Genomic DNA, 288,358 nt, shown 5'->3' with positions numbered 1-288,358 from the left:
TTTCTGCCCCACTACCAAAATGGACCCCATTAGTCTCGCGGCGGACGCAGAGGAATTCATCAGGAGAATGAGGCTCCGGGAATTCTTCCACAAACCCCAAGATTTCAGCAGTGAACCCAATGAGACAATCAACGATCCGGAACAGCAGACAGAGGGATCCGCGGTACAGCAACCGAAGAGGAAAGAGTCACACTGGACTCCTCCGGAGGGTCGCTGCCCTCAGCTTGACATGTATGCTCAAGGTGTCAGGAAATGCGTCAATGCCAGATTCATCAGCCGCACTCACAAGACAGTCCAGAATGTCACCCGAGCACAACGCAACACCATCAACGCTCTCAAGACCAACCGTAACATAGTCATCAAACCAGCGGACAAAGGAGGAGCCATCGTCATACAGAACAGAACGGACTATTGCAAAGAAGCATACTGACAACTGGACAACCAGGAACACTACAGACGGTTACCCGCAGATCCGACCAAGGAACACACCCACCAGCTCAACAAACTGATCAAGACCTTCGATCCAGACCTTCAAAGCATCCTACGTGCTCTCATCCCACGTAATCCCCGCAAAGCCAACACACCCGGACGTCCTATCGTATCAGGCAACGGAACCCTGTGTGAGAACCTCTCTGGATACATCGAGGGCATCCTGAAACCCATCGTACAGGGAACCCCCAGCTTCTGTCGTGACACTACAGACTTCCTACAAAAACTCAGTACCCACGGACCAGTTGAACCAGGAACACTTCTCACCACGATGGACGTCTCGGCACTCTACACCAGTATCCCCCACGATGACGGCATCGCTGCGACAGCATCAATACTCAACATCAACAACAGCCAATCTCCAGACGACATCCTACAACTCATCCGCTTCATCCTGGATCACAATGTCTTCACCTTCGACAACCAGTTCTTCACCCAAACACATGGAACAGCCATGGGGACCAAATTCGCACCCCAATACGCCAACATTTTCATGCACAAGTTCGAGCAGGACTTCTTCACTGCACAGGACCTCCAACCAACACTATACACCAGATACATCGACGACATTTTCTTTCTATGGAACCACGGCGAGGAATCACTAAAGAGACTACACGATAACATCAACAAGTTCCATCCCACCATCAAGCTCACCATCGACTACTCCTCAGAATCAGTTTCTTTCTTGGACACACGAATCTCCATCAAAGATGGGCACCTCAGCACCTCACTCTACCGCAAGCCCACGGACAACCTCACGATGCTCCACTTTTCCAGCTTCCACCCTAACCACATCAAAGAGGCCATCCCCTATGGACAGGCCCTGCGAATACACAGGGTCTGCTCAGACGAGGAGGAACGCGATGGACGCCTACAGACGCTGAAAGACGCCCGAGTAAGAACGGGATATGACGCTAGACTCATCGATCGACAGTTCCGACGGGCCACAGCGAAAAATCGCATAGACCTCCTCAGAAGACTAACACGGGACGCAACCAACAAAGTACCCTTCGTCGTCCAGTACTTCCCCGGAGCGGAGAAACTACGCCATGTTCTCCGCAGCCTTCAACATGTCATCAATGACGATGAACACCTCGCTATGGCCATCCCCACACCTCCACTACTCGCCTTTAAACAGCCACTCAACCTCAAACAGACCATCGTTCGCAGCAAATTATCCAGCTTTCAGGAGAACAGCGTCCACGACACCACACAACCCTGCCACGGTAACCTTTGCAAGACATGCCAGATCATCGACACAGATACCACCATCACACGAGAGGACACCACCCACCAGGTGCATGGTTCATACTCCTGTGACTCGGCCAACGTTGTCTACCTCATACGTTGCAGGAAAGGATGCCCCAGAGTATGGTACATTGGCGAGACCATGCAGACGCTGCGACAACGGATGAACGGACACCGCGCAACAATCACCAGACAGGAGGGTTCCCTCCCAGTCGGGGAACACTTCAGCAGTCAAGGACATTCAGCCACCGACCTTCGGGTAAGCGTACTCCAAGGCGGCCTTCGAGACACACGACAACGCAAAATCATCGAGCAGAAATTGATAGCCAAGTTCTGCACCCATGAGGACGGCCTCAACCGGGATCTTGGGTTCATGTCACGCTACACGTAACCCCACCAGCGAACAAATGTTATCTGTTTTTAATATAATGGGTCATTTGCTGTCTTTTCTATGTTTCTGCCTCTCTCTCTCTATTTTTTTTAGGTGGTTTGTATATTCGGTGGACTTGTAGGTAACACCTCTCTGTCTGCACACTGTGATTACCTTGGCAACGGGCAGTTGGAAAGACTATCTGTAATCACCAGGCATTGTTCTGTGATTTATAAATGCGAAGGGTTCGAGGATTTCATTTCCACAACATTCACCTGAGGAAGAAGGAAGCCTCCGAAAGCTTGTGAATTTCAAATAAAATTGTTGGACTATAACTTGGTGTTGTAAAATTGTTTACAATTCTGAATCAGAAGGTTGTGGGTTTAAACTCATCCCAGGACTCCACACCTCAGTGCAGTACTGCATATTTGGATGAGATGTTCGACTGAGGCTCCATCCATTTTTGTTGCTGTGGTTCAAGGGGATGCTGAGAATTACTATAGCGCTGTTTGGAGAAAAGCAAGGAATTGTAGCCAATGTAGTTTCCTCAACAGGCATTACTGAAAAGAGATTAACTGGTCATTCAACACAAGACCTTGCCTATGCAATCTGGTGGCTGCATTTGCAAGCATAGCAACAGTGACTACACTTCAAAAACCAATCCATTGTATGTGAAGTGCTTTGGGACATTTTTGAGAGATGTAATAAAGTGCTGTATTAATGCAATTTCTTATTTTGTATTAAAATATTCACTTTTTTTTCATATTGGATTCCAATCATTTATGTCTCCCATAGTGATGGGGACAGGGGAGTCACGGTGGAGATGACACTCACCAGATCTCTGCCCAAGATACATTCTGATTAAGCGTGACTTGGGACCAGGAAGCTCCTGCTAAATAGAGGAGAAAGTTTTATTAAAATATTATAATGAAACAGAAATTTATACAAATAAATGCAGAAGGAATTTCCAGTGATTCCCACTTGGAATGCACTGTGCATTTATACTGCCCATACGTGGCAGGTGTTGAAGATATTGTAGTTTTTTTTATTCATTCATGGGATGTGGGAGTCACTGGTGAGGCCAGCACTTATTGCCCATCCACAATTGCCCTTGAGAAGGTGGTGGTGAGCCGCCTTCTTGAACTGCTGCAGTCCGTGTGGTGAAGGTTCTCCCACAGTGCTGTTAGGGAGGGAGTTCCAGGATTGCGACCCAGCAACGATGAAGGAACGACGACATATTTCCAAGTCGGGATGGTGTGTGACTTGGAGGGGAACATGAAGGTGGTGTTATTCCCATGTGCCTGCTGCCCTTGTACTTCTAGGTGGTAGAGGTCGCGGGTTTGGGAGATGCTGTCGAAGAAGCCTTGGCGAGTTGCTGCAGTGCATCCTGTAGATGGTACACACTGCAGCCACGGTGCGCCAGTGGTGAAGGGAGTGAATGTTTAGGGTGGTGGATGGGGGTGCCAATCAAGTGCGCTGCTTTGTCCTGGATGGTGTTGAGCTTCTTGTGTGTTGTTAGAGCTGCACTCCTGACTTGTACCTTGTAGATGGAGGAAAGGCTTTGGGGAGTCAGGAGATGAGTCACTCACCGCAGAAAACCCATCCTATGACCTGCTCTTGTAGCCACAGTATTTATGTGGCTGGTCCAGTTAAGTTTCTGGTCAGTGGTGGCCCTGAGGATGTTGATGGTGGGGGATTTGGCGATGGTAATGCCGTTGAATGTCAAGGGGAGGTGGTTAGACTCTCTCTTGTTGGAGATGGTCATTGCCTGGCACTCATCTGGCGCGAATGTTACTTGCCACTTATTAGTCTAAGCCTGGATATTGTCCAGATCTTGCTGCATATGGGCACAGACTGCTTCATTATCTGAGGGGTTGTGAATGGAACTGAACACTGTGCAATCATCAGCGAACATCCCCATTTCTGACCGTATAATGGAGGGTAGGTCATTGACGAAGCAGCTGTAGATGGTTGGGCCTCGGACACTAAAGCAGAGCTGACTGTTTTCATTTGGATTTGTGGAACCTGTAGGAGAACAATACTGTAGGTGCATTTTTTCAGGTTTTTTTTTTGGCCCGACTTTATTTTCATATATTTGTGCCATTTTGCAGTTGAAATTTGGGCCATTCCTATGCAAACACCAATATTTCTATTTGTTTAATGAAGAGGAGGAACAAAGAGGGATGCCAAGCAAGTTACATTGCAACAGATGTGAACAGACTGAACCCATTATCCTAGAATCCAAATATACAAGCATAGATGCACCTACTGGATATGCCTGAGGAATTCTGTCTTCATAGACTGCGATTCCTGAGAGAGGCTGTGACAAGTTATGTTGTATACAAAGAAAGAGCTCGCATTTATATAGCACCCTTCATGACCTCAGGATGTCCCAAAGCATTTCACAGTCAATGTTGGAAAATGCGGCAGCTGATTTGTGCACAGCAAGATCCCACAAACTGTAATGAGATAAATAACCAGATCATTTGTTTTAGTGGTGTTGGTTGAAGGATAAATACTGGCCAAGACACTGGGAGAACTTCCCTACTCTTCTTCAAATAGTGAGGATCTTTAAGAGAGCTGATGGAGCCTCAGAATTAACATCTCATCTGAAAGATGGCATATCCAACTGTGTAGCACTCCCTCAGTACTGCCCTGAAGTATCATCCCAGATTACTTGCTCAATGCATGGAGTGGAGTTTGAACCCACAATTTTTCTGTCTCACAAGTGAGTGCTACCACTGACCCAGGCTGACACATGGAACCTTCAACTAAACTCCACCATAGATGCAGCACTGCCAGTAGATGTGAAAGTCATTACAGTACTCAAATCTTATGCCTCAGGCTCGTTCCAACTTGCCACAGGGAACATCGGGCAAGATGTAATGAACAGATATATCAAGCAGGTTACAGATGTCTTGCTTGTCAGAACGTACAACTACATCATATTTCCCATGGTCAATGGCATTAGAGGACACTACATTTTTTCCAAATGGCAGGATTCCCTTAAATACAGGGCATCATTGAAGACATCTATGGTCTCCTGCATACGATAGCTGCACATTCATGAACTTCAAGGACTACTGCTCTGTCAACATTAACCTCATCTGTAACCATTAGCACATGTCAATGTCTGCTTTCCAGGTCGGATGCTTTTATTTTAAGGCAATCCACCATTCCCCATTATTTGACTGACAAAGAAGAGTGCAAGGTTGACTTCTAGAAGACCAAGAATATCCTTTTGAACCTGGTTTATGACATCTCCATGACAGTTGCAAACAGCTGGACATAGATAGCGTGAGGTCAATGAATCTATCTGAATGGCAATCGAACACATCTTAAGTATCTTGAAGAAGCTCTTCAGATGCCTTGATAGAACAGCAACAGCCTAGAATGCATCCCATCCGGACAGGGTGACTTTTCTACTTTGAGTGCTGCCAACCTTTTAAGTACCTCCTCGTTATCTATGTTTATCCTATCTAATTTCTCTACCCCTTACTCCTTTACTATGATATTGGCAGCATCCTCTTCTTTTGTGAAGACAAAGGCAAAGGATTCATTTGGTACTTCATCCATGCCCTCTGCCTCCACAAGAAGATTTTGTTTTTGGTCCCTAATTGGCCCCACCATTCCTTTGACTCTGTATATGTTTCTAAAAGACTTTAGAGTTCCCTCTTATGTTACCCATTAATCTTTTCTCATATACTCTCTTTGTCCTTCTTATTTGCTTTTTCAGTTCTCCTTTGTGCTTTCTGCTTGATTCTCTACTGTATTATGAACAGAACATTTATCATAAGCCTCCTCCCTCTGTTCCATTTTAATCTCAATTTCTTTAATTTAAACACAATTAAAAATTTTAGATTTGAGGCATTGGGGAGCAGGAGCCAATGTGAGTCAGCGAGGACAGGGAGATTGGTTTGGGATAGGATGTGGGAAGCAGAGTTTTTGTTTATTTTGTTTTAATGCCAGTGGTAATCCATTACAACTGGCATTACATAATACCAATGAGAAGATTTAAACTTACCTTTTATACCTCTGCACTGTATAAAAAGTAGAATAGTACTAACCACAGTGCACACACCAACTGAGGAGCTGCACTGTTTTTTCTTATTATTCACCATTAATACAGCATCAAGTTGTCTCTTACTGTTGTGACTACAACATAGCACTAGACAAACAGGTCCTCTTTATCCCAGTAGGTGAACTGCATTAAAGAGCATAATCCCTCAACTGGAATTGTTTATTTCTGGAGAAATCATTAAACAACAATTTCATGAAATAAAGTTATTAAAAATGATATTTTGAAAGGAAAATAATTAAAATGGTAATGTTGACAGCAATGATCAATTGGGCCAAAACTGCAGTCACATTTTATTATCTCAAAACCCTTTATCACCTGAACAAAAATGGCTTTTGTCATGATGTTTTCAGGAGCTCGCTATTTTAGAGATTAACTCAGATTAACCGGTTAAAACTATAGGTCACGGAGCTTTAAAAGACCATTGTCACGGTGTAAAGTATCTTACAGGACTCCTTATATGGATTGTACAGGTTACATAGACATAAATGGTGATGTAATAAAATCTCAGCCAATTGTATTTAAAAAGAAAAACAAATGCTAAAACTGAGTTGTGAAGGTTTGCACTGCAGTTAGTAAAACTTCAGCATTTTGTGGTGGTGATATAGGACAGCAGGTGTTCACTCTTTTAAAGCTGTTCTCAATACTGAAAGGGTAAACATGACATTTTGGAGTTTATATAGTGAGTGGACTCAATGGAATAACATGAGCAACAAAGTCATGGATTTGTAAATGCATTTAATGGAAACACAGTTTCTGTTTATTCAATGAATGTTATGTTACTTAAATACTGAGGCACAGAGGGTATTGGTGATTTGGTGTAACACAATCAATTCATATGGTTGAGCAAATTCTGCCTCAATTAAAATCGGATTTAAAACTCACCCCTGACCCCTCTGTCCTTGCAAACTATTGCCTCATCTACAACCTCCCTTTCCTCTCCAAAGTCCTTGAACGTGTTGTCGCCTCCCAAATCCGTGCCCATTTTCCCCACAACTCCATGTTTGAATCCCTCCAATCAGGTTTCCATCTCTGCCACAGTACTGAAACGGCTCTTATCAAAGTCACAAATGACATCCTATGTGACGGTGATGATGGTAAAATATCCCTCCTCATCCTTCTCGATCTGTTTGTAGCCTTTGACATGGTTGACCACATCATCCTCTTCCAAAGCCTCTCCTCCATCATCCAGCTGGGTGGGACTGCACTCGCCTGGTTCCATTCTTATCTATCCAGTCATAGCCAGAGAATTAGCTGTAATGGCTCCCACACCGTTACCTCTGGAATCCCCCAAGGATCTATCATTGGCCCCCTTGGCGACATCATCCAAAAACACAATGTCAGGTTCCACACGTACGCTGATGACACCCAGCTCTACCTCACCACCACCTCCCTCGACCCCTCCACTGTCTCTGATTTGTCACACTGCTTGTCCTAATGGATGAGCAAAAATTTCCTCCAACAAAATATTGAGAAGACCAAAGCCATTGTTCTTGGTCCCCATCACAAACACCGTTCCCTCGCCACCAACTGCATCTCTGTCCCTGGCCACTGTCTGAGCTGAACCAGACCTTTAGCAACCTTGGTGTCCTATTTGACCCTGAGATTAGCTTCCAACCACATATCCACTCCATCACCAAGACCGCCTACTCCCACCTTCGTAACATTGTCCGTCTCTGCCCCTGCCTCAGCTCATCTGCTGCTGAAACCCTCATCCAAGCCTTTGTTACCTCTAGAGTTGACTATTCCAATGCTCTCCTGGCCGGCCTCCCATCTTCCACCCTCCATAAACTTGAGCTCATTCAAAACTCTGCTACCCGTATTCTAACTCGCACCATGTCCCGTTCACTGTTACCATTGTGCTCGCTGGCCTACATTAGCTCACGGTCCGGTAACGCCTCGATTTTAAAATTCTCATCCTTGTTTTCAAATCCCTCCTTGGCCTCGCCCCTCCCTATCTCTGTAACTTCTTCCAGCCCTACAACCCTCCGCGATCTCTGCGCTCCTCCAATTCTTGCCTCTTGCATATCCCCGATTTTAATTGCTCCACCATTGGTGGCCGTGCCTTCAGCTGCCTAGACCCTAAGCTCTAGAATTCCCTCCGTAAACCCCTCCGCCTCTCTACCACTCTCTCCTCCTTTAAGACACACCTTAAAATCTACCTCTTTCACCATGCTTTTGGTCACCTGTCCTAATATCGCCTTATGTGGTTTTGTTTGAAAATCGCTCCTATGAAGCATCTTGGAATGTTTTACTGTATTACAGGTGCTATATAAATGCAAGTTGTTGTTGTTGTTGTACTCTTTATGCAAGGAAAGTTGTGCCATGGAGATCCCAGAAGCAGTTCTGGGTATGTGAGTGAAGCTTTATTGTATTGGAGAGCAAGATGGCTATGGGCAGAGAAAAATGATTGAGAATAAAAGGGGAGATAAATTCAGTGGGCTACAGTGCAGGGCAGATGAAATTGTCTCAGAGCTTGTGGCCATGAAGAAATTCTTTGAGCAGAAAATGTCTCGGGTGCTTGTTTAGGATCACATGACTGTTTTCTATATTTGGTTTGCAAATAGTCCCTCAAAACAAATCTGTATGGGTACAGGAAGCAAAACCGTAGCATAATGTGCCGGTTTCAAAAGTAAAATTGAAAAAGTTAACAATAATCCCAACAATTCCCTCAGACCATTGCTTGATTATTCCCTCAATCACCAATGTTAATTGAGGATTTTATTGCCACAAAAAATGGCTGATTGGGGCAGTAATTATGGTAAACCAGTAGCACTAGTTACTTGTAAATCACTCTCGGGCACAGAAAGTCACATGGCGAATAACCTTAATGAATTTCATTTACAGATTTTGCTCATTAAGACCCAAGTAAAGGCTAATTACCACAATTTTCCTTCCTTGCACTAATTAGACTGACCTAAAGGTCTAGTAAGCATGCCTCATCAAAGGTTATAATGCCACTGCTTTTGCAGGTACACTTGATGGTTGAATCTGGATAAACAATAAGAATCTGGAAAAGTAAAGTTTTCGACATGAAAGATGCAATTTATTTTTGATATATTAACAGGTTAGTAAATGCCAAAAGCTCACTCACTTGTATCCTTACTAAAAAAAGGTATGGATCGAGTGTTGAGGTTTCAGCATCGAAGGACATTTCAAATAAATTCTGGAGACTATTTCAGGATCATTTAAAAATACATAAATAAAAATAAATGGATGGATCACTGCAAACACCATGGTCACAATGCCTGGTAAAGCAGTGAAGTTTATGCATGTATAAGAGCTGGGGAAGGGGAACCTAATGAAACAACACAGGATGTCACATGGGGCTAATTTTTAATACAGTGAAACAGTGTTCAAATCAACTACTATTAAAGGTCATACATTTTAAGAGGGGTACGATGACATCTAACTCTGTTGATCTAGGAATTATTGTTAGATAGGTTTACTTTCAGATTGAGCTGAGGCTGATTCAACCCTACTGCACCTTGAAATACTTTGCGTCTGCAGACTCAATTGAAAGTGGAAGAAATTATATCTCAATTCAGCAAATTAAAAATTATATATCTGATTATCTCCTTTTCAGTTGACGATATCATTTGGAAATTTTTACAAGGTGCATTTTGGAAAGTAATCATAGTGTGAAAGAACCCAATTGCTAAATTATGCACAAGCTATAAATGAAACAGTATTCAATCTGATAAAAGAGCTCTATAGTCATTGTAAATTTGGACAGGCAGTAATTAAATGCATGCAGTAATTATCTACTCCTGTGGAATTACTTCCAGTTGCTGGAATTAAGTACAAGTTGATTAATACTAGATGAAATTTACACCAATTTACATGGAAAGTCTTCTTAATGAGTACATAAGAATGCCCAGAAATCCCTTGTTAATTCAATTCAATTAAAAAGGAAAAATACCTGTACAACAAATTTACGAAGTATAAGGTGTTCACAGAAATAAAGTGGCCTAAAATGCTTTGGTTCCTGATGTGGCAAACATGATATTTGTTCAATATTTTATTTACTTATTTGTAATATTCCAAGTTACATGAGCTCAAAGTATTAGAATGTATTTTTCTAATTGTACTTTAATTTTAACACTGACTTGTGTACCTCCTTTCAAAGTTAAACGAGCTTAAGCAGTTTATGTAATATTTTCAAAGCAAAATTTACAGCGAGTCAAAGAGCCAGAGATTGCTTCCATGAGCTGCGACCTGCAAACTCTGAAATAGCTAGAGTGCCCCAGCAGTCACGGAGATATTGCAATCTGCAGTGGGGCCATCTCAGGCCTGAGCTCCTGGAGGTCACTGACCATATGCATCTTGAGAGCCCTCATCTAAGCCACAGCCGCCTTCCACCTCCCATGCTGAAGCCACTGGGTGAGCACTTTGTAGATGTAGTAGAGTAGGTAAGAGATCACTTCAGAAATGGGCTCACATCTGGGTGAGAATTAGATATGCTGTCATCCTGAAAGAGGGCAACATTTTCCACTCCCATTGCAAGATTGCCCCAGCTATGGGGCTGCAACTCAGGACTCCCACTGATCTGTGGGAGAGTAGAATGTAGGCATTTGTGTAAGCCAGTCAAATTATAATCTGTTTTGAAATCTTTGCATGCAGTTTTCCTACAGTAGCTGGTGACCCTGCAATGTCAGGCAACAAGTATATCAATAATTATTTTTTGGGCAGAAGTAGTTTATTGGAAGAACTGCGACAGATGTTGGGACATGATTGTTAATGTGGGTCGAGCAGGAATTGTTCAGCTGAAGCACTGTTCAAAGAGCTGCTGCCAAAGAGCTGTGACTGCAGGTGTGTGTTGGTGCGCTCCCACTTCTTTGTCATTCTCAAAGAAGGTCTAATTCAAGAAGGTCTAAGACGGGTTTGCAGTGTATATGTGTGAACGCACGAAGCTTGGTAAACAAGGTTGGTGAGCTGCAGGCACAAATAGCCACATGGGAATATGATGTCGTGGCAATAACGGAGACCTGGCTCAAAAAAGGGCAGGAATGGGTACTAAATATTCCTGGATACAAGGTGTTCAGGAAAAATAGGGAGGGAAAGATAGGGGGTGGCAGTATTTATTAAGGAGAACATTGCAGTGCTGGAGAGAGAGGATGTCCTGAAGGGGTCAAGGACATAATCTATTTGGTTAAGGAACAATAGAGGTGCCATTACATTACTGGAAGTATTCTATAAGCCACCAACTAGTGGGAAGGATATAGACGAGAAAATTAGCAGGGAAATTAAAGAGAGGTGCAAAAACCATAGAGTAATGATTATGGGGGATTTCAACTATTCTAATATAGACTGGGATAATAATAATATAAGGGGCAAAGAGGGGGAGGAATTTTTGAAATATGTTCAGGATAACTTTCTCGACCAGTATGTTTCCGGCCCAACAAGGAAGGAGGCATTGCTGGACTTGGTTCTAGGGAATGAGACGGTCCCAGTGGAACAAGTGTCAGTGGGAGAGCATTTAGGAAGCAGCGATCATAGTACCATAAGGTTTAGAATAGCTATGGAAAAGGACTCTGTCCACTCTAAAGTAAAAATACTCAATTGGAGGAGGGCCAATTTCAGTGGGATGAGAACAGATCTGGCCCGGGTAAATTGGAATCATAGATTGGCAAACAAAACTGTAATTGAACAGTGGGCGGCCTTTAAAGAGGAGATAATTCAGGTACAGTCTAGACACATTCCCACAAAGGAGAAAGGTAGGGCAACTAAAGCCAGAGCTCCCTGGATGACGAAAGAGATAGAGAATAAGATGAAGGGGAAAAAGCGGCATATGACAGATGTCAGGTTGATAACACAAGTGAGAACCAGGTAGAATAAAGAAAGTTCAGAGGGGAAGTGAAAAAGGAAATAAGAGGGGCAAAAAGAGAGTATGAGAATAGACTGGCGGCCAACATAAAAGGGAATCCAAAAGTCTTCTACCGACATGTTAGCAGTAAACGGGTAGTAAGAGGAGGGGTGGGGCCAATTAGGGACCGTAAAGGAGATCTGCTCATGGAGGCAGTGGGCATGGCTGAGGTATTAAATGAATACTTTGCATCGCTCTTTACCAAGGAAGAAGATGCTGCCAGAGTCTCGGTAAAGGAAGATATAGTTAAGATACTGGAGGGGCTAAAAATTGAGAAAGAAAAGATACTAGAAAGGCTAGCTGTACTTAAAATAGATAAGTCACCTGGTCCGGATGGGATGCATCCTAGGTTGCTGAGGGAAGTAAGGGGGGAAATTGGGAGGTACTGGCCATAATCTACCAGACATCTTTAGATACGGGGTGGTGCTAGAGGACTGGAGAATTGCAAATGTTAGACCCTTGTTCAAAAAGGGTATAAAGATAAACCCAGCAACTATAGGCCAGTCAGTTTAACCTCGGTGGTGGGAAAACTTTTGGAAACGATAATCCAGGACAGAATTAACGGTCACTTGGACGATGGTGGATTGATTAGGGAAAGCCAGCATGGATTTGTTAAAGGCAAATCATGTTTAACCAACTTGATAGAGTTTTTTGATGAGGTAACGGAGAGGGTAGATGTGGTGCATATGGATTATCAAAAGGCGTTTGATAAAGTGCCACATGGTAGGCTTGCTATTAAGATTGTGGCCCGTGGAATAAAGGGGGCAGCAGCAACATGGATACAGAATTGGCTAAATGACAGGAAACAGAGCGTAGTGGTGAATGGTTGTTTTTTGGACTGGAGGGAGGTGTACAGTGGTGTTCCCCAGGGGTCAGTGCTGGGACCACTGCTTTTCTTGATATATATTAATGAGCTGGACTTGGGAGTACAGGGCACAATTTCAAAATCTGCCGATGACACAAAATTTGGAAGGGTAGTTAACAGTGAGGAGGATAGCGATAGACTTCAAGAGGATATAGATACTCTGGTGGCATGGGCGGACACGTGGCAGATAAAGTTTAACGTGGAAAAATGTGAGTTGATGCATTTCGGTAGGAAAAATGAGGAGAGGCAATATAAACTAGAGGGCACAATTCTAAAAGGGGTGGAGGAACAGAGGGATCTGAGGGCGTATATGCATAAATCGTTGAAGGTGGCAGGGCAGGTTGAGAAAGCGGTTAAAAAAGCATACGGGGTCCTGGGCTTTACAAATAGAGGCATAGAGTAAAAAAGCAAGGAAGTCATGATGAACCTTTATAAAACACTGGTTCGGCCACAACTGGAGTATTGTGTCCAGTTCTGGGCACCGCACTTTAGAAAGGATGTGAAGTTCTTAGAGAGGGCGCAGAGAAGATTTACTAGAATGATTCCAGGGATGAGGGACTTAAATTACTTGGATAGACTGGAGAGGCTGGGAATGTTCTCCTTGGAACAGAGAAGGTTGAGAGGAGATTTGATTGAGGTGTTCAAAATCATGAAGGGTCTAGACAGAGTGGATAGAGAGAAACTGTTCCCATTGGCAGAAGGGTCAAGAACCAGAGGGCATAGATTGAAGGTGATTGGCAAAAGAATCAAAGATGATATGAGGAAAAACTTTTTTACACAGCGAGTGGTTAGGATATGGAATGCAATGCCCGAGGGGGTGGTGGAGGCAGATTCAATTATGGCCTCCAAAAGGGAATTGGACAAGTACTTGAAACAAAAAAATGTGCAGGGCTACGGGGATAGGGCGGGCAGTGGGACTAACTGGCTTGCTCATGCATAGATCCAACATGGACTCGATGGGCTGAATGGCCTCCTTCCGTGCTGTAACCTTCTATGATTCTATATGTCATCTGTGTCGTTTTCGTCATCTGGTTGAAGGTCCTCATTCGGTGGCGGCTCGATGTGTTGACCTCATTGCAGAGCAGTTATGCAGCATGCAGAAAGCTATGATGATATGGGACAATCTCTATAAGCTGTATTGGAGGAAGCCACCAGACCTAATCAGGCGGCAGAATTATTGCTTGAGCACTCCAATGGACTGTTTGATGAGGTCCATAGTTGTCCCAGTTGATTTGGTTGTAGCACTGTTTGACCGCCAAGGATGGGATTCTGAGAGGAGACATGAGTCAAATGTGCAAGGGATAGCCCTTGTCCCAAAACAGCCAGCCTCTCACTTGCTGTGCAGTGGCAAATAATGTGTGGGTCGAGGAATGGTGTAAGATAAAAGCATCATGGCAGCTGTCAGGAAAGGCAGCACAGACCTGCAAGATACATGACTGGTGCTCACACACCAGTTGCACATTAATGGAATGGAAGCCCTTGCCACTCATGGTTCTGATTTAACACCTTTGGTTTTGATGGCAGATGAGGTGCCTGTCAGACTCAGGTGGGAGCCTCATACATAAATGCTCATCGAGGTTCTATGATGTCAATATGATGGCAAGATGAGGCAGGTCAGCAGTTGGTGGGAAGGATAACGAGGCCTTCCAGGCTGGTGAAAAAATGTCCTTTGTGGGGCTTGGGGGAGCAGGAATGCTTCTTCTGGACCTACAAGAAAGTCACGGCTCCCCTGCCCTCTACACTTCCCTCACAGGAGATTCTCCCAAAATCCCCTCCCCACCACTTGCCTGGTGGGGGGCCAAAAGCCGTTGCAGGCAACTGTTCTGTGCCCATTCAGCTCGAAACCCGACTGGAGTTAAAATCAACCTTTAATTCTAAGAAAATTGCATTCTCACCTTAGGCTGTGATGGGCAGGTAATATAATGCATTTAGTAGCAAAAAATAAACATAATTCATGCAATTACCAATATTCTGGTTATATGCCAGATAGCATGAACTCAAAATATTGCTCAAAATCCAGTATGAAGATGGCTACGGTCCTAACAGTGCTAAAACTAGGGTGAAGATTTCCAAACATTAATTTAAAAAAACATATTTGTATGCATTGTACAGAAAGGCTGCAGCTTTTGACCAAAATTGTGATTAATCTGTTACTTTCAGTACTGCACAGATTAATTATACAAGAAATGAAAAATATAGATGAGACCACATGGTAAATATTAATTGTAATCAGGCTAATACAATTCTCCTCATGAACATGGCTATTTTTAGCCAGGGTGCTGTTTTCTTGTCTCTCGCACTAATACAGCGTTCTGCCCACAGATTACTTCCACAGCTGGGTCTAATACCTGCCTCCATTCTCCAAAATGCAGCACTCCTGCCAGTAATCACTGTGTGTAGGTGAAGTGATGTGAAAATCAGAAAGGCTTTCAGAACCATTTATGATGTTTACCACTTACAAGTATTTCATAGGCAGCTGTTTAATGGAAATGATTAGTACTGTGAAGCAAGTTTAAATTGGCAAATCAATGTATAGTGTCCGGCTGCTTTGTGGCTCTCTCTCTCCGTGGCTGTGTTACAAAGTGTCACATTTTTCATTTTGTACTGAGAAGGAAACCAATAATACAATAAATATATATTTAATAAAATGGAATGACATGGTTCAGTCCCGATAAATGCTTCACTTGATCGCCACAATTTTTAGGTTTAAAGCAGGATTTCTATAAGCAGAAGATAAAAAGTAAACAGTTTTCTTCATGTGTCATAAATTGAATACAGTTCAAGGTGCCATGTATACATTGCACTGACAATGTGCCTCCATCTTGAGAAATGTTTCCCAATTCTTAATCCTTTTGACCTCTTCAAACAACTCTGTCAATTGCAATCTAATATTTCTTTGAAGTTCCTTGGTCACTGGGAACTTCATTGGGGTTATCTACGAAGATAGGATCTACATGAATTTTCTCATATTTAACTACTCAGGGTTGATTTACTTTGAACTCTTTAACTAAGTCGCCAAGGAAAGCAAACCCTTAACCTCTCTTTCTGGACTGACATGTTGGGATAGATGTTCAGACTGGGCCTCCAATTAGGTATTAGTTGGCATTATCAGCACGCACTCAACTGTCAGTGTGCTGACCACACCTGATTTTATAGAGCCAAATTCATTTACATACTGTTGGTAAACCTTTGGTCCATAATGGGACTTGTGTTAGGTGCTGAACTGGAGTGGGAAACATTTAGCTTTAGAGATAATGGGTAAATTTAAAGTAGTGTAACCATTTAAAAGTAAGTGGCTGCATATGGGGACAAAAATGTTGATAGTAATTACAAAGCCTACCAATGTTTTTAAATACATTTTCAGCCTTTGAAAAGGTTGTTTAGGTAAGAAGAATGTTTGGTAAATCCAGTGGCTGGCGTAATGAATGTGCGTGGATGAAACGGAGTCTGTATCCAAGTGATGCAGCAGCAGAACATTCTAAACCCCTCCCCTCTCCCCCGTTTTGATGGATGGTGAAGTGGAAGTGGTGCAGAATGAGGTGGTAGTGAGGAGTGTGACACTGCTTTCCATTCCAAGGCATCCTCTCCATAGGACTACAAGGCAGCATGCCTGAAAGGAGTTGGAGGAAGAGAAATTGTTGACACAACTGGCCATTACTGCTACTGGCAGTGCCAGCCCTATGATACATGTTAGCTGCAGGTGTTCCTGCAGCAGATGGCACAGATCTATGTGCCTCTTTGGACCGCTGTAGCCAGCTCTCCAAAATCATTGCCAAATAGGTACACCTCTGCTTGTAAATGTGGTGGCAGGCACCAGATTTTCCCATTCAGTGGGGCAGACAAGCACTGGAGACGTGCCTACAGTGGAGCCTGCCCATTGCAAATTAAATGCTCTCCCATGACCCTGTAAACTCTGGCAGGGTCCGTGCTGGAGGGCACCAGTGGGTGCAATCCCAACATAAGTGTCGGAATCAACCTTATTGAATTCTTTAAAGAAGTAACAGAAAAAGTAGATAAGGGCATTGTAGTGGATGTGGTATACATGGACTTTCAGAAGGTGCTAAGAGACATATGACACATAAGAGACGAAGGTCAGGGTGTGTGGAGCCAGGGGCCAGATAGCAGAAAACAGAAAACGGAAGTTAAGGGAAGTTTCACGGCCTGGCAGAAAGTGGGAAGTGGTGTCCCGCAGGGATCTGTGCTGGGCCCACTGTTGTTCACCATATAAATAAATGAAAAGAGACTAAGAGGAGATCTGACAGAGGGCTTTAAAATTATGAAGAGGTTTGATAGGGTGGATGTGAAGAAATTGTTGCTACTCATGGGTGAGTCCAGAACAAGGGGGCATAAATATAAGAAAGCCACTAATAGATCAAATAAATAATTTAGGAGGAAGTTCTTTACACAGTGAGTGGTGAGAATGTGGAACTCACTGGCGCATGGAGTGGTTGAAGCATTGACACATTTAAGGGGAGGTTTGATGCATTCATGAGCGAGAAGGGAATAGAAGGTTATGGAGGCAGAATGGGAAAAAGTCAATAGCGAGGGAGGAGGCTCGTGTGGAGTAAAAACACCGACATAGATCAGTTGGGTCGAATGGCCTGTTTCTGTGCTGTAGGTTCTATTTAATCACATCTGAAGCAATTTTGGGGCCAGTATCTGTTCAGAATGATTGACTTAAAAAGAATGAATAGTTTAAAAGCTAAAAGTGTCTTACAACTCTGCAAGGGTGAATTTCAGCTTCCAGATCATTGGGGATTCGATCCACTTACATAAATTCCTGTGAAACATAGAGGGAAAGAGAAAAAATGTTATATAAGACATTCTAAATTGTATCAGAAAAGAGAGGGAAATAGAGAAAAACAGAGGCAAGAGGATTAAGAAGAGGAGAGAAGAATATCTTAATGCCACTGGACCATTCTATGCAGTGCATCTGGAAGACACTTCTAGCCATGCTTTTGACTTTGGTGCAAATAGATGCCTCAGGCATATGACTTGTAACTGAAAATTACCTAGATAGGATTGTCCAACATTGACTGTTTTGATTTTGTAACAGTTAATTCACCTTTACATTCAAGTAGAATAATGTTAAAAGAGTAAATTAAAAAAAAGTTCTAGGAACTTCGGAATATATTTAGAGTCACTTTGATCTAACATTTCTAATGTTCACTTGAGTTTGATTTCCCAGAATCAAATTGTCAAATAAAAGTTAATACTGCTTCGATTGGAATCAAGTGATATGCTCATGGGGTAAGATTTCATCTATGTGTTAGGTGGAGTGAAATTGTAAGTTTATTATTTATAAAACAGGTTTACGATTTCACTATGGCCTATGCACAAAAGAAATCTTCCCCTTAATTTAGATTTTTCTGAGTAGATTTTAGGCTTATTGGCTCCTGCACTTCTTAATTTCTTCATCCAGTAAGTATTTAATATTTCAATCAACTAATGTATCTCAGAGCAGTGTCTTACTTTTTTCTAATTGTTTATAATTTGTACATTTTTTTTTGTATTCACAGAACAGAACTCCCGTACTGGATCCGCAAAGCAGCTTACCTCCAATGGGTGGTCCCAGTAGCCTTGGACAATATTTGACAATTGTCACGTCCTACAGCAGTGGAGAAACAAGGAGCACTCACAAGGTACTTGAGAATTTCAAATAACTTTGTACAGAGCATGCCATATGACATTCCAAAAAAGATGCAATACACAACCAGGCCTGTGTAATTTTGGGCAAAGGGGCTCATCAGATGACAGAAGCCAGTGTGAAAGACGGAAATGCTAAAGAAGTACTGAATTCTGCATCTGATCCACTTGATACTTGCAATAAACCCAATGGCAGGTCGTGCAATCATATCAACAATGGCAAGGACAAAAAGAAGGAATGTCACCGAATATTCATCAATACCAATATGTTTTGCATAGACAGTCATAAATACAATTGGAGCAAAGGTACCAAAGAACATGAGAGAATTTCCTGAGAGCTAGATGAGGAAACCCCTGTGTTTGAAGAATGATAGATCTAGACGCTGATGACATTTCTGACTGCAGCCTTTCTTTTGCTTCTTTCCAGTCAACAGGCCCACAGTCTCTGGAGTCACCATCTCCACTGTGCCACTGTTAGTGGAGGGTTTGCCTGAACCATTGACCTTCATGTCTTGATGTTTCTTGATGCTGCCAAGAGCAGGCCCTAGATGTCTGAAGAGTGTTGCAGCCATGCAGCAATTTAGCTATATTCCACCCAGGATCAAGAAACTACCCCACCAGCCAAAACTGTCAAATAAGACCTGGCAGAATGGGGCAAGAGTGCTGAGAAGAACTGGACTTCCTGCAATGGCATGGCCATTGGTTTTGTTCAATGTTTTACAAAATGAGTGCAGATTGAAGATTCAGAGATAGGCCAAAACCTGTAAAAGATTGATAAAGGCAAGATTAAAAGCACTTCGTGCTATATCTTAACACTGCAAATGATGTTATTAATATCATTTGCCTTACTCACTCATGGTAACAAATTTCTATTTCACTGCCATCAAATAGTGTAGCCTCTACTAACATATTTTGATTAAATGCATGCAATGTTTGTGAATACCTGTCATCTGAATTTGAAAAACTAGAGTAGGTCCCCTCTATGATGTTGCATTTGGGAGCCATGGAAAATCCTGTTGTATTATTGCAATGGGTGCACTCTAGACAGGCTATTTTAATCAATTTTTATTTACTATTAATATGTTTATCACACAAACTACGAATGAATGCTAGTAGAGATCCTGGACTCAGAGGGGTCAATTTTCATGTGGAGCATATATCGGGAGGGGCGTTTGCTCTGCCTGCCGATGAAGTCAGTGGAAGGCACAATTAATTTTTATGGTCAGGCTTCATCTCAATACAACAGGCTAGCTTCCAGCAATAATCGTGTTACTTATAGGCAGCTCACCGATTGGGAAGGAATGATATCTAGCGGGGCAGCCAACACTTAAAGGCATACTGCAGCCCTGAAAAAGGAGGTGCAATTTTCAAAAGTAGTCAGTGGAGAGTGAGTTATTGAAGCATCAGGCAGCATGATGTCAACCAGACCCCCTCCCCCCGCCCTCAATGCAGCCATGGAGGTGCTTGTGGGGAACGTGAAGAATGGGAAAGCGGTCCTCTTTCCCTTCGATGGGTGATAGTTGCCAAGTCAAATTTGCCAGCAGCAACGGAAACAGGTCAATGCCAGCAGCATTGTTCCCAGAGTCTGGCTGCAGTGTAAACTTTAATAAGCTCACTAGAGCAACCTTCACATTTCTCTTGCTCTCTGTACAACGATGCACCTCCATACTTTAGCTCCAGCAGTATCCACCATTCCGTCTTCCTGTTCCCATTGTCTCCCCTCCAATCACAACTGGACACCTCCTTCTGCTTGCACTCACACCTTCAAACCTGCTCTCACAATTACTTTTTGACCAGACTTGCTGCTTTTTCCATTCATCATCTACACTATGTTAATCTGCCTCACACATCTTCAAAACCCTTCGACAATGCACACACCAACCCACTTCCAATCTTCTTGCAGAAGATGGCACACAACTGAAAGGGGATTTCAAGAACACGAGGAAGTGTCACTACAGGAGGTGAAACTCTGACACCAATGGAGGACGCAACCATCAACGTCATTGGCAGAGAGAAGACACAAAGCATTGGAAATGGCGAGGCTGGAGGCCACGCACAGCAGGGTGTTTGGATGCCTTCCCCTCCTTTTCTCTTTCCACAACTCTTGTGCTCACGTACTCAGCAGGACATACTGGCACTGCACTGTGCTGACACTCATCTGCTACTGCTTACCCTTAACATTATGTCCTAACCCTTGTCCTCTGTCTCTTGTCTAGGTCCTTCACGTGACTTGAGCCCTGCAACCATACAGGCAGAGGGGGAGAACACCGTCACTTGCTCTGACCCTTCCAAGCACCAGCACAGAAATCAGCACCCCACGCGGTATAGATAGTGAGTTAGTGGGGTCTGCATTGGGTGACTCACCAAGCGCAAGTGAGCAGGAGCAAGACTTGGTGGAAAAGATGTCCCAGGAAATAGCTCACTGGAGGGCATGCTTAGCTTCTAGCTCTGCTGAAGAGGACAAAGATGAATACTTTAGGGGCCCAACCCTTAAAAGAAAAATGCTTTCTGTGGACTAGCAATTGCTGAATGCATTGGACTACCAGGGAGTTTCTGCAACACCTCAGAGGGTGCGGAGATGTCCACTGTCACCTTTTGTGGCTCCCGCACACGGCATCAACACTCCGCAATCAACCGTGGAGCATGTGATCATCTCAACGGAAAGAAAATCGAGCGGGGTGATTAATGGGCAGCAAATCCGCAACCGACCATTTGTGACTCCTCCAAAGTCGAATTTTACTTCCAATGAGTGGCAAGTCAATTAACATTCGTAGTTCTCTTTCAACTTTCCCTTTGGAAGTTCTATCCCACCCGTGGATTATATCCCAAAGCCTTAGATATGGCTCAATTCAGGCCATCAGCTTCAATGAACGTAGGAACATAGGAACAGGAGTAGGCCATTCAGCCCCTCGAGCCTGTTCTGCCATTCAATGAGATCATGGCTGATCTGTATCCTAACTCCATTTACCTGCCTTGGCTGCATAGTCCTTAATACCCTTGGCTAGCAAAAATTTATTGATCTCAGATTTAAAATTATTAATTGAGCTAGCATCTACTGCTTTTTGAGGGAGAGAGTTCCACACTTCTATCGCCTTTTGCATGAAAAAGTGTTTTTTAACTTCTCTCCTGAAGGGCCTGGCTCTGATTTTAAGGTAATGTCCCCTTGTCCTAGATTCTCCCACCAGCAGAAAAAGTTCCTCTCTATCTACCCTATCAATTCCTTTCAAAATCCTAAAACACTTAATCAAATCATCCCTTAACCTTCTATATTCCAGGGAATACAAGCCTACTTTATGTAATCTCTCCTCATAATTTAACTCTAGGAGCCCTGGTAACATTCTGGTGAATCTGCACTGCACTCCTTCCAAGGCTAATATATCTTTTCTAAGGTGCAGTGCCCAGAACTGTACACAGTATTCCAGATGTGGTCTAACCAGGGCTTTGTATAGCTGTAACAAAATTTGATTATTTTTTGTACCTGACCACTACATTTTAGTGATCTGTGTACATGGACCCCTAAATCTCTTTGGACCTCCACTGTTCCTAGTTTTTCACCATTTAAAAAAATACTCAGATCTATCCTTTTTTGGTCAAAAATGGATGACCTCACACTTACCTGCGTTGAAATCCATCTGCCATAGTTTTGTCCACTCATTTAATCTATCAATGTCTCTTTGTAATTTTATGCTCCCGTCTACATTACTTACTATGCCACCAATCTTTGTGTCATCGGCAAACTTGGATATATGGCTCTCTATTGTGTTATCTAAGTCATTAATAAATATAATGATGAATAGTTGAAACCGCAGCACAAACCCTTGAGGGACACCACCAGTCACTTCCTTTCAATTTGAGTATATATCCATTATCCCTACTCTTTGTCTTTTACCGCCTAGCCAATCTCCTAACCAGGTCAATAATTTGCCATTAATTCCATGAGCTTTAATTTTAGCCAGCAATCGCTTATGTGGAACGTTATCGAATGCCTTCTGGAAGTCCATAAAAACTACATCATAGACATTTCCCTGTCATTACCTTAGTTACTTCCTCAAAAAATTAAATTAGGTTCGTTAGACATGACCTACCCTTTACAAATCCATGTTGGCTCTCTCTAATCACCTCAAATTTCTCTAAGCGCTCAGTCACACTGTCCTTAATTATAGATTCCAATAACTTCCCTACAACAGATGTTAGACTAACAGGTCTATAATTTCCTGGTTTCCCTCTCACACCTTTCTTAAATAATGGAGTTACATTTGCAATTTTCCAATCTAAAGGGAAAATTCTTGAATCGAGAGAGCTTTGGAAGATTATGGCTAAAACATCTGAAATTTCCTCACCTACTTCGTTTAAATCCTTGGGGTGGAAACCATCAGGTCCTGGAGATTTGTCAGTCTTTAATGCCATTATTTTTTCTAATGCTGATTTCTTGCTTACGTTAAGTTTAATGGGTTCCAGTCCTTGATTTATTATTAGTTTCCCTGGAATGTCAGGTATATTATCCTCTTCCTCTACTGTGAAGACTGACACAAAGTAATTATTCAACAAGTCTGCCATTTCCTTATTTTCATTTGCAATATTACCCACATCTGTTTTTAAAGGGCCCATATTACCCTTGACTACCCTTTTTCTTCTAATACAATTGTAAAAGCTTTTTGTATTAATCTTGATATCCCTCACAAGTTTCTTTTCGTATTCCCTTTTTGTATCTCTTACTATCTTTTTTGTCTTCCTTTGCTGTTCTTTATATCTCTCCCATTCCCCGGATCTACACTATTCTTTGCACTTTTGTATGCTCTTTCCTTTAGTTTTATGTTATCTCTCACCTTTTTTGTCGACCATTGCTGTTTTATTTGGTAAGTAGAGCTCTTGCCCCTTAGGGGTGTATATTGGTCCTGTATTAAGCTAAATTCATTTTTGAACACCTCCCACTGTTCGACTGTAGTTTTACCCGATAACAGTTTTGACCAGTTTGCTGTTGTCAATCTCTGTCTCATCCCATTAAAGTTAGCCGTACCAATATCTAGAATCTTAGTAACTGCGTTATGTTTCTCCTTTTCAAACCCAACACTGAATTCGATCATGTTATGATCACTGTTAGATTAATGTTCCCTTACTGTTTGATTACTGTTAGAACGGTGCCTGTTCATTTTTTAAAAAAGCATCAGGCCTTTTTTCCTTACCTGAAATCAGTGAACGGAAGTTAGTATCTGGTTTCAAAAACAGGTTTCAGTTTCTCTTCAGACTCACTTCAGCTTTAAAATTGATCTTGACATTTTGGAATTGTAATGAAACAAGAAATTTGAGCTAATTCTGACATAACTAATTTTAATTATGGAAGATATTCTTTTTGGCAGTGTGCATGCATCCCATGTGTTACACTCTGTGGATCTAAATACTCAGACTTAAACTGCGCAGTAACACAGTTTAATCTGAAAGTATGTAACATTGTGTCAGACGCACTCAAGATTTTGAGAAAACAGCACTAACTGATAGCATTACAGACAGTCCCTTTCACCAATGAAGGCTGAACATCAAAGACCCCATTTAGATGACTGACAAGGAGCATAAGTTTAAACCTAATTCTTGGTAGAGAGGAGTTCTCCCCATGAACCACTGCTGAGAGGATGATCCTAGTTCTCTGAGACGTAGGTTAAAATGTTAATCTCTGTCAAGGTTAATGCTGCTGAACTGTGTCCGGATATCTGCATTCCCTACCATGCCTGGCCTACTTATGATCAAAGCTGGCAAATTCTCCTTTTAATCAGTACAAAGAAACATGTTCTACTGAAACATATGTAAAATATTTTTTCTTTTATTTGACAGAAAAATAAGCAGGAAAAAATACAATATAACTGAAAAATATATTTGGACAGTGGGGACTAATGAAAAATGTCAATGCTTGGTGTTGATGGACATTTTTGGCAAACCTAAAAATCAACCAGCTATTTCATATCAGTATGTAATTCACCCAAATAACATTTCCATCATTATTTATTCGCAGTGAGCCAGGATAATATTCAGTGAATACAGGTCTATGAATAAACAATTGCATATTTAGAGCATTGCTGTACTTATGACTGAGTGGTATGTATTTTTCATAAAGTAGCTCTGCATTCCCATGTAGTTCCCTAACTAGCCTCAGAGACTCCTTTCAAACAAAGTAAGTTCCAGTGAGGTTTTGAATTACTTCCCAAAAGAAAGTATGAGACATATTTTTCTAATTCATAAAGTAATCAACCCAGCTGCTGAGGTCTGCAAATACCAAAGGAGAAAAAAAGGAATTTGAATCTAGGCACCAGCTAGAATCAGACATACACAAAGGATGTTATAGCTGTGATCTTTGAAAAGGTAATGACCCAACTTAACCAGCAATCAGTTATGGTCCCGAAGTATCATACTGTCCTCTTACAAAATAGAAGGGGGGAGATTGGAAGGATTTTTTCCACTCAAACAGTTATTAGAAAATTGATTGCATCGCCACTAGTACCTATTAAAGCTAAGCCAATCATGACATTTAAGAACGGATTAGATAAATACCTGAAAAAGGGTACAGGGAAAGCGCAGGGAAATGAACTTAGAGTAGACTGCTCTGATGTTGCACTTGCACTAGTACAATGGGTTGAATGGCCACTTTCATCATTCTATGAAAATCTTTCATCGGGATTGTAAATTGAGGTTTATACAATGGCATGATTAGTGATGCACCATGATTGTGTCTGTCTCTATAATCCTTTCCATTTTAACTTTAAGTGAAATCTAAGAAGACCATTTTGTTTGCAGGAGCTTTCAAGCAGCTGAGATAAGATGTACAGTTAAGGTTGTGCGCATTGTTAGAAGCTTGCAAAACATGCTAATCTTAACTGTTCCACGAGTTCAGTCTACCACTGTGCAGAAGCTGTCAGATCCAAACATTTAATGCTAGAGATGCAAAAAAGCATAAAGAACCAGTAACTATTAATTAAAACCTTTTCTCATGTAGATTAGTGGGAGTGCTGAGCCTACTTTCTGCTAAAAGAGGGTGCAAACTCTTTTTGAAGTTGCCTGCTATTGGTTGTGTGGCAACATGGAGCTATTTATTTTTCTGAACCATATAACAATTCCGGATGCTTCCCTTCTTTGATTTAAAAACAAGGTTACCAAAAAAAAAAGGAAATTTGAGGAACAAGTGACTTTTCACGCACAATCCAGCTTTAACGGGATATCTAAGTGCCGGGGGGCTGCTTAGATTCAGCGTCAGTTAGTTTCTCACACCTTCTGCTAACAGGGTAACTAGTCTCAGAGGTTTTCCCAAGCAGTATACATGGAGAATGGTACCTCTGTCAAAAACCTTCAGGTGCAGTGAGAATGACACTGGATCAGTTAATTAAACCCCTCCCCCAGAACAAGAAATACATTCCCTATAGCATTTATTTAAATTTGTAAGAGGACTGTACATCCAGAAAGCCACACCCAAGCATGCTTTGTAGATATTCCTTATGTCTCAGAATGAATGGCCTTTTAATTTTAGACGGTTGCTTTCAAGATTTGATAATTAAATTGGAATTTTAAGAGCTGTTTTCCTTTCTTCTTTATTTAATTATTCTTGTTGAATTGTATTCTATAGATGTCTGTTTGAGAAAATCCCTTATGCTTCTAATTGTACGACATCAGGGTATCAGTAATAGGGAAGAGCTTGAAGCCAGGCTTGATCTCAGTGTTGTTATCCACATCTGGGAGTTCTGCCAAATTGTCACCATGCTAGTTGCTATCTGAATTGTAGACAATTGCATAATCCAAGTACCAGTGGGCAACAATTCTTTTTAGTATCACATTTTTATTTTCAATTTTTTAGTCTCTAACTTTGAAGAGATTATATAATCTTGCCAGCAGAAACTCAACAGGACCAAATGAGAGGTATCCAATATGGTGATGATCATTGAGGCCACTGCTATTTTTGTAATTATATTTCTGGACAGTTTTGAAGATGTTATCTAAAGCATTGTTCGGGCCGACAGGAATTTTTGTCTCATTTTAAAAAAATAAAATGATGTAACAACCTCCAGAGTCACATCATCCAAAATATTCTCGATATTTAGGACATGTGTACAGGAACCATAAAGTATGTTCATAACGTAGTCGTATTGCTGTATGACAATCTCATAAAATGCAGTTACTGCACCATTACTCCATCCTAATATAAAACACGACGCACATGTATAACCTAACCTGGCAAGCGATTTTATTGCGAGTACTACACTAAAAGAATAAGGTGTAAGATTGGGCGTAGCAACCTGAGTCTCCACTCCTCTTTAAGGAGAAATAGTTAAAACAAAAAATGTGCTTTTAAACTCAGGTTTTATTTTACCATTGCACTATTCTTTATGCAAATAAAGGTATCTTACAATAGGAATTAAATTAAAATGCATACATGTACCACAAACTGTCATTATATTCAGGTAAATTACAAGGCAGCACAAATTTTAGATTGAAAGTGATAATAAAAATGGTGTTTTGTTGATCATTATTAAATTTCTAAAACCTAACCCCTGAGGCTCCTGATATTTAGCATTTTTTTTTATGTATAAATAAATAAGGAATGGAACCTAAAAATTTAAGCTAGGCAAAAAAATATAATTGTTTCATAATATTAACAGTGACTATGCAAAAGTATGGATGACAAAAAGAATCAGAGCATTAATATTTTCTCTAATGTCACTGTCCTGTATAAGCTGGAAGAGAGTAAGGTTGTAATTCTGCACAGGAGCACCTTAAAAATACATTCCCAATGCATTATGAGGTGCCTAAGAGTGGTCACCTTCTCTATCTGGCAGCTACGAATGTTGTCCAGGTTGATGCTTTAACCTCTATCTTTTCTTCAGTTTTTGAAGGATGGATAATTCAAGATGTGAGGACTGGAATATAGTGGTTTATTTCCTGTTGGGATTACTAAGGTTCATAGATCATTTGATTTCTGTAATTGTTGAAATGTTTCAGATCTGTGTGGGAGGGAAATAGACACAGTAACCAGAATCAACTTCAGACACCTTGAACAATTTCCCACACCAGAATATTTAATTTTTAAAAAATTACTCCTATCTTCGCGTTCTAATGATTAGTTTTCTTTCTTATCTCATACCTTTGGTATCTTTCTTGTGTCCATTCTGAATATGCTGCCTGTTATCAATGTCTTTGTAGTCTATTGCTCAGTCTGATTCTCTCCAAGCCCACCTACACAACAGTAAAATCTGAGAAAAAAGCTCACTTGAAATTTCAGAATATCCGACATTTTCACAGCACCTGTGATACAGCAGGGGTGCTCAAACTGTGACCCGCAGTCCATGTGTTGTCTATGAGCTTAGCTATCCAGCCAACGAATGCTTCATCTATGGTTGGACTATCCTGCAGAAGCTAATTATGCTATAGGGACTGACATTCTTGCTGTATGATCAGTCCATCTGTCAATTATCTACTTTCTCTCCTCCAGTGCTTATATTCTGCCCAGGGAACCTTCTGCACAATGTGGTGCAGTGGTTTATAAAAGATTCAACTTTCTTGCAACCTTTTATTACTCAGTGGTACATTTTCATTGTCTTTCATTGAATATCTTGTCTAAAATATACATCTCATCAGATATATGTAAATTATTTTCCATAAATTTCTTATTCTGAGTAAGTGGATTTAAAAGAATTCTAAAATTGCAACATATTTCTTTGTGCTCAGTATTTTTGTAGCTATTTTGGGGTTTGCGCAGAAATGCTACAATAGTTCTGCAAGGGTTAATGTGACGTTACCAGCATTTCACAAATCATATGTAACGATGGTTGTTTAATGATCTCTGCCGACATTCAAGCCTGTAACCAGAGCGATGGGCAATTTACACAATTGATCCAATTAGGCAGCTAAATTTCATAGAAACATCCCTCCTCTAAATTATTTGATCAAATTGACTTTAGTGTGAAACCTGAAGTTAGAATAGATTTAACCAACACAAAATATCCTGGAATCATTAAAAATACAGTATTCACAAAGAATTAGATAAATGCTTGCCCAGTTATAAAATAAATGTGAAAGACTTACCTGCTCTTTAATTTTTTTTTTATTCGTTCATGGATATGGGCGTCGCTGGCGAGGCCAGCATTTATTGCCCATCCCTAATTGCCCTTGAGAAGGTGGTGGTGAGCCGCCTTCTTGAACCGCTGCAGTCCGTGTGGTGAAGGTTCTCCCACAGTGCTGTTAGGAAGGGAGTTCCAGGATTTTGACGCAGCGACGATGAAGGAACGGCGATATATTTCCAAGTCGGGATGGTGTGTGACTTGGAGGGGAACGTGCAGGTGGTGTTGTTCCCATGTGCCTGCTGCTCGTGTCCTTCTAGGTGGTAGAGGTCGCGGATTAGGGAGGTGCTGCCGAAGAAGCCTTGGTGAGTTGCTGCAGTGCATCCTGTGGATGGTACACACTGCAGCCACTGTGCGCTGGTAGTGAAGGGAGTGAATGTTTAGGGTGGTGGATGGGGTGCCAATCAAGTGGGCTGCTTTGTCCTGGATGATGTCGAGCTTCTTGAGTGTTGTTGGAGCTGCACTCATCCAAGCAAGTGGAGAGTATTCCATCACACTCCTGACTTGTGCCTTGTAGATGGTGGAAAGAATTTGGGGAGTCAGGAGGTGAGTCACTCGCCGCAGAATACCCAGCCTCTGACCTGCTCTTGTAACCACAGTATTTATATGGCTGGTCCAGTTAAGTTTCTGGTCAATGGTGACTCCCAGGATGTTGATAGTGGGAGATTTGGCGATGGTAACGCCGTTGAATGTCAAGGGGCGGTGGTTAGACTCTCTCTTGTTGGAGATGGTCATTGCCTGACAATAGTCTGTCGCAAATGTAACTTACACAATTGATCCAATTAGGCAGCTAAATTTCATAGAAACATCCCTCCTCTAAATTATTTGATCAAATTGACTTATGAGCCCAATCCTGGATGTTGTCCAGGTCTTGCTGCATGTGGGCTCGGACTGCTTCATTATTTGAGGGGTTCCGAATGGAACTGAACACTGTGCAATCATCAGCGAACATCCCCATTTCTGACCTTATGATGGAGGGATGATCATTGATGAAGCAGCTGAAGGTGGTTGGGCCTAGGACACTGCCCTAAGGAACTCCTGCAGCAATGTCCTGGGGCTGAGATGATTGGCCTCCAACAACCACTACCATCTTCCTTTGTGCTAGGTATGACTCCAGCCACTGGAGAGTTTTCCCCCTGATTCCCATAGACTTCAATTTTACTATGGCTCCTTGGTGCCACACTCGGTCAAATGCTGCCTTGATGTCAAGGGCAGTCACTCTCACCTCACCTCTGGAATTCAGCTCTTTTGTCCATGTTTGGACCAAGGCTGTATTGAGGTCTGGGGCCGAGTGGTCCTGGTGGAACCCAAACTGAGCATCGGTAAGCAGGTTATTGGTAAGTAAGTGCCACTTGATAGCATTGTCGACGACACCTTCCATCACTTTGCTGATGATTGAGAGTAGACTGATGGGGCGGTAATTGGCTGGATTGGATTTGTCCTACTTTTTGTGGACAGGACATACCTGTTGGGTAGATGCCAGTGTTGTAGCTGTACTGGAACAGCTTGGCTAGAGGCGCAGCTAGTTCTGGAGCACAAGTCTTCAGCACTACAGCTGGGATGTTGTCGGGGCCCATAGCCTTTGCTGTATTCAGTGCACTCAGCCGTTTCTTGATATCACGTGGAGTGAATCGAATTGGCTGAAGACTGGCTTCTGTGATGGTGGGGATATCGGGAGGAGGCCGAGATGGATCATCCACTCGGCACTTCTGGCTGAAGATGGTTGCAAACGCTTCAGCCTTGTCTTTTGCACTCACGTGCTGGGCTCCGCCATCATTGAGGATGGGGATGTTTGCAGAGCCTCCTCCCCCCGTTAGTTGCTTAATTGTCCACCACCATTCACGACTGGATGTGGCAGGACTGCAGAGCTTTGATCTGATCCATTGGTTGTGGAATCGCTTAGCTCTGTCTATAGCATGTTGCTTCCACTGTTTAGCATGCATGTAGTCCTGAGTTGTAGCTTCACCAGGATGGCACCTCATTTTTAGGTACACCTGGTGCTGCTCCTGGCATGCTCTTCTACACTCCTCATTGAACCAGGGTTGATCCCCTGGCTTGTTGGTAATGGTAGAGTGAGGAATCTGCCGGGCCATGAGGTTACAGATTGTGCTGGAATAAAATTCTGCTGCTGCTGATGGCCCACAGCGCCTCATGGATGCCCAGTTTTGAGCTTCTAGATCGGTTCTGAATCTGTCCCATTTAGCATGGTGGTAGTGCCACACAACACGTTGGATGGTGTGCTCAGTGCGAAGACGGGACTTCGTCTCCACGAGGACTGTGCGGTGGTCACTCCTACCAATACTGTCATGGACAGATGCATTTGCGACAGGTAGTTTGGTAAGGACGAGGTCAAGTAAGTTTTTCCCTCGTGTTGGTTCGCTCACCACCTGCCGCAGGCCCAGTCTGGCAGCTATGTCCTTCAGGACTCGGCCAGCTCGGTCAGTAGTGGTGCTACCGAGCCACTCTTGGTGATGGACATTGAAGTCCCCCACCCAGAGTACATTTTGTGCCCTTGCTACCCTCAGTGCTTCCTCCAAGTGGTGCTCAACATGGAGCAGGACTGATTCATCAGCTGAGGGAGGACGGTAGGTGGTAATCAGCAGGTGGTTTCCTTGCCCATGTTTGACCTGATGCCATGGGGTCCAGAGTCAATGTTGAAGACTCTCAGGGCTACTCCCTCCTGACTGTATATCACTGTACTGCCATCTCTGGTGGGTCTGTCCTGCCCGTGGGACAGGACATACCCAGGGATGGTGATGGAAGAGTCTGGGACGTTTACAGTGAGACGATATTGTTTCCTGAGTTCTAGGTACTTTGCAGCTTTATGTAAAGAATGTGCTATGGAAAATAGTTGTTTGGATGTATTTTTCTTTTTCCTTAAGATGTCTTCACATAACTGGGTCAGATGTGGACATTAAGTAGAAGTGTGGTGGGGAAAGTCAATTGTCCAGCAATTGGAGATATTAAATTGGTATCATGACTGCCTAATGAACACAGAAGTTAAGAATATTTCCATTTTAAAGAAAGCTCCAATGATGCAACCCATAATTTACATACCACAGGACGTGCTTATTTTTAGTCCGGTGGGAAAAGATGCTTGCTTCACACAAAGCCACATTTGCTTGACCTAGAACAGTTGGGCTTGTGAAAAATCTTCTGATTTTCCTTCGCACCTAGCTGTAAAACACTTTAACCCTTGTCAGCTCACATTGTGATTCCCACTGAATATAATATTTATCCAATGAGTGGATTTAACTGAATAACGCATCAATGACAAAATCACGTTATGATGTTAGGTCTGCAAGTTGAAGAAATCTGACTCAGATATGATGCTATTTATATGACAGTTCCTTTTTTAAAATCTTTTAAAAATATTACATTGTATTTTCTTTTGAAATTATGTGGACTTTCTACATGGACTAATAATTAAGATCTGATGGCAAAGGAGCTGAAAATCTGCAGCTGCTCCAGCGCACTCCCACTGTAATTCTAGTGCAGGAGTGCGGTGGAAGGGCTGCAAATTAGGTCGGGACCCAGATACACCAGGTGCAAACTTTGCCCTGGAGCTTCTGTCTGGCCTTGTGTGGGTGGAGCCTGGAGCCTCCACCTACCTCAAACAAGGCCACTGCTGCAGGAGGGGGTGGAGCTGGGCCTGGGACAGGGACTCCTTACATCAGGAATTCCCATGTTGCCAACCTCAGAGGCCTGAAGCAGTGGGCCCTGGCAAGTGGCAAATGTGGGCCCCTTCTTGTGGTTCCTGAAAAGGAGGATCATTTTTTTCTGGTAGCAAAGCTTTAGGCAGCCCCCTATACAAAGAGGGTTCTTACGGACAGTTCCAATCTTTTCCTGGGGGGTGCTCAGTCCAGTCAGTGGTTGGACTTTCCAGCCTCCCCAGCATCATGATGGAATTGTCAGGGGCAGGGTGATGAGGGAACTTGCCACTGACCTCAGAAAGTCTGCTGGATTCTTAGCAGGTGCAATCCTGGTGTAAGTACTGGAATCATAGATTTTTGACCTAGATATGTATTGGCTGTCCAGTGGTCATTGGTTACCTTCCATGTTTCCTTAGAAACAATGGGGAAAGTATTATCAAGGGAGTTGTGCTGCACTCAAAAATTGCTCTGTGTGTTAGATTTTAAACTCAACCCCATTTTTACTGTCACAACGCGCATGGGAATTTTCATGCTGTTCTGTATCGCTATAAAAGTACTCGCAAGAAAAGGACTGAGCAATCTGATGTACTTTAGTACCTGACTAGAACACTGTATATTCTGATTTCCTTTTTCAAGTTGTCTGTTGGTTGAATCTTTACATACACTATTAAAATGGTTTTGACAAAAATGTATAAATCAATTTCAAACTGGCTTCAGCCAGCTATATCTCCAAGGGAATCCCATTATTTCTATGGTAGTGATAGCCAAAAACGGGGATGAAATTTGGCCCCAAGGTCTTGTACATTAAACAGCCATACTGTTAGTTAAAGTCTCACTGTGACTTGATACTAAAGTCTCTGTTTCTGGGAAAAGTCTCCTTTGATAGGGAGCAACAGTCTCCAAGAAGGTTAAGTCTGAAGCCCTGAATATTCTGAGTTAATACAAGGCAAAAGCCTCAATTTTAACTCGGGGTGCGAATCACTGTGTAAGGGGCGGGGCAGGCTGGGCGGCTAAACTCCATGACCTTTTCAGCGTGAGGCAGAGGCCATCTTAACTCCTGGGCCTCATTTAAATGGTGAAAGGCTGATTCCTGCACAAAGCCAGTGTGAATGACGAGGAGGCAGGCGGGCAGTAATGGGATGTCAGGCGGCAGGTGATTGCCGCAAGGGACCCAAGGCACAGTCCCCGAAATAAGGTAAGAGTGTAAGGGGGATGGGAGGAAGAAAGCCTTAGGCAGGGGAGGCCCAAGGTTTCTTTGTGGGACCAGGAGGAACATTCCTGCTCCTCCTGACCCACAAGGAAACCTATAAAAAGTAATACCTGGGTCTCTTCTGGCCATGATCATGCCTGCTGCCAGGTTTCACTGGCAGGCCAGGCACTGAGTGTGGCTGCAGCGATCGGCAGTTAAGATCACATCGGGGTCCAAATGATGTCATCGTACCCTGACATTTAAATATTAAAGAGTCAAAGTATTTCTCTCTCTGCCTGTGTTACGGGAGGCTTCGCGCTGCTGAAAACCTGCAAGTTAATATGGCGGAGGTCACAAACGCATATGGAATGCAATGAATAGCACCCAATTGCCATTTTAATCCCCCGCCACCCTCCGTTCCGTTCCCACCGGGCAGGCAGGGTTAAAATCGGGCATTAAGAGAATATATCTCACCATTTCAATGCAGGTCTTTATTGGGAACTTTTGGTTTTACGGAGTAGACATCACTTACGAAAGCAAGACCATACTCCTCCTGAAAGGATCTACTGCTACATTCTCCATTTAAGACAAATACTGATCCATCATCAACACTTTGTGGTATCTAAACCCAACATGTATTCAGATTCATATTTAATTACATTCTCAGAATGCAGAGGCTATGATTTATTAGTAGCCATTCTCAGCTTTGGACAGAGGAGGAATGAACACTCAGGTCCTTTCCTTTAGGGGAGGAAAATTCTTGAGGAAAACTAGAACTACCATGTTGTTTCTATCACAAATTCATTTTCAAAGGATAAATCTCATATGCACACAGATACTACTAATTTCAGTAATCAGTATTTATTCCAGTACATCATGAGGAAAATTTGCTCTTAATAGGAATTAACAGAGTTGTAACAGCCCTACAACCCTCTCAGATCTCTGCCCTCCTCCAATTCTGGCCTCTTGCGCATCACCGATTGTTTGATAACACTCCTGAGAAGCACCATGGGACGTTTTGCTATGTTAAAAGTGCTATATAAATGCAAGTTGTTGTTGTTGAATTTAAACCACAGAGACAAATTGGTGGTGGGAAGGGAATCTATGCATGGATCTGTCTTGCTATTAAGTGGAGTAGCCTGCATTGCACTGTGCACAAGTATTTATTAAGAAATCTATTTTACGTTTGTATGCCTATTCTGTAACATTGTTTTTGATATGCCATACTTTTAAGTCCGTCTGAAGGACATGCTTCTGCAAAAGTATACTAGCTCATGAAGTAGGGTAGATTTTAGAACTAATACTCCTTTAATGATTAATCTTTAAATGGGTAATCAAAGCATGGACAAGCATGTTATCCATCCTTTGTTATTTTGCAGAACTAGTGTTAATATAATATATTTGCTTAAACAATGATCCCTCATATCTGAGTTCATTTTCTAGTTCTCCTGCCTTTCTTCCACACAAAGTGGTAAAATGCATGCATCATTAATCATCAGAATACTCCCAATGGGAGTAACAAGTATAATGTAAAACCCTACTTATACATGGAGTCAAAAATCATATTAATTCAATCTACTTCACATGCTGCATGGGTCTATCTAAGGGGAGGTTTGCAGGTCAAGCTGATAATGTATGCTGTCATCACCCTTGGGTTGTCAGGTGGATACAGTATATTAAATTTCAATTTCAATTGCCTATTTACATCAGTTTAATCTGAGTGAAATTGTAATTTCACTCAGATTAAACTGATGTAAATAGGCAATTGAAATTTCACAGCCTACTATCAAATCAACTCTAGACAGTTGTTCTGTCAACTATATTCAACTATGGTCACTTTTCTTAAGTAAATTACACAAATCCTAATCCATGCAGAATAAATACAAGATTCTCTAGAAATACAATTTCTAATCTGTTATTTGTTACTTGAAAAAAATAGCAACTGATAAGTATGAGTGATCAATCATGTTCATAAAATTGATCAAAGTCCTCTGGAACATGAAGTTTATTCCATTATTAAGAAAACGTAACCTAGGAATGCTAAAGTCACATATGGGTTATGAAAGGTGTTCCTTATCAGTGAAATAACTCAATATCTCACTGTTCCCCAATAAGTATTTGGTTCATACCACAGGTAAAAGTGCATATTCATAAATGAATTTACGAATAGATTTCTCCTGATTTTGGGATAACATACAGTGTGCACTCTTTTGCTCCATGTCCTCTGCATTTTTGCTATGGTATTATAGCACAGGTGCTGGCCACCGTCTAACATCTTGTCCAAGTGTCTACTCTATGTGGAACCCTGGACAGGCAATTCAACAGATTTATTGACAAACAAGGCATCATTTTATTGCACCTCACACGAGGACAATTCAATGCAGCTACGGAATGATGCACAGCCAGAAGCTTCACAGTGCTAAGCATGGAACCATGGGGTCAGGTGTTAAGAAACAAGGTAGTAGGATGACAAAATGGTCCTGCATCTTGAAACGCCAACGCATCATGCCAGAGTGCGAGAGAGAGATACAATGTGGGTTTGTACCCATAGCCCCCCACACTGAGTTCTTGATCTCAACTGTCTCATTGTGGGGATGTATTGAGCAGAGGCTAGGCCCTATCCCATTGAGTGTCTTTACACAATTATAACTGGGATTTGACTCCCATTTAGACTAATGGGTCAAAGTATTTCTCCATCTGCTGGCTCCTAAGGTCCTTTGCGAAATGAGTTTTGGACAGTTTCAGTTCAGTTCTCAGACGGTACAAGTCCACAATTCAGGGCTAATGGGCACTACTGAATTGACAGATTGGCCACAAGGATGGCTATTATGGAAAAAGTGGGAAAAAATCTGCACTGGTACAGTATTGGAGTGCTGCACTGTTGGGGCAGAATACAGGTAGCATTGCTATTAAAGAGGATCTGACAGTAGTCAAAAGAAATAAATACACCTAAGATGAAGGGGAAGATGGAATTTATTTGAGTAGAAAACTATAAATTCAGTTAATAATTGAGCATTGTTATCGTCCACAAAAACAAAAGCAAAAGATTTCTATGGAATTATTCAGTAAGAGAGGAGAGGGTGGCCACCTTTGCAGGTAAAGGGAATGGATAGTGGGATTATTCCAAAAGAGGGAGTTAAGTCCTATGAAGGATTACTTTTTGATGTAGCATGTTAAAAAGGTTTTAGCTGTGTCAGCTTTTAGTTTCCCCAATCTTCACCCTTACCAAACCAACTACAATTCCAGTTAGATATGTGTTGAAAATGTGAAAAACAAAATCTACTTTGCAACTAATCCCCAGTGATGAGGTCTGTCTCCCTTCTCTTGGTGTGATCACACTAATGCTATTAAAATGCATGCATGTAACACCTGTTTCAAAAGATTTCAACTGTGTTTACACTTAATTCATCTGGAGCACAAGTGGCTGAGGGTTGTAACTAATGAGCTCACAGATAACAGGGAGGCCCTAATATGCCGGATTTTTAACTGTATTACTGGGCATTACAGCTCTGCCACTTGACCATCTGGTGTTTAGAGCCACCTGATTGCCAGTGATTATCCCTGGAGAACCCCCTATGCCAACCACTGCGACTGGCATACTTTTCCTTCACAGATTTCACTCAAACCTTTCCCAAGATTAAATCTCACTAGTTTGTTCAGTTTCCATTAGAGATTTGGAATCCTGCACAAATATTGCAACATCCTTTGGGACATTAGTTGCTAATTCTCTCTGGCAAGCCATCTATTCCTCATACCTGGCAACGTTATCCCTCAGTTTCAGGTTTGGCATGCTAAGAACATTCAGAGAATCTGACCTCCTAAGAGACTTCTCTTCTGAATCTTTTCAGTAGCTGACATCACCCACGGGATAAGCCAGAGTGACTTCTACCATTACTTTCAGGCCCACCACTTTGTTCGAGAGTGATCATTAATCATCCACCCCTCTCTTCCACTTAAGCTCCTTTGAATTACTAACAGCTTTGATTTGAAACTCCACCATAACTTTATTAACAGCTTACAAGTAATTTATCATGGTAATTCAGGACAAACGGGCTCAGTACTTGAAGGTACAAAGTGAGGAGTTGGCATACTCCGTTATGGACTCCTTCAGTGCTGAATTGTGCCAACCCATTGATGATACCTACATGCTGGTGAAAATGTGGTAAGAAGCTTTTTAATTTTTTGTAAATTTTGCACTTCTCTCCTGAAGGTACTCAATCACTCTGGAATATGGTTCCATGGGGGAGGCCACCCTCCAGTACCTCATCCATGTGGCAGTGCTGTATTTGTGAGAGTAGACACTGAGGGGTTGAATTTCCTGGGCCATTCTGCCAGATTCCTGCCATAACTCTGGTGACCGTTCAGTGAAACGGTTTGGAAATATGGCCAGGACTCGGGTACACCGGGTCCTGACCGGATATGGGAAATCTCACTGTAAGGGGTGGAGCCTTTTCCCACCCCTTACAAGACCAGCCACATCATGGGGGTGGGGCCAGGGGTAGGGACTCTCTATGCTGGGAGTTGCCGTTTCCCTGGCTTATAAGAAAACCAGTGTATCTCTGGAGGCTGGCACACTGAGTCAGATGAGGTGAACTGGCCTCCAGAAGAGCGCAAGTGGACCCCAGCAGAATGGGGGGTGGGGGAGGGTATCGACCAAGAAAATGGCCTGGACTCCCAAAGATGGTCATTTTATTTTCAAATGAAATTTAGGGAACTAAATGAGGCAGAGAGGTGGGTCTCCATGGGGGCCTGGGCACCCCTTCCCTTGATAGCAGCATAGGTAAGTGGCATCCCCTAATGTGCCATAGTGGTGCGGGGACCAGCTGACCCCATGCAACTGAGGTGCCTTCCCACTAATCTTACCAACAGCCACGGAGGACACTTATGGGTGCAAACCTGGCAGATTTTCAGCTACTGCATGTCCACAAGCTATTTGATCATTAGGGATTACAGCCATGGCTGATACTGTTCTTATTAGATGCACTCAGATGGGCACTTTCCAGTTAGAAACAGTGAGAACCCTGGCAGATTTATTTTTTCCTTTCTGAGTTCCAGGACATTGAGGCCAATAGTTCCATCCTTTCTGCTACTGTGACTAAGATCACCTAATTCAGCACAATCTGGGATTGAACCTGGCACCCTCTTGATCTATATGAGTGAACAGGCAGTGCCTTTGCTGAATGTGCTCTTGTTTTTGGGCTTGAAATTACCCTTTATGATATTAATGTATAATACCATACATTAAAATGTATTAATGTATGCATGTGAAATTCCTCTCTCTATATTAATGGAAGCATTAAGCTGTTTACTTTAAGTGCCAGTTTGGCTCAGTGATAGCACTCTCACCTCTGAGGCTGGATATTGTGTGTTCAGGTCCGAGTCCAGGATGTAAGTCCATAACCTAGGCTGGTACTTCAGTACAGTACTGTGGAAATGCTGTATTTTGAATGAGATGTTAAACCGAGGCCCCATTTGCCTGTTCAAATGGGCATAAAAGATTCCACAGCACTTTTCGGAGAAGAGCAGGGAGTTCTCGCAGTATCCTAGCGAACATTCATCTGTCAACCAACACCAGCGAAAAACAGATTGACTGTCCGTTCATCTCATTGCTGTTTGTGGGACCTTTATATGTACACACTTGCTGCTGCATTTGCATACAAAACAGTGACTACACTTCAAAAGTAATTTGCTTTGGAATGTTTTAAGGAGATGAAAGGCAATATATAACTGAAAGTTCATTGTTTTGCTTTCAGATTAATTCTCCTGTTAAAATAGTGAATAGCCAAATTTCATATAAATGCACTAAGTGTTCATACGTTAATATTACACAGCATAATTTCAAGGCCCGTGTATTTTTTCTCAGTTCACAGCATAATTTCAAGGCCCATGTATTTTTTTTCCAGTTCACCCTTACAGAGCTTCAGAACTGAAGTTCTCACTATGACTCATCCAATGATTTGAATTACAGCCCCTCATGATCTCATACTGAATGGCCAGATTTCCCCAGGCACAATTCCATTTCATTAATGAATGTATGTTGGCACCACTTGTCTGACTTATAATGCATAGATCACTTCCTTGGAGAGCCAAAGGTCAACCCCCATCAATATTTGGTCCTGCTTTTTAGGAGACAAGCATGATGCACTATGTCTGAGGTTGGACATCTTCTAGAAGACCTGATTAATCATAGAATCATACAATCATAGAATGGTTACAGTATAGAAGGAGACCATTCGGCCCATCGAGCCCATGCCGGCTTTGTAAGAGCAATCCAGTTAGTCCCATTCCCCTGCTCCTTCTCCGAAGCTCTGCAAATTTTTTCTCTTCAAGTATCTATCCAATTCCTTTTCGAAAGCCATGATTGAATCTGCTTCCACCACGCTTTCAGGCAGCGCATTCCAGATCATAACTACTGGCTGCGTAAAAAAGTTTTTCCTCATGTCGCCTTTGGTTCTTTAGCCAATCACCCTTATATCTGTGTCCTCTGATTCTCAACCCTTTGCCAATGGGAACAGTTTCTCTTTATTTACTTTATCTAAACCCTTCATAATTTTGAATACCTCGATCAAATCTCCTCTCAACCTCCTCTACTCTAAGGAGAACAACCCCAGCTTCTCCAGTCTATCCACGTAACTGAAGTCCCTCATCCCTGGAACCATTCTAGTAAATAATTCCTGCACCCTCTCTAAGGCCTTCACATCCGTCTTAAAGTGCGATGCCCAGAATTTGGCCGAACCAGTGTTTTATAAAGGTTCAACATAACTTCTTTTCTTTTGTACTCTATGCCTCTAGTAATAAAGCCCAAGATCCTGTATGCCTTTTTAACCGCATTCTCAACCTGTCCTGCCACCTTCAAAGATTTGTGCACATATACCCCCAGGTCTCTCTGTTCCTGCAACCCCTTTAGAATTGTACCATTTAGTTTATATTGCCTCTCCTCATTCTTCCTGCCAAAATGTATCCCTTCGCACTTCTCAGCATTAAATTTCATCTGCCACATGTCTGCCCATTCTACGTCCTCTTGAAGTCTATCGCTATCCTCCTCACTGTTTACTACATTTCCAAAGTTTGTGTCATCTGCAGATTTTGAAATTGTGCCCTGTACACCCAAGTCCAAGTTATTAATATATATCAAAAAAAGCAGTGGTCCTATTACCGACCCCTGGGGAACACCACTGTATACCTCCCTCCAGTCTGAAAAGCAACCGTTCACCACTACGCTCTGTTTGATGTCACTTAGCCAATTTTGTATCCATGCTGCCGCTGCCACTGCCCCTTTTATTCAATGGGCTTCAATTTTGCTGACAAGCCTATTATGTGGCACTTTATCAAACACCTTTTGAAAGTCCATATACACAACATCAACCGCACTGCCCTCATCAACGCTCTCCGTTGGCTCATTAAAAAATTCAATCAAGTTAGTTAAACACGATTTGCCTTTAACAAATCCGTGCTGGCTTTCTTTTAATAATCCACACTTGTCCAAGTGACTATTAACTTTGTCCCGGATTATTGTTTGGAAATGCTTCCCCACCACCGAGGTCAAACTGACTGGCCTGTAGTTGCCGGGTTTGTCCTTACACCCTTTTTTGAACAAGGGTGTAACATTTGCAATTCTCCAGTCCTCTGGCATCACCCCATACCTATGCAGGATTGGAAGATTATGGCCAGCACCTCTGCAATTTCCACCCTTACTTCCCTTAGCATCCTAGGATACATCCCATCCGGACTGGGTGACTTATCTCCTTTGAATATAGCCAGCCTTACAAGTACCTCCTCTATCAATTTTTAGCCCATCCAGCATCTCAACTACCTCCTCTTTTACTGTAACTTTGGCAGCATCTTCTTCCTTGGTAGAGACAGATGCAAAGTATTCATTTAATACCTCAGCCATGCCCTCTGCCTCTAAGCATAGATCTCCTTTTTTGGTCCCTAATCAGCCCCACCCCTCCTCTTACCAATCATTTACTATTTATATGCCCATAGAACACTTTTGGATTCCCTTTTATGTTAGCCACCAGTCTATTCTCATACTCTCTCTTTACCCCTCTTATTTCCTTTTTCACTTCTCCTCTGTACTTTCTATATTCAGCCTGGTTCTCACTTGTATTATCAACCTGACATCTGTCATATGCCCCCTTTTCCTGCTTCGTCTTATTCTCTATCTCTTTCATCATCCAGGGAGCTCTAACCCTACCTTTCCCTCTCGTGGGAATGTATCTGGACTGTACCCAAACCATAGAATCATAGAAAATTATGGCACAGAAGGAGGGGCCATTTGGCCCATCGTGTTCGTGCCAGTTGAAAAAGAGCTATCCAGCTTAATCCCATTTTCCAGCACTTGGTCCGTAGCCCTGTAGGTTTCGGCACTTCAGGTGCGCATCCAAGTACTTTTTAAATGAGTTGAGGGTTTCTGCATCTACCACCCATTCAGGCAGTGAGTTCCAGACCCCCACCACCCTCTGGGTGAAAAACATTCTCCTCAGCTCCACTCAAATCCTTCTACCAATCACTTTAAATCTATACCCCCTGGCCACTGACCCCTCTGCTAAGGAAAATAGGTCTTCCCTATCCACTCTATCGAGTCCCGTCATAATTTTATATAATTAAATCTCCCCTCAGCCTCCTTTGTTCCAAAGAAAACAAGCCCAGCCTATCCAATCTTTTCTCATAGCTAAAATTCTCCAGCCCTGGCAACATCCTCGTAAATCTCCTCTGTACTCTCACTAGTGAAATCACATCTTTCCTGTAATGTGGTGACCAGACTGTACGTAGTACTCAAGTTGTGGCAGAACCAATGTTTTATACATTTCTAGCATAACCTCCCTGCACTTATATTCTATGCTTCGGCTAATAAACTAAAGTATCCCGTATGCTTTTTTAACGACCTTATCTACCTGTCCTGCTACCTTCAGGGATCTATAGACATGAACTCCAAAATCCCTCACTTCCTCTCCACCTCATTACACCCTTGGTCCAAACATGGACAAAAGAGCTGAATTCCAGAGGTGAGGTGAGAGTGACTGCCCTTGACATCAAGGCAGCATTTGACCGAGTGTGGCATCAAGGAACCCTAGTAAAATTGAAGTCAATAGGAATCAGGGGGTAAACTCTCCAGTGGCTGGAGTCATACCTAGCACAAAGGAAGATGGTAGTGGTTGTTGGAGGCCAATCATCTCAGTCCCAGGACATTGCTGCAGGAGTTCCTCAGGGCAGTGTCCTAGGCCCAACCATCTTCAGCTGCTTCATCAATGACCTTCCCTCCATTATAAGGTCAGAAATGGGAATGTTCGCTGATGATTGCACAGTGTTCAGTTCCATTGGCAACCTCTCAGATAATGAAGCAGTCCGTGCCTGCATGCAGCAAGACCTGGACAACATCCAGGCTTGTGCTGATAAGTGGCAAGTAACATTCGCGCCAGACAATTGCCAGGCAATGACTATCTCCAACAAGAGAGAGTCTAACCACCTCACCTTTACATTCAACGGCATTACCATCGCCAAATCCCCCAGCATCAATATCCTGGGGGTCACCATTGATCAGAAACTTAACTGGACAGCCATATAAATACTATGGCTACAAAAGCAGGTCAGAGGCTGGGTATTCTGTGACGAGTGACTCACCTCCCGACTCCCCAAAGCCTTTCCACCATCTATAAGGCACAAGTCAGGAGTGTGATGGAATACTCTCCACTTGCCTGGATGAGTGCAGCTCCAACAACACTCAAGAAGCTCGACACCATCCAGGACAAAGCAGCCCGCTTGATTGGCACTCCATCCAGCACCCTAAACATTCACTCCCTTCACCACCAGCACACCGTGGCTCCAGTGTGTACCATCTACAGGATGCACTGCAGCAACTCGCCAAGGCTTCTTTGACAGCACCTCCTAAACCCACGACCTTTACACCTAGAAGGACAAGGGCAGCAGGTACTTGGGAACAACACCACCTGCACATTCCCTTCCAAGTCACACACCATCCTGATTTGGAAATATATCGCCGTTCCTTCATCGACGCTGGGTCAAAATCTCGGAACTCCCTAACTAACAGCTCTGTTAGTTCCTGACATTTACCTGAGGAAGGAGGAAGCCTCCGAAAGCTTGTAGATTTCAAATAAAATCGTTGGACTATAACTTGGTGTTGCAAAATTGTTTACAATTGTCAACCCCAGTCCATCACCGGCATCTCCACATCATAACAGCTCTGTGGGAGAACCTTCACTACACGGACTGCAGCGGTGCAAGAGGGTGGCTCACCACCGCCTTCTCAAGGGCAATTAAGGATGGGCAATAAAAGCTGGCCTTGCCAGTGACGCCACAGCCCATGAACGAATAAAAAGAACCTATCCTCCCATTTGTGTACTCCCTTGTCTTGTTTGCCTTCTGCAAATGAATTACCTCACACTTCTCTGGATTAAAATCCATTTGCCACTTTTCTGCCCACCTGACCAGTCCATTGATATCTTCCTGCAGTCTACAGCTTTCCTCCTCACTACCAACCACACGGCCAATTGTTGTATCATCTGCAAACTTCTTGATCAAGCCCCACACATTCAAGTCCAAATCACTAATATATACCACAGAAAGCAAGGGACCTCGTACTGAGCCCTGTGGAACCACAGTGGAAACAGCCTTCCAGTCACAAAAACACCCATCAACCATTACCCTTTACTTCCTGCCACTGAGTCAATTTTGGATCCAATTTGCCACTTTCCCTTGGATCCTGTGGGCTTTTACTTTTTTGACGAGTCTGCCATGTGGGAGCTTGTCAAAAGCCTTGCTAAAATCTATGTACACTACATCAAACGTGTTACCCTCATCGACCCTCCTTGTTACCTCCTCAAAAAATTCAATCAAGTTCGTCAGACACGATCTTCCGTTAACAAATCCATCCTGATTGTCCTTGAATAACCCCTGCCTTTCTAAATGATGATTTATGCTGTCCCTCAGAAATGATTCCAATAATTTGCCCACCACTTACTGACCTATAATTACTCAGTCTATCTTTCCCTTTTTAAACAACAGTACAACATTAGCAGTCCTCCATTCCTCTGGCACCACACCTGTCGCCAGGGAGGATCGGAAAATGATGTTCAGGGCCTCCGCTATTTCCTCCCTTGCTTCTCTTAACAGCCTGGGATACATTTCATCCAGGCCTGGTGATTTATCTACTTTCTAAGATGCTAAACCCTTAATACTTCCTCTCTCACAAAGGTTATCCCATCCAATATATCACGTTCCTCCTCCTTAACTATAATCTCTACATCGTCCCCCTCTTTTGTGAAGACAGATGTAAAGTATTCATTAAGAACCATACCCACATCTTCCGCCTCCACACATAGGTTACCTTTTTGGTCTCTAATAGGCCCTACTCTTTCCTTAGTTATCCTCTTGCTCTTTATGTATTTATAAAACATCTTTGAGTTTTCCTTGATTTTACTTGCCAGTATCTTTTCATGCCCTCTCTTTGCTTTCCGAATTTCCTTTTTAAATTCACCCCTGCACGTTCTATACTCCTTTAGGCTTTCTGCAGTATTGAGCTCTCGGTGCCTTATCTTACCCTGTATGCTTCTTGTCATCCAGGGGGCTCTAGATTTGGCAGTCCCACCCTTTTTCTTTATGGAAACATGTTTACTCTGAATCCTTTGAATCTCCCCCTTGAATACCTCCCACTGCTCTAACACTGATTTTACCTTCAAGTATCTGTTTCCAGTCCACTTTTGCTAAATCACTTCTCAGCTTAGTAAAATTGGCCTTTCCCCAATTTCGAACCTTTACTCCTGTTTTATCTTTGTCCTTTTCTGTAACTATGCTAAATCTAACTGAATTATGATCACTACCAGCAAAATGCTCTCCCACTGATACTCCTTCCACCTGCCCAGCTTCATTCCCTAAAACTAAATCCAGAACTGCCACCCCTCTTGTTGGGCTTGCTATGTACAGGCTAAAAAAGTTCTCCTGAATGCAATTTAAGAATTCTGCACCCGCTATACCTTTTGCACTGATTGTATCCAGGTAATATTAGAGTAGTTGAAATCTCCTATTATTACTGCCCTACTTTTTTTGCACTTCTCAAAAATTTGCCTCCATATTTACTCTTCTATCTCCCTCTGACTATTTGGGAGTCTATAGTACACTCCCAAAAGTGTGACTGCCCCTTTTTTGTTCTTTAGCTCAACTCATTTGATGATTCTTCTAACATATCATTCCTCCTCACAGCTGTAATTGTTTCTTTAACCAATATTGCGACCCCCCTCCTTTTTTATCCCCCTCTCTATCACGTCTGAAAACCCTGTAACCAGGAATGTTGAGCTGCCATTCCTGCCCCTGTTTAAGCCAGGTTTCAGTAATAGCTATGATATCGTGCTTCTACGTGTCTATCTGTGCCCTTATTTTCTGCCTTCCATTTCCAGCTCTGCTTCTCTCCCTTCTGAATCTACGCTCAGGTTCCCATCCCCCTGCCAAGCTAGTTTAAACCTTCCCCAACTTCACTAGCAACCCTCCGTGTGAGGATATTGGTCCCGGCCCAGTTGAGGTGCAACCTGTCCGGCTTGTGCAGGTTCCACCTCCCCCAGAACCGGTCCCAATGCCCCAGGAATCTAAAGCCCTCCCTCCTGCACCATCTCTCCAGCCACGCATTCACCTGCTCTGTCCTTCCATTTCTATACTCGCTAGCGCATGGCACTGGGAGTGATCTGGAGATTGCTACCTTTTGAGGTCCGGCTTCTTAATGTCTTTCCTAACTCCTTAAAATCTGCCTGCAGGATCTCATCCCTCTTTCTACCTATGTCGTTGGTACCGACATTGACCACGACCTCTGGCTGTTCACCCTCCCCCTCCAGAATGTTCTGCAGCCGCTCAGTGACATCCTTGACCCTGGCAACATACCATCCTGGAATCACGTCTGCAGCCACAGAAACGCCTCTCTGCTCCCCAAACTATAGAATCCCCTATCACTATCGCTCTCTTGACCTTCCTCCTCCCCCCCTGTACAGCTGAGCCACCCATGGTGCTATGGTCTTGGCTCTGGGTGCACTCCCCAGGGTAACCCTCTCCCTCACCAATATACCGGTTAGAGAGTGAGATGCCCTCTGGGGACTCCTGCACTACCTGCCTGGTCCCCCTTGTCTGTCTGGCAATCACCCAGGCCCTCTTTGCCTGCACTATCTTATGTAAGGAATCTTACAACACCAGGTTATAGTCCAACAATTTTATTTTAAAATCACAAGCTTTCGGAGATTATCCCCTTCGTCAGGTGAGTGAATGAATGAGTGAGTGAATTCATTCACTCACCTGACGAAGGGGATAATCTCCGAAAGCTTGTGATTTTAAAATAAAATTGTTGGACTATAACCTGGTGTTGTAAGATTCCTTACATTTGTCCACCCCAGTCCATCACCGGCATCTCCACATCATGCACTATATTAAGCTGTGGGGTGACTACCTCCTGAAACGTGCCATTTCCTCTTTAAAGGCCGCCCATTGTTCGATTACAGTTTTGCCTGCCAGTCTTTGATTCCAATTTGCCCAGGCCTGACCCGTTCTCAATCCACTGAAATTGGCCCTCCTCCAATTAAGTATTTTTACTCCAGATTGCTCCTTGTCTTTTTCCATAGCTAATCTAAACCTTATGATACTATGATCACTGTTCCTTAAATATTCCCCCACTGAGACTTGCTCCACTTCATTCCCCAGAACTAGATCCAGCAATGCTGCCTTCCTCGTTGGACCGGAAACATACTGACCAAGAAAGTTCCCCTGAACACACTTCAGAAATTCCTCAAAAGCAAAATACTGCGGATGCTGGAAATCTGAAATAAAAACAGAAAATGCTGGAGAAGCTCAGCAAGTCAGGCAGCATCTGTGGAGAAAGAAACAGCAAGTCGAAGACCTTTTGTCAGAAATTCCTCCCCCTCTTTGTCCTTTACACTATGGGGGAAAAAATTGGATAAGGGCCGTTTTTGGGCACGGGTAGCGTGATGCGCTATTACCCCGCGCCCAATGACCCCTGCGCAGGCAGGACACAAGTTTCGGCCGGCCGGAGGACTGACCTTCAATCAGCGTTCTGTTCCAGGCCTTGCACGTGGAATCAATGCAATTTGCACTTTCCACCACCAGAGGGAGCCCAATCTCTTAAAGGGAGGATGTTTCTTAGAAACCTCTTAAAGGTAGCTGGTACCTGCTATTTGCTGAAAATAACAGTCTACCATCTGCACGGAGTCTGAGTGGAGATCAGACATCGCACACGAAAAACACAGATGCAGATCCCATCCCTATGTTTACACACTGATGAGTTATGTTAAAACATTGAATAAAGGTTGCGCACTACCAAATCCCACATCTTCCAATCTGCACTCCAGACCTGACCAATCTGCCAATCTGAGTTTGTACCAGGCCTGCATGAGTGCGTGCACCAAGGTTCTCTGCTGATGCACTAGAGACCTTGGTTCAAGAGGTGGACAGAAGGAAGGAATCCTATATCCGCAGGGGGGGGGGGGGGGAAATCAAGAGACCCTCCAGACATATATCCAAAAGGCAGTGGGAGGCAGCGGGAGACAAAGTCAATGCCAGGCGCACAGCATCATGAACATGGATGCAGTGCAGGAAGAAGTTCAATGCTTTGACATGAGTGGTCAAGGTGAGTGACGTCAACTGTCAAGTGGAGTCTCCTACCAACTGAACCACACACTACACCCCCCATCACCCACATAAAACTTACACTTTCCATCAGTGTTCAACTCTTCCAATCAGGTGCTTCCTCTCACCCTTACACTTTACCACTGTTTCAAGCCGCCCATCCACAACTCATAGGCCACACACACTGGCAGCTATTCAACCATGACAGGCACATCGCCCAGACACATGTCCCGCTTTCTTGCAAGAGAAGGTGGCGCATATCAGGAGGCAGCAAGTGGCAGTGGAATTTAGCCCCTCGAGCCTGTTCCACCATTCAATAAGATCATAGTGGACCTGTGACCTAACTCCATATACCCGTCTTAGCCCCATATGCCTTAATGCCCTTGGTTCACAGAAATCTATCAATCTCATATTTATCATGCACAAGTGAGCTAGCATCAACTGCCATCTGCGGAACAGCGTTCCAAACGTCTCCCACCCTTTGCGTGTAGAAGCATTTCCGAACTTCACTCCTGCACGTCCTGGCTCTAAATGTTAGGCTATGTCCCCGCATCCTAGTATTCTAGGAGACCTCCAAAAACAGATACAAATGTCTAGGCAGCCAGAAGAAATAATCCAGCCACTAACATGTAAATCCTGCATGGTCCCTTTAAATAGCACTGGTGCGGGGTCCTCCAGGCACTCTAAGACACGTTCAGATGGTCGAGGTTAAGATTGTGCGTTGAGTTGAGTGTTAAGTCCCAAAATGGTGTCTATCACTTTAAATCAGCATTGCACACTGATTGAAGCCATTTTCTCCCTATTTTACATGATTCCAGCATTCATTATCTGCGCCTGTACTAACTCCTATACCAAGATGGTGCCCGGCGCACGTTACGTTGGAAACGTGCATGCACATCCAACGGGCACTACATGGCCCAATTTAGCGCCCAACTACATTCCCAGTCTATATTAAGATAGTTGAAGTCCCCCATTATCACTAATCTATAGTTCTTGCAACTCTGTAATTTCCCTGCAAATTTGCTCCTCTATACCCTTCCCACTAGTTGGTGGCCTATAGAATACACCCAGTAGTGTAATGGCACCTCTATTGTTTCTTAACTCTAACCAAACAGATTCTGTCCTTGACCCCTCCAGGACATCCTCTCTCCAGCTCTGCAATATTCTCCTTAATCAATACTGCCACCCCGCACCTCCTTTTTTTCCTTCCCTATCTTTCCTGAATACCTTGTATCCAGGAATATTTAGTACCTTTTTTGAACCGGGTCTCCGTTATCACCACTACATCATATTCCCATGAGGCTATTTGCGCCTGCGGCTCACCAACCTTATTTACAACGTTTTGTGTGTTTTCACACGTGCACTCTAAACCTATCTTAGACCTTCTCGTATTCTCCCTTAGTCTGATCCCACCTAATATTGTACTATTTCTTACTCTAGTGCTATCTGTCTCTCCCAATCCTTTGTGTACCTTGTTTCTCCTTTCTAATGTTACATCCTGGTGCCCATCCCCCTGCCAAATTAGTTTAAACCCTCCCCCGCAGCACTACTGGATCTCCCTGCGAGGAGGGAATTTCTTTAAAACACTGTGACCCAACCAGTCCTCCAAGCACTCACTCATCAGTTCCCCAATGTACCTACTATCTGTCTAAATGGCAAATCATCAGCCCATGGAACCTTGAACTCTTGTGTGCAGTCCATGATTTGGAATATTACATTGAAAATTATAAATTTAAATGAATGGAGGGATATCAGGCTGGTTCTGTAACAATTGTGCCATCCTCCCTGTCCAACTGGTCTCACACCAAATCTCTAACTGACTGTTTTGGCTGCAGGTTTCCTCCATGTTTTGCTTCACTGGGAAGCTAAAATGAACACAAAATGAATAGTAGAGCTCCTTATCAATGTACTACAATCATACTTTTATCTAGCAGAGCTAATACTCAAATCTAAACAGCAATGGGAAACCTTCAAAACTTTGACTAATGTGAATTCCTTATTAACATGATAATGTTCAATAGTTTATAATGCTGAATATATACTTTCAAAATTAATTTAAATTTTAAATTACACCACCTGGTTTCAATGGATTGTTTCACTAATAATGTCACGGGTTAAATCCCATCCATGGTCGTTACATTATCTTGTCAATTCCCGACGTAATTCAAGGGAGCTTTTCACGAAGAAAGAGGGGAACAACATGGCCTAGAAATTCAGCCGTAAACACAATTTGAGCGCCCGAGCGACACAGGAGACATTCCCTGCGCCTGAATAGTGAGTCCCGAGGCACACCCGATTTTGGGCCCCAGGCCTCATTATCATCGAGCCGGCGAGCTACGGACAATAACAGGCAGCTCGCCAACAAAGCGGGCTTGAGGACCATACTGCTGTTATTGTCGCAGCAGCCAACAGGTGAATGATGAAGGGGGTGACCGGGAAAGGTTGGGGTTGGGGGGGCGCAATCGGGTCGAGAAGGAAGCGGTGGCCGGGGGGAGGGTGGGTAGTGGCGGCGATCGGGAGGAGAGGTAGTGGTGGCGATCAGGCGGCAGCAGCTCGCGTTCTTTAACTGTGGGGTCGGGAGGAGCTTTCCTGCTCGTCCCGACTCCACATTCAGGTAAGCATAATTTAAAACATTGCCTGCCAGGCCACATGTACACGTGGGTTTCCTGAGTGCAGCCAGTGCTGGCTACCTCAGGGCAAACCAGTCTTGTAGAGGGGGCCTCAAAAAGGCATTAGGCCCCTTATTTGCATTTGGAAAGCGCCTAACTCCTGTTTCAGGCCTGGGCACTGCACACCGATTTTTTGGCCTTTATCAATGTGGTGGGCGGTGCACTTCCAGCTCGGAATGCGCACACATTTCCTGCCCACAATATTGGAGGCTTAGGAGACCGTTTAGCAGCCGAACAATGGGTGCTGCCCGGCCGAATTATGGCAATACAATTTGAGGTATGTATTCAACATTTCTAATTCTAGGCTTTTATAAAGGGATCCAATATCTACTAGAATTTAGGAAAGATGCTATTTTTCTGGGATTTATTTTAAATCGTATAAATTCAGAGAATTAACACGTCTCACTACCTCCAATGAATCCGACACAGATGTAAAGCTGTACAATGTCATTCCAGTCCCACTCAGGAAACCCCCTAGAAGCATCACACGCCTGCAACCAAAGCGATTCACCAAAATGCTGCGGATAGGGCCTAAACGAAGTGAAAAGTCAAAAAATAGTAGCTTTATTATCTTTGTGAAGTAGTCTTGATATAACCCTCTTTATCAGTGAAAGAGATTGTTTTTTTAAGATGATTAAAATTAAGCTTCCAAAAATATCCATGTCACCTTTGAGATTCTGTGCAATTTTCTTAAATAATAAACATCATTCTGAAGTGTTTTTTTGTATTCAATATTGGATGCTAGTTCATCACTGAATATTCTGATATGTTTTCTTTTGATAAATCAATCAAAAAGCAAATATATATACATGTATACATATACACACGCCCCTTTTAAAAAATTATTTCCCCCCAATTTTCTCTTTTCATCTCCTGAAGGCATACACTCCTGTGGCCCTGTGGGGTACAATTCCAGGGGACGGACACACCTCCACCCAGATAACCTATTTTTCACATGTGAGCCTAGACAGTGAATGCTCTGGGCTATTCCACCGTACAGGACATCACAACCAAGTCGGCTTCTGTCCACACATGCACACAGACCACGGTGATGTGCAGAATGGGAAGAAATGGGAAACAATGAACGTGCACACTTTCCACTCTGAGTCAATGGATAGTAATCTAGAGTGGAAACTCTGGCTAATATTTCCCCTTTCCTATGACAGGGGTGTTGAGGTCAATTGTAGCACTTCTACTGCTGCAATCAGCTAATTCAGCACAGACTGGGGATTGAACACGGGACCTTCTGATCTGTATGGTGCAGTGCTTTCAGGAAGCTAATTACATCTATTTTAAATAGTTTCCTTTTCTTCATTGTTTCCCATTCTGCACATCACCGTGGTCTGTAACTCCACACATCCTCTGAATGCTGGCAGTGGATATGAACAGGACACAAATTCCTCAGTTTCATTTGATGACAATACCTATTGCATGCAAAATCAATGCTGTTTGTACTTCCTTCTTAATTGATGGAAAACGTTAAATTGAATATGGTATTTTTGTGTTCTCTCTGTAAAATATGCTATCATAGTCTTCAAAGGGTTATATTAACACATAAAAACAAAAGGTTAAAAATTTCCATTCATTGTATCTTCAGTCTTTCACTTAGTAGCAAGTGTCTGATCCCACCCCTATACTGCAATACTGCCTTTGGGTGTTTATGTCTCAGTTCCTGATGATCTAATTCTGGGAAAAGCATCTGATCCTTTACAGTTTAGTTGCAAACTGTGTATTCTTAACAACAGGCCCAAATATGAGAACTAATTTTGACGACTAACTCCATCTCTTGACCCATATAATAAAGACCTCTTCTCCTTTCATATTAAGTCGAAGATTTCAATTCCTATGGTACCGACACTTATTCACTCTTTGCCTGGATTTTAATAAAGATCTTACTGAATTATGAATACAGCCTGCAAGTAATTCAGTTAATATGATTGTATGGAATTGGGTTAACTAATGAACCATTAAACACTGAGCATATAAAATGACATAAGATAAAGTTAATGTACCTTGTCTGACAGTTTTTAAATTTATTAGCAAGTACTACAGATTGCATTACTGAACACCAACCATGAAATGCGCTATTGTTACGTGCAATTGTCTTCATGATTCACAGCTTGGCAATATGCAGAATCATGATTAAAATGCAGTGATAGTATATGCTACATAGTTACAGTGGTACAAAAGCTCCCAAAGCAAAAGCTTCTAATTCCATTGATGCTGTCACATCTGCTTCACAATTCACAGTAATACCCTGAGACCTATGTAAAAAGGTCTCAACAATGCAACTGTCAGCTCAGCGCACTTACTTCATTATAGTAAAAAAACAGAAGTGGTGTGCATTTACAAAATGACCGTAACTTCAGCAGGACACTGGCAGAAGGCCCAGGAAATGGCAGTGGCCCAGTTGTGCCCGATCTCAGCCATTTCTAGGAGTTTCCAATTTGACTTGTAAGGAGCGGAATTTCCATCTGTTCCTTGCAAAGCAAATGACAGATTGGGGGATGGGATCAGTGGGGGGGGACTTCCTAAGCCGAGAATTTTTGCTACTTCTCCACAATAGGACCTGTAGGGATGGTTGATGTGCTCGGTGAGGTGAGATATACTGACCTCTACAAGGGTGCACCTGGGCTCCACCAGTGTGATTCAGACCTGGCAAGCAGCCTGGACCCCTGAAGAATTAAAATTTTTTCAAAAAAAAAATTCCACTAGGTCGGCTCCATTGCTCTGAGGGCTGATAGGACAATTTCTGGGGCTGGAGAGAGGTTGACCCCTCCAAGAGTGGAAGGAGGTCAGAATTAGCATGTGTCAAGCAGGATCAAGAGATGCACCTAAGTGGTGTTTGTGCTAATGCTAATGCGGTGCCCTCCCACTGACGCCACAACCTCCAGTGGGGTCAGCACTGGACGGCACTGTCCGGTACAGTCCTGATGTAATTGTATTTTTAGGGCCCATAGCTCAGCCATGATGCTGAGGATGCATTGACAAACTACTGCAGCATTCTCTTGTGGTTTATAATGTCACCTGATTCTTGAACCATATCCTTCTACATAGTTGTCTGTTATTATCTGCTATGGGTTAAAAATGCTATTAACGTGATTGATCCCTTCTTATCCTTTGTCTCAATCTATATGGATTCTGTTTCTATCTTAATATTAGTTATGTCCCTTTTTTCTAATGCCATTATGTTGTCTCTAATTAGTACAGCTATCCCCACCGTCTTCTTTCCCTATCCTTTCTAAATACATTATATCCTGCAATACTTAACTGCCAGTCCTGTTCTTTATTAAGCCATGTTTCAGTTATCCCTACTACATCCAGCACCTCGCTACAAATTATTGCCTTCAGTTCCCCCGGTTTTTTGGATGCTGTGCATATTGCTGTACAGGCAATTTAATTTGTTCTTAATAATTGTTCCCCTCACTTTATTTTTATCAGTCATTTTGTACTCGTGTTCGATAACTGTATTTGCTCCCTGACCATTTATGTTACCCTTGTTCCTTACCTTGGTCTGACATTTACCCTCTTCTCCTAGTTCTTTTATCTTCAGACTTATGTTATTTTCACGAGATCACTCCCTCCGTCTTACTAGTTTAAAGTCTTATCAACAGCCCTATTTATCCTTTCTGCTAGGACACTGGTCCCATTCCGGTTCAGGTGGAGCCCCTCCCAGTGGTACAGCTCCTTCCTGTCTGAGTACTGGTGCCAGTGTCCCTTGAAATGGAACCCCTCCATCTCACACCAGCCTTTCAGCCATGCATTTACCCTTCTGATCTGCCTATCCCTATGCCAATTAACACGTGGCTCAGGTAATAATCTCAAGATTAACACCCATGAGGTCCTATTTTTTCATTTAGTTCCTAACTTCTGATATTTCCTTAGCAGGACCTTTTCCATTTTCTACCCTATGTCATTGGTCCTAACATGGACCATGACAACTGGATCTTCCCCCTCCCTTTCCAAATTCCTTTCCAGCTGCATTGAGCTATCCTTTACCCTGCCACCAGGTAGTCAACACACCCTTCTGGATTCTCGGTCGCGACTGCAGAGGAAGCTATCTATCCCCCTAATTATCGAATTCCCTGTGACTACAACTGAGGGCTGAAACAAAGAGCAGGCATCGCAAAGAGAGTGGATCATGAACCGAGTGGGAACTTGAGAATTTGGTGAGAGGGGGAATTAGGTGTGGAGGGGAAGAAGGTGCTAAATTTTTTTTACAAATAAAAAACAGATTAATAAGTAATTATCTATAAATAAATAGATAGTTTAAGTCAAGAGAAGTGGCACTGAACACCAGGGCGGGAGCCACATTCACTAAGAACAGAGAAACATCACAGTGAACAGAGAGCAGGAGCTCTGAGAGAGCAGGAGCTCTGAGAGAGCAGGAATAAAGGCTAGGTTAATCGAAGTAAGTAAACAGTAAGTAAATGAATACTAATCGAGTATCTAAAGGGAGTTTAGAGAAAAAAGATTTCTAAATATAATGGACGGGCAGCTGAGACCCATTGCCTCTAATTCCTGCACCATGTGGGAACTTCAGGACGCTTAATAGATTCTTTGCGTCTGTCTTCACAAAAGAGAGGGACGATATATACATTGTAGTTAACGAGGAGTGTAAAATATTGGCTGGGATAAACATAGTGAGAGAGAAAGTATTAAGCGGTTTAGCATCTTTGAAAGCAGATAAATCGCCAGGCCCGGATTAACTGTATCCCAGGCTGTTAAGCGAAGCAAGGGAGGAAATAGTGGAGACTCTGACCATCATTTTCCAATCCTCCCTGGCTAAAGGCGTGGTGCTGGAGGATTGGAGGACTGCTAACGTTGTACCATTGTTTAAAAAGGGTGAAAGGATAGACCGAGTAATTATAGGCCAGTCAGTCTAACCTCAGTGGTGGGCAAATTATTGGAATCAATTCTGAGGGACAGTATTAATTGTCATTTGGAAAGGCATAGATTAATCAAGGACAGTCAGCATGGATTTGTTAAGGGAAGGTCATGTCTGACTAACTTAATTGAGTTATTTGAGGAGGTCATAAGGAGGGTTGATGAGGGTGGCGTGTTTGATGTAGTCTACATGGATATTAGCAAGGCTTTTGACAAGGTCCCACATGGCAGACTGGTCAAAAAAGTAAAAGCCCATCGGATCCAAAAGATAGTGGCAAGTTGGATCCAAAACTGGCTCAGTGGCAGGAAGCAAAGGTTAATGGTCGATGGGTGTTTTTGTGACTGGAAGGCTGTTTCCAGTGGGGTTCCGCAGGGCTCAGTACTAGGTCCCTTGCTTTTTGAGGTATATATTAATGATTTAGATTTAAATGTAGGGGACATGATTAAGAAGTTTGCAGATGATACAAAAATTGGCCGTGTGAGGAGGAAAGTTGTAGACTGCAGGAAGATATCAATGGGTTGGTCAGGTGGGCAAAAAAGTGGCAAATTGAATTAAGTCCGGAGAAGTGTGAAATAATGCATTTGGGGAGGTCAAACAAAGCAGGGGAATATACAATAAATGGGAGGATACTGAGAGGTGTAGAGGAACAGAGGACCTTGGAGTGCATGTCTACAGATCCCTGAAGGTAGCAGGATAGGTAGATAAGGTGATTAAGAAGGCATATGGGATACTTTATTAGCTGAGGCATAGAATATAACAGCAGGGAGGTTATGCTAGAACTGTATAAAACACTAGCTAGGCCACAGCCTGAGTACTGCGGACAGTTCTGGTCACCACATTACAGGAAAGATGTGCTTGCACTAGAGAGGGTACAGAGGAGATTCATGAGGATATTGCCAGGAGTGGAGAATTTTAGCTATGGGGAAAGATTGGATAGGCTGGGGTTGTTCTTTTTGGAACAAAGGAGGCTGAGGGGAGATCTAATTGAAGTGTATAGGCCTGGATGGAGTGGATTGGAAGGACCTATTTCTCTTAGCAATAACCAGGTGGCATAGATTTAAAGTAATTGGTAGAAGGATTAAAGGGGAGCTGAGGAGAAATTGTTTCACCCAGAAGGCGGTAGGGGTCTGGATCTCACTGCCTGAAAGGGTGGCAGAGGCAGAAACCCTCATCTCACTTAAAAAGTACTTGGATATGCACTTGAAGTGCCGTAACCTACAGGGCTACAGACCAAGTGCTGGAAAGTGGGATTAGGCATGAAAGCCCTTTTTCGGTCAGCACAGACACGATAGGCCAAATGGCCTCTTCTGTGCTGTCAATTTCTATGATTCTAAGTTTAAGAGGAGATTTGATAAAAGTGTTCAAATCATGAAGGGTTTAGATAAAGTAAATAAAGAGAAACGGTTCTCATTGGCAGAAGGGTCGAGAACCAAAGGACACAGATTTAAGGTGATTGGCTAAAGAAGCAAAGGCGACATGAGGAAAAACTTTTTTACACAGCGAGTAGTTATGACCTGGAATGTGCTGCCTGAAAAGGTGGTGGAGAAAGATTCAATCATGGCTTTTAAAAAGGAATTGGATAAATACTCAAAGGGAAAAGATTTGCAGGACCATGAGGAAAGAGCGGGGGAATGGGAGTAACTGGATTGCTCTTACAAAGAGCTGGCACGAACTCGATGGGCCGAATGGCCTCCTTCTGTGCTGTAACCAGTCTATTATTCTAACCTTTCTATTCTGCTCTTCCACACCATGAACTGCCTCTTGTTCCATGATGCCATGGTTAGCATTCTGGCTCTCCACATCGCAGCCTACATCCTTATCCTCACAGATAGCAAGTACATTTTACCTGTTGGACAGGACCAGTGTCTGCGGGACGTCCTTCTGTCTCCCTTTGGTTCCCTTTACCCTGCTGACTGACAGTCACACTCTCCCCATCCTGTACCTGTGCTTTCCTCTGAGGTGTGACTACTCTGGTGAAAACTACCCAAAAATTCCTCCCCCTCCCTTATGTGTTGGAGTGTCTCTAACTCATGAACCAGCTTAAAGACTCTGAACCAGAGTTACTCAAAGCCAGGGGCCTTTACTGCAGATGTGGCAATCCTGGACAGTCTTGTTGTCCATAAACTCCCTCATATTACAGTCCCGACGCATAGCCTGCACTGCCATTTCTAGTTTTTATTTATTTAGCTCTAGATATAATACAATTACTTGAGATTTAGATTATATTTAGTGGATTGATTTAGCTTGATTTCAGATTAATTTGTAGCTAATTAGCCTTGTTTTATATTTATTAACTTCTTTTATTTTCTTATTTCCTTAACTCCTATTTATTATTTATATATACCAGATTTTAACTTAATGAAATTCAGCACCCTTTAATGTTAGCATCCTCTATTTAGTTCATTTTAATTTTATCCCCTTAGATCTGATGAAATAATTAAACACTTAGCTTAATTATATATTAAATTAAACACGACGTATTTATATAATAAATTAAACACTTGGCTGTAATTCCTTGGGCTCCACCGCTCTTCCCTCTGCTCTGACCTCGCTTTTTCAGATTCAAAATTTTTTTTAAAGATTTTTCTCTGCGTTTGTTTTATAGGCTCCCCTCAGTCACTTATCTCCCGTGCTTTACAGTGCTCCCCTCAGTCACTTCTCCCGTGCTTTACAGTGCTCCCCTCAGTCACTTCTCCCGTGCTTTACAGTGCTCCCCTCAATCACTTCTCCCGTGCTTTACAGTGCTCCCCTCAGTCACTTCTCTCCCGTGCTTTACAGTGCTCCCCTCAGTCACTTCTCTCCCGTGCTTTACAGTGCTCCCCTCAATCACTTCTCTCCCGTGCTTTACAGTGCTCCCCTCAGTCACTTCTCTCCCGTGCTTTACAGTGCTCCCCTCAATCACTTCTCTCCCGTGCTTTACAGTGCTCCCCTCAGTCACTTCTCCTGTGCTTTACAGTGCTCCCCTCAATCACTTCTCTCCCGTGCTTTACAGTGCTCCCCTCAATCACTTCTCTCCCGTGCTTTACAGTGCTCCCCTCAGTCACTTCTCCTGTGCTTTACAGTGCTCCCCTCAGTCACTTCTCTCCCGTGCTTTACAGTGCTCCCCTCAGTCACTTCTCTCCCGTGCTTTACAGTGCTCCCTTCAGCCGCTTCTCCCGTGCTTTACAGTGCTCCCCACAGTCACTTCTCCCGTGCTTTACAGTGCTCCCCTCAATCACTTCTCCCGTGCTTTACAGTGCTCCCCTCAATCACTTCTCCCGTGCTTTACAGTGCTCCCCTCAGTCACTTCTCTCCTGTGCTTTACAGTGTCCCCTCAGTCACTTCTCTCCCGTGCTTTACAGTGTCCCCTCAGTCACTTCTCTCCTGTGCTTTACAGTGCTCCCCTCAGTCACTTCTCTCCCACACTTTATAGTGCTCCCCTCAGTCACTTCTCTCCCACACTTTATAGTGCTCCCCTCAGTCACTTCTCTCCCACACTTTATAGTGCTCTGCTCAGCTACTTCTCTCCCGTGCTTTACAGTGCTCCGCTCAGCCGTTTCTCCGCCATTTACAGTTCTCTGCTCAGTCACTTTTCTCCCGCACTTTACAGTGCTCCCCTCAGTCACTTTTCTCCCGTGCTTTACAGTGCTCCCCTCAGTCACTTCTCTCCTGCACTTTACAGTGCTCCCCTCAGTCACTTCTCCCATGCTTTACAGTGCTCCCCTCAGTCACTTTTCTCCCGCACTTTACAGTACTCCCCTCAGTCACTTCTCTCCCATGCTTTACAGTGCTCCCCTCAGTCACTTCTCTCCCATGCTTTACAGTGCTCCCCTCAGTCACTTTTCTCCCGCACTTTACAGTGCTCCCCTCAGTCACTTCTCTCCCATGCTTTACAGTGCTCCCCTCAGTCACTTTTCTCCCGTGCTTTACAGTGCTCCCCTCAGTCACTTCTCTCCCGCACTTTATAGTGCTCCCCTTGGCCATTTCCCCCGTGCTTTACAGTGCTCCCTTCAGCCATTTCTCCCACATGTCACAGTGCTCCACTCAGTCACCTTTCTCCTGTGCTTTATAGTGCTCCCCCAACCATTTCTCCTGCGCCTTACAATGCTCCGCTCACATATTTATATAGTTATATTCACACTGTTTATTTCCCTTCCCTATTTTTATTACTTAACATTTATCTATATTAAATACCATTTGTCATTCATCAGCCCACCTTCCCAACCCATCTAAATCCCTTTGTATTTGGTTTATCTGTTTCCTATTGTATGAATCCTTCTCTGCCCTCCCTCACCAACACCCCCATCCCCCACCCCACCAAGATTTGGTGTCATTAAAGGTTCTTAAAAGAGTCTAACAGTTTAGGTCTAACACTAAAATCTGAGATCTTTAGTGCTTCAATGGAGTATCAAGTTAGTTTAAGAAATAAAATGTTGGCGGGTTGAGTTTATTTAACTTGTTCATTTCTTTTTTATGTCAATTAAACCTGCTTCACTAACTATAATGGCAATGTATTAAATATCCATCTGTCTTTTCCTATCATTTGTATTCTATGCTGTCTTCATTATTTGCTGAATGTCATATAGAAGCTGCAGCTACTGTTAGGACATAGGGGTGTCTGAATTCCCTTGAGCAAAATGTGTAAGTATAACCTCTGCATATCGCAGAGAGCTTAACAAGTGAGTAGCAATCAGTTGTACCTCCTTTAGAATCATTGATCAGGATATGGGAGGTGTAGTACCAACAGGAAATTTCTGTAAAGATGACAAGTTGCCCTCTTTTACAGAGATTTCTGACAGAATTATTTCAAAAAAGAGTTTATTTAGTGCTTTTTTAAACAGATTTTTCAACTGTTGTAAAAAAAAATTAATTCGTTCCCTGTTAAAATCCTAGAATCTTAAGCACAGAAGGAGGCCATTCAGCCCATCTTGTCTGTGCCAGCTCTTTGAAAGAGCTATCCAATCTCTTGCTCTTTCCCCATAGTCCTGCAAATTTCTCCCCTTCAAGTATTTATCCAATTCCTTTTTTAAAGTTACTTTTGAATCTGCTTCCACCACCCTTTGAGGCAGCGTATTCCAGATCATAATAACTCGCTGCTTTATCTTTGTTATCTCTGATATTTTGAACTGTTTTTATAGAATCATAGAATGATAAACATGCCTGAAAGATATCTTGTCGATAAGGTTTATAGATATGAAGGACTTTCATAAGAATGAAAGAAGTCTTTGGCTTGTAGGGGGTTTCTGATCCTGGCTAAAGCCCCTGTTCCTGAGTCAGTTTTGACACTCTAACTAGAAGAGGTCCATGTCATTCTGTAGGAAAGTTCACAATAGGGATGACTGAAGGATTTGTAAATGACATGAGCTCTTTAAGGAATGTTACTGATTTCCATATTTATGGGGTGATGTTTTCAAAATCACAAGAAATAATTTTCACTACAACTGTTCTTTCAGATTTTCTTTCAATCTCATGGCGTAATTTCCCTTCATTTACCTTGTCTGTATTCCAAAACCTATTGTTAACAAGCATGTTTATTTGCAGTCGGAGACCTTTTTTTTACATTGTGATGCCAGCTCAGTTGATTAATGCTTTCTCTTTGTGTAATTTGTTCATTTCTACCCACATTATTTTGAGTTCAGGTTGACCAGTGTGTCCCCTGGTTAGGTTACATGTGCAATTGATACAAATGAAATAAAGATTAAAGCCTAGAAATTATAGTGCACTTTTTAAGGGTTAATAATGGGTTACATTTGGGTTTTGTGGGTTACATAAACTGCTGGTGTACATGTAATTTTACTGTGTTAATATGTAGGCTAAATGTGAGCTATGGTTCGCACACAGCAGACCAGCCAATGAGAAAGAAGGAACATTAATCCTCTTAATCAATTGAGTAATTGCAATTAGGAGGCAATTGAACAGCTGAAATCACATTGGGAAGACGAGCACCCTGAATAAAATTGCTTTAGAAATGGGTACTATAGAATTAGGGAAGACAGATTTACTGGCCGGGTTCTTTAAAAACTACTGCAAGAAATCAAGGAGCAGAGGAACAAACTTTAATGGACTAATGACCAACCACATTCTTTCCACCGATTTACACCACATAAAAAGCAGGCGGATAGATTTTTATTGGGTAAGGGTATCAAGGAATATGAATAAAAGGCAGTAAATGGAGTTGAGGTGCAGATCAGTCATGATCCTTTAGAATGGTGCAATAGCCCCTCAAGCCTGTTCAACCTGCTCTAACTTAATGTGAAAAGGTTGCAGCCATTTCTGGGTCTCGTCAATTATTAGCGGAACTTTATTCCAAACATGTCAATGGTCACATACCCATTGAGTAGATTCCTTCTTAAGAACGTAAAGTGGGAGTGGTTGAAGGACTGTCAAAGTAGTTTTGAACAACTGAAGACTGTGATAGCAAGTGCACATTGTGACCCTGATTTGCCACGGGTTTTATCAGTGGGAGCTGCGATTTCTCACCCATATCCTGAAAGCTCTGAACAATCAAAAGTGTTGCCCTCCTATATCCTAACTTCCTCAAAGACCAATTATTCACAGATCACACATGAGGCCCTTGCTCAGGTATCATGCATACCTATTCAGATGTCATTTTGTTCCATATACTGATCATAAACCTTTAGCTTTCATATTGTCAGAAATCTGAGGAAAACCTGTTTTAGCTTCAATAAGCTTCAATAAGAATTCAAAGATAGGCTATTCAATTATCAGTTTATGACATCAAGTTTGAACCATCAAAATCGAATACCAATCTCAATTGCTACCCCCCAATCTGCCCCTTCCCCTCCTGATCGCGCCCCTTTCCGATCGTGTCCCCAATCACCCCCTGCCCTCCCAATCTCGCCCTGTCCTCCCGATCAACCCCCTCACTCTCAATCACCTCCTCCCCTCTCAGGACCTACCTGAGGGCTGCTGCCGGTGACACAGTGACCCAAAATTTACATCCGCTTCACCGACAAGTCGCCTGGGTATGCGCAGCAGGCATCTGCAGTTCACTAATCTGATTTAAATGAGGCCTGAGACCCAATATCGAGTGTGCCTCGGGCTTACCCGTTCCAGCACTGGGATCGTTCCAATTTCAATTTCATCCCCCGGTTGTTTCAACTATTCCCATTGTAATGAACCAACCAGCTCCCAGGACATTGTTCATGCCCCTGATTATTGTGTGAATTCTCCTGGATGGTTTCTGAAGAAAGTTGAAACCCAATGGCATTAAAACTGTTCCTGAGAAGTTACCATCTACTGTACCTGTTATTGGTCCCAGCGCACCTAAAGTCAAAGCTAATTGAAGATATCCTCAGAGGTCAAGGAAACCTCCTAACCATTTGGACTTGTAGGTAGTTATTTGGACGTGTAGATACTTCTGAGTGCTATGGTTTATTTTGTTTATCATTTTTTTGTATGATGTAGTTGCAGAATTTCTTTACTTATTGTTTTTGTTAGCTGTTAACCAGGCTTATTCTTGGAGCTGGTTATTGTCACCTTGAATTTCTGAGGGGGGTGGGGGTAAGTCCTATGTATTGTACTTGCATATTGGTAGAACACTAGATGGGAGCAAGCACACTGCAGCAATTACACTCCAGGGTCTCCTCTTATATTGTTTATTATATCGAGAGGAGAATGTTCCAAAGTGTCTGAAATAACAGCAGCCATTACATTGCCACACCAACTTGAGTGTTTATTCGGACATAACACAAATATCCACGTTCTCCTATAGCCCTTTCCCAGATCAACTCAAAACAAAAGTAACTGAAAATAAAATTCAGAGGATTGTCTCTAAGCAGTAAAAATAGCAGTCATGTACCCCAAGGCTAAGTGATTTATTAGATTAGAATCTGATTTAACATTATCTTATTGATGTATGAAATAACTAATTTTTTGCAAAAATATAATTATGTTACAATGGTACATGATACATGTATTTCATTTCAATTAATTTTCAAATGGTACAAGCAAGCTTTATCATTATTAAAATATTTCATTAAACAGAATGTTCTCAGAAAAGTTTATAAATTGACAATGTTTCTCCAGCATTATGCAGTTCAGCCTGAAGACAGTTTGATGTCACTTCTATGTCTACTAAGCAATTATTAATCCTTAGTGAAGCTATCCATTGGTATGCGTTCTAATGGTCTGGCTGCCTACTACTGTATTTCAGTTTCATACTGAACGTGATGCATGCTAATGCATTGACCTTGGCTTTTATGAAACTGTGAGAGAAAAATAATGGCTTGTGCTGATAGACAGGTCAGCAGAGTGGGCTTGAAAAAATACATAGCTCCACGACAGTTGGAAGAGTGGTCTGCATTTCAACGAAGCATTCTTTCAGGAAAAGATCTCTACACTAATATCACTACCATAGTGATTTGGAAGCAAATCTCAAGCATAATTCAGCAATGTCATTGTGTCATTTTTAACAAAATTGAAAGGAACAGTATCATCTTGAAAAAGAACCCTTGAAGATGAGAGCTCAATGAGGCCAAATTGAAAGTATCCAACATGGTGTTGGTCATGCAGGACCGCCGTCATTTTCATACAGTGATTTTTTTTATTACCAATTTCAGAGATATGAGCTAGGCTGTATTTTTATAAAATCTTTCTGCTTCTAACTGCCAGATAGAGGAGCACTAGAGCAGCATGGGTTAACTCATCAAAATACTGTAGAAAGGATATTATTACAATTTGAGAGGACACAGCACTGGCCAATCTAGATGGTAACAGGTATAAGCTATGAGGAAAGGCTAAGAAGTTGGATGTATTCTCACTGGAAAAGAGGAGACTGGGTGAGCAAACACAATTTTTCAAAATTGTGAAGGAGATTGATAAAGTTGAGCCAAAATATTGATGAAGGGTTCAAAATTATAATTTAAAAATTATCAATTTGGGACTGAATAGCAAATTCAGACATAACTATTTCACACAAGATCACAAGATGATTACGGATGTATAAGGCCACTCTGCCCATCTTATTTCATCCATCCAGAAACAACCTAATGTCCCTTCCATTGTTTCTTAAATGATTTCAGTATTTTCACCTCCATTATTCTATCCGGAAGTCAATTTTACATTTTGGTTCAGAGTTTCCTGATATCAGTCCTAATATTATCTTTTACTCATTTGAACCTGTCTCATTGTTCTACTCCCACAATGAAACAAGACAGAAAGCTGCATTCATATGCAAATCAGGGTCTCGTGCTGGTTGTGGGACCCAGTTTGCAATTCTCAAGTACAAATGGGTGGAGCACACCCAGCACACGCTCTGCCCATTTGTACCAGGTGGAGAGCCTAACCAATGGTCTTAAAGGTACAGCTGGACGCTGCTGCAGAAATGGCCTGGAACATTTTGGGGGAAATTTTTGTTGGACCAGGAGGAGCAAGAGAGCTCCTCCTGGCTCTGCAAAAATACTGAGGCCCATTGTCAGCTGCTGCACAGGCCTCCCACTCCGTTTCTCGGCGTGCCCATGGGGATAGCGGATTTCCTGCCCCCGATATAGTGAGCTACCCATTAATATCATTGAGGGCTCAGCAGCGCACCCAAATTACACTGATGAAGCCTATACCTGAAAATGGTTTGGGCCTCTTAATTCAGGCAGGTGGCATGGTCACTCTGCTAACCTCAACCAGTTTTTTGGGAGGAAGTTAAAAATCTCCCCCGTGATCTGTGACCAGCAGAAATGGAAGAAATCAATGTGCAGACGTTGATGATATTATTTTGCATCTCTTTAAGATTTAATTTGCATTAGAACGCCAGTTTCAAGCACAATGATTCGGCCCCTTCCCAACCAGCAATCATAAGTGCACGTGAAGCACAAACAGGGCAGTCTTGCCACAAGGAGTCTTGTCCCTTTTCCCTCTGCATTATGCCTTGGAATAGACACACACAGGGCATAATGGAGAAGAAAATAGGTTCCATTGAAATTTGTTCTGGAATTTTCCATTTTGATTTCATCAGTTAATACTGGAAAACTGCAGTTTCTATGAATATACTCGATTACAATGAGAATTAAGAATAAATCACATTGCACCCCTTTAACATGCACAGTCAGAAGCTACTATGCTCTTTTAATGTGGAGAAATAGTAAGAGTAACTTTAAATGACTATAATGGATAGGATACAAAACTAATTAAAATAACTATTTCAAATGATTATAGATGGGCAAGGTGTTTCCAAATAAAATGTACATCTATATTGTTATATATATCATTTGAACTCCATTGGAACATGCATAATTTGATATGAAAAAAGATATATTTAATGCTTTTTATTTTCATATTTTAGAAACAAAGTAGAAGATATATTAATATGCTCCTTTTAATATGATATTCTCTTAATATAAGTAGTCAGAATAACAAAATTAATTTCTGCTCATCTTGGAATCATAGATGGATATCAGCTATTGAAAGTAGTCAGTCTTCTGTGGAATTGCACACAAGGGGTTAGGTTTTGACTTTGTGCAATAGTGTAAAATGGTTGATTAAATTAATGTACAACATAAAAACAGGCCATTTGGCCCAACTGGTCCATGCTGGCATTTATGCTGCACACGAGCCTCCTCCCATCCCTCTTCATCTAACCCCATCAGCATATCCTTCTATTCCTTTCTCCCTCATGTGTTTATCTAGCTTCCCCTTAAATGCATCTATGCTATTTGCCTCAGCTACTCCTTGTGGTAGCGAGTTCCACATTCTAACCGTTCTCTGGTTAAAGAAGTTTCTCCTGAATTCCCTATTGAATTTATTAGTGACTATCTTATATTTACGATCCCTAGTTTTGGTCTCCCTCACAAATGAAAACATTTTCTCTACGTCTACCCTATCAAACCCTTTCGTAATCTCGGCAGTCCATTTTACACCTCTCCCAATGTTATGACAGTACACCTTAAAAAGGGTCGACAACAGAAGCTGCAACTTCAATATTACGCAGATTAGAAAATAATGGAATAAATTGGAGAACTTCAAATGGAATAAAATGTGTTTTTTTTTTAACACCATACCCCCAATGAAAGCAAGAAAACTGAACCCACAGCGACCAACACATTGTGACTCACTGAAAGGATACTGATATATAATGCAGCACATCAGTGAATTAATAAATGAATGGAGCAGTGTGCACCATTGAATCAATAAATTCATAGAGCAGGGGGCACCAGGAAGTTAATAAACTAAGACAGCAATGGACACTGGTCAATTAATAAGTTAAAACAGCAGTGGGCATTACTGAATTAATTGGAGAAGTGGGCGGAACTGAATTAATATGTTCGTAGACCAGCAGGCACACCAACAGTAGATTATTGGAGTAGCAGGCACCAGTGAATTCATGAATTAATGGAGCCATGGGCACAGCAACAAATGAATAAATGGAACAACTGGCACCAATTAATGAGCAGTAGTGAACTAAGAACTTAATAGAGGACTGGGCATACCAACAAATCAATAAATGAATGCAACAGATAACACACCAATAAAACAATAAGTTAATTGAGCAGCAGGCACAAATCAATAAATTGATGGCTAAGTAGGGGGAAAAAAATATCCAAATATCCAAACATCAGGAATAATTGGGTGGTTTGTGAAAGGGGGAGCCTTACAAACAGGCAAGGGAATGCTGAATGCCTTGATTATCAAGTGTAAAACTGAGAATCAGGTTTTAAACATTCTAAAAATGGAGAAAAACAAAATGGCTGCTGGAGTTGCTTAAGTGACTCTGAGAATCTTATCCTGCAATACCATCTAGTGACCAGAATTTTGAACTTCATTATAACAGGCAACAATTTAAATAGGAAAATTATCAATATAAATGTTTACCTATTAATTTAACATTGTAAATGTTAACATAAAAGTGCTACCAAATATCATGACAACAGGAAGTGTGCAGGTGGAATGAAAAAAACACCCTCTCCACAGTAATAAAGGTTCAATTAAATCTCTGTGTACATGACCACCATATCAAAAATATGGGGAGAGACAGGGAGAGGATGAGCTAATCAAGGGACCAGGACTATCAAGGCTGATCCCAAATGTGTTTGTTGAGATGAGGGTTGGCAGCTCTGGGAATGGAATATTTTTTCCACTTTTTTGCAACAAGTGCCCACATCAACCCCAAAATCTGAAGGGTTAAAAGCAGGGTAAAATCCTTTACATTGCTCCAACGATTTGCTTCAATCCAATCTCTGAGGAGCACCCAGAACTGACCTAGTGTGCTACTTCTGTTTCCTGAGCAAGCCATTCTTATGGACATTTTGAGTGAGACTGCTAAAGTAGTACTGAATAGTGCTGTCTCATGAACAGTTTTGTGGCCAAATTTACAATTCTTATAGCTGGCCAAAAAAGGCTTTCATTCCATTTAGTCCATTGGATTCAAACCTAAGTTGCAGAAGTCTAAATGTAATTATGCACTGAAGTGTTCAGGTCAATTTTAATCCCACCCACCTGGTTTCCGCTGGGCTGATGGGGCAGTTAAAAGTGAGCAGGTTACTTACCCGCTCGGAACGCGACCATTTTGCATCGTTCCGAATTTTAGTTTGCAGATTTCAGGCGGATGTGGCGTCCGCCTAAAGCATGCGGGAGCTCCTGAATTTATGCAGATCGGTGTCCTGTTATGTCAATAGAGCCCTGATTCCATTTTAACCAAGGTGGCGAGCAGGGAAGTCACCTCAGCTTTCCCACCAGACTGAAACAGGTGTGCAGACAGAAGAGGCTTTCCAAGGTAAGTGGAAAACTTACCTATGTGGTGTCAGGAGACGGAATGCTCCTCCAGGCCCCACAAGGAAAGTCGCGGCCTCCCATGTCCCAAACTCACCCCTTTCCCTCCCGCAAGACTCTCCCGAAACCCCCTCTCTGCCACTTACCTGCAAAGTGGGCAGGACGTGGACCGGCGGTATTTAAAAGAGGCCTGGAGGATCAAGTCGCTGTGGCTTCCTGTTGCTGTTGGCGGGCAGGGAAATCAACTCGCTGGAAACCCGCTCCGAATTAAAATCCACCCCCGCTATGCCTATATCAAAAATTCTGTATAATGAACATAAATGACAGTGATTAGAATCATGGACATTCAGACTATTTGGAGATGACTGATGAACACAGATCACAGCCAACCTAAAAAGGAGAGTGGAATTCAGGCATGCTGCACCAGAGCTGAATTTTGCCACAAAAATGTGTGGAGTGGCTATTGAATTAGCCAGGGTTCAGAATACCAATTATGGGGTATTAAGCATTCATTAATTGGACCATCCTACACTGTTAAATAACAAGGACTGTGTGGTTGAGGACGCTCATGAGGTGGAGAGGCAAACCGAATTAGAAAAATAAATAACAAAATTCAGTATTTCTTCTATTTTAGGAAAGTAAGCGTCCTAGATTAGGAAAATAACAATGAGTATTGGAGACTACTTCTGATATTTGGATTAGAGAGAAATGCTGCATATATTAGGATGCGTGATAATCCCATAATATTTCAAGAAGTGCCAGAGCAGTTGTTTAATCATTAAGCAGCATATCATCTAGGATTATAAAGAAAAAGCTCTCAAAACACCTGCCAGCTACTTGAAATAGAAAGAGGAACACTTGGACTTCTGGGATGAATAGAATTCTAATTTTGAAGCTATTATTTCACGATTTCATTTTCATTTCACTTCAGTGAGAAAATTAAATGAGAAATTCCATAACCTGAGAAAAATATTATGGTCAGATTTTAACTCTACCGGCCAGGGAACGGCAGGTGAGTGGTTAACATTGCAAAAATCCACTTGCCGTCCCATTTCCACTGACACGAATCAGAAAGGCACCTGCTGGAAACTGGTGGGTGCCTATGATGTCATTGGGACCCCAATGTTAATGAGCTCAATAAAACCTTGCGGGATTGGCCTCAGAAACTGATGGACCAGAGCTTCTACAAGAATTTAAAAGGAAACCTACCTGAAGATTATAGAGATGCACGTGCATCTGAGCTAAGTGGATTTCCAAACAATTGGTAAGCTACCACATTTTTTTTTTTCTCATTTTTTGGCTTCACTCTCCCTGACTGAGCACCCTCTGCTTGTCCTAGCTGCCAGTATTACTTATGTACTTTTGGTTGGTGGTGGAGGAGGAGGAGGAGCAGCAGCAGCCTTGGCAACCAGAACGAGCAACAGCTGGCCCTGCTAAAGCACAGCATGTGAAGGAGGCAGCCAGCTGAAAATGGGTGGGTTTCCCGTAGGGTCAGCAAATTCAGTGGGAAACCCGCCAATAAGATTACAATGAGGCCTGGGAGTTAAAATACATCGAGCTTGTTCTGAGCAGCAGCGGATGTGTTTTAAACTCACCTCACTACTGACCTGCTGAAAACCCACCCGGAGTTAAAATCAGGCTCTACAGTATTCTGAATGCTGGATGCCATGACTTTATGATGAGATGGAACAGACATCCTGTTTTAAATGGTTAGATCACATTTTCTTCCCTGCTTCCCCACTAAAATCAAGCAATTCTGGTTGAAATACTGAATTCTACATACAGTAAAAAATTGCTGTGGTACCTGTTGACTATTATTACCTGTGCATTTAAGGCTGCACAATGTTAGCATGCTTTCCATTTACCTCTGGAGCCTGGGGATTTGAAGTCAATCTGTAAGAGCCTTACATAAAATGAGTTTAGGCAGTTTCAGTTCAGTTCCTATAAGGAGGTCTACTGGACAACCTGTCTATAATTTAGCACAAATCAGTACTAATATGGCAGTCTCAGTCTGAGAGTTCATGAAGCTAATGTGGGAAATGGAAATGTCACACTGGTGTAATGAGGAGTGATCTTTTGAGATTGGAATTAAGGCAAATTGTTGCTGCAAAATAAGGGGCTGCATGTTCAATTTACATCATTGTTGTGGAATGTATCTTCAGGCTGCAAGTAGAAGGGATCTTAGGAGTTTCTTTCCCTGTATAACAATGCCAACAGATGCCCAGGAGAATCTTATTGATCCCAATTTAGACGATCTTTTTGATTTCCACTAAGATATTTTTGGAAAATGGGTGTCCGGTGAGATAGGTACAGCTTAAGTGCTGCAGCACCATCATTGGTGGGAGATTGTAATTACAGCAAGATAAGTTGATATAGGCAGTTTCTATTACAAGTGTGGACATAGGAATTTAAAATGGAAACATAAAAATAAGGACACAAAATATGATTTTAAAATAAGGACTAAATTATATCTTCATGTACTAATCCAATTATCCTCTGCATTCTAACCCCATTTCAACTGAAGATTATGCTTGGTTTTGACTTCCCATCGGCTATGCCATGGGAGATCGACGAGTATATTATAAACAGTTGAAAGTACCATGGAGTTATGTTAGGACTGCAAGCTTAGATTTGAACACTTTACAGGTCATTCTATTCTCTTGGGTGTGTGTGTGTGTTAACCCTTCCCCTACCTTTTGTTCTGTTCCTTATTAAATCTGTAATATCCTCTAGCTCCGATGAAGGGTCCACACCTGAAACATTAACTTATCTGTTCTCTCCACTGATGGCGACTGACCTCCTGAGTGTTTCCTGCATTTCTTGTATTTGTTTGGGATTTGGATAATGACTGTAACCTGCTCAAGTTTAGCTCCTTGGTTTATGGACCCAGGGAAGACACTTTATAGGCTGTTGAGCTGGTGAAACACTTGTATGCTATTGAGATTAAAGCTTAGTGTCCACAAACCCCACTATTATAATATCCTCTGTCTCACACACACTTCGAGCAGAATGTGCGTCCTGAACAAGGGAAATTAAAAATGAAATGTGAAAAAAACGCACAAGCAAGTGGGAAGAAAGGCAGATTATTATTGGGGCTGAGAGTATTGTTGAAATAGTGTCATAACAGGTGATCTGTTCCATTAGTGCTGGACTGTTTCCTCAAATATTTGCAAATGTTTCTTTGTTTTGTGACCTGCTATTTTTTTCAATAAATAAGCTATAATGATAAATCCTTCAATTTATGAGAAAAATCATAAAATGCTATTTTAAAATTTCGAAAATGGAAAACCGATGCACTCCTCAAGCGTGTATTCAGACCATTACATCAGGTTTGTTGTGATCTTAGGTGTGAGATATTGGGCCCAATATTAGGAGGGAGGCGGGTTGGCAGCGTGGGTAACGTGCCCAGTGAAATCGGTGGGTTTGGCACGCGATCGTAAGTAAATTGAAGCCACTTACCTTGGCTTCTGGGTTTCGCACTGGAAAGCTGCGCAGCGGGCGGACTGCACACCCGCATCATAGGCTGTCAGCTGGAGGAGCCCTATTTAAAGGGGCAGTCCTCCACTGACTGATGCTGCAGAAAATAGGAAAAATTATTGCATGGAGCAGCCCAGGAGGAAGGCTGCTCCCAGGTTTAATGATGCCTCACTCCAGGTCTTACTGGATGGGGTGAGGAGGAGGAGGAGGAGGAGGAGGAGGAGGGAGATCTTCCACCCGGCAGACGGGAGGAAGTGGCCTGCCTCTGCCACCAAGAAAGCCTGGCTCGAGGTGGCAGAGGAGATCACCAGCACCACCATACAGTGCAGGAGGCGCTTCAATGACCTAACCAGGTCAGCCGAAGTGAGTACACTTAGTCATTTCCCTACACTCCGTCTGCCACATCTCCTTCTGCACTGCCAACACTACTCTATCACATCACTCCTCACATCCACTGAACCCTCATCCTCATCTTACTTGCACTTCCTCACCTCCCCAGTACTCATCCCGCCACTACCACTCAACCCAATCCTCATACAATCTCATGGCTCTGTCTCATACTCACCCTCTCATGCATCTCTTTCACAGTCCGCCTCACCCAACCTGCCACTACCTGTGTTGCAGCCACAGGGCATGCATCACATATGCGCAGTTGGAAGCGTAAGGCAAACGTGTCGTGAGCATGAAGGGGATGCACAAGGGTGTTTGAGGGTTTGTCATGGTTTTTACTTATATTTGATTTCTGATCAACTCATATTACATATTATATTGTCACCACTACTGCCACGTCTTGGCTATTCTTGACTGGCTTGTGCAATAAGGCCCTTTCATGAGGTACTCCATGAACACCCTTGATGCCACCCATTGGGTCACCCTACAGTGGGTGTATGTGTAGTTACTTTGTGCAGGTGCCTGTTGCGCAGCACTGTGTTGTGTAGCTCCACGTGGCGGAGGTGGACGGCGTGCCTGGCGAGGCTGGTGATGTTGCTTGTCCTCCAATGGAGTGATGAATGCAGCTATGGAACCCCCTCCCCTATCCTGACGGTGTGAGTGTGAGGGGGTCCACAAAGTAGGTGAATGTGTTTGGACAGCAGAGTTTAGGGTATGATTTAATAATTTGGAGTGTGGAGACAACCGTGTGGCAGGCAAAACTTTGTCTGAGGTGACAGAGTGCCATGCTGCCATGAGGTATTCCCCCCAACTGTCAAGGAATCCTCTGCATCTCCCAATGGCTGCTGACTGAAACACATCTGCAACAACAGGGAGTGTTTCCCACAGCGTGGGAAACACGCTGAGGAGAGTCCAAAATCACATCCCTGCTAAAATCTCTTCCCAATGAGGTCTGTCAATGACCTCAAGTACCTCCCTAACTATCTAAACTGTCATCCCGCTAGCTTTAATTGCCGGTGGGAGTCCCGCATGCGGGGGCTGCGCATGCACCGATTCGCGTCATTGGGGAACCCAGAAGTGGGCGGGTTGGAGCCGGGCTCCGGACCCGCTCTGGGATTCCCAATTTTAGGAACCCTCCGCCACGAACGCACCCGCTCGGCCATCCTAAAATTGACTCCATTTTATCCCATAAAATAGGGATTTGCTACTCCTTTGGAATTCTATAATAAATGGATTATGGTTTAAAATTGTACAGTGCATGCATTTCACAGTGTGTAGAAATTTTTTATTTGTTGTTAAATAGTCATGAATGTGAATTCTTTCTGACAAAACCTGAAATGGAATTATTTCATTTCACTGCCTTTCTCACTCAGCTCTTCAGGGAACAAAAAATGCAGTTTTTGTATTTACCAAGGATTAACTGTGATGCATCAACCTAAAGCTTTCTTCAAGTATTCTTTAAAGTTGTTCTCTGATAATTCCCAGATTATGTAAAATCCATTTCAAATTCTAACCGGACAAGGTTTACATCTCCTGTTTTGTTCTGTAAACTAGTAATTTGCGCCAACACCCACTAAGACAGCAAAACCCTGTTCTCTGAATAGCTGACTAAGCGCCTTGGGGCGTTTTTTCTATGTAAAAAGCACTATATAAATTCAAGTTGTTGTTGACCAGTGGATTATAACACTGGACTTAGATTTCAATGTATTTCAGTCCGCTCTATATCAAGTGCTGGTTGCAGTCTTACACTAGGACCTGAATTTAAAAATATTTTGCATGTTTCCTTCTTCATAATCAAAACATGCACACTCAGGACAAAGGGCCTGGCATTCCAATTAACTGGCCAGCTGACAGTCTCAATAACCAACTAAAACTCTTCGACCTTGCATTTCCATTAACCTCACCATTTTCTGTATACTTTTAGCAAATTCTTATTTTACGGTTATTATTTCCCAGTATTCTAACTCAATGGGCAAAGATGGGATGGAATTTATTTCTGCCGTGGTGATTTCCTGTAGAATGCTTACCTCATGTTCCCTGTTACTTTTTAAACTTTTTTTTTAACAGGAATTTATCTACAGTTTAGAAGTTGCAGTGTCTTCTTCCTGACAGCTTTTACAGTTATTGTCTGTAAATAAAATAAAATCTCACAATCTAATCTCTTTTTTCTTTGAGTAGTAACTATAGTAACTGATTGATGGTCCCACTTCTAAATCAGCTTGTGCGCACAGAGAGATCACAGGCTGGCTGATTATGAATATGGAAAAGTGACAAAGAATCCATTGAGGAGGGAGAAGAGTCTGAGAGCTGCAAAGGCTTAATGATTGGCATTTCTTTAAAATGTATATTTTAAATGAGATCTGTATCCATCTGAATTGTCAGATAATTTGTTCTCATTATCTAAGTATTAGATAATGAGAACAAATTATAATTATCTGAGTGAGTGGCATGGATTCTTAAGGTCATGAACCCAAAGGATAATGGAGTTTAGTCCTGCTGTCATGAAGCAATGTATTTTTCAGTAAATCACAGATACAAATAATAGTGAGTAAAGGACACACATATGCTTCTGTTTAAAATTCAGTATATTGTGTATACTATTCATTGCTCCCATTCCTGCCTGCTCGTAGCTCACACTTCCCTCATACCTTCCTGGGTCAATTACCTGCTGACCGTATCTCTCTCAAATCATGGAGCTGAACATGGCCAGGTGCACCATTTAAATAGTTTAGACTTTGGTATTTAGTGAAATTAATCATTTGCTTTAGGGATAAATCATGGGAGAGATAGGCCACTGTTGATGATGCTGAAAGCACAACATGTGTGGCATTATTTTATATTTTAATTGGAGGTGCATGGTCTCCTCATTAAAGTGTTATACAAGACCAATATTCTCTAAGTTATTTTACCACAGTGCACCAACATGCACTGTTTAATTCCACATAGCCTTTTTAATTCCTTTGACAATTTCCACCCCAACAGATAAAGACATTGGAATAACATATGTTTTTTTCTGATTGTTTATGAATCAGCTGTGACAGAAAATACAGCTCTTTTTTCACTAGAGATGGACCTTAATTCAGGCCGGTGTTTTTACTACATACCTTGTCTCATTCTACAAAACTGTTCACATATCATTTATACTCAGATTAGCTGTCATAATGTGGTTCTGAGAGTTAGGAGATACTACCTCCAGTTAGTGAAACTCTCCACATTTCTAACTCCAGATAGTTCTGTTAACTAGATGGAAAAAAACATTTCTGTGGCTCTCAATAAACATGGCTGCCATCAACCCACCCATTTCCCACCCTCTTGCTTTAATTTCACATGTGTTACATTTTTTTGTGACCATTTTTTAATCTGAAGAAATTAAAGCAGGAAAAAAAGGATTTAAACAAAATATATAGGCAAGTGGAGGTAACCAACATTGCTGAACATATTAAATCTTTTCACAGTTCTAAAGATGTGATGTTAAAATTGGGACTTTGAACAGGCCACCAGCCCATAATTTAATGTGGCAATTGCAGAAGACACTTTACTCATGCTGTGACACAATAACATCATTATGACACCCTGGGTTGTCTGCAATGTAAATTTATTAGCTGTTAAGCACTGGAGAAAAGTTCACACTGCACCAGATAAGAATGCAAAGATCTCTCAGGGAGCCATCATGCAATAACTTTCTCTGTGATTTTCATACCAATTACTTAATTTTTCTGCTTGACTCAGGATTTCCAACTCAAGACAAACATTTAGTATTTTTAAAACAAATGGAACATTTACAACAAAGCAGTCAAGCATTCCAAGAATTGATTACGCTGTACTCCAGTTTGTACACAGATGGCGATGATGTAAAAAGTCATCTGACATTTGGAATTGTTCCAAACTTGTATCTAGTCAATAAATTATCAGCTTTTGTCCCATGTTATTTACAAAACAAATTGGGCTGGAGGGGATTTCTTCTATCTCTTCCATGTAGGGTTCAAAACCCCTTTAACAAAAGACATTTGAAGGAAAGGGTTAACTGTACCCCTTTTAAACAAAGACATTTGAAATTCTGCAAACAATATAATGTGGTAAACTGCGTTCTCACAAATCCTGTTTTTCCCTCACTCACACTGATGGCATTGGAGAAGTATGAGGTTCTGAATCGAAGACATTGTACTGCGGATAGAGGTCTAGATCATCAAATAAATAAGCTACATGGATAATATTGAACTTAAAGCATTGTCAGGCTTTTGGAAGCACAAGCTTTTCAACACAGCAGGGGGTAATGTAAGAGAAGGCAACAAGGGCAACATCAAAGGCTTTGGATCAGGAAAGCAATGATAGGTGTGAAAAAAGCTTGGCTTCTTATTCCTATCTGGTAAAAGAACTGGGATTTGTAAAACATCAAATAGTATTGCATACAGCATATGGTCAAATGGTATAAGGAATGGATTTGAAGCCACTGAAGCAATCAAAATTGGAGACGTCAGGACCATTAAGAATGTCTGTGCATCGAAATGTAAGGGGCTATCTCTACAAGAAAGGCCACAAACAGAGTTAGGAAAGGGACTCTTTTACAATCCATGGTTCGAGCACATGGTCTTTTTTACATCAAACGGTCTCCAGTCACATGATCAAAGCCTAAACTGTCAATCATTGAAGTATGTTAATGATTGAGGCATAGCAACAGGGAGCGATTGGACAAAAAGAATGACCCTCACCAATCCTATGTCCAATTGTTAAAAAACAATATAAAAAGACAACTTTGAGAGAAGAACAGTCTCTTCATCACCCGGCAGTCACAAGGAACGCACACTGCAGTTAAACATCACGCAAGAAGAAGAGGACCTCGAGTTCTGAAGAGCTGATCAACCTTCAGGCCCGAGCAAAAGCCTTGGTTTAAAAGTTGTGTACGTATTAATGATTTGCCTGATGCGTATGAATTCTTGAGTCATTACATAATAATGTCGTGAATTATTAAGTATATAGTGGGATTTTATAAAGGAAAGTCATTTTTTTGGTTTGATTTTGCTTCATGAATGCTCATATGAATGATAAGATCATTAAATAATTACTTTTGATTAATGAAACTATCGTGAGTGAGGGTGACTTTCTTTGCTTGACTATTCGTCCAGTCTCCACGAATCACACAAAATAAGGAATTCCCTACATCCGTTACATTGCACAGCCAGTATTGGGTATATTGGAAGTTGTTCTGGGTTCCCCAATAATTCTGCTCAATGCGTCGAAGAGGCCCAGCTGAGAGCAGGCATAGCTCACATTTTGGGCCCAGGGAATGCCCAAAAGTCATTGCAATGATATTCAATCCTAGTGGGAACCTTAAGCAAGATCCCCCTGTTTCCTGAGAGGAATCCACAAAACTAAATTGTGTCTTAATGTGCATGAATGTGTTGCCAGTTGCTTCATGATTATTAACAAAGCATTAATGTATTTTTCACATACTCCTAAAATTCCTCGAGGAAAGTAATCTAGTTGAACACACAGTAACCCACAGACCCAACAATAATATTGATATTTTGACTTGTTAAGGATCTGTAAAGTATCAATTAAAGGCAAACATGCAAAATGGTTGAGTTCCAGTGCATGTCACATTAATGATGTCTGAAATAAAGGTTGCTTAAGAGAGAGAGTTGGTCCAGCGTGAAGCAGAGCAGGAGACATTCTAAAGAATGACCCGACCCCAACTCTGACTCTGGCCCTCAGTTTCAGTCTACATAGTAGTTTGGGGTCCACCAGCAAGTCTCACTTTGCTGGACATGTTGGACAGGAAGGAAGAAGAGGAGGAGGAGCAACAGAGAATGGACAGAGAGTTTCAGGGCAATAGTAGATAAACACCAAGACATGCTACTACTCGAACGTATTTTAAAGCAAATGATCATCTGTTTTAGTTCCTGCCTCAGCTGTCAATATTTCTCACAGAATAGGCACCATAAATTCATACTTCACACACAAACCGAGAAAACAGACATATGCCATGTAACCAGATTCCAAAACTGTTACATTTTAATTCACTGCTTAACTGCAAGGTCTATTATGGCAAAATGTTTCTGTTCTGCTAATGATCTCTTATTCCTTTTTTTTCTTTGCTGATTAAGAATTCATTAAGATGTATATGGCAATTAACGCAAATCAGGAAACAGGCAATTACAGAAAAGTGTTTTGCTGTTTGCATTCTGCATAGTGAATTGTGCTTATTATCTTGTAGCACAGGTCCATACTGGCCTCTCAAGTGAGGGAGTGTGAGCTACAGTCACATTGAATAAGTATGAAAATTTAACAGATACACTTTGGCAACAGTATGAATGGGTAGGCAAGGTAGACTACAAAACTGTACACTCAGAAGGAAAATTAATCTCTTTATGCATTTAACAGAACAGATTGCAAATAAAGTTTGTGAATCCTTAGTAATGACTTTGCACAGGTACTTGTGCAGGGATGCACTCTCTCTAAACTATCTCTTCACTACAGATTAAAATTCTTTATTTTTATCATGCTTTGTTCCCAAAAAAAGCCTGAAATCCCCAGACTGAATTTCTACATTGTCAAGACAATGCATTACAAAAATCCAACCATATGTTCATGTGCCCAATAAATATCCATGTCCTCTCATGTACATCCGTTTAAATGGTGCTACTTCCTCCTATCTTCACTCTGGTGAGGAATTCAGGTAATACTATTACCTGAGGCTGGGCTATCTCTCCCACTGGCCTATTCCTGATAAAGAAAATAAAGCAAAGGCACATTGAGCAGAGGGGGAAACACACAGGTTGAGAGGAGCCCCTGGACACAGTTTGAGAAACCAGGATTTTTCCCAGCAGTTCCGGGCAATCAACACAATTTCAACCAGAAAACAGATCCCTCCCCACCAATCTGAGAAACTTAAGAGGCCAGTATGGACCTGTGCTACAAGAACAGATGCACAACTAAGAAATTCAGGAGAAAACATATTTGTAGAAATTGGGTTCAGACAGACTCAAGGTGGTATACATAGACTAAAACAGGGTCTCTCAGTGTGGCCATTTGTCCTTGATTTTTGACGTCTTGTCCCTCATTAGCTGGTTTAGAGGTTGAGAGGTTTGGGCATACAGGTCTGGATTTTTCTCTGCTATACCATCCCAAATCGGGCAGTATAGCAGCGGAAAATGTGGAAAAATCGGGCGGGCCTACAACTGCACTCTGCCCCAAACTAAATTTTCCTTCTCCCCATTAGGGAATGCCACCTTTAACACCCCACTGTGTGTCAATTATGGCAGGCAGGTGAGGCCCAGTAATCTGGCCAATTTCACTGCTTTCTGCCACTGAATCTGCTGACTCCCAGGGTCCGCCAGGAGAGGGGTGGTGCCTGGAACAGCAGCAGAGGCCCGGTGAACCCACCTTTAGAGGGAGAAGGCCCAGCAGTGGGCACATGTCCCATTCTTCAGGCCCCAACAACTGACTCTTTTAGGCTTGGCTCTTGTCTGAAGCTTATAACAGTAATCAGTCTTAAGATCTTTGGGTCGCATCTGCCTCATTCAGTGGTCACTCAGTGCTGCAGCGGGTGTCCTGCGGCAGTGCTGCTGCATTTCCCTGATTGGCAGCTGTGGACTTCTCCTTGCTGGCAGGGAACCTGCCAGGAGCCTGTCCTATATAGAAGGAAGGTGGGGGGGGGGGGGGGGGTCACAGTGGGGTCTCACTCTGACACTCCTCTGGGGGAAGAAGGGAACTCCAGCCCATGAAGTTAGTAATTATGTCAACAGTACACTACATACAAGCACAGCCCTCTGTAGAAATAATAACTGATGTTTTTAACTTAAAAAAAAGATAAAGAGTTTATTTTTGAAAATCATCAGCCCTTAATACACTCCTTTGACATACTGAACACTTTGCATCTTGAATTTATCTCATTAGTCAGAAACTGCTCGTCCCATTAGGTTTATATTGTAAAAACTTCCGCAGAACTTTTTTTTTGTAAATATGTCCTCAGTCCCTGAACTGGATAGTTCCAATGCTCAGATGTGCAAGGGCATGAAATGGTTCTGTCCTGCTATCTCTTGGTTAACATGGAATCTTAAGATTACATTATGAATCCAGCATTCGTGAAGTTTAATGAGTATTAGCATAATACTGTTTTTTTCAAAGTACTCATTATATGTAGTGCTATTTTTAATGTGAACCTGTTTTAAGTATATACACTTGACAGGTGTATAAAGTTCAGTGGTGAATGGGAGAATTTCAGTATCTCTTAGAAGGTTATATGTCAAAGTAGCCAGTGCAGATATGTATTGATAATGTGCCTGTGAAGTCTTAATTGGTCTAGAAGGTCAGAAGAAAATGAAACAGCCAAGCTAAGCTCTTTCAACTTCTAAAAATTAATCCCAGCTTTCAGAAATCATCTACCATTTATTTTACGTGTCAGATGACTTTGCTTAAAACTGCCAAGGACAAAATGATGAAGGTTGCTGACTAAATACACATACACAGGTATATGTCAACCATATTCTTAGGCATTATTACTAGATGAGTGAATCTACACCATAGTGGTGGTATCAGGACATTATTTAGTAATTAATCTAAAAGTGTTCTGACATGAGAATCCAACCCTCATTTTGTCACACAGATATACATTCTACTGTGGGTGAAATGGATCAACCTGATATAGAATTGCATGCTTGTCTTTATTTTCTCCTTTAAAGAGAACAAACCAAAGAGCAAATAATAAAGATCTGTTTCATCATCTAGCTACTACCTGAAAACAGAAAGCAGGAATACTGAATCAATAATGTTCACTCACTCTACTCCTCAGAGAAGCTGTCAGCACTTAAAAGTGATTTGGTATAAATGAAGATGAAATTCCAGGTTACTGGACATCCTGGAGTTTTCAGGTGATTGAATGTGATGGTTTCCATTTCCACATCACCCTGAATAGTTTGTGTATCTGAAGTGATTTCCTACTAAGAATAATTTGCTTGCCGAGTAGTTAGCGAGCTCATTCCATGCTACTACAAATCTTGCTTAACATTTCAAAATGCTCTAAGCCTCAGAATCATAGTGGTTCCTCTAAACCCTCTTTAACACATCAACATACATTTTCAAGCTATGGTTTGAAAAACTTCATACTATATTTCAAATGTGACCTCACTAGTAAGAATATACAGTTAAATCATTTCCTTCAACTCCTCGTCAAGCCTCGTGAAATGTATTCCAGTGTATGATTAGACTCATTAATAATAGCTTCATATATTCAATGACTATTTAATGATCACCATCAAATTCTTTTTCCAGTTCCATCTTTAACATGTGTAGGCAGGTTTTATGTTTCTTGCTCCAACGTGCATAACATTTGTAATTATGCTTACTTACGTTAAAAATTAATTTGCCATTCCTCCACCCATTCACTTTTTGGTCTAGATCCTTTAGAATTCTATCAATTTCCAAGTTGAGTGCGATGAAAGGAGAACAGTCTTCTTCAAAACCAAGGAACCAGTCTCTGGCCAGTCCGGTCACCCTCTATTTACCTCTTTATTTCACATTAAACTCAAATTATAAATAATTTATTTACATTTTATATTAAGTTGTGTTTAATTTAAGATGTAACTTGCTGAATAACACTGATAAACCCAACCAAGAGAGAAACACACAAACAAATATGGAAAAAGAGAGACAGTTTGACCCCATTATAAAGTCCTGATGGCCCTACACAAAAAATAATGGACTGAAAAAGACCAGCTGCTCAATTGAGTCTGTCCCATTCAGCTGTGTTGCAACTAGGCAACGTGACCCCCAGTACTCTTTACCCACCAGCAGCTATGTAATCACAGAGAGATAGAGACTCTAATTTCTAACCCTTACTGGAGAAAGAGAGAGAGAGCGTGAGAAAAACACAAATAGGGAAAGGCAGACAGATTTCCCCCCTCATTCTAATTTGATGAAAAAAAATTGAATTTTGAAAACAAAGGGGGGTAAAAATCACAAGCTTTCAGAGCTTTTGTCCTTCGTCAGGTATGTGACACCTGACGAAGAACTAAAGCTCCGAAAGCTTGTGATTTTCAAATAAAATTATTGGACTATAACCTGGTGTTGTAAGATTCCTTACAATAATTCTAGGAGAGCACGGTTACCTTCTTTAGATATACTTCAAATAAACTACACTGTCTCTATATATTCCAATGTCCTCAGGAACAAACGACATTCTGTGGATCTGTCTTACATAAGTAGGACAAGACAAAAATATGCCCTTTCCCAGACTTGAATATAATTGTATGGAAGAATACAAAGGAATGGAGATATAAAGGTACACCAGGGTGTTCCAAGTCTTAGAGTTGTACACAGATAGATTTGTTGTTTTCTGTTGAGAGCACTCATTATAGACAACAGCTGAAGAAAACATATTGATAGCTGAGATATTTTATCAGATGATTTTCAGATGTGCATACCACCAGCATATATCATGGCCAGCATGATTGAGGAGCTCCATGCTATCTCGCTATACGATGATCCAATGGAATCTTGAATTTCCTTGAAAAAAATGGTTATAACTTTGGGGAGGGTATGGGGAAATTCCTATGGAAATGAAGGCTCCAACTACAAGTGCCTAGCCCCATCCCCCATCTGGGGCAGTGTAGCTGAGGTTTACATTCCCCTTTGGTGACATGTCTAGTTTCAAGTGACTCCTGGAACAAAGTGAGAAAAGATGAATGAAAAACACCACACAAGGATATGGTTATTACTGCTTCTGAAATTTACAACAAGTACAATCAATAACCTATGTAAACTATGCAAGATAAAAGTACACCCCGACCTCGACTATAAGGTTATCACTGTTATATGGATACTAAACCTTGTTTTTATCCTGTTTCATTTTATATTATGTTGTGGGAGAGCGACTCTAGCATGCATCTCATTATAATACTTAAAATCCTTGGCTCTTGAAGACTTTGCTATAATGAGATTGAAATCTGTATTCAGGTATGAAAAGATTTTAAAGGTATTATGCATTCACCATTAATTCAATTATGCAAGTTCAGTTTAATTGTAACAATAAAAGCATGGGAGAAAATTTACCTGACTACGTTTGGTAGTTTTCAATCAACTACTGGTCGGCTACCTCAGTGGCCAGTTGGTGCAATACCTGTTGTCACATGCCCCTTATACTCATGTGATGGGAGGGGCAACAAAGTATTCGGCAAGCTTATAGATACCCTGAAACAGATGATAAACCTAACTTTCTTACATAATTTCCATTTATCTCACCAAAGTTATTTTTTGTGATTACCATAGAAAATCATAAGTAAAATAAGATGATGAAATATTATAGTGAAGGCTATTATAAAAAGCAAAAAAAGCTCTACTGTCATGTGACTTTGCTTTTGAGGCACGATTACTTAAGTATCAATACCATTAGAATTACCATAGCATACAAACTGACAAATTCCCTCCATGGCCTTGCATCATTCGATATCTTCCACCATCTCCAGTCTTGTATTCCCTCACAGATCCTCCACTCCTCTGACTCTGGCGCTATGTAAATACAAATTGTTGTTATTTATGTACAAAACGAATTAGTTTTATCATCAGCTGATAGATTACTTCAAAGTTGGGTATGTTGAACCAACTAAGACTCCTAAGTCCCTTTCAGCTACATCTTTGGCTGTTTCAACACTATGAAGTATACATGTGGCCCATTTTTCCTTCCTATGTGCAATATTTTACACCTGTCTCCATTAAATTTCATCTACCATTGTTCGGCCCACTCACATATTTTGTTTAGCTCATATTGTAGTTTCTGGGCTGTCTCCTTCAATTCCACTGCCCCTCCTAGTTTGGTATCATCTGCAAATTTAACCAATATACATTGAGTTTCAGAATCCAAGGGGTGGCAGACTGCCTTTAAGTAGCGACCACCCAGCCAGATTTTTCACCAATTGGCGAGCTACCTATAGGGGGGGCCCAATTATTGCTGGCAGCTTGCCAATTACATGTTAATGAGGCGCAACAACAAAAATGGCTCAGGCCCTCTACCAATTGCATTGGGCAGATGGAGCGGCCCACTGCCCAACTGATGTGCGCACCACATGAAAATTAACCCCAATAAGTACAATAGCAGAGAAGAAGGAAGCATGCAAGTTAAGTTTTTTATTCTTAATTCGCACAATAAAAACCCATCCTCTAGTCTGATAGAACAGCCTGATTTTGATAACTGTAGCTAAAAGCTGCTCCCAATCCAAAAGGGATTATAATTTGTATCAATCTTTTTGAGAACTTTGAAATTCATATTTATATGTGCTAAGTTTGAGTTCTAATTGTGGCTAACTGAATTCACAAAGAGCTACACACTGTTTGCAAACCTAGAATGCTACATAGAAGCCTGTACTTAAGATGTTACTAAAGCCACACATATATCTCTGATGTAATGATATGGTTACCATAGGAAAATTTGTCAAAATACTTTATTAATCATCTGTTATTCCCTTAGTGCTCTTGATTTCTGCAGAGAGATGACATAAACTAGGTTTGCCTTCCTTGGAATATAGAAGGTTAAGGGGTGATTTGATTGAGATATTTAGGATTTTGAAAGGAATTGATAGGGAAGATAGGGAAACACTTTTTCTGCCGGTGGGGTAGTCCAGGACAAGGGGACATAAACTTAAAATCAGAGCCATTCAGGAGAGAAGTTAGGAAACACTTCTTCATGCAAAGGATGGTAGAAATGTGGAACTCTCTCCCTCAAAAAGCAGTAGATGCTAGCTCAATTAATAATTTTAAATCTGAGATTCATAGATTTTTGCTAGCCAATGGTATTAAGGGATATGGAGCCAAGGTGGGTAAATGGAATTAGGATACAGATGAATCATGATTTCATTGAAAGGCGGAACAGGTTTGAGGGGCTGGATGGCCTACACTTGTTCCTATGTTCCTGCAACTTGAGGGACTTCAGCCTTACCCTGCTAAATAAACAAGAATTTATATAGGTTGTGATAGAAAAGTAAATGAATGACATTTTGTAGAGATTTTTTTAAAATTTGTTCTCTGAATGTGGGTGATGCAAATCACATTCATTGCCCATCTCTAATTACCTGGAGAAGTTGGTGGGCCTTCCCCTTCAGCTGCTAAAGTACTTGTGCTAATGGTGTTCCCACAAAGGGATTTGTTCGGAAATTGCAGGCTTTTGACCCAACAGCAATGAAGGAACGGCAATATATGTCCACGTCAAGATGGTGTGTGACCTGGAGGAAAACTTGGAGCAGCTCCCAAGATTTTGCTACTCTTGTCCTTCTTGTTGATAGAGGTTGGTGGGTGGGGAGTTGCTGCAGCACATGCTGTAGATAGTACATATTGCAGCCACGTGCAGTGTTGGTGGGGATACTGATTGAGCAGATTGTTCTATCCAAGTTTCTTGAGAGTTGCTGCAGTTGCACCCATCCAGCTGAGTGGTGAGTATTCCATCACGCTTCTGACAAGCCTTGTGGATTGTGGAGAGACTTGAGGGGTCAGGGGGTGGGCCTCTCATCACAAAGTATCTAGCCTATACTCTGATTTTGGAGCCATGTTATTGATACGGCTGGTCCAGTTCAGTTTTCGATCAATGATGACCACCAGGATGTTAATGATGGGGGCTCAGTGAGAGTGGTGCCATTGAAGGTCGGGGAGGTGGTTGGGCCATTTCTTGTTAGGGAAAAAGTCATTGTCCGGCACTCATGTAGTGCAAATATTACCTCCCTCTTGTCAGCCCAAGCCCGGATGTTGTCCAGATCCTGCTGTAGGCTGGTATGGGCTGCTTCATTATTGGAGGAGTTATCAATGGAATTAACACTATAGAACTGTCAGCAAACAGTCTCACTCCGAACCTTATGATGGAGAGAAGGTCATCGATGAGTACCTGAAAATGGTTGGGCCGAGAATGCTGCCCTGAAGAACTCCTGCAGCGAAGACCTGGGGCTGTGATGATCAGTATGGGAGCCAGACGATTTCTTGCCCTCCCAGTACCAGCGGGCTCCACCCACTGCCTGCCCATTCTTTGCCAGTAGGTAATATCAGCCCTAGCATGTCTTAGTATGAAAAGTACTGGCAATCCATTACGAAGAGGGAGAGAGCCAGTTGGTCACTAAAGGAGTCTAACACTGAGCTAGAGGATGAGAGAAGTAACATTTCATTGAAGTAAGGAGGGAGAGACTAGGACCAGAACTAGGAGGAAGAGGGAGCCTGTTAAGTTAGGAGTTTAGGTTATTATTAGCATTAGAAAGGATGATGGGAAAATATTGTAAATTGTATACTGGCTGAAACTGCAAGGCATAATGGGTAGTATGGCCAAAAAGACTAAAAATATAGTGTCAAAAGCTTTGGCCGTAGCAGTCTGTTTTGTATGAAACCTTGAAACAAGAACACTGCGCAAAGATAGTGATAATTGGAGACCATGGAGGCCGGATAAGAGGGGGGTTGTAAACCAGACACTTCTGCATGTATAAAGCTTGATGTAACAATGTAATCGGGAGAAGTTTTGGTCCGCCAAGGCTTCTCCCTGCAGCTGCTTGAATTAAAGACCTGTTTGCATGGAACGGCTCTCCTGACTCGTCTCTAGAATTGTGGTGACCACTAGTAGCTCGTGGAAAAGTGCGGAGGGAATTCTGTAGACCACAACAGAGCCTTACAATGAGTTATGAAGAGAGACTAGAGAGGGAGAAAGGAAGGTCGAATATATTAGGCAGTGGGGTTGAACACTGATGCCTAACATTTAAGCCCCTCCCAAGGCACTTCTTTCCAGAAATCTTTGAGAACAGGCTCTGCTCTAAAGTCATGCAGCAAGTGTTCCCTTCTCTTCACATTTTCTCCAGAGTATGAAGCTCATAGTGCACAATTTTCAACTGTTGCACATCAGGACTGAATGAGGTTCCTCCAGCTTTAATCAAAGACATCTCTCACTAGGCCCCTTCCCCACCAAGGAAGTGGGAAGAAGCTGAAATGGTTGGGAGAGGAGAGATTGAGAAGTTTTGTTTTTGTGTGTGGTAAAATATCAAAATAATCTTCACAACCATCAGCTGCTTGCAAAAATAGACAAATGGAAATTAAGACTAAAGGTAAGGATATTGTTGATTGTTGACTAAAGGGGCAGCCAGTTACTCTCTCCAGGAGTGGACTATCTCATTGCTATCAGTTGCAGTCCTGTAATATTGCTTTAAATGTAATGGTTAGCCTCACGCCACTCACCATTCTGCAGAGTTTTTACTCTCATTCCTGGCTTTCTACTTTAACGTATTAAAAATGAGTAAATGTTTCATTAAGACCAAGAAATATCTTGGCAAGGACGGCCACAGCAACATTTGGAATAAACAACAGTCTTGTCAGGATATTTATCATAATCATGTTGGCACAACCTAACAAAGAAAGCAAAAGGTGTAATGTTTTGCAAATGTCATCTTGGATACTCTTCAGCAAAAGGGGGTTGTTAGTCCTTTAAAAAGAGTATTTTCTGCTGAGAGGATATTTATTCCAAGATATTTAAAGACTTTATTAGCTCACCAAAAAAGGAAGCCAGAGTGAATACTTTTAGCCATAGATGGATTAATAGGTATAGCCTCTGATTTATCTAACTTAATTCTGTAGCCTGAGAACTGACTCTAGTCATTAATCACTATGAGCAGGCTGGACAGGGAGACCAATGGCTCTGTCTCACAAAAGAGAATGCCATCACCGTATAATGATACTCTGTGTTGATGATTGTCTACCTGGAAAGCCCATAAAGCCAGAGCTTCTACAGGTTCTATTTCAAAGGCAAAGGTCAAGGGATTCAAGGTACATACGTTTTTTGCCCCTACGATCAGAAAGGTCAGGAATAAATGTCACTGGTTCTACATACCACCCATTGGAAGGAATAAAGCATCATGGTCCATTCTCTGTGAAGCTCGAATGATGAAGAATGGTATATAGCAATCTCCATTCAATTTCATCAAAATCTTTGCTTGCGTTAAAGGAGAATATTAAAGCTTCCAGGTTGATTGTTGAAGTGCAGTGAATGTTAATCAGGAACCTCTGCATGTTGACTTTGAGTGCCGGCCTTTAATGAAACCCATTTAGTTCGGGTTATGACCCTGACAAGCACAATCTTCAATCTAAATGATAAGAATATTTTTATCTGAGTGCGTTTTTCTTTTGTTTTTTTTGCCTCTTTCAGGAGATTACATGGCTGCGGAGGGTAGGAAGTGTCTAGTTATGATGCTATGTGACTGTGGGGCAGGCTTAATGGAACAGCTGGTCTTTTCCTGCCTGTCATTTAATGTTATTCATAACATAATAAAAACTATAATAATAAATAGGCCATTTGGCGTATTGAAGCTCATCCCTCTTGTACCATAACTATTCCAATGTAACATCCAGCCTCATTATTCCTAGATGATTCTACAAGTTTATTGCTCTTTGTGGGTAATTTTACAATTTTACACTTCCCGTGCATAGCATTCCCAGCTGGTACTGCATCAGGAATTTACAAGAGACAATTTTGGTAAACTGAATGGAGGACATCCGTAAGAAATCCAAAGAACTGTTGGAAAAGTAATTTGCTGACCAGAATTGCCAAAGACTGCCACTCTCTACTCTGTTTCACCTGTAGTTTAACTAAGTTTAAATTGGGTAGGTATTCATTGACATTGACAGTACATCAAAACATTGATCATTAGCATAGCAGAGGGTATCTTCCACTGAAGCCCCTGCTCTACTGCAGAGACTGGCTTACTAGATTTGGGATAGCCACATATTCCAAATGGAACAGTGCTCAGGAAGATGGTAGCAAGCACGTACAGTACTATACCCTTCTCCATCAACATAGGCTGGTAACGAAGTAAGCTGGAAACAGAGTGAGGACTTCTTAAACAGGAATTTGGTAAGAGTGGGAATTCAGTGGTAAGTAGTGGGTAAGTAGTACAGAAATTGTGGTTGAAATTCGTCTAGGCTCGTTTTTGGGCCCAGAATCGGAGCTGCAGAGGTAGTGTGCCCCCAAAATGGGAGGCCGGAGGCCAGTCCTGAGACAGCTCACCCATTTCAGACTATCCATTTCAGGTTTCTTGCCTCACTGGCAGCGGCCCTCGGGTAAGTGCAGAGGAGGGGGTGGTGCAGGACAGCAGAAGGGGAGCCAATCGCGTCCGTCAGCTCCTGCTCCTCCTGGCCCCACGTGAATTTTTAAAATAAAATTAAACTTACCTTTTTGGTGGCAGTTACATGCTAGGCCGCATCCACACCTGGAAAACCTGAGCGGAGCAGTCCTGGCACCTGAGGGGTTTTAAAACAAGTGTTAGGCCCCATATTAGCATATGCAAGGGGCCCAATACCTTTTTTAGGCATTCCTTGGGGCGTAGGGCATAGCCGTGCAAAATTATTAATTTTTGCCCCTGTTTGAAAATGTGGGCAACAAAGACCAGTGCTTTTGTTTTATCAAACTGAAATTTAAGCTAAGTTTTTAACTTTAAAAAATAGCAAGTCAGTTGGCAGTTAACTGTCAGTCGACTGTAAATAGGTCACTGGCCAGGTGTTAATTAGATACTTTTTGGCTGGGGGCTGACTGACTGGTTTGCGTCTGAAAGATATTTATATGGCTATGCCTGTGAGAGCATGTGAACAGGAGTAGGCCATTCAGCCCCTCAAGCCTGCTCCGCCATTCAATTAGATCATGACTGATCTGCACCTTAACTCCATTTACGATTAGTGGGACTGGATCAGTCATCCTTGGTGCTCTCCAACAGCTTCTCTCCTCTGGAAAGAGATGATGTGGAGACTCAAGAGTTAGCTGCGACAGGGAAGGATGTGCAATGCGCTGAGGCAATCCAGCAGCCTGTCTGGGAAGGAGGGAAAAAGAGAAAGAGTAGTAGACAAGTCTTGGTCTTAGGGCATTCGATTATTCAGTTTACAGATAAAATTCAGTGCAAACCGAATAGTACATTGCCTCTCGGGTACATGGTTCTGACTTCCCGGATTAACAGAATGCTAGAAGAAGTAGGTGAGAAACCACAAGGAAGAAATAGACCAGCAGAGATCCTTCATGATAAATTTAGGGCATTAGGAAGGAAGCTTAGGGAAAGGACCTCAAGTGTAGTATTTTCTGTAATACTACCTGTGCCATGTGTTAGTGAAGAAAGGTGACCAATGCGTGGCTAAGGCCTCCATACATTCATTCATTGTGAAATAAAGCTGCTTAATGATTCGTATCAAGCCTAGTCTCTCAAAGGAATTAAAGAATATACACTATTAGACCACGGTTCAATCTATGAACCACTGGACAAATTGATTGAGCATTAAACAGATAAATAAAAGTATTCAGTAGAAACAGTAAATTTACAGTAATTTCCTCAAAATGTCATAAAAACACCAAAGGTGCTTTTCCTGCATTCACCCTCAATGTTAAACTGACCCTTGAAGCATGGTTCCTTTAGCTCTGAAGCGAATGTACGTTACCACAGAATCGCTGACCCACCCCTCATCACTATTGGCTTCAGACAACCACTTTTATGCAATACCACCAAAGATGACGTTCCAAATTCCTTTGAAGATATACTACAACTACAACTTGCATTTATTTAGCACCTTTAGTGTAGAAAAACATCCCCAGGAGCTTCACAGATGCATGAGGAAAAAACAGACGTCAAGCAAAAGGAGGGATAACCAAAAGCTTGTTGAAGAGATGGGGAGGGCTGACACCATAGAGGCGTTTAAACACAAGGAGGAGAAGTTTTAATTTGAAGCACTGAGGGAGCAGAAGCCAACGTAGGTCAGTGAGGATGGGGCGATGGGCGAGCATGACTTGGTGTGGGATTGGATACAGGCAGCAGAGTTTTGGATGAGTTAAAAATTATAGAGGGTGAATGATGGGAGGCCAGCCAGGAGGGCATTAGAGTAATCAAATCTTGAGGTGACAAAGGCATATATAAAGGAGTCAGCGGCAGATGGGCTGAGGTAGGAGTGGAGGTGGGCAATGTTAAGGTGGTGCAAGTAATCGGTGTTTACAATGGAGGGGTATGGATTCGGAAGCTAAGCACAAGGGCAAACAGGATGCTGAGGTTCTGAACAGTCTCGAACAAAAGGAATTAAAAACTATATTTCTCTTATTTATAGCTGGATATATCGAAGGCATTGGCTAGCCACCCACAGGATTCTTGTACTTAAATGGAGTAGCTTGATTCTTTCCAGGGAAATCCATTGATATATTCCAAACACTTTCAAGAATCTGAGATAGGTCCCCATCCAAATATAATGGCAGCAAACAAACCATGCACATCAGTGCCTTCGATATACCAAACTGTAACAGCTATCAGGAACCAATTTTAACCCTATGTGTGCTGTGATCAACAAGAAAAAAATCCAATAGAGAATTCATCACACAAAATGTTTCTTGTTTTGCTGAGAAAAACAATTAGCTTATTTTAAATTTTTATTTGCAACAGTAATCAAATTCATAAAACAGTTAAGTTTTTCATTTTCAAATTTGGAACTAGTTGTAATGCAGCTTAAAGGTAGTTATGTAGGCAGATTCTGGTTTCATGAAGTAATTTTATACTTAATGACAAAATTAATATGAAATAATTATGGAAAGCTAAGGGAAAACGGAAGATGTGTAGAGGGTATAGAACAACAGTAGAGAGTGGATTTGATTTCAGGATACATTCACATTTTATTAAGCTTTGCAGTACAGTTTTATCAATACTAAATTTAATAGAGCATACCAAAGTTGAGGTTCATATAGTCTAAGCTATTTACTAAGGAAAGTCAACATTAAAGCACTCATCACACCCAACATATAAACATGGCACACATGAAAAGACACTGCCAACTTCAACAGGTTTACAAGTCAATGCCACAACATTTTACTGTTTGGCATTCTCTACTGTATGGCCCTAGATATCACGTTAAAATTCCAAACTGTAGCATATTTTGTACTACAGTGAACTTTCCACCAAAGCTACAGCATTTCCTTCATAAACATAAATGTTGGTAAAGGAGCTATATACCATAGTTTAAATTACTAAAACTTTAATGATCTGATCCATAAACTCTATCTGAACATTCTTAAAAATGCTTTTACTTATAGCAGTTCTTTAAGAAAGATAGATTTTATAAACATGATCTCACACTAATAATCCTAGTACCACCAATTTGGAACTTAAGCAGCTATATTGTCCCGTTCTGCAATTGTTGTAGTATCACAGTATGCTGTGTTTTGTTCAAATCAAAATTTCTAAAGTTGCTGTTCAATGTACCTTGTCCTGGAGGGTCAAGCTGGGTCTAAGTCCAAACTACCAGTGCTTTTCCCCAACGATCAAAGTTTAAATGATCTCACACATGCACACTTTCAATTAGCTTAAGGCTTTTCTGCTGATTTTACATGACTTGAAATTGTGTAACTAACCAAGACTGAGCAAAGATCATTATTAGAATAGAAAAATGCAACAAAGATTTAAGATCTTCGTGAGCTCCATATGAAATATCACAAATTTCCAATCACTTATTACCAGGGTGTAGTGGAAGATATACTAGGGCATACTCGATATCTGATTACTTAATGGGAGCATGTAATTGAGGGATAAAGTTTAAATGATGATTAAATATATATATGTGTGTGAAAGATATATTGCAATATTAAAATTAATTGATGGAAAATCCTGTGGGGCCCACTGCTTGTGCATCTGAATTCTCAATATGCATTTCTGACATACGAAGCTATGCACTGAGATCATAAATTCTTAAAAATTACTTCAGTATACTAAGTATACCCATTTTTCACTTTGAGGTTAAGGTATTAATAAGAAAGTGGGAATTTAGGTACAGGTGTCAGCAGCCTCCCCAGATTTTCCATCTCTTAGTTTTAACACAACAAAATATCTTCCACATTTATATACATGCTATACTTAATCCTAATTCAGACTTTATCATCACGCTCTCTGTTCAATCCACATTTATATACATTATCAATTACCACTACATACCACACTTAATCCTCATTCATATACATTGCATATTTTTCATAGCATTGTTCCCCTCAAATTTACAAATATTAATAATAAAGGACAATAAGAAAACCACAAACCATAACTAAATAGGTAATTAAAAATGGTTTGTGGTGTATAAATTAATTTATCCCAACCCATTGTTCAAAGCTGGCATTTGATTAATGACTTGGGTACATCTCATGCTTGAGTGTATCAGCCCTCCTTGAAAAGCAAGGGTCTCATTTAAGATTTTTTTCAAATTAAACTATATAACATTGCTCTGTGAGCTCATTGATCTAACTTTAGTTTCGATTGAACCCAAATTTTGAAGCATTACATATTAACAAGGGCACAGAATAATTATGATATGATGAAAGATAAAGAGAAATGATGATAGAACAGTACTCCTCATCTTAACCATGGCAAATCTGTAGTGGTAAAATTAAATGGGCACCTGTTGCCTTGGGAGAATCAAAGATGCATATCAGATCCTGGCCGCAAAGGACAGGACAGCACAGTCAAGGTGATCTGGGCAACCATCTTCTGATAAAGATCGGATTGTGCCGAGGCAGTTACTATAACGAAGAGTTATTTTTATACTATTGTATTATCAGTGACTTACTTTGAGACCAAAGCCCAGAAATGACTATTGGTGATAACAGCAGAAGAACACATTGTGGGGATAATTTTTATATTCACTGCTTGGGTGGTATTCTGGAGAAGCGGATCTCCCGTCCGTTGTAGAATCCGCCTGATTTTTGTCCCATTCAAATGTGTCATGTTCCTTTGCCTGCTATTTAATGGAGGTATTGACCTGCTTAAAATAAATGAGTTCATGTCTGTGTTCAAATAGCAGGCAAAAGAATATCACCCGAATGTGTTAAATGTTCAGTCACTGATACTGCAAATATTAATTTCTAGGCTGAATAATTCTAGTGGTGTAGCTAAAAGCAACCTGAAACAAGACTTAAGTAAGAAGTATATTATTTTCCTAGTAATCAATTACCACAATAAACACGATTCACCATAAATGTTATTTCTGTCCAATTTAGTGGATTACATTCACTCATACGAAGTGGGGTACATCTCAGAAAATATTTACATTTATATAAAAAGTCTACTCCAAATGCTGTAAACTGTACTAAAGTGTTAAAAGTCAAAATTCTCTGAGGGATCATACTCCCAGATCTAGAAAATAAATCCTATATATGACACACAGTACACTTACTCCTAAAATTAGCATTACACCACAGGCTATTACCATAGTATTAAAAAAGCAATTGGTTAAAGGTTTGTTCACGTTAGAGGAAGTGCTGAAGGTAAATGCGAAACAGTCGACACACTGTTAACACAGGGCTTCAATTAAAAATAAAATGCTTGTGCAATACCATTTAAAGGGATGTTTTCTTCATGGAAAAGTACTTGTGATTTTTTTTTTGTTTAGCAAAGGGAAAGAACCATGACTCAGTTACATCATCATAATATCATGTGCAAAATATGCAGTGATCCGAGTTAGATAATATATCAAACAAATTTTAAAATGTTAGCCGAGCTTTTATCCATAACGATGGTGCCCCTTTAAGTGCCAACAGCTGGCATACTTCTAAAATGCTCTTCCTACAGATATAGTGCTGTACCTTTCATGTAGAGTTAACAGGTAAGTTATGCAACAATTTTTCTGTACAAGAACAGGGGAGTTATACATTACCCACTGTACCAATGCAGTGCAAAGTCACCAGCTAACGTAATATTAAACTAGAAGATCTGAGGTTTGATTCCTGGCCATGATTTTAGCATGGCGGCGGGAAGTCAGCAGGTGGGTGGATTTGCGCGTGGGGAACCCGGAGGCAAAGTGAGTGCATTTAAATCTGGGTTCGTATCTTGACTGCTGTCAATTACCTTTGCTTCTGGGTTTCACATCTCCAAGCTGTGCAGCAGGCCTACTGCTCACCCGAATGACGCGATTTAAAGCCCACTATTTAAAGGGCCAGTCCAAGAATGGATTTTGGAGGAGGGGAAAGGAGAAATGGAGTTCAGGAAAGCAAAGGCTGCCCCTAGATTTAAAGATGCCTCCCTGGATGTACTGCTGGCTGCAGTAAGAGCCAGGAGGGAGGTAATGTTTCCAAGGGATGGCATGATGAAACCTGGCTCTGTAACCAAAAATGCTTGGCTGGAGGTGACAGAAGCAGTGAGCAGCAGGAGTACGGTGCCCAGGTCTAGGGTTCAGTGCAGGAAGCATTTTAATGACCTAACCAGGTCAGAAAAAGCAAGTACAGTTGTTGATTCACCCACATCTTGTTGTTCAACACCTCCCCCCAATCCCCCGTCACTTTGTGTTGGCACGCCTACCCCATCACATAACTCATCACACCCACTTAATTGTCAGCAGCAGCAACCATCCTGCACTTTCTACCCACTTCCTCAACTGCCCATTTATTCACCCACTGCTGCCACTCATCCCACTCCTGATGCAAGGTGATGTATCTGTCTGATAGTCACTCTCTGATGCATCTCTTTCAGGGTCAGCCTCACCCAAAGCAATACATTCATGGGGTGAATACGTCACCTTCAGTCGCTCACAGGTCTGTTCTTTCTCCCCTTGTAGAAGAGAACACAAAACGCAAGGGAGAGGAGCAGACCTCAGTATGAGGAATCAGCAGAAATGAAAGAAAGTGATTCCTCAGAGGAGCTCATTCTTTGAGGGTTCACCGTCATAGGACATACAGACATGCACCAGCGCAGATACTCGCACTTCGGTGGGTCCTGTTAGACAGTTAATTGGGTTGACACCTGGTGATTCACCACTCTCAAATGAGCACGAGCAGACACTGGTGGCAGGGGCATCTGTGGAGAGCCGTGTCGGGGGAGCACATTCATCTCCAAGTTCTACTCAACTGGACACAGATGCTGAACCTCAGGGACCATCATTGAGAAGAAGAATGATCAAGGTGCAGCAGCAACTTTGCCAGGTAATGGAAGAAGTGCCACGCACATTCTCCACAATAGCAGGGAGGTTGGAGGAGTCCAACCCCATTGCTAGTGGATTGGTGGCACAAGTAAGTGCGAGAATGTCTGCAATATAGAGAATGGTAGCCCCCATTGAATTTAAAGCATGGCTCTCAATTGAGTCCATGCAGGCCATGATAGCGGCCTTGCGGACTCTGGATGCCAACATGTCTGCCGCCTTAAACCGCCGTGGCCTTACAATGCGGCACATCTGCTCATTTGGCCAGCAGAGTGGTCGGAGTGATCTTGCGCTAGCCCAGGAGAGGGATGATGGCGAAAGGGGGCATGAAAGTGGGAATTCCACTCAAAGTGCCTCCATGTCTCACCCATTGCCCCCTCCTCAAACAGTACCCGCAATGCTGCCTCCTCTCCCGGTGGCCAAGTCTGCCCCTGCACAGATGCAGGTGGAGCAGTCTTTGGCGGGGCCCTCATGGGCTCCAAAACCCAGAGGTCATAGGCCGAAAGCATCTGAGCAGTCAGGGCAGGGATCTGAGCAATCTGTCAATATCTCTGCTGAAGCCACAGGGGCTGCACCACATAGAAGCAGTAGAAAGAGAAAGGCTAAGCAATTGTAATTCACCAAGGGTATGCACAACGGTGTTTGATGAGCTGTCATGTTGCTAATTTATATATTTTTTTTGGTTATGGCACATTAAATTTAATTATTATCACCACCACTGCCATATCTTGGCCATTATTGAGTCCCTTTTGTGAATTCGCCCTTTCATGTGCTTCAGCATGAATGCCAAGACATGATGCCACCCATTGGGCATGTGTACAATAGGTGTATGCGTGGTTAAAGGATTGTTTTGTATTAAGGGAGGGAGGGGGGTTTGTGGTGGTGGTTGTTCCAGGCGGCCTGAGTATTTCAAAGTCTTCAATTTGCACATCTCATTATGAAAATCTGTTAGAGATGAGGGTATCCCTGGCATCACAGGCAGCAATGTGCACGGCTGCTCTGGCGATGGGTTCCCCATCTTCATTTTCCTCCTCCTCAGATTTACCGTGGAATAGATCCATTGCACCCCTCATCCTGATCTTGTCAGTTTGAGGGGCTCCAAAATGTAGGTAAATTAATCTGAACAGAAGAATTCTCAGTCTTAACACAAAGAACTCCCACCCAAATATTTGTCTGAGAGAACTGAATGCCCAGCTGCAATACCTCACCCTTTATTGAGATGTGTCAATCACCGATTTAAAGGACCAAATGAGCTTCAGCTGCAACTCGCCTCCATTTCAATGGCGACATGTTCAGGAGTAGTTAAATCCATTTCTGTTGTAGAATCCACAAAAAATTAAGTACCTAAAGTGTTTCAATTACCTGAATTGAGTCTTTAAATATCAGCCCGCCGACTTTAAGTGGGGATAGTATTTCCGGGTTTCTGTTTTGCGTGCGCATCCTAACGCACCTGGGTTAAACCCGGATGTGGTCCCACTCCAAAAAACTCCTACTTTGACCTCTCACTTGCACCCAGCCCACCCGTTCTTGGCGATTAACTGGTCGGTGTTAAATTAGCTAATCTCGGCCAAGACAACAGTTAGACGGTATAATTGGTCTCTGTGTCCTGGGCTAGGGAGGTCAAAAATCTGGCTTCCAGTTCTTGATCATTATTCAGTGGACCCTGCTGCAAAGTACATGTATAGGTATCACGTTAGAATAGTACTGGGCTTAGTTGCGATGGTTTCCACAGTTAAATAGTCTGCTGAGAATCGCTGTTTAAGGTTACATATATTAAGATTGACCTTGAGGACTGGTGACAACCAGACAGCTATATCAAACAAGAATCAGCTCCTTAAGGAGGGGAGAGATGGTAGGCTGTTCTACAAAATATATAAGGACCCCACAGAGCTGTCAGCTTTTGGTAGCAAACTGAGAATGATTTCTATTCTAAATGGAGCAACTTTTAAAAACTAAAATTCTAATACAACCAATTTTAACATATTTTTCAAAACAATCTTTCATTATTTTTAACTAATACTATTGGCTATCTTTATCTTGCAGGTAAAGTCAAATAATGGGAGTCCTATTTTAGCATGACTGCTGTTTTTTATTGCTTGCCAAGTACAATTCCCCTGATGTTCAGCAGTAGTTTGACAGCCAATTTGGTAGCTATGATTGGGCCTGCATCTCAGAAAGTCTTCTGCGATATTATTAAAAATCAATCTATACTCCAGTAAGAGTTATGGGCCCTTTTGTGGGAATGTTAGTAATTTTACCATGAATTACTGTCAAGGTGAAAAATGGCACTTTAAGCAATAAAGTTCATTTTGCTGGTTTTAATGCCATGCCATATCATCTGATAAAAAGGCACAACAGTGACAGAAGGCTCAATGTTAGGGGTCAGGTCCAGTTAACTAAGTAAGTCTGCCATTTTTTGAAATTCTAAATGCTGAGTGGCACTGGCACTATAATCTACAGTTGAAGCAGACTCTGTTACCACAAACACACATAAGTCAACTCAATTATCTACTGGAACAAGTTACAATGTAAAATAAGTGGATAACCCTTTAGTGATGCATTGGGAATCATTCCAAAACAATACTAATGATGGACAAAGAACCATTCTGTGAATTATTTGTAATGAAATTGTATGCCCATTTGTTAAAGGGTTTTATGATTGTATTACACAAAGCACACAGAGGTAACATTCCACAGCTTTCTTCACATACTGATAATTTGTTAGATATGTGCTTTGGGATGGATGCAGGCAGCAGGAAGTTGGGACTGCAGCTGCATGTGCCCAATTTGCAGTGCACCCAATTTCCTGATGGCCAATTTCCTCATTGAAAATTAAGCTGTGCTGCCAGCATGCTTGGGCCTCATTTAAATTGAATAACTTGGAAATTAGGTCCCTAATCTGAACTTACAACTATGGGCAAAAGACTGCCCACTGTGTGCTGCTTGCCCAGTTGAATTGGGTGCACTCGAGATCCAGGGGCCAAGCCTGTACAGCAAGCCTCTTAAAGTCAGGCAAAAGTCATGGTCATCCAACTTTTTTTCTTTTTCTGCTAAATGTTACTACATTTGGTCCCAAGCATTAGTTGCTTTTGCTGGGAACTTCCTTGTTTGTCATTTAATGGTCTTTTTTGAGAACAGTGCTTTTTTTCATTATTCTCGGATGCTGTGGACTTTCAAATAGCACCATACAAAGTGCTGAGCACTGTCATTTCTAGCCGGTTTCCAAACATGCTGGATGCTTCCGATGGGGAAGACAGGTTGGTAAAGGGCTGTCAAATGAGCATGCAATGACACTTGAAGCATTCTGTCCGCACCCATCATTACCTTGGGACTCGCATTTGTAGAACCATCCACAGGCATATGCTTTCAAGTGCAAGATGTCATAGGGTTCGTCATGTCAACCCTCCGGCCTACATATAAAGAAAGGGTTTTCACTCAATGTCCAGGTGGTATAATACCTCAGAAATATCATTTGCACATCAATGGTCATTATCCAGGATGCAGTCAGGGTGCCATCAGTAAGCAACAAACCACAGTGGCCACATTTTTGGAAGGAGAACTAACATTGGGGAAAGGTGGCTCTTAGAAGACCTTGGCTAACCTCTGCATCCATGGTGGCTGACCCCACTGAAAAAACCAACAGCAGAGATGGGCGCTATGCTGAAAGCCTGAGCACCTGCTTGCTGTCCACATTTGTTACCTCCACATGTGAAGTGTGCCATGCACCTTTGTCACAATGAAAGTGTTCAAAAGGGCAATGGCTGTACATACAACTTAAAGTGGTATCACTTAGAGGTGGGTGGGAGTTCTTACCATAGGTTTGTACAATCCTTAACTGGCCCCACAAAAATGCATGCAACAGTGAGGACCACACTTACCATCACTTCCTTCTGATACCAGCAAACTTCTTCCTCATTTGCAGCCAGGTAAAAAGGATCTGGCAGTACCTCTTCAATGTAGCTTGCACTTGTGCTTTTACTGCAGGGTAAAAAGAGGTCCACCCTGCTTTAGTGCATCTCTTGCAGCAGGACCTCCAACTCTTCAACATCAAATGGAACAGTGTTACCCACACATCTCTGCTGTACTATTGTGATTAATTACCCCTCTTCTCAAAAGAAATCTGAACAGCAATATCCCCGAGTGGTTATGTGAGCATATTAGCTATAGAGCTCTACCAACCACACATAGTTAAACTGACTATCGTGTCATTGGATGTTGCCAGACTACAGTTTTAAAGACTAATGAAGCAGACAAGTGACCTTGCCCATTATGTGGTGTCTTTTTGTTGTTGACAGGGGCTATATTCACTTCCACTGTTGTGGACATATCCTACTAGTCTGGTTGGAAGAGTTAACATCTAGTATGCTTACATCCAGAAATGGGCCAATGGAGGATCTGTCAAGGGGCAATGTCCTCCTGTCACTCAATGGCACAGTGTGGTCCTAGTAACCAGAACCTTTTTGGGGTGTGCTATACTCCCCTTATCAGAAATGTTGCAATCTGCACCATCATAAGCCTCCTTCTTTGATACACTGATAGAAAGCTGATGAGATATTGATAAACAGAAAATGAAGAAATCATTTCTGGAGATATGAAAAGAATGTTCATTTTAATACTTTGGGCAATGAATGAACTGCAGATTTTTTACGATTGAACTGTTTCAGAAGACAAAGGCCCATTTGTATCTATCTATAAATAGTAAAAATATATCTGGCATGCAGTTCCTGTCAAAAGTCTTCATTACTGTCAAACTTCAAATGTCACACTCAAATTTCCATGGCACATTTAAAAAAAGTGTAAAGAAACAAAGGAAATCATTTCCATGCACAGAAAAACTCCCCAGCAATAGAAAATACCGGTCAGGATATCTGTATTGGTTAAATTCCTCTTAGTAATTAAACGTTAAAAAAAGACTAATCCAGCATTGTGACCTGCAGCTTGAACAGAAATTATACTCTGAATGACTTCAGCCAGTGATGGCTTAACAAAGTACAAATTAATTTTAGCAGAAGAATATTACATTCTGCATCAGCAGATATAATGCTTCTGTCCTTATAATACGAGATAGTCTCGAGCAACACCATGGAAGATCTGCTGGTATTATGAAAATAGTACAACTGCCTATATTTCCTGTCTGTGTCACATACACTTTGGTGTGTTACTTTTTGATGGGCTTAAATGAAAATGAGTATTCAGAAAAACTTACCAATAGAAAGACATTAATCAAATCACATAAAAACTTCAAAATTCTTTCAGCAACAAATCAGTACTCTAACTGGGAGAGTGAGGAAAATCTAACAAAAAACAGAAATGGAACCTACCAAATAATTCAAAATGTGTGTGTTTTTTTTTTAATTGATTCACTCGCTAATGTTTGCCCTTCAAGTTACTAAACATGGGTGAGAAAAACACGTCAAAACAAAAAAAAATTGCAAAGAAATATTTCAACTTACCCACAAAATTGCCCAACTCCTGTAGGAAATGCGTCAATTAGGTTTTGTCCCAAGGACTAACCTCTGCCGAGACTCATGGACTTGTGAGTAGTCTTCTGAACTTCCGTGCACTGTTTCTGGACTGCCACACCCTATTTACAGCCCACACACTGCCATAGCCCACCCTGGCCCTGATGCATCCTTGACCTATCCTGCCTCCTGACCAAAAAGCAATGGCCTGAGAGGCCAGAAACAGATTGGGGCAAGACTACAGGTCGGGGATGTTTTCGAGGCAGTGACTCAGCCCACCTCACACCAGTGCTGCCAGACCAAGGGATAATGCTCATAATAGCAGTAAATTTGAACAATTTCAACTAAAATCTGTTTGAATGATCTAACTTACCACCAGCGATAAATTGAATTACAGAGGACTGAAAAACAGTGGTTCAGCGGCACAGGTATGAAGTGTCTGTGCCTGACCATGCAAAAAATTGGTCCAAAGGTTGTAGCGTTAAAGTAATACCCTCAAAAAAGTCTCATCTGTGATGTGACATTGAAGTAAACTGATCTTTTAGGAATCAAAATACGTGAATTCCAGTCCCTGCAACTATTCATTTCATAATAGTTTTGTTGCTTACACGGTCTTTCAATTACATCATATGTCCCTTTAAAAGTTCTCTCTAAAATGTAAATTTCCTTTAAAATCTAGCCATTTCCTTTCAAAAGCTACAATTTAAAGGGACACAATCTGCATTAAAAATGTTTGCCAGACACATGGCACGACAAAATTTACATGAAACATGCTATTGTGTTACAAAAACATAATTGCAATGCTTGTGTTTAATATTATGCTGAATCCTCAACCCTCACCCTGCCTTCCCCATGTCAGACACCTCTGAAACAGTACAAAAGAGCTTCCTCCAGTGTCAGGTTCAGGTGATGCTCCTTGATTTGTAAACAGATTTGATTGAAGCTGCTGCTGTGAGCCCAAGTATTAAGCATACGTTGGATTTAAAAATGAAAAATAGGATATCGCTGATACGTCAAAGTTCAAGACAATTCTGATCCACTATATCACAAGGTGCAAATGGGTTTTCATCTTTGATAGGTTCAATATAAATTTGGAAACAATTTAAGAGTTACAATCTGGTTTTTATATCATTCTAAATTGTGCATTATGTTTATTGTCCTAGTACACACTAGTATTTTATTACAGTCACATTTTAGACACGGATTTGTGAGCTTACTTTTATCTCCTGTGTGTGTCTATGCTTTTAATATGATCCTTTACTGGAATCAAGACTTTATTGAAGTTCAAAGAATTGTTGGCGACTACCCTTCTTACGCAATGCAAGCCCTCTCTCTTTTCCATCGAACCATAGAAAAGATACAGCACAGAAGGGGGCCATTTGGCCCATCGTGTCCACGCCGGCTCGAAGAACAATCAGGTGCCCATTCTAATCCCACCTTCCAGCACCCGGTCCGTAGCCCTGCAGCATACAGCACTTTAGGTGCAGGTCCAGGTACTTTTTAAAAGAGTTGAGGGTCCCTGCCTCTACCACCAATTCAGGCAGCAAATTCCATACACCCACCACCCTCTGGGTAAAAGGTTTTTCCTCATGTCCCCTCTAATCCTTCCCCCAATCAGCTTAAATCTATATCCTCTAATTCTTGAACTCTCCGCTAGGGGAAACGGGTACTTCCTGTCTACTCTATCTGGGCCCCTCATAATTTTGTACACCTCAAACAAGTCACCCCTCAGCCTCCTCTGCTCCAAGGAAAACAGCCCCAGCCTATCCAATCTCTCCTCGTTGCTGCAATTTTCAAGCCCTGGCAACATTCTTGTAAATCTTCTCTGCACTCTCTCCAGAGCAATTACGTCCTTCCTGTAATGTGGTGACCAGAACTGCGCACAATACTCCAGCTGTGGCCTTAACAGCGTTTTATACAGTTCCATCATTACATCCCCGCTTTTGTATTCTATACCTCGGCTAATAACGGAGAGCATTCTGTATGCCTTCTTCACAACCTTATCTACCTGTACTGCCACCTTCAGGGACCTGTGCTAATGCACTCCAAGGTCTCTCATTTCCTCTACCCCTCTCAATATATTTCCGTTTACTGTGTATTCCCTTTTACTGTTTGCCCACCCTAAGTGCATTACCTCGCATTTCTCTGGGGGTTGAACTCCACTTGCCACTTTTCCACCCACTCCACCAACCCATTGATATATTCTTGGAGTCCACAGCTATCCTCTTCACTATCAACTACACACCAATTTTTGTGTCGTCTGCAAATTTGCCAATCATGCCCCCTACATTCAAGTCCAAATCATTAATATATACCACAAACAGCAAGGGATCCAACACTGAGCCCTGTGGCACACCACTGGAAATGGATTTCCATTCACAAAGTCATCCATCAACTTTTACCCTTTGTTTCCTGTTACTGAGCCAATTTTGGATCCAATTTGCCACATTTCCCTGTATCCCATGGGCATTTACCTTTCTGACCAGTCTGCCATGTGGGACCTTGTCAAATGCCTTACTAAAATCCATGTAGACACTACCCTCATCAATCCTCCTTGTCACTTCCTCAAAGAATTCAATCAGATTTGTAAGGCATGACCTTCCCTGAACAAATCCATGCTGACTATCCCTGATTAAACCATGCCTTTCCAAGTGACAGGATCAATACTGAGATAGGATAAACTAATAGTTTCCCCACCACCGAGGTAAGACTGACCGGCCTATAATTGTTCGGCCTTTACCTCGTACCCTTTTTAAACAACGGTACTACGTTTGCAGTCTTCCAGTCCTCCGGTACCTCCCCTGTATCTAGTGAGGATTGGAAAATGATCCTCAGAGCATCCGCTATTTCCTCCCTGGCTTCCTTCAATAGCCTAGGAAACAATCTATCCGGCCCTGGTGACTTATCAACTTTCAAGGATTCCAGTCCCTCTAGTACTTCCTCTCTCGTTATGTTTACCTTATCCAATATTTCACACCTCTCCTCTTTAACTACTACGTCCGGATCATCCCTTTCCTTTGTGAATACGGAGACAAAATATTCATTTAAAACCCTACCCACATCCTCTGCTTCTACACACAAGTTACCCTCATCATCCCTGATAGGTCCCACCTTTTCCTTAGCTATCCTCTTGTTCTTAATGTACTGATAAAACATCTTTGGGTTTTCTTTAATCTTACTAGTTAATATTTTTTCATGCCCTCTCTGTGCTCTCCTTATTTCCTTTTTTACATCATCCCTGTACTTTCTATACTCCTCTGGACTTTCTGCAGTATTTAGTTTTCTGTGACAGTCATAAGTTTTCTTTTACAGCTTCATCTTGCCCCGTATACTTCTAGACAACCAGGGGGCTCTAGATTTGGCAGTGCCACCCTTTTTCTTTGAGGGAACGTGTCTGCATTTTATCCGTAGAATTTCACTTTTTAGTGCCTCCCACTGGCTTGCCACTGATTTCTCAAGTAGCTGAGTCCAGTCCACTTCTGCCAAATCACCTCTTAGTTCTGTAAAATTTGCTTTCCCCCAATTTAAAACGTTTACTCCTGATTTAACTCTGTCCTTTTCCATAATAATGCTAAACCTAACTGAATTGTGGTCACCGTCCCCAATATGGTCTCCCACTGTCACTTCACCCACTTGCCCATCTTCATTTCCCAGGACTAAATCTAGAATTGCATTGCCTCTTGTTGGGCTTGTCACATACTGGCTAAAAAAGTTCTCCTGGACACCGATCAAGAACTTTGCGCCCTCTGTGCCTCTCACACTGTTTGAATCCCAATTGATGTCGGGTAGTTGAAGTCCCCTACTATTATTGCCCTCTTATTTTTGCCCTCAGAAATTTGCCTACATATTTGTTCTTCTATCTCCCTTTCACTATTCGGGGGTCTACAGTACACTCCTGGTAATGTGACTGCCCCTTTTTTATTTCTTAGCTCAACCCATATGGCCTCGATTGATGATCCATTTAGCATATCATCCCTTCATCACAACTGCAATTGATTCTTTAACAATAATGCTACCCCTCCTCCTTTTTTATCACCCACTTTATCCTGCCTGAAAACTCTATATAATTGAGCTGCCAATCATCCCCCTCTTTAAGCCAGGTTTCCATTATAGCAATGATATCATGCTGCCATGTGTCTATCTGTGCCCTTAGCTTATCTGCTTTGTTTGTAATACTCCTTCCATTGAAGTATATACCCTTTAACCCCGTCAAATTCCTGTGTTGAACACTATTTAACCTTTGCTTCTTTTGCGTTTATGAGTCGCTAACTACATCATTAACTGCTTTTCTATTTCCTGTTTCCTGGTCTGAATTTGTCCTATCAGTACCTGCCCTTTGGTTCCCATCCCCCGCCATACGAGTTTAAACCCTCCCCAACAGAACTAGCAAATGCCCCGCGAAGATATTGGTCCTGGTTCTGCTTGGATGCAACCCGTCCAGCTTGTTCAGGTCCCACCTTTCCCAGAATCGGTCCCAATGCCTCAGGAATGTAAACCCCTCCCTCCTACACCATCTCTCAAGCCACGCATTCATCTGGTCTATTCCCCTATTTCTGCTCTCGCTAGCACGTGGCACTGGGGGTAATCCTGAGATTGCTACCTTAGAGGTCCTGCTTTTTAATTTATTTCCTAACTCCCTATATTCTGCTTGCAGGACTTCATCCCTTTTTTTTACCGATGTCGTTGGTACCGAAATGGACCACGACCTCTGGCTGTTCACCCTCCCCCCCCTTCAGAATGTCCTGCAGCTGCTCCATGACATTCTTGACCCTAGCACCAGGGAGGCAACATACCATCCTGGAGTCACGGTCTGCGGCCGCAGGAATGTCTATCTGTTCCCCTTACGATGGAATCCCCTATCACTATTCCTCTCCCATTCTTTTTCGTCCCCTTCTGTGCAGCTGAGTCACTCGTGGTGCCACGGTCTTGGCTCTTGCTGCATTCCCCTGATTAGCCATCTCCCCCAACAACATCCAAAGTGGAATATTTGTTTGAGAGGGAGATGGCCCCAGGGGACTCCTGCTCTACTTGCTTAGTCCTTTTACTCTGCCTGGCGGTCACCCATTTCCTTTCTGCCTGAGTAATCTTTACCTGTGGTGTGACCACCTCACTGAACGTGCTAGCCACGATAATCTCAGCATCGCGGATGCTCCACAGGTGAATCCACCCGCAGCTCCAGCTCCGAAATGCGGTTAGCCAGTAGCTGCAGCTGGACACACTTCCTGCACACGTGGTCACCAGGGACACTGGTAGTGTCCATAACTTCCCACATTGCGCAGGAGGAGCATATCACGGGTGTGAGCTCTGCTGCCATGACTTGCCTTAGATTAAGCTCGTTAGTTACTCCCTTAAGGAGTTTACTCCTTTAAATTACTCTTAATTTTGAGAATGTTAACTACACTAGGGACCTTGATTCACTAAAAAACGCTACTTGCTATAAGACCTGCAGGCCTTCCCTTTCTTTTTACTTTACTTACTGCACTGTAGAATAGTAGAAACACTCACCTGAACCTACTTACCAATCAGCTGCCTCCCCTGTGCGCGTCACTTTTTCACTGGTGATGTCACCTCCGGAACTCCGCCGCTGGTCCCAGTTTATCCGCCTCTGATCTCGCTTAGCTCAGCTCTCCCGCTCTCGGGCCCTCCTTTATCCCCCTCTGATCTCGCTTAGCTCAGCTCTCCCGCTCTCGGGCCCTCCTTTATCCGCTTCTGATCTCGCTTAGCTCAGCTCTCCCGCTCTCGGGCCATCCCTTATCCGCCTCTGATCTCGCTTAGCTCAGCTCTCCCCCTCTCGTGCCCTCCTTTATCCGCCTCTGATCTCGCTTAGCTCAGCTCTCCCCCTCTCGGGCCATCCCTTATCCGCCTCTGATCTCGCTTAGCTCAGCTCTCCCACTCTCGGGCCCTCCTTTAGCCGCCTCCGATCTCACTTGGCTCAATTCTCCCCCTCTCGTGCCATCCCTTATCTGCCTCCAATCTCGCTTGGCTCAGCTCTCCCCCTCTCGTGCCATCCCTTATCCGCCTCCGATCTCACTTGGCTCAATTCTCCCCCTCTCGTGCCATCCCTTATCTGCCTCCAATCTCGCTTGGCTCAGCTCTCCCCCTCTCGTGCCATCCCTTATCCGCCTCCGATCTCGCTTGGCTCAGCTCTCCCCCTCTCGGGCCCTCCTTTATCCGCCTCCGATCTCGCTTGGCTCAGCTCTCCCCCTCTCGGGCCCTCCCTTATCCGCCTCCGATCTCGCTTGGCTCAGCTCTCCCCCTCTCGTGCCCTCCTTTATCCGCCTCCGATCTCGCTTGGCTCAGCTCTCCCCCTCTCGTGCCATCCCTTATCCGCCTCTGATCTCGCTTGGCTCAGCTCTCCCCCTCTCGTGCCCTCCCTTATCCGCCTCCGATCTCGCTTGGCTCAGCTCTCCCCCTCTCGTGCCCTCCTTTATCCGCCTCCGATCTCGCTTGGCTCAGCTCTCCCCCTCTCGGGCCCTCCCTTATCCGCCTCCGATCTCGCTTGGCTCAGCTCTCCCCCTCTCGTGCCCTCCTTTATCCGCCTCCGATCTCGCTTGGCTCAGCTCTCCCCCTCTCGTGCCATCCCTTATCCGCCTCTGATCTCGCTTGGCTCAGCTCTCCCCCTCTCGTGCCCTCCCTTATCCGCCTCCGATCTCGCTTGGCTCAGCTCTCCCCCTCTCGTGCCCTCCTTTATCCGCCTCCGATCTCGCTTAGCTCAGCTCTCCCACTCTCGGGCCCTCCCTTTCATGTCATTTTAGTTTACTTAGTTTACCAAATCAGATTTGACAAACAAAATGTTACAGTGTTATGACGATTATGAAACTGGACCGCATGTCCAAATCTATGCAGCTTGCTGTCAGTGCAAGCAATGAACAGTCCAAATTTTGTCACATCATATACAGTGATGTGCAATGGCTATTAAAGCTTTTACATGATATTTATTCTGCTGCCAACAAAGGCAGGGCATGTCATATGAAAGGCGGTAAGAAGTTGGGAAAACATTCCTACCGCTTCATCAGTCCCAACCCAGATGTACTAGATTTGTATTTCAATCAACTAGTTTAAGATAAAAGCAGTAGAAGTATTTTTCCCTTTATCTATACAATTTAAAGCTTTTATAAATAGGTTTATTTCACAGAAAAATATTGGGCCAAATCACATTTTATCATTTAATTTTAAACATGCAGTATTCTCCTAAAGCAGATGACACTTGATATTATACCGATTTCAAAAATGGACACCTTATGTAAAATTTTATGAATATCACCTAATTCTATTTAAAAACCTAATAAGCACCGTTTCCAATGGTCTCAACTATGTGGAGCTTCACTGGCATAACTGTTTAAGTTGAAGTTTAGGGACTGATGTCCCTTGTGTGTTAGTTTTTACAGTGCATTAACGTGAGTAAAATAATCAGGAGTAAAGAGGTCAATGGGACTAGCAAAAAACAGCAATAGTTTTTTTTCCTCCGTTACTACTACTGATTTTTTGATTCATTGCTAAAATGTGTTTGTAAAGATTACCCAAAAAGTTTTTACTTGTTAGGGACTGTAAGACCTTTTTATGGGCCAATCAAGAAAAACTTGTGCAGAATTACATGAGAGGGAAGAAGAGATAAAAGTTCTGAACTCACATTCAAACCTGAGAGTTAGTTATGCAAAAGGAAAAGCAAGATTTGCATGTTTCACTACAGCATTGTCAGAAGTGAATAGTTTAGCAGTTTTCCTCAGTAGCGTGGGTGCAGTACTGATGACATTATCTCAGCACAAAGCAGGTGGTTTAGGAGATGGTGACCTAGAAGCACTGAGTATATGGGAAATGCACTACCTGCTGAACAAACTAAGCCAGGTACATCTACCACAACAGATGCAGCTGTCTGGATGTTACGAAGGAGCATAATGAGGCTGAGGCTCAGCATTAAGTCCACAATCAGCAGGGGCAGTCAATCAATCACACTATACTACCAGTGGCAATGAAGGACCCGACTGCCATCATCACCTAAGGAAAGAATCTTACAACACCAGGTTACAGTCCAACAATTTTATTTGAAAATCACAAGCTTTCGGAGGCTTTCTCCTTCGTCAGGTGAATGTGGGAATCCTTGAACGTTTCGCATTTATATTCAGAGAACAATACCTGGTGATTACAGATAATCTTTCCAACTGCCCGTTATCAAGGCAATCAAAGTGTTCAGACAGAGAGGTGTTACCTACAGGACCACCGAATATACAAACGGCCAGAACACAAGACAGAGAGAGGGAGAAACATCCGAAAGGGAAAGAAAGACAGAGAATGACCCGTTGTATTAAAAACAGATAACTTTTATTCGCTGGTGGGGTTACATGTAGCGTGACATGAACCCAAGATCCCGGTTGAGGCCGTCCTCGTGGGTGCGGAACTTGGCTATCAATTTCTGCTCGACAATTTTGCATTGTCGTGTGCCTCGAAGGCCACCTTGGAGAACGCTTACCCGAAGATCGGTGGCTGAATGTCCTTGACTGCTGAAGTGTTCCCCGACTGGGAGTGAACCCTCCTGTCTGGCGATTGTTGCACGGTGTCCGGTCATCCGTTGTCGCAGTGTCTGCATGGTCTCGCCAATGCACCATGCTCTGGGGCATCCTTTCCTGCAACGTATGAGGTTGACAACGTTGGCCGAGTCACAGGAGTATGAACCATGTACCTGGTGGGTGGTGTCCTCTCGTGTGATGGTGGTGTCTGTGTCGATGATCTGGCATGTCTTGCAGAGGTTACCGTGGCAGGGTTGTGTGGTGTCGTGGACGCTGTTCTCCTGAAAGCTGGGTAATTTGCTGCGAACGATGGTCTGTTTGAGGTTGGGTGGCTGTTTAAAGGCGAGTAGTGGAGGTTCGTGTGTCCAAGAAAGAAACCGATTCTGAGGAGTAGTCCATGGTGAGCTTGATGGTGGGATGGAACTTGTTGATGTTATCGTGTAGTCTCTTCAGTGATTCTTCACCGTGGGTCCATAGAAAGAAAATGTCGATGTATCTGGTGTATAGCGTTGGTTGGAGGTCCTGTGCAGTGAAGAAGTCCTGCTCGAACTTGTGCATGAAAATGTTGGCGTATTGGGGTGCGAATTTGGTCCCCATGGCTGTTCCGTGAGTTTGGGTAAAGAACTGGTTATCGAAGGTGAAGACATTGTGATCCAGGATGAAGCGGATGAGTTGTAGGATGGCGTCTGGAGATTGGCTGTTGTTGGCGTTGAGTATTGATGCTGTCGCAGCGATGCAGTCATCGTGGGGGATACTGGTGTAGAGTGCCGAGACGTCCACCGTGGTGAGAAGTGTTCCTGGTTCAACTGGTCCGTGGGTACTGAGTTTTTGTAGGAAGTCTGTAGTGTCGCCACAGAAGCTGGGGGTTCCCTGTACGATGGGTTTCAGGATGCCCTCGACGTATCCAGAGAGGTTCTCACACAGGGTTCCGTTGCCTGATACGATAGGACGTCCGGGTGTGTTGGCTTTTGTATCTTTGGGAGGCAGTAGACGTCTCCCACGCGGGGAGTACGTGGGATGAGAGCACGTAGGATGCTTTGAAGGTCTGGATCGAAGGTCTTGATCAGTTTGTTGAGCTGGTGGGTGTGTTCTTTGGTCGGATCTGCGGGTAACTGTCTGTAGTGTTCCTGGTTGTCCAGTTGTCGGTATGCTTCTTTGCAATAGTCTGTTCTGTTCTGTAGGACGATGGCTCCTCCTTTGTCCGCTGGTTTGATGACGATGTTGCGGTTGGTCTTGAGAGCGTTGATGGCGTTGCGTTGTGCTCGGGTGACATTCTGGACTGTCCTGTGAGTGCGGCTGATGAATCTGGCATTGACGTATTTCCTGACAGCTTGAGCATTCATGTCAAGCTTAGGGCAGCAACCCTCCGGAGTAGAGTTTGACTCTTTCTTCTTCGGTTGCTGTACCACGGATCCCTCTGTCTGCTGTTCCGGATCGTTGATTGTCTCATTGGGTTCACTGCTGAAATCTTGGGATTTGTGGAAGAATTCCTCTGTGTCCGCTGCGAGACCAATCTGCTCAGACGAGGAGGAACGCGATGGACACCTACAGACGCTGAAAGACACCCTCGTAAGAACGGGATATGACGCTCAACTCGTCGATCGACAGTTCCAACGGGCCACAGCGAAAAATCGCATAGACCTCCTCAGAAGACTAACACGGGACGCAACCAATAGAGTACCCTTCGTCGTCCAGTACTTCTCCGCAGCCTTCAACATGTCATCGATGACGACGAACACCTCGCTAAGGCCATCCCCACACCTCCACTACTCGCCTTCAAACAGCCACCCAACCTCAAACAGACCATCGTTCGCAGCAAATTACCTAGCTTTCAGGAGAACAGCGTCCACGACACCACACAACCCTGCCACGGCAACCTCTGCAAGACATGCCAGATCATCAACACAGACACCACCATCACACGAGAGGACACCACCCACCAGGTACATGGTTCATACTCCTGTGACTCGGCCAACGTTGTCTACCTCATACATTGCAGGAAAGGATGCCCCGGAGCATGGTACATTGGCGAGACTATGCAGACACTGCGACAACGGACGAACGGACACCGCGCAACAATCGCCAGACAGGAGGGTTCCCTCCCAGTCGGGGAACACTTCAACAGTCAAGGACATTCAGCCACCGATCTTCGGGTAAGCGTTCTCCAAGGCGGCCTTCGAGACACACGACAACGCAAAATCGTCGGGCAGAAATTGATAGCCAAGTTCCGCACCCACGAGAACAGCCTCAACCGGGATCTTGGGTTCATGTCACGCTACACGTAACCCCACAAGCAAATAAAAGTTATGTTTTTAATACAACGGGTCATTCTCTGTCTTTCTCTTCCTTTCGGATGTTTCTCCCTCTCTCTCTCTGTCTTGTGTTCTGGCCGTTTGTATATTCGGTGGTCCTGTAGGTAACACCTCTCTGTCTGAACACTTTGATTGCCTTGACAACGGGCAGTTGGAAAGATTATCTGTAATCACCAGGTATTGTTCTCTGAATATAAATGCGAAATGTTCAAGGATTCCCACATTCACCCGACGAAGGAGAAAGCCTCCGAAAGCTTGTGATTTTCAAATAAAATTGTTGGACTATAACCTGGTGTTGTAAGATTCTTTACATTTGTCAACCCCAGTCCATCACCGGCATCTCCACATCATCATCACCTGTGCCACAGGCTCTTTCCAGGTATCCACAAGATATCATGGGAGTCAGCCAATCTGCCATTAAATCTCACACATTTACCTACACTTCCGAAGTGAATAGCAGTAGAAGTGAGGCAGCTAGTTTCATCAATCCATTTGCTTCCCGAAGGTACTGGATATCACTGACTATACCTGTACCCATTCACGCGCTTACCAGCAATCCAACAACATACCTAGGATGATATTCTATCTACTTATTGTTCAAATGGTATGCCACCACCACTAGAAAATAATGCTTCCTAGGGAGGCTGCATGGTACTTTCATTGAGGCATGAAAAGGGTACATGAAAGATTAGCTCCTCTGAGGTATGGGTTATAGTGTTAACACTTCTGCACAACCCCTGTACCCCAGCAGAATTAATGTACATCTTTATATCACGTCTTATGCCAATGTCCTAAGCCAGCTGAGGGAGGAGTGACACTAGACAACTGGTAAACTGCCTGTGCTTCAGAAGTTCTGGTACCAGTGTCAAGAGTGCCTTCTGAAGACTGCTTTAATTTTTCAGGTGATCCTGTTTATCAGTTCTCAGTCAGTATCACCACTAATATTACTGCCAATCAAAATTTTCCTGTGCTTGCTCATGCCACTTTTGCAGACCATCCAAAGATGCCCAATGATCTGCCTGAGTGCAGACAGTGACCTGAGATTTTTAAATCCCTCCCTCAAAAGTGTCTAAGTATTGTCCAAGCAAATTGAAGCCAATCTGGACTGCTTCCTGGATCAGTGGAGCATTGACTAGAGGTACACCTATTGCTATGTCAAGGAGCTGGGGGCCTTATCCAACAGCAGGCTGCAGTGTAAATAACTGTTCATTTCGCAGGAACCTTCACTTCTGCTAAACCCTCAACCAATGACCTTTGGTTCAATCTGCTGTCTCATCCACATCACTAAATAACAGACAAGTGTCTACCTGGACTGCTGCCTAAAGCATACATGGGTGATAATTGGTGCAGTGAATTTTCTTTTATATCTACCCCTAAAAATCCTAAGTTCCACATGCTGTGAATAAGATTGCCAACCCTCCAGGATTGCCCTGGAGGAAAATTAGGGGCATTAACAAGTGTTTCCCCCCCCCCCCCCATTTTCTTTGAACACTTTCATTTAAGTTATAAAAATATAGGAGTTGGGGGAAAAAGGCAGTTGACTGTCAAGGATCATCCAATCGAGTCAAGAGTCTATTCGCTTTCCAGTTGAGGTAGGAAGGCAATGCACCACAAGTATGGGCTTGCTGGGTAAACCAATTTGGGTTGGGGTGGGGGGAGGGGTAGGTTGGCATGCAATGAAAACTTCAGAAATACATTGAACCAGAGTTGGTAACCCTATTTCTGAAGCAAGCAGATTGGACAGTTAATACCCAAATGTACATCCATTTGGGGATCCTGCTTTGTACATAAGTGTTTCATTATTTGTCTCAGTATGTTTGGACATCAAAAACAGAGTACATGGGCCTTGTGCTCCCTCAACTTCCTGATAATTGGATTATTTCGTTTTTGTGCTGTTAAAAAGGTTTAGTATAAGGATCCACTAGCTGTTCCACTCTTTGCCCTTCTGCTCTGTGCAAATTTGCATTTAAACAGAAGAGCAGTGTAAATTAAGACAATTATCTTTTTCATTTGTAATCTTTTAAAACTGAATTTACATACATATTTTTCATCTCCATATTGAAATAGGGAAATATTCCTTTACTCTTACTCAAGTTGTAAAACTTCATACCTCATTCCAAGTCCTCTGTGGTTGACACTAAAGCACCTCAATTTGATATCCTCAGTTTGGGACAAATTTGGGAGCCATCACTAAATCAAAAGATTAATCACATTTTTCTAAAACACTTCATGTGCACAAACTGGCTGCTGCATTTCCCTACATGACAGTGACTATACTTCAAAAGTGAAGTACTTCGGAATGTTGTGAAAAGGTTCTATATATTGCAAGTTTTCTTTAGTCACCATTTTGTACAATAAAAACTTGTACTGATCAACCATGGGCAACACAAGCAATGATCATATCCCATCCACACAGATGCCAAGGATAGATTCCAACATCAGGGCCAACCCAAAATACACCAGTTTTTAAAACCATGTTTATTGAAAAGTCATTTAACCTTATGGTTAAGTACACAAAGTCCAGCTGAAATCCAAGTTTTCTTATAATTGAACTAAGTTAACAACCTCCTTCAAAAGCTTCATCCCAAATACTACTGGCTCTCAGCTGAAGTGCTCAGATCACTGACATTCTTGTTCAAGGAATTAGCTGTTCCACTGGCTCATCAAAGCAAGATTAAGAATTGAATAGATTAGAAACCAGTAGACAATGCCCATCTATAAAGGATCACAAATTAGATCACAATGACTACTACAGTATATTATCCTTTATCCAAAACATGTAAAGTGTCATGGAAACCAGACTGAATGAAAAGCTATTGCAACAATTCGTTTGCTAATCTGACTTCTGAGCAAACTGGTAAATTGTTACTCTCCTGGTCCAAAATTGAATGACTTTATTGATTCTCAAGACAAAAGCCTTACTCAGGATATGGCATCCTGGCCTAATTGAGAAGCTGGCCTCATGAATTGAACTAAGTACACAATTTCCTTTAGAAGAGACAATCAGGCCAAAACAAATTGCTCCCGAGACGCATGCTTAGCTCCATTTCAGTCTTCTCAATGGGGATAATCAAAACGAGAAAGTTGGGGGGGGGGGGGGGGGGTGGGAAAGAGAGGAGTCTAATTTTCGACCATAATGCACATGGGCAACCCCACCCTGATGAATCCAGGGAGTGGCCTAAACCATTTTGATGGTCAGGCCTCATCTAAATATTTTAGGTGAGTTACCAGCACTCAAATGCACACAAGCAGTTGTCAAAAGGGCCTGGTTAAAGGTGACATTTACACAAGGAAATAGAACATTTAGTCCGCAGTTCTTGAAAAACTCAGCCAAAAAGATGTCAATCAAGACCTCTGAAAAGTAACCATTACCCACAGTGGACCAAAAGCTCAACTCTTTGGCAAATAACCAGGGTCCAGTGAAGAGAAACTGGCAACAAGAATGAATATATAAAATGGATCTAAAAATCACAAGGGATGGTTAGGAAGCCTTACTCTTTTATAGCAAACTACATAAAGCAGTTTGCCCTTCACTAAAAATGATAGCAGAACATTGCTTGATACCAAAGGTGTAATTTCAGTTGTCAGCACTGAACAAATCAAAAAGAAAAACACCAAAAGGCACATTCCTTGGTGGCACCACCAAAGTAAGCTCATTGCAACTTACCAAATTGTTAGGACCAATGCTGTAGGGTATTAACCAGAAATTCTCAAAACATTTTTAGTCATGCAACTCAACGTTCAAGTTCAGCTAGATGTCATTTTACAAATTTATTCATACAAGCAAAAGTAGATTTCTCTCAGAAGCCAGGTGGCTATGCTATACTTAAGAGGCAGACACCATACTTGTCTAAAGTATAGAAACATAGAAAATAGAAGCAGGAGTAGGCCATTTGGCCCTTCGAGCCTGCTCCGTCATTCAACATGATCATGGCTGATCCTCTATCGCAATACCATATTCCCGCTCTATCCCCATACCCTTTGATGCCTTGTGTCTAGAAATCTATCTAGCTCCTTCTTAAATATATTCAGTGACTTGGCCTCCACAGCCTTCTGTGGTAGGGAATTCCAAAGGTTCACCACCCTCTGAGGAAAGAAATTTCTCCTCCTCAGTCCTAAGTGTCCTACCCCGTATCCTGAGACTGTGACCTTGTTCTAGACCCCACCAGCCATGGGAAACATCCTCCATGCATCCAGTCTGCCTGGCCCTGTTTAGTATGAAGCAAATAGATTTTTTGCCCAAGACAAGCTACAAAGCAGTAGAAGCTGGTAAATTGATGTGCAGGAGAGATGCCCTTTAAACATTCCATAAGGAAATCACAGCCATAGTGCTCCAAAAAAGGTGTTAAGTCTTATGTTCCCCACTATATTTATTGGGGTTACTTTGTGGCATGGAGGATTACTGTATATAGAATATATTTTTAAAATCAGAGAAACACTCAACCATCTTTTAACCTGTTTATTTCAAGAATATATAGTTTAATTTCATTACAAGTCACACAGTACTTTAAAAACACCACTTATCAAGTAAACCAGCTTATCCCATCTGAACACCAATCCTGAAGCATTCAATTCAAATCATGTGCAAGTACAGCTAGATGTCATTTTACAATCTCAAAAAATTCAAGTGATACATATAAACCTGAACATACATTTCAAGTCACATCAAAAATGTTAACTATAGCTAAGTCTTTGCACACAATGGAATGAGCAGCTTTGACAGCTGAAGCAAAAAAAATTCAGCAAATCTACAGTGCAAATATATCTAAATTCTTCTACAAAAATGCAGATTCAAATTCACAAATCAGAAACCAGCTTTTGTATTTGTACAATGCAAGTCAGATGGGTTAACCACCACATGGGGCAATGAGGGCTCACTTGCTAAACCAATTTGAAGCTATATTTAATTTTCCAAGCTAATTCAATTCCATTTTTTCCCCCAGAAGTCAACAGCCTCTAAAAATAAAAAGATTGTCCTAAACAGCAGCAATGTTGTTTAATTTAGAAAACAGGGTTTCTGAAAATTAAACATTACACTCTTCCATGGTATAGCTTCTTACACTACTTCATGCAACACTATCTGGAAAGGTGCTTCAAAAAGTTCGCAGTTACAAGTTGTACAGTGGTTAAAAATACAAAAAGATTGGAGCTAAAGTACTCCATAATGAAAACTCCATGAATCAACAAAAAAAAAAAAAATCACAGTTTGAAATTATCTTGGGGGATTTCTGTGGTGCACTGTTGTATGAGCTGCAGTCAAACAACCATATTAAGATGGTATAACTAACCTCTAAACAATGCCACACCTAAAAAATTATTGCCCATAGAACATTTATCTGGACCTTCATTATTGCTTTTAACCTAATGTAGTACTCAGAATATTCCCCACATACAGCATTCAAGGAAAACTAAGTTTTGCTATTTTGATTTCATAAAATATAGCTGCCATATTAACGTTTCTCCAGGCAGAAACTAATGAATGTTTATTCCAGATTTCCTCCATTCCCATTAGGTGTGGGTAAAGTACAACAGTTTGTAGACAGAACTCCCCCTCCAAAAGAGGTTTTAAATAACTTCAAGCATCTAAGAGGAAAGAAAAATTAGATGAGATATTTTGAAGTATATAAAAATTGGAAAAATGTACAATACCAGCTATAATATAAAGGCATTTAACCTATTAAGATGCACCATCTAGTACATAAAGACTACCTATGCTGCAACCAGTCACATACAATAGTGGGGGTTCTGTGTTAGTTTGAAGCAACAACCAAAATGTGAACAGACCAAGTCTACTCATTAGCCAGTAGCTTGCTTACCAGTTCACTCAAGGTATTGAAACTTCAGATCTTCTAAACTCTGGCTAATATAACCAGCAGCTATTGTGGACACCCAGAATGTTGCCATACATACTACTACACAATTTATAGGGCTTCTGAGATTTGGTTATATCTCAAAACTTTTTGCCACAAGCAGTGTGACTAAGGTAGCATGGAGCTCTGGTATTCAAAGCTGCAAAAAACAGATACAGGAAAACAAAATTCTCCATCCCTCTTTGGGTGGAACAAATTCAAGAGTTTCAATTGGAGATGGACCAGCCAATTGAAACCCAGTGCCAAACATCTCCAGTTCTGGTATAGCACTCATGGGCTCAAATGGTGTTTCATCTGGTATTTAGCACCCCCATGACACTAGTGTGCTTCCATTTCACACACTATTTTTAAATAAGATCTGAATGTGTAATTTGTGGGTAGTTCAGTGCCTAGTTCCTAGTCATTTTATGTAGTACCTTATAGCCAGAGAAAGTTCCCGTCAGTGGCAACTAGAGCTCAGGTATATATATCAAAGTGTGTGCAAACCCAATGCACCACCCAGTCCCTAAAAGGCAATAATCATACTGTCAATGTATCACCTATTTCAATAAAAACACCCAGCTCCTCCAGAGTTATATTCAAAAACCAATTAAATCACAATTGATTGCATTGTTTGAGCTACTTACAAGTGCAGAGAACACCATGCTTTCAGAATCAGTGATACCCACTGCTCACTAGATGAAAAAAAACAAAGTTGTGAAATTATTTTTATGCCAGGACTCATGTGGGTTGAATACTACATATCCATCAATTAGGGATTTACTTATTCACTGACAGTTTGACTGAACAGCACTTAGATTACATTGGCTTATCTGGTCCTTTTAGGCCATCAATTCATTGTAGGTAATTTGTCAATGAGATGATTCTAGCATTGCATTATGGACATTAGGAATTTAAAGTGTATCCTCACTTGAATGAAATGCAAAGACACTGTCAGCACTTGGTGTTGCAATTTCTACAGTAAGGTTTAATTTACAGACTTTCTGCTAAGGTGTCCAGTCTATTAGAAATTGTTAAGTGAAACTACAAAACATTTAGATGACAATATATAGAACAAATCAAATCTACTGGTTGTAGACTAGGAAACCTCAAATCAGTGCAGCTTCAAATTATTTAAGAGGAAATTTAAAAACTTGGAAAAGTCAATCTTAATTCCTTCCAACTAAAGTTAATGTCAAGGCTGATGGGCAAGGATGCAATTAGGACCACTAGGCAGTCTGTGGCACTTACATGCTGTTGTAGAATCAAGAGTTCCCCCATAGATGGATTTTACAACTCAATCTTTTTCCTGGGAAGATTTTATATGCTAATGCAGAGCAAGATGAATTAGTGCCATCTAGTGCATGCAAGCTATTTGCTGCATTAGGTACATGTTTGTTATTTTCATTCAATTTTAAAGAGCTTGTCAACTTTGTTTAGTGCATAAAGAACCTGTTACATGTGTATTGAACTTCTGTTCCAAAAAGAAAAACAGGCCAAGGTAAGCAAGTTAATGATCTTAAAATAAGAAAATGCAGCTTTAATAAGTCACTTATATGTGCAGCTTGTCAGAACTGCTGGAAATGTCTAATATTTTAATGTTACTTTATGTGCCAAGGAGGAATGGTTTTGAAATACAAGATTTAAAACTCAGCTTTTAAGACAGAACTATATCAAAACAGAGCAGACAACAGAAGTTTTGGGTAGTGGCCAGAATTGTGTAGAACAAGTGCATAGGAAACAGTTCAACTAAATAAATTAACATTTTATTCCCATCAGTATATCTTTAAGAATGGCACAAGTCTGGTCAAGGATCCAACTTGAATTTGCATCATGGTGTCCAGTGATTACCAGATTAAATACCAGGCTAATTATGGTTTTGTGCCATGTACAGATTTGTACAAACTGAAAATGAAATGTATTTTTTGTATTAGTTTTGCCTGGAAATTGAGCTCTAACAAGCACATGCACATCTGCACTGATGAGCAGAACGTAGAGGGGGATACAATTAAAATAGGGCACTCAGTATAACCAACATTAGGAAAACTGGTATGAATGTCAAACCAGTCTGAGATAGGAATGGTTTACATCTGTACCAATTCACCATTGTTTAGGTGAATTATGCTGCACAAAAGGTTGGAGTATAAACAGTGCATGAAAATAAGATTTACTGCTATGTAACACAAAAATGTCAGTGCTCCTACTTAGAAGGAAGGCAATCATTCATGGTTTTCAGCTTCTGCAGTAGTTGTATTCAAGGGGAAAAAATTATTTTCACAACACTATCCACTTCAAGTTACAAAATGAGATTCAACATCACAGCGATTAGTCCGTTCAAATTAACAACGGACTCAACTTTGAGCCATTGCCAGCTGCAGCACAAAAGGTAACTGGTAAAGTTCTATTTTTACTGCAGCACCACACTTGAAAGTGACCACTGCTAACTGAAGCCATTTCTCTCCAAAGATTAGGAATTTAGTTTACAAAGGGGATAGTTTGTTTTCCACTCTGCTCCACCCTAAAACACTATATACCCTGTTATTACAATAGGTAGATGCACCTAATTATATCCACTTCATTAACTGGCTAAAGGGTTGCCACTTGTTAATTGCATATTTTCAGTCTTTCAAAGCTGTGTAGTTAAAACTGAGATTTACCGAAGCTCTTCAGCAATGAAGGGACAGAGTGAAATAACTTTACATACCTGCTATTCTATGCAATGTGTACTAATTCCAAGACTTGATCCCAGTACAACATTTTAATTAAGTCACTGGTTAGCCCAGGTGTAGAAATCATTCAACTCACTTGCTTCTCATTAAGATCTAGCCACCAAAATACCTTCACATTTGAGTCAGGTAACTAAATGCAAAATGGTCATCTCAAATGTAGACACTTCAAAATTAACAGTATCTGTTATTTAACAAATTTATACCCGTATGTCTCATTAAAGGCTTCAGTTTTTCCATACCATTGGGCAAAGCAACTTACTGCTAAGCTGAATTTTGCCTGCTAGTCTGCATAGTTTTAAGATTGCCAGGCAATGGACAACTGGAATACTACAATTCAAGTGATGCCATTGAATGAGCCAGCTAAAAATAAAAAAGATAAGCTATAATCCATGTAAGTAATTGCACTTATATTCCCCAGCACCAGTGAAAAGTTAGTAAAATTTGGTTACAAAACTAAACTTCTGAATCAGCTCAAAACACTGCTACTTTCAAAAGCACCCATCCGGTCTCATTAGTGCTTTTAAAACAGCCATTTTGATTACACAAAATACTGTTAGCCCATGTCACACCGTTAGTTCATGCAAGTTGCCAAAAGAAAATCAAAACACTTTCTGAAGACATTGTGGATAAAGTTTGGCAACAACACATTCAAAATGGCGGCCAAGGTCCCATAGCTTGTCTGGTGACTCATACACTTTCTTCCATTGATCAGATTCTTCTTCATACTGGTACAAAGAGTTCTTCCGGCTTGTACGGAAAACGTGTTCCTCCACCACCACTTGTGTTGCTCGCACAAAAAGGTGCAGTTTGTTAAGGAACACGATGAGTTTAATGTAGGGATTGGTAGACTGATCCAGTGGAAGGTCCTTCTTCCGTAGCCATTTATTAAGTTGGATGTCATAAGTCTCTACAGTAAGCATCCGTTGATGTGCTTTACAAATGCCAGCTACATAGTAGATAGAATCTTTGCAGACAGCAGACAGTCCCTGGGATCGAGGCACGTTCATTGGTGTTAGACAGCCCCAGTAGTCTTTATGAGGGTTGTAGCACAAGAAAAATTCACCTAAACAAAAGAAATACGCAATTTAGACTTCATGCCCAACTCAATCATTGAAGCTAGAGTTCTGTAATCCAACTCATTACAAAAGCAAGAGAATTAATTAATTGCTATGCTAAATCCTGTAGTCAGTGCACTGGACCAACCAACTGCACCAGTGATGGACGAGTTTACACACAATTGCTGTAATGCTGAGCTTTGGATTCCAACCGCATTACTGTGGGACCAAGGCATCCGTAGACATTTCCCTGAGCTGGGTTCAGAACACTATTGACAAGATGTGGAAACTGATCACTTGTCCGGCCACAGATATGCATGGCAGTGGAGGTAGAGATATATAACTGAGATTCAAGTTATCCCACATATTAAAAGTAAACACTGAACACAACCATGGATTTTTCTTCAGTTCACCAAGTCCCCACATCTTGTTGACAAATGTAACAAAGGAAAAGCTTTGGGGGGGGGGGGGGGGGGGGCGGGGAGAAGAGGGAGAAAGAGAAAAAAAAGGGGAACACCCAACTGTGATGGGTATGGACAAATGGCTGGGCATTTAATCCATAGTATCCCACATATTTCATTTATGTTCTTAAATCACAGCCCCATGGTAGCCCAAGCCTGGTACTTAAAGCCATGCTTACAGCTTTTGTTTGATTTCAGGATCACAATGGGAGGTGTGCATTTGGACCTAATTTAGTACTGGCATTCAGGCAACATTAATGACCAGTTTCCCATTGATGGTTGAAACATTTTGTTGCAAATTCAAGTGCTACTTTCTGCAACTGGGGAGTACATATTATACAAGTATAAAAGTACACCAAGATTACACCAGAGCTTGCACAATGCCCCATTTCATAATCAGTCACAGTAGATAAAACCTGAAACAAGTGCTATTCCATGGAACAGTGTCAGAATATTCTCAAGAGAATAATTCATTTTTATTGTGTACATTAACACCATGTGGTAATGCATCATCAATAAGCTCAGCATTATAACCTACTAGCACTCAATTTTTGCAGAAAATTGTTAGTTGTTCCCAGTCTCCCAATCCCCATTACCTACTTTTAAAAACATAAGAAATAGGAGCAGGAATAGGCCAATCAGCCCCTCGAGCCTGCTCCGCCATTCAAGATCATGGCTGATCTGATCCTAATCTCAAATCTAAATTAATGTCCAATTTCCTGCCCGCTCCCCGTAACCCCCAATTCCCTTTACTTCTAGGAAACTGTATTTCTGTTTTAAATTTATTTAATGATGTAGCTTCCACAGCTTCCTGGGGCAGCAAATTCCACAGACTTACCACCCTCTGAGTGAAGAAGTTTCTCCTCATCTCAGTTTTGAAAAAGCAGCCCCTTATTCTAAGATTATGCCCCCTAGTTCTAGTTTCACCCATCCTTGGGAACATCCTTACCGCATCCACCCGATCAAGCCCCTTCACAATCTTATATGTTTCAATAAGATCGCCTCTCATTCTTCTGAACTCCAATGAGTAGAGTCCCAATCTACTCAACCTCTCCTCATATGTCTGCCCCTGAATTGCAATTAAAAGTCCAACATACCAAAACAAGAATTTAAGCAGCTACAAAATCCAAGACAAAACCACTGATGACTGGCTAAGTTCCATCGAGACAGTTGAGATGTATAAAATATATACTGCCAACTTGTATGCTGCATGGAGATTTATTTTTGGCACTTTTACTGTAATGACAAAACCACTGATTAAATAATTTTCAGAAGCTACTCTGAAAAATCAGTTACATATTTTAAAAATTCCAATACAAAACAAAGGTTTAGGAATCCATGAAAATGGCATGGAGGATACTCTGCATAGTCATTGTTTCCAAGTGTTAAATTTAAAATAGAAAATAGGCTGCAAATGCACAACTATATACTAGAAGCAGCAAAGGGGATATGGACAAGCAGGCCGATTTCAGCTGCAATTTTTTTTCTAACAGATTTTTATTTTGCAAAAACTCTTGCTCCTCCCTCAGTTTACTGCATTGCTGCTACTGGATCATATTGATCCTCTCTTCAGGTACAGTGTCTCCCTTTTTCTCCCCCTGTCGCCCCTCCCCAAATATACCTTAGGTATCAATTTTTGTCTGATTACACATCTGAAGCATCTGGCATGGTATAAGAGTTATGCAAGTTGCACATTAAATGCTAGTTTTTATTTTGTTCGAAACATCTGCTCAATTCTAAAATCATTTTTAAAGCATTAAATTCCCACTTTGCTGGATAGTGGATTTTTATGCAAAAATTAGGAAGGTAGTGGCAGAGAGTCAAACAGACTTACATCACAATTGGTAATACAAGAGTTAAAGGGAAAGGGAGGAATGAGAATATAGGAACAGCTTTAAAGCAAACTTTTATACCATTTAAACTAATATGCCCCTTTCCTGCAATTCATCTTTCACGTACAGATTTGCACATCCCAATGCTATACCTAGTGTACATAAAGTTAGTCCTCATTTATTTTGCACCCTAGGTACTGCAGATTTATACTCTGCTAAACTCTGTGTCATTGCTTATTGGAACAAAGAGGGAAAAAATGCATTACTCTGTGAAAGTTGCAATTAAAACAATGTTTTTCAACTTGATTGGGTCTGAAAACTAGGCTGGGTACATCATGTGACAGATTTACCACCAGTACTTGTTTTTAAATTTTGATAGACTTCAAAAGACTAGCAATGTTTTTGTTCAAGTGGGGATAGTAAATTGATGGACTCTCATTGCTTGCCACTAGGGGGTTAGTATCAAGGACATCAGACTATATAGCTCCTTCTATACTGCCCAGTTTTATAAACCCTGCCTCATAAGAATCATACTCCATTAATGTGACATTTCCTACAATAACTACTCCTGTGTCCTCAATGCCATTGCATTATGGCCAGTTTTGCATTGGATCCTGAATATCCAACAATTTCATTCCAAGAGATTTTCATCCTACCAAACAAACTGATTTGAACCCCAATCCCAGAGGTTAAAGGGCAGTGCTATAACTCAGTATATTACCCAGATCAAAAGTCAGACCCACACCCAAAATGCAACAGCCACAACACAAAAAAGTGTTAAATCAGCTCCATTGTAAGTGTAAGCATCCTGATTGATTCATTAATTTAGTGGGGAAAAGGTACTTTTATTACACTGCACATCCACCTTTCTTCCTCTCCTCCCCCACACCATTGCCAACACCTCATTTCAAAGAGCTGTATACCAGTAGCTTTGTGTGATATGAGCAGCTCCACTAAAACACCAAAGATGTTGACATGATCTCAACATAAACTGAAAAAATTGTTTAAACTTGCAATGGTTTTGTATTTAGTCTTTATCAGAAGTACTGTTCACTGGGTAAACTATCCCCTTTTGCTTTTTTGAGCAAGGAGGTTTAGTGCAGGAGTAAGTTTCCTTAGAACCATACAAATTTGCAGTACAGAAGGAAGATATTTGGCCCATAATGTGTTGGCTGTTTCAGCAATCCAAACCAAATCTAATCCTACTGCTCTACTCAGCTTGTACCTGCCTCAGCTTCAAATATTTATCCACTTGTCCCTTAAAAGATTCACTGGTCTGTGCCTCAAACCATCCTGTGACAAAGATTCCATGTGCCAAAAACCCTGTATAAAGACTTTTTCCAAACTCCCTCCTCACCCAGTTGATGACCCCTCAAACTATTCAACCAAGAGAGTCTTCCCCGGTGCATAACTATTAAAAAAAAAGCTGTTTTCCTCAACTGAGAAATTAGCCCCTGTATCTCAAGTCTCTTCACAGAACTCGAGTTTACTGTCCCTGGCACCATTCTAATGAATCTGAGTACACTAAGGCTTTAAATGTACTTTGGATAATGAGGTACCAAAAACTGCACAGTACTCCAATTGTGGAGTAACAAATGTTTAGTATAACTTCACTACTCTTGTACTCAAGCCTCTATTTATAAAACAAAATTCTACTGGCCTTATGGCTTTATCTACCTGCACGTGCACTGGCAGTTATGAATTTGAATGTGTAGTTCTGTTCATACATACTCTTCAGTATCTTGCCATTATGTGTATACTCCCATGCCTCAATTTCTCTCCCAAAATGTATTTACCTCACTTCATGTTAAATTGTATCTGCCTGTCCATACCCTTAACCTACCAATGTCCTCTTAAAGTCTGACCACTAGTTGCCAAACCATTTATATAGATCTCAAAAAGTAGACCTAGCAACACTTGGGGTACATCACTTCCAACTATACACTGGCGCACTGTGGCTGCAGTGTGTACCATCCACAGGATGCACTGCAGCAACTCACCAAGGCTTCTTCGACAGCATCTCCCAAACCCGTGACCTCTACCACCTAGAAGGATAAGAGCAGCAGGCACATGGGAACACCACCTGCACGTTCCCCTCCAAGTCACACACCATCCCGACTTGGAAATATATCGCCATTCCTTCATCGTCGCTGGGTCAAAATCCTGGAACTCCCTTCCTAACCGCACTGTGGGAGAACAGTCACCACATGGACTGCAGCGGTTCAAGAAGGCGGCTCACCACCACCTTAGAGGGCAATAAATGCTGGCCTCGCCAGCATCCCGTGAACGAATAAAAAAATACGTGGCTTCATTAAAAAAACGTAACTACATCAAATCACCGGTAAAATGATGTGCAAGTTCTTACAGCCTGACACCAGGTTATAGTCCAACAGTTTTATTTTAAATCACAAGCTTTCGGAGCTCACCTCCTTCGTCAGGTGAGTGAAGGGGTTCTAAAAACGCATAGCATATATAGTCAGAGAACAATGCCTGGTGATTACAGATAACCTTTCCAACTACCCCCTATAACACCTCACCTGGGAGACTATCACAGCAATCAAAGGTGTCGTTGGTGTTCAGACAGGTTAGCCACAGAAAACATTACATCCCAGTATACTGAATACACAATGGGTCAGGAGACAGTTGTATTAAAAACACAACTTTTTTCCCCACTGGTGGGTTTACGTGTAGCGTGACATGAACCCAAGATCCCGGTTGAAGCCGTCCTCATGGGTGCGGAACTTGGCTATCAACTTCTGCTCGACGATTTTGCGTTGTCGTGTGTCTCGAAGGCCGCCTTGGAGAACGCTTACCCGAAGATTGGTGGCTGAATGTCCTTGACTGCTAAAGTGTTCCCCGACTGGGAGGGAACCCTCCTGTGTGGAGATTGTTGCGCGGTGTCAGTTCATCCGTTGTCGCAGCGTCTGTATGGTCTCGCCAATGTACCATGCTCCGGGCATCCTTTCCTGCAACGTATGAGGTCGACAATGTTGGCCGAGTCACAGGAGTATGAACCATGTACCCGGTGGGTGGTGTCCTCTCGTGTGATGGTGGTATCTGTGTCGATGATCTGGCATGTCTTGCAGAGGTTGCCGTGGCAGGGTTGTGTGGTGTCGTGGACACTGTTCTCCTGAAAGCTACCTCATACGTTGCAGGAAAGGATGCCCGGAGCATGGTACATCGGCGAGACCATGCAGACGCTGCGACAACGGATGAACGGACACCGCGCAACAATCGCCAGACAGGAGGGTTCCCTCCCAGTCGGGGAACACTTCAGCAGTCAAGGGCATTCAGCCTACAATCTTCGGGTAAGCGTTCTCCAAGGCGGCCTTAGAGACACACGACAACGAAAAATCGTCGAGCAGAAATTGATAGCCAAGTTCCGCACCCACGAGGACGGCCTCAACCGGGATCTTGGGTTCACGTCACGCTACATGTAACCCCACCAGCGAAAAAAAAAGTTATCTGTTTTTAATACAACTGGACATTCTCTCTCTGCCTTTCGGGTCTCTGTCTTTGTAATCTGACCCATTGTGTATTCAGTATACTGGAATGTAATGTTTTCCGTGGCTAACCTGTCTGAACACCAACAACACCTTTGATTGCTGTGACTGTCTCCCAGGCGAGGTGTTATAGGGGGCAGTTGGAAAGATTCTCTGTAATCATCAGGCATTGTTCTCTGACTATATATGCTATGCGTTTTTAGAATCCCTTCACTCACCTGACGAAGGAGGTAAGCTCCGAAAGCTTGTGATTTAAAATAAAACTGTTGGACTATAACCTGGTGCTGTGCAAGTCCTTACATTTGTCCACCTCAGTCCATCACCGGCATCTCCACAAAATGATAGGAGTAATCCAATTTTTGAATGTGGTCTACTGCCAGGATATTCATCTTACAGATGATAAAGATAAAACAATTTAAGCAAAAGACTAAATCAATTAAACATGAATTTGTAGGTCTCCAATAAATTACACAACTTAAACGCAGGCTAGTGGCACAGTAGCACCATGTAATAAAGCAGCAATGTAATCCATCACTCCTGTTCAAACCATGTGGTGAAATATCAATCAGTTCAAATCATGCAATTTGATTACAGGAAACAGTTATCCATTACCATCCACTAGGTGTGACAAGGATAACTTTTCACAACAGAATAAAACCATACCATAATGTCAACTACAGCATTTCATGGCAACATCACATATCAAGAGACGTTATGATTTTATTTCACTGTTCCATCTTAACCTTTTAATTGGTAATACACCTTCAGTTATGCTCAATTCACCAAGAAATGCATCTCTCTCTACCCCACCCCTGAGCACGGAGACAGAGGGGTGAGTGTTTTTTAAAAAAAACTTTCTGGGTTATATGTCTTTATCTCCCTATGCAATCATTGCATTTCAAGCTAAAGAGAGATAGTGCTAAAAATAGTTACTTCAATCTTGGACTTCTAATATTTCCACCCCCATACTGAGTAACAACTGCTCTATCATAACCAAGGTGACTGGCACATCAAGAAACTGCAATTATGAATTGGTATGCAGGCTAATATTAAATTGACTTATAAATATTGTTTATTAATCCCCTTCTCTTCCTCTCCCAACTCCCAAGTTTGTACAGCCAATCTCACCTAATTTGCACCTCGCCAGCATCATTCCTGAGTCCTAGCAGATGCTGCAGTTCTGGGAATGCCATATCCCACAATAGATTTAGATCCTGGAGCAGCAGCATCAGGCAAGAGCCATGATAACTTTTTACATGGCAAGATTTTAGATTCCACAAGAATACAACTGCAATTTTTCAGTTTAAGGTCAGTATCAACTTTAGAACTGCTTTTAGTTTTATGTTGGAGCCAAAGTTCTGACAATTATTGCATTAAAAAGATTGAATTTGAAGTGCTAGAGCTGAACTTTAATACAGGGATAAGTAGTACCCTTACTAAGCAAGTACCCCAATTACTAGTATTCTAATCAAAATATCTCAAAATAAAAATGCTGCTTCACCTGTCCACTACCCATGAACAAAGACTGCTAGTACTAGCTCCAATAATCATATTGAAGCTGGTGCAGTGCTGCTCCAGTTAGCTGGGCAATCTCTAATTTAGCTCAAGTCTTAGCAGATGGACTTCCACCAACAGCTGGCATCAAACATGGTAGAGCAGTGATTAGAGTAAATCAAAATGACTGACATCTTCTCACATCAGAGCAAATTAGTGAATTGCTTTATGATTAATTTTCACCATGATATGCAATGTAATACAAAAGGTGCAAAACGCACCCACCCCCTTACCTTGTAACACATAGATATTATCTTGATACTCCACAGCAGTGTGAAACTCCATGGCAACAGGCATCGGACAGACAGCTATCCAGCAATTGTCCCTGCCATCATAGCACTCCACTGATTTTAGTGCATTTCGCCCATCGCCTTCATACACCCGACCTCCAATTGCATAAATTTTACTACAATAGACTAGTTTACATCCTATTCGTGCCCTCAGCAATGGAGCTCTGGGTAGCCATCTGTTTGTTGCATGGTCATACATCCAGAAATCGCTCTCTGCTTTGTGATCTATAGATACATCGCTGTTACTTGGCCTGTAACCTCCTGCAATATAAATGTCATTATCGGGTGACACCAGGATTCCCACCTCCCTTAAATCATTGGGAGGCTTGCATAATTTGAAGACTTCTCCTGTGACAGTATCTAAACAAGGCACAGTTTGTTTCTTTCCTGAGTGTTTGTTGGCAGCCTCAAAGCAGATAATCATCTGTGAAGCAGTCATACCAAGCCTTGGCCTACAGCCATCAGCCCCATCATCATGTCTCTCTTCTATGGAGTTTCTAGCCATAGCCTGTGCAAAAGTGCAAGGGATTTTCTGTAAAAAGGTCTCCTCCATGAGAGGTACACGTATACATTTGGCAAAAATGTCTGCAAGATGTGGCTCCCTTTTGTCTCTGTTATGCTCAAGCCACTGAATTATGCTTTCGTAAACACACTCTTCCTTTTCCACATTTAGATCATCACTGTTTAGAATGCTTGTTAGCTGGTCTTTAGTCAAATGGAGGAACTCCTGCTCTTTGGCAACACACAAAATTTTTTTTCTAATGTAATCTTGTGATTTCTCCTTCAATTCCTGGTGTCCATAAGCATCAGCAAACATGAAAACCCCAATGGAGTTTTGCGGATCCAGTCGGCTGATCATATACTGGGCACATTGGTCCTGCAAGGACGGAATCTGGAAGAGACTAGCAGCTGTGAAAAGAGCCTGCACGTTGACTTCTGTCAGAGATATTCTGGATGTATATGCATAATCCAACACAAGCCGCATTGCATCATCTTCCACTCCCACAATTCGCACCTCTTTCTGCGTGCTCTCTGTAAGGCCACTTGTGAACATAGACCTATGAAATAAAGAAGCTTAAATGAATTGAACCCATTCTGGAATAAAAGATTTTCATTCATATAGTAAAACATCATACCTCAAAAGCATGTTAGCATATGATTATTTACTTTGCAGTGTAGTGACTTATGGATAAACATGAGCTTTTTTGCACAGCAAGAAACCGCAAAAGCAATGGGGTGAACAACTGATCAATTTGTTTTTGATTATATTGGTTGAAGGAACGTTGGCCAGGACGTTGGGAAAACTCTTATTTGAAGAGATCTATGTGCTCTTTAATATTTACTTGAACTATTGGAACAGCTGGGAGCTCTAAAATTTCATCTGAAAAGACAGCTAGCTCCCTTGGTACTGCACTGGGGCATTAACCTAGATTATGCATTCATGCCCTGGAATGGGGTTTGTACTTTTAACCTTCAAATTTGGAGAAAAATGCTACCAACAGATACTGAAAATCAAATTTCCTGAATTCTCCAATATTTTTAATTATTTTACTTAAGTTTTGTGAAACCACATCTTAATACTGAATAAAAGATGAAAAACTGCTATAATCTACAAAGGTTTGAATAGCTTTGGTATTAAATCTATGGAAAGCTAGCTGCTCAATTTGGTATTTTTTCTACAGAAAAGAAAATTTAGAAAAAGCAATGAAAAACATTTAAAACTAATTTGACTGTGGCTTACTGGAACAAGAATAGGGCTATAATGAAGCTCTGGAATGTTAGAGTCTAGTTCCTTATAACAAGTCTTAAACACTACCTGGAATTAGGCTATTCATTCAATTCCATATCATTTGTACATGGTTGATTAGTTCCAAATTGGTGTTGTAATTAAAGGACTGGAACTTCAAAACATCCACAGATTAGTTTAGATTCAAAGATAAAATGGTTGTTTCAGTTCACATCTCTTGCCCTCATCCCCACCGCTTTGATACGCCATAAGCTGGTTTGTAATATTAGTATGCGACTAGCTACCAAAACAGCAAAAGCGTACCTAAAGTAAGGACTAATTGCAGCGAGTACATTTCGGTGACAGGAAAACGTTTTTCCATGATCTACCTCCACCACAATGTCTGTCAGCTGCCGTTCATCGTACATACATTTAAGCTGCTGCAGAATGCTACATGCATGTGCAGGGTCCATCCCGACATTCTGGCTTGTACTTGAAACTCCATTGTATCCCAGTAAAAATTTATTCAATTCTGTGGAAAAACAGGATACTAGTATTCATTTATATTAGACAAAGACACACCTGATACTCATACAAAATAGTCACACAGACCTCAAACTCAAGGAAACAAAATATAGTTCAAAATATTAAATGATTCTGATGTGTAATATTACACATCTCCAGTACCACGATTGGCCAAAAGGGGACTGTAACTTCAAGGTTTGTCTGTCAGAAATTTCAGTTCTGGTGAGGGGGTCTCTATCTGAAATATTAACCTGTCCTTTCAGATGCTGATGCATCTTGCTTGATGTCTATTTCAGGCAGTTTGTATTTTTATTCCAAAGCACAATTATCAGGACCCTGAGAACAAAGTGGAATATTGGGATTAGTGCATTTCCCCCGACCTAGAACAAAATCTAACCCAATTCCAGAATGTCAAGGCCCTAACAGCAACAGAGGGGAAATGGTCAGCCCCAAGTCCAGAAAAGTTTAGTCAGTCTCAAGCCAGCTCCTAGTAGCTGCAGGTCTGCAACTCAAAACTACTTACAATTCTTAGATACCACTAGGATAGTACACACACTAGTGGAGCAGGAAATGCTTGGTAGTGAAAGGATGCATTACATCTTTACAGCAATAATTGGATACAACAATACATTTCAGCATGCTTAAGTGACAAGGTCCACATTGTAGAGATATAATAGATGCACACCCCCATCACAACTCTCACTCACTAAGTACAGAATTCACAAACATTAAGGCAGTTCCCTCTTACTGATACTCCTACAATATGTTTAATTTGTAAATACCATACTTACAAGGAGTCACATTAAATCCAGAATCTACTTTGTTTGATGTATTTTTAAAAAAAAAATTGTGCAAGACTGGAGGGTAGAACTTATTGTGTACTTAAGTGTTGATAGGGAAGCCAGCCATATTCTGTGGAAATACTTAAAAAACCTACAAGTACTCAAGTGTTCACTGGATCCCAGGACATCATACATACTAACCAGGTGTCATTTTACTGTATTTTGATTGTAGACTTTGATCGATCCCAAATGCCTACACAACATAAATAAAGCATGGGATGTCACTGGAGAGAACAAACTTGTATTAATGCAGTGCCCAAGGGTAGTTGATTCTGCCTGGGTACAGCACTAAGATCTTTTCTACAGCCTTTGGCCAGTCCATCAATTCTCTTCCCCATCCCCCCCCAACCACCATTAATGCAGAAACAAACAAGGACTCCATGGGATCACAATCTCACATTCAAGTTTTACATTAGATGCTGGACCAAGATCAATGTTATTAGATCAGTGAAGCATTAAGTATCATTTAGTGAACAGAAAAATTGAAGTTAAATGTTATAATCTAGTGGAATTGACTGGATCTTTGCTAATGTTTAATTCTTATCTTTTAATAAGCCTGATTTGTACTTCAAGCCTCAATCTTCAAACTTGCACTAGTCTCCCTTGACCTTTTCCCAAATTCTTCATTTCCAACTCTCCACCTAGCATAGGGATTTAATTCTTCTATATGTGGTGAGGTGGAAAGGGAGGAAGAGGAGAAGGGAATTATACATTCAACAAAAACTGTACAAGTTATTGAATTTCAGAAGACTCCTATTGGAAGGGGCTACAGGTGCCTGAATTTCATTAGAAACATTAGATGAAGCTAGGTGCATTTTTCCTTTAAAAAAAGATTTCAAAAATCAAAATCAAATTGAACATGTCAAATTTCAGAATTGAGCAAAGCAGAAAGATTTGGTAGTTGTTGACTAATGTTTTGTAGTAAGGATGCTGCATTAGAAAGGTGAAGAAAACAAACAATGAATCAGGAATGGCATGCAAATTTGTGTTCCCCTCCCACTGTTAAGCCAGAATGCAAAAGGGGGAAGTGAAGTCTAAATACACCAGACCAGAACAACTGCCCCACCCTAAACCCTTGGGAATTCAAAAGGGAATATGTTGAAAGTTGGGGAGGCATGCTAACAGAGTGGGAGAGATGATCTACAGAGCAGCAGTGTGGAAGGATGCAGTGGGACAGGAACAGTAGCCACCTGTTCTTCCTCACCACCACCTTCTGCTTCTTGCTCCCACAACTAGCTTTTTGATAGCAATGCCACCTGATCTCTGCCGCTCCTTGCTGGTGAGAAATATAAGCTGCTTAAAGCACTTACGTTGAGTAAAAATGGTGTGATATTAAATATTGAGTGCATGTAAAAAAAAAGTGAACAGCAAATCTGAGCTACAAAAAGCAGCCAGCAGGTACTGTGCCAAAAAGGTGCAATTGTAAACAATTTTACAACACCAAGTTATAGTCCAGCAATTTTATTTTAAATTCACAAGCTTTCGGAGACTTCCTCCTTCCTCAGGTAAATGTTTCAGGAGCTCCTTGAAGCCTACGCATTTATACATATAGAACAATACATGGTGTTTACAGACTGCCCCTGCAACTGCCCGTTGCCAAGGCAATCACCGTGTTCAGACAGAGAGGTGTCACCTGCAGAACCCCCGAATACACATTCTGCAGGTGACACCTCTCTGTCTGAACACGGTGATTGCCTTGGCAACGGGCAGTTGCAGGGGCAGTCTGTAAACACCATGTATTGTTCTATATGTATAAATGCGTAGGCTTCAAGGAGCTCCTGAAACATTTACCCGAGGAAGGAGGAAGTCTCCGAAAGCTTGTGAATTTAAAATAAAATTGCTGGACTATAACTTGGTGTTGTAAAATTGTTTACAATTGTCAACCCCAGTCCATCACCGGCATCTCCACATCAAAAAGGTGCAAGGAAGAGGGAAAGGGGGAGAAGCAAAATTCAAAAACACAAAGGACAGCAATTGGTTTGAGTTATTTACAGCCATGGATAAACTTACTGGATTCAGTGGAGCTGCCCATGAGGAAACACTTACAAGATGCCCTGGAGCTAAATTATTTTATTTTAAGATTCTGCTAAATCTAAATTCGATCTGCCCACCCTGGTGAATTAAAAGGCTCGCTGGTAGTCAGATTCAAGTGACATTTAGTATGGTAGTCTGTCAAAGTAGATGTGCTGGTAAAAATAATGCTGTATGAATAGTACTAGATAATTTGATACCAACTTCAGTTGAAAAATGTCTACAGACAGGCAGCCATTAACCATTTATGTACAATGGTAGCATGTCTTTTCACAGCAGATACTCATTGAAAATGAATTTAAAAGCTGTAGGTTTTTAAATCACTAGAGTTTTTGCTGGCAGCATTCCTAATGCATATAGAACTATAAGCAAGGCCACTTATGTACAGTTTTCACACTAGTCAGAATATGATCCCAAATACCAGCATCTCATGTTAAAATGTAATTCACACATTGAATTAGCTAGCTAATCAGGAGTATAATTGCAACAAGCACATTGCAACAGTGACAACATTTCTGTTATTGCTTAAATCATCCACACCATCACTTCTTGTTTAATTTGCAAGGGAGGAAACAGGACAGGGAAGTCAGTGACTGACTTTGGGCCAATTCACCAATATTCAAGTTACTTCCTAGTATTAATCCAAATCTACTTCCAGCTTGCCTACCCCAAAATATATTTTTTTTAAATCAATACTTACCACAAAACTGCTTTAGGTAGTTTTAAAAAAGAGCTTTACTGAATACTGATACACATGTCATTTTCACAAAATACTTGACAAACCACAATCTGTCTGATTTAATTTTAATAAAAATCAGACACTCATGCAGGTACCAAACTTTCAACTATATTACTTCACATATGGCCACCAATAGTAAAAAAAGGAATACATTTGAATTTTAAGATGCAGAAAATTAATAGAATGCTCTAGAAAACAACTCCTAAAACTGCAGAAGTAAAAAGCTTTGATTACTCAGTGAGCAAATGAGTATTTGCAAAACTGAACTGCAGTACTACTGGGAGTATCCTGAAGTTTTTTTTTTAAAATGCTGCAAATGAACACCAGCATCCTGGACAGAATTCCTTTAGCTGAAAATAACGGTCAAAATTATCAGCCATGAAGAAAATGACACAACCAACCACAAGCAAGCCAACTGGCTCCAATTTATTTTCAAGTATAAAATGAAACATACTCAAGCGTTTATTAAATAACCAGCACTCTTCAACAGGTGACAGAGTTAAAGCGAGCCTACAGCACAGAAACAGGCCATTCGGCCCAAATGATCTATCAAGTCACCCTTCTCTTTTCTAGAGAAAAGAACCCCAGCCTTTTCTGATAAGTATATCCTCAGTTCTGGTATTATCCCTGTTAATTATTTTTTGCATCTTTTCCCCAATGCCTCTATCCATTTTATAAATAGAGGCCAGCATTGTGCACAGTATTCCCAGTGTGGGCTAACCAAGGTTCTATATAAGTTTAACACAAGTTCTCTGCTTTTCAATTCTATCCCTCCAGAAATGAACTCCAGGGCTTGGTTCACTTTTTAAAAAAAAATAAAAATGGCCTTATTAACCTGCATCACTACTTTGTGATTTATGAATGTGATCCCCTTGCTCCTCTACCCCATTTAGACTATTTATCCAATCAGTATGTGGCCTCCTTATTACCACCAAAATGGACTACCTCGCACTTATCTACAATGAAATTAATTTGCCAATTACTCACCCATTCTGCAAGTTTATTAATGTCTATAAAATAATGAGGGGCATAGATAAGGTAGATAGTCAAAATCTTTTCCCAAAGGTAGGGGAGTCTATAATGAGGGGGCATAGATTTAAGGTGAGAGGGGAGAGATACAAAAGGGTCCAGAGGGGCAATTTTTTCACTCAAAGGGTGGTGAGTGTCTGGAACGAGCTGCCAGAGGCAGTAGTAGAGGCGGGTACAATTTTGTCTTTTAAAAAGCATTTGGACAGTTACATGGGTAAGATGGGTATAGAGGGATATGGGCCAAGTGCAGGCAATTGGGACTAGCTTAGTGGTATAAACTGGGCGACATGGACATGTTGGGCTGAAGGGCCTGTTTCCATGTTGTAACTTCTATGATTCTATTTTGTCACATTCTTCCTTTGTGTTAACCACACCCCCCCAATTTGGTGGTGTCTGCAAATTTTGAAGTTGTACTCCCAATTCCAAATCATTGATGTAAATTGTGAACAGTGGTCTCAGCACCAATCTCTGTGGAACACCAGTTCTCACCTTTTGCCAGTCTGAGTAGCTACCCTTAACCCCTAATCTGTTTTCTAGCCAGCTTGCTATCCATTCTGCTACTTGTCCTGACTCCACATGCTCTGACCTAGTCATGAGTTTACTATGTGGTACCTTTTCAAAATACAAATCTATGACACCTACTGCATTACCATTGTCTACCCTTTGTTACTTCAAAGAATTCAATACGGTTGGTCAAACATAACCTTGCCTTTTGAAACCCGTGCTGATTATATTTTCAGTTTCCAGATGTTATTCAATTACATTGGATTAAAGATTCCATTGTGTGTGTCTATACATAAAAAAAGTGCCTCTACTATCTCTCCCCTAACTTTTAATATGCATTGATCTAATCCATCCAGGCCAGGGGTTTTATCCTCTAAGTTTGACTAGTTTATTATCTACCCCCCCCCACCTTCCTATCTTAAACATCTTTCTCATTTTTGTTCTCTAATGCCGTGCCCACCTTGTTAGTCTCCCTGGTAAATACTGAGGCGCTATTCAATATTTCAGCCATTTCACTATTACCTGTGAGTTTATGTTGTGCATCCCTTAGTGGCCCTGTCCCTATTCTGAGAGTGAGTGAGAAAATATATATCATTTCTTTTTATGCACCATGGTAATTTAATTTTGTAGTTCCTCTTTGCTTTCCTAACCTCTTCATATTCCCCTTGGTCATCCTCTCCTTTATTGTCTATCTACTTGAGTATGCCTTTTTCTTTAGTTTAAATTTTGCATCTCTATTCATCCGTGGTGTTGCATTATCGGCTACTTACAAAATTAAGTTTAAACTAAAGCAAGAAGGAAAAGGGATGCAGTGCAAATTAGACAATTCAACTAATGTCACTCCAAAGTCAGACCAAAGTTCCTTGTTGATATTTTCATTGATGTTCACATTGAATTAAGGGCAATCATGGAATACACACTGGTGGAGAGATACAGAACTGAAATCATGTATGGATGGTGCAGTTTTTTTTAAAAACAGTGCACAAAAACCAAAACTGAATTGAAGCAAACAACTGTACAAAATTAAGAGGCCAAATTGTATTATACAAAATTAAACATGTGATCACTATTCAAGACGAGAGTTCTATTAGGGTATAAAAAAATCTAATTATTCTAAGTTTGTGATGTGCAATTTGACTCCACGTCAACCTAAACAGGTTCAAATTAGAGAAATCCAGAGTATATGTTAATCAAAGTTAGCCTTTTTCAGTTTATCATATGCTTCTTGTTTACTCAAAAACTTGCATTTATATAGCACCCTTCACAAAAGAAAACATCCCAAGATGCTTCACAAGAGCATAAATAGCCAAATATTGATAGTCAAAGAAGGAGATATCAGGCTATTAGGAGATGACTAAAAACTTGGTCAAAGGGGTAAGTTTTGAGGATCTTCAAGCCTGCTCTGCCATTCAATAAGATCATGGCTGATCTACCTCAACTCCACTTTCCCACCCTATCCCCATATCCCTGGATTCCCTTAGTATCCAAAAATCTACCAATCTCAGTCTTGAATTTACTCAATAACTCAGCATCCACAGCCTTCTGGAGTAGCAAGTGCCAAAGATTCACAACCCTGAGTGAAGAAATTGTTTCCTCATTTCAGTCCTAAAAGGCTGACCCCTTATCTTGAGACTATGATCCCTAGTGCTAGACTCTCCAACCAGGGGAAACAGCCTCTCAGCATCTACCCGGTCAAGCCCTCAGATTTTTATAAAAGATTATCTTTCAATGAGATTACCCTTCATTCTTCTAAACTCCATAGAATATAGGCCCAATCTACTCAATCTCTCCTCATAGGAGAACCCTCACGCTCTCAGGAATTGATCTAGGGGTATAAACTGGGCGACATGGACATGTTGGGCCGAAGGGCCTGTTCCCATGTTGTAAACTTCTATGACTATCTAGTGAATCTTCGTTGCACCCCCTCTAAAACGAGTATATCCTTCCTTCTTAAAGCTGTACATAGGTGTGGTCTCACTAGAGCCCTATATTATTACAGCAAGACCTCCTTACTTTTATACTCCAACCCCCTTACAATAAAGGCTAACAGACCATTTGCCTTCCTAATTGCTTGCTGTACCTGCATGTTAACTGATTCATGTACAAGGACACCCAAATTTCTCTGGACTACCAGCATTTTTGAGTCATCTTTTAAAACAATATTCTGCTTTTCTATTCTTCCAACCAAAATGGATAATTTCACATTTCCCCACATTATACTCCATCTGCCACCCGCTCACTTAACCTGTCTATATCCATTTGCAGCCGCCTCATAGCTTACTTTCCCACCTAGCTTTGTATCAACAAACTTGGATACATTACACTTGGTCCCCGCATCCAAGTATAAGTGGTGCGTGTGCGTGCGCATAAAAAAAAACACTGATCCTTCTGGCAACCCACTAATTACAAACCTGCCAACCTAAAAACGACCTGTTTATTCCTACTGTTTCCTGTCTGTTAACCAATCTATGCTAATATATTAGCCCCAATCTCATATGGCACCTTATTGAATGCCTTTTGAAAAATCCAAATATGCTACATCCACTGGTTTCCCCTTATCTACCCTGCTAGTTACACCCTCAAAAAAATCTAAGATTTGTCAAACATGATTTCCCTTTCATAAAAACATGTTGACTCTGCCTAACATATGATTTTCTAAGTGCCCTGTTATTATGTCCTTAACAGATTCTAGCATTTCCCTACTACGGATATCAGGCTAACTGGCCTATAGTTCCCTGTTTTCTCTCTCCCTCCTTGCTTGAATAGCAGGATTTACATTTGCTACCTCCCAATCCACGGGGACCGTTCTGGAACCTAGGGAATTCTGGAAGATCAAAACCAATGCATCCATTATCTCTGCAACCTAATACCCTAGGATGTAGGCCATCAGGTCCAGGGAGGGAATTCAAGCTCAGGGCCAACACAGCTGAAGGCATGGATGTCAACAGTGGGTCGAAAGGAGTGGGCGAAAGTCAGAGTTCTTAGAGGGCAGTAGGAGGTTAAAGACAGGGCACGGGGGGATTTAAATGCAAAGATGAGAATTTTAAATTTGAGGCATTGGTGGGCTGGGAGCCAATGTCGGTCAACGAGCAGAGGGTGATGGGTGAATGGGACTTGTTGCGAGTTAGGGTACAGGCAGCAGAGTTTTGGATGAGCTCAAGTTTTTGGAGGGTGACAGATGAGGCCAGCTACGATGGCATTGGAATACTCGAGTCTGGAGGTAACAAAAGTACAGATGAGGGTTTCAGCAGCAGAAACAAATGACATTAGATGTAGAAGTTGGTGGTCTGATGGATAGGTTCTGAAACTCAGCTCAGGGTCAATCAGGTCGCCAAGGTTACTCGCAGTCTAGACTATACACTTGAGCCCTCCAGTTAGCAGTGTAGTTGATTATTCACTCGAGACGTACTTAAGTGGTGCTGTTCTTCAGCATCACCCGCTTACAAGTGCTCCCACACCCATTTAATTTCGTAGAACTCCTGCTGCCATGCTCCCATACCCCATCAATTCCCTTCCCAATGCTCCCAAACATCACAACCACCCTTTCAAGTGCTCCCAAATCTTAGATCTCACACTTGCAATCATCCAATACTCGTGATCCCTGATCTCCAAGATCACCGCCTTAACCCAGAGCCCAACTTCCCACTATGGCAACATGCCTAGAATAATCTTTCCTGCCACCTCAGTGTTCTGACAAGTTAAGATTCCAATTTAAAGTGCACAAATACATCCATACCCAATTACACCAAGTTAAGATATTGTTAATGTTATCATAAAGGCTTGTTCATTTCTGCTCAGTCAAAAATAGGACACAAAGGCTCCTTTATTGGACTGAATCCGATCTTTCTAGGATCAATAGGTCAATGGAAGGTTCAAGTTAGAACAGCACCTCTTGCCAGCAGGTGCTTTGCATTTGTAATTAAAGGTTACAGAAGTATATTTAAAAGCTGACAGAAGCTCACGTTTGTTTTATGCCATTTCCTTACTCAAGGTTCAATTCACTTCAGTTCAGTTCAAAAACTAGCTTGCCTTATTGTACCATAATCAAAGTTAACCATGTAGAGTTGAATTTCCGACAGCTTCTACCAAGTTAACCAGTTAAAAATGGATGAGGTCTCAATTAAAAGCCACCATAAAAGTACCTTTTTAAAAAAAAGTTAGCGAATTCAGTAAGCTACAGACACAATTTGAAAAAAAAATAGAAGTGGGCTCGTACTATTTCTTCCCTATGACTCTCCAAACCACAGCTAATTAAATGACCCAAGGAGAATTTCAGGATCTGCTGTATTTGCCACCCTGCTTGGATTGCACAGGGGGAAAAGTAATTCACTCCAATTCTTCCATATTGGTATGCAGCTGAATCAAAGTGATAAATGAGAGATGCTGAAAGAGCAGGAAAGAAGCCAATTCATTTTGTACAGTGTTTTTTCCTCCCCTCCCATGAACTAGTCATTCTCCAAATATTCCAACAGAAAAGCTGGTCACCCTCTATTGTTCAACCATCCTTTCAGACTGTAGATTCTGAAGTCCTGCCCCTGATGTCATACATCATAATTAGAGCCATTGGTTTACAACAACTAAAGTCAAATTCCATTTCTATTACTATCAGATTCCAGAATTTTTAATCTGGAGTTTAGGAGCTTGCATGCAGTGATTCAGTCCATTTTCCACAAGACCATTTCTGTTCAAAAAGCTAAATTTAGATTGACATTTTAATATCATACATATCTACAACTTACTGAAGACAATAAAGCAGGCTTCAGTTCAACATACACCAACTCTTATTTGATGCTAATTAACCAAAGTCTATCAATATATTCAAATAAAAACAGCAACTCATGCATCCCTCCCAGAAATAAGGCTGTAAGGTGGGAAAGAAGTCTGAATGTTAACTGCAATGTCTAATTTCTTTTTTGTTGCCAATTCTCTTCCCTTTTACAAGCACTGGTCATCCTCCAGTACTTCACTCAAGTGGCCAATCTTCATGTGTACCCTAAATAATCTGACATTTGCTGTTTAGTATAGGGTGGGGGGGTAGGAAGACAAGACAAAGGAGGAAGGAGGAGCAGAATGGGGACAAATCATAACGTGCTAGGATCCTCTCAGATGGCAGCCACACACTGTCTGAAAGAAGTCACTGCAGTTGGGTGTGCAAAGCATCTGCAACTCTACACAACTTCACGGCCTGGCATATTCCTCACTCTACCATTACCAAGCCAGGGGATCAACCCTGGTTCAATGAGGAGTGTAGAAGAGCATGCCAGGAGCAGCACCAGGCACTGCTCAAAATGAGGTGCCAACCTGGTGAAGCTACAACTCAGGACTACATGCATACTAAACAGCAGAAGCAACATGCTATAGACAGAGCTAAGCGATTCCACAACCAACAGATCAGATCAAAGCTTTGCAGTCCTGCCACATCCAGTCGTGAATGGTGGTGGACAATTAAACAACTAACGGGAGGTGGAGGCTCTGTAAACAACCCCATCCTCAATGACGGCGGAGTCCAGTAAGTGAGTGCAAAAGGCAAGGCTGAAGCGTTTGCAACCATCTTCAGCCAGAAGTGCCGAGAGGGTGATCCACCGCAGCCTCCTCCAGATATCTCCACCATCACAGAAGCCAGTCTTCAGCCAATTCGATTCACTCCACGTGATATCAAGAAACAGCTGAGTGCATTGGATACAGCAAAGGCTATGGGCCCTGACAACATCCCAGCTGTAGTGCTGAAGACTTGTGCTCCAGAACAAGCCGCACCTCTAGCCAAACTGTTCCAGTACAGCTACAACACTGGCATCTACCCGACAATGTGGAAAATTACCCAGGTATGTCCTGTCCACAAAAAGCAGGACAAATCCAATCCGGCCAAATACTGCCCCATCAGTCTACTCTCAATCATCAAAGTGATGAAGATGTCATCAACAGTGCTATCAAGCAGCACTTACTCACCAATGCTCAGTTTGGGTTCCACCAGGACCACTCGGCTCCAGACCTCATTACAGCCTTGATCCAAACATGGACAAAGGGCTGAATTGCAGGTGGGGAGAGTGCGACTGCCCTTGACATCGAGGCAGCATTTGACCGAGTGCGGCACCAAGGAGCCCTAGTAAAATTGAAGTCAATGTGAATCAGGGGGAAAACTCTCCAGTGGCTGGAGTCATACCTAGCACAAAAGATGGTAATGGTTGTTGGAGGCCAATCATCTCAGCCCCAGGGCATTACAGCAGGAGTTCCTCAGGGCAGTGTCCTAGGCCCAACCATCTTCAGCTGCTTCATCAATGACCTTCCCTCCATCATAAAAGGTCAGGAATGGGGATGTTCGCTGATAATTGCAGTGTTCAGTTCCATTCGCAACCCTTCAGATAATGAAGCAGTCCATGCCCACATGCAGCAAGACCTGGACAACATCCAGGCTTGGGCTGATAGGTGGCAAGTAACATTTGCACCAGACAAATGCCAGGCAATGACCATCTACAAAGAGTCTAACCACCGCCCCTTGACATTCAACGGCATTACCACCGCTGAATCCCCAAACATCCTGGGGGTCACCATCGACCAGAAACTTAACTGGACTAGCCATATAAATACTGTGGCTACAAGAGTAGGAGAGGGGCTGGGTATTCTGCGACAAGTGACTCACCTCCTGACTCCCCAAAACCTTTCCACCATCTACAAGGCACAAGTAAGGAGTGTGATGGAATACTCTCCACTTGCCTGGATGAGTGCAGCTCCAACAACACTCAAGAAGCTCGACACCATCCAGGACAAAGCAGCCTGCTTGATTGGCACCCCATCCACCATCCTAAACATTCATTCCTTCACCACTAGCGCACTGTGGCTACAGTGTGTACCATCCACAGGATGCACTGCAGCAACTCACCAAGGCTTCTTTGACAGCACCTCCCAAACACACAACCTCTACCTAGAAGGACAAGGGCAGCAGGCACATGAGAACACCACCTGCACATTCCCTTCCAAGTCACACACCATCCTGACTTGGAAATATATCGCCGTTCCTTCATCGTCACTGGGTCAAAATCCTGGAACTCCCTAACAGCACTGTGGGAGAACCTTCACCACACGGATTGCAGTGGTTCAAGGCGGCTCACCACCACCTGTTCAAGGGCAATTAGGGATGGGCAATAAATGTTGGCCTCGCCAGCAACGCCCACATCCCATGAACGAATAATAAAAACTTAATCATGATTGTACACCTAATTATATTTAGTGCCTATCATTTTGCCTCCAGGTATCTCCTTCCAGCAGCTGTTATCCCCAAGCTTTATAGAGTACACAACATATGCCTTCATGGTGAAAGAATACATCCAGGACAGTTTGTGAAATGCTAGACATCTTGATATTCTGGACACAAGTCCGATGCTGCATACCAGCTTGCTTATTACCAACTGCTCATGTAAGAGGCATTGGCAAAGATATGCCACCCATGAGGTCAACTCCCTCACCAAGGTGCTGAGCAATAGATAAGCCTTCTCTTTCCCACAAACTTCATTTCATCAAAAATCCACCTCACAATTTGGTGCTGGATCTTACATGAGCCAAATGAAGCCCTTGTGTTGCATGCTTAATAGTTTCAGGTTATAAACCACACCTTGCATGCTATACACTTGACCTGCATTGGAACTTGTGTCAATTAAGATGGGAAAAGTTAAAGTACCCTTTTCACCTCAGCATAGTCCTGAAGAACTGTGTCCAAACCAATGTTAGCATCACAACCAGAATTCCCAAGTATTGATATAAAATGAACAATTGAGACAATGCCTTGTATCTTTCAACTGATAGAAATCTGCATGCCATGAGCTGTCAAACTACAGTATAGGAAAGACAAATGAAATTAAAAACTTGTAATGAAAACAGTCTCATTTCCTCCCCTCCCCCTCAACAGAGACAACCACAGGATCATTTAATAGAAGTGTTTAGAATTACAAAGATAGGACAGCATACATAAATATAGACCTTTTCCAGTGGTTGAGGGATCTGGAACAAGGAGACAGATAAAAGATGAAGTGTAAAATTTCAAAGCACAACTTTTTGTTTTAAACACAGACTTGTGAAAGCTGTAGAATGCAGTACTGGAGTTAGCAAATGAAGCAAGGACCATTTCAACATTTAACAGATTAGGTGGTTGAAGGAAAGGAGGATAGAGATACAGGCACATGGGATTAAAAACCAACACAAACTGGTTGGGTCAAACAGCCTGTTTCAATGCTGTAATTTCCACTAGTTAGCCCATTATTCATGGCAGCAAATAGAAAGAATAGGGCTGCAGCCAAGTCCTCCAACAGATTACAAAAAAGTATCCCAATTCTTTCAGAAATGCCTGAAAGAAGCACTTAAGACTGTCCCTTACAATGCTATCCAATACATAACTGAAAAGGCAACAAAGATGATGGGCAACAAACTTTTTTTTAAAAAAAAGAAAATTGGTTCAGTGAATTTCCCAGCTAGCCAACTCTCCAATCTTGAAACTATAGTACACATCCTGAATTCAGCCAGGTCTTTCCAAATCAATGAAAGCAGATCTGCTACATAGCTGATGATTCAGTCTTCTATAAAGCTACAACCTGCTACCCAAATTTCTTACAAGTAAAAATATCAGTCTGGTCCTTTCAAATTGCTTTATGAACCTCCAAAGTATCCAATGTGCATTACAATGAAGTTTTTCCCAAAATGTTTAACTTCACATCTAAAAAACATTTATAGATGAACAGAGTGCTGGAACTAAAACTCATGTCAGGTAGGGAAGGAGAGGGGCTACCATACCATTTAAAGTACTCAATTTTACCTCAAGGTAAAGCACAACTCATTACTCACAGCAAAGTCTTTGTTCTTATCCACGTTGGCACCTAAGCACAGTCATAATTAAACTAACATATACCTCCCCATCTCAAAAAGGCACAATAACAGTCTAATGCTATTGCGGCTCAGTATGAAATTATCTCTTTTAGAAATCAAATGCATGTGTTTTAGAATCGAGCAATCACCAATTGTTCAGACCACCACAAAAGAAACCTTCACCTAAACAACGAGGGGAAGGAAGACAGCAAATATATACGCAAATTCCATCAAAGGGGTAAGAGTATAAAAGACAGAAGTTGCGAAAAAGCAGCCGCTACAGCACAGGTCAGCTCCCAGGCACGGGGCCTAGCAAAATCCCCCCTAACCCTAAACTACCCCCTCCCTAACCCGCCCCTTTGTTTCAAGAGCTGTCCCAGATACACCTCACACATACACATATTTAAAAAAAAAGGCTGCACTCCGGCACCAGGTCACAACGGCCACTAGCCCGGAATATAACGGCGCATTAATGCCGGCGATGGCCATTGCCCCTGCCTGTCTCTCTGTCCATCTTGAAACAATAACCAGCACAGCCCCAGTACTGACCCGCTGCTGCAGCCATTCTACCGCGTCGAATGACGGGAAACGGCCGCCCCTTCACCTTTTACTGCACTGACGTCCGAGCGGCAGCCAATCGCAAGTGGCCCTCCCGCGTGCGCGCCCGCGCGCGTCCCCGCCCGTGCAACGCATTCTGGGATTTACCGTTCTAACCCCCGCAGCTCGAGCGGCCGATCGACCCTCTTCAGTCCCACCGCGCTTTGGAAAACAAGCGCCGCTGGTGCAGCACAACCCAAGGGGAACGGATTCTCGGCCTCCAGTCCCCCATCCTCCCCCGCTCACAATCACACAGCGTATCATCTCAGCTGGCTTTTTGTGCTGCAAAAGGTGAAGTGAAACTATCGATGGACCGCTAATAGCGCTGTCGCGCAATGGGAGTCAAAACCAAGTGTAGTCTTCTGGTGAAGTGGGGTTAGAGGATGGAGGATAATTGCATTGGGGCATATAGGCATAATTTAGTTCATAGGTTCTGTCATTATTAGTTTTCCATTGAAATGTGTATGTCCATGTTTATCATTGAAACTTCCTATGTAAACTTGTTACTGTAATTACACCCTCCTACCTATGGTGGCACTGCAGTGCTTCAACTGGGGTGGGTGGAGGGAGTAATTGCAGCATCAAATAACATAGAATGTATAGCACAGAAACAGGCCATTCAGCCCAACAGGTCCATGCCAGTGTTATAGTCCACACGAGCCTCCTCCCACCTTTAATCTAACCTCATAAACATATCCTTGTATTCCTTTCTCCCTCGTGTTTATTTAACTTCACCTTAGTCACCGCAACTACTTGTGGTAGTGAGTTCCACATTCTAGCCACTCTCTGGGTAAAGAAGTTTGTCCTGAATTCCCTTTTGGATTTATTAGTGACAATCTTATATTTATGAGCCCTAGTTCTGGTCTCCCTCATTGAAACATAAAATTCTGACAGGGCTAGTCAGACTGGATACAGGGAGGAACCTGTGGAATTCTCTACCACAGAAGGCTGCGGAGGCCAAGTCACTGAATATATTTAAGAAGGAGCTAGATAGATTTCGAGACACAAAAGGAATCAAGGGATATGGGGAGAGAGCGGGAATATGGTATTGTGATAGAGGATCAGCCATGATCATATTGAATGGCGGTGCAGGCTCAGATGGCCTACTCCTGCTCCTATTTTCTACGTTTCTGTGTTTCCCTCACAAGTAGAAACATCTTCTCTCCATCAAACCCTTTCATAATCTTAAAAACCTCGATCGGGTTACCTCTCGGTCTTAAAAAGAGCCCCAGCCTGTTCAATCTTTCCTGATAGGTATAACCTCTCTGCTCTGGTATTATCCTAGTAAATCTTTTTTGCATCTCCTCCAGTGCCTCTATATCCTTTTTATAATATGGAGACCAAAACTGTCTCAACGGTACTTCGTGTGGTCTAACCAAGGTTCTATACAAGTTTAGCATAACTTCCCTGCTTTTCAATTCTCTCTCTTTAGGAATGAATCCCAGTTCTTTGCTTTTTTATGGCCTTATTAACCTGTGACACTACTTTTAGTGATTTGTCTATCTGTACCTTTAGATCCCTTTGCTCCTCTATCCCGTTCAGACTCTTATTATCCAAGCAGTATGTGGCCTCCGTAATCTTCCTACCAAAATGCACAACCTCACACTTATCTATATTGAAATTCGTTTGCTAATTACAGGCCCATTTTGCAAGTTTATTAATGTCCTCTTGCATTTTGACACGCTCTTCCTTTGTATTATCTACAGCCCCCAATTTGGTGTCGTCTGCAAATTTTGAAATTGTACTTCCAATTCCCGAGTCCAAATTGTTAATGTAAATTGTGAACAATAGTGGTCCCAGCACCGATCCCTGTGGAACACCACTTCCCACTATTTGCCAGTCTGAGTAGCAACCCTTAACCCCTACTCTGTTTTCTGTTTTGTAGCCAACTTGCTAACCATTCTGCTACCTGTCCTCTGACTCCACATGCTCTGACCTTAGCCATGAGTCTACAATGCAGTACTTTATCGAAGGCCTTTTGAAAATCCAAATATATTACATCTACTACATTACCCTTGTCTACCCTTTCTGTTATTGAATTCTTTAAAGAAGTAAGGTTGGTCAAGCCCTTTTGAAATTAGTGCTGACTATTCTTTATTATATTTTCAATTTCTGGATTTTTTTTATTACATTCTTTGAGTAAGGATTCCATTATCTGTCCTATCACTGACGTTAACCTAATTGGTCTATAATTCCCTGGACTTGTTCTATTTCCCTTTTTAAATATCGGAATCACATTAGCTGTTTGCCAGTCTTTTGGTACTATTCCCTTTTCTAGTGAATTTTTATATATATGTAATAGTTCCTCTGCTATCTCTTCCCTAATTTCTTTTAATATGCGTGGATGCAATCCATCTGAACCAGGGGTTTTATCCTCTCTATGTTTGATTAGTTTATCAATTTCCTCCCTTCTTTCTATCTTAAATGTCTTTATATTGTTTTTGAGCTCTTCTTCCAATGTCATGCCCACCTTGTTAGTCTCCCTGATAATTACTGAGCCAAAGTAATTATTTAATATTTCTGCCATTTTGCTGTCATTACCTGTGAGTTTATCATGTATATCCCTTAGTGGCCCTATCCCTATCCTGATTTTTCTTTTGTTATTGATGTGTCTGTAGAATACTTTGGTATTTCTTTTTATATTATATTCCTTAATAGTTTAATTTTGTAGTTTCTCTATCTTCCTAATTTTTTTTTTGAGTTCTTTCCTAACCTCTTCACAGTCACTTTTGTCATTCTCTCCTTTGTTGTCTGTTTCCTTTTTCTTTAGTTTCTATTTTGCCCTTATTTCTTTATTCATTCATGGTGTGTCATTACTGGCTAGTTTGTTCTTGCTAGTGGGATATATTTCTCCTGGACTCTATAGATCACCGTTTTAAATGTTTCCCACTACTGTTCCATTTCTTTTGTTGTCAGTAATTTTTTCCAGTTTACTTTCCCTAGTTCCATTCTCATCCCCTTAAAATCAACTTGATAGGTTTACATGCACAATTTCCATTATAAAAATGTGGATCATAGAATAATTACATCACGGAAAGAGGCCATTCGGCCCGTTGAGTCCGTGCCGGCTCTCTGCAAGAGCAATCCAGCTAGTCCCACTCCCGCGCCCTTTCCCCTTAGCCCTGCAGATTTTTTTCTCCTGAAAGTACTTATCCAACTCCCTTTTGAAAGCCACAATTGACTCTGCCTCCACCACCCCCTCAGGCAGTGCATTCCAGATCATAACCAGTCGCTGCGTAAAAAAGCTTTTCCTCGTGTCGCCTTTGGTTCTTTTGCCATTCACCTTAAATCTATGACCTCTGGTTCTTGACTCTTCCACAGTGGGATATAAGAATTTATAACAGAAAAAGTTGACATGAAGTGCATGCAAGACGTAAGATTGTTAATAAATTATGGACGATCTTCCGTGGCTTTGAACACAGGAAGTCAATAATCAAATGCATTTTTTAGGTGAAGGGATTTAGAGGGGATAATTGGAGGAGCGGGAGGAGAAGCTTAACTGGACAACCATATAAACTCTCTGACTTTAAGGGCAGGGCAGAGGCTGGGGTGATCTGTGGAATGGCTCACCTGAACTCTCAAAGCTTCTTCACCATCTTCCAGGCTTGTCAAGAGTGTGGTGGAATATTCACCACTTGCTGTAACAATTATCAAGAAGCTTGACACCATCTAGGACAGAGCAGTTTGCTTGATCACTGCCGCAGGACTCAATATCCATTCCCTCCATCACCAGCATACTGTGGCTGCAATATTTCTGATCTACACAATGCACTGCAGCAACTCACTAAAGTTACTTCAACAGCATCTCCCTTGTGACTTCTACAACCAAGAAGGACAAGAGCTGCCATGTCATTGGAACACTTCACCTCTAAATTCCCCTCCATGTCACACAGTATCCTAACATTGAATAATATAATTATTCCTTCATCATTGCTGAGTCACTGTTCTGGAATTACCCAAAACCAATTTCAGCAGGCCACATTTTGCGGTGAAGAAATAACAACTTTTTGGAGGCTGTGCACCAGCACAAACCTCTGGTAGAACCTGCCATTTCTTTCTGGTCTGGCCTATGCATTCGAGCTGGTGGCCAAACTTACATATTTCCTCATTAAGCTAGCTGCCAGTGTAAGACCAACACAGTTGATCCTGCAAAATTGGGCGCAGTATCTATGGGCTAGCTTCAAGTGCTAAGCGGGCAATTAAGCCTCCAATATGACGGGCAGGAAACGTACGCTGATTACGAGTATAGGCAAAAAAAGGGTCAAAGGTCCGCGCCTGAAACGGGCAATAGACCATTTGCAGATGCAAATATGGGGCCTAACTCCTGTTTGAGGCCCTATGTGCAAAATTGGATTGCACCGAAAGCAGCCGACACTTGGGCTGGCTGTGTTCAAGAAAACCAGATCTACGTGCAGCTTAAACAGCGGTCCTTAAAGGGACCGCTGGAGGCCGCTGCCAAAAAGGTAAGTTTGTTAAAAATATTTACCTGCACCTGGAGCCAGGAGGTGCAGGAGTGCTTCTCCTGGCTCCACTGCAATCCCGCAGACCATTGCTGGCCCCCAGTCGCGCGCCCTCCCCACTCCCGATCGCCATTCTCCTCCTGATTGCCTTCCTTCCCAATCGACCCCCCCCCGATCGCTTTCCTTCCTAATCACTCCTCCTCCTGATTGCCTTCCTTCCTGATCGCTTTCCCGACCCCTTTAAGCACCTACCTAATGTACTGCTGGGGACGCAACGGCGCGCAATTCCAAGCTTCTTCACCTGCACTCTGCCTGGGGTGCCCAACAGATGTCCACAGCTTGGGGTCTCATTTAAATGAGGTCCAATATCAGGTGAGCCTCGGGCATACCCATTCAGGTGCAGGCTGACACAAACAAATTTCCAGGCCAATGCAAGTTTGGATGGACAATCTAATTTTCTAACATACTAATTTCAGTTACTAACCATTACGCTTTACTTAAAACCTAGTAAAAATAAAACTTCTCCAACGTGGCTATCTGAAAATTTTCGTTTCTTCAGCCATTACTTTTCCATGCATCTCTGGCTTAATTCTAACAAAATAATTTGTTGTCTTTTCCCCCCCCCCCCACCGCCTTAAACAGGCAATCTTGCCCCTTTTTTCCTTGCTCTCTCTTCATGGTTTCTCTTTGGATTTCAGTTTTTTTTTAATGTTTTGCCAGTATTCCAGGTTGGCTTCTACAACGATTCTGTCTTTGTAGAGAACTGTAAAAGGTTTCAGTCATAATTCAGTGTTTTATTCCCCCCACAAGATGTTTTAGCTAGAATCTGAGGTATGAGGTATTCAGCAGATACATGACCATCAACATTAAGAAGTAATTGTAAACAATTTTACAACACCAAGTTATAGTCCAGCAATTTTATTTTAAATTCACAAGCTTTCGGAGGCTACCTCCTTCCTCAGGTGAACGATGTGGAAATCGTTCCACATCGTTCACCTGAGGAAGGAGGTAGCCTCCGAAAGCTTGTGAATTTAAAATAAAATTGCTGGACTATAACTTGGTGTTGTAAAATTGTTTACAATTGTCAACCCCAGTCCATCACCGGCATCTCCACATCAACATTAAGAAGAGTTGTGAATAGACCAAATAATTCAAAGCTGTTGCAGCAGTTATTTATTGAGACTCCTGTCACAATTTCCCCTACTCACAGACTACAGAACTGTCCATTCCTCTTCATCTTAAATGACCACTAGCAGGGTTACAGCGACATTTGATAAGGTATTCATCAGTTTTTTTTTAAATGAAGTATGTTCACTGTACACTGGAACCGTATATACACTGGGGGTGAATTTCCTCGCTGCTTTCAGTGTTTCTCCGATGCATAATTTAAACAAGTAACTTTCTGTGGCAAAAAAATGGGTCACAAGCAGTTTATGCTGGTTTTCTACCATAAAACCGCTCCCCCTGAATTCTCTCCTGCTTTTTGGCCTTTCCCGCAATCCACCCGCTGAGCCACAAGTGCCCTCGCTTAAATAAATGAAATATATTATAATGAGGGCTGTTGACGCTGCAGCTCCAAGTTTCCTTATTAACTCTAGCAATGTACTCTGAGTAACGTAGACTGAGAATTATAAGACGGAGCCAGGATCAGCTGAGACAGGTGGAAGTGAGTAGTTTATGAGACTAAAGAGTGTGAAGAATTTCACTAGCAATTTCTGCAGCTGGGAAACACTTTTTGTTGCAATTTTTTGGCCCTTCTATCAATACAGACCCAAACTTGCTTCTAACTGAGTGAGATCACTGGCAGATTTTCACCCCTTTCCCTAGTGTGGGCTTCTCAGGAGCAGGTATGGTATTGCCGATGGGCAGACCTTTATATGTTACTATCATGGACTAGGCAGAAGAGCAGCACAGGATGGAGCAAAAGAGAGTCAAGCAGCATTTAAGAGGATGCACCCCACCAGATATTACCTTCTCATAGAAGAGCTCATTAGGAGATATCCTAAGATGCATAGAAAACTAATGGCTGAAGAAAGGAAAATTGATTTAACTGAGCATAACTAGGAATTTAGTAAACTGACATTTTTTAAAAATAAAAGGCAGTTTATGTTTTACACTAGATATAATATCGGGTTCAGGAGAAATCAAAAGATGGACCTTGGAGGATTACGTACTGGAGGGTATCTGGCTAGCTGATAGTCAAGAAGATGACAACAAAAACAACATGTATTTATATAGAACCTTTAATGTAGAATAAACATCTCAATCTTCACACTAGCATAATAAGATGAAATTGAAGGAGGCATTAGGAGAGGTGACTAAAAGCTTGGTCAAAAGGTGGATTTTAAGCAGAATCAAGGTAGGAGAGAGAGGTGAAGAAGCAGAGAGGTTTAAGGAAGGAATTACAGAGCTTATGGTCCAGATGGCAGAAGGCAAGGCTGCCAATGGTGGGCATAGGGAGTGGGGGATATACACAGGCAGATTTAGAGGAACACAGAGTTGTAGGGTTGGAGAAGGTTACAGAAATAGAGAGGGGTAAGGCCATTCGGGGATTTGCATATGAGGATGAGGTGTTGGAGGACCAAGAACCAATGTAAGTCAGTGAGCACAGGGATGATGTGTGAGTAGGACGTGGTACGGAAGAAGATAGAGGCAGAAGAGTTTTGGATGAGCTAAAGGTTATGGAAGATGAAGGTTGGGAGGAGAAAAGAAGCCGGGGGTTATCTTTTCTTTCGAGGATGATCCTGATGTAGTGAATATTTTTGGCAGAGGAGAACAGGGCCCAATAATGCTTGATGTGATCCAGCCAGACCTAGCAATGGATGGCTAAACCAAGTAACCAAGTTGTGTACCAAAGTCACCTTAAGTCTGTGCCTCTTGAACTTGGGGGAGCAAAGATCAGGGCCATACTCGGAGATCAACCAAGGTGGGAGAGTATAAGGGTTTTTCTAGGGACAAGGGCATCAAAGGTGGAGGTGATGGAATGGTTGAGCAGATTGACAGCTGCAGAAGTATTATGGTGAATGGAAGGCCAAAGGCTAGATAGTTCAGAGTTTGAAAGTGCTGTTGTAAGTGACTTGGGGGAAGAGTTATTTCCAGGGGCGGATGCAGAAGGAAGTGGGGTTGGAAGGGACTAGGGGAATGTGGGTGGTGAGGGATATAAGAAAGTGGTTGTAAATGGCCTTGTCTGTGATTGAAATGATTGGAGTAGCGAGGCCACATGAGATGGCAAGATTGAGGGGTGGCGTGAATATGGTTGTAAAGTTTATATGCAGGGAGAGGTTAAGGGAGGACACGAGGGCAGTGAAATCATAGGAGAGAGGGCAAGATGAGTTGAAGATTCACTCAGTGCAGAGGCTAAAGGAGGATATCTCAGTGAGAAACTTGGAGTGGAGCAAGGAGGGTTGGTAGAAAAAGAGGATTTTGAAGGAGAGGCGAGAGGGGTGGAACAAGGTCAGATGCTCAAAGGAGGAGAAGGTGCCAGAAGAATAGGGGTACCCCCCCCCCCACCCCAACGAGTGATTGGTGATAAGGGCCACACTGTCAGTGCAGTGGTTTGGGCAAGGCAGGTGGTATAAAGTAGGCAAGGAGGCTTCAGTAAAGGGCAACATGTCACCAACTGCCAAATTTCCATCAAAGCCATGATATCTATTCAGTCATCCACAATTAGGTTGCAAATAGCAAGGGCCTTGTTTGTGAGTAAATGGATATTTTGGACAGAAATGTGTAAAGAGGTGGTGATTGTTAGATCCGCCGGAAAAGTCCAAGGGGGTGGTAATGGGTAGGGCAAGCGGGATGGGAAGGATTAACTCACAGCGGGCATGTTCAGCAAGAATGTCGACGAGACAGGAGGATGGGACAGTTGGGGTTGCTGCTCATAAGTACGTCAGAACATAAGAAATAGGAGCAGGAGTAGGCCATACAGCCCCTCGAGCCTGCTCCACCATTCAATAAGATCATGGCTGATCTTCTACCTCAACGCCACTTTGCCGCCCTATCCCCAAATCCCCTGATTCCTTAGTGTCCAAATATCTATCAATCTCAATCTTGAATATACTCAACGGCTGAGCATCCATAGCCCTCTGGGGTAGAGAATTCCAAAGATTCACAAACCTTTGAGTGAAGAAAATTTTCATCATCTCGGTCATAAATGGCTGACCTCTTGAGAATATGACCCCTAGTTCTAGACTCTCCAGCCAGGGGAAACAGTCTCTCAGCATCTACCCTGTCAAGCCCTCTAAGAATTTTATACATTTCAATGAGATCACCTGTCATTCTACTAAACTCCAGAGAATATAGGCCCATTTTACTCAATCTTTCCTCATTGAACAACCCTCACTCCCAGGAATTGATCTAGTGAATCTTCGTTGCACCCACTCTAAAGTGAGTGTATCCTTCCTTCTCAGGTAAGGAGACCAAAACTGTACACAGTACTCTAGGTATGATCTCACCAGAGCCCTATATAATTGCAGCAAGACCTCCTTACTCATACTCCAACTCCAATCCCTTGCAATAAAGTCCAACATACCATTTGCCTTCCTAATTGCTTGCTGTACCTGCATGTTAACTTTCTGTGATTCATGTACAAGGACACCATAATCCTTCTGAATAGTGACCTTTCTTAGTCTCTCACCTTTTAAAAATTATTATGCTTTTCTATTATTCCTACCAAAATAGATAATTTCACATTTCCCCACATTATACTGTATCTGCCACCTTCTCACCCGCTCAATTAACCTGCCTATATTATACTTGATCCCCTCATTTAAGTCATTAATATATATTGTAACAGCTGAGGCCCAAGCACTGACCCTTGCGGCACCCATTAGTTACAACCTACCAACCTGAAAATTGCCCATTTATTACCACTCTCTGTTTTCTGTCCGTTAACCAATCCTCTATCCATGCTAATAAATTACCCCCAATCCCATGAGCCCTTATCGCGTGTAACAACCTTGTGTGGCACCATATTGAATGCCTTTTGAAAATCCAAATATTCTACATCCACTGGTTCCCCTTTATCTACCCTGCTAGTCACACCCTCAAAAAACCCTAATAGATTTGTCAAACACGATTTCACTTTCATAAAATCGTGTTGACTCTGCCTAATCATATTATGATTTTCTATGTGTCCTGTTACTACGCCCTTAATAATAGGTTCTAGCATTTTCCCTACTACTGATGTCAGGCTAACTGGCCTATAGTTCTCTGTTTTCTGTCTCCCTTCTTTCTTGAATAGTGGGGTTACATTTGCTAACTTCCAATCCATGGGGACCGTTCTAGAATTCTGGAAGATCAAACGCAATGCATCCACTATCTCTGCAGCTACTTCTTTTAAAACCCTAGAATGTAGGCCATCAGGTCCAGGGGATTTGTCAGCTTTTAGTCCCATTAATTTCTCCAGTACTTTTTCTTTACTAATATTAATTACTTTAAGTTCCTCACTCTCATTAGACCCTTGGTTCCCCACTATTTCTAGTATGTTTTTTGTGTCTTCTACTGTGAAGACAGATAAAAAATATTTGTTTAACATCTCTGCTATTTCCTTATTCCCCATTATAATTTGTCCTGTCTCTGCCTCTAAGGGACTCACGCTTACTTTCGCTAATCTCTTCCTTTTTACATATTTGTAGAAGATTTTGCAATCTTTTTTTATATTTCTTGCTAGTTTACTCTCATTCAATTTTCTCCCTCTTTATCAATTTCTTGGTCATCCTTTGCTGATTTCTAAAACCCTCCCAAATCCTCAGGCTTACTATTTTTGGCAACATGGCAAGCCTCTTCTTTTAATCTAATACTATCCTTAACTTCTCTTGTTAGCCACGGTTGGATCACTTTTCCCATGGAGTTTTACTCCTCAAGGGAATATATATTCGTTAAGAATTATGAATTATTTCTTTAAATGTTCACCATTGCTTATCTACCGTCATACCTTTGAATCTAATTTCCCAATCTGCCCTTAGCCAACTTGCCCTTCATATGTATGTAATTGGCTTTGTTTAAATTGCTCATAAGGAGGCAGTGACAAGTGCCTCAATGAGCCCTTTGACAAAAGCTGAAAGAGTCACAGAGGTTAGCTGTGAGCTTATCGAAGGGAAATTCAAGCCTGGAACAATGGCAGGTGAATAGGAAAGCAGAGGAGTAGTGATGGGTTGGGGTTGGGAATTGGGAGGGGGCAAAGTACTAGAGAGGGAAGAAATGAAGGGTGGCATGACTGGGGGACAGGTAGGGGAGAAGACAGGAGAGAAGGGTCAAGAGAAGAAAAAGGAGATAGAAATAATAGGCTGGTTTTGGTCTACACAATTAGTATTTGCCACTTGTAGTTTATGTAGGGAGAACTACCTATCAGCATTCAAATCACATTAAACCTATTGATAACTGCTGGAATCTGGGTTGCATTTATGGGACATGTGAAGAGAATAGGGACATGTGAAGAGAATAGGGTTATAAAAGAGAAATTCATTTTATTGATAATTTTAGCAAAAATATTGGAAATTTACTGTTGTGTAATAAAATATGTTTAGAATTTTTATGAAGATTATAAATGTATATGCAAAATATATCTTTCAAAAATGCAGGCATCAAATATATTTTCTAGGAGCTTTTTTAAATTATACATATACCTGCGTAACATTTGGGGAGAGGTCAGGGGTGGAATAGTTCAGTTGGCAATGAGTGCAGTCAGGATTTATTTACTAGGCATGTGGACATCACTGAATCTTATCTCCTGTAGAACTCTGAGGGTTTTGGGCTCCACTGTTCCTTTAATATAAGGCTGCAGCTGAGTCTCTAAGGATCAGTGACTGGAGAACTGGACATACACGTTGAAATTGTTTATAATAAAATGTGTTAAAAGAGATTTGTAAGCATGTTTCACCCAAAAAGCTACATTTAACTGACCACTACACAAGACTGACTTAAACATAGACTTTAGCAAATCAATAATGAATCTATTTTAAAATGTATCATGCTGATATATGTTCAAATCTAGGATTTTAAAATCCCACTGATTTAATGCCCTGCATCCACTACTGATTTTGGAGCTAGACCAGTGGACAATAGTGTGTAGTGTCTGCTTTTTGCCATTAGAGGGTACTATACAACCTGGTGACTGAATCTGCTGTAAATACTGGGGCAGAAATCGCTCGCGAAATAACGGTGAGCTCAACAGCGCTCTCCGTTTTTAGTGGCAAAAATGGAGGAGCAAGTTTGCACGTGCGGTGACCGTAACTTGCTCCTAGTGGTTCACCAGTGATATGACAGCTTCGAATTAAAGGGACATTGCACGCTGCAATCACAGAAATCATTGAAAAAGTGCAAATTTGCGTATCTGCCCAGCTAGAAAGTAACTAATTACGCCACCAAACAGGTACACTTAAAAATACAGGTCTAAACTTAGTTTTAACAGTACTGTTAGTCTTAATGACTGCCAAACAACTATAAATCAACTTTTAAAAACGTGGAGTCTCATTACTCCTTATTTTAATAGTTTTTGGTCATTTAAAAAAAATGTAAAATTCAAAAATGAAAACTTTTTTTTCCTTTCTCTTCTGTCTCTTTTAATTAATTCAATTATTTCTTACCCTCTCCTTTTTTTTTTCCGCTGTCTATAACTGTTTTTATATTGATTTATAATGTTGTACCTTTCACTTACTGGTTTAATGCTCCAAGCCTGCAGAGACAGTGAACGCAGCTGTCAAAAATGCTACGATCTGAGCGGTTGAGCGGGAGATCGCTCTTCTCACTTCTCCCAGGGTCCTAGCTTCGCCTGAACTGATGCTGGGCTCTTCTCCGCTTCCTATTCAAGGAAGTGCCCAAAGATCACGGTAAGTTTGAGAGTTAGTATAAATCTATGGAGTGACAAGCAGTGTAGGTTCGCGGCTCCGAGCAATTTCTACTCCACTGTTATTTCTGGTTACTAAGCTATTTAATTTGCATTATCTCATGTTATATTGCATTCCATTGCAACAGACTACATCATGGTATAGTTGCCCAGCTTACATTGTATGCAGTGACCTCCTGATATATTAAAAATCCACTTGCAGAGGGCAATGTGTTGTGGAGTAATAGATTATAGAGTCATAGAGTTATAGAGTTATACAGCACGGATAGAGGCCCTTCGGCCCATCGTGTCCGCGCCGGCCATCAGCCCGGTCTACTCTAATCCCATATAGAGTTCTGTATAATATATTATTTCTAATATATTATACAGAACATACCAAAACATATGGTATAATCAAGACAAAATATAGATAATAGAGCTCACTAGAATACTGAAGTAAATAACAGAGTGAGCTGAGCCTATCGGAATCACTTCCACTGGGGGCTTGTGGATTATGTGCACTCAATAGGACATAACTCAGTCAATATTAGACTTAGAGTCTTAGCTGGGTTCAGTTTAGTACAACACATGTAGCTCCATTTCAGAATTTTGGACTCAAAGATTACACGGTGTGGTGTCTCTTATAATTATACAGCAGCAGAACTGATAGTAGAATCATAGAATTTTACAGCACAGAAGGAAGCTAGTTGGTCCATCGTGTGTGTGTGTGTGTGTGTGTGTGTGTGTGTGTGTGTTGGCTCGCTGAATGAGCTATTCACTTATACAGTTAACTTCCACAAGGTTTCTTCCGATCATCTGCTGTAACTTTGGTGGAAGATCCACAGAAACCCTGGAGAAAAGGCTTAAACACCGTTTACGCAGTTACTCCAGGGTTTCCCTGGACCTTGCACCAAAGTTATGTCAGACGGTTGGAAGAACCCTTGCAGACATTCTACCCGTTAGTCCCTTTCCATATACCCTTATAATTTAAAAATATTTTCTTTTACATATTCATCCACTTCCATTTTAAAAGCTATTATGGATTCTGCTTCCACCATTGTTCCTGGCAGCACTCTGTAAAAAGAATCGCCTTATCTCTCCATTCTTTTGGTGATAGTCTGAAATTGATGCCCTTTAGTTATTAACTCATCAACCAGTGGAAATAGTTTTCCTCTATTTATCTTATCAAAACCCTTCATAATTTTGAACACATCTATCAGATCTTCTCTTAATCCTCTCTGTCCCAATGAAAAGAACCCCAGTTTCTATAATCTTCCATTAAAACTAAAGCTTCTCATCCCAGGTATCATCTTAGTAAATCTCTTCTGTTCCGTCTACATCCTTCCTAAATTAGGGTTCCCAAAAATCGATGTAATCACACACTTTCTATTTAAGTCTATAGTGTTAGTAGAAAGGCTTGCAACTTTTTGGTCTGGAAATGGTTGCAGCAAAGAGTTCAAGTTAAATCCTCAGTAACAGTAGTCTGGCCCCATCTCTTTTCCAAAAATGTGAAGAACATCTAGGTTATGCCTTCAATAAGTCCTCCATGATGAACTAGAAACAAAAGTCAATCAGATATCCTTATTGTTTCTTGTCCTGGAGGTGGCAAGACAAGTTGATAAAGCTGTTAAAATAGCATATGGGATCCCTGGCATTATAAATAGAGGCATAGTGTACAAAAGCAAGGAAGTTATAAATCACTGGTTAGGCCTCAGCTAGAGTATTGTGCCTAATTTTGGGCACCACATTTCAGTTGGGATGTTTCGAAGGATGTCAAGGCATTGGAGAGGGTGCAGAGAAGATTTATTAGAATGGTAGCAGGGATGAGGGACTTCAGTTACGTGGAGAGACTAGAGAAGCTGGGATTGCTCTCCTTAGAGCAGAGAAGGTTAAGGGGAGATTTAATAGAAGTGTTCAAAATTATGAGGGGTTTTGATAGTGTAAATAAGGAGAAACTGTTTCCACTGACGGGTGGGTTGGTAACCAGAGGACACAGATTTAAGATATAAATGGCAAAAGAACCAGAGGGGAGATGAGGAGAATTTTTTTAATGCATTGAATTATGATCTGGAATGCACTAGAATTCAATTGCCTGGAAGGATGGTGGAAACAATTCAATAGTAACTTTCAAAAGGGAAGTGAATATACATGAAATGGAAAATAATTGCAGGACTATAGGGAATGAGTTGAGTTTGGAACTAATTGGAAAGCTCTTTCAAAGAGCAGGCATAGGTACGATGGGCCGAATGGCCTCTTTCTATGCTGTAAGATTCTGTGATTCTGTTACTTAATTACTCAGTGCTAGATCTCTCTCTGAACTGCAGTGAACTTTTTTGATTTCTTAGCTGGTCCTGCACAAACTTCCTTCTGTTTCTGCTTCTCTTATTAGAGCTTTCCCAAGTCTTAGTCTTTAGTTTTACTATCGGACTTGAATCTGTCATTATTCTGTCTTTTGTGCCTTAGTCCTAATTTTTCTTAGTGTTCTTCTCAATTAATCTGTAAATCTGGAGTAAAATTGTCTCTTTCTGATATCTGAAGATCAACGCATTTCAAAGGAATGTAGTTATCCCACATCCTTTAGCCTTAATTTATAAAACACTTTCAGGGGTAACTCGGTGGTGCGGTGGATTGAACACTAGCCTCCCACTTCTAGAACCTGGGTTCAAATCAAGCAATGCCACTTAGACAATCTAAAGTTCATTGGTATGCAAAGTGAAAAAAAATACCAGCGAACCCTTTTCAGAGGTTGGAGTGAGGCCCATCATTGAGGCAGAGGAGAGGGAGTCTTATTTAGGTATAGCATATGAATTGTAGTGCTTGATTCTGACACCATGTGCCTGAAATGGAAAGTGTTTCTTTCCACCCACACTAACACCCCCTTACATTGATGGCCACCAAAAATTTAGAAAGAAATCCAGGAGTTTTCGTGGTGCCAACAAGTCCAGTATCTAGATGGTTTGCTTTTGGATTTAAGGGCTTTTGGCCTAATGATTATCAAAGGCTGCCCTCTGCTGGCCATCCTTAAGGTGTTTCTCCAGGAAGTACTTCCTTATAAGGAATTGCTGCTTTTCAACTCGGGAAAAATTACAATATTTTTATCCAAGAGCCATCTCAAGATCGGAGACGAGTATAAACACAGCAAAATACAATTATTTTGGTTCTTTTCTTAATCAATCTTTGGCTCTCCAGTTTTTCAGTTCTGTAAACATTTTCTTTATGCCTACCTCAGCAATCTCTATCATGATCTTTACTACTTCTATCAGGTCACCCCTCAGCCTTCTCTTTTCTAGAGAAAAGAGCACCAGCCTGTTCAGCCTTTATAGAATCATAGAAAGGTTACAGCATGGAAGGAGGCCATTCAGCCTCCTTTATGCAAGAGCAATCCAGCTAGTCCCACTCCCCCGCCCTAACCCTGTAGCACTGCAAATGTTTTCCTTTCAAGTACTTATCCAGTTATCTTTTGAAGGCCATGATTGAATTTGCCTCCACCACTACCCCCCAAGCAGTGCATTCCAGATCCTAACCACTCACTGTGTAAAAATGTTTTTCCTCATGTCACCTTTGGTTCTTTTACCAAACACCTTCAATCTATGTCCTTTGGTTCTTGACCCCTCTGCCAATGGGAACAGTTTCTCTCTATCTACTCTGTCTAGACCCTTCATTATTTTGAATACCTCTATCAAATCTCCTCTTAACCTTCTCTGTTCCAAGGAGAACAACCCCAGTTTCTCCAGTCTATCCACGTAACTAAAGTCCCTCATCCCTGGAATCGTTCTATTAAATCTCTTCTGCACCTTCTCTAGGGACTTCATATCTTTCCTAAAATGCAATGCCCAGAACTGGATATAATACTCCGGCTGTGCTTTATAAAGGTTCATCATGACTTCCTTGCTTTTGTACTCTATGCCTCTATTTATAAAGCCCAGGATCCCATATGCTTTTTTAACCGCTTTCTCAACCTGCCCTGCCACCTTCAACGATTTGTGTACATGTACCCCCAGATCTCTCTGTTCCTGTACCCCTTTTAGAATTGTGTCCTTTAATTTATATTGCCTCTCCTCATTCTTCCTGCTGAAATGCATCACCTCGCATTTTTCTACATTAAATTTCATCTGCTACGTGTCCACCCATGCCACCAGCCTGTCTATGCTCTTGATGTCTATTACTATCGTCCTCACTGTTCACTACACTTCCAAGTTTTGTGTCATCTGCAAATTTTGAAATTGTGCCCTGTACACCCAAGTCCAAGTCATTAATATCAAGAAAAGCAGTGGTCCTAGTACCGACCCCTGGGGAACACCGCTGTATACCTTCCTCCAGTCCGAAAAACAACCGTTCATCACTACTCTCTGTTTCCTGTTACTTAGCCAATTCTGTATCCATGCTGCTACTGCCCCTTTTATTTCATGGGCTTCAATCTTGATGACAAGCCTATTATGCAGCACTTTATCAAATGCCTTTTGAAAGTCCATATACACCACATCAACTGCATTGCCCTCATCTACCATCTCTGTACCTCATCAAAAAACACATCCAAGTTAGTTAAACACGATTTGCCTTTAACAAATCCATGCTGCCTTTCCCTAATCAATCTACACTTGTCCAAGTGACTGCTAATTCTGTCTTGGATTATCATTTTTAAAAGTTTCCCCACCACTGAGGTTAAACTGACCTGCCTATAGTTGCTGGGTTTATCCTTACACCCTTTTTTGAACACGTAAATTGTGAACAACAGTGGTCCCAGCACCGATCCCTGTGGAATGCCACTTCCCACCTTTTGCCAGTCTGAGTAGCTACCCTTAACCCCTACTCTCTACTTTTTGTTTTGTAGTCAACCTATTATCCATTCTGCTACCTGTCCCCTGACGCTACATGCTCTGACCTTAGTCATGAGTCTATAATGCGATACCTTATCGAAGGCCTATTGAAAATCCAAATATATTACATCTACTCCATTGCCCTTGTCTACTCTTTCTGATACTTCTTCAAAGAATTCAATAAGGTTGGTCAAGCATGACTTTCCCTTCTGAAATCTATGCTGACTATTCTTTATTATATTTTTGTTCTCTAGATGTCTTTCTATTACATCTTTGAGTAAAGATTCCATTATCTTTCCTACCATCAATTTTAAGCTAACTGGTCTCTAGTTCCTTGGGCTTGTTCTATCTCCCTTTTTAAATTTAAGAATAACATTAGCTCTCTGCCAGTCCTCTGGCACTATTCCCTTTGCTGGTGAATTTTTATATACATGTAATAGTGCCTCTGCCATCTTCTTCCTAACTTCTTTTAATATTCACGAATGCAATCCATCCGGACCAGGGTCTTATCCTCCCTAAGTTTGATTAATTTATCAATTATCTCCCCCCTTTCTATCTTAAATGTTTTAATATCTTTTTTGATCTCTTATTCTAATGCCCTGCCCACCTTGTTAGTCTCTCTGGTAAACAATGAGGCAAAGTAACTATTCAATATTTCTGCCATTTTTCTATTGTTACCTGCGAGTTTATTGTGTGCATCCTTTAGTGGCCCTATCCCTATTCTGATTTATATTTTGTTATTTATGTGTCCGTAGAATACTTCACTATTTCTTTTTATATTCCTTGATAATTTAAACTCGTAGTTCCTCTTTGCTTTCCTAATTGTTTTATTGACTTCTTTCTTAACCTCTTCGTATTCCCTTTTGTCATCCTTTCCTTTATTTTCTAGAGTACGCCTTTTTCTTTAGTTTCAATTTTACCCTTATCTTCTTTTCATCCATGGTGTTTCATTATTGGCTAGATAGTTCATGCTATTTAAAAGGAATTTATTTCCCCTGATCTCTATTGATCACTATTTTAAATATTACCCACTGTTCTATTTCTTTGTCTGTCAAATTTTTTCAGATTACCTGCCCTAGTTCCCTTTTCATCCCCATAAAATTAACTTTTTTCCAATCTATTACTTTGGTCTTTGTCTTACTTATGTCTTTCTCAATCATTATTTTAATCCTTATTATGTTATGATTGCTATGGTCTCGATGTTCCCCAATGTTTAATTCTCTTATCTGTTCTGGTTCATTTCCCATTACTAGATCCAACAGTGATTCCTCTCTTGTTGGTCTTCTTACATATTGGGTAAGAAAGGAGTCCTTTACACACTGTAAAGACTCCATTCTCTTTTCTCCTTTCCCTACCTCTTCTTGACAGTTTTATGATCAATAAAATAGCATCGCTTACAAACCTTTTTTTAAAAAAAAGTTGTACCAAATTTACATGCTTTCTCAGCTCAGGATCCAGTATAGAATATATTTAAAGATATGAACTGTGTTTATTGTTGAGAGTGGCATGTATCAAAATAAGTGACATTTTTAAACCAAAGTGAGTGGTTCTTTCAAAGTGATATTGTGTGTGTCTGGAATGCCCCATTTGCCATCAATGCAGAACTGTACATTAGGTTTGCAAATCTTCAGAGCAAGTATGGTGCAGCTGTGTTAAGTGCAGATTAAAATGCTTTGTTTTGTTGGAGTTCAAAATTATGTTTAATTTATTACACAAGGGTAAATAAAGTAATTAGCACAGTAGGAGCTCCACTACATATTGAATAATAGCTGCCTGTCAAAGGCACTTATCCATTATTCATGTGCATTAGGTTTTGTGGTCCTTAATAAAATATAACTGTCTGTGTTATCATATAAAACCTGTCTTTTCCCCTTCTTTTTCTGTGCACTGCGTCCTTAACTAACTCTGTCTGACACACTGTCTGGCATTGTAAATTGGTAAATGTGCATTGCTTCTCTGTGTGAAATTACTGCAGCTTGCAGCCCTCCCAGATTAAGCAGACCTCCTATAGACAGTACGTTAACATAACTTTAGTTAAGAATCATAACATATGTAACTGGAGCACAGAGAATTGAACTTGTATCTGTATTATTTGCAGCTGTTTAGCAGGGAATAAAGTCCTTTCCTGAGGGTATTATTGCCTGCAAAGCTGAGATAGAGGGCGGAGTGATGGAAATGCCAGGCAAGGAAAGGCTTTATCAGTCATTTGACTCTCTTAAGTTGCAGTTGTTCCTTCTTTCAACATATCTTGTTTTATTGCTGGACTTACGTATTTCCAAAACTGGTCTGAGTAAATCATCTGTTTAAGTGTAACTTATTCTATTTTAAGGTGTTTCAAAGGAAATTCCTGTCGAATTCTCCCATGAAACAGATTATACTGAAAATTTCTAATCACACCCAGACACTCCTGGAATGGATTTTTAACCTTAAAAGCAACCATGTTTATGTGAAGAAAGACTGTATTTTACACTATATTAAAGTATTAGATCATATACATTGTTCTGTGGGGCTGTGGGGAGGTAATTTTTCCCACATTCACATTTTCACTACGGTGCTATAACCAGGATTTCTGCAAACGAAGTTGTTAATTTATACTCATTAGCCATTCAGACAGCCATTCATATCCAATGCTATTAATCAGAAAATCTATGAAACTATAATGGAAAAGAAAGTTTTAATTGCCCATGCCTCTGGTGTCATTTTATAAGAATGGTCTTGACTCTTTGCAAAACAGAAATGACTGGAAAACAGCAGTTACAATGAAGATCATGGTGCCATTCAGGAACTGGCAACATAGTCCTTTTAAAAGGAATATAATTTCTGAACAGTATTTGATTTTTCACCATACTATTGTGAATGTGTACTTGAGAACAGAAGTGGTTTGTGCTATCAAGCTCCTTTATATAAGAACTGCTTAAAATAAGTAATGAATTATGTTAATTTTCAAATTTCTTGAAATTGTGTGAAAAAAAATCTACCTAATTTACCATGAAGCAGACAATTCAGAATGGTAGAAATTCTGCTAGTCAGGAATTTTGCTAAAATTCCAATTTTACAGAAAACAGGGAGAAAATTTACCGACATCTGGACAATTTCACCCATGAAGTTCCCAATCATTTGAAAAAGTAAATGTTGAATATTATAATTATATTATAATTGTGCAAGAAGCACAGCTGGATTAAGAGAGCTTGGTGGAACAGGCATTTTCTTTTTCTTCACATTCTAGTAGTACAGCGGTAGCCACCCTACTTTTAATCCTTTTGCTATGGAACAATTTCCAGCCTTTAGGCTTATGTTAGTGTTATGATGTACAGAATGCCAAATGGATTGAAGATAATTACAAGGCAGTAATCCAACTGAGGAGTTCAAATAACATCATAAAGCATGAGAGGCTGAATTATTGCTTCTAATTTGCGGGGTTGCGACTAAAAGCTTGGTCAAAGAGATAGGTTTTGAGAAAGCTTTAAAAAGAGAGAGACACACAGAAAGGTAGAGAGGTTTAGGCAAGGAATTCTGGCGATTAGGCAGCTGAAGGGCCTAACACCAATGATGAGGCAAAGGGAGGGGGAGGTCAAAAAGAGGTTAGGATTAGAACACTGAGTTTGGGAGGCGGATGTAGAGCTAGAGTAGGTTGTGGATATAGGATGTGTGTGGTCATGAATGGATATAAAGATGAGGATGTGGGTCAGTGAGGACAGGGGCGATCGATGAACAGGACAGTGTGGAATAGGTTACACGGAGCAGATCTTTAGACAAGTTAAAGTTTATGGAGGGTGGAGGATGGAAGGCCAGCAAGGAGACTCTTAACGTGACAAAGGCATGTATGAGGGTTTCAGTGCAGAGAAGCCGAGGTGGGGGCAGAGACGGTGTAGAGGTGGAAGTAGACAGGCTTAGTGATGGAGATGATATGGGACCTGAAGCTCAGCTCAGGATCGAACAGGATGTCAGGTTGTGAACAGTCTGGTTCAGCCTGAAACAGTTGCTAGGAAAGGGTGGAATTAGTGGTAAGTGAATGGAATTTGTGGCCAGGGCCAAAGACAATGGCCTTGGTCTGCTCAATGTTTGGAGGAAACCTCGGCTTCTCTGCACTGAAGCCCTCATACATGCCTTTGTCACGTTAAGAGTCTCCTTGCTGGCCTTCCATCCTCCACCCTCCATAAACTCTAACTTGTCTAAAGATCTGCTCCGTGTGACCTATTCCACACTTGGTCTGCTCAATGACCTGGAGGAAATTATGACACAACCAGGATTGGCTGTCAGTTAAGATCTCTGACAGCAGAGGCAGTGGAGGGGTTGAGAGAGGTGCTGGAGAATTAGTGTATGTGGAAGCTGAACCTGCAGCCTGCAGATGATTCACTGAGGGACAACATGTAGTTGAGGAAGAGGACGGGACCAAGGATAAATCCTTGGGAAACTCCAGAGGTCACAGTACTTGGGTGGGAAAGTAAGCCAATGTTAGAAATACTCTGGCTACATTCAGAAAGGAAAAAAATGGAACTACAAAAGTACAATCCCACATAGCTAGACAAGAGGTGTTGAAGCAGGATGGCAGGGTTGATTGTGTCTAACACTGCGGAGAGGTTGAGGAGGACGGTGAGGGATAAAGTACCATTGTTACAGTCACAGAGGCCATATGTGTGACTTTGGTTAGGGACATTTTGATGCTGTGAGAAGCACGGAAACTGGACTGCAGAGATTTGAAGTTTGAGAGGGAGTTTTGGGAGATTGTTAGGGAGCTGGGTGGTGAGGACAAATTTGAGGATCTTAAAAAGAAAGGGAGCTTGGAGATAGGGCAGTAGATGGCAAGGGTGGAAATGTAAAGGGTGGAATTTTGTCTGAAATTTCTCTCTCTCTGGCATTTTCAAATAGTGGAGAGAAAAATTTCAGATAAACCCATTAAGCATTCATCTGAAATTTTTCTCTCTGCTATTTTAGTTTTAGTCTTTTTAGAGCTAACCTTTTGACAATGTTAGCACACATCCTATAGTAGGTGATGGAGACTCCAATATAGTAACAGACCTTAAATTGAATGGATCAATCCTTTTATGGGCAATTATAGATGTCCGCCAATAACTCTGGCAGACATGAGCACTGACATTGAACTGGTGGAGGTCCGGGATACCTACACTCTCTGTTAGTGAGAATAACTTTTATTTTATTCTTTCTGTCATGTAATATACTCCCAAACTGAACTTATTTTAAAAATGAAGCTTATCAGTTCATTTTTATGCCTTTAACGTCTTCTATTACTGTATCGGGTCATGCTGCAAAGGACATCAGATTCCTTCCACTGATAAGGATAAATAAAATTGTTTCAAAGGAAATTTAATAACTCTCCATTAGAGGAAAAAATTGATCTTGATTGAGGAAGAAATAATGAGCTTTATGGCAATCAATAAAAGGACAGTAGATTCATCAGCCATTTTATAGGAAGCCTTTAAGGTGGTATTATAAGTCATGCTTCAGCACAGAAGAAATTGAATATTCAGAAGGCTGAATTAGAAAAATAATCAAAATTCTTGAGAAAGATCATGGAGCTAGACCTGAGGAACACAAATGCAGGACAGTCTTGAAACAAAATTGGCTCTATATATAAACTTTATATACAACCAAACAGAAGTTGCATTTCATAGCACAAGACAAAGTCATTTTGGAAAGGGACATGGAGCAGATTGTTAGTGTATCAAAGATAGCAGAAAATATTCTTCTATGCATGTAAGGCAGAAGGACAGTTTAACTGAAGATCTGCTGGAAATCATTGATGTTTTATAATGTTTTATGAAAATCTGCAGACTTCATAAAATTAAACACAAAACAAGGACATGGATAGCTTTTTAACAACTTTGGAATGCTGCAAATAGAGAATCATCAAGTGGAAGGTACAGAAAATTCATTATTTCTGCTAGAAATCAAGTCCGAAATGTAAGGAAAAGAAGAAAAGCATCAAAGCATATGGTGAAGATATACATACACTTAAGTTTAACGAATACCTCTTTCATATCGATTTTGCTGGAAGTAGTTCAGAGATTGGTTTTAAATGAGAAGATTTACAATTTTCTTGACATTCTGAAAAAAATTTGTATTGTGAAAGAAGAGGAGAAAATCTAAGCTATGTCAGTGTTATTGTCCCATATCGCTGCTAACTGTGGATTAGCAAACTCTTGCTTTATGGTTAAAATGACTTGACAGCCCAGATTTTCCTCCATGGCAGTAATTCCACCATGAAAGCCTTGGGGTGAGATTTCAGACCATTGGTATGACCCTGGTCTGACCAATCCTGTTCCTTATTGTAATCATGGTGGGATTCTTGCACTATTAGCAATTACTATGGGGACTTCACCTCTGGAGGGGCAGAAGGCTGGCACTATTGCATAGAAAAGGTTACAGCACGGAAGGAGGCCATTCGGCCCATCGAGTCTGCGCTGGATCTATGCAAGAGCAATCCAGCTAGTCCCACTCCCCCGCCCTATCCCCGTAGCCCTGCAAATGTTTTCCTTTCAAGTACTTATCCATTTATCTTTTGAAGGTCATGATTGAATCTGCCTCTAACACCCCCTCAGGCAGTGCATTCCAGATCCTAACCACTCGCTGTATAAAAAAGTTTTTCCTCATGTCGCCTTTGGTTCTTTTGCCAATCACCTTCAATCTATGTCCTCTGGTTCTTGACCCTTCCACCAATGGGAACAGTTTCTCTCTATCTACTGTCTAGACCCTTCATGTTTTTGAATACCTCTATCAAATCTCCTCTTAACCTTCCCTGTTCCAAGGAGAACAACCCCAGCTTCTCCAGTCTATCTACATAACTAAAGTCCCTCATCCCTGGAATCACTCTAGTAAATCTCTTCTGCACCATCTCTAAGGACTTCACGTTTCCTAAAGTGCGGTGCCCAGAACTGGACACAATACTCCAGTTGTGGCCGAACCAGTGTTTTATAAAGGTTCATCATGACTTTTGTATTCTGTGCCTCTATTTATAAAGGCCAGGATCCTGTATGCTTTTTTAGCTGCTTTCTCAACCTGCCCTGCTACCTTCAACCATTTGTGCACATATACCCCTAGATCTCTCTGGTCCTGTACCCCTTTTAGAGTTGTGACCTCTAGTTTATATTGCTTCTCCTCATTCTTCCTACCAAAATGTACCACTTCGCATTTTTCAGCATTAAATTTCATCTGCCACGTGTCTGCCAATGCCACCAGCCTGTCTATATCCTCCTCACTGTTAACTACCCTTCCAAATTTTATGTCATCTGCACATTTTGAAATTGTGACCTGCATACCAAGTCCAAGTCATTAATATATATCAAGAAAAGCAGTGGTCCCAGCACTGACCCCTGGGGAACAGCACTGTACACCTCCCTCCAGTCCAAAAACAACCATTCACCACTACTCTCTGTTTCCTGTCACTTAGCCAATTCTGTATCCATGTTGCTACTGCCCCCTTTATCCCATGGGCCGCAATCTTGATGATAAGCCTACCGTGCGGCACTTTATCAAACACCTTTTGAAAGTCCACATACACCGCATCAACTGCATATCTACCCTCTTTGTTACCTCATCAAAAAACTCTATCAGGTTAGTTAAACACAATTTGCCTTTAACAAATCCGTGCTGGCTTTCCCTAATCAATCCACACTCGACCAAGTGACTGTTAATTCTGTTCCGGATTATCGTTTCTAAAAGTTTCCCCACCACCGAGGTTAAACTGACTGGCTTATAGTTGCTGGGTTTATCCTTACACCTTTTTTTGAACAAGGGTGTAATATTTGCAATTCTCCAGTCCTCTGGCACCACCCCCATATCTACAGATGTTTGGAAAATTATGACCTCTGCAATTTCAACCCTTACTTCCTTCAGCAACCTAGGATGCATCTCATCTGGACTGGGTGACTTATTTACTTTATGTACAGCTAGCCTTTCTAGTACCTCTTCATCATCAAATTTTAGCCCATCCAGTATCTCAACTATATCTTCCTTGGTAAAGACGGATGCAAGTACTCATTTAGTACCTCGGCCATCCCCTCTGCCTCCATGGGTAGATCTCCTTTTTGATTCCTAATCGGCCCCACCCCTCCTCTGACTACCCTTTTACTGTTTACATGCCTGTAGAAGACTTTTGGATTCCCTTTTATATTGGCCGCCAATCTATTCCCATACTTTCTCTTTGCCCCTATTATTTCCTTTTTCATTTCCCCTCTGAACTGTTTATATTCTACCTGGTTCTCACTTGTGTTATCAACCTGAAATCTATCATATGCCCCTTTTTTCCCATTTCATCTTACTCACTATCTCTTTTATCATCCAGGGAGCTCTGGCTTTAGTTGCCCTCACTTTCTACCGTGTGGGAATGTGCCTAGACCGTACCCGATCCATCTCTTTAAAGGCCTCCCACTGTTCAATTACAGTTTTGTTTGCCAATCTATGATTCCAATTTACTTGGGCCAGATCTGTTCTCATCCCATTGAAATTGGCCCTCCTCCAATTGAGTATTTTTACTTTAGAGAGGTCCGTGTCCTTTTCCATTGCAATTCTAAACCTTATGGTACTATGATCGCTGCTCCCTAAATGCTCTCCCACTGACACTTGTTCCACTTGGCCCACCTCACTCCCTAGAACCAAGTCCAGCAATGCCTCCTTCCTCGTTGGGTTGGAAACGTACTGGTCAAGAAAGTTATCCTCAACACATTTCGAAAATTCCTCCCCCTCTTTGCCCCTTATTATTATTGTTGTTATCCCAGTCTATATTAGGATAGTTGAATCACTATTCTATAGCTTTTGCACCTCTCTAATTTCCCTGCAAATTTGCTCCTCTGTATCCTTCCCATTAGTTGGTGGCCTATAGAATACACCCAGTAGTGTAATGGCACCTTTTTTATTTCTTAATTCTAACCAAATGGATTCTGTCCTTAACCCCTCCAGGACATCCTCTCTCTCCAGTACTGCAATATTCTCCTTAATCAATACTGCCACCCCCTCCTTTCCTGAACACCTTGTATCCAGGAATATTTAGTACCCCAATCCTGCCCTTTTTTGAGCCAGATGTCTGTTATCACCACAACACCATATTCCCATGTGGCTATTTGCGCCTGCAGCTCATCAACCTTGTTTACCATGCTTTGTGCATTTACACACATGCACTGCAAACCAGTCCTAGACTTTCTTGTACTCTCTCAGTCTGATCCCACCTAATACTGTACTATTACTTGCTCTAGTGCTATCTTTCTCTCCTGATCCTTTGTGCCCCATGTTTCTTCTTTCCAATGCTACATCCTGGTGCCCATCACCCTGCCAAATTAGTTTAAACACCCCGCACCACAGCACAAGCGAACCTCCCCGCAAGGACATTGGTCCCAGCTCTGTTGAAGTGCAAGCACGAGTTGCAGCAGCTTAAGAAAGCATCAATTTTAAAACTGGGAGCAACAACATACTGAGACCAAAAGAAGCGTATCTGAGGGTGCTGCAGCAGAACACAGAGCCCCCAAGTTTTGAGACTCCTCTATAGAGATTTTCTTGAATTAAGTAAAGGAAAGGAAGAGTTATTTGGCGCTGAGGGATGGAGGTCAACCAAATGAATGATCTAGGTGCGATGGAAAGTAGCGGCCTTGGAAGTCAGTGTGACCTCCACCAATACCTGCACAGCAACTCAGTGCTAGAAGAATCTCAATGACCTCACTTTACTAGCCAACGTAAGAACATCCAGTCACACCAAGTAATAATGTATTGCTAAGAACTATGTTTCACATTTCCAACCACCTTGCTCTCACTATGGTGAACACCATCTACACCTTACCAGAAATGAACATGTGACACTTTCCCTGCAAATGTGTTTTAATTCACAGCCTAACAAGGAAGCAAATGGTAAAAGCTTCTCATGGTATATAGTTGGTCATTTCCTGCACTTGTTATTAGCCCTTTAAGGAATGCCTACTGATGGAAAGTCATCTTTCATAAAGGAAAAAATGGCCCACACCAATGTCAGAGAACAGCTACAGGTGCTGGTACTCCTGATGCCTAGCCTCATGCCTGATGTGATAGAAAGTAGCTAGGGCCAGGCTTAATTTGTAACAGAATATGAAACACAGTCTGCAGCAAGTCCCACTGAGATTTCAGCTGCCCTAAACAAAGAAGCCTCAGTCCCCAACGGCTCCTGGAGGAATGCACCAGCCAAACACTTCACAACCTCCTTCCACTGTGGGAACACTGAGGAGAAATAGAAGACTAGGACTGAAAAGGGATACAGTTTTAGGTACCAAGGGGAGGCATTGAGCAGACATATAGATTTCTGTTCATTAAAATATAGTTAGCACTACGAACACCCGAACATACAAACAATGACAGACAGCAAAAGACCCTCTGGTCCATCCAGCCTGACCCACACAATTGTGATACCTTGTGTATTGCAGGCCTTCTATTGCAGGCAATTGGGACTAGCTTAGTGGTAGAAACTGGGCGACATGGACATGTTGGGCCGAAGGGCCTGTTTCCATGTTGTAAACTTCTATGATTCTATGATTCTATATACACTCTACACCCCACCCAAAACCATGTGATCTCCTAGCAGAGGCAGAGAAAACAGATAAAAACCAATTTCGGGAAAAAATCTGGGAAATTCCTCTCCGACCACCCCCCCACCCCCAGGCGATCGAAACTAGTCCAGGAGATCACTCTGGTCCTAACAATTCTATGCAGTACCTACCTTTTGTAAGGGGTGACCTCCACCCCAGCCAGAAACAGATCCAGCTCTCGCTTGAAGGTAATTCAACGAATCAGCGTCCACCGCACAAGCCGACAGCCTGTTCCAGAGGTGCACTATTCTGTGGGAAAAGAACCACCTCCTGACATCTAACCTAGATCTGACCTTATACAACTTAAAATTGTGACCTTGGTCCTCCCTAACCTATTTAATTGGAACAAACTGTCAACTCGAACACAATCTATTCCCTCCTTCATCGTATAAACCTCAATCAGATCACACCTAAGTCTACACTTCTCTAAAGTAACTGATGTTATATTTCAGATTGTTTTGGGACAGGGTGAGGGAAGGCCTTGAAAACAGAGACGCTGAATGTTTGCAAAATGGGTGCCACAATAGTTGTGGATGAGATACAAATATTTATCTATGAATGATTTGATGGTTTATGGAAAAGTGGGAACATGGTGGTAGGACAGTTTTTGCATTGGCAGCAGTTATACCCCAATATCTAGAATATTGGTTAAAACGTTTGTGGAGATTTCAGATCTGGAGCACATAATTAGTCAAATAGTTTGCATATCTCACTTGTATGAAAGTGGATGGGATATGATTGAGAAATTCCACTCAAAAGCATCAGGGGCAAGTTAATAAATTGGCCTTTGCTATATAGGAAAGAGCTTGTGGCCAGAATAAGATGGCAGGATAGATAGCAAACAGTTCAGATAGCAGCTATTTAATTTTGGCAGTATTGTTACTTTGCCTAAGGTCCCAAGGAACACAGCCACCTCTTGTGGTGAAGTTCCCTCTTTTGGATGCGTGCTGGTCGACTCATTTGTATTACACCACTGCATCTGGAAGCAGCACTGTAATATAGAGTATAAGAGTAAGTTGTTAACATTAAGAACAAGTACATCAATCAGATCCAAGCAGCTGCTTCATCTTGTAGTGCAACATCGAGTTCAAAAGTCTTGATGTGAAATCATGTGTTGAAGAAAATGATGAAATTGATTAGTGGCATTGATAGGTCCAGGGAAGAGTAGCAGTGTAATGCACCATATGAGTGCGCCAGCAGCATTGACGAAGGAGTTGCAATCTGTTCCCCTCAACCAAAATAGTTTTTATTATAAATTCAAATTTCTGTTGTTACTAAATTATAGAAAACTTGGCACTGAAGAACCTTTTTTATGGTCAATTTGTGTCTGCTCGCAAATGTCAGAACTGTGTCAAGGCTGTTTCAAGAGCTATTGATTGATCATTTGATGAAATAACAATTCAAGTTAAATTCAACTTCAATTTGCAGCGTTCTCAACATTGATTTAAGGAGTGGCTCAAAAACCCCACTCCAATGAATACCCTGCTTTCTCTGTAGTGAAAAGATTCAGTTAGTGAGTGTACAGATTAAGATTGGAATATTGGGATTATTTATATGGAAAATGATCCACTGCACCTTATGTCCTCAGATTTTCACCATAAGCAATAGTCTCACTATAACATAATGTTATTCCATTCAGTTACATGCTGAGTGATTTGAAACATTAGAAATTAGCATATCCAAGTTCATTAAAAGTGGTTAAAATTGTAAATCACCCACTGGAGAAAATGCAAGAAAGCTGACATTGCTACTTCAATCAATCTTATGACTTTCATTGCTGCAAAATAAATATTATATATTAAAAACAGAAGAATTTAAAACTATGGAAGAAGATAACTTGGAAGAGAAATATTAATAAATATGCACAAATATGTCCTACATACCTAGGAACATGCAACTGGGCAAAGTGAGTTCCAGCGACAATCGAAAAACAGAATGACTATCCACAAAGACAAAATTCTTTTCATTTTAACCCAAAGCTAGGTGGAAGGCTTTTCAAACTGAACTCAGCAAAAGCTTAACAAAAAGGGTGAAAGCTAAGATTATATTTGTTTTTTTTAAAAGCCAAATTTACCACAAAAGGTGTTGGAACCACTTCTGAATTTTTAAGTCAGCTGCACATACAAATTTCAGAACCCAAGTTTTGATAAATGTTTGGAGAAACCATGCCCTTATGGTTCTTTAAACATTCTACAAATGATCATAGAAAATATTTGGTCTTTTCTTGGTGCAAAATGGCATTTATTTTGCACTAGTACAAGATAAGCAGATTAACTGTGCTAAAGTTACTTCAATTCAGCATTTTCTAGTGGTGTGAGAACATCTGGAGGAAGTGACCTCACATTATTCAGTTTCACATTGCTTGCTAAATTTAAGGTTAGAATTTGGTAAATTCCTCAGATACCTTTCCAACCCCCAGTATATTTTAATTAACATAGAATGGGTTAATCCTTGCTTCTCTATTTCCATAGCATCTATTTTCTATTAATTGCAATTTTTTGCCCTTAAGCTCCCGAAAGTATTGCTAGGTACAGTTCCCTGGGCAACCAGTGCCCCCCACTATCCCACCCAAATGGCCATGCTTCAAGAAAGTGGCCCACTAATACTTCCTTTGAGCAACAAGGAATAGGCAATAAATGCAGCCTTGCCAGCATCCCCCACACACCAACACTCCAAGAACAAGAAAAATGGCTGTCACATTTGCCTACAAAAACCGTGACTACACTTCAAAGAGTACTTCATTGGCTATTAAGAGTTTTGAGTTGTCTTGAGGAAATAAAAGGCACTAAATAAATGCAAGTTCTTTCTTTTACATTTTATGTATATCGATAAGCAACACTTTATATCTAGTACTACTCAACACCAAGACAAAATAATCTAATCCCACTCCCCAAGCTATTCAGAACTATTCTTTACTCCAGGCAAAGCTTGGTCATTTTTCTTTTGAACTTTCATTTCTTATTTCTCTTAAGCTCCAAATATGCCATCCTACAGTGTTCCTCTGTACTATGCTGATCTGTACACCTTTCACGTTGTTACCTATTCTTATTCTTTCCCAAAACCGTGGAACTACTTACCTCCTTCAAACTTCCCTTCTCCCTACAATTTACATGTTTTTAAAACTCATAACTGTTTGATTTACTTTGAGCTCACCTGGCACCTTCCTGATGTGGGCAGTGAATTTACCAACTGAGCCCTCAGTGGAGCCACGTACTGCTATGACCAAAACAAATCTGAAGTCTGTTCACTGACTAATGTAAGAATAGAGATGCTTGCAACCTTCTTTTTTGCATGTACTGTGAATACTAAGATTTATGCAAGTACCCTGCAGTACCATTAAATTTGAAATAATCTGACATAACAAAGAGAGATTATACGGTTTCAGCTTGATAATGCAAGCAGGATGTAGTTTTACAATTGAATGAGGCATAATCAGTTGGAGGTCCTTAAAATTATGACAGTTTGCAAAATAAATGTTACACAGCAATAATTATAGTGCATGTAATGTCAGTAACCACAGAGGTAAAAATAAGTTATCTCATGCAAATTACAGTGCTGGATGGTAAATCAGGAAGGGTATACAAGCATGTTACATTTTTTAAAGAGACAAATTACAAATAACTGATCAGATCTTTCAGGAAACATATTACCTTATTTTCAAAGAGTCTGATGACCCATTTACACTGAAAAAAAAGGTCTGCTCCTGCTCCTATTTGTCAAAAGGTTATTTGGGGATGGAAATTTAAAAGCAACTACAGCCCCTTCCTAGTTGTGTCACCATATTAGAACTGCATTTGCGTCCTGTGCAAGGCAATGCAGTGCTTTAGTTTAAGCTATTCATTTATATCTTCTTGCAGGCAGTAAAATGAAGCATTTAAACTGATTTGATAAAATGCTAGAGTCCGTTCAGAGTGAATTGGTCACTGTAAATGACATATTCCACGTACACTTAGACCTCTATATAAAAAAGGGATCCGAAAATAGGGCCATTTTGCATTGCAGCCTTTTGCTGAAAATTCTGTAGACTTCTGTAGCCAGTCTTGAATCGCATGGTCAAAAAGATGTTATTCATTGACCCCCAGTTGATTGGGCTGTTTATGAAACTGATGTGTAAGCCAGGTGCTCCAGAATGACTGAGATCCGGTTGACCGTTATAACCTCATCAAGAAACTGAATATAAGTCATATCCTTGAGACAAGCAGGAGCTAGCTGAGTTTGCAAGGTTTTTGTCAAAAATGCAGATTGGTTTGGTCTCTTCTCTTGCTGAGGTTAAATAGGAAAGAGACCCCAACAATCAGAATATTGACATCTGCAGGAAATGGATCAATAGAATGTTGGGTTTGCATTAGTTCTGTAAAAAGCCATATTTACAAAAGAGATTTTTGTTCACAGTGGTTTTAAAATCCATGGAAATACGAGCCCTATGTTTACTTTACAAACCCAGGGGATTACATTTAGTTCAATGAATAATGGCCCCCTATCCCCTTTTCTCTTCCCAAACTAAATGTCCATCCCTTCCCCTCCAGGCTTATACCTGATGCTGTTTAGAATGAGTTCATATCTTAGGAGTTTATTAAATGCAACTGCCAGCCAAATTTTTTTTTTAATTCGTTCATGGGATGTGGGCGTCGCTGGCGAGGCCGGCATTTATTGCCCATCCCTAATTGCCCTTGAGAAGGTGGTGGTGAGCCGCCTTCTTGAACCGCTGCAGTCCGTGTGGTGAAGGTTCTCCCACAGTGCTGTTAGGAAGGGAGTTCCAGGATTTTGACCCAGCGACGATGAAGGAACGGCGATATATTTCCAAGTCGGGATGGTGCGTGACTTGGAGGGGAACGTGCAGGTGGTGTTGTTCCCATGTACCTGCTGCTCTTGTCCTTCTAGGTGGGAGAGGTCGCGGGTTTGGGAGGTGCTGTCAAAGAAGCCTTGGTGAGTTGCTGCAGTGCATCCTGTGGATGGTACACACTGCAGCCACTGTGCACCGGTGGTGAAGGGAGTGAATGTTTAGGGTGGTGGATGGGGTGCCAATCAAACGGGCTGCTTTGTCCTGGATGGTGTCGAGCTTCTTGAAGTGTTGTTGGAGCTGCACTCATCCAGGCAAGTGTAGAGTATTCCATCACACTCCTGACTTGTGCCTTGTAGATGGTGGAAAGGCTTTGGGGAGTCAGGAGGTGAGTCATTCGCCACAGAATACCCAGCCTCTGACCTGCTCTTGTAGCCACAGTATTTATATGGCTGGTCCAGTTAAGTTTCTGGTCAATGGTGACCCCCAAGATGTTGATGGTGGGGGATTCGGCGATGGTAATGCCGTTGAATGTCAAGGGTAGGTGGTTAGACTCTCTCTTGTTGGAGATGGTCATTGCCTGGCACTTGTCTGGCGCGAATGTTACTTGCCAGTTATCAGCCCAAGCCTGGATGTTGTCCAGGTCTTGCTGCATGCGGGCTCGGACTGTTTCATTATTTGTGCGGTTGCGAATGGAACTGAACACTGTGCAATCATCAGCGAACATCCCCATTTCTGACCTTATGATGGAGGTAAGGTCATTGATGAAGCAGCTGAAGATGATTGGGCCTTGGACACTGCCCTGAGGAACTCCTGCAGCAATGCCCTGGGACTGAGATGATTGGCCTCCAACAACCACTACCATCTTCCTTTGTGCTAGGTATGACTCCAGCCACTATGCAAGCCCTAAGTTTAATTTCCAGTTTAAATGTGCAGGAGATCTGCATCAGTCATTTGTGACAGCCCAATGTAACCCTTCTGCTTCAGTCTGAGCAAAAGGAAAGAGCCAGAAGGTTTTCACTAGGCAATTCCATCAGAATAACTTCTCCCCACTGATAGCTCCCAAATCGTTGTTACGTGTTCTCAAAGTTCACAACAAAAATGATGTATAAGTTTGGATAACTTTCTGAAACAATAAACAAATAGCACAGATGGATTTAAGGGGAAGCTAGACAAACACATGAGGGAGAAAGCTACAGAAGGTTATGCTGATAGGGTTTGATGAAGATGAGTAGGAGGAGGCTTGTGTGGTACATAAACACTGGCATAGACCAGTTGGGCTGAATGGCCTGTTTCTGTGCTGTACATTCTATGTAATTGAAGCATAGCTACCAGATTGATGCCATAATTGGAACCTTCCAGATATTGGCAGGCACCAGGCCAACGGAAACAAAAATAGAAAATGCTATAAATGCACAGTGGAGGATTCAGCAGCTAAAACAGAAACATTAATCTATCAGAACTATGACATATTATTCACACAAAATATTAACATAACTCGAATCAACCCAGCTCCTAATGGGAGATGGGTCTCAAACTAAGTATCTCATACAGGTACAAAATTGGCAATTTCATCCATGGTGTATTTACACTAGAACTTCAACATTGATGCAAAGGCTTTGGCTTCGGCTTCGGCTTTGTACCATGCTAAACTTATAGGGGGTAATTTTGACAGTGTAACATGGGGAATATTGGATTAGCTGTTCGTTATACATCTCTCCCATTTTTAATTTCCATTGACTTCATTCAAAATGAAAATTGGGAGAGATTTATAACAGGCAGCTGAATTGATATCACCCATTTTACACTATCACCCAAAGTCAAAATTACTCCAGTGTAAATCAGGTGTGAAGGCCCAAACTGAGTGAAGCAGAGTGAGACTCACTCCTCCAGAGAGCTGCATTCTGCTTTACTCTAGTGTCAGTTTAGGCTTTGACTCTGATTCAGGTTACATTGACACGATAACTGTAATGTTAGACAGTTTTACATTGCACTAACACTGATGCCCCAGTTGTAGTGTGTACATACCCTTACAGAGCACACAAGGATGACCAAAGTGGGGAATGGAAGTGTTACATGGGTGTAGTGACATTGTTCTGGTGGAATAGAAGGAATTTGTAGGACTGACTAAACTTTAATCTAGCTTTCTCTTTGAAATTCTGTTCAATCTGCTGTATTTCGAGCACTTTCTGTTTTTATTATAATGAAATATTACTATTTAAATGGGATTTTTGCAATGAATAACCAAAGAGATGGTTTTACTTTGCTTCTATTTTCTTCAGGCTTTGTTCGATAGCAATATCCAATCTGCATCACATAAATCAAGCTCTGAAATACCATTGGCAAGGCAACATGGAGCTGGTGGATATTGCCCAGTTTAAATCTAATGGAACTAAATACAAAAGGAATAACTTATGAGTCAGCAATGGTAGAAATGCATGTGATTGATGAAAACAATAAGGTAAGGATTCACAGGCCTGATAGCTTCTATTATCAGCACAGTACAGGCTATCCACAGATAATAATCCTGAAAAATGCAGGGATGATAGGAACTATGATGAAAGAAGTGTAAAAGAAATAGGATTGCACTCAGGCAAATCAATTCCACATTTTTCATTTGGCCATTCTGCGTCTGTATTGGCTGTGAAATTGACCACAGCTGTCTGAAATGAAAACGAAGGGAAAATACCTATGGGGCCTGCACTGTGGCATGAGAAACAAATGGCACCCTGGCAATTTTTATTTCTTAGAGGCTTTGCAGTTACTTGCTGCTTAATAACTTCAACATGTCATTTCATAGGGCGGAAAGTGCATTTTCTGCTTAACTTAGTGTAGTATCTGAGGCACTGACACTGCCCAGCACTTTTTAAACAAGTAATAGCCTCCTTTCTTTAAAGTCCTATCCTCGCATCGGTTTTGGTTCTGCAAGTTACTGTTATGATATTGAACCAAAATATAACTGAGATAGGCAAGAATACTGAAAATGTCACCAGGAATTGAGGGAAGTTCTATATGAGCTGGGATTACATTATACATATTCTGGTTTAAATTTATTGCTACTTTAGATCCACAAGGATAATATGAAAATAGATGTCACCTGTTCTCAGTGATGGCATTTACATTAAAGTTGTACAATAGGGGATTCTAACTTTGTGAGTGAATGTAAAGAGACATGTGACTCTGTTAATAACCCTTTGCACACAAATAGCTAGTCAACTTTATGCCTAGTTTGAAACAATCTACAAGATAAACTGTTGTTGGACTGCCCTCACCTGGTTCTACTCTTACCTGTCCAGTCATAGCCAGAGAATCTCCTGCAATGGCTTCTCTTCCTGCCCCAGCACCGTTACTTTTGGAGTCCCGCCAAGATCCATCCTTGGCCTCCTCATTTTTCTCATCTACATGCTGCCTCTTGATGACATTATCCAAAACCACGTGTATGCTGATGACATCCAGCTCTACCTCACCACCACCTCTCTCGACCCCTCTGTGTTGTTAGCCTGTTTGTCTAACATCCAGTCCCTGATGAGCCCCAATTTTCTCCAAATAAAAATTGGGAAGACCAAAGCCTTTGGCCACAAACTCCTTTCTCTCGCTACCAATTCCAGCCCCCTCCATGGCTACTGTCTCAGGCTGAACCAGACTGTTTGCAACCTTGGTGACCTATTTAACCCTGAACTGAGTTTCCGACCCTATATCCACTCCATCACAAGCCTACCGAGTTCCACATCAGTAACATTGCTTGTCTCCACCCCAGCCTCAGCCCATTTGCTGCTGAAACCCTCATCCGTGATTTTGGTACCTCCAGACTCGACTATTCCAATGTTCTCCTGCCCAGCCTCCCATCTTGCACGCTCCATAAACTTGAGCTCATTCGAAACGCTGCAACATGCATCCTAACCCACACCAAGTCCCACTCACCTATCACCCCACGCTTGCTGACATACATTGGCTCCCGGACCACCAATGCCTCGAATTTAAAATATTAATCCTCGTGTTCATCTCCCTCCATGGCTTTGCCCCACCCACCTCTGAAACGTCCTCCAGCCCTACAAACCTGCGAGAACTCGGAGTTCCTCCAACTCTGGCCTTTTACGCATCCCCCACTCCCTTCGCCCCGCCATTGGCAGCCATGTCGGCCCCAAGCTCTGGAATTGCCTCCCTGAACCTCTCCGCCTTTCCACCTATCTCTCCTCCTTTAAGGCCCTCCTTAAAACCTACCTCTTTAACCAAGATTTTAGACACTTCTCCTAATAGCTCCTATTTTGGCTGGGGGTCACTTTTTGTCTGATTGTATTTTTGTAAAATGCCCTGTGACATTTTCCTTCATTAAAGGATATAAATGCCAGTCGATGATGTTGTGTTGCACCTCATCGATGTAATAATATTTTTGGAAAGACTCACAGCAATACCTTTTCTCACTTGACCCCACCCCCCTCCTTCCATTGCCTCTGTGCTATCAGGCAGCTTGTCTGATATCCAGTCTTGGAGGAGCTATAATTTCCTACAGCTAAACCCTGGGAAGACCAAAGTCATTGTCTTTGGTCCCCAGCACAAACCAGACTGTTCGACACGGAACTGAGTTTCCAACTCCATGTCCTCTGTATCATAAAGACTGCCTACTTCCACCTCCATAACATCGCCCACCTACACCTCTATTTCAGCCCATCTGCCACTGGCAGATGGAGGTGGAGGGATGCCCAGGGCAGGAGAGGTCCAAACACCACTATGCAAACAAAAACTGATTAGCCGGTCAGTCAAATGCTGTTTGTGGCACCTTGTTGTGTCCAGAACAACATTTCAAAAGTAATCCATTGGCTATTAAGAGCTTTGGAATATCCTGAGGTGTGAAAAAGTTTGTTCCTTTTTTGAGGGAGTACAGGTCGAGCAGGATGACCAATGGAAAACCCATTCTGTGCCTTGTCCGAAGGGAAAGGTTGAAAGGCAGCCCCAGAACAAAAGGTGATGTAGTTGGCGGCAGCAAAAAAAAAATGTAATTCTCAAAATTTTTTGGAGAAAAAAGAACTCTGCAAAGTTTCAAAATATCTGTACTTGACTCTTTAACTTTACTTCCACCATTTCCCCAGCATCTCGAAACCCTGGATGTCCAATGTTTATGTACACGATTGGCGCCGAGCGTAAATGAGGCAGTAATGACAGGTGAGAATTTTAACCCCCCAAGAACGGATGGATTCGGGGAGGGTGGGAGGTGAAAATCACAGCGTTTAGCACCGCGACCACAACCTGGCTCCATCGCGCCCACTTCCGGGTTTAACGTGGGCACGTTTGGATGTGTGCGCAGAACACACTCGCAGAGGTCGCGTCCCCAATTAGTGCCGGCAGGCGGGTCATCAGCAGGGCAATTAACGTTGTTAAGAGGCGTCAAGTAGGTTTTTTTTTAAATTGATTGTAACTCAACTTCAAATTTAACGTCTCCAGCACGGGTTTCCCGCCAGTGAAACGGAGGAGAGATTGAGCCGTAGTTCATGTGGGTATTTAAACTTGTGATTGCCCAATCTGAATAAAAGCTCAGTTGTTGCAGCTGGTGTCTTAGTTCCCTTTAGCAAATGTTTGGCAAAGAGTTCTTATGTTGAGACAGCTTTTGCAAAACTTTGGAGCCTTGCAAACTGATAAGATCAGGATGAGGGATGCAATGGATGTATTCGAGAGGACCTCTGAGGAGGGAGAAAATGGCCAACCACAGTAACGACATCGTGCTGTGTAGGGATCTGCAGATGCACAAGAGAGAGGTGTAGAACATAGATCTGGAGAACAGCAGAGAGAAGAGCTGAGTGGAGAACAGCAGAGAGGGGAGCAACAGAGGGGCCAAGGTCACAGAAGGCACTACCCACGTGAGAGGGTCTACAGACAGAGGCTGAGCTTCCTGGACCTCTCTGAAGAGCAGTGCTTATGTAGGCTCAGATTGAGCCAGCATGTGGTGGCAGACATTTGCAGCCTCCTTGAAGAACAGCTGGATCTGGTGGTCATGCATTGCCTGTAGCAGTAAAAGTCACCACTGCCCTCAATTTCTTTGCCTCTGGCTCCTTCCAGTGTGCCACCGGAGACATCTCCAGGGTATGTCAGTTGTCTGCACAGAAGTGTAAAAGGCAGGTGATGGATGGGTTGTTTGCCAGGGCATCTGCTTATGTGAACTTCCCCCGGAGCAATAGCCAGAATGAGCCGGCAGTGGATTTCGCCTTGTTGGCTTCCCTCAGGTGCAGGGTGCAATCAATTGCACACACGTGGCAATCCAAGGACCAGCACATGGGCCAGGAGTTTTCATCAACCAAAAGGGATTTCACTCCATCAATGCACAGTTGGTGTGTGACCACAGGAAGAGATTTATGCACATGTGCGTCAGATTCCCTGGCAGCTGTCATGATGCGTTTATACTGCGCCAGCCCAACATCCCAGACCTCTTCCAAACGTGAGTGCAAAAGAGAAGGCTGAAGCGTTTGCAACCATCTTCAGCCAGAAGTGTCGAGTGGATGATCCATCTCAGCCTCCTCCCGATATCCCCACCATCACAGAAGCCAGTCTTCAGCCAATTCGATTCACTCCACGTGATATCAAAAAACGGCTGAGTGCACTGGATACAGCAAAGGCTATGGGCCCCGACAACATCCCGGCTGTTGTGCTGAAGACTTGTGCTCCAGAACTAGCTGCGCCTCTAGCCAAGCTGTTCCAGTACAGCTACAACACTGGCATCTACCCGACAATGTGGAAAATTGCCCAGTTATGTCCTGTCCACAAAAAGCAGGACAAATCCAATCCGGCCAATTAACATCCCATCAGTCTACTCTCAATCATCAGCAAAGTGATGGAAGGTGTCGTCGACAGTGCTATCAAGCGGCACTTACTCACCAATAACTTGCTCACCGATGCTCAGTTTGGGTTCCGCCAGGACCACTCAGCTCCAGACCTCATTACAGCCTTGGTCCAAACATGGACAAAAGAGCTGAATTCCAGAGAGTGACTGCCCTTGACATCAAGGCAACATTTGACCGAGTGTGGCAACAAAGAGCCCTCATAAAATTGAAGTCAATGGGAATCAGGGGGAAAACTCTCCAGTGGCTGGAGTCATACCTAGCACAAAGGAAGATAGTAGTGGTTGTTGGAGGCCAATCATCTCGGCCCCAGGGCATTGCAGCAGGAGTTCCTCAGGGCAGTGTCCCAGGCCCAACCATCTTCAGCTGCTTCATCAATGACCTTCCCTCCATCATAAGGTCAGAAATGGGGATGTTCGCTGATGATTGCACAGTGTTCAGTTCCATTCGCAACCCCTCAAATAATGAAGCAGCCCGAGCCTGCATGCAGCAAGACCTGGACAACATCCAGGCTTGGGCTCATAAGTGGCAAGTAACATTCGCGCCAGACAAGTGCCAGGCAATGACCATCTCCAACAAGAGAGTCTAATCACCTCCCCTTGACATTCAACGGCATTACCATTGCCAAATCCCCCACCATCAACATCCTGGGGGTCACCATTGACCAGAAACTTAACTGGACCAGCCATATAAATACTGTGGCTACAAGAGCAGGTCAGAGGCTGGGTATTCTGTGGCGAATGACTCACCTCCTGACTCCCCAAAGCCTTTCCACCATCTACAAGGCAGAAGTCAAGAGTGTGATGGAATACTCTACACTTGCCTGGATGAGTGCAGCTCCAACAACACTCAAGAAGCTCGACACCATCCAAGGCAAAGCAGCCCGCTTGATTGGCACCCCATCCACCACCCTAAACATTCACTCCCTTCACCACCAGCACACAGTAGCTGCAGTGTGTACCATCCACAGGATGCACTGCAGCAACTCACCAAGGCTTCTTCGACAGCACCTCCCAAACCTGCGACCTCTACCACCTAGAAGGACAAGGGCAGCAGGCACATGGGAACAACACCACCTGCCCGTCCCAACGGAACAGCTCCCTCTTTCCCCAGTACTGGTGCCAGTGCCCCATGAATCAAAACCCCTTCCTCCCACACCACTCTTTGAGCCACTCGGAATCAATGGAAATTATAGTCTTGCCCCTAGATCGCAAAACTATAATCCAACTTTTTTGTCACAACTATCTCACAGAGTGATACATATTCCCAGTCTCCTGAATTTTGATCACTATTTTATCAGCTGAATTAGAGCAGTGAGATTCACAGTTCGAAATGTTTTGGATTTATCACATCTCTTATATTTGACTGTACCATCCTGTGTCACATCTGTAAGCTGCCCTTGGGCAGGAACTAATTGCAAACCAGCTTTTGAACTTACCAAGATTTGCTGTGCAAGTAAAATAATGAAGAAATAGGGAACAAAGGGTGACTGGAATATTTTGTAATACAACTCGCCAAGGCTTCTTCGACAGCACCTCCCAAACCCGCAACCTCCACCACCTAGAAGGACAAGAGCAGCAGGTACATGGGAACAACACCATCTGCACGTTCCCCTCCAAGTCACACACCATCCCGACTTGGAAATATATCGCCGTTCCTTCATCGTTGCTGGGTCAAAATCCTGGAACTCCCTTCCTAACAGCACTGTGGGAGAACCTTCACCACACAGACTGCAGCGGTTCAAGAAAGCGGCTCACCACCACCTTCTCAAGGGCAATAAATGCCGGCCTCGCCAGTGACACCCACATCCCATGAACGAATAAAAAAAGAGACAGACTTAAGGGCTGGCTCCTTGGAGACAAGGGATACCCCCTCCGAACTTAGCTCATCACACCTATGAAGAACCCCACCAATGAGGCGCAAGAGCAATACCAGCAGAGCCACAAGATCACAGGTGTGTCATTGAAAAGCCATCGGCATATTGAAGATGCGTTTCAGGTGCCTGGATAGGACTGGAGGCGCCCTTCAGTGCTTACCAGCAAGGGTGTCCAGAATTATCGTGGTGTACTGCGTCCTGCACAATATAGCAGAGAAGTTTAGAAGTGGAGGAGGATGAAGGCACTCATCAATCATTCTCTGTTGGCGACAACATTGAAAAAGGAGAAGGAGGAGGAACATATAGATGAGGCACCCATCGCCAGACCAGCCGCGCACATTGCTGCCTGGGATGCCCTCATCTCTCACAGGTTCTCTTGGTCAGAGTGGGAAAAAAAAAAGACATTGAAATACTCAGGCCAGCTCCCACCTCCACCACCTCAAACCCCCCACCCCCCGACCTTTTGCACAAAACATTCCTTCAACCACGCATACATCCATTGCACATCTGCCCAATGGGTCCCATCATGTATTGACATTCATCATGAAGCAAATGAAAGGATGAGTTCCCACTTGGGACCCAATAATGGCCAAGATGTGGAAGTGTTGCTAATCAATACATTTTATGTGCCAACATTAAAAAAAGGAAAATTCATAACATACCATTTCTTCGAACACCCATGTGCATACCCTTGGTGAACTACAATTGCTTGAATTTACGTTTCTTATCGCTTCTATGTGGTGCATCCCCTGTGGCTTCAGCAGAGGTAGACGCAAGCTGCTCAGATCCCTGCCCTGACTGGTGAGATACTTTTGGCCTACGACCTCTGGGTTTTGGAGCCGGTGAGGGCTCCACCAAAGACTGCTCCAGCTGCACCTGTGCAAGGGCAGAGCCGGCCTTTGGGGGGAGGAGGCAGCATTGCGGGTACTTTTTGAGGAGGGGCCAATGGGTGAGATGTGGGAGCACTTTGAGGGGAGTTCCTACTTCCATGTCCCCTTTCGCCATTATCCCTCTCCTGGGCCAGCAGCACGTCACTCCTGGACAGCAGCTTGGTGCACATCTGTGACACGTTGTAAGGCCACGGATAAGATATCTGTCATTCTGTTCGAGGCAGTAGACATCTCCTGCCCGGCCCTGGTCATGGCCTGCATTGACTCATTTGAGAGCAGTGCTTGAAGCTCCATGGAGGCGGCCACTCTCTCCACGGCAGACAATCTTGCAATTACCTGGGACAACAATCCACTAGTGTTGGAGTTAGACTCCTCCATCCTCTCCGCTATTATGGAGAGTGTGCGTGGCATGTTTGCCAGTACCACGCAAAGTTGCAGCTGTACCTCAATCATTCTCAACAAAGGCCCCTGGGATCAGCATCTGTGTCCAGCTGAGCAGAGCTTGGAGAGGAGTGCGCCCTCTGACGCGGACTCTCCACAGCTGCCCCTGCCACCAGTGTCTGCTTGTGCTCACTTGTGAGTTATGAATCACCAGTGACAACTCAACTAACTGGCTAACAGGACCCATCGAAGTGCTAGTATTTGCACTGGTGCATGGCTGTATGTCCTGTGACTCTCAGAAGGGATGAGCTCCTCTGAGGAATCGTTAGCATTAATCGCCGATGATTGGTCTTGTATGTGTGGAGGTCCTGGAAGACAAAATAATGCGATATGATTTAGTCGTGTCAAAGTAACAATCTTGGCAATCACCATACTCAGTCTTCTCATAGTACAACCAGACATTGATGAAATAAAGTCATTGTGTGTGTGAAAGATGTTTAAATTCTATCACTAGGCATCTGTGAGTTCCCAGTCTCTCCTTAGATTGAGAGGGATTCAGACGTGCCACTAATCTCCATGGTGTCCTCCTCTGCATCTGTGAGCGGGACTATTTTTGGAGGGCCACCTACAGTCATCTCTCTATCTCTCCCTTGTGTTTTGCGCTCTCTTCTCCTACAAGGGGCGAAAGAACAAACTTGTGAGTGACTGAAAGTCAAGTATTCACCTGATCAATGTAGTGCATTGGATAAGGATGGCAATGCCATCACATTGCAAAAGGCCAAATGGCCTCCTCCTGTGCTGTACCTACTATGATTGGTGTGAGTGACAGTGGTGGATGGATACGTGGGGAGGTGAGGAAGTGCACTGCTGAAACTTAAGTGAGTGATGTGATGGAGTACGCTTGGCAAGACAGAGCAAGAGGCGGGTAATGTGTACCATAGGATGTAGGTGAATCAGCAACTGTACTCACTTTTCCTGACCTGGTTGGATCATTAATCCACGTCATACACTGCAGCTAAGACTTGGGCACCATGCTCCTGTTGCTCACTTCCTCAGCCACGCCTTCTTGGTAGCAGAACTAGGTTTCTTTCTCCCGTTGCTGTGGTAAATTATTTTCCTCCTGGTCCTCACTGCACCCAGCAGTACTTCAAAGGAACCATCTGTGAATCTGGGTGCTGGCCTTGCTCTCTTTGAATCCATTGCTTCATTTCGTCCTTTCTCCTCCAAAATCCATTTTTGCACTGGTCCTTTAAATAGTGGACTTCAGATCGCGCCATGTGGGTGCGCATTACACCCGCTGCGCAGCTTGGAGACGCGAAACCCAGAAGAAAACATTTTTGGCTTCAATTAAGTTGTGATCGCAGATTCTGACGCGCTCACTTGACTTCCGTGTTTCGCGTAATCCTCCGCCCCAGCTCTCTTCCCGGCTCCATGTAAAAATTATGCCCTTGATGTCACCATGTTATTACCATCTCATTCATATTAATCTGTCTATTTTAGAACAGGTACTTCCATCATCTGCCAGTGGCGACAGCTGATTATTGGGTCAGTGGTAAAGTGGGTGAGGGTCTGGCACAATGCCCAGCCTGTTGGGAAAATTTAGGCTTCACTGTCTAAGCTCACACCTGAAGAATAGTCACCTAGGTAAGGTACAGCAAGGCTGCCAGTAGCTATGAACCAGGTCCGGCTTTTGCAGGAAGGAAGAAAATTGGAAGAAAAAAATACAACTCCTTCAATCTAAGTAGGAAATAGCATCCTTGTTTCCCCTGAACTTTTTCACGTTAGTTTCTTCCAAGCATTTCTCCAAACTCCAGTGCACCTTTTCAAAATCCTGCTAAGAAATATATGCAAATGTCCTATTCAGTATACTAGCGAATCTCGCTCATGGTTACTCCGAGAAAATCATATGTTTTTTTACACTGCTTGCTGCAATAAGATAAGTTACAGCACCACCTCTGGAAGAAGGACCTGTCCTGTTTTTCTCCCTCTGGCTGGGCCGTGAGATTAGAACGCCAGCAGGGAATGAAAGCACAGCTGCTGACATCGGAACCTAAAGATTGTCCAGGGGAGGGGCAGTACCTTGTCTGCAGTCTTCTTTAATCTCCAGGCTTTCCCCAAAACCCTTTGGTCCATGAGGGGTTTCAGACAGAAGCTTCAACACCAGGATATTTCAGGTGCCCCTTCTCTGGAGCACCCAACAGATGTTCACAATGCAAAATAAGGCAGGAGGCTGGAAATGCCCCCCCCCTCCTTCTGCCTCAATAACATCATAACGCTGGGTCTGCACCCACTACAGGTTGCAGGGAAAGCCCCGACAAATCTCATAGCAGTGCAGGTGCCCTATCCTAATAAGTCTCCACCCCATTTTTCACTTCCTTGAAGCTGGGGAATGCCTAATGTTGATTCCGAAGGCATAGGACAGAGAAGAATCTACCCTTTTTTTTGAAAATATAAGTTTTTGGAATGCCTCCTTTGAACTAGTAAGAATAGAAGGCATTATTATGTTATCTATTCATATCAATGGATTAAGGACTTTACAATCCTTGAGTTGATAATGATGTAATGTGCCACAAGTCGATTACCTATTGTGTTGCAGATATGGAATCAAGACTAAGTACAGTCTTCCATACTCTAATCCTGGTTCACCTGAAGATGATTAGACCAAGGCTCACAGATGTAATTCAGGCCCTATTTTGAAGTCATACATTTTGTCTTTATTTTTCTATTTCCATTATAAAGTTCTGTGGCCATATTAATAATAGAAACATGTCAATCTATGATTGCAGCCTCCTACCAGTGATGGTGCTGCTATGGTGGGAGGGTGTAGTGATATATGTATATATATGTATGCTGTGCAGTAGTACACTTTGGAGCACTGAGTTAAAATATGACTTTTACAGCATTGAAACTTTAAGGGAATTGAATTGGGCCTTTATTCATCTCTCATCGTAGTTGGTAAAAGACAGCTTACATCGATGCAAAGTGCTTTTGTGCCCAACCCATGTTCAGTTGCAGAGGTAATGCTAGTGCCTAGGGCACTCCCATTTAAAATGACCGATCTTTGCAGCTTTTTCTGTATTTTCTACACGTGAGCTGTTAGATCTGCTTTCTGAATGTTTTAGAGCAGGCTGTGCAAGGTGTGGCTAAATCCCTAACTATAGATATATTCTGCATCCCTTGGGTTCCCCCCCAGCCCTCCTCCCTTAGAATATTGGATTCCTGTTCCTGAAGGGATGGAAAAGCCTGGTCTATAAAAGCATTAACTAAAAAAAATTAATTCACAAAAAAAAATCAAGGCAGCTGGCTTCTACCCTGGAAGATGTTTCCTATGGTCTTTGAACCCAGCATTTACTCAGAAGCATAGCATTAGTTATGGAGCTAGTTAAAGTTGCATCCAATTTATCGTGGCCTTTACACCACTTGCACAGCTGTGATCAAATAGTTCTTTATTGCACTGGTACAAAGTGAGTTATTATACCCACCTTTACAATTGCACCAGGGAAGATGAATCAGGTCTTTTTTGATTTTCTCTCCCAATGACATTGACTCGTTAATAGGGTATGATCTATAGACATTGATCACCCTCTGGTACTTTGCCTTTGTGGTCATTAATCAGGTGTGATCCTTGAGAGTAGATATCAACAGTTGAGCCCAAACCCAATCCTCTCATCACTCAATTGGTTGCAGATATGCACTTCCAACAGGAAGTCTCTGGATAGTGATCAAAAGTAGGAAACCTGGTCAATTGTCCCCTCCCTAATTTTAGGGGTGTTAAAACCAAAACACTGCTACTTGGCTAAAATCTGTTAACTCAACACAGACCATAGATTGACTTTAGAACCTTCCTGGTCTGTATGACTTAGTTACTCACTGAGTCGTCAAGAGAGCACAATAAATGGTCCCTGTGTGTTTCAAAGAGTCAAAAGGCAAATCCATGAGCCACTCAAAAAAAATCCAAGTTTTACTTGATTATATCTCGTTTAGAGAAAACTTCAATCCATTATTGAAGTCAGCTGTCCAAAATGTCAAACAGTAACACAGCTGAAGAAGCATTTTTATGTGGCTATAAACAGAATATTATGCTAATATCAAAAAATCAATTTTAATCACAACATACAGGTTAAAGTCACATAATCCCTGACACATGTTCACTTACATTGTGGCTGTAGCATCTACCCATGCATGAAATTTTAATGGGTTTAAAATTGTGCATTTACTAGCATCCCGCTGTCTAAACAAAAAGATCTTTGCTTAGAACATACTTGTATTTCTCTATGCAAACAGAGCTATGAATAGGATGAAAGAGTTAAAGGATTCAAGTAACCTTTCATTGAATCACTGCCATCCTACTTCCATACATTGTAAATGAAACCCCCTTTTAATTTTGCTGAATAGAATTCCCACTGTAACATAGCCTCAAGTCCAATTCTCTGCCAGAAGGTGCTAATGGCAGAACTGCTCACAAATGATAAGCTGCATTTAAAGCAAGCAGACACTTCCATTACTTGAAGGCCCAATTAAGTAATGTGTAAAGTGGCCTTATTTGCTATAATTGTTATTTCCTTTTTTTGTTTTTCTGACAATTCAATACATGACGTGTTTTCCAAATCATTGTAGGCTGTAATGGGAAATCTATGAGGAACAGAAGCGCATTTATAATAACATAAAATGATTACCCAAGGCTTACTCTGATAGAGAGAAGACCGGGTCACAGAGCTGTGATAGATATAAATTAATGGACAATTAGTTACTTAAAGAGACACAGTCCTGTTTGTTGGGCTACAAAGCAATGAATCAAAAAGAACCTCCACCACATTTTCTTTTGTACAAGTCAGTCCTCAAAATAATGAAGGTAAATTTCACTTAAGGGGATTAGATGAGGGCAATAAACAGGCAACTATCCTTTTATCTATAGAAAAAACAGATCTTCCTTCCCATCAGATCCCATTTTGTACAAGAATGTCTTATTCAGAATGAATAAATCATATTAAAATACACTTTTATAGATTATTGTAATATAAAAAAATTCTATTTCATGGAATGAAGGATGTCAATGTTGAGAAATGAAACACTTTCCACTTTCGTCACTCAGTATCAGCATCTAACCCCTCCAGGCAAAGGACAGATCAGAGTAAACCTCTGGTTTAGGACAAGTCCTCAGCGTAGTATTTAGCACTCCGTGAATGCTGATATAAAGCCCGTGGTATTTGAAGAATGATACCTACTACACCAAAAAGATAATGGCCTCGAATTTCCTCAGAGCTGCTCTCAATCCACTGCAGTGATTTTGCCGGAAATGTGGCACAAAGTCCGCACACACGCATAAACCGGGGTTTCGATACACTTCTGGTGAAATTCTGGCAGCGAAGCAGTTCCAAGGAAGTTCCCAACCAATCATCGAGTTTTTAAGCTGGTCACATCGCCAGTGTTTAAAATAGTGTCAGTAACAAAGAAAATGTTTCAAGTCCCGTTATGTTTGTTTTCTCAATACGAAAGGCTGATGTCTCTCTTAGCATTCTTAGGAATAAGAAATACACATGTGCAGGGTTGCACATTCACAGCGTTTCACACTTTAAATTTCCCAATGACGGGGGTCGATCTCTACAAGTCAGCAGTGTAAAAGCAAAATAAAATTAACAATCAGATCCTCATTTAACATTTTTTTACATTTCCAAACCGTCATGGTGTCTTAACTCGCTCCTCTCTGTGCACCAGAGTGTGAAATATCCTGGAAGTTTCTGTAATTTTAGATAATGCTAACACAAATAATTTAAATCAAATACAGAAAACATTTAAAACAAAAAAAGTGTTGATCTTAATCTGAGAGTTGTGTTTCATTTCTAAAGCAGAAAGGTCATCAGCGTAGTATTGGGGGTACAATTGCCCTTACAGTAAGATTGATTAAAGCACCGTGGGGACCACCCTAATCAAGTTAATGCAGTGGGAAGCAAATAATAAGAATAGGTGTTGGAATACCTGTTGCCGAATTTGATAGTTTCATCAAAATGACTGTATGGTACATCAAGTCTTGCAGTACCAGGTCCGTGAGCTTATGAAGCCTGTGGGTGTGTTGTTTTTTTTTCGCCAATACTTGAAAGCTTTTTGTTCCTTGCTGCTGCAGCTGTTTAATTTTAGCAAACCATTATCATTTAACCCTCACTCTTCCTGACAGAACAGAAACGTCATGCAGGTAGCATAGATCTGGCCAGTCCTTTAAGGGTTAATAGAGAAACACATGCTTTTAATCACAAAAATATAAGAAATAGGAGGAGTGGGCCATAAGGCCCCTCAAGCCTGCTCCACCATTCAATAAAATCATGGCTGATCTTCGACCTCAACTCTACTTTCCAGCCCAATCTCCATATCCCTTGATTCCCTTAGAGTCCAGAAATCAGAGGTGATCTCATTGAAACATATAAGATTCTGAGGGGGCTTGACAGGGTAGATGCTGAGAGGTTGTTTCCCCTGGCTGGAGAGTCTAGAACTAGGGGACATAGTCGCAGGATAAGGGGTCGGCCATTTAAGGAGATGAGGAAGAATTTCTTCACTCAGAGGTTTGTGAATCTTTGGACTTCTCTACCCAGGAGGGCTGTAGATGCTCAGTCCTTAAGTATAATCAAGGCTAAGATTATACTTACTACTGCCTCTGGCAGCTCGTTCCAGACACTCCCCACCCTTTGAGTGAAAAAATTGCCCCTCTGGACCCTTTTCTATCTCTCACCTCTGATTTCTGGACTCTAAGGGAATCAAGGGATATGGAGATTGGGCTGGAAAGTAGAGTTGAGGTCGAAGATCAGCCATGATTTTATTGAATGGTGGAGCAGGCTTGAGGGGCCTTATGGCCCACTCCTCCTATTTCTTATATTTTTGTGATTAAAAGCATGTGTTTCTCTATTAACCCTTAAAGGACTGGCCAGATCTATGCTACCTGCATGACGTTTCTGTTCTGTCAGGAAGAGTGAGGGTTAAATGATAATGGTTTGCTAAAATTAAACAGCTGCAGCAGCAAGGAACAAAAAGCTTTCAAAGGTAGGGGAGGTAGGGGAGTCTATAACGAGGGGACATAGATTTAAGGTGAGAGGGGAGAGATAGAAAAGGGTCCAGAGGGGCAATTTTTTCACTCAAAGGGTGGGGAGTGTCTGGAACGAGCTGCCAGAGGCAGTAGTAAGTATAATCTTAGCCTTGATTATACTTAAGGACTGAGCATCTACAGCCCTCCTGGGTAGAGAAGTCCAAAGATTCACAAACCTCTGAGTGAAGAAATTCTTCCTCATCTCCTTAAATGGCCGACCCCTTATCCTGCGACTATGTCCCCTAGTTCTAGACTCTCCAGCCAGGGGAAACAACCTCTCAGCATCTACCCTGTCAAGCCCCCTCAGAATCTTATATGTTTCAATGAGATCACCTCTGATTCTTCTAAACTCCAGAGAATATAGGCCCATTCTACTCAATCTCTCATCATAGGATAACCCTCTCAACCCAAGAATCAATCTAGTGACCCTTCGTTGTACCCCCTCTAAGACAAGTATACCCTTACTTAGATAAGGAGACCAAAACTGTACACAGTACTCCAGGTGTGGTCTCACCAAAGCCCTGTACAATTGTAGCAAGACTTCCTTACTCTTGTGCTCCAACCCCCTTACAATAAAGGCTAACATGCCATTTGACTTCCTAATTGCTTGCTGTAACTGCATGCTAATGTTCTATGTTTCTTGTACGAGGACACCCAAATCTCTCTGAACACCAACATTTAAGTTTCTCACCATATAAAAAATATTCTGCTTTTATATAACCTCACATTTCCCCTCTTATTACTCCATCTGCCACCTTCTTGCCCACTCACTTAAACCTGTCTATATCCTTTGCAGCCTCTTTGGGGTCAGTTTTCGGATGGCCGAGCGGGTGCGTTCGTGGCGGGGGGGGCTCCAAAAATTGGAGATTCCCGGAGCGGGTCCAGAGCCCGGCTCCAAACCCCCCACTTCCGGGTTCCCCAATTACGTGAATCGGTGCACGCGCAGCCCCCGCATGCGGGACTCCCATCAGCAATCAAAGCCGGCGGGATCCCACTTAAGATCATTATCTGGGTACTTGAGGTCATTTACAGACCTCATTAGTTGGAGATTTTAGGAGGATTCAGATTTTGGACTACCCAGAGCGTGTTTCCCATGCTGGGGGAAATACTCCTTGCTTAAACAGACGTGTTGCAGCCAGCAGCCAATGGCAGCTGCAAAGGTCCATTTAACAGGTGCAGGGTAAACCCTCATTCATTCCAACAGGGCACTCTGTCACCTCAGACAAAGTTTTGCCTGCCATACCATTGTCTCCACACTCCAAATTATTAAATCATACCCTAAACTCTGCTGTCCAAACACATTTGCCTGCTTTGTGGACCCCCTCACACTCACACCGTCAGGATGGGGGAGGGGGATTCCATTTCTGCATTCATCACTCCATTGGAGGACGAGCAACATCACCAGCCTCACCAGGCATGCCGTCCACCTCCGCCACGTGGAGCTACACAACACAGTGCTGCGCAACAGGCAACTGCACAAAGTAGTCGTGCAACTACACATACACCCACTGTAGGGTGACAAAATGGGTGGTATCAAGGACGTTCATGGAGAACCTCATGAAAGGGCATTATTGCACAAGCTGGTCAAGAATGGCCAAGACGTGGCAGTAGTGGTGACAATATAGTATATAACGTAAGTTGATCAGAAATCAAATATAAGTAAAAACCATGACAAACCCTCAAACCCCTTGTGCATCCCCTTCATGCTCATGACACGTTTGCCTTACACTTCCTACTACAAATATGTGAAGCATGCCCTGTGACTGCAGCACAGGTAGTGGCAGGTTGGGTGAGGCTGACTGTGAAAGAGATGCATGAGAGGGTGAGTATGAGACAGAGCCATGAGATTGTATGAGGATTGGGTTGAGTGGTAGTGGTGGGATGAGTACTGGGGAGGTGAGGAAGTGCAGGTAAGGTGAGGATGAGGGTTCAGTGGATGTGAGGAGTGATGTGATAGAGTAGTGTTGGCAGTGCAGAAGGAGATGTGGGGTGGGGGCATTGATGTGCCAGACGGAGTGTAGGGGAATGAGTAAGTGTACTCACTTCGGCTGACCTATTTAGGTCATTGAAGCGCCTCCTGCACTGTATGCAGGTGCATGTTATGTTGGCAACCCGCCTCCCTCCTAATATTGGGCCCAATGTGTCCTCCTCACAGCTTACTTTCCCACCTAGCTTTGTATCATCAGCAAACTTGGATACATTACACGTGGTCCCTTCATCTAAGTCATTGATATAGATTGTAAATAGCTGAGGCCCAAGCACTAATCCTTGCAGCACTCCACTAGTTGCAACCTGCCAATGTGAAAATGAACCATTTATTTCTACTCTCTGTTTTCTGTCCATTAACCAATCCTCTATCCATGCTAATATATTACCCCCAACCAAATGGCCCTTATCTTGCGTAACAACCTTTTATGTGACATCTTTTCGAATGCCTTTTGGAATTTCAAATATACTACATCCACTGGTTCCCCTTTATCTACCCAGCTAGTTACATCCTCAAAAAACTATAATAAATTTGTTAAACATGATTTCCCTTTCATAAAATCATGTTGACCCTGCCTAATCATGTTATGATTCTAAGTGCCCTGTTACCACTTCCTTAATAATGGATTCCAGCATTTTCCCGACTACTGTTGTCAGGCAAACTGGCCTGTTGTTCCCTGTTTCCTCTCTCCCTCCTTACTTGAACAGCGGTGTTACATTTGCTACCTTCCAATCCACTGGGACTGTTCTTAGAATCTAGGGAATTTTGGAAGATCACAACCAATGCATCCCGCTATCTCTGCAGCCACCTCTTTTAGAACCCTAGGACATAGGCCATCAGGTCCAGGGGATTTGTCGGCTTTTAGTCCCATTAGTTTCTCTGGTACTTTTTCTCTACTGATATTAATTATTCTAAGTTCCTCACTCTCATTAGACCCTTGGTTCCCTACTATTTTTGGTCTGCTTTTTGTGTCTTCTACTGTGAAGACAGATACAAAATATTTGTTTAATATCTCTGGAATTTCTTTAGTCTGCATTATAATTTCTCCTGTCTCAGCCTCTAAGGGACCAGCATTTACTTTTGCTACTCTTCCTTTTTACATACTTGTAAAAGCTCTTACAATCTGTTTCTATATTTCTTGCTAGTTTACTCTCATTCTATTTTCTCCCTTTTTATCAATTTCTTGGTCATCCTTTGCTGGTTTCCAAAACTCTCCCTATCCTCAGGCTTTCTGCTATTCTTCATAAAATTATAAGCCTCTTCTTATAATCTGATACTATCCTTAACTTCTTTAGTTATCCACGGATGGATCACTTTTTATTTCTCAATGGAATGTGTACTCATTGAGAATTTTGAATTTTTAAAATAATATCGACTGTCATACCTTTTAATCTAATTTCCCAATCTACCAATCTACCTTAGCCAACTCATACCTATGTAATTGGCTTTATTTAAGTTTAATTCTCTAGTTTCGGATTTAAGTATGTCACTCTCAAACTCAATGTGAAATTCTATCATATTATGATCACTCTTCTCCAGAGGATCCTTTACTGTGCGATTACTAATTAACCCTGTCTCATTACACAATGCAAGATCTAAAATAACCTGTTCCCTGGTTGGTTCCACGATGTACTGTTCTAGGAAACTGTCTTGAATGGAATGCATGAACTCGTCCTCCGGACTACCTTTGCCAATTTGATTTGCCCAGTCTATATGAAGATTAAAGTCCCCCATGATTATTGCATTACCTTTGTTACAAACTCCTATTATTTCTTGATTATTACTCTGTCCAATGGTATGGCTACTGTTAGGGGGCCTATAAACCACTCCCACCAGTGTTTTCTGCCCCTTGTTACTTCTTATCTCCACCCACACTGATTCTGCTTCCTCATTTTCCGAGCCAAGATCCTTTCTCACCACTGTCCTTATGTCATCCTTTATTATCAGGGCTATCCCCCCTCCTTTTCCATTCTTTTTGAAACATCAGTACCCTGGAATATTTAGTTCCCAACCTTGGTCACCTTGCAACCATGTCTGCTTAATAGCTATTAGATCAAACCCATTTATCTCTATTTGTGCCACTAATTCGTCTGTCTTGTTATGAATGCTTCGTGCATTCAGATAAAGAGCCTTTAATTTTAACCTTTTACCATTATTCCTTGCTTTGACCTTATTCATTGATGTACAATTTCCATTAAACTCTCTGTCCCTTCCTGTCACACTCCACTTATCTTTACCCAAATTGCTACACTGCTCTATTGCCTTGTCTTTTCTCTTTAGATTTCTAAATTTCCCCTCACCTGACTCCCTCCCTCCCCCTTTTTAGTTTAAAGCCCTATCTACAGCCCTAGTTATTCAATTCGCCAGGACACTGGTCCCAGTCCAGTTTAAGTGGAGCCCGTCCCAACGGAACAGCTCCCTCTTTCCCCAGTACTGGTGCCAGTGCCCCATGAATCAAAACCCCTTCCTCCCACACCACTCTTTGAGCCACTCGGAATCAATGGAAATTATAGTCTTGCCCCTAGATCGCAAAACTATAATCCAACTTTTTTGTCACAACTATCTCACAGAGTGATACATATTCCCAGTCTCCTGAATTTTGATCACTATTTTATCAGCTGAATTAGAGCAGTGAGATTCACAGTTCGAAATGTTTTGGATTTATCACATCTCTTATATTTGACTGTACCATCCTGTGTCACATCTGTAAGCTGCCCTTGGGCAGGAACTAATTGCAAACCAGCTTTTGAACTTACCAAGATTTGCTGTGCAAGTAAAATAATGAAGAAATAGGGAACAAAGGGTGACTGGAATATTTTGTAATACAACTCGCCAAGGCTTCTTCGACAGCACCTCCCAAACCCGCAACCTCCACCACCTAGAAGGACAAGAGCAGCAGGTACATGGGAACAACACCATCTGCACGTTCCCCTCCAAGTCACACACCATCCCGACTTGGAAATATATCGCCATTCCTTCATCGTCGCTGGGTCAAAATCCTGGAACTCCCTTCCTAACAACACTGTGGAAGAACCTTCACCACACGGACTGCAGCGGTTCAAGAAGGCGGCTCACCACCACCTTCTCAAGGGCAATTAGGGATGGGCAATAAATGCTGGCCTCGCCAGCGACGCCCACATCCCATAAACGAATTTTTTAAAATTAATCTTAAAGGAACATTTTCTGATACCCATGATTTTTCAGTGGTATCACTGTGCAGGGTAGTTTTTTGCAACAACATAATTAGTTCACAGCTGACCCCACTAGATTTTCTGGGGTTGGCTGTCATTTCACATACAGAATGAACTCCCAGCCTGGGAGCCTGGTGAAGGGAGGGCATAATAGCGGCTCTTAAAAGGCTGCAGCTGGCATTTAAAGGCATCCAGCTACTTAAGGGCTGCATGTGGGGTCAATACTTTTTGCCTGCCTATCCCAAATGCTGTGTGGGACAAAAGAAGTGGCTGACAAAAACCACTGGATGATCGAACAAACATGTAGGCAGAATGTAGAGCCTATGAACTATTGATGGAGTGGCACAGTCGCTGCCATGCTGCTGATAGCGGTGGGTATGAAGAGGGCGTCTTCCTCAGAGGACTGCAGCATATTTGGCAGGAGGCGGCGCCCAGGATAAAGCGTACAGCATCCACAGGACCTGGGAACAATGCGGAAGAAGGTGGCAAACCTTAAGAAATATGCCGTTACATGCGGTGGTGCCAGAGGAAAATCAGGAACCTGATGCCTGAATTGCCACATTGATGTCAGTTCAAAGAATATGGGTGGCTGTGTCGTGCTTCTATTGCTATTCAGTGGGAAAGGAGAGGAAAATACTGGCCCTGCTAACTGATGCATAGTTATCTGTTTGATGTATGTGTGGACAGCGCCTTGGTTGATAGTGCAGAACATCCGCATGCTAGGCTGGAAGATGGTCAGGACATAAAATCTGAGTAGGGTGGTAATCTTACTGCCACTGGCAGTGCCATCTCTATGTTGTAGATTGGCTGCAGGTGTGCGGAAGCAGTTCTCCTCTGTTATTGCCAGTGAGGTATGCCAAGGTCTCCAGATACAGATGACAGCATAATATTAGGTGTGGTCAGTCCAACGGTGGTGCCTTCTGATTTGGCTGCTGTGTTTTCTTTCATCTTGTATCACTTCAATAATGAAATGCTGTGTTTGGGACACTTTAAAAGCAACCTACATCATTAATTGCACATTGACTTGCCAACTTACATGAGATTCCATGGTTTGCAGTTAGATGCTTTGTTGTTCACTGGGGTGCAGTGAAAGTTTGTATTGTAATAGTCTCTTTTTACATCCATTCTTATGATTTCCTTGCTCTGCTGAGTTCTTGTAAATGCTTCAATCTCAATTGGATTTGGCTGACAATATCTGACTGTTTTTTGTTTTGTCATAAACATTCCCTGAATGATGCCAAGAAGCATAAAAACAAATCCTAAAAAACCACTTAAAGTGTCACTGAAACAATGAAAAAAACTCACACAAAGTAATCTCTGCCCCTCCAAGAGCTCCTTTGTGTTCGAAGTTCCTATTTTCACCCATTCTAGCTGAGCACCAGAATGCACAGTGTGAGCCCATTATGTGACTGGTCATTTAAATTAATCGTAAGTGTGAAACAAGCTAGGATCTGGCATAAGGGACCCCTAATCGATTTCCTGGTCCCAGTATAAACATTCCATATTGCTGGGAGCACTGATAAGGAAATCTATCCTAATCTTTAGTCGTGGGGTTTTGTTAATCTTTTAAGTTGATCTCCCATTGCATTCTACAAAATCATTTTTAAACATTTTTTTTGTTTCTCTTCCTGTAACTGTCTCTCCGCTATCTCCTACACTCAAATTCTTTCTGATTCCCTGTCTATTTGTTTTCTACTCTTTATCTTCTTGTATAGCTCTTCATTATCTGTATCTGTCAGTCTCAGACTTTTCACACACTTCATTTCCTTTTCTCTGTATGTATCTTTTTCTGTATGCTTTTTAGTTTACTCTTTTCCATTCATCTCCCAAAGAGACATGGAGCCAGGTTTGACACATTAACCTGCTAGCCATAGAAATTATCTTATTTATTTCTAGGTTTTATATTTTTCATTCTTTTGTCACATTGTGATTTCCCGTCTTTATTTGATACATTTCTTGTGAAAGTAATTATCTGAATGATATTGCATGGATTCAGAAAGCTCATTGTAATTTCATCTTTTGCATTTAATGAATGAAAAAAGCCCAGATCCTCCATCCTTCTAATTCATACAGTAACTCATACCAACCTTTGCTTCCCAACTTGAACCATTTTGTTCCCAGACATAAGTCACCAATCAACTCTCATCCCAGCCAAGTTGTTCACATCATCTTCCTCCCCACCTGTGCTTCTTTCTAACCTATAATTTCCATCAGCCAAGGCTTCACCCTTCAAATACGATGTAGCTCACTATAATGCAGACTTGATCAGATGGTACCCTTATGGCATTTGCTGTACAATTCAGATCACCAGAAGTTCTTTGTGCCAAGCCATGGCACTTTCCACAGCATTCAGCCACACTGGATAACTGGCTTATTCAGAATTATAGAACAATGGTAGAATGGCATAAATCATATACACAACTCGGCCTCTACGGGCTCACTGGATAATACTCAATCTGGTGAGTTAGATGTCATAGCTTCCTAGCCTGACAGGTACAACCCTTCATTGCTCCATTGTTTCATTTTTCAGTAAATCTCCATTTCCAAATGTCTATTCTTTGCATTCCTCATAATGTGTTATCTCAAACACACCTTTGGATCTCCCTATGCCAGAGGTCTTGTTTTCTGATGGAAGATGAGGTTTGACTGAGAAGTGAATGAGATCCTTTTATGCTTTGGAATCTGGTTAAAACTTTACCAAGACCCTAACCTATAAACAAAGTGATGCGAAGGGAGCACTTGGTCTAAGCCAGCAGGCACATTTGTGGTGAAGAAACCTCACTAAAGTTCCTACATTTAAAAACAATAAACTGAAGCCCAAATGTGAAGACTCCCAATTATCCTTCCTATATACATTTTAATATCCATGAAATATCCCAATACTGTTTTTCTGATGTCTCACATGTATTTGTAGCATCACAGTTGGACATTCAACACTTAAAATTGCCGAATGAGAGACAAAATTGCAGCAGCTCAAACAAATTTGAAACAGCAGGGAATCTAGTTAAAATACAGTGAATGTGAGAGTTTCTCTGTGCATCTGATTAAATGGCACAGCTAGCATTTTTATTATCGAGAGTTCAGAAGAAGAATATAAATAGGAACTTCTTCAAAGGAACAATGTGCGGTAATAGAATGCATACAGAGAGCACCTAAAAAAGTTAAATGACCCATATCAGTCACATACTCATTGAATGAGTTGTTTGGTTGTGTATGGCTGCACTTTCAGATTCTGATTTGAAAGAAGCATTGACCTTAGAGGGCCAAATTACCATAAAGCGTTTTGAGGATCAATGCGAAGAGAGGCAATTTGTTGTGTTCAGTGAGCACGTTGCAAATAAGAAAAAGATTAGCATTAAAAAAGCGGAACCAGGTGAGCAACATACAAAACGTGGATGAGTGTAAATATTCCTTAAAGGGGCATATCAAAGCAATGCTTATCTTAATGAGTAAATAGGAAGTGAAGTACTTAGTGCCAATTTTTCTGATAACTATTACACTTGGATTTTATCTATTTAACCTATACTCACTGATCATTTCTACGAAAAGAACATTCTGTTGTGTTACATAGAAGACAAAGTTTGGAACAATAAGAGGTCATTCGACCCATCAAGCCTGTCCCTCCACAGACTGTACAATTTGCTATAATATAAACTCTACCCAACCAATGTTTAGAAAAAGTTCTCCAAAATTCCCTCCTACCCGAAACTTAAATCAAGTCGAACTCCAGAATACCAGTCCACACTTCCACCCAATATCATGGACTAGTGCCTTTCCTTGGAATGATATTTCCATGATGCTTGCAGGGTGGCATTCAATTATCTTTACCAATCCTGTTCCTAACCGATTATTCATCTAATTTGCTTGTTAAAAAAAATACTATTAATTAATCTTTTTTGCTGGAATTTCACATGTCCACTGTTCTCTAAATGGAAAAAGATCCTTCAAATTTCAACTTTTGTTGAAGGCTTGTTAATATTGTCCTAATTCTGATTTCAAATTAAGAAATCATCTTGGAACTAGATCATCCTTTCTGCTCAACATTTTAAAAACCCTGATCATGTGTCCTCTCTCTTCCTTTCTCCAATTAAAACAAGCTTCGTTCTCCAAATCTTCATACAGAGCTGTTATGTCGTGGGAGAATCCTTGTCACTCGTCTGAACTTTTTCCAAAGTTGCCACATTTTTCTATATTTAATAGAATCATAGAATGGTTACAGCACGGAAGGAGGCCATTCGACCTGTCGAGTCCGTGCCGGCTCTCCGCAAGAGCAATCCATTCCCCTGCCCTATCCCCGTAGCCCTGCAATTTTTTTCCCTTCAAGTATATATCCAATTCCCTTGTGAAAGCTATGATTGAATCTGCCTCCACCACCCCCTCAGGCAGTGCATTCCAGATCACAACCACTTGCTGTGTAAAAATGTTTTTCTCATGTCGTCTTTGGTTCTTTTGCCAGTCACCTTAAATCTATGTCTTCTGGTTCTTGACCCTTCCGCCAATGGGAACAGTTTCTCTCTATCTACTCTGTCTAGCCCCTTCATGATCTTGAATACCTCTATCAAATCTCCTCTAAACTTTCTCTGTTCTAAGGAGAACAACCCCAGCTTCTCCAGTCTATCCACGTAACTGAAGTCTGTCATCCCTGGAATCATTCCAGTAAATCTCTCCTGCACCCTCTCTAAGGCCTTCACATCCTTCCTAAACTGCGGTGCCCAGAGCTGGGCGCAATACTCCAGTTGTGGCCGAACCAGTGTTTTATAAAGGTTCATCATAACCTCCTGGCTTTTGTACTCTATGCCTCTATTTATAAAGCCCAGGAAACCGTATGCTTTCTCAACCGCTTTCTCAACCTGCCCTGCCACCTTCAATGATTTGTGCACCTATACCCCCAGATCTCTTTGTTCCCGCAACCCTTTTAGAATTGTGCACTTCAGTTTATATTGCCTCTTCTCGTTCCTCCTACCGAAATGTATCACTCCACACTTTTCTGTGTTAAACTTCATCTGCCACATGTCCACCCATTCCACCAGCCTGTCCACGTCCTCTTGAAGTCTATCACTATCCTCGTCACTGTTAACTACACTTCCAAGTTTTGTGTCATCTGCAAATTTTGAAATTGTGCCCTGTATACCCAGTCCAAGTCATTAATATATATCAAAAAAAGCAATGGTCCTAGTACTGACCCCTGGGGAACACCACTGTATACCTCCCTCCAGTCCAAAAAACAACCGTTCACCACTACTCTCTGTTTCCTATTACTTAGCCAATTTCTTATCCATACTGCCACTGCCCCCCCTTTTATTCCAAGGGCTACAACTTTCATGACATGCCTATTATGTGACACTTTATCAAACGCCTTTTAGAAGTCCATATACACCACATCAACCTCATTGCCCTCATCGACCCTCTCTGTTATCTCATCAAAAAACTCAATCAAGTTGGTTAAACACGATTTGCCTTCAACAAATCTGTGCTGGCTTTCCTTAATTAATCCACACTTGTCCAAGTGACTGTTAATTTTGTCTCAGAATATTGTTTCTAAAAGTTTCCCCACTACCAAGGTTAAACTGACTGGCCTATAGTTGCTGGGTTTATCTTTGCACCCTTTTTTGAACAATGGTGTAACATTTGCAAATCTCCAGTCCTCTGCATCAGCCCCATAACTAAGGATGATTGGAAGGTTATGGCCAGTACCTCCATAATTTCCACCCTTACTTCCTTCAGCAACCTAGGATGCATCCCATCCAGACCGGGTGACTTATCTACTTTAAGTACAGCTAGCCTTTCTAGTACCTCCTCTTTATCAATTTTTAGCCCATCCCGCATCTCAGCCACCTCTTCATTTACTGTGACTTTGGCAGCATCTTCTTCCTTGGTAAAGACAGATGCAAACTATTCATTTAGTACCTCAGCCATGGTCTCTGCCTCCTTGCATAGATCTCCTTTTTGGTCCCTAATCGGTTCCACCCTTCCTCTTACTACCTGTTTACTGTTTACATGCTTATAGAAGACTTTTGGATTCCCTTTTACGTTGGCCGCCGGTCTATTCTCATACTTTCTCTTTGCCCCTCTTATTTCCTTTTTCACTTCCTCTCTGAACTTTCTATATTCAGCCTGGTTCTCACTTATAATATCAACCTGATATCAGTCATACGCCCCTTTTTTCTGCTTCATCGTATTCTCTATCTCTTTTGTCATCCAAGGACGTCTGGCTTTGGTTGTCCTACCTTTCTCCCTCGTGGGAATGTATCTGGACTGTACCCGAACCATCTCCTCTTTAAAGGTTGCCCATTGTTCAATTACAGTTTTGCCTGCCAATCTTTGATTCCAATTTACCCGGGCCAGATCCGTTCTCGTCCCATTGAAATTGGCCCTCCTCCAATTGAGTATTTTTACTTTAGAGTGGTCCTTGTCCTTTTCCATAGCTAATCTGAACCTTATGATACTATGATCACTGTTCTCTAAATGTTCCCTCACTGACACTTGCTCCACTTGACCCACCTCATTTCCCAGAAACAGATCCAGCAATGCCTCCCTCATTGGGCCGGAAACATACTGGTCAAGAAAGTTCTCCTGAACACACTTCAAAAATTCCTCCCCCTCTTTGCCTCTTACACTATTACTATCCCAGTCTATATTAGGATAGTTGAAGTCCCCCATTATCACTACTGTATGGTTCTTGCACATCTCTGTAATTTCCCTGCAAATTTGCTCCTCTATATCCTTCCCACTAGTTGGTGGCCTATAGAATACACCCAGAAGTGTAATGGCACCTCTATTGTTTCTTAACTCTAACCAAATAGATTCTGTCCTTGATCCCTCCAGAACATCCTCTCTCTTCAGCACTGCAATATTCTCCTTAATCAATACTGCCACCTTCCCTCCTTTCAAATTGTCCTGCCACCTTCAAAGATTTGTGTACGTAGGGTTTACATACACAAATCTTTGAAGGTGGCAGGACAATTTGATAAGGCTGTTAAAAAGCATATGGGATCCTTGGCTTCATAAATAAAGTATACATAGAATACAAAAGCAAGGAACTTATACTAAACATTTGTAAATCACTGGTTAGACCTCTTCTGGAGTATTGTGTCTAATTCTGGGCACCACACTTTAGGAAGCATGTCAAGGCCTTGGAGAGGGTGCAGATGATATTTACTAGAATGGTACCAGGGAAGAGGGACTTCAGTTATGTGGATAGATTAGAGAAGCTGGGATTGTTCTCTTTAGAACAGAGACGGTGAGATTTATTAGAGGTGTTTAAAAAAGGCCCTCTCTACACAAGGTCATAAAAAGCTTGTTTTAAATAGACAGAAAGACTTTGCTCACAGGGAAAACTAATATAATGCGTTTCCATAACAAGGTTAACAATATTATATAGAAAGCTTGTATAATGCTTTTCTCACATTCCCTTCTTCTGAGCCTACAGGGGAAACCTTTAGGCTCACATTTCTGTCCCATACTTAGTTCACAGCTCGGTAGTGCAATACATCCATTTGCACATTCGGGTCTTATATATTGACTATACTGCACAAAGATTAAAATCTGTGAGAGAATTCTAGCCCAAGGGTGCTGACCTATGTCCTATACTGTTTCCCACCATGCATAATTCGAAAGGGTAGATGCCCCCTTTTCAATGTCAGCATTGGGTTGTTTCATTTCAGTCTTTCAATCTTAATCTCCAACAGCCCCCGGTGACCTCACATGGCCTTATCTAACATTCTCATCTTGTCAGCATCACATACTGATCTGACCCATTTACTCTTCTGGTCTAAATGGGTTGTGGACTTCCGACTGTCCAGAGAGCTCCAACTTTTGGGTGCAGAGTGCCCTATCTTTATACTATTCAGCTGCCTGGGCTGCACGTATGCATCTCTGGTCTTATATCCTAGTTGTAAATTATCCCACCCCTATGCTGTCTATGTATTAAGCAACTTTAGATGAACCTTACCACGTAACGTGACTACCTCATACTTACAAGCTGTTTTTGTTCACACAGAGACAGCAACTTTGTCTTCCCCAGCACCACCCTCTTGCTAAATGCCTAGATGCTAAGTGAGATGGGATAGTTGACTATGCCGAGTTTAAACCATATTCTCCTTTGAACCTGAATGAAACCACTCTGGGTCGATTTTCACCTTACCCTATAACTTTCTTCTCGGTCTTGTCTAAGATCACCTTGAGTTACATTTTATTAACATTATGTTTACATAAACACATGTAGACGTATACATATTGCTTCTAAGTTTCATTTGGTTAATATTACACATCGTGATATAGTTAAAGAAAATCATAATACACTGTACAGAAAACTACAGTGTACCATATTATCAAGAAATCATGGGCTTAAAAGATTCTCCAGGTCTCCTTTTACTATTATCCATCTTGTGGATATTTTTTACGAAGTATTATTTCTCGCTAGCCCTCAGTTGTCCCTATTTCATTGTTAACTCGAAGGAACCTAACTCTGAATTCTGGAAATCTAAATTTCCATGTCCCTCTTCACTTTAATTTGAGTCCCTCTGATAGGTACCAGTGTTTAACTCTCTCCTGATTGTTCCATTAATTAGTCGGTTTCTCTATGGAGCATGTGTTAGTGCCATGTTTAAAAGGTTTTTTCAATCTCCTGAACCACATTAACCATTTCATGTCATGCTGTTGTCAAGTAACTGAGCATATCTGAGACCTGTTCTTCAATGCATCTTCATCATGTATTTCCACATAATAGTTGTCTCACACGCAACATATCACAGGTAATGTTCTTGAATATTAACTTTCTGCTGGCCAGTTTCTTTTTCCTCATGGTAATTGGTGAATGTGTTTTCCATGTCACACTTCATGTGTCCAGTAAGATTCAATTCTGTGAGAGCAACTGCTCTATTTGAAGAGTGGTTCCAATAGCTCACCAGGCCGTAGCCCTTTGTAATCATGTTCTTTATCCTAGTCTCCATCTCCAACTGATGGCAACATATATTTGTATCTTTCATGTCCGCTGTAGCCATTCTTGGGTTTTCAGGTTACCTTATGAAAAGATTGGTGAATGTCTGGAGGTCTTTGCTTATTTCCCCCTGCAGGGTCCTGATGTTTCAGGTGGTGGCCAGGCTATCAAATGCAGTTTTCTCATCGTTCAGTATAGGCAAGGATACAAACATCTCCAAGAGAAAGCTATCAATTAACTATCCTCAGCTACACTTTTCTGACTTGCACTAGATTGTACATTTATACCAGATTGATATCGTTAGTAAATCATGCCCAGGTGATTTATGTTACTCATGGATGCACTCACACATCTTTCCCTAACCCCTTTGGTTTGGTTCCTGAAATTCACCTATAGTCACCTAGGACGCTGACCTTAGAAAAATTCCCATTTGGTGGTGTAATTCCCCTGTTTCTATCTCATATCCTCAATCACTTCCTCTCGTCGAATTTTACACATCCATTATTACCATTTCATCTCATTCATGAGCCTTGGAGGAACTTTATTGTCCAATACAATATTTACAGTCTGATCCGATATCAATACATTTTTTGTTCATTTTACTTAAATTCCTCTTGGAACGCTTTTCATTTCCCAAAATATCCCATTACATTGTGCCTGAGTCCATTCCATCATTTCAAAATTATCCCAATTCCAGAGAGCAGTATTGTTGGACTGACAGGACTTGTCAATGTACAATTTTACATCCCCCCCAAAATACTTTCTTCTTTGATACACAGCAATGGGCAAGAACCACTTAGACACGACTACTTTTATTTTAAAATATAATTTGATTATCCCCTCAAACTACAGGTAAATTTTCCCTTCTCAAGTGCTTGAACAGCAACTCATATCAATTTATCTTATCAATTCCAATTTCAGAAACAAATTATTCCCATGCTTTATGGTTTTACAGTAGAGACAGAAGTGCTTGTAATTACTTTTGAATATATTTTCCCCCTCCTTTAGGCACTCTGTCTCGGAAAATAAATGGATTAAAGCAAAACAAATCAAAACGTTTTCAAGAGGAAAAGTAACTTGGATCAAGGCTGATGATTGCTTTTCCTTCTCTATGTAATTTTGAATTTTCAAAATCCCTTTAACCCGAAACAAATCTAGAAAAACAAAACATGAGAGAGACTGCCTAGCTTCTCTGGCCTTTCTCTCTCTCTCTGGAGCTCACAGCCTGTCTGCAATTAACCCTGTCAATCCCACACACAGATATACATAGGACGGCTGACTTTGGAATTTCCAACTCCAGGTCCTTCTCTTTGTGTTTTTGATTGTTTTCATCTAATCTCTCAGGTAAGGAGGGTTCAGAATGTTTGAAATCCCACTCCTTATCCCATGTTATTAAAGGCCCATAGCCTGCGAATGTCCTTCTGGAGTCATTGGAGGTGGTCTCGTCCTCCTCAACTTGCACATTGTCATCGTCCATAAACCATAAAAGGATTATAGGAATGATGGCATGTACTGTTTTGGTATCCTGCCCCTGACACTTCTTTATCTGGTTAATGTGTACCTACCTATCCCTTTTATAGTCAGTCGTTGAGTATATTCAAAGCTGAGATCGATAGATTTTTGGACTCTAAGGGAATCAAGGGAAATGGGAATCAGGTGGGAAAGTGGAGTTGAGGTTGAAGATCTTATTCAATGGTAGAGCAGGCTTGAGGGGCAGTATAGCCTACTCCTGCTCCTATTTCTTATGTTCTTTTATCTGTCTGAATTGTGTACACATTACAACTCAATTTGTCTATTATTGAGAAGGGTCCTTCAAATGTCTTTGCCCACTTTCCTGTGACATTGTTCAGTTTCACCTTCACCTTGTCCCCCACTTCAAGACCCTTAACATAAGGACAGAACCTGTGCTGGCACTTATTATTGCGGCCAATGGATAGGGTGGAACTTAGGTACACTTGTTGTAAATGGGCGTGTCACTGCTCCATATATGTGTCCATGGTCACACTCTCGTGTTGAGGTCCAGAGAGGGCGCCGCCCAGCCAAAGCTCTGGCAACCTCATCTGGCATCCAGTCATGGACTCAAACGGAGTATGTCCCATTGTCCGGGAGGGGTGCCCCAAATTTCCATCAATATGAGTGGCAATACAACATCCCAAGTCTTGCCAGCCTCTTCCACTGCCTTAATAACTTGCTGCTTAAGGGTACGATTCATACGCTCAACCATTCCTGCTGCCCGAGGGTTATATGGAATGTGAAACTTGTGCCTGATTCCTAGGAGCTTCAGCTGACCAGTGAATGAAAACATGCTCAATGAGTACCTTTGCAGTTTGGGTAGCGGTGGCTTGTCTCACAGGGATAGCCTCAACCCTTCTGTTAAAGGCATCTTTGGGCCATGAGCCCTCACCTTTTATGGCCACCTAGACTGATTTAATCCAAGGATTCTCACCATGCACCCCTGAAGAAAAGGGAGTGTTTCACTTTGAACTTTTCAGACCAACTTCTTAAAAAACTAGTCCAGTCCAAATACTTATACTTCAGCAATACAGAAGGAAGGGTTAATTACTTCTTGCTTAATAAAACTTTAGGGGGTGGTTGAGGAGTCAATCACAATAGCGCAAAGTGATTTGAAGAAGTTAAAATTAATTTATAACCAGAGACCATCCTGCAACTGGAGCTTGTAATTTTTTAAAGCTGCATTTTATCCTTTTTTTAACAATTAAATTCTGGATAATAAAATCTATCCAGAATATAGACAGCATTTCAGTTCATTCATCTCATTTTAAAGTATTTAGCATTTATTTAAGAGGTGTCCAAAATATACTAACTCTTAGATAGTCCAACAACAAGACATTTCCAGATTGTTGTCATATTCATTCTTTTCCTTTCTCCGGTCACTTTTTTTCTGATTGCAGTCAATCGCAACATCAAAAGGGATGCTGTCAGTTTGCTATCAGTTATCACATTCCAGAACAACCAGTATCATTAAACAAATAGAAACACCTCCAATGTCAAAATTTTAAGACATCAATTCACACTCACCGTTAACATTACACAAAAGAAGAAGCATTAAAAAGGGGTGTAGCCAGCAACAGCAAAAAGAAAGCACTCACAATTAGGACAGGCTTTTTATCAGAGACAGTACACTGAAAACAAAAGAACATATTCTGTTGTTTGTAACACTCTTCCTTTCTCCTTCTTGATTCCATCATAGACTATCCTTTTTCACTTAAACCATATTTCAATTTCTGACGTTTGTGACTTAACCCCATTCTGTACTGACTCAAAGTCTCAAGCTCACAGTCTGTGTCCTCACCCAAGCCTGGTGTGGTGAAGATCCCTTCATCTTTCTCCTGCTTACAATTCATCAGAGCTTGCAAAGCAGCCTGACCTCCACTACCTCCTATCCCCACTGCTTTCCAGACCGCAGCTTTAGTATCTGCCCATCCCTGCCTGCCGTCTCGTATCCCTGATGACAGACACTTGAACACCTCGGGGCTACAGGCATATAGTATCACTCGCACCTTCTCTCTGCCATCACAGTCGTTCAATTTAGCAGTTTGATCTATTGCTACAACTGAAGCTACTGGGTCTTCCGACTTTTATTTTAGGAATAGTTTTCACTAATTCCTGTAAATGCATACCCGTATAGGGGATCTCTATAGTCTGTGTCACATTCCCTGCAGCGTCTGCAACATCTGCATCTGCACCCTCTGGTAGATAGGCTTCTTCCTGGACCCTAATTCCCCCGACCTCTAGTTTGACCATATGTGTGGGGGCCGTTCTGGGTATCGAGTCCCTCGGACCTCGATCATAATATGATTTTGGTCATCGTCCCCGTCCCAATAATGGTCTGCCCTTTCTGCGAGGTCATCCCAGTCTATACCTTTGTTCCCACTATCATCTCCCTCAGCTGCACCACACTGACTTATGACATGCACCAATCCCCCTGCGGGATCTCAGTTGTTGCTTAAGCTTTTCTATCTCTTTATTACATCTATCGTGATGGGGCCCCTTTTGGGTCACCTCTTTCTCTTTTCTCATAATATCGGCCATAGTTTTAGTAACTGCAGTCAATTCATTTGTTTCAACCTTCGCTTTCTCTAACTTATATTTAAGTACCTCCAATTCTGTCGGTCTTTAAGTAACCTCATGTGTTTTGCTTGCTACTGCATTTGCATGTATGCCACCAATCCCTGTAGCATCTCTGTATATTTTCTAATTTCATTGCCAGTCTTGTTACGCTCCTCCTCCTCTTTCTGTGCTTTTTCTTTTAGAATTTTAGATTTAGCCTGAACCACTGGCAATTCGACCTTTAACCTTTCCACCTCCTGAAGCTGCTTTTCAATCATTACCTTTGATCTTTTTCTCCTCAGTTAACTCCTTCATTTGATCCTCAACCTCACAAAATCTGAAAGTTTTTAATTAATAAAGCACAAGCTCCTAGCTTCTCCTGAATATATTTCTTTGTTTTATTGGCTTTCCTTCCATCTTCCTGTAACTATCAATCTCATCTGCCATGGCTGAACACTCCCCCTTTATATAAAAAAAATTAAAATCCGTGCAAGGATATAATCTCTTGCCACGTTAACTAGCCCACTCCTCAAAACTGTGAGTCCATGCGAGGATATAATCTCTCACCACATGAAATGACCCACCGCAGTACCACCCCGGGATTATTACATAAGTCTCCCACGACCCAAAATGTGTGATCCCAATTTTGCACGTTTAACATGTACAATAACCCAAATACTTATACTTTGCATAAAACTACACATTGCGTCCCACGTTGGAGAGCCAGTATGTGTGTTATCTATTTTACGGGTTTAGTCTTTGATCAAAAAGGCTGAAAGGTGTTTTGTTCCAAAGTATAATAGCTTTATTAAGAAGTTATAATAAGTAACAAAGATGTTAAAATATAAGAGTACAATTAAACATACTAACAAGATGAATACAACCTGACAAAGTTTACCACTGTACAAAGCTTCGAGGTGCACCTCTTGAAGATCTTTGATTAGTTGAGCGGTCCAGCCTCGCTCAGAGAACGTTCTAATCAATACAAAGAAGTTCTCATCTTACATACGTTTTAGACACATTAGCTCTGAATGGGCCTCCCATCAATCACCCTCTCTGTCTCATGGGGCTGCCATCAGTCCTATTCCCTTATATATACAACATCTGACTTCACCATCTCCCTCATGATTAGTAAAGCATAATAAAGCTAGAGACAAGTCCCCTTACCTATTTTATAAACAGTAGATGAGAATGACACCAGATGCTCATTACTCAAAGAGGCCCTCTCTGCACAAGGTCATAAACTTTGTTCACAGGGAAAGCTAACATAATGCTTTTCACTAACAAGGTTAGCAATATTATATAGCAGGTTTGTATAATGCTTTTCTTACAGGTAGGTTTTAAGGAGCATCTAAAAGGAGAAGAGAAAGGTAGAGAGCCGGAGAGGTTTAGAGAGGGAATTTTAGAGCTTAGGGCCTAGGCAGCTGAAGGCATGGCCACCAAGGATGGAGCGATTAAAATCGGGGATGCGCAAGAGGCAAGAATTGGAGGGGTGCAGAGATCTCAGAGGGTTGTAGGGCTGGAGGAGGTTACAGAGATAGGGAGGGGCGAGGCCGTGGAGGGAATTGAAAACAAGGATGAGAATTTTAAAATTGAGGCGTTCCTGGACCAGGAGCCAATGTAGGTAAGTGAGCACAGGGATGATGGGAGAACGGGACTTGGTGCGAGTTAGGATACGAGCAGCAGAGCATTGGATGAGCTCAAGTTTATGGAGGGTGGAAGATGGGAGGTCAGCCAGGAGAGCATTGGAATAAACAAGTCTAGAGGTAAGAAAGGCATGGATGAGGGTTTCAGCAGCAGTTGAGCTGAGGCAGGGGTGGAGACAGGCAACGTCAGGGAGGTGGAATAGGCAGTCTTGGTGATGGAGTGGATATATCGTCAGAAGTTCATTTCAAGGCTAAATAGGACGCTGAGGTTGTGAACGGTCTGGTTCAGCCTCAGACAGTAGCCTTGAAAAGAAAAATTTAGCAGGGCTATGGGGAAAGAGCAGGGGAGTGGGACTAATTAGATAGCTCTTTCAACAAGCCGGCACAGGCACGATGGGCCGAATGGCCTCTTTCTGTGCTGTATGATTCTATGAAATGTGTCAGATAAATAAATGGCAGATTAAATTTAATGTAGAGAAATACACAGTACTGCACATAGAATGGAAAAATAAGAAACGCACATACTCCATAAATGGTGTTGAAATAGCTAAAGATCAAATGGAAAGAAACCGAGGAGTCTTAGTAGGGTCCTTGCTAAATGTGTCCATCCAATGCAGAGCATCAATCAACAAAGTAAATAGAATGTTAAACTACATAGACAAAACAATTAAATATAAGTTAGAGGAAGTTATAATCAACAGGACAGTGCTCTGGTCAGAGATCATGGGGGAGAGAGAGATCGCGAGGGAGAGAGAGAGCGCAGGAGATAGATCGCGGGGGGGAGGGAGAGATTGCTGGGGGGGGAGGAACAGATTGCGGTGGGAGGGAGAGATCGCGGGGGGGGGGGGGGGGGGAGGGAGAGATCGCGGGGGGGAGGGAGAGATCGCGGGGGGGGAGGGAGAGATCGCGGGGGGGGAGGGAGAGATCGCGGGGGGGGAGGGAGAGATCGCGGGGGGGGAGGGAGAGATCGCGGGGGGGGAGGGAGAGATCGCGGGGGGGGAGGGAGAGATCGCGGGGGGGGAGGGAGAGATCGCGGGGGGGAGGGAGAGATCGCGGGGGGGAGGGAGAGATCGCGGGGGGGAGGGAGAGATCGCGGGGGGGAGGGAGAGATCGCGGGGGGGGAGGGAGAGATCGCGGGGGGGAGGGAGAGATCGCGGGGGGGAGGGAGAGATCGCGGGGGGGAGGGAGAGATCGCGGGGGGGGAGGGAGAGATCGCGGGGGGGGAGGGAGAGATCGCGGGGGGGGAGGGAGAGATCGCGGGGGGGAGGGAGAGATCGCGGGGGGGGAGGGAGAGATCGCGGGGGGGAGGGAGAGATCGCGGGGGGGAGGGAGTGATCGCGGGGGGGAGGGAGAGATCGCGGGGGGGAGGGAGAGATCGCGGGGGGGGAGGAAGAAATCGCGGGGGGGGAGGAAGAAATCGCGGGGGGGGGAGGAAGAAATCGCGGGGGGGGAGGAAGAAATCGCGGGGGGGGGGAGGAAGAAATCGCGGGGGGGGGAGGAAGAAATCGCGGGGGGGAGGAAGAAATCGCGGGGGGGGGAGGAAGAAATCGCGGGGGGGGAGGAAGAAATCGCGGGGGGGGAGGAAGAAATCGCGGGGGGGAGGAAGAAATCGCGGGGGGGGAGGAAGAAATCGCGGGGGGGAGGAAGAAATCGCGGGGGGGAGGAAGAAATCGCGGGGGGGAGGAAGAAATCGCGGGGGGGGAGGAAGAAATCGCGGGGGGGGAGGAAGAAATCGCGGGGGGGAGGAGGAAGAAATCGCGGGGGGGGGGGAGGAAGAAATCGCGGGTGGGGGGAGGAAGAAATCGCGGTGGGGGGGAGGAAGAAATCGCGGGGGGGGGAGGAACAAATCGCGGGTGGGGGGAGGAAGAAATCGCGGGGGGGGAGGAAGAAATCGCGGGGGGGGAGGAAGAAATCGCGGGGGGGGGGGGGAGGAAGAAATCGCGGGGGGGGGGAGGGAGGAAGAAATCGCGGGGGGGGGGGGAGAAATCGCGGGGGGAGGGAGAGATCGCCAGGGGAGAGGGAGAGATCGCCGGGTGGGATCTCGCGGGGGGTGGGGGGAGACCGGATCGCAGGGGAAATTGGATCACGGGGAATAGTCTGAAGACCGGATCACGAGAGGGGGGTCTGGAGATCGCGGGTAGGGGGAAGATTGGATCATAGGGGGTCAGATCACGGCAGGTTAGCTTGAGGCCCATGGAGAAGCACTCCGGCTCCTCCTGGCCCACAAGCAGTTTGGAAAATCACTTAATTGCTGGATCTGGCAGTTCTCACCTTCCTTTACCTGCCAGGTTTCCCAAGTCCTGGGAAACCTGGCCTGCAGCCGTAAAACCCAAATGGCTGAGAAAATCTGAGGCACGCAGCCTCATTAACATATTCTAATTACCGACCCGCCTCTCGAGAGTGTGTTATTCGCCCGACTCACAACTAGCCCCAGTTAAACCGGAAGTAGGTGCGTTTGCAGCAGGTTTGGTCAGGTTTGACAATTCTCACAATTTAAACCCCCACCCCTGCCACTGTCCCACCTGACCTGGGGGGGTTAAAAATTCCCGGGAAAGGATGAGTCGAAGAGATGATCTTACAGAGGTATATAAAGCTATAAATGGTATGGATATGGTAGATCCAGAGTATTACTTTAAATTAGGAGTAGGACAAGGGGACATGGGTTCAAACCTTGTAATTTTAGGACTGATATTAGAAGATTTTTCTTCATGCAGAGTCTATTTAGACTTCCGGGCAGAATTGATGAGGCAAAAACCCTAGATGCATTTAAGAAACGATTAGATACTGCAATGGGTTACTGTATTGTGTTTCTGGATGGATGAATCAGAAATGTAGCACTCACTCCGTACTACACTGAAGTATCTGCTCGGATCCTGGAGTGGGGTTTGAATGAAGAAACCTGACTCAGAGGGACCACCAAATGCACCAAGCTGGTAGTCCATAATACTCTATCCACTATATATCCCTAGTACCATCAGCTCATACTGTTCAAATACCCTTATTCTTTATAAGTTTCTAACTATTCAGGAAGCTGACCTTCATTTTGAACAGGCATCTAAGTTCTCTCTCACAAATTAGAAAGTCAACAAATCCAATGGCATGGAAGGGAGTCAAGAAATTAACTATCAGAGCAGAAGCACCTTCTAACATTTATAATAATAAATATCTTAAAATCATTAGGTACTTGAAAATTACACAATCAATTGAACTTTGAGGTTAAAAAACCTTGCAATAAATGCTTTCACCTTACACAAATACACACTGACGAGATTCATTTATCTGACTAGTTTTGTTGTAATCATTTAATATGTTTTGTGCAGTTATTTTAAGATTCCATAATATCAGTAAGAAAAATATAGCAAATGGTGTGGTCAAAAAGGTAAAGAAAGTCCAAAATGTAATCTTTGTTGCTGAATTAGCCAATCTCACATGGTGTGTCATTGCTACAATTATCCTCGGCGCACCTGATGTAGGAAGAAGACAATTGTCAGGACTAGTCCTGCAAACAGAAGCACACTTCTTGTTAGCTGATAACAAGAATAGAAGAATGTATCATTTTTAAAAAATGTTTCTTACCCAAACCTATAACCGTCTCTTTACTGAACCCAGAAATGATTCAATTCTTTTTTGACTGCTTCGACAGTCGGTATTTACTGCACGGGTGCCATTTTGTTCTATAAAGGGTGGTTGGGACTTTGAAGCTGTCTGATCCAGATGGCCAAAGCTAAATTATGATAATTTCACCTTAATATTCACAAATAGATTATTTTTCCAGCTTTTAAACTTCACATTATTTGATCAGTTTGCCTGCAGCTTGATTCCAATGGGAGCGGGAGGCTAGTAAGTACAGCCTGGGCCATGTGCTGCTCCATAATCTAACTCCAGGCATGAAGAAATTATTCCCAATGTTAAGTTTGGCTTCATGGCTTCCTTGGCTTTTAATTTTTTGGGTCTGCTCTCTTGGCTTTGCTTGAAATACTGTACCACATTCACCTATTGATTCTCTTCATTAAATTAGAAACAGCGATCATGGAGCAGCCCATGGGCCAGACTGTACTTACTACCCTCCCACCCCATCCGGATAGAAGCTGGAGGCTGAAGTTTAAAAGCTGGAAAAATAATCTATTTGTGAATATTAAAGTAAAATTATCATAATTTAGTTATGGCTGTCTGGACCAGATGGCCCCAAAGTCCCAACCATCCTTTAACATAAAGAACAATTGAACAGATATAACATTTTACTTAAACTCCAGAGACTGGTGTCTGAATGCAACGTCAGTCAGATAGGAACCTTTAGAAGGCATTAAATGCATTAAATGCAAGTTTAATAGTTCGCCATTCAGAAAGAAATCTTGGTCTGAAAAGATTTAACTGTTTCTATGGGTAGTTTTTTTTTCTCATTATCATAAATATGAGTACCAAATCAGGAAAAAAATGCACACATAAAACAAAGCACACAGAAGGATATGCTAAATGCAAAGTTAATCTTTTTGTTCTTATTTTTTCACTGAGAATGTCATTACAAAGAGAGAAAAACATATTCTTTTAGCAAGCCATAGGGGCATCCTAAATGGCCCAAATGTTGTTTGTCTAGGCAAATGCTAATTCTCAGTGGTCAATGGAAGGTCATTTCATACAACACAAAGAAGCAAAACAGCACTAATTAACATTATCATGAGGCTGCTTGGCAGCTATTTCTATCTAATGTATGCAACCAGTTTAGTATTCAAAATAGCTAGTCAACTCCATTTAAACACATGGGCTTTCTGATTCCCTACACTTCTCATTTCCCTTGATGTCGCTCTTTGGCATGAGGCAGAAAGTGCCACTAGTTGCAATTATTCGGCCTCACCAGTTAGATGTATGGTTCAGCTCATCAGATGTGACTCAAGGACAGCAGGCAGCCAGAGAGGTCTTAGACCTAATAGTAAAATAGGATTATGAAGCTCCCCAGTGACCAGCATGCAGTAGTGTGTGAAAGTTATAACTGTCATTATGAGCACACTGAAGTGTGAGACCAGGGGCAGCCTTTGGCAAAACTGCATTATGGAGACAGAAAAGTAGTAATACTTGAAGCACAAAAAGCATCGGGGTAGATGGAAAGTTACACAGGATTGAGAGGCAGGTACGTGCTGTCAAAAACATGCAAGTTGGCTATGAAGGAATCAAATATCTGAGATTCTTTCATATCTTTATTTATGTAAATGAGGCCAGCTCTGATCCTCAGAGGGATAAAGGAGAAAAAGACAACATATCATAACATTAATAATGTTCCTAAAGTATTCCACACCTGGTAACCTAGAAATAGCAGTATCTTATTAACGCTATGAAAGGCAAGGTTAGAGGAAGTGCATGAAAGAAAGATGTAGAATTGGTTTCTGCATGCTGAGTCGTGGGTGGAAGTGTGATGTATGTCTGGTGGAAGTGGGAATCATGCTGGGGAGATTCATGCTGGAAATGAGAAGAAAGGCTGGAAGTGCGATAAAAGTAATTGAGAGTACAGCGAAGAGGACATCAGAGAGCATTGCTATCACATGGCATGGACAAGAATAATTGTGTAGGAACTTGTGGAGATAGCAACTGATGGCTTACTAACTGGCCTGCAACTTAAGGAGTAGAGTTGTAGGGGTTAAATTCACCAAAGTGCCTATATGGTGAGCAAAGCAATAGTTTTTCTGTTTGTGTGATGTAATTCTGCTAACAAAAAGCATTTTAGCAATCACTAAAACAGTCAAGACTGCTTCCAATATCAATGACATACTTACAGCAGCAATATAAGACAAGCGTAGGCGTACACTTGGCAAACTGTTGTTGGTTTTCATTGCAAGTACAATTTTTTCATTTGATTTTCCTGCTTACAACAACACTGAGACTTCAAGATGCTGATTTAAATAAATGGCCATGAGTTCCTGTGTTAATCAATACTCAGAGTTGCTAGCATTATACCATTTGCAGCCAGACTGCCTTGATCAATTATTCCTGTAGGCAGACCATTGCTCTCGAGAGAGAATTGTACTCAAATCGTTGGTCTACTAGCCATATCAACTGACCTCTTGACTCCAAAAGAAGTGTGGAGATTGGAGTTCCAGTATGGCTTGTCATTGGAATTTGTCTGCACTAGCTAAGTGAGTGTGCAAGTTCTCAGCAGGGCTGAGATGTGAAACATTATGGAGCAGCATGGTGCTTCATTTCAGGAAGTAAATATTGACATTGTTTAGTTTACCCTACTTGAATTGCACCTATTCTTGAGATGATTACAGAGTTGAATTGTAGCCACATTGTCCCACTTCCCAGCTGGTGCAGAATGTCTACTGGCGAGCAGCCTTCAAGAGGGGGAAAAATTAGAAAGTGGGTTAATAAGATAGATTTTTCTCTTGAAATATGGCTCATTTTGCAACATTGTTAGGTCAACAATGGTTAACTTTTGTATCAGGAAGCCATCAATGAATTAATGGGTAGAGAGAGGTTGGCATGATCCATCAACTGGGAAAAGATGCACATTGGTCATTGAGAGTGCAGGGAGAATAACAATCCTTGGGTCATTAAAGGTGCTCTATAAATGCAAGTTGTTGTTGCTGTTGTTGTTGGAGAAGAATAATAACAATGGCTACAATTGGGAAGCAGTATTCTAATACCCTAGAATTTGTAATGATTCAATTCTGGGAATTTGTAAACAAGTCAATACCCTGGTTAAAAAGCAGAGGAGGAAATTTCATCTGTAAATGTTACGTGCTCGTACATTGCTATCCCATGGCATAATTTAAAAACCAATGTCATGAACTATTATGATGCAGATATTAATATAGCCAAATGAATATTCAAATCATCATTTGGTTCATTTCCTCCACATGCTCATATCAGCAACCTCAGTGTATATTATAGTGTAGTATCAGGGATGAATGACATTATCTGGTACAGAAGTAGAGGATATTTATTGGATGCCCATTGAGATCCATATTAATCCAATTGCCAGATGCAACTGTCTGATTTCATTAATGCAATGAGGAAGAACAAAAACAAATAATTAACACTTTTGAATCTTCCAGAACAGATATTTTAATTTTATACGGCCTGGTACACCTGACTTGTATATTATTTGCCTATAAAAGAAATACATTTTCAAATGCATCTGATGTTGGTATATTATTTGTACTTTCTAAACTAAATAAATTATTCAAAACAGTTGAGTAAAGGATTGAACAAATTTCTTCCATGTGTAATTCTTGCTTTTGTTCTTCTCCAATTTTCCTCACCAGCTTTCATTTCCATGTCTCTCCCCTTTTCCCCCCCGAAGATATTGACTCCTTGCCGTGATATTAGTTTACTCGAAGCCAGATCCAAACCAGCACAATAACAACAACAAGGAGAGTCCTAAAGGAGCAACGGGAGTTGGGGAGGTGAAAGGAATTCTAAACCGTGGAGCCTAGCTGAAGGCACGGCTGCCAAAGGTGGGGTGAAGGGAAGAGAGGATGCACAAGAGGCTGAAGTCAGAGGAACAGAGCGTTTGTGCGGATTGTAGGGTTGGATGAGATTACAGTGATAAAGGTGGGTCAAAGCCATGAATGGATTTAAATGATTTTCTTGAGAGAATGAGAACACACAATTGATGGATTCTAAAAGCAGTGAGAATCAGATTTTGTCAGGTTTAAGGCCCAATTAACTCAACACATTAAGCTTTAGAATAGTTTCACAGTTCCTTTCTCTGGTTGCAAAATTTCTTTCTACCACATTGAATCCAGATTCACACTTTCACAATGTCTAACAAAAATAATTGATTAATGTTACCATGGTTACTAGAAACTTAAAGCTGTCAAAAGCACCAGCATATTTACAACCTTCATTCAACATAAGAGCTCTTTGCACTCAAGGATACAATTTAAAGGACATGTTCTTTATGAAAATGCGTTGGGCAAACTATTTTACAAATTTATTTACAGACATTGACAATGATAAATTGACATTGAAATGCATCATCCCATCACTTGCACATAACTTTACCGTGATAAGAATCATTCATGGATCTTCTCCCTCCCTAGCTAGAAAAAGATTGGCCCAATACTTTGCCACAGAGACAGTGACCCTTTAATAGAGCTTTCAGCTCATCAAATACTGAACGCTGTAATAGCATCTTTTAAGTTACCGTTCCTTTCAAACTTTAATATGATATGGATTTAAGATCTTTACCCTGATATTGTACTCTACCTAACAGAAATATTGTTCACAAACTCATTCACGCACTGGAAGAATTTAATATATCTACTGTACAAACATATAAAAATATAGAACTTTAAATAATAAATAATCAAAAACTACATAGAAACAGAAGTTTTAAACATGGCTGCAGAAGAGCTGAGATTATTTGTTTCTGAAAATATTAAAGGTAACATATGCCTGGATTCCATACTTCATTTGTGCATTTAGACTATATCATTGGAAGTAAAGAGTTAGTTACATTGGCCCAGATTTTCCTGGGGACTTGCTTCATTGTAATGGTGCTTCTACATTGCAGGGACCCTTGAATGACTCTAAAGGAAGAGAAAATTGTGGAGTAAGTGACTTACTCCATTACTTATGCCACACTATATTTTCCTGGGACTTCTGCACCACTCCGCCATTACCCTTGCCGAAAAGACTAAGACGTTAATCATAGCTCCATCTCCTAATTAAAACAATGGCGATCACGATTTTCCTGGATTAATCCTGGTTTTCACATTGATTCAACTTATACTCAAAAATAATGATGCTGTTGACCTGGTAGTGGCGTGATGTATTGCTTCTAGATCGGTTCCTTGAAACATATTTCCAATGCCCTCAGAAGCTTAAGCAATAGAAGTTGCGCCTGAAAACATTGCATCTGCGGCTAGAAAACATTGCTCGCTGAGTACAACAGTGGGTGCGACAGGCACCGTTTCTGATTATGATCCTTCTCGTATATCCAAGATGCCCCGATGCTGTACGGAGAGCCCTCCCCTCCCGCTCTCTCCCGGTTCCAGTTCACAGTGTGGCAGTGGGGATTCGCGTTTGCGGAGTGCCAAGTCCCACCGAACTCTGCCTGCTTTGTTTAAAGAGATAAAGTTAGAATGAATGGACGAGGCAGAAGTTAAAACGACAACATCTTGCATTAATATAGCGCCTTTAATGTAGTAAAACATCCCAAGGCGCTTCACAGGAATGTAACCAGACAAAAAGAATTGACACCAAATCAAAAGAAAGAGACATTAGGACAGGTAATCAAAAGCTTCATCAAAGAGGTAGGTTTTGAGAAGTGTATTAAAGGAGAAGAGAGAGGTGGAGCGTATGGAGAACCTGTGGGGAGGGAATTCCAGAGTTTAGGGCCCAGACAGCTGAAGGCACCTTCAGAGAAGGCAGAAGAGGATTCAGAACTCCCACAACCAAATGAAAGAATGGCATTTTAATAGTGATGCTAATTGTTTTAAACTTTCTATGTGACCTGTAAGCTAGTTACAATTTCCCCACAGTTTATCAGACTTGCTCCGGTCCTAGTCTCTTTGCTGGAAGCAGAATTCCGAGTCGGGGTCCATATCCCACTCAATTCTACAGACACACCTTAGTACACGCACAATCCACTCAGCATCTATACATTGGCCATTCAGCTCGCTGTGGCATATTCTAATTAGAAATGCAGGAAAATATGGAGTAAGTTATCAATGACGACACTAGACAGCAAAATTTAGGATGTAAATCTCGCCGTTGCAGGAAAATCTGGACCAATATCTTAAAACAACATTCATCAGATGAATTTGAGGTTCTGAGAAATTCAGAATATTTGGATATCATTGTAATTTGACAACATAAACTGAGCAATTAAATACTCATACAATTCCCTCACCTTTTTCCTTTGTGGATATTAACTCAACCAATAAGTCAGCTTTTTGAACCATTAGCTTTTTAAGTTCAAACTTGTCATCGCTCAGAACCTGGTTATAGATTTTTCTCACTTGGAAAATTGGTTGTTGAGATGATAAAAGTAAGAGCTGCACTATGATTGTAATCTTTACACTGTGCTTCCTGCACTTTTTTGTTTTATTTCAGATTTTCAGCCTTTGCAGTTCCTTTTTATTTTATCTAAAAATCATTTTTATAGGAGGGTGAAAATGCTATTATAGGAATGGAAGGGGTTAATTGTAGAAAGCTTCAATTTCAGCATATTTTTCTAATATTTCTAGAAGTGATGAAGCCATTTGTTTCCAGTTCTCATAAAAATGTACCACACTAATGTGGCCACCAACTAGTCCCTCATTACTGTGTCCTTACACAGAAGTAAAGTGGATCATTTCCAAGAGTAAGAACTTTCTCCTTAAATCTCATTTATTGGCTGCTGGCATAAAAAGCCGACAAAGGGAAAAAAATGTAGTAAAATATTCACCAGAGTGAGCTAGGGCTGTCAGCATGGGAAGCCAAATATACCCAGAATATGTAGTAACATGCTCTGACAGGAATTTTAAACGAGATCTCTTTACAGATTCTTGACTTATTCATGATTTACCATGAGACCCTATTAAACAGGGCACAGAATTAGCTAGGGATTTTATTTTCTGGCCTTCTGGTGCCCGTCGTATATCAGATCTATCTGCCTGAAAGTGAAAATGCGCCTTGAAAGCTGGAGAAATCTTTTCAAGGATGAGTCAAAGTAACCTTTCAGTAGGAACAACTGCTCAGAGCACCTGCTAATCTCCCTGAGCTGAAGCAAAGCAGTTCAAACCAAGGCACAGCACATTCCACTGAGCTGAATTATTCAAATTGAGGATTGTTTCAGGTTTCTCCTTGTAGCCGTGTTCATAGGTTCAGGTCCTCAAGGAGTGGTGCTTAATTCATCTGAACCATCTACTGAAAATCAATGGCAAAAACCTCCAATGTGGTTACTCTGAATTGTTGCAATTTTGCATATATTTTGAATACCAAAGGAACTTTTAAGCATTAAGCCCCTGTTTTTTATTCACACTAGGTATGTCATGTTATGTAAAGTGATGATGTGGAGATGCCGGTGATGGACTGGGGTTGACAATTGTAAACAATTTTACAACACCAAGTTATAGTCCAGCAATTTTATTTTAAATTCACAAGCTTTCGGAGGCTACCTCCTTCCTCAGGTGAACGATGTGGAAAAGGAGGTAGCCTCCGAAAGCTTGTGAATTTAAAATAAAATTGCTGGACTATAACTTGGTGTTGTAAAATTGTTTACAAATGTTATGTAAAGAATTGCATTTAGTATTTTAGAGGAATGCAGTAGGAACTCTGCACAAGTATCAGAATGTGACACCCAGTCAGTACATTAATATTGAGCCAGTTAATTAATTTTGCTTCATCACATTTTCTATTAACTTGCATCCAAAGACAATTTTATACTTGATTTTTGATAGAAACTGTACTTAAAAGGGTTTAAAGTGTTAATGGCTTAATTTTGAATCTAGTATCATTTGATATTTTTCTAATTGTTTTTACTAAATAACTGATAAACAACCATTTTATTTTAAATTTATCATGAAGTGGACCCCAAATGCTAGTCAGTAATTTGATAGCTATGGTTTTTATGTTACACCATTTCAAGAGATATTCAACATGTGAATTCTTTCACATTTGGTTGGGAGAGATGAAAACGTGCACTGTACTCTCATTATAATTGTATAACAATTGTAATAATGGGACAGATTTTCATGTTCATGCATCTGGGCATAATGGATCATCTGAGTGCAGTACATTGAGGAAAATTAGGTGGGGAAGATTGTACGCCTACAGGGAATCTGCCTGATTTTCCATTAATTGGAATTCAATGATGAAAAAAAATCAACCTGTGATTTCCCCTGCTGGTGTGCGATTCTCCCCGCCTGATTTTCCTCTATGTGCTGTGCCCAGGTGATCCTTTATCACCATATTCACTAATGAGAAAAATTGCCACTTTTAATTAAAGATACATGTTAATGTTGCAAGTTCGGTCCATTCAGTTGTCTGATATTTATGTTCCTATCTGCACTTTACAACTCTAAAAGCCGGGATTAATTTTCATAATTAGGAAGTTCTTGCATTTTTCAATCCTGGAGCCTTTCTTTGGTCACGAGGAGAATTGCACAGATTCACAGAAATTACAACAGAGGAGGCAGCAATTTGGTGCATTTCACCTGTGCTAGTACCAGAGCCATCTCCCTGCCCTTTCCCTGTATCCTTTTATAAAAGTCCTTGCCTTTCCATTTTTCATCTTTCATACTTCCTCTTAAACTTTCCTAATCTTCCTCTTTGCTCTATTCTATATTTCTCTTAGCTTTTTTTCCTGTATTATCTCTTCATATTTATAATATACCTCCAACCTCTCCCTGCCTTTGATGCACTCTCTTTACTCCTAGTCAGATTGTATTTAACATGTACTAAGTTCAGTTAGTAGGATTATGAATCAGAAGATCTTGGCCCCAGATTTTCTGGATCGGGGGAGGGGTATAATTTGGCCATTATGCCTTTGCAGGGTTGGAAATTTCTGACACCAACGACGTACACCAGAATTACGCTGTAGAAGCATCCTGGCATAAAATCTGTTCAGTTTCAGGGGACACTGAGGAAGTTCCCACCCTCCCAGTGGCAGCCATATGCAAATGTCAGAGTTTAGACAGGATGACATCACCCACCTTTCCATTTGCCCATAAGAATGTAAGTCATGATTTGAAAGGTGCAGTTTGCAGGATCCGATCATCAAATGGAAGTACTTGGTTAAAGGGACACTGGTCAATTGAGATTGTCCTTGGAGACTCTTGGCCATATCTTGGGACTCACTTAGGTACTGGAATTTGTTTTCCCACTGTTATATTCAGGTAGCCTTCCCCTACATTACCCTTGGAAAGCCTTCTGTTTCAAGAGAATTACTGAGCTAATATTTGATGGCGAAGCAATGGGAATCCCATTTTACATGATCTACACATAAGAAGAGGAGGAAGAGGAGCACCAGGAGGCTGTAAGGGAAGCACCAGAGCAGGGCCAAACCATTGGTGAGTGGAGTGCAAGGTCTAGTTCTTTAGCAACCCTTCTCAGCCTCGGGAGGCCAAAATGGTATCATTAACTTTGATCTGCTTGAGCAGCGTTCTATCATAAGAAAGTGGTAACTGCTAAAAAGTTTGAAGAATACATAAAAACATTAAATAAGAAATGTATACATTCTCATGAACCCACTGAAGGCACAGAGATTTACACATCTCCATTCCCAAATGCCAGGCCAAAGTTGAAGCCAATTATTGCCATTGCTTCCTATTGATTTCATTCCCAAATTTTCTGCCTCCCCCGACAGGACTCTCGCTCTTGTCCCACTACAATTATTTAAATTAGCTTATTTCTCACAGGGTCAGCCTTCTCTGATTTTGACAGGCATAAGTCCTGTCCTGCCGCACTTACCCTGCCGCTATCAGGGGCAGGAATTTCCAAGCCAGCGCATTCAAACCCAACTGTGGACTTGAGCACATAATCTAGACTGAAACTTCAGTGCAGTACTGAGAGAGTGTGTTATTGTCTTTCAAATGAGGCGTTAAACCGAGACACCTTCTGCCTGCTTTGGTGGATGTTAAAGGTCCCATGGAACTATTCAAAGAACAGCAGGAAGTTTCCCAGTGTCCTGGCCACCATTCATCCCTTAACTGCCACCAAAAACAAATTATCGAGTCATTCAGTACTTGGCTGTTTGTAGGAGCTAGCTGTGCACAAATTGGCTGCCAGATTCACCTTAGTCAGAAAAGTTAGGTTATGTCTTTGATTCTCCCTTCCTTGATGTTTATACTATAACTAATATGATTTTTTAATAATCTTACTACAGACCAAATTGATGTTATCTCCATATTGGGGCACGAGCTACTAGGACCTAGTCTGCTGATGGGAGTTCTTGGTGATGTCTCCATTGAAAATTCAAAGAACTATTGCTTCTAGACCAAGACATTTTATGCTTAATTCAGTGTGTGCTTGAAGAGTATCTCAGAATCAATAATATCTGTAGATACCAGTGTTTGGGAGATTGCTAAGACTTACCTCACGAACTGTAATATATTCTTTGCTTACCATAAAAATGTAGGAAACAACAACAGGTTAACAACTTTGCAGCTAGAGATTAAAGCCTTGAAAGGGGCACATATGTATGAGAGCAATGGGAGTGGCGGGGGGGAAGGCAGCTGGGAGTTGACCTCGGAGCTATTAAAAACCAAGAAATATCAATGAAGTACTCTCTTATCTGAACAGCTGGTATTTGTGTATCCATGGATAAGGGTCTGGTACATTAAGATCAGGGTAAAGGCTAGTAGATTATTGGACCATCAGGTTGGACAAATCAAAGCAATTATGTCTGGCGTTAAACTAGGAGAGTGTCTCCTTTTACCTGGAAGTGATCAATAAAACTCCTTCAGATTCTATTAGTACCTCAGCAGTTTGAAATGCTTTCCTACAAAATCCATACCTGATCAAATCTATGGACCAGTCAAGAATTATAGCAATGTCCTTTTCGAGTTAAGGAGGTGGAGTGTACTATCAGGTCGGTTCAAATGAGTTTCCCATGGATTTTTACAAAAAGCTGCAGCCACAAATTGCACTATGCTTAAAAAAGATGACAGATTTGGCACAACCAACTGCAGCCATTCAAATCAATAAGGTAAAATAGTGAAATCTATTCTAAGGGATAGAGAAATACATGTAGAAGAATAACATGTCCCAGGTTGGATCTATACTGAGTTAAGTTGATCTCCACTGTTAGAACATTGTTAGTGCCAAAATTGACCTTAGCAGCCTGGATTAGCAAGAGGAAACATTAAGCAGGCTTCCCTCTCTTGACTGCTATCCAATAACGATGCTAGAAGTATCAGTACGTGGATGACCATTATGAACCGAATCAGGCACAGCTGTGATGTGCTTCTTAGTCAAGTGGTCTGCTGGCACTCGCTATCAAGGCTGACACTTGAATAGTGGCCACTCAGGTGAAGTATTGAAGGGTGACTTTTGCAAGTGGAACTGTATTTCAGGAGTAAATGGAAAGAAGGGGAGGGAACAGAATTAGAGATTTAAAAATTTAAATAAGAGACAGCCAGCATCGATTCAGAAGAGGAAAATCCTAGCTGACAAATTCCTTGATTTCTTTGGAGATGTAACAGTTAAAATAAGTAGTGGTACACCTGATGTAGTTTACTTGGAATTTTAGAAAGCTTTTGACAAAGTTCCACTTGAAGGGCTTCCAATTAAGTCAAAAGCCATAGGAATCCAGGTAGAGTATGGAACTGGATAAGGTTAAAAGATAGGAGACTGATCATGACAGTTGTAATGTCAGACTAAGAAAAGGTGTTGACTGAAGTCCCACAAGATTAGTACTTGGATCTTCCACTTAACCATCCTTGATACCAAAATTACCCATGAGCTTGTCGAATTTGTTGGCAACACTAAAATAACGAGAGCAGTAGAGACAAAGGATGCAACTGAAGATTTGCAAATGGTTTTAGGTCAGTTATGAAATTGGGCAAACATATAGCATATGAAATTTGACACTGATAAATATAAAGTAATGCATATTGTTTGAAAAAAATGTGGGTCCTACGTATACAATGAATGGAATAGAATTGGCTCAGGAAGAATTAAAACATGTCACATCACTTTCAGTGTTCACAAAGTAATGTAATGCAATCACAATATAATGAAGTAATAAAATAAGGTAATACATTACTAGGATATATAGCCAGAAGAGTAGAATATAAATCTGCAGAGGTTATGCTAAGGCTTTACAATGTACTGGTTGCATTATGATTAGAGTAAAGAAAACATAGATGCACAGGATAGAGTACAGAGAAGAGCAATACGATTGATTCCTTGTGTAAAGGGGATGAGCTTTGAGAAAAGGATAGACAAACTTAAGTTTTATAATCAGGAAAGAAGAATGTTAAAGATGAACATCATCAAACTGTATAAAGTATTAAATAGTATATTGATATGGCAAACTCAGATTAATTCCTCAAATTAATCCAGGAAAGTAGGACCAGAGGAAACATTTCTTTACTCAAAGAATGATAAATGTTTGAAATAATCTTTCAAGCAGGAAAGTATAGGCAATACACTGGGGTTGTTCAAAATGTAATTGGATGGTATAATGTGAGAAATAGAGTACCAGAGTGATGAGCTTTGATTGCCCAAATAACCTCCTCCTCATCCTACTTATCTTATACTCTTATGTTTCTATTGCTGCTCAGAGTGTATGAGGAAATCAAAAATGAAAGGTCATCTCACTGACCCCTTTGTGTAATGTGATGATTAATATTACAGTTTGAAGCTCAGCTCTCTCATTAACAGTGACTGCACAATCTTAGTAAAAATATTGGGAGCAGCAGTTGGAAAGGATTTTTTTTTATATTCGTTCATGGGATGTGCATGTCGCTGGCAAGGCCAGCATTTATTGCCCATCCCTAATTGCCCTTGAGAAGGTGGTGGTGAGCCATCTTCTTGAACCGCTGTGATCCATGTGGTGATGGTTCTCCCACAGTGCTGTTAGGTAGGGAGTTCCAGGATTTTGACCCAGCGACGATGAAGGAACAGTGATATATTTCCAAATCGGATGGTGTGTGACTTGGAGGGGAATGTGCAGGTGGTGTTGTTCCCATGTGCCTGTTGCCCTTGTCCTTCTAGGTGGTAGAGGTCGCGGGTTTAGGAGGTGCTGTCGAATAAACCTTGACGAGTTGCTGCAGTGCATCCTGTGGCTGGTACACACTGCAGCCACTGTGCGCCAGTGGTGAAGGGAGTGAATGTTTAGGGTGGTGAATGGGGTGCCAATCAAGTGGGCTGCTTTGTCCTGGATGACGTCAAGCTTCTTGAGTGTTGTTGGAGCTGCACTCATCCAAGCAAGTGGAGAGTATTCTATCACACTCCTGACTTGTGCCTTATAGATGGTGGAAAGGCTTTGGAGAGTCAGGAGGTGAGTCACTCACCACAGAATACCCAGCCTCCGACCTGCTCTTGTAGCCACAGTATTTATGTGGCTGGTAGAGTTAAGTTTCTGGTCAATGGTGATCGCCAGGATGTTGATGGTGGGGGATTCGATGATGGTAATGCCATTGACTGTCAAAGGGAGGTGGTTAGACTGTCTCTTGTTGGAGATGGTCATTGCCTGGCACTTGTCTGGCAATGACCTGACAATGTTACTTGCCACTTATCAGCCCAAGCCTGAATGTTGTCCAGGTCTTGCTGCATGCGGGCACGGACTTTCATAAAAGATTGCATTCATCGATAGCAAGTTTGTTTTCTAAAAGTTAAAAACATGATGGACAACTTCAGTTTTTTTGATGTACAGTTCTCAGCACTGTGGTTAATGTGGCCAGCCATTTATACCAGGCAACTAACGTTAACCATTCGAGCGATGTCAATGACAAAGGCTCCGCTTATACCGTATTAAATTCTTTGGCTATTTTGGGCAGACTCAGCTGTTCAATCAGCTGCTTGCATCACGTTAAGGTATGATTACCTTGGCTACTTAATCCTCTGTCATTAGTGTCAGGTTACATTTTGCACTGATTGCAACAGCAAACATGGCTTGAAAGAGAAAAGCGATAAGCCTCAGCATGAATCAACTATGTGCAGATATACAATGCCAGCAACAGATGCCTTCTGATAAAAACATTCAGTGGGTTGGAGCATGGTGTTCAACTATTTTGATATAATTGGGACAACCCAATTTTGTGGGTGAATTCTAGTCTTGTCCCACAGTCCTAACAGTGGAGCAGCATTTTTGAATTTTAAATGTCACTTCTTTGTCTTCAAAGCCTCCTGAAAAAGTTCCTGTGGGTCTCCCAATTCTCAACTCCAATCTCTGCACTGTAATGTACTCATCTCGACACCAGTGGAGGAACTGAGAGTTACTGCAGTAAACTTCAACCATGCTGGCAAGATGTAACTTGTAAGAATCAAAAGACTATTCCTGCAAATAGTCAGTGTTTAGAAAGACAGACATAACATTTTGTCTTTAGCAAAACTGAGGGTTAGGATTGTTCAATAATATTAAGAAGAGGTTTGTGGATAATTTCGAGGAGATTACGTTCAGGAAGTAGGAATACGATTAACTTCTCTATGTTATGTAGGCTTTCCTTAGCTGCAGGCCTGTGTATGTCTGTAATGAGCCAATAACCATTGCTCTATTGTATCCCATGTATCTATATCCATCTAATTAACAACACAATTCTACTGGTGCTATGGCCTTGGGATTGCTTCACATGGTCCCTTCAATCTTCTTCAACCCCTTCAGAGTGGGAATTGTCGGTGAAATTATTCAAGTATGTCATGACAGGCTTTGTCATCACCAATACTGTGCAAAATATAACTTTGCTTTTTCATTACGAGGGAGGACATTTCCCAGATATACTCAACACATTGTCTGATCCTGAAAGTGATGCCGCCTATGAAAGGTGAAGAAAGCCTTAATTGATCCTTTCACCTTTGCTAGTAAATCAATGATATTTCAACAGACTAAACACCACAAGAATGAAACAAAATGCTATTTCACTGATGGAGATTGTGAAATCCAAACACACATTACAGAAGTTGCTCATCTAAAATTTAGCGCAGTCAAGCCACGGAGATATACCATCAGCAGTATGTAGCGTCAATCAACCAACATCATCGGCTGCTTTTGGCAGTGAATTCTCTCACGAATTTGACAATATAAACAAGATGAAGGGCATGCCGGTCAATCTGCATATTAACAAGTCTATTATACCTGTTATTCAGCCTTGTTGCAAAATTCCATTTTCTCCATGGAAGAAATTGAGCCAAAACTAAAAGAGTTGGAGGATGATGGCATACTTGAAGATGCAGACGGTCTGACATTTTGGGTGTCATCTTTCGTAATTGTCCCCAAACCCAAAAATTCTAAAGATATATGCCTGTTACAAATTCAAGTCTGCCTCAGATATTCTTGTGGGTGGAGTGGTGCTGGTTACTCCTCTAAACAGTTTGAATATCTTCATTTCAGGAATGTGTCTAGACTTCCCAGTGTCTAACTATATGATAGCATAACCCAAGGCTGTAACAGTGGGACCCCCTTGTGATCTGAACTGAATATCGTGTCCTCATGTGTACTTCTCTAATCTTTTCAAAGGCATTTAGTGAGATAAAGCCAGGTACAAATTGTTAAGCTGCATTATTTTGTAGACAGCAAGGCCCCAATTTTAGAATGGAGGCGGGGTGGCAGCAGGGGGCGGGGTAAATGGGCGCGTGGGTAACCCGACCAATAAAATACGTCCATTTCTCACGCAATCGCAAGTGAATTGGTGCCACTTAATGTGGCTTCCGGGTTTGCCGTCAGAAAGCTGCACAGCGGGTGGACTGCGCACCCGTATCACAGGCTGTCAGCTGGAGGAGCTCTATTTAAAGGGCCATTGCTCCAAAGGCTTTTGCTGGAGCAAAGACACAGAAATCACAATGTAGCAGCACAGGGGCTCCAAGGTTTAGCGACGCCTCACTGCAGAAGCTATTGGACAGGGTGAGGAGGAGGAGGGAAGTGTTTTACCCCGCGGACGGGAGGAAGTGCCCTGCCACTGCAAACCTAGAAGGCCTGTCTCAAGATGGCAGAGGAGGTCACCAGCAGCAGCAACATCTCCCGCACCTGGATCCAGTGCAGGAAGCGGTTCAATGACCTAACTAGGTCAGCAAAAGTGAGTACACTTACTGATTCTCCTGCATTCCGTGTTCCACATCACCCTATCCCCAACTCATTCTGCATTGCCAAGACTACTCCATCACATCACTCCTCACACCCACTTAAGGCTCATCCTCAACTTACTTTCACTTCCTCAGCACTTCCTCACCTCCCCATTAGCCACCCCACCACTACCACTCATCCCAATCCTCATCCAATGTGATGGCTCTGTCTCAAACTCACCCTCTGATGCAGCTCTTTCACAGTCAGCCTCACCCAAAGCAATGCATTCATTGATTGGCCACTTCACCATCACTCACTCACATGTCTGTTCTTTCTCCCCGTCTAGGAAAAGAGAGCGGAAAATGCACGCGAGAGGGCAACAAGTAGTGGTCCTCACAGATGCTAAGCAGGAGGCGCTCGAGATCAGCCGCACCCTCGAGTGCCTGTCCATCGAGGACAATGAGAATGGCACCCCACAAATGTCTGGTGACACAACTTTAACATTCATCACACACAATATGAATTGATGTTAACAATGCTTGCCATGTTCAACACCTAAGTATGCTCATCGCAACATTACACATCTGTGATGATGCTTATTATTGCCTTCTGTTCTCCTACAGGCCTTTCAACAACCACAGTGACGGCAGAGGGCGATTCCTCAGAGGACCTGCCGGCGCATGGGTAACATCTTAGTGAGCCTTCCACCAGCGCAGATACTCACACCTCAGTGGGCCCTAGTAGTGAGTTAGTTGGATTGGCATCTAGTGAGTCACCACACATAAGTGAGCATGAGCAGACACTGATCGTAGGGGCAGCTGTGGAGAGTCCACGTCGGTGGGCGCACTCCTTTCCAAGCTCTGCTCTGCTGGACCCAGATGCTGAACCCCAGGGGCCATCCTTTAATAGGAGAACGATCGAGGGACAGCAGCACATTTGTGAGGTACTGGAACAGGTGCCACGCGCACTCTCCACAATAGTGCAAAGGATGGAGGAGTCCAACTCCTGCATTAGTGGAATGGTGGTACAGATACGTGAGGGAATCTCTGAGATAGTGTCACAGGGACTTGAGCAACTGTCTGAGATAGTGTTGCACGTAACTGCTGAAACGGCTGAGATAGTGTTGCATGTAAGTGCGGGAATGTCTGCGATGGAGAGAAGGCTAACCTCCGTTGAGCTTCAGGCACAGCTCACAACTGAGTCCATTCAGCCCCTAACAATGGTTGTTCAGACTTAGGGTGAACAACATTCTGCTGCCTTAAACAGGCTGACAAATACTTTAGAAGTGGCCTTCCAACGCATCACACATGTCCATCACATTGTTGACCAGCAGGCTGGTAGGAGTGATGTGGGCCTGGCCCAGGGGAAGGATGGTGGCGGAAGGGGACATGGAAGTGGGAACGGCACTCAAAGCGTTCCCACGTCTCACTCGTTGCCACCCTCTCACCAGTAACCACAATGCTGTCTCCTCTCCAGGTGCCCGAGTCTGCCCCTGCACAGGTGCAGGTAGAGCAGTCTTTGGAGGGGCCCTCATGGGCTCCAAAACCCAGAGGACGTAGGCCAAAAGCATCTGAGTAGTCAGGGCAAGAACATGAGCAACCTGCCACTACCTCTGCTGCAGCCACAGGGGATGCACCATGTAAAAGTAGTAGGAAGAGAAAGCTAAGGTTTTGTGATCACAAAGGGTATGCACAAGGGTGATTTTCATTTATATTTGTTTTTTGTTACAGTCACATTAAATGTTATGATTCTCACCACTACTGCCACGTCTTGCCCATTCTTTACTGGCTTCTGTGATAGGGCCCTTTCATGAGGTTCACCATGAACGGTGACACTTGATGCCACCCATTGGGTCACTTTACAGTCAGTGTATGCGTAGTTGCAGGACTGTTTTGTGCAGGGAGGGGTGGCAAGGCTGGATGTGGTGGTGAATGCAGCCATGGCAGCACCCCCCCACCGATCCTGATGGAGTCAGTTTGAGGGGGTCCAAAAAGTTGGTAAATATGCGGGTTGGAGCCGAGTTCCGAACCCACTCCGAATTTCCCCGATTTTCAGAGCCCCCCGCCGCCAACATACCCACACTTGGATTCCAAAATTGAGCCCCAAGTGGGCAAAAGTTTACAATCAAACCTTGCTTACTTCATTCAACTACTCTCCTCAAAATAAACGATTAAAAAAAATAATAAATCACATGCCCCGTCTCTTTTGTGGGATTACCTTTCAAAGCCAAAGTTTAAATGTACTCAAACACTCAATCCTGCCACCCAATGGTGGGACTCTTTCTACTTAGAAATCTAAGTAATGAACCAAGGTCATGGTGCAGGGCTCCAAGGTTGAAATTATAAGAGCAAAGATGAGGTAAGTGAAGAAGCAGTTGGGTGATTCCATGTTTAGTTTTTGACAGCTTGTAGACTGCAGGATGAGGTTATTGCAGATTTTCAGGTTTTGTGATAGGTATTTCTCGGGTTCAGCACGGCCAGTCACTCCCATAAGTGGACCTTATGTCCCCTACAATCCAGAGTGTACCTTCACATCTCAATATCTAGTTAGGCAATAGCATGATCCAGGATCATAACGTAGAACCCTTGTGTGTACTGGCTACTGTAATCTCTGCTTAGGCAATACCTGTAAAGCCCAAAATACAGCAGAGGTAAACAGTGAGGGAAGTAAAGATTTTCACAGTTTTGAGGTCCTTGGAAAGAATGAATGAGAGCAAGAAATGTTGCAATGAGTCTTGATTTCAACACAGCGAGTTTGGAGGGAGGAGGAAGTGTTGTAACTGGTGCATTTGGTGCTTAGGAGGAACAAAAGTATAAAGTTCAGAATAGCAATGATTATAGAAGTAGCGATAAAACAGATTTTTATTTCTTTTCATGACAAGTGATAAAAAGGCACAATATCATTTAAGTTCAGAATTATCAAGGACTGTAATCAATAGGTAATTTAATTGAAAACTCTCTCCATTTCCTCGTTATTTTGGGCACTAAACCAGGATAAATGTTTCATTCCAGATAAACTGAATGAGTTTGGCACACAACTCAATTTAAATGGCTCCTGTTGTATTAGTTTGCTTTTCTAAGCCACTAAATTGCTCAGTATTTGATAAATAGCCCCATGGGAGCCTATAAGTCCATAGGGTAAATACAGAAACCAGTCTGTTTGAGCCTCTCCCCTTTTAGGAAAGCTATAATCGACTACAATCACACAAGGGAAATATTATTACAATCATAAATTATATTTACTGCCTTATTTCTAATCCATGTATTGCACTAAAAACTCTGGTGACAATATTAATAAATTTGAGTAGGCCAACATACAGTCTCACATGTGCAGTAGCCAAGATAAAATTATATGCACCAATTACTAAGATTACATTCACTGTCAATGTATTTCTGTATACCTCACTCAAGACTCCCCAAAGAGAATGCATTAGCTTATTTTACTTTAATAAAGTAATTATTAACAATAAATTTAAACAGTCCACAACAAATTTAATAAATACAAAAGGAAATGGCTTTCATACGTATTTGGTTAAATTTTCATGAGGCACAAATTTTCTCCCCTTTATTACAGACCAACATTTGAAATGTTGCCTTCTCACAAATTACATTTCCTGTATATAAATAGTAGAGCTGTTTTATTCTTTTAGATGGAGAGCAGTGCTGAAAAAATACTGAGAAATATGGGCACAATGAATTTAACTGAGAACAAATGTAATAATAAACTATAAATTGCCTTGGTATCCATATATTATTGATTACATAGAATTACAGCATGATATTCACATCAACAAAGTGATAACACAAAAGCCATTACTTTTGCATGTGGAATTTATTTTAAGAAATAGCTGAGCTGTTGGTGGACTTAACTGTATTCTTATTCAATTATACACTGTAGACACATGAAAAAGATGAGTGCTTTTAATACAGTGGTATTAGTTTAATTTGTTGCCACTGGCTCTTGTTGGAATGTCTAACATTTGAATTCATGTTGTCAACTCCAGTTTAATTGAAGTGGTCCCATTACAAGATTTTATGAGTATGCCTACTACGGACCTGAATGGTCCATGTGTGTGTTGCTCCACACACACACACACACACACACACACACACACACACAGAGCTATGTTGTGAATATATATCACTGCATCAAAACAATGAAAAGACATCTGAGATTATCATTACTAGGGTACTGATAAGGCTTCCAGGAAGCACTAATGATGGAAAACTCATGTCCCATTTAGACTGCACTGCTTCCAAATTTGTTCTGGTATGATATGCAACTTCATGGCAGGGTGCATTCAGAACACAAAATTTACTCTGTTCATACAGAGTGCAGCAAATATTAGTGGATTACTGGTGTTTCATTCTTGCTGGTCACAGTGCACACAGGATTAAAACTGGTTATTGTCAACTGTTTCTGAAGGTTGCAGAAAATACACATGCCAGCAGCGGACCTGAGGACTTTTTGGGGACCCCGAGGAGAACTCTAATCCTCTTGGCCCCACAAAAATCTTTTTAAAAAAGAAAACAAGAAACTTACTTTTTGGGAGAAGCCTCCAATAGTTCCTTTCAATGCCTGGAGAAACCGGACAGGCATGTGCCATCCATGCTTTACCCATTTCACCTTAAATGTTGCAATTGGGGTCTAACAGGCCGATTTGCACATCTAAACAGCCTCCCGCCTTTTTTGGGTGTGAGTGCTGGAGGCCCATTAAAGGCCTGCTTGAAAGTTGATTCAGGTGGGCAAATGGGTGCACAAGGTCCCCAACAGACCTTCAACTATTGGTCACCCATTTTTCAGGCGAGAAACCGGTGGCCGGTACTTGAAAGTCTCCCCCTATATATCAATTTAATACATTTTGGCATAATCCCAGAGTGTGTACACTCTACTTTCATTATTACATTGAAACTCTTCCCAAGGTAGCTTTAGATGATAAAAGGCCTTTTATCCATTGATCTCATCCTTCTGAAATTCCATCCCTATTGTCTTTCCATTGCAGCATCTAGCTGTTTGTTAAATGAGTCATATCCAAGCCTGTGCCACTCCTGGCAACTTGTTCCAGCTGCTGATCTGCTCTGTGTAAAGAAATATTTCCTGCCATCTGTCCTAAATGTGTTCTTTACTTCCTTACAGTGCAAATATCCACTTAGTTTGGTTGTTTTACGTAGATTACAATAAGCAAAAAGAAAGGGGATTATGCCATCTTGTATCATTTTTAATGTATACAAATACTCTTTTTGTTTCTACACAGCCTCCTTCAGTTGAGCAGAAATATATTTCAGAAATGGACTATTTTTTCTTTTGCTAATTGTTTTTCCCTCCTCTTCCGAAGATGTTGGAACCACAGCCCAGGAGGAATCATGAGTGTCAGGTGCACTCTGGAACCTTGCCCACATGGCCATTCTTCATATGTGAACCATTAGGTATTGTTAGATTATTTGAATGTGGGGCCTATTATAGCTGAACCTGATTCTATCCATATATGCTTACTTTCTAACAGGACTGACTGGATGAAGGATCATGATTGATTTTTCCTCTCCTCAACTTAGGAATGCGGAGGCCAGTTATAGTGCCCCAAATGCCATCCTGGCTGAGATCAGCTAACTTAGCACATAGCAGGAATCAAACCTGCAACCTTTTCAGCAACAGACTGGCTATCCTTAATGTTCACCCACGAATCACCAACGGGAAGCAAGTTTGTTGCAGGGAACTTCTCCCCGATATCGATTTGAGGTGGGACTCCAGTGAGATGCTCCTAATAACAGCTAGAGACCATTACAAATTCATACTAACTGTGCTACACAAATTGAACACTCTGCTTCAAACCTATTTTATTTCGTGGAGTTTAGCCTAGAAAATATGCAATGTAATATTAATGAATGACTGCTTAACATGTTTGTATGCAATAAAGGTGTGGGACGTGTGGTAGCACTCTCACCTCTGAGTTAGCAGGCTGTACGTTCAAACTTTACTTGAGAGATTTGAGCATGTAATCTAGCCCGCGCAGCAGTGCAGTACTGAGGAAGTGCTGCATTAAACCCAGGTGCTGTCTGCCTGTTCAGATGGATGTAAAAGATCCCATGGCACTATTTGAAGAAGAGTGGTTGAGTTCTCCTGTTGTCCTTATCAACATCTATCCCTGAACCAACATCATTAAAACAGATATTTGGCCATTTATCTCATTGCTGTTTGTGGGATCTTGCTCTTCATATATTAGCTTGTTTCCCTGCATTAAAATAATGACTACACTTCAAAAGTACCTCATTGGTTGTGAAGCACTTTGGGACGTCTTTAGGTCATGAAAGGCACAATGTCAATGCAAGTTCTTTCTTTCACTGTCTTAGTTTCTTCTCCCCCACCTTCATGTAAAAGACAATTCCTTGAATCTGCACCCATTTAAAACATTGTAATACATCAGGGCTCTGACCCATACATGACCATGCCAATAATAATCACCTGATTGAGTCAGTATGAAATAGCTAATATCCATAAATAAAGGGACACAACATAAGCACACATTTCCCTTTAACACAACAAGCTCAAAATTTAGCAGAAGCCAACATATTGGGGTGAAATTCAACTTCAGAGGGTGAAAAATAGGCAGTAGCGAATCAATCACCTGTAATACACCCCTGCCAGATGGTAGAGGCTCCAGTGGTAGACCTTCTTGAAATGTGAGACAAGTACAAAGAGGTGCCGTCCTGTGCACCTACCTGACAGTCAATGGAAAAGATAAATGGGCATGGTGTAAAACGGGATGCCGATTTGCTATGAGCCCGTATCACGCTACTGGTATAGACCAATTTCACCCCTTCTCCAACCAGAAAATTAACCACAGGTTCAAGTCTTTCTACCGAAAAAGTTGACACATGTATAAAATTGGATTTAATGTTTGTTGATGTTGTTTGAAAGTAATGTTTTTAATGGAGATGCAATATAAAAAAAAAGGATCAAACATCTGTTTTTGTAAAATTGTTGTTAATTTTTGGCTTACAACCTATCGATTCATTTATTTGAGGTGCAGTCACTGATATATAAGCAAACACAGCAGCCAATTTGTGCACGGCAAGTTCCTAAAAACAGCAAGTACACAAATAATCTATTTTTGGTGAAATTGGTCGAAGGATGAATGTTGTCCATGACATGAGAAGAACTCCCAACTCTATTTTGTATAGTGCCATGGGATCCTTTTAACACTACATGCAAACAGAGCCTCTGTTCAACATCTCATCCATAAAATGGAACCTCAGACAATGCAGCACTTCACTGCGATGTCAGCGTAGATTATGCACTTAAATCTAAGGCGGAGTTTGAACCCACAACCTTCTGACTCAAAAGGAAGACTGTTCCCAACAAAGTCAAGCTCAGTTAGAAAAAAAAATTATAATGCACATCTCAAGATATTAATTCCAGTCTAAGAATCAAAATAACAAAGAAGCAGTTCTAAACTTCAAGACCGAAGAATAAATATACAGTCTACCTGTCTAAAGTGGTTATTGCTATGTATTACTGAATTTCCCTTGGGATGTGGGCTTGCAAGCTCAGCCTGTGGATTATCATACATCTATCATGTGCGATAATTGCCTGCCTCCTTTCTATGCCCTGTTGTACTGTATTCTTTGATAAGGGTTTAGACCTTCTTTGTATTGCATCTCCAATAAAACCATTACTTTCAAAGATCATTAACACACATTAAGCAGAAAAGTGAGCAACACTTACAAAAATCCCCTGCGGAAAGCATATTGATACAGGATGAAGGTTGGGAAATCATTTTTCTAAAGCAGCCCAAATGTAACAGGAATACAAAGTACCCATATGGAAAGGTCATTGCAAATAGTTTATTTATGTATTTAGATTCAGAAATGTTGCACTTCGACTATTAAAAACACAAATAAAAATGTGATCCAACAATGTACTTGGATGTAAAATATTTCTGATACATACGTACCACCATATCTATTGCAATAATAATGAGCAAAATACCCTGGAACATTACATTAATGCATGTGAATAACTGTTATAAACGGGTTTGCAGCTATGCAATTATGATGCATTATTTGCAAAGTCACATTTAGAACTAATATTTCAGTATTTTAAAATATAGACATTTGCCCAATGAATAAAGCAAAGTGTAAGAGAGAACATGAAAAGAAAAGAATAACAAACAATAGAAAAGGGTGCATAAGGACATTGGACTGGATACCAGTTGCATTGGAGAAATGGATAGGGAAGTTGTGGAATTACTAAATTATTTAGTTTTTAACCACTGAAAGTGGGGAGGGAAAGAAATGCTATGGTTGAGAGAAGCATATAAGGAAGAGCATAAACTGGAAAATCTCAGCATCACAAAAGAAGGAAAGTGGAAAGATTTAGGAAGTTTAATATAAACAGGCTCTGAAAATGTCTATTCGAAGGGTATTGTTGGAGATGGCCAACAAGATTGCAAATCCCCTTACTGATATCTTTCAAAGCTCCTTGGAGTCAGATAATACCCCACTTGATGATTGGAAAGTGTCAAACTTGACCTCTGTCTTCAAATAAAATGTCCTAGTAATGAACCCTCAAATTACAGACTTGTGAACCGTACCTCAACTTTAGCAAAAGTATTTGAGACTTTGATGAGGGATAACATAAAGCATCACTTGGAGGGACACGGCCTGATTAGAAAGAACCAGCATTGTAGCAAAAGAGCTAGGTCTTTTCTGATCAATGTACTGGATTTCTTTGAGGAAGTTAAAGATTTTGTACTGGATTTCAGGAAGGCATTTGACACTGATCCACATAACATTGATTCCCAAGGGCATGGTCATGGGATGGATTTCAAGGTATTAGGCTGGATTCATTTACACCTCGTTTCAAAGGATGGTGGTGTAAGGGAGGTGTCAGAGTGGAAATTGGTTGCCAGGGGAGTCCCACTGGGGTTGGTACTGGAGTCATTGGTGTTTATCATTTTTATAAATGGCTTAGTGGGCAGAGTCCAAGATGTCTAAAGTTGCAGATGACACCAAATTGGGTTCAGTGAAAGAAAGAATATGCATTTATATAGCACCTTTCACAACTTCAGGACATCCGGAAAGCACTTTATAGCCAATAATGTACTTTTGAAGTGTAGTCACCAGTGGTCAATGATATTAGCTAATGGGCAATAATTTAGAGGCACCTGGACAGGTTAAGCCAATAGGCAGAGAGATGGTAGATGGAATTCAACACAAATAAGTGTAAAGTGATGAGATTAGGCAGAAGAAGCAAGAATGTGGAGTACATGTTACACGGTAATATGCTTAACATAACAGAGCAGGAAAGAAATGTAAGGGTTTTGTTGCCAGGCTGTTAAAATAATTGATTCAATGCTCAGAGGCAGTCAAAACGCAAATAAAACAACATATATCAAAGGAAGTGGTGTTAGGAAGATGGTCTCCCCTGGTACTTTATTCTCTTGAGCAGAAAAGGATGAGGGTCTTCAAGACCATGGGTATGGAGAAATCAGATCTTTGGTCAGGCACAGGATTTCAAGACTGGGGACATAGTTTAAAGTTAAGGAAAATAGGAAATTTAGGCAAGAGAGTGATAGAATTGTGGAACAGATTACCAGTGAGGGTGGTGGAAAAAGAAAACCATGGTAGGTTTTAAAAAAGGACCGGATAAATTCCTGTGAGGGAATGGGTAAAGAGCTATTAATTCTAGAATCAAATAAATAATTTGATGGGAGCTTTGGAAAGGTAAGCAAGGTGGACCAATAATCTTCTCAAGTTCAAAACATTATAATCTCATGGCTCAGTTGAAAATGTACTACCCATTGAGCTTGAGAACATGGCTCCCATGGAGCACTGTTGGTATTTGCAAAGTTCAGGAACTTTGTGTGTCTGCGTGTGAAAGAGAGGATCTCACGTCTTAATGCAAGGTCAGATCAATTACATAATTTGCTGGTGGTCCAAGTGTCTCCCTCATGATGTGCCAGGAGAACCAGAGCTGATTAACATTCTCCAGCAGCCAGTAAAGGGTTCCTGACTCCCCTTTGTTCACCAGGCATTTATGCAGCATGGAGGAAGAATGGGGAGGGAAGTTTAGGAGGCAAGGGTGTACTGGGCAGCAGTACCAGGGGGTCAAGAGTGTTGAGGGCAAAAGACAGATGTTTTCCTTTTATTTTAAAAAGAGGCCTCCCATTCACTGCCCATTCTAAATGGGACCTATGCAGCTGGAGTGCTCCGCCACATTATTGGATGGACACCTAGTTTAAATGAAAATCGGGGACCAAATGAGTCTAGCGCACAGCTTGTGTGCTGGTTCCCTGCTGCCTTTGTGCTCTTGACTCATCCTAGTAATGCCATTCAGGTGAACTATAGGCCTCAGATTTCGACACTCAATTTTCCATGAAGTGGGTGCCCAATGCACCCTAGTGAATTGGGTATGGGTGGCCATAATTGTTTGTTGGCCGCACTGTTGAGTGAGACATACTGACCCTACAGGAATGTACGTGTGGGCTGACCGCAGGCGAAGACAGGATCAGACTCATTTGTAATGTTCCCGTGGCCAAATAGTCTGCCAAAACAGATAGCAAAGGCTCATATATGAAGAATGGACACTTTAAAGAGGTACCAGAGAGCTACCAGCACCTCTGGAATCTAACCCCAGCAAGAACCCACATCTTCAGGAAAGGAGGGGAAAACATTGGGAAAAGTAGAAAACAAGCTATAGACAAAGCTTAAATAATCAGAAGAAATATTTTGCAACTAGTATTACAAAGCACCCTTTCCTGAACAAGTAAACTCAGATTGATGTATGTAAATGATTTATATTAGTAAAGTATACATTTTAGTGAGGTGGAATTTGTTTCTTCACATATAATAGCATGGATTCCAATGTAGATGATGGAACAGAAGAACCAGTTTAGAGGCTGGTGGCAGTCATAGATGATGAAAATATGTTTTTTTGGCAAGGCAAGGTGGGTTATTTAGCAGCATTAAGAAACATTTTCTACCTTGAATTTAACTGAGGTTTTGTGAAGTTGGAGATGAATCAAATTTCAAGTTTACCTTTCTTTACACCATTCCAATCACTAGAGTCAGGAGAAGATACAGCTTGATGTTCCAGTGAGGAGGAATGTTAACGAATAGTTGATCAAAACTTGACAGGTTGAGAGTCTGTCAATTGTTAAGAATTACATGAAAGCCTTTGACAAAGTTTCCCATGAAAGGCTGCTGCATAAGCTCAAAGCAGTGGAAACTCAAGATAAAACCTGGGAATAGACAAGAAACTGGTTGAAAGAAAGGAAGCAGCAGGTGTTTGTTAGGGGAGTGATATTAGATTCCCACACAGCTTGATCATGGCACCCCTACTCTTTCTAGTTTACATCAACATCATTGTCTCAGACACTTAATACAAATTAGTCAAGTTCACTGGTGATACCAAACTGGGAGGGGGAGATAGGCTGATGTGGGGAAAAGTACCCAGGATAAAATCCATAAATGTATAGAACAGTAGTAGATGAAAGTAAGTATAAGGTACTACATATCGGGAGAAGAAAGTGCCAACATACATACTCTTCAAACAGTGTAGAAGTAGGTGAAGGTGAAAGATCTGCAGTTGTTAACAGGCTCATCATTTAGCTTGTAAAGGCACTGTGGAGCAGCAACTAACAAAACAAATAGAATACTGAACTATACTGTCAAATCAGCAGAGTGTAAGGAAGAGGAGGTTATGTTAAAACTATTTAGTATTCTGGTTGGACGACACATTGAATAGTATTCCAGTTTTAGTTACCATGACACAAGGGAAATATTTAAGTCCTAAACACAATTCAGTGACTGATATCATGGGCCCTTTATTAGGAGGGTGGCGAGTTCGCAGCAGGGGTTCGACTGGGCGCATGGGTAACGCGCCCGGTGAAATCAGTGTGCTCCACACGGAATCGCAGGCTAATTGGATCCACTTACCTGTGCTTCCGGGTTTCGCGCTGGAAAGCTGCGCTGCGGGCGGACTGCGCATGCACAGCATAGACGGTCAGCTGGAGGAGCCCTATTTAAAGGGGCAGTCCTCCACTGACTGATCCTGCAGGAAATAGGAAAAATTACAGCATGGAGCAGCCCAGGGGGAAGGCTGCTCCAAGGTTTAATGATGCCTCACTCCAGGTATTATTGGATGGGGTGAGGAGGAGGGGGAGGAGAGAGATCTTCCCCCCCCCGACGGGCGGGAGGAAGCAGCCTGCCTCTGCCACCAAGAAGGCCTGGCTCGAGGTGGCAGAGGAGGTTACCTGCACCACCAACATATCGCCCACCTGCATACAGTGCAGGAGGCGCTTCAATGACCTAAGTAGGTCAGCCGAAGTGAGTACACTTATTCATTCCCCTACACTCCGTCTGCCACATCACCGCCCCCACCCCACATCTCCTTCTGCACTGCCAACACTACTCTGTCATATCACTCCTCACACCCACTGAACCCTCATCCTCATCTTACCTGCACTTACTCACCTTGCCATTACTCATCCTGCCACTACCACTCAACCCAATCATCATACAATCTCATGGCTCTCTCTCATACTCACCCTCTGATGCATCTCTTTCACGGTCAGCCTCACTCAACCTGCCACTACCTGTGCTGCAGCCACAGGGCATGCATCACATATGTGCAGTAGGAAGTGTAAGGCAAACGTGTCATGAGCATGAAGGGAATGCACAAGGGTGTTTGAGGGTTTGTCATGGTGTTTACCTATATTTGATTTCTGATCAACTCACATCACATATTATACCACTGCTGCCACGTCTTTGCGAATCTTGTCTGGTTTGTGCAATAATGCCCTTTCCTGAGGATCACCATGATGACCCACAACTGATGCCACCCATTGTGTCACTACAGAGTGGGGGTAGGTGTATTTGCAGGGCTCTTTTGTGCAGGTTACAGAGACGTCAGCGATGTCCCCGGTGGCACCCTGGAAGGATGCGAAGGAGAAGTTGTTGAGGGCAGTGGTGTCTTTGACAGAGACAGGTAAGAAGATGGTGCTCGGGCCAGCCAGGAGCAGCTCGGCATGAAGGAGGCTGCAGATGTCCACGACTACATTCCGGGTGACTCTGAGCCTCCGTGTGCACTGCTGATCAGAGAGGTCCAGGAAGCTGAGCCTCGGTCTGTAGACCCTGTGGCGAGGGTAGTGCCTTCTGCGACGCATCTCTCTCTGCCGTTGCCCTCCCTCCTGCTGTGCAGGTGGATGTGTCACAGCACTGTGTTGTGGGGCTCCACGTGTCAGAGCTGGACGGCGTAGCCGGCGAGGCTGGTGATGCTGTTCGTCCTCCGAGGAGGTCATGACTGCAGCTATGGCGACCCCTATCCGGAAGATGTACATTTGAGGGGGTCCGCAAGGTAGGTACATGTGTCTGGACACCGGGGTAAGTGTGCAAGTTTGTGAATTTTATTGTTAGGAGGAGGGTGGTGGAGGCCAAACTTTGTCCAAAGTGACAGAGTGGCCTCCTGCAATGAGTGAGGGTCTTCCCCCACTCCGACCCCCGACCTGTCAAATGGACCTTTGCAGCTGCCACAGGCTGATGGCTACAACATGTCCATTTGAACTGGGAGTGTTTCCCCCAGTACGGGAAACAGTCCTAGTTGTTTGCAAAATCCCATCCCTCCTAAAATGTTATGTTAATCAGGTCACTAAACGACCTGAAATACCTTAATGAGCACTTTAAGTGGCACCCCGCCGGCTTTAATTGCTGGCGGGAGTCCCACATACGGGGGCTGTGCACGCATGTCAGCGCGTCACTGGGGAACCCGGAAGTGGGCGGGTTGGAGCCGGGCTGCAGACCTGCCCCAGGAATCCCCGATTTTCGCAGCCCCCCCGCCACGAACGCACCCACTCGGGGGTGCGAAAATCGAGCCCCATGCATCAGTGGACTGAACTATGAAGATAGAAACTAGGGTTCCTTTGTCTTGAGAAAAGGTGATTAATATTATTTACTTATATAAGACCATTCCTTAAACAGTTTAGAAAGGGTTAACCTGGAGCATTTTTTAAAGGTAAACCAAGAGTGTGGGTTCAGGGGGCAGAGGTTCAAACTAGTGAAGAGCAAATTAGAACTAATGTGAAAAACATTTTGAATAAACTTTCAGGAATAACAAAAAGGAGCTAAGATATGCCAAATGGTCATCCTCATTAGTATTCATCTTTTAAAAAGAGACAAAAGGAAGGGAGTGGAAAAGGGATGACAAACAGAAGCAGAGACTTTGAATATTTACTGCTGCATTTCGCCCACATTAGTTACTTATAAATGCTGTGGCTATCTAAATCATTGATTTTAGTCATCTTCAAATATTGACAGAGTTACAAATTGGTTGAGTAAGTCCACAGTTCTGCATAAACATATTTCCATCGGCCTGATGTCGGCCACACACTAGAATTGCAGAAATAATATGGGAATTTTTTTCCCCAGTTATGTTGGGAATAATCATTTTTTAGGCTATTCGGGATGAAATGATAAACCTTCTCTCCAAAATCACTGGGATTAATTTACCGAATAACCGAAGGGCAGTAGTCCTGAGAGATCTCTTTTGAGCTGGTGCCTGTTTTGAAGACTTGAAAAAATGTATTAGTTTTGGGTTGCTCGTTGTCAAGTGAATTGACTTACAAAAAATTTGTTTTGGCATCTTAGCTAGTTTAATTCTAATGACATTCCATATTGGTTTTGATAATTAGAGTGCTAAAACTTTTGCATTTGTTAGGTTTGCTTTTCAATACATTTCTGTCGCTTGACAAGTTTCAACTAACATATCAGATGCATTTTGAACTTTCAGTTAAATGCATCCTGCCTTTATTTTACATTGTGGACCAATATTTTTTTTTTATTCGTTCACGGGATGTGGGCGTCGCTGGCAAGGCCGGCATTTTCTATCATGGGTAAGATGGGTATAGAGGGATATGGGCCAAGTGCAGGCAATTGGGACTAGCTTAGTGGTATAAACTGGGCGACATGGACATGTTGGGCCGAAGGGCCTGTTTCCATGTTGTAACTTCTATGATTCTATGATTCATTTATTGCCCATCCCTAATTGCCCTCGAGAAGGTGGTGGTGAGCCGCCTTCTTGAACCGCTGCAGTCCGTGTGGTGACGGTTCTCCCACAGTGCTGTTAGGAAGGGAGTTCCAGGATTTTGTACATATCATGCATTCATGTCTGAGCTACATACATTTCCTGTAATATTATTTTTCTTAATATTTTACTTCTGCTTTCCTGAAGACACTAAATCTTGCTGGGCTGTATTCTATAAGTGTTGTCTGCTCTCCAATACCTCACCTCCAGGTGGCCATTCTTCATGTACCTGGACAATGAAGCCCACATTTACCAACCGATTTTGGGGTAGAGGTAATTGCACCTTGGATCTGTTCAAATCTGGACCTAAAGTTCTACAGATGATCTAGTCACAGAAAACTGGGTGCAAACAACACCCTTCTATTTGAGTCTACCTAAAACCCACCAAATGCCATTTGGATCTAAATGACGCCAAAAGCAGAAAATATAAGCTTGAATGTAGGAAATCTATTTGACCATGGAGGCATTTAGTTGATTCAATTCTATGTTCATTCTATGTAGTTTATACAGATGCACTTTCCAAGGGGTCACTTGATAGTGATTAGAAACAGGAACCTGAATTGATTTTTCCTTTCCCCAGGGGGTAATGAGGCAAAGTTTTGCATTCCTGTTACCACTCTTACTGCAGCCAATTCAGTATCTTATGATTGTACCCAACTAAGGCCAGGTCTGGGAATCCATTGTGTTAAGTCTACAGACATCATTGTGTAACCCTGAGTTGCTGGTATAATGAAGTAGCTTATTCTACAAACCATGAGAAGGATAGCCTCTTCATGCACAGCTCCTCGCTTATGCTTAGTTACGTTCTTCTTAGCCTGAACAGTTGGTTGGAGGTTAAAGTACTTCTTCCCTCTACTTCCTGACCTTCAGGCTGCATGGCAGTTTCCTTCCTTCTCCAAATAGAGTTGGATTCCCAATGATACCCATGGATCAAAGGACTAATCCAACAAAATCTTACTGCAAACTCTCTTCACACACATAGCCAATAATGTTCAGTAAGTCATTTATAGCAGGTCAAAAAAAAATCTATTTTTATAAAACAGTACCTGGGTTCAGCTGTTGGACCATTTCAGTCTCATTTGAAACTGCCAGCCATCCCATAGTTTGTGAGCAGGAACAGGAAGTGAAATTATGAGGGAGCAAAGGTTGTAAAATGGTGCCAGGGTTGTAATGACATCATAAGTGGCCTCATTAGAAAACCATTCATGAAACTTCTGCCTGTTTCAGACAAGCATATATATGAAAAATTAGGTGGGTCAAAAATTGGGTGGGAATTCCTGGCTGATTTCCTGATCCCTACCATTCTATTTGCACTTGAAACTAGGGAAGTAAGCAAAAGAAAATCTATCCTGTTGATTAGGGCATTGAGACCCAAAGGAGCGAAACATGCTGACTCGAGCAACAATCTGTCTATTGCGACAGGCAAACGTTATTTGACAATCTATTATCAGATTAATAATGATTGTGTCCTTTGACTTTGTAGATAAAGCAAGAGTTACATTTTCCCCCGCTAACATATGGCAGCAATATTTCTATACCCTCATTTTAAAGCAAGTGTTGGAAATCCCTTGATGTCAAATACTTTGTAATATTTGACATCAGCCTGCTGCTCATGGGCTTCAGGACTTTAAACTTACTCCACTGGGTAGCATATTGGTTTTAATGTCCTGAAAACTCAAGCACAAAAATCTGTCTTGAAATCTAAACTATTTATAAATTGAATGCCCAATGTGTGCTGGCAATATAGAGAAGAATCTGAAAGAGGAGAATGATTTAATTGTTTATCAATATTTACTTGTCCAACACGATGGTATTAGAATTACATTGAATTTTACAGCACAGAAACAGGCCATTCGGCCCAACAGGTCTGTGCTCCATGCAAGCTTCCTCCCACCTTACTTCATCTCACCCCATCAACATGTCCTTCCTTTCTTTTCTCCCTCATGTATTTATCTAGCTTCTCCTTAAATGCACCTATGCTATTCACCTCAACCACTCTATATAGTAACACATTCTCACCACTCTCTGAGTAAAGAAGATTGGTGATTTGATGCCATTTATTACCTTCTGGACTGGTTCAGTTAATTACTTGGTTGGGTCATACTAAGTATTATATCTTTCTCTGAAAAAATGCCTTAGATAGAAGTTTGCTTCTACTCACACTACAGTCCTAATGCTGAAACCATAACATTCAAGTGCCAATGGACATATTTTACACTTTTATTGATGAGAGTCTACCTTTTTCATAGATTTTAATGAACCTCAGTCTAAATGCTAGATAAGTATGATTTTGCTATGGGCAATTTCTTGTAACACAAATTGGTGCTTGAATGACAACTTTGGTCAATCATGACATAATTGCAATAATGTTCCTTTCACACTTATAAAGCAGCTAACAAGCCATTTAACCAGTACAAATGATGAACATTTTGTTAATCGTAAAATGTGGAATCGTCAGAATAATGGATCAGCAGCAAATTTGTAAAGCCTGTTTTACCACCACACCGTGCGGGTTATAAATGAGAAATGGGAGGACCTATTTTGGTCAGACAGAGCAGCCCACAAACATATCCTGGAAGCAAAGAGCTTGGCAAAATATCACAGAATAATATGAACTCATGTTTGATGATGTGAGGAGCTGGTAGGCGATGTTGAAGAAGATTTGTGACATGAAAAGGAGCACCAAAGTAAAGAAAGAATGTAATTGTAAAGTAGCAGCACAGCACAGTACAGATACGGAGATTAAGTTAAATGGTGGTAGTTAAAGAAATACATGCAAAACATTGTTGTATTCACAGAGGAATGAATGAATTTCCATGCGCCAGATAACTCCCCCTTAACATGGAAATGAAAGTAAAGTTAACGAGCCTTAGCATTATACAACATCACATACAAAAAATTATTTTGAAACACAATGAGGTAGATTTTGATTTTGTGCGATAGTGAAAAACAAGTGATAGTGAATCGGCAGCCCATTTTACATCTATCCTAATTTTTATTTCCATTGATGTCAATGGAAAGAAAAATCGGGAGAGATGTAAAACGAGGTACTGATTAACTATCGCCCGTTTTACACTATCCCACAAAGTCAAGATCCAACCCAATGACTCTTATGCAGGCAAATGCAACAGACATTTTGTACACAGCAAGCTTCCGCAAGCAGCAATGAGATGAATCATCAGTTAGTCTGTTCTTGTGGGGTTGCTCAATTATGCAGTATTATGGGCAAGGTCACCAAAGAACTCCTTACTCTTCTTTGAGTAGTGTCACAAGGTCTTTAATATCCACCTGAACTAGAAGATGGGACCTCAATGTGTCTATTAACAACAACAACTTGCATTTATATAGTGGCTTTAATGTAGTAAAATGTTCCAAGGTGCTTCAAACAAAATTTGACACTGAGCCACATATGGAGGTATTAGGACAGGTGACCAAAAGCTTAGTCAAAGAGGTAGGTTTTAAGGAGCATCTTAAAGGAGGAGAGAGAGGTAGAGAGGCCGAGAGGTTTAGGGAGGGAATTCCAGAGCTTAGGGCCTAGGCAGCTGAAGGCACGATCGCCAATGGTGGAGAGATTAAAATCAGGGATGCGCAAGAGGTAAGAATTGGAGGAACGCAGGGATCTCGGAGGGTTGTGGGGTTGGAGAAGGTTACAGATATAGGGAGGGGCAAGGCCATGGAGGGATTTAAAAACAAGGATGAGAATTTTAAAATCGAGGCATTCCCGGACCGGGAGCCAATGTAGGTCAGCGACCACAGGGGTGATGGATGAACGGGACTTGGTACGAGTTAGGATACGGGCAAAAGAGTTTTGGATGACCTCAAGTTTATGGTGGGTGGAAGATGGGAGGCCGGCCAGGAGAGCATTGGAATAGCCAACTCTAGAGGTAACAAAGGCATGGATGAGGGTTTCAGCAACAGATGAGCTGAGGCAGGGGCGGAGACCGGCGATGTTACGGAGGTGGAAGCAGGCGGTCTTGGTGATGGAGTGGATGTGTGGTTGGAAGCTCATCTCAGGGTTAAATAGGACGCCAAGTTTGTGAACGGTCTGATTCAGCCTCTGTCAGTGGCCAGGGAGAGGGATGAAGTCGGTTGCTAGGGAACGGAGTTTGCGGTGGTGACCAAAGAAAATGGCTTCGGTCTTCCCAATATTTAGTTGGAGGAAATTTTTGCTCATCTAGTACTGGATGTTGGACAAGCAATGTAACAAATGAGAGACAGTGAAGGGGTTGAAGGAGGTGGATGTGAGGTGGAGCTGGGTGTTGTCAGCATACATGTCGAATCAAGGACAGCACACCCCTTAATTCAATATTCCCTCAATATTGCTTGAGTGTCAACCTGGACTATATGTTCAAATGTTGATGTGGGGTTGAATCCACAACCTTCTGATTCAGGCGAAGGTGCTACTAACCGAGTCAAGCTGACAAAGACATTATTGGAGATGATGTTAAGTGGCAGTGCTATAGATCATTTCTGTAGATCCTACACAAAGCAGAGAAATGAATGTATTTCCATGTGTAAAATCATCCTTTCTTATTCCACACTGCTCTTATGTTTAAAGCTAATATTCACATATAATAGGAGAGTACAGAGTAGAACAAGTGGTGGACTTACCCCAAGAAAAACTATTAACTTAATGGGAGCAAGAAATTGTGGAATAGGGGAGAGAAGTTCTTGAATATGTTGGGTGGATGAGAAGACCAGCTCGTATATACCACATTAATCATATATCCTACGATTTGCACCATATGTTATATCAACTTGTTCATTTAAGTTGAGGTTTTATATACTATCTTTTTCGCTGAGAAGATTATTTTCATATAAAAATTTAAGAACTATCACTTCCTCCTTTTCCCTACCGAAAGTAACCATGTACCAGTATAGGTTCTAGCCCAGGTTTAGAATTGTAATAGTCAGTTGCCATTGTATAGCAAGTGAAATTACAAAGAATTTGTGAATTTTGCAAATACTTTTTCAATCCAGTGTACTGGCAAATTAATCTCACTCATCTTCATCAGGTACCTGAATAGGGAATGTTGACTGTCCTTTGGAAACATGGGGCATAATTTTAACATGGCGGGAAGTCAGCGGATTGGTGAATAGTTGCGTGGGAAACCTGGAAAACTTTTCTGCTTGTCGGTTCAAGCGACCACGACTAAATTGAAGGCCCTTAACGTTACTTCTGGGTTTCGTGTCTCCAAGCTGCACAGCGAGCGTACTGCGCACCCAAACAACATGCTGGGAACTGGAGTATTTAAAGGGCCATTGCAACCATGGATTTTGAAGGAGAAAGGAGGAAACTTCAGAAATGCAGCACCACAGGTGTAAGGCAGCACCCCGTTTTAGAGACTCCTCTCTTGAGTTGCTACTGGCTGGTGTCAGGAGCAGGAGGGGCACACTATATCCGGCTGACCGGAGGAAGTGCCCTGCTTCTGCCACCAAGAAGATGTGGCTGGAGGTGGCAGAGGAGCTGAGCAGCAGGAGCACGGTGGCAAGGTCATGGGTACAATGCAGGAAGCGCTTTAATGAACCAGGACAGGAAAAGTGAGTACAGTTGCTGATTCACTTACATTTTGTGGTGTACATTATCCCCCCTCTCATTCTGTCTTGCCAAGCTTACTCCATCACATCACTCCTCACACCCACTTAAATCTCATCATCAACTTACCTTCACTTTCTGTGCACTTCCCCACCTCCCCATTTGTGAACCCACCACTCCCACCCACTGATCCTGATACAATGTGATGAATCTGTCTGATACTCACCCTCTGTGCATCTGTTTCATTGTCAGTCTCACCAAAAGCAATGCATCCATCGGATGATCATATCACCTTCACTCACTCACATGTCTTTTCTTTCTCCCCTTGTAGAAGAAGAGCGCAAAATGCACGGAAGAGGAGTAGAACTGGAGGGGGGCCATCACAAATAGTGCCCCTGACAGATGCGGAGGAGGAGGTGTTGGATATGAGCCCACGGTTGAACGCCTGGCCATTGGAGATGGCAAGACTGGCATCCCGTGAACGGCAGGCAACAGAACTTGAACATCCTTCACACATATCATATTGATGTTATCAATCATTGAACTGTTGCACACATGTTCATTACAAACTAACTTGTACGATGATTTTTTAATATTGCGTTATGTTCTCTTCCAGGGCCTTCAAGGATTGATGACGAGGCAGGCACCATGGAAGATGACGATTCCTCAGAGGAGTTCAATTCCTCTTTGGTGGGTCCTGTTAGGCAGGTAGTTGGGTTGCCACCTGGTGATTCAACACTCACAAGTGTGCACAAGCAGACACTGGTGGCAGGGCCAGCTGTGGAGAGTAGTCCTCGTCCTCCTCCTCCTTCATGAGCACATTCGAGCTCCTCCATCTGTAACCCTCTTTGCTGAACGATGCTGTGCAGGACGCAACAGACAACTATTATTCTTCACACCCTCGCTGGTGAGTACTGAAGGGCAACCATTACTGTGCCTCGTTGGTGGGGTTTCTCACAGGCGTCATGAGCCTGTATGCAAGGTGTCCCTTGTCTCCAAGGAGCCAACCCTTAAGTCTGTTTTGTGGAAGAGGGCCAGGATGTTGGACACATGCAAAATGAAGGAATCATGGCAGCTGCCAGGGAATTTGGCACACAGCTGCAGAAACCTCCTCCGATGGTCACAATCCAGCTGCGCATTAATGGAATGATATCCCTTTCAGTTGATGAACAGTCATGTGCAGGTCCTCGGATTGCTACATGTGTGGAATCAACTGCGCCCTACACCTGTGGGAAGCCAGCCAGAGAGTGGAAAGCCACTGCCCTCTCAGTCTGGCTGATGTCGTCAAAGGGGAAATTGACATGGATGGACACCCTGGCAAACAAGCCATCCATGACCTGTCGTATACACTTAAATGCAGACAACTGAGAGACCCTGGTGACGTCACCGGTGGCGCCCTGGAAGGATCCAGAAGCAAAGAAGTTGAGGGTAGTGAAGACTTTGAGTGCAACGGGGCAATGGGTGGCCACCAGGCTGGCTCCTTGGAGACAAGAGACACCCCTTGCATACGTGGCTCATGGCGCCTGTGAGAAACCCCACCAGCGAGGCACAGCAGTGGTTGCCCTTCAGTACCCACCAGGCCCAGCCGGAAGCAGCACTGCACGAAGGAGCATGCAGATGTCTGCCACCACCTGGTGACTCAGCCTGAGCCTGCGTAGGCACTGCTCCCCAGAGAGGTCCAGGAAGCTCAGTCTCTGCCTGTACACCCTCTCACGTGGGCAGTGCCTCCTGCAACCTCAACCCCTCCATTGGTCTCCTCGCTGCTCTTCTCCAGGTCCTTGTGGCGCACCTCTGTCTTGTGCACCTGCAGATCCCAGAACTGCACGCCATGCCTGCCATGAATGGTGATGTGCCTCCTCCTCAGATGTACAGTACAATAAATCTATTGCACTCCCCATCCTGATGTTGTCAGTTTGAGGGTGTCCAAAATGTAGGTAAATATGTCTGAACACAAGAATTCTGAGTGTGAACAAAGAAATCTCAGTCTAAACACAAAGAACTCCCAGCCAAAGGTTTATCTGAGAGAACTAAGTGCCCTGCTGTAAAAACTCACCTTTTATTCACAAGTGTCAATCACTGGTTTAAAGGTCCAAACGAGGGTTGGCTGCAACTCGCCTCCATTTCCATGGCGTGTTTCAGAGGCCACGGGAGACACGTTCAGGGAAAGTTAAAATCGTTTGTGTAATTCGATACACAAAAAGTGAATCCCCTTAACTGGTTTAAATGCCTAAATTGGCCCTTTAATTATCGGGCCGGATGCTTTAAGTGCCAGCGGAACTTCTGGGTGTCAAACCTGGAAGTCGGCGCGTTGGGGCCAGGACGAGCTCCCACTCCGATTTCTTACAATTTTCACTGCCCACCCGCCCCCAGCCCACCCGTTCTTGGGGGTTAAAATTACCCCCATGGTCTTGTTTTCTTATTTCATCTCTCTTTCCTTTTAGAGAAGAGGTGTGCTCTTCATATATCCATCAGATTAATGCCAGTGGGTAGAATTGGCATTCTGACAGTCTCCTACTTAATTTTGCCACAACACTGACCTCTTTTTATGACTGCTTTCTTCCTTATGACTATGTCTGGGCTCAGATTTACTGCATCTGTCCTGGACAGTTATAACCCCAGATAGTTATGGGCTCTGTATGAATCTTCAGTTTTGTGTAGGTTTTCATTAGTTGGTTTGCACTAGCATTTTAACACACTCATTGCTTGGTCCCTGGTGGTGGTTTTATAAGTTTGATGAGAGGATTTTCCATCTAGGCCATTGATACTCATCTAGGAGTTGCTTTTATATGTCACATTTTTCAGATTCTCTGCGTTGCTCTTATCTCAAGCTGTCAAGTGGCAAAGTCAACATAATTGCTTTAAGTACATTCTCATACTTGCTTCTTCTGATTAATAAGTAAGATGTCATGTGACCTGATGTGTGTATGTTCCATGCTGAATAACACCCAAATTTACCACATTTTCATAATGGTCATTTTCCATAACATTGAATTGTAAATTGGATATAAAATTCATGCATTCATTGCAAACCCCAACCTTCTACACCGTGGGAAATTCAACCATAACTTTATAATTAATGGACCACGTGACTGGAAATTAATTCAACACAGCTTAAATCAATATTTGAAACCAAATAAATATTCTGACCATACCGTTAAATCACGCTACCTGAAATGGGCAAATCAGTTGGATGAATTTGTTAGAAAATAAATTGCTGATTGAAAAGAATACAAAACACTTTCACTGATCAATTTGCTCATCTACAAATGATTTATCACATTTAATAACTGAACAATTACTAATATTTTCAGCTGATTGCAAATTGTGGGCAAGCAACAAACCTTCTACAGACTATATTTTACAATAATCAAATAGGACTTTAATCAGATAGGTTTGGTGTAATTGTATAAGCCCATGTCAGAAGTTCAATCAAGTAAAACAGTTAAACTGATTTAATTAGTATTCATATGCAAATGTTAATGCACAATTATTGAAACAAAATAAAGAAAATAGCCAAACAACTAATTGAAGCAGGCATTCACATTGGGGTGAATTATTCTTTCCTGCATTGTATTTGCACTCTGTTTGCATGGGTTATGTGGTTAGAGATCTATGTGAAAGACAGTGCACTAATGCCATCTACTGTCCTCAGCATCAATACTGAAAAATAGTTACAAGATTTCTCACCGGTTCCTGATATGATTCAAGAATAGATCAAACCACAAATGCTTCATTCTGACAACAGTTTAACAGTATTTTCAGGTCAATCACATAGTTTATAGTAATTTTCTTTATTTTTCCTGTATGACTTTTTTGTTTCCAAATGAGGCAGATCAATGCAATGTCCAAACAATTAAATTGTTTTATATTCTTATATATTTTTATTCACTTTTATTACATTCTGATTACATTGTATTCCTATTGTTAATATTTTTCTGCAATTGTTATTGTACTATTTTCCTCTCTGGCTGACTGATTGTAAGAAAAGCATTATACAAGCTTTCTGTATAATATTGTAAACCTTGTTAGGGAAAAGCATTATGTCAGTTTTCCCTGTGAACAAAGGCTTTCTATCTATCCAAAACAAGCTTTATGTGACCTTGTGCAAGAGAGGGTCATTTTGAATAATGAGCATCTGGTGTCATGCTCATGTCCTGTTCATAATATGGGTAAAGAGAGTTATCCATACTTTGGTCGTAGTAAGAAATGCTTTAGACAGAGATAAGAATTAATGATAACTCAGAGGCATCTAAACATGGGGGTGGTGGTATAGCCAAATGTTGTGTGTATAAGGGAGTATTATTGATAGCAGCCCCATAGGACAGAGAGGATGATTGATGGGAGGCCCATTCAGAGCTAATTGTCTCTAAAACATATAAAGATGGGAGCCTTTTAGTATTGATTAGAACGTTCTCGGAGTGAGGCTGGACCGCTCAACTAATCAAGACCTTCGAAAGTGCACTTCGAAGTCTTGGACAGTGATCAACTTTGTGTCCGGTTGTATTCATCTTACTAATGTGTTTAATTGTGCTCTTGTATGTTCACATCTTTGTTACTTATTATAACTTCTTAATAAAGCCATTTCACTTTGGAACAAACCACCTTGCAGCCTTTTTGATTAAAGACTCGAACAGTAAAATAGATTGCTTACACTGATCCACGACTATGCCAATAATTCATGCTATTGCTCACTTTTGCAGACCTCCCTTGAGTAGTAAAGGGGCTCTGGCTGATGCAATATCTACCAGTACCTCCGTTGAAGCACAGTCATGGTCAATGTGTCCACTGTCCCTTAATTACTGCTGGTAAAGGAATACTCTGGTGACGTCTAATGCACTAGATATTATAAGAAGTCTATATGTCTACTTCCTCCTCAACAGACCACCAGCTATTTGTTCCACATTATCTGCATTAACATTGAAGGAAGACAGAAGGATACTGCTTATCTAATAAGGAATGGATAGTGAGAGGCCATGAATAACTTTTTGTTTATAATATCCACTTTTCTTTCATAATAACTTGCTGCATAAAATATTCTCCTCATCTCACCTCTGGCTCTTCTGACAATTACCTTAAATCTGTGTCCTCGGGTTACTGACCCTTTTGCCAGTGGAAACAATTTCTCCTTATTTATTCTATTTAAACCCTTTACGATTTTGAATGCCACTGTTAAATTTCCCCTTAACCTTCTCTGCTCTAAGAAGAACAATCCCAGCTTCTCCAGTTTCTCCACGTAACTGAAGTCCTGCATCCTTAATACCATGCTAGTAAATCTCCTCTGCACCCACGTTAAGGCCTTGACATCCTTCCTAAAGGATGTCAAGGCCTTAAATTGGACACAATACTCCAGCTGAGGCCTAAACAGTGATTTATGAAGGTTTGGCATAACATCCTTGCTTTTGGACTCTATGGGGGTAATTTTAATCCCAAAAAACGGGTGGGTTGGGGCGGGTGGGAGATTAAAATAATAACTTTTTGAAGTGCGTCCACAACCTAGTTCCAACGCATCCACTTCCGGGTTTAACCCAGGTGTGTTTGGATGCGTGTGCGTATCCGAAACCCGGAAGTCCTGTCCCCACTTAATGCCAGCGGGCAGATTGCTAAAGGGCCAATTTACCTAGTTGAAATAGTTGAGGTACTTAATTTTTTGTTGATTCTAAGTCTAAAACGAATTTAACCTCACCTGCAGGGGTTTCCCATGGCTTCAACATCTCGCCATTGAAATGAAGGTGAGATGCATCTGAAGTTGATTTGGCCCTTTAAACCTGTGATTTACTCATATCCATAACAGCTCAGGTATTGCAGCAGATCTCTCAGGCAAATGTTTGGCTGAGAATTCTGTGTGTTGGGTCTCTATTCACTCTTCCAGTCATCACTCAATTAAATTAAAGATTCAGAAAATAATCAATTGTTAACATCCTGAATCAATCTTGAGTGTGTGCACAAGCTTATATTTTCAAGAATGATGACAAAATTTGAAATATTCTGCAGTCAAGTTACTTGAAAGAATCATAAAATTTTATAAGAACTTGGCTATTTTGCCAATATAAATTCTACCACTCCAAATATTTGTCAAATTCTCATCCATTCTTTGCCTTTGTGTGGTCTATTTCTTCCCTTCTTTTTCTGGCTTTCTCACTCTCCATCTTTGGCAATAGGATTTCTATAGATTTTTATTACATGTTCAGACTCCCACATCTATTTGGATTGTGTTTCTTCACTCCCTATTTCCAGTAAATACGTCATCCCTTTCTCTAATTTTCTCCTTCTCTGTTATATCTGCTCTAATAAATCTACTTTCCACACCAGAGTTCCTGAAGGTCCTTCTTTTTCCTCAGCTGAGTCTTCCCTCAGCAGTGGTTGACAGGCCCTTTCATTGAATCCACCACATTTTCCATATGCAGCAGAAAATAATTGCCAGGGACATCCGTTATGCTTTTCATCTTTTAATGCTTATGCTAGTGCTGGTGCTGTTAGGAATTTCAAAATATGAATGTTACTTATATTGCACTGATCATCAATGTGCTTCTCTGCTGCTCACCCTGGAATAACGTTCTTTACTTCTGGCTTGAATCTAGAGCCAGCTCTCCATGCCCTCCTCCCCGTGCAGCCTCATGTACTGCAGTGGGTGAGAGGCTGGTGGCTCCCATTGACTCCCTACTCAACTTCAGTACGTTGACTGCAGGTCTTTCCTTGTTTAATGTTGGTATATGTTGTCTGCTGGCTTCTCCCCACCAATATATGGTCAGTAGTAAAAAATCTAAAGCTCTTTGTAAACATAAGGAAGCGTAGAATACCTTAAAAATACAACAAGATGTGTAACCTGCAAAGAGTAAACGTTCGTAGAAATCCAGGATAGGAAAAGAAAACTTCTCCTCCCCACCACTGAGCAGAAACTCTGGCATGGGATCATAAACCCTCATTCACCCCCAACCAAGAAATTGCTGGTTAGGATTTAAACCAACATTTACCCCGAGATCCGCACCCCCCCACTCCCTGATGGCTGAGAACCCCCCGATGTCTCCGAAGCCCTCCGTGATGTCTCCACTCCCCCCACCCCAGACTTACCTGGCATCCGCTGCTCAGATGCTTTCCCTCCTGACAGGCATCCAGCCTGTCAATCTGGCTGGCTGACTGTCGCGCGGGAAACCCGAAAGTAAAAGTAATTGTCTTCAACTGAGTTGCGGTCGCAGATTCCGACGGACTCACTTGACTTCCGGGTTTCACATGCGAAAATCTACCCACCCGCTGAGTTCCCGGCTCCAAGTTAAAATCATGTCCTTTGCCTCTATTTTTAAAGCCAATGACCTTGTATGCTTTTTTAACAGCCTTGTCAACTTGTCCTGCCATCATCAAAGATTCCTGTATGCATCCCCCATGTATTTCTGTTCCTGCACTCCCTTTAAGATTGTACCATTTAGTTCATATTACCTCTCCTCGTTCTTCCTTGTCAAATTTCTCTCGTTATCACCAGCCACATCCCCATCACAGAAAGTTTGTAATAGTGAAAATTGTGGAAGATAAAAGATATTTATGAATAAAGAAGGCATGATATCTTTAATTTTGTGTAATTCTGGATCTTCTCATCTCACACCACTGTGTTGAACATGAATTGATGAAAAATAGACCACAGCAATTATTTCAGATTTTTGGGTGCCGTTTTTACGGGTTTTGTGGCCATTTAATTGTATGAGATGTGGCGGTGCAAAATCCAACCAATTGTCCACGTCCACCATTTTTCTGCTCATATCTTCACGTATGGTAAAATTTATTTTAACCAAAGGAGCCCTGAAGCTCCTCTGAAGGCTTCTGGGGCAGTGTAGAACATCTGCCCACTCCATTCCTAAATGCCAGTAATGGACATCACTGCAGCACCTTACCACAGAGTAAGTGGGCTGACGATCCTGGCCAAAGATCTTACACTCCAATTCTGAATTCACCAGATTCCCAATGATCAATTGCCGTAGGGAAACCGGCCTTTGTAAATGTCACTGGTAGGAATTCCAACCAATGATATCATTCCATTAGTCCTGCTTCTTTCATTGAGGTCCATGCAGAAGGGGGTGGATGCAACAAGCATCCGTCCCCACGTCCAATGGAATTTTAAAATACAGCAAGGGGTGAGTGCCTAGCATCATTTAAGTCCTGCACCAAATTCCTTCCCTCACCCAGACTATACAATTATACATACAATTAAATGTTTTGATCTCTGTGAAGCTTTGAGAAGGTTTTCTACATTAAAGGTACTATAAAAATGCAAGATTGTAATGTTGTTGTACTGTACACCTTTATCACTTCCTCACTTATTTTATACAGTAAAGCATGAGTCCATTTTTTCTCCAAGGCTCCTTGCTGTTGAAAACAAATCAAAGCATTTTTATCTTCTTCACTCTTCCATGGCATTTATGTTTAATCCCAAATGATCTGGGAAAGTTAGCTTTCCATTTCTATCCCAGCTCCAATTCTATGCAAAGGATAGTAGTCTCTTTGAAAACAATTCTTAAGAGACCATCTTCAGCAGGTGATATTTATATATCAACCCCATCTCTGACCACTAGATGACTCTATATGGTTTCAACAAATCATTGCCATTCCTAAAACATGATTTGCCTCTTACTGAAGTTTTGTACTCTATTTTGCTTCATGTTACCACCAGGCAAACACAGTCTGATTTATTAGCAAAGGTCTGCTTCATTTCCTGTTGTTAAATTGTTTAATTTGGGTGATTACATCCAGAATTTTAGTAGCTATCTAAACTGCTAGTCTTAAGATGTGAAAGGGAGGTAAATCAGGTAGTAATTGGGGGGATAATTACCCACTTTTACCAATCAAATAACCTTAATGGTTGCACAGGATGTTTCTCCCATAAATGTTTATCCCAGTGAACCTAATGAGGACCTGGATATATCCTGATGAAATTCTGGTGAGGCATTTGAAAAGTGAACATGTTTCTTTAATAGGTGCAATTGTTATAAAAGAAGCTTTAAAAGATACGAAACAGAGTATTTGCCTAGATGAAATGTTAATATTGTCACTCAACTGTTGAAGCCAGCAGCTTCATATGTAAATTATAATAATTAATCGGGTGCCATTAATCATTTAGAAGAGTCTCCGCATCTTATGACATTGTAACTACAGCCTTAGGAATGCTTCTTTTGGTTGTCAGTTGTCAAGACACTATAATTGAATTTATCTTTTATATACAGGGCAGCAAAATACTATCTCAAGTCATTTCTCAGATGAAATGGTCCCATAATAGTCAAAATATGTAATAGGATTATAAATATTAATTTATATAAACCAAGAAAATTATATTCTGTTTAAAAAAATAAATATTTCATTTCTGTACCCAAAATGTATTACAACTTTGTTAAATTATTGAAGGACTGCTGTAAATCAATAAATGTTCCCTTTTGTAACATGTCCTTAATTTTACATTTTAATAATAGACTTGAGATTTACACAAAACTATCATTTGCATTTTTGGAAGAAAATTGAAAGCTAATGGGGAAATGGGGTAACAGAGGATGAAATCAGACCAACCAGAATGACTGATCCTTAATAAAACGCACTCTGACTTCCAATCTTTCACTCTGTGCTGCAACCTCTTCCTGAAGCCTAAAGTCCAGATGATATGTGATGGAATGGACAGAATATTTTATATATTGTTCAAACACACCCAGAGTACCACCATTTTCTTTTGAGAATTTTTTTTTATCTTGAGCACTGATGAGAAAGGATGGTGAGGTAATATTCAAACTGTTTTTTTTACTTAAGCCGGTGGAAGAGATAACACTCTTACCTTGCCATGGAATGCCAGTCCTCAGCATATACATCTATTATAAATCCTGAATTCTAAATTAACTTCCCTTCATAACATTCCAATACTCTTTCCATGTTAAAGCCACACTACGGTGCTGCTGATGTTTCAATTTAATGAGTGCACTGCAAAGGCAAAGTAAAGGATCAGCTGTTTGATGTGTCATTTTTATTGTTGTTTTACTCAGCTAATATTGCATAATTGGTTAATACCAAATACAATTTAAGACATTATTCAAGAACCTTTGCATTCAAGCACCATCATTTTACAAGCGATGTACTAACAGATGAAAGTTAATGCGTTATCTAGATATACTTTCCTATTGAGATATTATCTGACATAATAGGGCTAAAAGGGTTAAATTATAAGGTAAGGTTGCATAGACTAGGCTTGTATTGCCTTCAGTATGGAATGTTAAGGGGTGATCTAATTGAGGTGTTTAAGATGATTAAAGAAGTTGACAGGGTAGATAGAGATAAACTATTTCTTCTGGTAGGGGAGTCCAGAACAAGGAGACATAACCTTAAAATTAGAGCTAGACCATTAAGGGGGTGATGTCAGGAAGCGCTTCTTCACACAAAGGGTAGTGGAAATCTGGAATTCTCTCCCCCAAAAAGCTGTTGAGGCTGGGGGTCAATTGAAAATTTCATAACTGAGATTGATAGATTTTTGTTAGGCAAGGATTTTAAGGGTCATGGAACCAAAGCGGCTAGATGGAGTTAAGATACAGATCAGCCATGACCTAATTGAATGGTGGACCAGGCTAGAGGGGCTGAATGGCCTACTCTTGTTCTGTTATTACTAAATGAGCACATTCTGAGCTGAGGAATTCTATCATAGGTCCGCCTTCGCCAGTAGGTGAAGATCCTGGGTGGATAGTCTGGATCCTACTGCCAATGTAGAGATTTTTCCCTAAATATTCAATACAATGTAATAAAATATATATTTTTGATGCAGCCCATACATTTAGTTTGGATCTCTTCTTTGATAAATACAAATTTTTAATCTGTTTAATTATATTTGTACTACATCCTCTACTGATGTCACCTTTTGACAATGCTTTACATTAGAAGACTAGATTTCTGAGAATCTTAATTACAAAAAGTGTAATAAAATAAAAAGAAATTCTAAACAAATTGGCCACTTACATTTACTTGTTTGATACATGCTTTCAGTTTTATAAAAAACTAGCTGTAATTTGGCCCAATGAAATAGAATGGAAATGGATAGACCATCTCTTGTGCAAATTAGCCAACATAATCAAAAACTCAAAAAATAATAAATGAGAGAAAGCTCATAGGAGTATGACCGAAGGAACGGTTACAAACAAAGACGATGACTGTTAATTTGGGTTATATTTTCCTTGTTTGTTTAATAAAAGGTACTACAGTTTTTTTGGTTCTCAGAACCATAATTACAGTCATAGCTTTTACTATTCTATTAAAAATAGATGGAATTTTATAAATAACTGGAGTTAAGCTTTTTTAGATGTGCAGTACTTGCTGAAATCATATTTTAAGAAATTCAATGTATTCATTACAAATAGCACTGTTTGATGAATCTGTGGAACATCTGGATTTCAAACACTTGAGCGATAGCAGTTGTTCAAAAAGGGTGATTATAGTTATAATTTAGGATGGTCACTAAATGTTGTGGAGGGTTCATTTATTCATATTGCTAAACAGTTCCTTTAGCTGTGCCAATGGTTGTCAGCAAGTGGTTGTCTAATCCAGTTTAAGATCCGATTTAATTAAATTAGAAATCTGTTGGCTTTGAAAGGTACTAACTGCTTAAGTTTAGTCAAAGTGCTGAGATAAGAAGAATTAACTCTTATGATAATATTGCTGTTTCCTTTTACTTGTGGAATAGATCAAAAGTTATATCCATATGGCTCTCTGCAAGGGCATGCAAACAAATCCAATTCAATTTTTAAAACATCAAAGGAATATTGCAAAATTTTCACTAATCTTTAGTACAATTAATTATAATAACATGTTATTATAAAGAGCTATTCCACAAATGGATTTAGAGTTAAGCCATATCTACAATGCCTATTTATCTCAATTTGCATCTATGCTATTTGCTTGTAAGTAAAAATATATATACCAATATGCCTTTTACTTATACTGTTCATATCCTTGATTAAAAGCCATGAGGCTATTGGTGCCAAAGTATAATAGCTTTATTAGGAAGTTATAGCAAATAACAAAGATGTTTAAAATACAAAATTACAGTTAAGTATGATGGTTAGATTGATACAACCTGGCTTATTGTTCACAAAACCACAGACCCCAGAGTGCACATCCGGAAGGTCTGATGTACGTCCAGCCGTGTCCTGAGAATGTTCTGGTTAGTTACCGAAAAACATCTCACTTATATATGTTTTAAAGACAAACAACTCTGTATGTCTGAGCTTCCCATCAATCATCTCCTCTGTTTCAAAAGGGAGGCTATCAGTCTTACTCCCATCATTCGGCATAGCAACACTCCTTTCTGGTTCCCACAGCCCTATCTTAACTCCCTTTTGGTTTCCTCCAATGATACCACCATTAAGGCCCAGGTGCCAGTTAACCAAAAGGGCTTTCTCTCTCACAAGATCGTGAGCAGCTTGTTTTAATACAAACAGCAAGCTCTTTGTTCACAGGTGACTTAACATGTATTTTACTTTAACATAAGATTTATAATAATATAGAAAGCCAATTTAGTGCTTTTCTTACATTGCTATTCATGCCTTCCAATGCATCAGCTATTTGATGTTTGCTATTATTGTAATCTCGAGACATTCTGCTATCCATATAGCATTCTTGCCTCTTCCTCTTTTAATCTTTTGGAACTCAAAGTTATTGGGGACAATTTTCATCTGCCTATTGCTGAAATACGGGGGGCAGTATTGGCCATCCAATTTTTGAAAAAGGCCTCAAAGCAGGCTGCCTGCGCTCCTACCCGAAACAGGCGGCTCAGCTCCACAGGGTAGCTGCCAGATTTCCTGAGCCCTCCCCGAACAGCAAGCTGCCTATCAGCGCTCGTTGAGCACTAGCAACTCCCCAGTTCCATTCTAATGAGGCCTGAGCATGAAAATAGTTCAGGCCTCTTGGTGGTGCCAGCGACAGTGGGGATGCCAGCCCATTGCCTACCCAATTTGCACCATCGTCTAAAATCGCCACCATTGTGTTTTGTGCTGCAAGTCAAATTTGAATTGAGGCTTTTGAAGTAGTTGACTTGAGAATAGGAATGGCATCTCAGGTTGAATTGTACTGTCACTTTTGCATTGTTGCAACATATAAGCTCTCATGCAGGTGGGAGTGAGATCCTAGCTTTGGGCAGCCCACAGTACAACAGCAATCTTTCTGGCAGCAAACTGGGCTCTGCAATTACCGGTCTCAGTCGGGTACACAGTCCAGCTCTGAAATCAAAGCTAATTGTTCAGTGAAAAGGGGCATAACACCGTTCACCTGAGGAAGGAAGAAGCCTCCGAAAGCTTGTGGAATTTAAAATAAAATTGTTGGACTATAACTTGGTGTTGTAAAATTGTTTACAATTCAAAATCATTAACAGTTTTGACAGAGTAAATAAGAAGAAATTGTTTCCAGTGGCAGAAGGGTCGGTAACCAGAGGACACGGAATTAAGGTGATTGGTAAAAGAGCCAGAGGTGATATGAGGAAACATTTTTTTACGCAGCAAGTTGTTATGATCTGGAATGCACTTCCTGATAGGGTGGTGGAAGCAGATTCAATAATAATTTTCAAAAGAGAATTAGATAAATGCTTGAAGGGAACAAATTTACAGGACTATGAGGAAAGAGCTGGGGAATGGGACTAATTGGATAGCTCTGTCAAAGAACCGACACAGGCACGATGGGCCAAATGGCCTCCTCCTGTGCTGTACCTATTATGATACTATGAAGACACCACATTTAATGAATGGACACTTTGCAATAAGGGATACATTTTCCTCCATTCACTAATGTTAGAGAAAAAGTTTATGCAATACTTTCTGCAACATAATGAGGATGAAGTGTATGTACAAGGAAAATATAACAATTTTGATAATGGAACATTGATCCACCTGGGTTCTACCATGTCTCCAGATCGGGGGTGGTCCTGCCCCCATTTTGTTATTAAGTTCAAACACAGCATTTGGACACAAACAAAGTCAGTCTATTGAGACAAGATAAACAAGTTGGTGCTCAGCACTGCGAGATGACATGCTATGCTGCAGATCAGTCTGATACACCATGCTGAATGCAATCTCAATAGCTCATCGAATCAGGCCAGTAGGTTCTCTCTCCTCTCTGCACAAAGTGAAACAAAGCAATTTGAGTCAAGCAAATACTTTCATTTCATATGTAGTGCATCCAAAATTATTGACAGATATACTACATTAAAACAGAAGCTGCACAAAAGCCTGGGACCAAAGTCACCTATTTTGCCTCAGCCCACAATCTAGGTCCAGACCAAGGCTGTGGACTGCTAAAGGCTGGAGCAGCAAATCCCTGGGCTCTATCTTGCGGGTGAAGTGGAAAGAAGAGGCAATGTTTGAAACTGTACACTTAATTATGCCCGAGTTTCTCCCATAAGATGTTGCCTAGAAACACAAGCCACCTCTTGTATCCAGGCAGCCAATCATTCTTTTCCATGCAGTTCCTCCCCCGTGACTAATTTGCTTTTCAATAGTCTCATTGCCATGGTGATATTAAGGGTCCTTCCCAAGAGCAACAGAACAAACAAAGATCGTGCCAAGAGCAAGATGACTTCTCAATTAACCAACTCATGTGGAACTATTTTCCCTTTGTATTCAAATTACATATGCCGGTTCCCATCCCCAGAAAAGATGCCAGTTATTATGAGCACATTTTAAAAATAAAATAACTATTTGAGTTTTTATGAGAACCATAACAGAAGTATAACACCTATTACATACAGAGCAATGTGTAACATAGAAGCATCAACAACAGCTCAAACCAAGTAAGAAATACAAAATGGTAGAGCGCACAGCAAGGAACACAGCAGTAGAATAGTTGACATGGTTGCAAAACTTCATAGTTCTAAGACTATTCTCCTGAAGAAGCAACAGAGAGGAAAGACCAATAATATACAGACCCAAGGCAGTTTGAGGGAGTAGGGGATTGAAAGGTAATTATGGAGCACCCAGGCACAGGGGGGTACAAAAGCAAAGGCTGGTCTATCATCACCATCCTTCCAAAAGTCATCCTGCAGAGCTACCAGTTTAGGGGCTGTGCAACTAGACAGTCTGTGCAGTACTCCAAAAAAAAAGACTTCAAGCAGGTGAAAGGAAAAACTGTTTTGTACTCACACTGACTTTTTGCTGAAATTATTAATGGGAAAAACTTTGACTCTGAAGTTTGTGAGAATTTTGCTTGGTTAAAAGGCGGATGTATATTACTCTAACTGGACTACCATCCAGAGCTTTAGCAACCAGGCAGATCACAATTCCTGATGCAGGAGATTTGGGATGCATCTGCATGCAAATATAGCAGGAAAGCAATCTCAAAAGGGAGAAAGTATATTATTTAACATCTCACTCTCTAGCATTTCCTCTGAACTCAAATTTAATATTCACATTTTACGTTTCTCACCTTTTGAAGATATTAACATTCAAAACACAGTTTCCGAAACTGTTGTCATAGAAAGAAGATAATTTAACATCCAATTCTTGTACTGAGAATAAAAAGTTCAATTCCATAACTTAAGCACTTAAATTACTTTTCTGGTCTTAAGCTTATATATGATTTTCACTACTTAAAAGTGTCACAACTCATTTTTGTGTGAACTAAGTTTAAGTCTACTGCAAGTTCACAGCTGCAAAGTCAAACACTTGGTTCTTTTCATTAAAACCTGTACCAGTCAAGTCCGATTGGCTTCAATTTCCGAAACTTTACCATTTTATCTAGCAACAGTTTGAAGATGTTGGGTTAAACTAGGAATACTGTTTAAGAAGTGTTATTTATATAGAAAACTGCATCGTGACAGCTTCATTGAAAATGCATTAAAGAGAAAAGCAAATGCCTCTTCAAACAAAAGGTGAGAGTCTTTGGTGTGCAGATTCAGGTACAAAGGGCTCTGACATCCATTAATTGCTTGGCTGGTTGTATATTGATTAGATGAGTGAATCTTTCAGAGTTCTGCTCACCACACCATGTAGACAATTCCTTTTTACTACACAACCTATTTGTCATAGGATAGTAAGCATTAAGAAATAAATGGCGAACAGGAGATTACATTAAACAAGAAAAAATTAAAAACAATATGATGTCTGCTTGATGTTTAACTCTAATAAAGGTTGTTTTATATGATGAGCAGTAATTGTGCTGTTTAGACTTTGCAAAGCACCTTACCCCTCCAGCATAATCAAATGCATAAGACTCTCCTTACTTAGTTTTCATTTTCCCAAATTTGTTTTCTTTTATCCCCTTCTCTTTGTAAGGCAACAACAGCTGCTGCGATAGAATTCCATAGATCCCAGCTGCCGTAGAGTGCCTCACTCAAGTATTTTTCATATGTGCACCCATCACTGCAAGTGTTGATGGGCTATTCAACTGCAGGGGCATCACAGATATCACTGTTCTTATCTGATTCCCACGCACATGCATGTTCTAGCATGGGTCACTGGATGATAGTCAGGTGTGAGAGCTTGCTTGATTTTTCTCCTTCCTAAACCAAAACCCTCTCCTTATGCACCCAATAATAAAAGAACTACTTTAAAGACATATCTGTAGTTGTTTGCTGCTCCTGGTATTTTTCAATACATGTATGCTGAAAGTTTCATTAAAATGGATCATTGATTTTGCCAGCAGTTGTATTTAATGTAAGAGTTTGGTTCTTTGATGAAGAGACTAGGAAGCAGTGGGTTGCGAACAAGAGGCGCACTGGTAGCATTTTAGTAACACAAGCTTTGTTATCTAAACTTACTATCATGTACCCTGGTGGTATGTACATTATGTTTTATGCATAAGTGGCATTATCTATGAAATTTCTCAGCTTGTGTTCTATGTGGCTCTCTTCCTGCTGGAAAACTGAAGCAAATATAATAAAAATAAAATTGGCAGCCAAGATTTAATTAGCTAAACATATAATAACCTACTACTAGTTTAATTAAAATATTCCCTGTTATTATTGAATTGTCAAATCATTTAAATGCATTTCTTTTTAATTATAAAAATGTAGAATTAAATTCTTCCTACAGCTTCATAGAACAATGTGTTATTCCTCAGATCAGTAAATCATTCTGATCTTCTCAAGAACAGAAAACCCAAATGGAAACATGCTTTTCTAACTAATTAAATTGTTATGCTACCTCAAGATAGATATTCTATATAAATATTATTTGAAATCTCTATCTACATGCCTTTAATTCTATAATTGGGCTAACATGCTTTTTAAGACTAATTAATGAAAATTTAAAATTTAATTGAAATTATAATTCAAATGGTATCATACAAATATTTCTTCTCTGTCCATGTAAGTTACTTATTCTCTTAAGTATGTAAAAAAATTTCCATAATTTTGTAACCACTTATCAGGCTTAGAGAGGTGTTGCAGCAGTAAATCTCTTTTGAATTAAAATGAGCTAAAAATATTAAGCCACTGTGTAGTTCAACAGATATATCATGTGATATTATAATAATGTACTAACACATAACATGTGTTCATATTAAAAGAAACTGATTTAGGAAAATTATTTTTTAAAAGCTTAGAAGATGCTGTTCAGTGAACTAAACTGAGAACAGATTACCTTTTGCACTACAGCAGAAAAAAAACTGGTATGAGGGATGTATAATTATACAGCTTAAATATGTGTCCCTTATATTATACATTGAACAAAACCATCTCCCATGTAAATGAATTATTCGGTTAAATAAAACTAAAAGTGAGTAAATGTCAGACAGGTTTTGTTATTTGACTGAGGCTATTATATCATTGTAAATAATTATTTGGATTTCACCTAACCTCTATTATGTAGTAAATACACAGTTGAAAATTGATTCAAATATAAATCCCCATGCCAATCGACGATTGCCTTGTTAGGTATGACAGAAATGAGAGATAGATTTCCATGGAGTGCATGTAACGCATCAGCAATCTGCCATCACTCTGCAGTTACCCTAAATGACCATGACAATCAAAGCCAAAATCGAAATTTCATATCAAACAGAAAAATGAGGCAGTAATGACCTTTGATCAAATCAACTTTTGATGTAGTGCCACAAAAATTGCATTAAAACCATGTTATGTAAAGAATTACATTCTTGTGTGTTATAAAACAGCAGGGAGGTTAAGTATGAGTCTCATTAATAAACATGGCTGGGGGAAATTTGATTGATGTCCAGCGTTGGGAAACATGGTTCAGTACTAAAGGTCCCTTGATGCCTTAACCTGAAGGAACTAAAAATATATAGTCACTGTGTAAAGTTAAACAGACGAGGTTTCTTGAATACATTTCCTTTTAATATTTCTTGAGTACATTCACATCCATAATTTAATATTTTCAAATTTGTCCCAAACAGCATAAGCCAAAACATCAGGCAGTGCTGTTAATGTTTTACTTTTCCATAAATAAGCTGTGTGCAAACTGGAATGAACTTCAATTCAACAAAATGAAAATTACTCTTTTCTGAATCCTGAAAATCAGCAAGATTCACCAGTTAAGATTTTACTTCCATTAGTAAGGATCCTCTGGTAATGACTATAAGGCAGCAATTTGATATTTTATTATTTAGTCTCTGTTTGAGGCTTCTCCTTGTATTATTTTATGCTGTTTGTACTACAACAACACTATTTTATTTAAGCCAAATCGTCCATGATAATTTTTTCATTTCTGTTTTATTCAACTTTCCTAAGTATCAAATATTGATACTATCATTGAATATGTCACTTTAAAAGTGCCTTCTCTCATATTTAGTACCTAGGTATTTTATAGTCACAAGTTTATCTCAGAATGTTGTAATTATATTTGTAATGCGTTTATATTAAGGCTACAATCTGTTACAAAAAGGGATGGATGAAGCCATCTGTGGAGTGTGGATTTTATAGATTCCGAGAAAGCTTTTGGGAATACAGACAGACTGTTGTGGAAAATTACAAGACTGTATGGAATACCAGAAATATTTGCAAATGTTTTTGGAAAGTTGTACAACAGAATGGAATGTTGTGTGAAAGTGGATGAAGAGATGACAGCACATTTTCAAAAAAAGAGCAGAAAGTGGAAAACTGGCAAAAGCCGACCAACAGCTCCATCAAAGCTAAAATCTCAAAACTGCTCCTGAGCTGCAAAATCAAGTTAGTTACATGGCCTTTGTACCTTAAGTGTTAGATACATGCAACATTTCTTTGCTTGAGTACGCGAAAGGGAGAATCCAAATGTTGAACTCACAGAAAATAGCATTGCATTTCTAGGGATCAATGGCCGACTGCCCTGGAAACATGGTGAATTTTTACATTAAAGATTAGTCATTCGGGTTAATTTAGAGTAATTTTATACTTCACAATGAATAGATTTTTAATTTAAAAAAGGAAAAACAAATGACTGTTAGATTTTCAACAGAGTCACCTACCAAATGATACTCCATGTGATATCAAGAAACGGCTAAGTGCACTGGATACAGCAAAGGCTATGGGCCCCGACAACATCCCAGCTGTAGTGCTGAAGACTTGTGCTCCAGAACTAGCCGCTATCAAATTGTTCCAGTACAGCTACAACACCGGCATCTACCCAACAATGTGGAAAATTGCCCAGGTATGTCCTGTCCACAAAAAGCAGGACAAATCCAATCCGGTCAATTACCGCCCCATCAGTCTACTCTCAATCATCAGCAAAATGATGGAAGGTGTCGTCGACAGTGCTATCAAGCACCACTTACTCACCAATAACCTGCTCACCGGTGCTCAGTTTGGGTTCTGCCAGGGCCACTCGGCTGAAGACCTCATTACAGCCTTGGTCCAAACATGGATAGAAGAGCTGAATTCCAGAGGTGAGGTGAGAGTGACTGCCCTTGACATCAAGGCAGCATTTGACCGAGTGTGGCACCAAGGAGCCCTAGTAAAATTGAAGTCAATGGGAATCAGGGGGAAATCTCTCCAGTGGCTGGAGTCATACCTAGCACAAAGGAAGATGGTAGTGGTTGTTGGAGGCCAATCATCTCAGCCCCAGGACATTGCTGCAGGAGTTCCTCAGGGCAGTGTCATAGGCCCAACCATCTTCAGCTGCTTCATCAATGACCTTCCCTCCATTATAAGGTCAGAAATGGGGATGTTTGCTGATGATTGCACAGTGTTCAGTTCCATTTGCAACCCCTCAGATAATGAAGCAGTCCAAGCCCGCATGCAGCAAGACCTGGAAAACATCCAGGCTTGGGCTGATAAATGGCAAGTAACATTCACGCCAGACAAGTGCCAGGCAATGACCATCTCCAACAAGAGAGAGTCTAACCACCTCCCCTTGACATTCAACGGCATTACCATCACCGAATCCTCCACCATCAACATCCTGGGGGTCACCATTGACCAGAAACTTAACTGGACCAGCCACATAAATACTGTGGCTACAAGAGCAGGTCAGAGGCTGGGTATTCTGTGGCTAGTGACTCACCTCCTGACTCCCTAAAGCCTTTCCATCATCTACAAGACACAGGTCAGGAGTGTGAAGGAATAGTCTCCACTTGCCTGGATGAGTGCAGCTCCAACAACACTCAAGAAGCTCGACACCATCCAGGACAAAGCAGCTCGCTTGTTTGGCACCCCAGCCTAAACATTCATTCCCTTCACCACCTGCACACCATGGCTGCAGCGTGTACCATCCACAGGATGCACTGCAGCAACTCACCAAGGCGTCTTCGACAGCACCTCCCAAACCCGCAATCTCTACCACCTAGAAGGACAAGGGCAGCAGGCACATGGGAACAACACCACCTTCACGTTCCCCTCCAAGTCACACATTCCTTCATTGTCGCTGGGTCTAAATCCTGGAACTCCCTACCTAACAGCACTGTGGGAGAACCTTCACCACACGGACTGCAGCGGTTCAAGAAGGCGGCTCACCACCACCGCAAGGGCAATTAGGGATGGGCAATAAATGCTGGTCTTGCCAGCGATGCCCACATCCCATGAACGAATAAAAAAAAATAAGTACCTCAACATTCACTCTCCCACATCTTACCATCCAGTGCCTCTGGTCACCAATGCATTACACCTTTCCAGACCCAGTTTGCAGAGACCCTGCTCCCCAGCCAACTCCGTGCCTTTCAGGGACAATCTCTTCTCCAACTCTCCCAGTTCATATTGGCATATTCTTATTCCACTTTCTCTCCCTGTCATCAATTGAACCTGTCACTCTTCTCTCCATATAACCTAGGTAAGCAGATATTTTTTTCTACTCTCCCCTCTCTCTTTCTCGGAGTTCATGCGGGCACTCATTGCTCCCTCTCAGGTCATGCTGCCTTTGTCTTTCCTCCCCCACTCCTAATTGCTGCTCCCAGACCGAACGGCACTGAATACTGCTTCTCTATGTTGGAGGCAGGAACTCTCAAGTATCCAGCAGGGGTTATGTGGGTCTAGACTTTCCCAGGCTGGCCTGAAGTGGCAGCCCCCTACTAAAATTAATTGAATTTTTCTGGGATATACATGGCCTATCAGGGCAGCCTTGAAGGGTAGAAATGAAGGAGATGCAAAATGGCAGATCTCTGTAAGGCATCAAGTCAGCACTATTCCAATAAAGGTAATGTATATGTTTTTCAGACAGATATGGATGAATAGAAAATACACCCCTAGACTTTCCTTACTCTTTATGAACAGCAATAATAATAGGAAAAAAGCGATATAGCTTACTGTGAGTCATTTGTTTTATAGGAGCTGGGTTATTATGCAAAGTAGTTTTGGCCTTGGCTCAGTGGTCGCAATCTTGCCTCTGACTCAGAAGGTTATGGGTTCAAGCACTACTCTAGAGACTTGAGCACATAATCTATACCAACATTTCAGGACAGTGCTGAGGGAATGCTGCACTGTTAGAGGTGTCATTTTTTGGATGCAATGTTAGAACAAGGCCCTGTCTACCCTCTTAGGTGGACATAAAACATCATATCGCACAATGCAAAGAAGAGCAGAGGTTCTCCCAATGTCCTGGCAAACATTTATCCCTCAACAAACACCAGTAAAACATATTAGCTGGTCATTTATTGCATTGATGTGTGCAGATTGGCTGCCATGTTTGCCTGCATAACAACAGTTACTATAATTCAAAAATACCTCATTGGCCATGAGATGCTTTGTCTTGAGGGCATGAAAGGCGCTATATAAATGCAAGCTCTTTCTTTCTTTACAGCTAGGGACACTGACTTAACAGCATCAGGAGGGGGCTGCCAGGGCTCTAAGAACACTGAAGAGGGTGGTTCCAGAAGCATTGGGGCCAGTTTGCGATCTGGGACGTAAACCCTCTGGGAGGGTTTTTCAAGGTCTGTGAGCATTGGGGTGGTTATGGAATTTGGAAGCATTAGAACTTCAGTCAAAGGATTTGTGATCAGGAGGCAGGGGGGGGAGGAGTCATGGCATGTAGGAAAGAGGGGAGGGAGAAAGTATAACAAGGTCATTCCTGAGGTCCAGCAGGACTCGAGAGGGGATCTTAGAGCATTCTGGCAGTATTGAGAGAGCAGGGTCCTACACCCTTACAGGGGAGGGGGCCAGGAGAATGGCACCCAAACTGCCATTGGTCCCTTTTAAACTATAAGGCCTATACCCTCACCTATCTGTACCCTCATCACCATTTTCCCCAATGTGAACTGGTTCCTATCCATATGTTCTAGCCTTCGACCATTTAGGTTTAAATTTTCTGCTTGTTAAAATTAATAGATAGAAAATCATGGGCTGTGGGTGCACAATGTCCTGAAATGCACTCCTGGCATACACCAGGAGTGCACTATTTGTGAGTTGTCAACTTGTACAATCTTTAATAAATATAAATTTCCATAAACAAACAAAAAACTTAATAAAACACTCAAAGTTCATTGTTTATGCAGTTTCCAAGTTTTTATATAACAAAATCACTGACATCAAAATCAGCTCAGCAGAGATTTGATTATCTGAATGTATAAAATCAAAAGCAATGATGAACAAAAAAAAACATTCTCTATATAAAAAAACAATTTTCTTTTCTAACTACCAGCAAAAAACCTGCAAATAACTGATTATTTCCAATGGTGTCTCTCATGTAACAGTTATTACTGTTCACACTTGCTGCTTTTGTTTTTCTAGTAGAAAAGCACAATTGCAGCATATTTATAAAAATTCACTTCACCACTTGCCTGAAATAAAGGCTTTGAGAATGCAACCTCCAATTTCTTTCAAAGTCTTTTAGAAAAAACAAAGAAACTCTCAAATCCTCACAGGATGAGGGGACACAGCCTTCTATCCTTCAACTTCTGTTGATGCACAGATTTCATGCAGGGGAAATTGTGCACATGCTCAGAATGCACAGATGTGATCGAAAGCTTTCTCTTATTTATGGAGAAAAAATATCCAGCCAAAAACCAGGCTTTTATGGAGGCTTTACAAGGCACAAAAGACAATTCAATGGATAAATAAACATGCGATTTCTAAAATTTTGTTTAAACCCTTTTGGAATTAGAAATTTCAATTATTGAGAAAAAAAAGTTGAATCATTGGGCTGGATCTTGCTGGAGTGGAGCATCTTGCAGCGTGCCCTGTTAGTTAGACTTTTTTTCTGCACATTTCAGCTCAAATATTGTTTGCACTGTAACTTGCTGGAAATGTGAGCTGATAGCAGCGCAGTTGGGGCAATGGGGCATCTGGGACCCTGGTGAACAGCGGTATCTCCTTAATCAATGAGATTTAAGGATTGAGAAAGAAGCAAAGGAATGATGGAGAAGGGGGTGAATTAGAGTCAAATGAGGTACAGAAAGAGAAATAAAGAGAAGGAAAGAAAGATTGGATTAAGAGTGAGAGAAAAAAAAGACAAAGGAAAAAGTAAGAATTTTTTTTAAATTAACATTTTAAAAATCTCTAACAATAATTGGCTACATGCAAGAATGAGATTGCACACTTTTAATTGTTCCCATTCTGGGCTAGAGAGGTTGATTGGTAGTGCATTAACAATTATCACGTTGATATAAAGAAAGGTACTTATGCTCTTAATTACAAGACTTAACTTCCTGTGGCAGGTTTAATGGGCAATTAGTGTGCAACTCCAGCAAGTTCTTAAAAATAGTGGGGAGGCTAAGTGCAAGATGCCGTTTGCATGAAGCAAACGGTGTAAATCAGCCAGTGAGTTCTGGACATTCACAACTCATGGCGTATCTCTTAATCCCCTGAGTTTGCTGGCCGATTTGCATATTAATAATGTTATAAACTGGATAGCCAAGTGGTGAAGGATAGAATACTAGAGCCTGGTCTTCAGTTACTTCATGCCTTTATTCACAGAGGTCCACCACCACCAAGACCAGCTCTCTTACAAATGGGTACAAGAGCATTCCTAATTGATATGCACTACCTGAATACAATTAACACTAATTGATATAAATCACATGGATACAATTAACAAATAACGGCTTGATGATGGTTGTCAAAACTGCTACCGAGTGGACAGAGCGTGGAACTAGAGTGTTGGGTTTGTATGAACCCAGATGAAGCAGTGAGCAAAGAACAACTGAAATAAGAACAGAAAATGCTGGAAATACTCAGCAAGTCAGGCAGCATCTGTGGAGAGAGAAACAGAGTTAACGTTTCAGGTCGATGACCTATCGTCAGAACTGGAAGATGTTACAGATCTAACAGTTTTTAAGCAAGTACAGAGGCAGGGAAAGGTGGGGGTTGGGGGGGGGTGGGGGTTGGGGGGGTGGGGGAAAGAACAAAAGAGAAGATCTCTGCTAGGGCGGAGGGCAGGAGTGATTAAATGACAAAAGGGATGATGGTACAAGGCGAGGACGGTGGTAATGGGACAAGTAAAGAAACAAAAGATGTGTCTGGAGAAGCTGTAAATGACAACAGCAGAACTATTACTAGCACTTGTTGTCCGAAAAAATGGGAGCAATGGTTATTATCTGAAGTTATTGAAATCAATGTTGAGTCCGGAAAGTTATTTTACAACCTTTGCCTCGCACCATTTGTTATTTAATCACTCCTGCCCCCCCATCCTATCACAATCCTTCCCTTTTGTTCTTCCCTCCACCCCCCCCCCACCCCCACTTTCCCTGGCTCTGTACTTGCTTAAAAACTGTTAAATCTTTAACTTCTTCCAGTTCTGATGAAAGGTCATCGACCTGAAACGTTAACTCTGTTTCTCTCTCCATAGATGCTGCCTGACCTGCTGAGTATTTCCAATACTTCTTGTTTTTATTTCAGATTTCCAGCATCCGTAGTATTTTGCTTTTATTTTAGCAAAGAACAACTACTGGTCGGAGAATTCATTACTCTTGCCTTCCTTTCATCTTCCATGCAGAGTAATAAATATCAAAATAAAAACAAAGTCTCAGTCATCAAGCATTGGATTTAGCTGGGTACGAAATTAACGTACGAAGGATGTTATAGAACACTTGATGTGAAAAGACTAAATTAAGGCATTAGGATATGGACTTGGGCAGCTCGAAACTACAGGGGCATATTTACTCTTTGCATTATGTGCAGTGAGGTGTTTATAAAGAACGCATTTACAATTTGAATGGATGCAGCGCATGCTGGAAATATTCCCCAGCACATTATTCAGGAATGTAGCTTCCTATATTTTGACATTTAGCTTCCATGGCCAACAGTGCCCTTTCTAAACAGATCTTGAGCTGGAGACCACATGATGCAATGAAAAAAATAGCAGCAGATAACAACAAAAAGGATATAACATAGCAAAGGACAGGTCAGCTTTGTGTCGGATTGTGGCTGTCGTACTTGCGGATGAAACCAGAAGAATAAAGGGTTAAAAGTGAATTGCGTTGGCATTTCTGCACTAAAATCAGAAATATTGCCAAGTTACAATGTTTTATATTTATTCAGAGAACATCTTGATTTAAGAAATGTTCTGGTAGTTTTCATTCTTTTGATGAAACACAATCCCTCTATTTTCTCCCTATAGTGATCCTGTCAGGTCACGCACTTCTTTCTAAGGCTGCAGGTTCCCAAGACGCTGCCCACGCTACTCAGCCTAGAGCAATGGAACAATGGCCCAACATGGTTCCCTCTCTTCCCTGTAATGAGATCCTCCAGCAGAAGCCAGGCATCTCCCCAGAATAATGAGGCTGAAATTGAGAAATCAGTGTGGTGAGGTGGGGAATAAAGCTAGCAATTCTTTATATGGTCACATGTTGATGCTCCAAGATGCTTGGGATTGTGCTGTAGTTTTTGCATCCCCTACCTCTTCCCCTGCATTTAGGTAATCCTCCCTGATTGGGAGAGCTAGATAGTTGTCCCTCTTAATTTAGGTGCCATTAATGCTGCTGCAACTTCAACCATTGGGAGGAGATGCTGTGGTGCATTAAGTTATCTCTCTTCCCCACCCCCTCCCCCTTCATTCCTTGGGCAAGCCTCACATTTTTAAACAATGCTGTGCCTGACAATTCAGCTAAGATTGACATTTCCCATCCCGGTAAATACGGGTTTGAATCTTAGCAGAACCTAAGTATCAGACCTAGGCTTTCCAGTTCTTGACAATGCTGTGCCTCATTGCTTTGTTTACCAGAAACCAGTATGCATATATTCCAGAGTAAAGGATAATTTCAAAACCTGAATAATTCTCAGTCTTTAATTACATACCAATATGCTAAGACTATTTATTTTAATAGACAATAGAGATCCCATGTTTTCCAGAGGTTTTTCCTTTTTTATTTCAGAGTCAGAAATGTCGTGCAAAACTCAAGTCTGCTGATTTGTTTCCAATTAGGTTTGTGAAAGGGGGACAACATTTAATTGAGATTTACATATGTGGCACTCTCTGTGCTAAATATGAGCTTATTTTGTAGCATAGTGGGATTTTAATTTTCGTTAATTTGTCTCAGATGAACACCATTTAGAAATTAATTAAACAGCAATTTTCTAAATGGCCTCAGACCTATGCCCAGAAAGATTGCAGAGTAGTTTGAACCTGTGAAGTGAAGAAGTGGCTCCTTTTGAAAACTAGTTATTGGTCGACGTTACGAGTTCTTATTCAGCTGGTATAAAATGTCAAAGTTATTTGAGCTATACAGTGAATGACTTGACATCCAGTTGCTTTTGAACAGCGAGCTTGCCCCAGTAGCAGCTGGTACAAAGGAGTAAAGTTGTGAGCTCTTCCTTCCTTGCCAGCTGATTCCAAATTCCTGCTGACAGATGTTGCCTTGTAATTAGTTTTTAATGTAGAAGACCATATATCGGAGCAGCAGCTACAGCCTTTTACATTAATTTACCTTGCAAAATTGTACAGTGAGCTGTGTGAAAGGTCCAAATGTTATGAGTTCTAATAAAGCTGTGTTCATAACAGCATTGCTCTTTTCAGAACTCATCAAATACATTTCTGTTGTGACTGTGCAATGACACTCTCACTCTCCAGATAGTTTCTGATAATCATTTCTTTAAAATGCAAATTTAACCTTTTTGAGAGTAACAGATAACATAGAAAGATAAAATTACTACCTAATAGGGCCTATCTGAATAATCTGGTGTATAAATGCAATGGCATTCATATTTCATTTATTGTGAATATCAATCTGTTCTTGCATTCATAGCTCTGGGGATTTCCAGTCTCCCTGTGCCCACCATTCTCATATACCATGGCACTGAAATAAACTCTAATATAACAGTATAGCTGTCCCTCAATACAATGCTATCCTCAGTAAATATAACCAATATAATGTTGTACTGAATGGAACATTGTGTATGCAAAGAGATGTATATGCATTTGTGTATAAATGTTTATCATTGGTTATTGCACAGAACATTGGCTGTTGCACACACACACACACACACACACACACACACAAAGATTTCCAGTGGTCACTGTATACATCGAGTTACATCGGGCTCGATTTTCGCGTCGGGTTTCCGGCGGGTTTCCAGCGGGGGGGCCCCGAAAATCCCGATATCCGGTCACGTGACCGGATCGCGACGAAATCCCGGCCACTTCCGGGTACCGTGCTGACGTGCGGGGCTGCGCGCGCAAGCCCCGCTGGTGGGAATCCTGCAGGCAATTAAAGCCAGCGGGGTTCCACTTGAGAGTACTTACCTTGCTTGTTGAGGTCATTTAATGAGCTGAAGCAGCTGTCATAACAGGAAGTGTGGGATTTTAGGTTCAAGGCAGTGAGTTTCACACACTGGGGGAAACAGTCCTCCCTCAACCGGTCGTGTTCCAGCCAGCACCCTGTGGCAGCTGCCAAGGTGCACTCCACAGCGGGTGGGAGAGCCCTCACCCATGCAGGAGGCCACCGCGTCACGTAGGGCAACCCCTGCCCTCCACCACCCCCCACCAAGCCAGAGTACAGACCGACGTGAAACCGCAGCCCTAGAGCGAGAAACCACCCACCTACCCTGCACAACCCCTCAGACCAACACCTGCCAGATGGGTGGTGCGTTGACATCGTCGGAGGACGAACAGCATGACCAGCCCCAGCAGCCTCGCAGTCCACGCCGTCCGCCTCGGAGACGTGGAGCCCCCCAACACGGTGCGGTGGCACACCCACCTGCACAGCAGGAGGGAGGGCAACCGCAGAGAGAGATGCGTCGCAGGAGGCACTACCCTCCGCACAGGGTGTACAGAGCGAGGCTCAGCTTCATGGACCTCTCCGAGGAGCAGTGCATACGGAGGCTCAGAGTCAATCGCCAGGTAGTCGCCGACATCTGCAGCCTCCTTAATGACGAGCTGCTCCCGGATGGACCAAGCAGCATCTTCCTACCCGTCGCCGTCAAAGTCACCACTGCCCTCAACTTCTTCGCCTCCGGATCCTTCCAGGGTGCCACGGGGGACATCACCGGGGTCTGTCAGTCCTCTGCACACAAGTGCATAAGGCAGGTCACCGATGGGTTGTTCCACAGGGCCTCGCACTACATCAACTTCGCCATGGACGAGCGCAGCCAGATGGAGAGGGCGGTTGGATTCCATGCTATGGCTGGCTTCCCACGGGTACAGGGTGTAATCGACTGCACCCACATCGCAATACGGGCACCTCCGCATGAGCCAGGGCTGTTCATAAACAGGAAGGGGTATCACTCCATGAACGCCCAGCTCATCTGTGACCACCGCCAGAGATTCCTACACGTGTGCGCCAGATACCCCGGCAGCTGCCATGATGCCTTCGTCCTCAGGGAGTCCGCCGTCCCGCCCATCCTGCAGGCACCCAACGCCGGCAACGGCTGGCTCCTCGGCGACAAGGGGTATCCCCTACACACGTGGCTCATGACACCTCTGAGGAACCCCATCACCGAGCCGGAGCGTCGGTACAATGACAGCCACACTGCTACCAGGTCTACAATTGAGCAGACCATAGGGCTTCTCAAGATGTGCTTCAGGTGCCTTGATCGTTCTGGGGGAGCGCTGCAATACACACCATTCAGAGTGGGACGAATCATAGTTGTCTGCTGTGCCCTGCACAACATGGCCCAACAGAGAGGGGTGCCGCTGGAGGAGGCCCCATCCACACCCGCCACCCACATTGAGGACGGCGAGGGCGAGTAGGAGGAGGTGGAGGTGGAGGTGGAGGAGGAGGAGGAGGACGCGCCACAGGATAGTGGACGACCCATGCGCCGAACCACGACTCACCGGGATGGTCGCCGGGCCAGGGAGGCACTCATACGTCAACGGTTCTCCTAGAGTCAGACAGTGCGAGGCGCTCGCATCTCCTCACCTGCACATGCGAGCGGCCATACCAGCCCCCTCCACTGAAGAGTGCTGCCAGTAATCCTGCACCCACAGCAGTGTGCCCAATGGGCGGCAGCAGGTGTTCGCCGTCATGATGGCCGGCACGGAACGCACCTATTGCACAGGCCGCGGAAGAATGGACGAGAGGTGGCAGGAGTGGTGAGAATAGAGTATTTAATATGTACAATGTGACATGATATAAAAAAAATGTACAAATTAATAGACACCCTGGTGTATTCCCTTTGTGCTTATAACGCCTTTGGATTTCTTTTGCGGGTACCCCTACGTGATGCTACCCCTGTGGCTCCAGCAGAGGTAGTGGCAGGTTGCTCGTGTTCTTGCCTTGACCGGGTAGATGCTTTTGGCGGACGGCCCCTGGGTTTCGGTGCCCGTGAGGGCACTTCCACAGACTGCTCCTCCTGCACCGGGGCAGGGGCAGACTCGGCCACCTGGAGAGGAGGCACCATTGCGGGTACTGGTTGAGAGGTGGGCAACGGGTGGGACGTGGGGGCGCCTTGAGAAGCGTCCCCGCTTCCATGTCCCCGGTCACCATCATCCCTCTCGTTGCCTCGGCCCACATCACCCCTTCCACCCTGCTGGACGGCAGTTTGGATGGCATGTGTGAGGTCTTGCAAGGCCACCCCTAGTGTATCCGTCAGCCTGTTGATGGCGGCGGAATGTTGCTCACCCTGAATCCGTACAGACGTTGTCAGGGCCTGCATGGACTCGATCTGGAGCTGTGCGTGACACTCGAGGGAGGCCAGCCTGTCCTCCACCGCAGACAGTCCCGCACCTACCTGCGACACTGTGTCGCCGGTACCCTCCTGTGCCTGCGCCACCAATGCCCGCATGCAGGAGTTGGACTCCTCCATCGCCTGCGCAATTGTGGACAATGCGCGCGGCACCTCTCCCAGTACCTCAGCAATTAGCTGGTGCCCCTCGACGACTCTCCTTTTCACTGGTGGCCCCCTGGGTTCAGCATCTGGGTCCAGCTGAGCAGAGCCTGGAGATGAGTGCTCCCACCGACGCGGACCCTCCGCGGCTGCCCCTGCCACCAGGGTCTGCTCATGCTCACTCGTGCGCGGTGACTCACCAAGTGCTACCCCAACTAGTTGGCGAGGGGGACCCACCGAGGTGCGTGTCTCTGCGCTGGTGGATGGTTGGCTCTGATGTGACGATGCACCCTCAGAGACCGCCATGTCCTCTGAGGAATCGCCCTCCTCGATCGCTTCACTCGCAGACGGCCCTGCAAGAGAACAGAGGGCACTATGAGGCATGTGGACCAACTTTACGGTGCGCCTGATGGCAGGTGATGATACGGTCACTCGCGATCATGGGTGTTGAGTGTCAGCTTTCCCTTACCGGCCGTTTCTGCAGCGACACACTCGCCATCAGCCACCGACAGGCAATGTCGCGTGCGGGCGAGGTCGAGCGCCTCCACCTCTGCGTCGGTGAGCTCTACCACTTGCGGCGGGCCACCTCCGGTGCGTGCCCTTTCCCGATTGTTCTTGCTCCTCTTCTCCTGTCAAGGCAAAACACAGATGTGTGAGTGGGTGCGTATTGCATTGTGAGACGCATTGAGCATCGGTGTGAGTGGGTTGAGCGTGGCGCAGATGGATGGGAGGATGCGTGTGCCACATGCCCATCCCATTGCATAGGGATTGGGTGTGTGGTAGTGTTCGGGTGGGGACAGGGACGGTGGGTACTTGCGGGCACGGCGAGGATGGTGAATGAGTGGCTGTGAGGATTGCTGCTGGAGCGCAGTGGTGGCTCTGCAGGAGGGGTTGTGATCTGTTTGGCGTGATGGTGGGGACGGGCTGTGGGAGGGTGCGTTGGTGTACTCACCTTGCCAGACCTAGTCAGGTCATTGAAGCGCTTGCGGCACTGCTCCCAAGTCCTTGGGGTGTTGGCCCTGCTGCTCACCTCCGCCGCCACCTCTGCCCATGCCTTCCTGGTGGTGGCGGCAGGGAACTTGCGTCCATCTTCTGGGAAGAGCGTTTCCCTCCTCCTCCTCACGCCCTCCAGCATCAGCTGCAGCGCAAGGTCTGAAAAACGGGACGCAGCCTTTCCCCTTGGCTGAGCCATCATCACCAGCCTACTGATTGCAGCAGGAGGGGCTTTGGGAGACTGCCCCTTTAAGTGGAGCTCCTACATCGAGTCGACGGTACTGCGCATGCGCAGCCGGCCGGCACGCAGCTGGGGAGCGGAGAACCCGGAAGCAGGGCTTAATCTGTTCAATTATCCCGCGATCGCATGGGGGACGCACACGATTACCCGTCCGCGTTTTCCACGCTCCCGGAGGACCACCCGCTGGGAACCCGCAGGCCTGCTAAATTCGAGCCCATCGAGTCTACAGAGCAGAAACAGGCCATTCGACCCAACTAGTTTATGCTGGCATTTATGCTCCACACGAGCCTGCTCCCACCGTACTTCATCTAACCCTATCAGGATACCCTTCTATTCCTTTCTCCCTTGTGTGCTTATCAAGCTTCCCCTTAAATGCATCTATGCTATTTGCCTCATCTATTCCTTGTGGTAGTGCATTCCTCATTCT

General features: G+C 42.0%; 1 protein-coding gene, 1 long non-coding RNA gene and 1 pseudogene across 5 annotated transcripts; 1 reads left to right on the top strand and 2 right to left on the bottom strand.

The window, feature by feature from the left end:
* Nucleotides 1-18,371: 18,371 nt before the first annotated feature.
* LOC137333923 (monocarboxylate transporter 2-like) lies at nt 18,372-82,897 on the bottom strand (annotated as a pseudogene).
* A 33,999-nt stretch (nt 82,898-116,896) lies between these two features.
* Nucleotides 116,897-195,037, bottom strand: kbtbd8 (kelch repeat and BTB (POZ) domain containing 8). Of its 4 annotated transcripts, XR_010966110.1 has the most exons (5): nt 194,960-195,037; nt 131,776-131,983; nt 129,669-130,783; nt 118,949-122,093; nt 116,897-118,035 (listed from the first exon to the last, which is right to left on the bottom strand). XR_010966110.1 is itself a non-coding variant. In XM_067998872.1 (4 exons), the coding sequence occupies exons 1-4, from the start codon at nt 195,003-195,005 to the stop codon at nt 121,630-121,632; spliced, it is 1,833 nt and encodes a 610-aa protein (XP_067854973.1). In that variant the 5' UTR covers nt 195,006-195,037; the 3' UTR covers nt 116,897-121,629. The 4 variants fall into 4 exon arrangements, 3 of the variants coding, with proteins under 3 accessions (XP_067854973.1, XP_067854974.1, XP_067854975.1); XM_067998872.1 differs by having other exon boundaries at nt 116,897-122,093; XM_067998873.1 differs by lacking the exon at nt 194,960-195,037 and adding an exon at nt 146,521-146,542 and having other exon boundaries at nt 116,897-122,093.
* LOC137334240 (uncharacterized) lies at nt 146,673-223,414 on the top strand. The gene is made up of 4 exons (XR_010966111.1): nt 146,673-146,859; nt 181,292-181,470; nt 184,097-184,169; nt 223,145-223,414. It is a non-coding gene; the product is annotated as an uncharacterized lncRNA (long non-coding RNA).
* The last annotated feature ends 64,944 nt before the right edge of the window (nt 223,415-288,358 follow it).

Source organism: Heptranchias perlo, chromosome 17 (assembly GCF_035084215.1).
Source record: "Heptranchias perlo isolate sHepPer1 chromosome 17, sHepPer1.hap1, whole genome shotgun sequence".
Classification (NCBI taxonomy): Eukaryota; Metazoa; Chordata; class Chondrichthyes; order Hexanchiformes; family Hexanchidae; genus Heptranchias; species Heptranchias perlo.
Note: the sequence above shows the minus strand (reverse complement) of the source record. Positions and strands in the feature narration are given on the sequence as shown.

Excerpts from the sequence above, each read along its gene's own strand:
- kbtbd8 (XM_067998872.1), bottom strand. The coding sequence starts at position 195,005 with ATGTACCATACAGTCATTTTGATGAAACTATCAAATTCGGCAACAG. Across the intron at positions 130,784-131,775 it reads GCAATTAGTCCTTACTTTAG|GTCTATGTTCACAAGTGGCC; the intron begins GTACGCTTTTGC and ends TTTATTTCATAG. Across the intron at positions 122,094-129,668 it reads TAATATCTATGTGTTACAAG|GTGAATTTTTCTTGTGCTAC; the intron begins GTAAGGGGGTGG and ends TCTTTTGTTTAG.